Source organism: Glycine max, chromosome 20 (genome assembly GCF_000004515.6).
Source record: "Glycine max cultivar Williams 82 chromosome 20, Glycine_max_v4.0, whole genome shotgun sequence".
NCBI classification, from domain to species: Eukaryota; Viridiplantae; Streptophyta; class Magnoliopsida; order Fabales; family Fabaceae; genus Glycine; species Glycine max.
This window is the reverse complement of record NC_038256.2, coordinates 43,302,390-43,539,487: the sequence shown is the minus strand read 5'-3', so window position 1 is coordinate 43,539,487 and position 237,098 is coordinate 43,302,390. Positions and strand designations below refer to the sequence as shown.

The 237,098-nt window shown below is 32.5% G+C and overlaps 24 protein-coding genes, 2 long non-coding RNA genes and 3 pseudogenes across 56 annotated transcripts; 10 read left to right on the top strand and 19 right to left on the bottom strand.

The window, feature by feature from the left end:
- Positions 1–7,452: 7,452 nt before the first annotated feature.
- On the bottom strand, positions 7,453–26,421 carry LOC100778678 (structural maintenance of chromosomes protein 5). The gene is made up of 30 exons (XM_006606282.4): positions 26,246–26,421; positions 24,903–25,080; positions 24,665–24,818; positions 23,453–23,526; positions 22,647–22,796; positions 22,450–22,554; positions 22,122–22,267; positions 21,101–21,212; positions 20,713–20,868; positions 16,833–16,954; positions 16,597–16,741; positions 16,452–16,517; positions 15,966–16,094; positions 15,782–15,880; positions 15,510–15,675; positions 15,258–15,403; positions 15,026–15,089; positions 14,802–14,926; positions 14,550–14,627; positions 13,892–13,964; positions 13,702–13,805; positions 11,717–11,833; positions 11,568–11,645; positions 9,833–9,932; positions 9,698–9,752; positions 9,156–9,204; positions 8,989–9,076; positions 8,839–8,911; positions 7,918–8,021; positions 7,453–7,836 (listed from the first exon to the last, which is right to left on the bottom strand). Exons 1-30 carry the CDS (start codon positions 26,284–26,286, stop codon positions 7,775–7,777), a joined length of 3,159 nt encoding a protein of 1,052 aa, XP_006606345.1. The 5' UTR covers positions 26,287–26,421; the 3' UTR covers positions 7,453–7,774.
- A 7,372-nt stretch (positions 26,422–33,793) lies between these two features.
- Positions 33,794–38,455, bottom strand: LOC100778138 (pre-mRNA-processing factor 17). 2 transcript variants are annotated; one of them, XM_006606281.4, is made up of 2 exons: positions 36,485–38,455; positions 33,794–34,089 (listed from the first exon to the last, which is right to left on the bottom strand). In XM_006606281.4, exons 1-2 carry the CDS (start codon positions 38,203–38,205, stop codon positions 34,083–34,085), a joined length of 1,728 nt encoding a protein of 575 aa, XP_006606344.1. In that variant the 5' UTR covers positions 38,206–38,455; the 3' UTR covers positions 33,794–34,082. The 2 variants fall into 2 exon arrangements, with proteins under 2 accessions (XP_006606344.1, XP_003556331.1); XM_003556283.5 differs by lacking the exon at positions 33,794–34,089 and having other exon boundaries at positions 36,481–38,424.
- A 971-nt stretch (positions 38,456–39,426) lies between these two features.
- On the top strand, positions 39,427–43,720 carry LOC100808436 (protein disulfide isomerase pTAC5, chloroplastic). Of its 17 annotated transcripts, none has more exons than XR_001386936.3 (8): positions 39,428–40,095; positions 40,483–40,578; positions 40,728–40,856; positions 41,486–41,723; positions 42,821–42,858; positions 42,963–43,058; positions 43,242–43,301; positions 43,433–43,720. XR_001386936.3 is itself a non-coding variant. In XM_041013447.1 (7 exons), exons 1-6 carry the CDS (start codon positions 39,550–39,552, stop codon positions 43,056–43,058), a joined length of 1,143 nt encoding a protein of 380 aa, XP_040869381.1. In that variant the 5' UTR covers positions 39,428–39,549; the 3' UTR covers positions 43,433–43,720. The 17 variants fall into 17 exon arrangements, 6 of the variants coding, with proteins under 6 accessions (XP_006606339.1, XP_040869381.1, XP_040869380.1 ...); XR_001386934.3 differs by having other exon boundaries at positions 43,418–43,720; XR_001386935.3 differs by having other exon boundaries at positions 43,206–43,301.
- Positions 43,721–44,872: 1,152 nt separating this feature from the next.
- On the bottom strand, positions 44,873–56,052 carry LOC100777599 (non-lysosomal glucosylceramidase). The gene is made up of 18 exons (XM_006606270.4): positions 55,560–56,052; positions 54,562–54,672; positions 54,325–54,381; positions 54,138–54,214; positions 53,860–53,959; positions 52,999–53,072; positions 52,172–52,281; positions 51,982–52,085; positions 51,303–51,356; positions 51,146–51,201; positions 51,019–51,057; positions 48,633–48,774; positions 48,330–48,514; positions 47,900–47,967; positions 47,646–47,718; positions 47,048–47,109; positions 45,712–46,918; positions 44,873–45,386 (listed from the first exon to the last, which is right to left on the bottom strand). Exons 1-18 carry the CDS (start codon positions 55,638–55,640, stop codon positions 45,125–45,127), a joined length of 2,862 nt encoding a protein of 953 aa, XP_006606333.1. The 5' UTR covers positions 55,641–56,052; the 3' UTR covers positions 44,873–45,124.
- Positions 56,053–58,873: 2,821 nt separating this feature from the next.
- LOC100776554 (uncharacterized) lies at positions 58,874–62,427 on the bottom strand. 4 transcript variants are annotated; one of them, XM_006606269.4, is made up of 6 exons: positions 62,182–62,427; positions 61,982–62,090; positions 61,380–61,616; positions 59,627–59,687; positions 59,233–59,361; positions 58,874–59,141 (listed from the first exon to the last, which is right to left on the bottom strand). In XM_006606269.4, exons 1-4 carry the CDS (start codon positions 62,268–62,270, stop codon positions 59,664–59,666), a joined length of 459 nt encoding a protein of 152 aa, XP_006606332.1. In that variant the 5' UTR covers positions 62,271–62,427; the 3' UTR covers positions 58,874–59,141; positions 59,233–59,361; positions 59,627–59,663. The 4 variants fall into 4 exon arrangements, with proteins under 4 accessions (XP_006606332.1, XP_006606331.1, XP_003556328.1 ...); XM_006606268.4 differs by having other exon boundaries at positions 59,233–59,687; XM_003556280.5 differs by lacking the exon at positions 59,627–59,687 and having other exon boundaries at positions 62,182–62,426.
- Positions 62,347–67,069, top strand: LOC100807901 (probable ribose-5-phosphate isomerase 2; annotated as a pseudogene).
- Positions 67,070–68,194: 1,125 nt separating this feature from the next.
- LOC100807361 (dual specificity protein kinase splB) lies at positions 68,195–75,031 on the bottom strand. The gene is made up of 10 exons (XM_003555443.4): positions 74,746–75,031; positions 71,776–74,542; positions 71,389–71,694; positions 71,217–71,303; positions 70,218–70,370; positions 69,806–69,969; positions 69,570–69,717; positions 69,109–69,231; positions 68,898–68,985; positions 68,195–68,539 (listed from the first exon to the last, which is right to left on the bottom strand). Exons 2-10 carry the CDS (start codon positions 74,026–74,028, stop codon positions 68,352–68,354), a joined length of 3,510 nt encoding a protein of 1,169 aa, XP_003555491.1. The 5' UTR covers positions 74,029–74,542; positions 74,746–75,031; the 3' UTR covers positions 68,195–68,351.
- A 2,984-nt stretch (positions 75,032–78,015) lies between these two features.
- On the top strand, positions 78,016–84,809 carry LOC100806834 (uncharacterized). 3 transcript variants are annotated; one of them, XR_001386761.3, is made up of 9 exons: positions 78,016–78,720; positions 78,811–78,909; positions 79,526–79,660; positions 79,777–79,866; positions 80,792–80,941; positions 81,480–83,062; positions 83,479–84,367; positions 84,522–84,614; positions 84,695–84,809. XR_001386761.3 is itself a non-coding variant. In XM_014772277.3 (8 exons), the coding sequence occupies exons 1-8, from the start codon at positions 78,658–78,660 to the stop codon at positions 84,522–84,524; spliced, it is 3,012 nt and encodes a 1,003-aa protein (XP_014627763.1). In that variant the 5' UTR covers positions 78,016–78,657; the 3' UTR covers positions 84,525–84,657. The 3 variants fall into 3 exon arrangements, 2 of the variants coding, with proteins under 2 accessions (XP_014627763.1, XP_014627762.1); XM_014772277.3 differs by lacking the exon at positions 84,695–84,809 and having other exon boundaries at positions 84,522–84,657; XM_014772276.3 differs by lacking the exons at positions 84,522–84,614; positions 84,695–84,809 and having other exon boundaries at positions 78,017–78,720; positions 83,479–84,492.
- Positions 84,810–85,628: 819 nt separating this feature from the next.
- LOC100806304 (probable glutathione S-transferase) lies at positions 85,629–87,959 on the bottom strand (annotated as a pseudogene).
- A 2,164-nt stretch (positions 87,960–90,123) lies between these two features.
- On the bottom strand, positions 90,124–102,726 carry LOC100776016 (general transcription and DNA repair factor IIH subunit TFB1-1). Its single transcript, XM_003556279.5, has 20 exons — positions 102,307–102,726; positions 102,134–102,212; positions 101,960–102,021; positions 101,655–101,715; positions 100,950–101,058; positions 100,332–100,407; positions 99,883–99,978; positions 98,477–98,521; positions 96,456–96,512; positions 96,181–96,336; positions 96,023–96,088; positions 95,186–95,309; positions 93,981–94,037; positions 93,792–93,901; positions 93,257–93,448; positions 92,973–93,086; positions 92,749–92,826; positions 91,388–91,435; positions 91,170–91,238; positions 90,124–90,631 (listed from the first exon to the last, which is right to left on the bottom strand). Exons 1-20 carry the CDS (start codon positions 102,385–102,387, stop codon positions 90,548–90,550), a joined length of 1,764 nt encoding a protein of 587 aa, XP_003556327.1. The 5' UTR covers positions 102,388–102,726; the 3' UTR covers positions 90,124–90,547.
- Positions 102,727–105,060: 2,334 nt separating this feature from the next.
- LOC100805774 (pentatricopeptide repeat-containing protein At3g23020) lies at positions 105,061–108,623 on the top strand. Its single transcript, XM_003555440.5, has one exon. It carries the CDS (start codon positions 105,747–105,749, stop codon positions 108,210–108,212), a length of 2,466 nt encoding a protein of 821 aa, XP_003555488.1. The 5' UTR covers positions 105,061–105,746; the 3' UTR covers positions 108,213–108,623.
- Positions 108,624–110,027: 1,404 nt separating this feature from the next.
- LOC100820546 (chaperonin CPN60-2, mitochondrial) lies at positions 110,028–114,610 on the bottom strand. The gene is made up of 18 exons (XM_003556277.5): positions 114,409–114,610; positions 114,101–114,125; positions 113,844–113,975; positions 113,497–113,656; positions 113,227–113,402; positions 113,008–113,103; positions 112,616–112,720; positions 112,384–112,470; positions 112,219–112,308; positions 112,036–112,116; positions 111,879–111,947; positions 111,590–111,667; positions 111,378–111,473; positions 111,173–111,272; positions 110,986–111,089; positions 110,685–110,790; positions 110,494–110,572; positions 110,028–110,411 (listed from the first exon to the last, which is right to left on the bottom strand). Exons 1-18 carry the CDS (start codon positions 114,444–114,446, stop codon positions 110,306–110,308), a joined length of 1,728 nt encoding a protein of 575 aa, XP_003556325.1. The 5' UTR covers positions 114,447–114,610; the 3' UTR covers positions 110,028–110,305.
- Positions 114,611–127,427: 12,817 nt separating this feature from the next.
- On the top strand, positions 127,428–129,182 carry LOC100820013 (ethylene-responsive transcription factor ERF062). Its single transcript, XM_006606261.4, has one exon. The coding sequence runs from the start codon at positions 127,750–127,752 to the stop codon at positions 128,974–128,976; it is 1,227 nt and encodes a 408-aa protein (XP_006606324.1). The 5' UTR covers positions 127,428–127,749; the 3' UTR covers positions 128,977–129,182.
- A 647-nt stretch (positions 129,183–129,829) lies between these two features.
- SODB (Fe-superoxide dismutase) lies at positions 129,830–133,997 on the bottom strand. 2 transcript variants are annotated; one of them, XM_014772265.3, is made up of 9 exons: positions 133,942–133,997; positions 133,780–133,820; positions 132,093–132,164; positions 131,448–131,636; positions 131,183–131,354; positions 130,825–130,946; positions 130,671–130,697; positions 130,526–130,549; positions 129,830–130,214 (listed from the first exon to the last, which is right to left on the bottom strand). In XM_014772265.3, the coding sequence occupies exons 1-9, from the start codon at positions 133,955–133,957 to the stop codon at positions 130,110–130,112; spliced, it is 768 nt and encodes a 255-aa protein (XP_014627751.1). In that variant the 5' UTR covers positions 133,958–133,997; the 3' UTR covers positions 129,830–130,109. The 2 variants fall into 2 exon arrangements, with proteins under 2 accessions (XP_014627751.1, NP_001238486.1); NM_001251557.1 differs by having other exon boundaries at positions 132,093–132,143; positions 133,942–133,980.
- A 1,302-nt stretch (positions 133,998–135,299) lies between these two features.
- LOC100819487 (stellacyanin) lies at positions 135,300–136,466 on the bottom strand. Its single transcript, XM_003556275.5, has 2 exons — positions 136,279–136,466; positions 135,300–135,886 (listed from the first exon to the last, which is right to left on the bottom strand). The coding sequence occupies exons 1-2, from the start codon at positions 136,436–136,438 to the stop codon at positions 135,489–135,491; spliced, it is 558 nt and encodes a 185-aa protein (XP_003556323.1). The 5' UTR covers positions 136,439–136,466; the 3' UTR covers positions 135,300–135,488.
- Positions 136,467–141,461: 4,995 nt separating this feature from the next.
- On the bottom strand, positions 141,462–142,632 carry LOC100805238 (uncharacterized). The gene is made up of 2 exons (XM_003555439.4): positions 142,271–142,632; positions 141,462–141,640 (listed from the first exon to the last, which is right to left on the bottom strand). Exons 1-2 carry the CDS (start codon positions 142,518–142,520, stop codon positions 141,462–141,464), a joined length of 429 nt encoding a protein of 142 aa, XP_003555487.1. The 5' UTR covers positions 142,521–142,632.
- Positions 142,633–151,277: 8,645 nt separating this feature from the next.
- On the bottom strand, positions 151,278–152,076 carry OLEO1 (oleosin 1). Its single transcript, NM_001371924.1, has one exon. The coding sequence runs from the start codon at positions 152,009–152,011 to the stop codon at positions 151,568–151,570; it is 444 nt and encodes a 147-aa protein (NP_001358853.1). The 5' UTR covers positions 152,012–152,076; the 3' UTR covers positions 151,278–151,567.
- Positions 152,077–158,674: 6,598 nt separating this feature from the next.
- LOC102664672 (ethylene-responsive transcription factor 2) lies at positions 158,675–159,439 on the bottom strand. The gene has a single exon (XM_006606260.4). It carries the CDS (start codon positions 159,403–159,405, stop codon positions 158,890–158,892), a length of 516 nt encoding a protein of 171 aa, XP_006606323.3. The 5' UTR covers positions 159,406–159,439; the 3' UTR covers positions 158,675–158,889.
- Positions 159,440–161,966: 2,527 nt separating this feature from the next.
- LOC102663988 (UDP-glycosyltransferase 79A6) lies at positions 161,967–162,347 on the bottom strand. The gene has a single exon (XM_006606861.1). The coding sequence runs from the start codon at positions 162,345–162,347 to the stop codon at positions 161,967–161,969; it is 381 nt and encodes a 126-aa protein (XP_006606924.1).
- Positions 162,348–164,787: 2,440 nt separating this feature from the next.
- Positions 164,788–170,640, top strand: LOC100804173 (UDP-glycosyltransferase 79A6-like; annotated as a pseudogene).
- Positions 170,641–174,654: 4,014 nt separating this feature from the next.
- On the top strand, positions 174,655–176,407 carry FG1 (flavonol-3-O-glucoside/galactoside (1->6) glucosyltransferase). The gene has a single exon (NM_001359011.1). It carries the CDS (start codon positions 174,752–174,754, stop codon positions 176,138–176,140), a length of 1,389 nt encoding a protein of 462 aa, NP_001345940.1. The 5' UTR covers positions 174,655–174,751; the 3' UTR covers positions 176,141–176,407.
- Positions 176,408–182,297: 5,890 nt separating this feature from the next.
- Positions 182,298–183,128, bottom strand: LOC100306125 (putative ethylene-responsive transcription factor). Its single transcript, NM_001251016.3, has one exon. The coding sequence runs from the start codon at positions 183,095–183,097 to the stop codon at positions 182,498–182,500; it is 600 nt and encodes a 199-aa protein (NP_001237945.1). The 5' UTR covers positions 183,098–183,128; the 3' UTR covers positions 182,298–182,497.
- A 1,971-nt stretch (positions 183,129–185,099) lies between these two features.
- Positions 185,100–193,439, bottom strand: LOC102664235 (uncharacterized). Of its 2 annotated transcripts, none has more exons than XR_005890346.1 (6): positions 193,092–193,439; positions 191,066–191,414; positions 188,501–190,818; positions 188,320–188,414; positions 186,906–187,060; positions 185,100–185,427 (listed from the first exon to the last, which is right to left on the bottom strand). It is a non-coding gene; the product is annotated as an uncharacterized lncRNA (long non-coding RNA). The 2 variants fall into 2 exon arrangements; XR_420395.4 differs by having other exon boundaries at positions 188,501–189,214; positions 193,092–193,434.
- LOC121174318 (uncharacterized) lies at positions 185,771–186,658 on the top strand. The gene is made up of 2 exons (XR_005890347.1): positions 185,771–186,173; positions 186,305–186,658. It is a non-coding gene; the product is annotated as an uncharacterized lncRNA (long non-coding RNA).
- A 2,211-nt stretch (positions 193,440–195,650) lies between the features above and the next one.
- Positions 195,651–201,210, bottom strand: LOC100817535 (WD repeat-containing protein WRAP73). The gene is made up of 6 exons (XM_003556271.5): positions 200,826–201,210; positions 199,086–199,574; positions 198,038–198,259; positions 197,888–197,960; positions 197,214–197,321; positions 195,651–196,458 (listed from the first exon to the last, which is right to left on the bottom strand). Exons 1-6 carry the CDS (start codon positions 200,940–200,942, stop codon positions 196,091–196,093), a joined length of 1,377 nt encoding a protein of 458 aa, XP_003556319.1. The 5' UTR covers positions 200,943–201,210; the 3' UTR covers positions 195,651–196,090.
- A 5,298-nt stretch (positions 201,211–206,508) lies between these two features.
- LOC102663983 (uncharacterized) lies at positions 206,509–209,559 on the bottom strand. 2 transcript variants are annotated; one of them, XM_041013418.1, is made up of 3 exons: positions 209,246–209,486; positions 206,913–209,119; positions 206,509–206,822 (listed from the first exon to the last, which is right to left on the bottom strand). In XM_041013418.1, exon 2 carries the CDS (start codon positions 209,085–209,087, stop codon positions 206,931–206,933), a length of 2,157 nt encoding a protein of 718 aa, XP_040869352.1. In that variant the 5' UTR covers positions 209,088–209,119; positions 209,246–209,486; the 3' UTR covers positions 206,509–206,822; positions 206,913–206,930. The 2 variants fall into 2 exon arrangements, with proteins under 2 accessions (XP_040869352.1, XP_006606322.1); XM_006606259.4 differs by having other exon boundaries at positions 206,509–209,119; positions 209,246–209,559.
- Positions 209,560–218,072: 8,513 nt separating this feature from the next.
- Positions 218,073–221,730, top strand: LOC102663848 (probable disease resistance protein RF45). The gene is made up of 2 exons (XM_041013403.1): positions 218,073–219,321; positions 219,397–221,730. The coding sequence occupies exons 1-2, from the start codon at positions 218,430–218,432 to the stop codon at positions 221,244–221,246; spliced, it is 2,742 nt and encodes a 913-aa protein (XP_040869337.1). The 5' UTR covers positions 218,073–218,429; the 3' UTR covers positions 221,247–221,730.
- Positions 221,731–222,734: 1,004 nt separating this feature from the next.
- Positions 222,735–225,521, bottom strand: LOC100817004 (mitochondrial uncoupling protein 3). Of its 5 annotated transcripts, none has more exons than XM_006606255.3 (3): positions 225,417–225,521; positions 224,345–224,830; positions 222,735–223,442 (listed from the first exon to the last, which is right to left on the bottom strand). In XM_006606255.3, the coding sequence occupies exons 2-3, from the start codon at positions 224,717–224,719 to the stop codon at positions 222,900–222,902; spliced, it is 918 nt and encodes a 305-aa protein (XP_006606318.1). In that variant the 5' UTR covers positions 224,720–224,830; positions 225,417–225,521; the 3' UTR covers positions 222,735–222,899. The 5 variants fall into 5 exon arrangements, with proteins under 5 accessions (XP_006606318.1, XP_003556318.1, XP_006606319.1 ...); XM_003556270.4 differs by having other exon boundaries at positions 225,114–225,484; XM_006606256.4 differs by having other exon boundaries at positions 225,372–225,484.
- Positions 225,522–226,155: 634 nt separating this feature from the next.
- LOC100803645 (nuclear pore complex protein NUP1) lies at positions 226,156–233,934 on the top strand. 2 transcript variants are annotated; one of them, XM_041013393.1, is made up of 9 exons: positions 226,156–226,535; positions 226,740–226,789; positions 226,913–227,043; positions 228,882–229,077; positions 229,176–229,478; positions 229,555–229,641; positions 229,733–230,443; positions 230,697–231,334; positions 232,066–233,934. In XM_041013393.1, the coding sequence occupies exons 1-9, from the start codon at positions 226,289–226,291 to the stop codon at positions 233,540–233,542; spliced, it is 3,840 nt and encodes a 1,279-aa protein (XP_040869327.1). In that variant the 5' UTR covers positions 226,156–226,288; the 3' UTR covers positions 233,543–233,934. The 2 variants fall into 2 exon arrangements, with proteins under 2 accessions (XP_040869327.1, XP_006606317.1); XM_006606254.4 differs by having other exon boundaries at positions 226,157–226,535; positions 226,919–227,043.
- The last annotated feature ends 3,164 nt before the right edge of the window (positions 233,935–237,098 follow it).

Here is a 237,098-nt window from a genome sequence, read left to right as displayed (position 1 = left end):
GAATTACTCCCACGGTCAGATTGCATTGGACATCGACGCCTATTGTGCCCTTCAGCTCCACATCTACTACATTTTTGTCGGTGGTCAGATGGTTCGACCCAATCCATCTCATTCCTTATCCTTGTTGATTTTGGCCGACCTTTCGCACGAATTGTAGTTGGGTCAGGGATTAGTGTCCATGCCTCATCAGAAGGAGGAATTGCCGCTTCATTCCCAAGAGGCCACCACTGTGCGGAGTATGCTTTTAAGATGTGCTCATTGGTGTAAACAACATCTATATATTGGTAGTAGTTCATGCTCACGTAACCACAAGCTGCAATAATGTGTGAACATGGATAGTGAAGCGCAGAATACCTTCCGCATTGACAGTAATGGCCATTCAAGTTAACTGCCCATTTTTGTCCGCCACGTTGCGTTATAGGATTGAAGGTCTCCTCTACTTCAAACCTTGTCGAGTGGATATCATACACGCGAACGATGTGCGAACAAGCTTGTTCTTGATTTTTCCTAAGTTCTGTAACAAGCTTAGAACAATAAACTTGGCCTTCTCTTAATTGTCTTTGGGCTTGGCGACCACGATCAATAAAGTACTTTCGGCACCTACTATATGTTGACTTCACCAACGCTGTTATTGGAATGCTGCGACAATCTTTCAACACCTTATTCACACATTCTGATAAGTTGGTTGTCATGTGACCATATCGTCGTCCAGATGTATCGTAAGCCATGCTCCATTTTTCCTTTGAGATTCGATCAATCCATCTTGCTATAGCTGGACTCAATTGACGAAAATTTTCTAAGTTTTGATCAAACACATGCTTGCAAGGAGTGTACGCTGCATCAAATTTGTTATCATCAACAGTTGTACGTAGACATGAAACTCAAATTAAATTAATGTATAAAATAAACCTTACCCAATTTCTTGAACATCTCTTTTTGTTTCGCGTTGTTGAATTTGCGATTGAAATTGCTGGCTATGTGTCGGACGCAGTACACATGATAGCCGTGGGGAGGTTGCCAACCAAGTGCTTCATTAGCGACAGCAGACTTTATACTCGCGTGACGATCAGATATTAGACAAATTCCATTCTTATCTGTGACGTGTTCACGCAAGTGGGCCAAAAACCATGACCATGCTGTTAGCGTCTCGCCTTCGACCACGGCGAATGCTAGAGGAAGAACACCACCATTTCCATCTTGCGATGTGGCCATTAATAGGGTCCCACGGTATTTTCCGTATAAATGTGTGCCGTCAACTTGTATGATTGGCTTACAGTACTTAAAAGCCTCCTTGCATTGACCAAATGTCCAAAATACTCTATGAAATTGACGATGTTCGCGACTCACCCTATTGCCAACAATAAAATCGTCATGTAGTATTTGAAAGTAAGAGCCAGGAGAATGATTTTGCATGTGTGTTAGCCATGACGAGAGTTTCGCATACGACTCTTCCCAATCGCCATATTCAATTGCAATCGCCTTTTGTTTGGCCATCCATGCTTTTCTGTATGAAACCTTATAGGAAAATTCACTATTTATCCTTTCTTGAATCAAAGAAATTTTTATTGATGGATCTTCTCTGATCATGCCTGTAATTCAAATAAGTAAATAAAATTACAAATTAAAATAACAAATAACACAAAAGTAGGATACTATGAACATAAAAAACGTACCTACTACGCAAGTCGCAATTAAATTTGAATCAAGCTTCTCATGGTCTTGTGTCATAGTCATATTTAGACATGTGTGCGGTCCACCCCATTGTGTCACTTTCCATGCATCAGTTTTTTTGGATAAAATTGCCCTCATATAAAAAGGGCAAGGAGACTCTTCGGTGTTGTTGGGGCAACAAACGATATATTTGTGTGATTTCGTTTCAACAACCTTAAAACTTTGATGCACCTTCATCACATATTGTTTGAGTGCATTTTTGACTGCATCTTTACTGTCAAAATCCATGCCAACATATAATTCTTGTCCAACATTAAAAGTCGTTGGCATGTCTAGACCACAAATGTCCTCCTCGTCCGGATGACTCCAGTTGATATTATTATAATGGCTAGCATCATTCCAAAATGGATTTTGAATTTCTGGTACACCTAATAATTTATAAAATAAAATCACGTCAACAAACTACTCCTATTTAATTACCATTAAATACAATTCTCATAAAAAGATAGATGTATTCAACTAATTTTGTATTTCACAAACATTTACCTTCGCTTGGGTGAACAATTGAAACTGGTTCAACGATGTCAGTGACTTCATCGTCTGTATGAGATATTCCATCATCACTATCATCTTCATCGAAAGACTCTTCAACGTATGAGTTAGATGCAAGATAATCATCATCATCATCATCATCATCTTCATCAACATGTAAATTGCTTATATTTTTTGGCAGTTCCGACTCATAATGAGATACATTACGTCCACATGACGTAACAGAATTTGCAGCATGAAACATAGAACCACCAGCAACATCCTTTTCTACGTACAACTCTAGAACTGACATTTGTTGTTGTTGTTGAAAACTTTCGATCATAGTTTCAACATCTTCGTCATCACAAATTTGCAACGCAACATATTTTCCTGAAACTAAAAATCTACAACTTATAGTAGAAATAATTTCATTATTTTCTAACTTTACCTTATCTCCAATTTTTTTTTTCAAAGCATTGAAACTAATTCCGCGTTTAATCTGAATGGCCTTTTTACTGCCTTCAAATATTACACCATCATTGTCTTCAAATACTCTTCCGTTGAAATACAACACTGTAATAATTGAATTCATGATATACCTACATCAACAAAATTCAAAATAAATAATCATAACAACAGTCTTTTTAAAATAAATAAGTGTATCTGCTTGCTGCATCTACTAAACTTAAACTTGGGATACAAATTAAAATAAGTAAACATTATTAAAAAATTACTTCAACGTAAAAAACCTAATTACAAATTGGCTTAAACTTCACGTGTTAAAATTTGTTTCTAAATAAAACAATTATTACTTCAATTAACTATTTTGTGAATCATAAAAATAAAAAAATTTATTTGCTTCTTCTAGTAAACTTAAATAAACATTGAGACGTCATTCTAACAAAAAAAAAAACAAAATTACTCATACGTCAAATTAAATAATTCAAAAAAAATTCCTTCAAAAACTTCAAGACTCACATATAATATTTATAACCGGAAGGGTCACAAGTCAAATTTCTTCTAAGCCACAAAAACCATGAACAAAGAGGATTACAAATAATTAGTCATACTAATTTTAAAAAAAAAATTCTAATTAAAAAAAATTCACTTAAACTTTACCTTCAAATTTTAGTCTAACAAATCAAATTATTATTTCAATTAAATATTTGTCAATGATACAAATATAAACTATTTATTTGCTTGCTCTATTAAACTTAAACTACACATTCATACTTTATTCTAAAAAAAATTAATCTAATTAAATAATTTATGAAAAATTCTTCAACTTTACCAAAAATTTCAGACACAAAATAAAAGGATTATAAATGAAAGGATTACACTTAAAAAAATTTTAGACGGAACATAATTAAAATTACAATTTTTTACACGGAACATAATTAAAATTACAAATTTTTTATTAACTTATACTATATTTTATAATTAAAATTACAATTTTTTTGTTGTTAACTTATACTATATTTTATCACAAGTAAAATGAAACTTCGTTTTTAACTCTAAACAAACCAGAAAATAGTTAAGAAATAGCATCTAATTAGTTTTTGTCTTAAATTAAATTATATTTCAAATAATACCAAAACAATTCTATATGTCAAATACGGAAATTAAATTCATTCACAAAAACAGTTAAAAAAAGGCTTACAAATAATTACTGCTAATAATTTCTAAATTAAAAATCTAATTTACAAAATTAATGCAATTTGACCTCCAAATTTTATTACTTCAAAATAAAAAATTTATACATGACAAATAAACAAAACTAAATAAGACTTATTTAAATAAATATAAAATACTTACTATACAATCAGCAAATTTCAAACTTCAAACGAACCTCTTTCTTCCTCTCTTCAGTTTCTTACTCTCTTTCAGTATGAAATTTTGCAAGTATTCAATGTCATTGCAAGTGTTCTATTTAAACAAAATTTACAAGAAGAAAGCTGAAGCTATCTCTTAATTTACACGCCATTAAACTGTATGCATGTGAATATGGTGTAGCATCTCTGAACCCCTAACCTGTGAACATTTACAGCTAGTTATAAGCCCTATTTCAGACCTTATGTTTAGTCTCATCATGAACAAGGAGAGCATGCGCAACCTACAGCTAGCTTTGAACCCTATTTCAGACCTTATGTTTAGTCTCATCATGAACAAGAAGAGCATCTGCAACTTCATACGTTGAGTATCATGCAACTGCTTTATTTAAACAAAATTTACAACAACAAAGCAATGCATTTGCCTCTTAATGAACAGCGCCAATCCCGCCAGAAGGGCTAGCGGCACCAGTCAACAGGGAGCATCTCGCCAATGCTAACGGCGAGATTGCCCTTGCCCTATCTCGCCATCACGGTCAGCGAGTCCCAGCCTCTCTCCACCTATATCGCCACTACCAGTAACGATACCAGCCTCTCTCCACCTTTGCCGCCATTGGCAATGGCGGGTTACACCCAAGAACAGACCCCCTCCGTCATTAGTTTTAAAACAAACCCCAATCCGTAAATAGTTTTTAAAATAAGCCCCCTTACGTAAATTTGCCGCAACTTGCAAGATCTAATTCAGGAACTAAAGTCAACTTTGAAAGGTCAACAAAAAAGTGAAGGCAGTAGTGGCTTTTATAAATTGCTATCTTTTGCTAAGGATGGAGTAAGGAACTGTACTTTGAAATTTGCAGATAGTACTTATGAAAAGGGAAGCATTATACATGGATGTTGTCTGTCTATTGGTTATCAATACATCAAGAGTTGCATGTTCCTACTTCTAATAAAGACTCTTGAAAATCACAAATATTGGATTGGTAATTTTCTTTATTTAATATGCTATGTTTGAATCCCCAAAAGCTGATATTTCGTGTCTTTATGATTGCAATGTCATTTAGGATGTCACTTAATATAATACTGTTGAGCACTTTTGGCAACATTTGGGTATCATCAAAGGAAACAAGGAAAGGCTGGTCTGGTGGGTCGTTCGGGCAGCAACATTGTGGTCAAATTGGTTACAGAGAAACCAAATTATATTCAATGAAATGACAACAGAGGTAACAGTCAAAATATTCTTGATTATGTAAAATTTAAGGAAAATGCTAGAATGTACGAAAAAGATTGTGCACGAATATCACGAAACTACAATAAGATAACCACATCACCTGATTTCCGCCAAATTCAGTTTTATATTTAACAAATTATTAAATTTTTATCCAATCAAAAGCTAACAAATACTTTCGTGCATAGTTCGTGCTACCTGTATTCGTACCAAATAGCAGCTCTCAAAATTTAAAGCTTTGTCCTGGTTGAAAGCAAAGATTTTCTGCACCGTTTTATGATTGGATGGTGGACCCTTTAGGCTCAATTAAACAAACTGCATAATCAGAAAAATATACAATTAATGATGCTGGAAGGTGGATATCAGTTTCTGCTATGTGCTGAAAGCATCTTCTGCTGGGCTATGGATGGATTTCTGTAGATACAGGAAATTATGATGCATGCTGATATAGACTGGGAATGCTACTGGTGACATAATCTGGTTGTGTAGGAGGGCAGATTTAGTGGAGGTTATATACTGTAAAGAGCTTTTCTGGCGACCTTTATAATTATTGGGTTATGTACAGTTTGATGGTGGTAGGGACTCGGTTTTTTGGTACAGACCTGTTGGGATCTTCTTGCTTGTTATACATGGGGGGATAATCTTGTAGTTGACACTACTATATTTTGGTAGCTTGGCACACATATACTGCAAACTACCGTTTTATATATATTAGACTTTAAGGAAAAGATCCGTTTATAAAAAGTGTAAAATTAATATTTTATACCAAAACTCAATTTAAATAATCTAAAAACTAAAATCAATTCACTTAAAAAATTTAGTTAGCAGAATTATGATTTTATTATTTTTAATTAAACTAATTGATCAAAATCATTAATGATTGTACCAAATAACATTTTTCATGATAAATCAATTTGGTACTATCTTAATGATTTTGATCAATCAGTTTAATTAGAAATAACAAAATCATATATGATAACTTATAAATTAGAACTTTTAAATTTTTTAGGTGAATCAATTTCAATTTTTAGATTATTTAAATTGAGTAAATGAGATTTGATGTATAATATTAATTTTACACTTGATGTAAATAGGATAGAAATATAGAGAACAACAACTCATATATATATATGGTTTAACAATAATCAAATTATACCATTATTATACTAATTTGATCATTTAATAATTTATTTTTTAATAATTTTATTTCAAAACTTACTATTGATTTGAATATTCTCATCATATAAACTTTATATTTAAAGAGTTTAATGATCACATATTAATAATATAAAACAATTTTATATTATACCTTTAAGATATTCATCTTAAATATCAATAAACTTATTATATATTATAATTTTTAATAAAATGATAATGTAAAATTAATGCATAACCTTATTTTTCTCATATTTAGATATATATAAAAGAAATTTTTATCAGATAATTGTTTTATTAAGATAAAAATTAATACAATCAAATCAATATACAATTATAATTCATTAACTAAATTGATAATTTCTATAATGCAAAATAATATTTTAATTAATAAAATATATATTTTAACAAAAAAATTAGGATGTGTTTACTTCATTATGTATTGAGTAAAAATCCTTAGAACTGATGTTTAACTATGTCTAAGTTCTAGACTAACAACCCTATGCGATTTCCAATTAATTAAGGCAAGATTCTTCCACGCCATGTTTTACCTGAAGTTCCACAACTAAGTCACATTAAAATCAATAATGGCAAAACATGCCCAAAAATGCTTTATTAACACAAGTAACATGCTTACATTTTATTTATACTCTTTAATGGTTAAGAATTACGAAACATACACTAAAAGATCAGTACCTGTTTGGATGTAAGTTTCTCTAGAAGCACTTCTAGAAGAAGAAAATAAGAAGAAAAAAAATGAAATAAACTTCTCCATTAGGTAAAATGAGTTTTCCATTAACTAATTTATAGATATCATCTTATCTTTTAGAAAAACTATATTGGTGAGCTTCTAAAAATTAGTTAATGAAGAACTTACTTTTGCTTATGAAAAAGCTCATCTCGTTTTTTTTCTTCTTATTTTCTTCTTTTACAAGTGCTTCTAAAAAAGCTTACCCAAACAGACTCATAATCTGTTGTACCAACCTAGGCTTGACGAAATGGCAAATAAACACCTAATGTGAACATAACTGTACATGGATCTGCTATAAAGAATATATACCATTGCGTGCACCCCTACAAATGAACAAACTATAGTCAACTGGCCAAAATAATCCATGTTTGCTTATACCCCTAATGATTCTGCCAGCGACTTGGGGGGAACAAAGGTGTTAATTATCACAACATCATAAATAAAAAAGGAAAGACATTTACAATACTATAAATATATAACCAATGAGAAGGTAGTAAGTTACTTCAAATGTAAACGGTTTTTTTTCTCCCTTCACTACAAAAATATACATAAAGGAAAAGTCTTGGTAGAACCCACCAAAACAAACAATGTTGGTTGGCAAAACTCAGGTGTTTAACAATGGGTGTCTCCAACAAGTCCCGTGATGATACTCCATCGATCACCAGCAGTCCAGACTGATTCACAAAGAGAATATCCTGTGAGTAATATCAGTAGTTAAAAAGAGGATTAGCATAGCTTTTGGTATGAGAAATTACCCTTTGAGGGTTGCTCAATCCAAGGGCCATTCATCACATTCAATATACTGCATGCCTCACTATATTGCAGATCTGGTAACAATTTCGGGGTAAGAAGGAAACACCTGCATTAGATTAATGGTAGCTTAATCATTAACCACCCGCAAGACTGGGGAACAAAACACATTAGTGACTGACACCTGCAAAGGTCAACCCTAATTGTTTGTGGTAACATATATCATAATGTCCAGCATCAGAATCATAACCTATGAGCTTGACTCATTATGTCATTAGATATTATGCACGATAGAGATGCAATAAGCCAACCTAAGGATCTTTGCATGGAAATGGAGGTCTTATGACTAGGGCCAAGACTAAGGAAGAAGCAAGCTTTTGAAGGTCTAAATTATGGATTGGAGGTCAGAGAAAGTTCACGAGACTCACTTTTTTATAAGTTTGGCTAGTGGGAATTTACTACCATCTTTATGCTTATTTTCTTGGTAATAGTGTACATGCTATTATCAATTCACCTTGGAAATTGCAAGATAGTGGAAATTTAGTGTCTAGCAAGCTTAAGCGTATATAGGAAACTCATGACCAAACTAAGGAGATTTGAATATTAATGGAATTTGATGGTTTCCCCATTGTTAGTGCTTCCCTTTAGCTTGAGTTACACTTCACTTGATAACTCCCGTTCTACTGTCAAGTTGCATTTAGGTTCAAATCATCTTATTTTCTACCTGATTCAAGATGATCCTCAAGTTTGCCTATCAATGCACAAAGTAGACTGATCATCCACACAGCCACACATTATTAATATCCCTTGCCTTTCCTCTTTTATCCAAGAGTATTTCAAGAACAGAAAAACAATCTGACTTGCTGAATTAGGTTCAAACTGACCAAAGGAACCAAAAAGATCAAGTGATAATAATTAGTACTCACTGGGGTGTATTTGGCTTGCTTGCTGCTCTCACTAATTGCTGGAACATCTTCCTTTCATTTATTGGGTCCATCCCTGATAAAAACACAGTCAAAGACAGTCTTTAGAGAGCTGGTGTCAATGGAAAGAATTTTCTTCAAACAGTAACACACCTTGGTTGATCTCATCAACGACTCTAAATGGGCAGTTTGTAAGATCTTGAAGGGAAACAAGATAAACAATAGTTGAAACTGAGCGTTCCTAGAAAATCAAACCCCAAGGTTCATTAAGGGAGGAAAACATAGAACAAATGTAATAAGAAACAAATTCTTTGTAATACCCCGCCAGATTGATGGTGAGCACTGAGATTTTGAAGCTGTCCATTTTCTCTGTGAATGATATATAGAAGATATACTGTGAGCAGGAATAAAAATAAAAAACAGAGGCTAAAAAGTAAGATATTGGTATCCTTAGAAGTTATTTAGCCAGTATGTAGGAAGTAACATGGCCATTTAAACTGAACAATAAGAAAAGAATGAATTTTTACCATTTTTTTAAAATAAAATTATCAAGAGATTACTGCTATCATCAATAACTGAAAAATAGTTGTAAGTCATAAAGTCAGGTTTCCTTCTTAACATTGAAGATGACTAGTATTGGAAAAAACCCAAGTTCCACATTGGCTAAAGATAAGGCCAAGATAGAGTATATTAGTGAGGAGCAACCCTCACCCTATGAGCTAGCTTTTGGGATTAAGTTAGGTCCAAATCCAAATTCTAAGAACTGGTAACCAGGAGTCGCATCAAATAACCATAACATTGAACAGTGACCACATGAAAGCATATGTACTAAACAAAAGAACTGGTTCAGAACAGAAGTCACCTGAATTTAACTTTTATAAGTATTCCAAATTGATCAAAGTCCATATCACGTTCATCTGAGAAGACATGAAACATAGGTGAGGATAAAAGAGTAAGAAAAACCCAACATGTTCATGTTAATTGCCATCTGACAGACCTAGTGAAACTTCTCCAGCAACAGCCATCTCTTGGAAATTAAAACTGAATGTTTCATTTATCTTTGCCACAAGGTTTCTCAATGTTGGAAGCCATTTTCCCTGCAGAAAAAAACATAAATTTGAACTTTTGATAATATTTTCAAGACAACCAGAAACATGTGATGTTCATACACTTTCTCACAAGAAAAGGGATATATATGTTAATACAATAAGCAACACTAGTCAACTTGCTATAGTTCACAATCACATTATCTATTAAATCACATTCAGTAAGCCTCAAGTCAAATAATTCTTTGAAAATAGTATCAATACATTTTAACTACATGAAAAACAACTCCAAACTTCAATATTGGCTTTCCCCTCCACAAGAGTTCTAAGATTTTATCATAACATACAAGTGATCTTATTTGATACAAAGATAATGTGATATGTGTGATATATCTTTAGGATATTATGAGATTTTTGTTTCACTATTTTCAGTTATGTCCTTTTTTAATCTTTACCCTTTAAAAGGGAGATTAGTGATTGTACATAAATTCAGATAAGGATGGAGACAGAGTAGAGGAAGATGAAATAAAGGTTGGACAAGAAAAAGGATGGAATGAAGATTTTTATGTTACCAAACAGAAGATGACATTCGACTAACAAGATAACAAGCACAAATAATAGCATATCTCCAAAAATGAGTGGGAACATTATGACGAAGCAACAGGGTGTGAGCTGTCTCAATCAAATGTCTGTTTTTGCATTTAGCAACTCTATTTTGTTGAGGTGTGTAAGCACATGAAGACTGATGTATAATTGAATGAGAAGACATGGAAAATTAATAAGGTGCATTGTCACTCCTCAACTTGAATATGTGTGGAATTTACGTATGCATTCTATTTTTCAGGTGACACATTTACAACTTCAGCGACTAGCCTCCATAATTGCCCTATACATATGAATTCTCTATGCCAAAGAAGTGTAAAAATTTATTAAGAATATTTTGAAATAGTTTGGATTACATTATAGATTTAGATTTGATTAAAATCCAATTCATATTTCAGTGTTTTCTCATGTATGTTGCTTGATTTTACTTTCCTTTATAGCAGATTGGTTAGTATCTTCTAACCAACTCTTTGTTTATATTCCACCCTTATGACTTAATATGAATGAGAATTTTTTTTATCTCTTCTCCCAAATTTACAGGATGTAATGTAAAACCATTCATTTGTCTTCACCTAACGGCTTCAGGTTTAGTGATAATTGGTTTATTGGTTTATGACTTGGTATTAGAGCAGCCATATAATAAGTGGTTCAGAGTTGAAGTTGAGAGAAACTCAGAAAAGAGAGAAAATGGTTTTTGATTTCATTCACCAAATGTAGAAGAAGCTTACATCCGTATATTTATAGGCCTAGCTGTCATATTGACAGCTGGCATAACTAACCTGATTCACTACTAATTACCCAAGGACACAGTTGAGTAACTGTTTCTTTTTACAATACTCTCACATCTAGAGTTGAATCCTTACTCCCCTCATCTGTCAAACGAAAAGTCAAATGATAGCACAAAGTAGGTGGGTAGGTTGGCCTTACACTATCCACACTTCAAGCCCCAAAGGCTATTGTGTGAAGGAGCATGATCGAGATGTAATATATATTTCATTTAACTTAATATTTCGGGATAGTAGGTTAATGAAACTCTACATCATAATATTCTAGTCATGTAAAGAAAGTTGACACTTAACTAACCTTAATGTTATTTAATTCAGCCAAACACCGTGTAGATTCCTTTTTGTCTGCTTCCAGTTTCGCTGCAAGATCTTCTATCTGTAAAGTAATTGTAAATATAGATGGCACATTGAAATAACCCAAACAAAATGCAATAATAGAAAGAGTACCTGTTGTTGGCGATCTTCATATTGTTCCAATATGTTATGATTGACAAAAAGGATTGAATTGGCTTCAGAAGTGGTATCTTGGATAGCTGCTTCCAGGTCCTCAATTGTAGTAGGCATCTACATTAAAAAAAACCCAAATCTTGTCAGAGTGTTGATTCACCTATATACATAAACTGTCTAACCACAGTATTTCACTGGATCTAATTCAGTGATAATGAGAAGACAAAACATGAACCAATTGCCCATATTTATAATAATAATCTCTAGGTCAAGTGCTACTAGTACTAGTCTGTAATTTCTAGTTGAGATATGTGGAGAAAATGTAGAGTTCTAATGTATTAGTGTTCAACCTCCGAGACTTTGCCAGTGGTTGTTCAGTCTAAGGAGGATATCCCAAGTCTCCAATGTATTCCTTCTTTCATTCTAACGATATACTACCTCTACACCTTTATATAAGAAATAGATAAGTGTATTTTTTTTGGTCCTAATTATAGTTTAAAAATAAAGGACTGTTTATTAAAATTGTCAATTCTCTACAATCACTAATCTCCCTTTAAAAGGATTAAGATTTTTTTAAAAAAAAAAAAAAAGAAATGACAGAAAATTGGGAAACAAAAATCTCATGATATCCTAAAGATATATCACACGTATCCTAAAAAAAGGAAATGGCTGAAAATTGGGAAAAAATTCCTTTTATACACTTAATTTATTGTAAAGTATATTTACGAGACACTAACTCATTTCCCATAAAGGATGCCATTTATTTTAAATTAAATTTTGGAGGCAAATTTTGACCGTGTTAATTTTGGCATTTCAAAACATACCATATTCATTGGTGGAGAAAATGTTCTTTGAATTACTAGTATTGTTGAATTTTTGATAGAGATAGAAGAAATTCCTGAAATGTAATTGTGTTATTGAAAATGCTAAAAGTGATTACAAGTGTAGAGATTCATCCATATATATAGATAGATGTCTCTAATAATAGTGGGCCAGCAAGAAGCAGGGCCCATACAACAAAAAAGAGATTCATCTATATAAATGGCACTAGTAATAGTGAGCCTGTAAGAAGCAGCCCCTACAACAGAAAAGAAAATGATACACTAATACATTTATCTCTAATTACCCCCCTCGGAAACTCGGGTAGGAGATGAACTCAAACTTTTACAATAAATGTGACCCACTTGATAAAGCATACACTAACACAGAGAGAAGATTAGAGTCCTTAGAGTAGATACACAAAGACGGGTCACATTTGCTAGCCTTGAAACGGAACTGCAGTAAAGTGGACTCTACCATAAATGGTGTTGTGAAGTCTGCAAACCAAACACTTGTCTAGAGACTCAATCCAGAGGTTGAGTCATATAAACCTCCTCCTTAAGAAGCACATTGAGGAAGGGATAGTTAATTTCAAGTTGCTTGAGGCAAGCAATATTTGAGTGCCTAAGTCAGAGTAACATGAAATATAACAGATGTTTAATAACTAGGTAGAACGTTTTAGAATAGTCATGACTAAACTACTGGTGAAACCCTTAGGCCAAGAGGCGGGCCATTTCACAAAATACCCATTTGCAGCCAATGGGTTGTCTACCATTTGCAACTTGGCCAATGCATATCACAACCTGACATTATTCATAAAACCAAGGGCCGAGCTCCTATACTGGCCAGTGGGTCTAATTTTGTAGAGCACAATTGAACCACCAGTTGTGAAGTCCACTCTATAACCTATCTCATAAGAGACAATTCTAGATGATTGATAAATTTTTGGAGAAGACCTATTATCATTTTCAATAATAGAATATTAAATGGAAAAGTGATGCTTTTGCATTCATATAAACTTTCAACATCTAGTTCTTCAAACATGCAATGAACCAAATATGTTATCATGTGCAGGAAGCATCACCTTCAGGATGAGGTTGGTGATTGCAACATAAATAATCAAAACAAGAAATGAAATGCATACAGAAATTCTCCCTAGCACAAACCTCAAGAAATTCCTTCTTTAGCTCAGGTGTAAGCCGAGCAATTGATTTAGCATACTTCAAGGAATCTGTAAGATCCTGTCTACAATTCTCAGATTCTTTCTTACCTGAAAAAATAAAATCTACAAATCAGCCACACATTTGCAGCTTGCAGAATAGAAATTATAAACCAAATGGTTTTTCGCAGACTCACAGTTATCAAAGTGCAATGATGCTTGCAGGGCAAATTTCTCATGCTGCTTCAGATTGGCCTCCATTTCTACAATCTAAGAAAATTAAAAAAAATGTAAACAAGGAGAAAGAGAGATGCATAGACACAAATAGTTAATGTAAAAAACATAAGAATTGACACAAGATTCTACAAAAAATGGCAGACAAAGTTGGAATGCACATGTTGACCCTCGGAAATTCTTATCTCATTATTATGCTTCTTTTAGGTCTCTTATTACTTTAGTTTGAATAATTGTTCTCAAATTAAATTCTGGGAGGATACACGAGTGGAAGATATTCTTCTTTCTGATATTTATTCTAGAATCTCTCTAGTTTGCACAATTCTATAATTCTGTTTTATTCATCTGATTCTATATTTCATATAATTTTGACCTTTTTAGACAATAGCATGATAGGGAACTCTTTAGATTACAGTCTCTTTCTGTGCTTCCGAATTCAGCCCATATCCCATCATATTTAGACCAGATGATTTGGTTAGTTGACACTTCAGATTCATTTTTTTGTAAATTTACTTGCAGTTCCTGACTTCATCATCTCCTAGCAATGACTGTTTCCTTAGTAATAAAGTCAGTTACATGTATTCTGTGCCACTAGTAGCAGGATAACTGTTCTTGGATTACCTTTGCATCAAATTCAATGAAAGCCATACGTTGTTCAATAAAAATCCGTCTGTAACTCACAGCTTCAACAAGAAGATCCTGTCAAAAACAGGATGGAGATCAACAGCATGAAACATATTCTTCGGGGATGGGGAGATAAAAAAACAAATTGCAAACAAGAAATAAAAATAGAAAACATTTTCAAAGTAAACATGCCCTAAGCCTGCAAATAACAAGACTTTAAGAAGCAGAGGAAGAACAGAGACAAATTACCTTAATTTCCATTGCATTATGGAAACGCCGAATGTTATATTTTGTAGCCTGATCAACAAGCTTTGCTATCTCAGTATCTAGATCATCCCGTTCCTCCATCAGTTTCAAGAACTTTTTCTTTTGATCTAAAGGTCAAAACAAGATATTCATTTTAGAATATCAAAGTAAAACGTTAACCAGAATCCAACACTTTCAAATCCTTCAACATAGTGAATTCTACTCACCAATACGGCTAATGATTGCTTGACGTTTCTTTTGCTCATTCTGTACTGTAATACTAATGTCCTCCTAAAAATCAAGAATCAATAATATTTCAAACTTAAGTTAGAAACAAATTTAACCCGGATTAGGTTAAATTCTAAGCTTTAAATCAATACACACATGTCCCTAGAACAAAAGCTCTAGAGCTGAGAAATCAGTACATTGAAGTCAAAATATAAATTTTCAGCATCATACCCACTGTTTACGAAGATTAGCAGATTGATTCAGTAAGCTTCTTTCTTCGTCGTGAAACCTTTTAACACTTTCCTCCAAATTAGCAACAATTTCTTCAAGCTCCCTTTGCTCGGAACTCAGCTTCTCAATTTCACCAACATTCAAATCTAAAAAGTACAACAAAAGGGAAAAGGAGTGGTAATCAAGAACCAGCAGTTAAAAATAGATTTCATCATCCGTATGTTGATTCAATGTGGTTTCATAGAAGCATACTATTCAATAAAAGTTGTGGGCGTTGCACTTGATTAACGACTGCAGATTCATAATTTGCATATCTAGACTTGGACCAATGGTAGTGATTCTCAGGTGTCCAAAAATCTAGGATTCCCAATTTCCGGACCTCACCAGCATTCTGATCAGATTTTTCGGATCCAATATACTAAAACAAATGCAATTAGCCAAAAAAAAAAGTATAAATACAACCAAAATTCATAAACGAACATCCACAAACAAATTAGCTTACAGAGGAAGCAATAGAGGCATACTGAATAATCTAGATTAAACTGGCTAATCAAAACCTCCTTCACAGCAATAGGAGCATCAAAAATTTGATCCAGCCGGGAGTAGATGCCAAGAGCACGCTTCTGGTTAGAATAATAAAATAACAATAATGAGATACTTAGATTGATCAAATGCAACTTGAAAAAAAAAATTGCACACCAAACTTACATCTTCAGAAATTTCAAAAGGCTCTCTTTGGGGACCATCACCGCCAGTATAATTTAGAACATTTACATCAAAGAACCGTAGGTGTTTCGCCAAAAGATCTCGATCACCAGAATCTTGTGTTATGAAGGACTGGATTTGAACCAAAAAAATGATCAACAATGCAGAAAACAAAGACCTGTAGAACTAATTTAACCTCCCACAAAAAGAAAGCAGGATAAAAAAAATAGCACCAACAACCAGAAATTGGAAAAAGGATACACAAGAAAAAAGAAAAAATTGCATAATGTTGTCTGCACAGTCATCACTAGAAAAGCCAGTTAAAGAATGGACCGTGGAGCTAAAAACAAAAATTCCATAAAATATTTTTAAAAATTCTACATATAACAGCCAGGATTTTCTGGACATTTGAGTTGAACAAAATTCAGCAGATGAGTTTTGCAGCAAAAAAATTAGAGACCATAAATAGAATAAGATATCTAAGATTACCTTCCAAGTGTAATGAGCCACTTGACCCTCTAGATATGCAGCATGATCCTTATTTGAGACATTCACCTGATATTTCATTCAACAATTTAACAGACTAAGCAACCAGCCAAAAAAGCCATAATAGCATGAAATTTTTAACACATACCTCTAATAAAACTGGGCCGTAAACCTCCTTATTGAATTCATGCCGATGATCTTGGACCCATTTATAAGCTTCAAAAATTTTTTCAGCCCCTGATCTTTGCAATGCATGCAAACACTTTGTACTTTTATTATTCATTTCAATCAACCTGCAAATTTAACAATATAAATATATGTCAAATATCAAATTGCATCAGTACCCAATGCAACAGCACACTTCAGCTTTAATCTAACTTTTACCTTTCTTTAATCCGATTCATGGATGACTTCTTATGGTTTATTTCATTTTCTGCTTGTGACTTCTTCTGCCTCATTTGCTTAGCAGAATAATCCAATTCCGCAATTTTGGCCGTTAGTCTTTGCTGGTGGGGAAAATTTATTAGAAATGAAGACATTGTGAAAGAAGTGAGAAAGTAACAAACTTTTCATTAAGAGAACTGATAGAGGTTCAGCTGCATGTAGCTGGTGATCTGACTCAATGCTGAGTTAGTAACTAACTAATCAGTAACTAACCATAACCAAATGAAATTACAGTGAAATGTAAATGTAAGCGAAGACAGAGGCTAGGGTGGGGGACCTTAGAATGTCCCCCACCATGGGAAAGTTCAATTATACCGTTAGATTTCTTCTATATTAAATCAATAGCTGAAATTAATTATTCTTTTTTCTTTTCCTTATTTTTTTCAACCTTTCCTGATTTTCTCCCTCCCTTCTCTCTCCACCATTCCCAATAAAAAATCTATAGCCACTGTCGATCCCTCTTTCACCAGCTGAGTCACCATTACCAATGATTTTCCTACTTCAAGAATGGCATGGAATCGCTATAGCTCTTTTCTTTTATTCCATTTTATACAAATCCAAAAAAAATAGAAACAATCCAAAAAACACGCAAAAAATCCAGAAAAGATTGTCAAGGAAGATGAAGAGGGGAAGCCAAAGTTCGGTGCTATCAAGCAAAGCCAATCACCATTACCAGCAATACCAACAACCACACCTCGTGCAAGACCCGCAAACTCACCAAGCTTGTGAGTCCCTATCAATTGAATAGCAACATCACCCCCAAAACGTGAACCCTCTCCCATGTCTCTACCAAGCCCATGCAGGGTTTACCGTGAAGACTCAGCAAGCCCAAACATACTATGGAGAATGGTGAGGAGTGGAGGATATCAAAGTCTCAGAGGCCCCGTGGATGCAACAACGTTTGTTTGCAATGATGGAGAACCCTTCATGATGGTTCACTTGCTTGGAAATAGGGATAAAATCGAGAAAAAGAAAAGCAAACAAAAATCATGGGCATTGATTTTTTAATGATTAAAAAATCTAAATATAATATCCTTTCCCACAACGGTAGACATGCGAAGGTCCCCCACCTTAGCCTTTTATTGTAAGTGAAATTACATTGAAAACTAAACTAATATTGCTAATATCCCCTGCCCCCCCCCCCCCCCCTTGAAACTTAGGGTGGTTGATGGAGGGAAAAATTTTTAACTACCCAAAGATTGTCTAGCAAAGTGAGATCTTTGAGAAGAAAGGCTTGGTGATAATGTCAGCAATATGGTCTTGCACAGGAATGATAAAACATATATAGGTGAGGAGCAACCCTCACCTTACAAGCTAGTTTTGTAGGGTTAACTTAGGAGTCGAACCCAAATTGTATGATGGTATCAGAGCCTATCCTAGATCCATTAACGGACCACCTACCATATTATTCACGCACCAAGACCAAAAGTGTTGGGAGTGAGGGGATGTATTGAGAAAAATCAAAGCCTCACATTGGCTAGAGATAGTGTCAAGATAGAGTACATAAATAAATGGGGGCAACCCTCACCTTAAAAGCATGTTTTGTAGGGTTGGGTTAGGCTCAAACCCAAAACATAGGAAAGTTCACTTTACTATAAGAGTGCAAGTACAAAACAAGACACGACTTTTTTGCATAATACAATATTAGCTAAAGTTAGTATCAAATGTTTAGAGTAAAATGCAACAAAACATGTCCACAAATTTAGATGCTCCAAATGAAGACGTCTTAATTGAAGCAAGAGAAGATTCTACTGCAGGTGGTGTTGCACTTGTAGATAATTTGTAGGTTCCTCCATTTGTTGATGACAATGAAGGTGGAGGGGATGCTATTAATGAGGATAATCAGTATTTGATCCGTCTGAAGCAGTGCCACACTTGTCAGGCTTTCTGTTTGGATCAGTGTTGCATCCACTGGAATAGAATTGTCAGCCACCGCAAACGATGAAAACAACGATGGAGGGGGTGGAGGAGGATTAGAAGATGCGGAAACCATTGTTAATCACTAAGATTGAACAAAGCTTTGCATACCATAAAAGGATTTCAGAATTGATAAAAGAGAGAAAAGCTAAACTTCAGAATTGGAGTTCTGTTATCAACTAACCCAATTGAAAAGAGGTTACAACTCTATTATATATACTAGAGCCAGTACAGCTGTCATAACCAACAGAGTAATTGTCAAGGTTAGTTGAGTTAACTAACAAACCTAACTCTGCTTAATAGAGTAAAAAGAAAAAGGAGTAATTCTACTCTTCTACCCTAATAACCTCAAAGAAGGCCCAACCATGCAATATGTTAAAGGAAGGAGCTATTATACCTAGCTTACTACCCTACAAGTATCCACATTTTCAAAAAATAAAAATAAAAAACTGAGAAGTTAGAGGCATGTTAAAAGGTGGAATAATAATAATTCCTAGCAACAACTCCAATTTCAGTCCCACTATTTTAGTACAGGAAAGAATAGCAGTTGGAGATTTTGTCACGACTATAGAGCTTTAAATAAGAATATTGTCCCTAATAAACTTCCTATTCCCTAATATGGTAGATGTTAAGATAAAGTGATGGAATAGGAATAGGATGGTCTTCCAAAATGAAAGTTTCAACAGTCATAAAGTGATGGAGGACGCTCTATTTTATAGCTGGACCTGGCTTAAAAATCTGGAGAAAGGATTTGATATCCCATTTCACTTATGGTCCAGTAACATTAGGGATAGTTTTTTGTGTTGAGGGGGGATAGTTTATATAATACAAGTTAGGCTGGATGGGTACCTAGCGGTTAGCTAGATCTTTGGTTTCCTAATTCAAGTTGGTTAGCATGTATTAGGTCACCACAGTTCTGCACCTTGCAAGTGCTAGGATGTATATACAACAGTACTGCTTGTACTATTTTTAATATTCTATATAATATATATATACTTTTGCTGATAAAAAAAAAAAAAGATAAATGTGTGGCCACAAAAGAAATGAACGGTACGATAAATGTGTGGTCACACAAGAAATGGGGATACAAAATGATTATATGTAGGAAAACATTGGTGTGGTGTCGATTGAGGAAAAGAAATAGAAAATTAGTTAAGGTGATTTTTACACCTACAAAGTAGGTCACTAAAAGAATCGCTAGGGAGAGAATATTACATGGTTTCTCGTCCTGTGAAGAAAAAGAGACCCAGATGGACTTTGGTGGAAGTTGTCAAGAGGAATCTCATAGTGAATAATATCTATAAGGATTTGGTCTTTAACCAAGTCCAATGGCATTGTGTGATCCATGTAACCAACCTCACCTGTTAGAATAAGGCTTTTGTTGTTTTTATGTTGAGAAAGAGGCTTCATTCAATTTTGTATAAAACTATTGATAGAAGTGAACATTATGTTGTGAAAAGAGAAAACTTTTGTGCTTATATTTTCTATATGTGTTTACACTTTACATCCAACACCACCTTCATTATTACCATCATCATCATAACCTCTGATTCTACAAAATGTCTCATGGTTTTGCCATGTGTAACCATTCAATGATATCAATCTTACCAAATAGCACCACCAACACATGCTAGTGCTGAACTACTATCGTCACAACAATAAATCATCATTGTTATTTTACACCACACCAATGACAGGTAGCAATGCATTGTCACAGCACCAATGAGCCAAGGTGGATGGTAAAATTCTTCAGGTTTCAAAAAACAAATATTAAATTTTAGCCGCTATGGCCCTCGTGTCTAAAAACTCTCAACAACAAAAAGCCTTTACCGACTTTAGCATAGTATTTGTAGTGATAATGTATGAATGTGAATGATATAATTAAGGACATAAGAATACTTACAAGCTCATCCTTAGGAGGTACATAAAGGGGTAGATTCTCAAGTTCAAGTTCAGCAATAGCAACTTCCTCCCTAGCTTTTACAAGTTTTTGTTGTCGAGTTTCTTCCTGCCTCCTCAACTCTTCCATTTCTTTGTATTTTCCTTTTAATTCTACATCCTACAAAGTGATAATGATGAATTAAAGTGATAACAACTCTAACATATCCAACAGGGTACAAGATAAATCCACAAGCACAATACCAGAAAAATTATCGAGGTTTTCATTGTCATAGTACCTTATAACACCATAGGTCAAGAAAATGCATGGATAATTATATCTTGTTGAATTTAAAAAAAAAACAAAACAAAACAAAAAAAGGTACAACATGTAAATGGAAGAGAAAATTTACCAATTTGTTCTCCTCCTCCATAAGTTCGGTTCGCTTCTTTGCATTCTCACTTGCATGGTTGCTAACCTTTTTGCATTTTGCATATAATGCAGCCTTCTCTTCTTTTTGTTTCCTGCTATGCCATGAAGAATTACAATGTTATATTAGATCTTGACAACATATGGTACAGTGGTTGGTGAAGCCACCAACCCCACCAGTGGCCTTCTGTGATAATATGAGCACAGTTGCTCTAGCTCACAACCCAGTTCTACACTCAAGAACCAAGTGCATGGAGCTGGACCTGTTTTTATCAGAGAAAATGTTCTAGAGAAAAGACTGTGGTTCATGTTCCTGCTATAGATCAATATGCAGATATCCTCACAAAATCTCTCTCCCCTTCTAACTTTACAGTTTTTAGGGACAAGCTCAGAGTGGTTGACAAAAATATTGTCAACCCCTCATGAGCTTGCCGGGGGTATTAGAGTAGAATTACTCCTTTTCTTTTTAATCTGTTAAGTAGAGTTAGTTACATTAGTTAACTCAACTAACATAGGGTTAGTTGACAGTTGTAATGACAGCTGTATACAGCTGTCAAAGCCCTAGTATAAATGCTAGAGATGTAACTGTTTTACACTTGGGTTGTTAATATCAAAAACTTTATTTTCAGTTTTAGATTGTATCTTCATTTTTGAAACCTTTTAATGCAGTACAAACATATTCAGAGTTAAGCCCTAAGCCTGTGTACTCTATCATCCTCTAATACAATCATTTTAGTATCCTAGCTTATCTTGTCTGCCTACCTATGCATTCATCTTAACTGGAGTTTTTGTAAATTTAAAATAGCTAATGCTTCTGCATCTGTGTATCAAAAAACCTACTAAGTACTAAGTTTTTAAGTTTAATCAAAAGTGAAGAGCCCCAATATCCACCCATGCTGAAATATATTCAACCTTCTCATCTAGCAATTCAAAATACTAAGAATAAGAAGATCAGAAATTTAAGCAGTTGAGAATACGTATAGAAGTAAGAAAGGCCACCATACATAATGGGTTCTTTAAGATCATTTAATAACTCTGCAGCTTCCTCCAATGCCTTTGCGGCATCATTCTCACGCTCCTTAGCTTCCCGGTATTCTGCCTGCTTCATATCATACCTCAGCCATGGCAATTTCTTTTTCATTGCTTCAGCCTACATAAAAAGATATAGCCGTGATATTTTTATTAAAAAATCATCAAGACAGAAAAGTTTAAAGGTGTGAGTATCAGAAAACCTCCTAAATGAGAAAAGAAAGGATGAGCTTAGCATATCAGGAAGAAAAAAACATCATAACAACTGGCTCAATGCTTGGCACATATAAGACATTCTGAAACCTTGGCAAGAAGTTCGTCTCTTTGACGAACACGTTCAACATCCGTCTCTAATTCAGCATTCCGTTCCTTCAACTGTTTTAAAGTTCCTTCATTTTTCTCCAGAGACTGAAATAGTATTATTGAAGTTATCCTCAAATGTACAAGCAATAAAGTTTTAGGAGATCATCAAGCCCATTCTTAGGAAAGAGTGAACCTACCAACTCAATATGCTTCAATGCACGACTTTTATCAACTAATGCTCGATGTTGCTCTGGAAGCTGTGGATCACCAACAGCCTTTTCGGTCTCTTCCAGAAGTTGAACAGGAGTTAACTTTGCAAACTCACAGACCCTGTCTTGCGGTAAAAACTACAAAAGACAAAGGTTCCAAGCAATCAGTTAGCTAGGAGAAAAAGAAAAACAAAGTATTAGGGACAAAATTATTTAAATGTATGTTAAAATACTCCCTTCTTTTACCAGTTCAAAATACTCAAATTTTTTATTGAAATTGAGTGTCATGGAAAAAAAAAATCAAATTTTGTTTTCATCAAGTAAACCCATGTTAATGTTGTATGATCAACTATAAAGGTGACAAACCATCTTTTTTCCATTTGGCATAGGGTCCAGAATACATCCCCAAACATCAGTATGAATTAAAGTGAATGGACTAGATTCTTTAATAAGATTGAGGAGAATAAGAGGGATGATGGTGATGCTTTGACACCTCTAGCTCTTGGAGAAGACACAGTGAATAAATACAGGATCAAAGCCGAAGCTTTGATACAATGTAATTTTAGGAGAAGAAAGTGATATTTATTATTCTTGATGGGTCAGAAATACAAGACAGAGATATAGGCAAAGATGGCTAGAATAAATCCTAACCACCCAATTACAAAATAAATAAGGAAAATCAAATCAGATTTGAATCATCTAATCTTGATCTTAACTACCTAAATCTCCTTATTTGAAATTCAAAGTTGAAATAAAAGTACATATACAGCTGTTAACACAGGTCATATGCTTACTTGAGTCAAATTATTGACTTGTATATTAAACCTTTGAATGGTTTCAGCCACATCCTTTTTAGGCACCACATTTCCTGAAATGAACACAGTGACAGATCACATGATTATTTGATGAAAAATTTTGAAATTTAACTTGAATAATTAAAATTACTGTATTTTATTTGCCATTTACATGAGCAATTTTTTTCTCCCCTGCAAACAGATGCATAGAAACTCTCAGCACATAAAACTGAGATATAGGAGAAAACTTCAAAGTTTAACTTCGTATAAAGCAGATTTGTGAGGAATAAATATAAAATTTAAGAGCAAGAAGTTCTCAACACATAAAATTGAGATATAGGCAAAACCTTCAAAGTTTAAGTTCTTAGAAAGAAAGATTTGTGAGGAATATATATAAAATTTAAGAACAAGACACCCCAAGAGATGCAGATGTTCCACTATGTTGAGAAACTGATATTGATTACTTAAGAGAAAATACAATTGGCTCAAATGAATCTCTTAGCACTAATAGATATTTATAGAGCAGAGATTCTAACTATGTAACTAACTGATAGCTGTACTAACTAGAAGTAGAGTTAACTTACAGAGAATACACTCATACACTAAAGCCATATTGACTAAATAATAGAAAAAAATTGCTCATTGCCCCAGATTTGAAATCCTTGTTAATTCCAAAAGCCTTCATAAATCATAACAAACGAACAAAAACTACTGTTGGACAGTAGGATACACCCAAGACCCTATGCTCATCAAAAACCCAGAAGATATTGTTCCAAAGAAAGGTGACTGCCTTTAAGAGCATAAATAAATTTCATCCTTTTTTAGAACTATACACTTACACTTGCCCAAAAAAGAATAAAACCAACCCAATATCTTGTAATATAAATCAATTGAGAGTTCAAGACATCCTATCTTCGTAACCATTCATACAGAAAAGCAAGTTGTACTGATTCAGAAGATGGCTTTAAAAGGCAGCTATGAAACTTCAGGTAAAAAATATGAATAAAAATAATGAACAAAATACAAAGCAGCCAGCAGAGCTTTAAATGTTAAAACCAGAAACCATATTTTGTTTTCAGATTCCATAACCAGCCAATTTTAACTTATAACCATCCTCTATTGCAGTTAATATCAACCAAGATACTTAACAATTACAGTTAAAATTATAGTTGCATTCAATAAAATTAGACATCTAGAGTATTAAAACCCCACCATTGAGCAACCATTCAGACTTGTTATTAGTATTAATTTTACGCATAATGGTAATGTGTTCCACTTTATGGTCCCCTCTCAAGGTGATCTTAATGTAGCCAGATTCTTCTCCCCGCTTCACATATGCCCCAATACTCGTAGCACGCCCAAGCAACTGCAATAAACAAAGCCGTCATATATTGCAGTTGAAATAACAATCTTAAGAAGCTTGTTCAATTGCAGAAAAGCTCAAACCAACCTGGGGCTCTCCACAGAGGCCAAGAGCAATAGCACATACAAGCGAACTTTTACCAGAACCATTGGGCCCAATTACAAGATTCAACCGAGGCCCAGGTTTGCATTTTAAGTAATCAAATGTCATGAAATTACAAAGCTCAATCTCAAGAATATTTCCCGGCATATAATCATCATCCCCCCTGAAACAAAGTTTGAACCATCAGCTCCATAATCACAACCCTTTCATTATTTTCAAAATGGTGAGGGGGGGAATATGCATTAATTCAAATGTTGAGAATAAAAAAAATCATTTTAATTTCCTCAATATCATTAAGTATATCATGAAGTACCGAAAAGTAGGGTCTATTCGTGTTAGGATCCAACAATTGAAATGAGAAAGAAAAGAAATAATTTTATTGAATAGGACAAAAAGAACGATGAATAAGAGACAAAACTCTCCTCCAAGGATTTCCCCTTCACAAAGAGTCAATGCTCAATTTACAATGAAAACAAATCTGAATCTCTCCTATCCTTCTTTCCCTATTTATATCTAATTAACCCCTTTGGCTAACTAACTCATGAATATTCTAACTATCTTCAGTAACTCCCCCTTCTCCTTATATCCTAACAGTTCATTTCCTGTTTTTGAAAACCATTTTCAGTTTTTTATAAAAAAAAAAAAAAGTTTTTGATAAGAGTCATTTTTTAAAAAGTGCTTTCAAAAATAAATCTCTTTCTTAGAGTTTAAACCCAAAAACCAAAACGACTTAAAAGTTGTTTTGGTTTTCTATTCAGTTTTCTATTGCCCTTGTTCTTTTTTATACTTTTACATCTCCTCCCCTATTCCTACTCTCTAAAAAACTAAAATAGTCAAACACACCCTTACGTGAGAGTGGAAATTTTCAGTTCCAAACTAACAAACATATATAACATTGAAAAACCCTAAGGAGTTTGTCGAACAAAATTGGATCTCGCATATAACAAGTCACAAGTTTGCACCCTCACTCGTCCCTCTAAGGTGAGATAAATGTAAGTTCTTTGGTAAGTGCTCATTGAGCCTTGGATATACAAGGTTGACAAACGCGGATAAGGGATGATCTGAATGATACTCAATAATTTCATTTTAAACATTTCTCAAATAAGGGGAATATTTATTTAAAATGAAAATTCCACCCCCATCCGAAGTGGTGATTCGGTTCCAGCTATATATCTTTAAATTCCAACAAAAAAACAAAAAAAACAGAACAACAATTGAGTTCGATTACGAGTGAAGAACCAAACTTCCAACAAATGGCATAGCCCTAACGCTGAAATTGCAAGGAATCAAGTTAATAAACAAAAAGATGAGCAACAACGTTTACGAACCTAGAGATTTTGGGGCGCTTAGGGGGGCGCGATTCTGCCATTCGTTGTGATCTTGCGAAGTGAAAGTCTCCGAAACGAAATCCCTCAGATTACGAGAGCTATTAATTGATTAGGGCTAAGAGTTCAGAGAGAATATTTGAGAGTGTGAGAGAGCATTTGGCGCCAATTAGTGATGCTTTTTACAACACGCTTTCCTTTAAGTAGCAATGCGGCTCGAACCCGGTCCAGGGTATAAATTGGCCCGGTCAAGTAACTTCAAATATATTTTTTATCTGTTCAAATAGGATATGCCTATCCAAAAAATTTAATATGAGATTTTGATTAAACTAAAACCATTTCATATTAATTAATTTAAATGTATGATCGTATTTTAGACATGTTTGAGTTTAGAAAATTATACCTAATGAATGTAGGACAAATTTGGTTATATTTGAAATAGTTTCAATCTGATTTGGTGCCATATTTATATATATATATATATATATATATATATATATATATATATATATATATATATAATATTTTAAGTAACTGTACATATATAACTTCTTAACTTAATAAATAATATTGCGTCTAACATGATATTATATTAATGTTAATATTGTTTATCTTGAAATATATTTTGTAAAACATATCTTAATTATAGTTGTATGTTTATTAATAATGTGATTTAATTATATGTATTATTAAGATTAATAGAATATATTAACAAGTCATGTTGACTCAGTCTTATCTTATAATTTTTTAATCTTTTTTAGTCTAATTTAGATTTACAAATTTAATCTTATCCAAATTATGAGCGGATAAACTTTTCTTAGTTCATATCTCATGAGAGCACTTATATGAAAACCAACTTTCAATAAGATAAAAAAAATATAAAAAGATAAATTTAAATTTTATTGCAAGGTATGTACTATGTATTGTTGTCAATAGGAAGAGGCACGAATGAAGTGCCAGTGTTAAGCATGAAAACGAGTTCATTGATATTTTTTATTACCAAGTTGTCTTACTGAGTGCGAGAATTGGGTTTGAACCAATACTTTCCAAACTTGATAAGTCAAAGAGCATTCAATATTAATTTTATTAATTATGTATAATAATTATATAGTACAAGTAATAACATCCTACCGAGGGTTTGTATAAAGAAAAAAAAATCTTTATTAAAATGAGAGTAATTGAGTAATTATATTTTGACAATCCAAAATTTCAAGCACTCAATCAACAACTCTAATTTTCTTTTATCTCTCTTTCTATTATAATATATCATCAATCATCTAATTCACATCTCTTCTTTTATTTCTTAATTTGTAAACAATTTAAGACTGTCTAAAAAATATTTTTCAGAGTAATTATTCTAATATCCTATACAGTAACTATATTTAGTACTTCTTTGGTCAAAGTTTAGGAAAAATATATATTTTTGACAAAATAGAAAATTTTAATTTGGTATAATTGCTTTTAAATGAATATATATTTACACTAATAGTGCATATCTATTAAAGTTTTTTATAATACTCGAGCTTCAGGTTCTAAAACTAACATTTTTTCTTATACAATGACTATTTTTGGTATTTCAAAAAAATTACTGTAGAAAGGCTAAAAGCTAAGAACAAAACAAAGATTTAGATTTTTTTTTTATGATCTAAACATGTGCACAAATCCTCTCTCCTGTAGTTGGTGCCAAATGAAGGTGCACTTGAGAGAGTTTTATTTGTCCAATTATAAGCACGACTCTAATCTCGCCACACGTTATATATTTTTCACTTTGTGGCCTTTCTTCGTAGCTCCTTGGTTTAAACAAAAATAAAAACTATTTTCTCTTTCTTTTTTTGCATATATATGATCAATTTGATCCCTAACATTGAATGTGTAACTTGGTGACAATTTAATCGTTGAAAAAATAAAATTTATAATTTAACCTATAAATATGTAAAATTTATAATAATTATATTTTGGTGTTAGTTTTGTAAGACTCTTTTATCATTTTGTTTTAATATTTAATAATGAATTTGGCACTAAATTATTATTTTTTATGACCAAATGGACATTAAATTGTAAAATTTGAGTAATTTATCATTAAACTTTGGGTAATATGTAACTATCATATTTTTTACACATCAATCTAGTAAACTTTCACCTTTAGAGAGTTTGTCAGTCATTATTTTGTAACTTAAAGAGAAATGAAAGCTTGGGAATTTTCTTTATCTTTTTTTAAAAGGAAATAATTCTTAAGAAATTGACAAGCTTGATGAAGGATTTCACTTTTATTAAAAATTAATTAACACCATACTGCATATATTCTTCTTTTGAATTCATATCGACTTTGAGTTTATTAAAATGACTAGAGTCAACAAATGGATGAAGTTAAAGGACATTTACGTCTTTCATCTCAGGTAGTTTCTTTGTCATAACATAGACGCTCCTGGTAGTAATCAAAGATATCTAAAGACACGCAATATATGCTTCAATTAACAATGATTGATATCTTCGATTACATTAAGCACCACAATCTAGTTTACATCACAATAACACACCCACTTCAATTAACAATCTAAAATTAAGAATAAAAAAACACTTGATCATTGAAGAAATGATTGTAACTGGGACACGAATAACATAAGTTCAGATTATGACTCAAATACTTTAGTTTTTTATATTTTAAAAATGCATGGTTAAATCCCAACTTTATAAAATAACATTAGGATAAAGTGACAATGAAGAATAAAGTAAAAAACAATTATTTTTTGTCATTTTGTTGTTTACAGGGGCGGTATTATGAATTGATTTTATTATATGAACATTTGTCTTTTAACATATTTCTTTTAAATGCAATTACATCAATGTTGACCACCATTCTTCATTTTTTTTTCCTTTCTCATGCTTCTGTTGTGCCTTTCCCTAGCCAATTATATATTTCCCAATAATAATTTTCGCATGTAGATAACAATGCGTGAAATTCCTCAGTATGTTTATTTCACGGATTAAAATTAATTCCTAAGAACGTAAACATGAGAATGTTACAAGCTTTAAGTATTATTGATTTCTAAGAATGCTTTAACTTTCATTTTTATCATATTTTTTTACACTTTTATTCCCATGAAAAGAGATGGGAATGTGATATTCACCTGAGGATAAGTGGAGTTGTTTTATAAAACACTAGAAACTTCCTTCTTTTATTTATGTTTTATTTAAATTAGTTTGAATATTAAAATATAAAAAATATTAAATATAGCCAAACACATTTTTAAATATACTCATAAATAAAATGAAAAGAAGAGAAATTTTATTTTGAAAAAATAAAATGTTTCTTAAGAAACAAAGCTAGATGAAATATTTCACTTTATTAACAATTATATTAACTTTATTGAAAAGGACCACAGTCAACACATAGATGTTATTTTATTAAGGGCATTTGTGTTTTACATTTTGGATGATCATATTCACATAATATGAACACTCTTCATAATGATGAGAAGTACCTGAAGGTACACAATTGCACCTTCGACAACACGTTTCATATGTTTTCTTACTAAGATTTAACTTTGACAATGATATCTCCTATTGCATTCAACACCACAATTTGCACATTAAAATAATACACTCACTTCAATTAATAATTTAAAAGAAAAACAAAAACATAGTTGATTGTTCAAGCAAAGTTTATTGTTGAGACAAAGGAATTATAAAAATCTCACATCAATTAATCCTTCAAATTATGAGTCCAATATTTTATTTCTCTGATTTCAAGTATATTTTGTTAAATTCTAACATCTATAAAATAACATCGAGATAATGTGGCAATGAAGGATAAAGTAAAAGGGATTAGAGTTTAATGTTTGTTTATTCATAATATATATATTAGATTATCAATAAATCATAAATTATAATTAATATTATTTTTAAAATAATTATTTTAAAAATTAACAAATTCATCAAATATATCATTTGTGATCGCATGAAAGTATATAAATTATTTTTCTCAAAAACACCAAATTGAATAAAGTTTTATAATCCGAGAGATTAATAAAAAATTCAAATTTTCATTTTATTGAAATATCCAATCTATACCGTATTTACTATAGGAATTTGTACCAATATTTGACAGGGAAAAGTTGGAACTTGGTTTGTTCGCCAAGGTCGCAGGTGCCTGATATTTAAAGAAAAGCACATTAATACTCTATTTCGAAGGTTGGTCAAGAAAAATAAAAGATTGAAGCCAACATAATTTAAACATATAATCAGGATTTGTTTGAAATGGGAAAAAAACTATAACAATAAACTAACGAAAAGTGATATCATTATATCTGATTCCACGATATTTAGGATGAAAAAATGAGGAATGGAGTTAGTAGAGCCTTGGAGATGGTCATGGTTTGAAGGTGTGAGTTGTTTCCTGCACTGGACGAAAAGACTTCAGGACTTATAGTGGTGAAGAGAGGAATGTTGTTGTATTTATAGCTTGCATGGAAGAATTCAATAAAATTAAAGAGATTGATGTGGCTGACTATTGTAATTATAGTTCACATGGAACAAATTTAGTCGATTAAAGAGGTCAAATAGTTTATATAAATTTTTAAATATTATTAAATAATTTTGAAGACAGTATACATATTCAAATAAGTATATTCATTTTTATTGTATTTTATTTTGAAGAAATAATAATATCTTTTAACCTTTTTGAGAAAACCTTTATGTGAAAAAGAAATGTAATTATTTGTCAAATTTTAAGTTAAATCAAACTGGTTAAACTTGTTCCATTAATAAAAGAAATGATAAAAAAAGTTTAGCTCATCAGTTGTTATAAACTCTCACATATACATAAGAGTTTAACTCCTTCCTTTTAATATACAAAAATAGGATTAATTATTTTTTTAGTGCTTCAAGTTTTTCATATTCAAATATTTAGTTTCTTAATTTTTTTTTGGACAAATTTTAATCTTTCATTAATTTTTCACGAATATTCATATTCTTTTTAAAAAAATTATCCTTTTTTAATCCATTATTTTTTTTTGCTTAAAATTAGTCCTGATTCAGTCTTTTATTTATTTTATATTTGAGAGTTATAGTAGTGAAGAGAGAAATATTATCGGAAGAATTCAATTTAATTAAAGAGATAATATTATATATAGCTGGAAGAATACTCAATTTAGTATGTCAAATGGTTTATATTACATTTTAAATATTATTAAGTATTTTTTAAGATAATATATATATCTTTATATATATATATATATATATATATATATATATATATATATATATATATATATATTCAAATAAGAATATGCATCTGTATTTTATTTTGGAGAAATATTATATGTGATTCGGTATAAATAGAATAATAATATTTAAATAGTACAAAAACAATATTAAAGAAATACAATATCATAACTTTATAACATTAAAAGTTTTAAAAAAATTACTTTATCGGTTTTTAACTTTCAAGATATACAACAAAGTCGAAATCAACCATATCAATATCATAAATACTTGACTCTACCAATAAAAAAAATAAAAATACTTGACTCTAACTTTTAACGATACACAACAATGTCTATTAATAAAACCAAAGTTCAAGTCTAGAGTAAAAAAGGAAATAACTAATTCCTAGCTTCATTTTGTTTTCTTTTTTTTAAAAAAATCAGAACTATATATTTTGAATTAAGATTTTTTCACCGAGTTGTTGCAAACTTTTTTTTTTCAATTTCAGGCCAAGTTCTAATGGTTTTATAGTTCTTTAATCATTTTATTCTCAAGGTATAGGCGTTTTGCCTTTCAAAACATAAAAAAATATCTCAAGGTTGATTTTGTAGTTTGTTTTGACCAAACACTAAACAGATTAAAAATTCAAAACTATATTAAGCTTCCTTGTGTGTACTCATTTGTAGTACCGAACAACGATAATGATATGTGAAATTTCAAATAAATTGAGAGGATTTCTTTAACTTTACATAAGAAAGACAGCTCCCGAACCTTTTTACTTTATAAAATAAATAAAAACTATTTTATTTTGGTGAACCTAAAATTTTGAATTTTAATAATCTTATTCTTGGTTGGTTTTACTCATTTGTGGTTATCTGATCCATTAATCCCCCTCTCTATTAAAAGGTTTATTATTTTAATTTAGCTAAAATATAATTTTGGTCTTCTTATTTTATCTTGTAATTTTGGTCTCTCAATTTTAAAATTGAGAAATTTAATTTTTTTAATTTTCAAAAACCTGCAATTTTGATCCAACCCTCAATTTTCTCTACATTTTTTCCTTTCCTATATTCTAATTAATTAAATCATTTCTAAAGTAAAATTGAATATTAAAAAATGACTAATTTTTAAAGTTTGAGAGATTAAATGTCTTTATTTTAAAATGTGAAAATCAAAATTACATATTAAACAAAACAAGGAAACTGAAATTGTATTTTAGCCTTTTTATTTTTAAATAATTAATTTGTAAATTATATTTTGAAATATAAAAGTTCAAATGTACATTAATTTGATAACTATATTATATTTAAAAAATTATTTTTTGGTGTATTTCTTCAATTCTTCAATTAAAATAGTGTGTGTTGTTACTTTTTAATTTATGTTTATTGTCTCTCACTACTTTTTATCTACAACCGTATATATTTACCTATTTTTAAGAGTTAGACTACTAAAAGAATTATTATTTGTATCAATTTATAAAAAGATAAAAATATAACAATTACATTAACAATATGATCAACGATGAAATGTTTAATAAAATACATCAATGACCTATAATATTTTGTTTCATTTTTTCAATTACAATTTCACCAAAAAAAAGTTAATAATTTATGTTATAATTTATAGATTTTTAACATTCAAAACACAAAATTTCAATTTAAGTAAATCTTTATACTTTAGTCTAAGTTTCAAGGATATATACCTTAACATTATTTTTTAAAAAAACTCAAACTTAATTTGTATCAAGATTTTTTCTGACTCGTGAACCGATTTTGCTAGTCTTTAGTAGTTTTTTGTTTTACCAATTTCCCAGAAGTTTGTTTTGTAGTTTATTTAGACAGCCACTAAACCATTTCGTTAGTTCTTCAATCGAACTGATAAGTCCAATTTATATTTTATAATATAATTAAAGTTTTTACAATACACATGGATAATAAATATTGGACCAGTGGATACTCACAAGATGAATAGAGTAATTACTTAATAAATGTAGGATTTGATACATGCAAGTAACATCCACAACTTTTAGCGAATAAGAGTACATTAGTACCCAACCCTACCCATACTCACGACGACAACAAAAATGAAAACCTAAAAGATAAATCATGCTCCATAATCCTTATTTATAAAAGATCTTAATTTAATTATTATCATATTTTTAATCAATATTATTTATTTATCAATTTTTCATGTTAATTAAAATGCGGAGAACACGAATAATTAAACTTACTACCCACAGTCACGAGTCTGAGTACAGATATTATTTTATATCATGTAGAGACAAAAATCCCCACCAAAGTATGCACAATCCAAGCATAAAACGTAATTAAATTAAAACTGCAAACATGAGAGGGAAATTTTCACACAGATGAATATCAGACTTAAAATGACTATTATACAAAAGTCCCTAAAAAATGGCAAAATTGCAATTAGCACATAACTCTGGGTGGCCATGTCATGATCAATGAAGAGAAATCTCATGATAATATTCAATTAAAGCCATTGAAATTTAAACCAAGGACGACCATATCAACATGTGAATTCAATGGGTTTCTTCTCCTTTTTGTCGTCAAGTAGTGCCTTTCTTTGCCCTGCTTCTGCCAACTGATTCCCATAACAGGTTGATCAGGAGAAACTAGTCCCTGCAAAACAACAGATATCGATCTCAATAAACAGATATTGGAAACTTGAGAGTTAAATCACTCAACTGATGATGATAGGGAGATTTATAAAGAAAGCAAGCAAGAGGGATTAAAAAACTTATATGACTACGAATATGGATATTTGTAGATGTGGTTAAAATCAGTCCTTGTGCAAGCAACTACAGCCAAAATAGTATACATAATAAACACGTAGGATATAGATGCATCAACATTGCAATTTGAGGATAGAGGTACGAAAGCTGTTGGACAAACACAATGTTAATTTTATTAGGAAGAACAATTACTAAATTCTACTGATTTCAGTGCAAGGAAGACCTATTAAAGCAGGTTCAAAATATCAAATCCAATTTTCTGATGTAGCATATGGTGTATCATGACATGCTAGACAAACCAAAGTACACGTGTCTTGCCACAAATAACATAGCTATATAATCCAATTAAAAGAGGTCAAATTTTGTAAAACCAAAACCCAAAGACTGTTCCACCATTATGTTCTTATCTTCTAAGATCATAAAAATTTGATAAACTTTAAATCTGCAGATTTCAAGACATGCTGTACATTTAAAAGATCAACAATATTAGGGAGATGAGAACAACGCTTTAAATCACCCACATCAAGTTCAAATTCCATAATCTAAGAGTTCAAAAATATTCCAACAATTTTATAGTTAGCACTATTAACTATTCATTTTAGCAAAACACAGGCACAGCTGCAAGCCTAAAGCATAAGAAGATACTGATTCTGATGTCAATTGATGCTAAATTTCTATTGCCAGAACATGTCCATAAAAAATTTAGACAATTTCATAGCACTAAACTTGCAACTTTGTAAGAATAATATCAACATGTCCACTAATTATAGTTAACAGCCATAAAGATGAGGTCTTTAATCTTACAAATGAACAGGTTCTACAAAGATACAAGGACTCTGAACAGCCAGAGGATTAATGTCACTCTAGGATTGTGCTCCTAAAGGCCAGAGGTTGCCAACATGAAGATCATCTAAGGAAACAGGTGACCAAATTTATTCACCATTTTCTTAAAATTGATGTCAACCTCACAAAACAAGAGGGCTTTTGTTTCCTAGATATTGTTGCCTCGCATTGTGCTGGTAGGTATGCAGTTAATACACGACCAGTATAAACTCAACACTTGGAAGATGAAAATGTTATTGAGCTATAAGTTTAAAAGGCAAGCAGACGGTCAGAAAGGCTGTTCATAAATTCTATAAATGTCTGCATAAGTTTCTGAAACTTATAATGGATGTTACAAGTTTTATCATGATAAAATTTCTTTCAAATTGGTTTTTAAGACCTAAAATCATTTACATCTGAGATAGATTCTGACATTGATGGGTTACAGTTTGTTGCTATGTATAAAAGGCAGTAAAAGTTCTCAACAGCTGCTTACTCTTCAATTTAGAGGACGCCCCCCCCCCCCCCCCCCCACCTCCCCCCCAATGCCATGGTTTATTAAACCAAGAAATTGACGTACAAAACATATTTTATTCTTATAAAAGAGAAACAGATATCCCAAAGCGTCTATAATAGTTCATTGTTGTAGAATATATCCCTCTATGGCTCTCACTTTGCAGGAAGGGATGGTTTGCCTGAAGGGTTTTTTTATGAAAAGTTTCTGAGAATCAGGTTTAGAATGTTAAGGAAATTCAGTTGTTTATCTTACCAGACCTACATCACTATGTTGCTATGAATATGACACCAGTCAAAGGGGCCTTTTGTAGTATAAACAGTGAAGGAAGTTGAGAACTTTCAATTGTTAGTTACACTTGTTCGACCTTAGATGGCATTCCTGTACTAGCACCTGAGCATCCCACGTCCATGGGAATTCAAGAATAACACAACAGGAGCAAGACAGGTACATTGTAACAGACAGACAAGTGGTTTTAGATATGGAAGGGAATAAACTCCAAAGGAAAAGAACAGAGAAAAAATCTTCTTTGGTGACCTCAACTAATTAGAGCTTACACAAAACTCTACTCATAGACCTTCCCATGTCTACTCTTATAGACTACTATTCCATTGAACTGATAATAGCTAATCTGACACTATAATCAAATGCTATCTAAAACAAGGGGAGGTGTCAAAAGGAAAAATAAATAACGTATAGATAAATGTGTGGTCTGTGTTTGGATTAGCTTATTTTGCATTTAAAACTCTTACAATCAAAATATAGCTAAACACCCTAAAAATTTAGCCAATATAAACATTAGCTTGAATAAATAAACATTGAACCCTATCATGTTAGGAACAGAGAATCTGGCATACATTCAGCAACTATGATAGCAAAGCATATTTGAACAAACACCATATAAGATTCTGTAATTAAATGCGGCATAGCATGAGAGTTTACTTACCAGTACTTAATCATCCCATCCCAGCCACATGTCGCTACCTTGCTCTGTTCCAAGGGATGCCACTCGCAACCAATGCAAACACCTTCGTGACACTTGAGAGTTCTGTAGACCTTGCAAGTCTTCCAGTCCCAGAACCAACACTTCCCCTCACCATCCCCCGACATGACATATTGTCCATCCGGAGAAAAATTGACCTGACATGCATATCCAGCCACAATATGTCCACCAAATCTCTTCCTCTTGTTAAGTTGAAACTTCTCCCTAGTGCTATAAATAAGTATCTGGTTATCCAAGCTCTGCGCAGCAAGCCAATTGGCATTGGGGTGAAGCGAAATGGAAGGCATGGAGTGCATGTGGGGTTCACTAATATACTTTATAACCACAGGAATACCGAATTCCCATACCCTGAGTGACTTATCATCACTGGAAGTAACAAACCTCCTGTTGTTATCAACAAAGGTGATGGTATTCACAGCCCCCAAATGCTGATCATACTCCTGAGTTATCTGGCCGGTATTCATATCCCACTGAACAATCTTCTTATCACTCATTCCAGCCAACAAAACATTCTGCTTATCCTCATCCGGATTAAGCTTCACAACGTAAGGAATTTTGCCGGTGGCAAATGTCGATATCACCTGCCCCGTCTCGGTATCCCAATACTTAATATTCTTGTCATACCCAGCACTCAAAAACTTGGTCCCATCATTGCTGAAACAAATATCCCTAACGGCTTTCGAGTGTCCCATGTAGGTCCTCATACACTTGCCAGAGTTGAAAACATCCCAAATCTTAACCTTGGTATCCATGCCGGCAGAGAGAATCAAGTGGCCATACTTGGGGAAAAACCTAATAGCAGAAACCCCTTTGGTGTGTCCACTCCAAGTATGAATCAATCTCTTAGGAATATAACAACGATCACTATTCGCCTTTGCATCCTTGGGAGGCGCAATCCAAGACCTACCTTGGTAATCCCTCTCCTCTTTCCCATGAAAGGTGCTCTTATCTTTAACAACCTCAACTTTCTCCCCTCCCAAACCACTCTTCTCTTCCCCTTTCTTCTTCGCATACTCCTCCGCATACTTCTGCTGTTCTTCAGTCAATTCTCCTTGCAACCCTTCCTTCTTCCCTGCCCAAGGGCTCTTCTTGTTCTTCATTATCCACGCCTCCGAGGCCGGGTTTTCGATCTCCTCGTTGACGTCGCCGTCGTCGTCTTCCTCTGATTTCTTCTTCTGCTTGGCCTCAATGCGGCGTTTCTTATGCTCGTGGCGGGGGATGTTGTAGACGGAGACGGCGTTGTTGTCGCGTAGCGCGTCGAGGTCGCCGACGAAGTTGTTGGCGGCGGGGTCGGCGGCGTAGCCGAACTTGTGGAAGGTGTTGTACTGCTCGTCGAAGAGGAAGGGTTCGATGGAGGCGTCCTCGACGAAGCCGAGCTTGTGGTTGCGCATGCCCTGGGCGATGCCGTCCTTGGCGAAGGGGTGGGCCGGGCCCTGGATGGGGGCCCAGAGCTGGTCGTAGGAGGGGTTGAAGCCCACCAGGTGCTGGGTAGGGTCGATGGGCCGCGAGAGGGCCGAGGAGGAGGAGGCGACGGTGAGGGCCAGCATGGTGTCGTCGACGTTGGGCGCGGCGGAGCGTCCCGGGAGGAGGCGCGGAGGGGAGCTAGGGTTTTCAGAGGGGGAGTCGGGATCGTCGCCGTCTGAGTATTGGTGAAGGAGATCCATTGTGGAGAAAAAAATAGGGTTTGTGTTATGATTTATGAATGCGCGAGAATGAGGGAAGTGCTTGTAAGATTGCAGCGTCTGCGGCTGGTGCCTTTGGTTTAACAATTTGCAATTACAGGGGGGGGATTGTAGAGGTTTAACGATCTATACTAGATTGTGTTCATGAACCAAACCAATTCAATCTAAATCGAAAAATTGATAAAAAAAAAAATAAATCAAAACCATATTGAGTGTTTTTATTTCAGTCATTTAACCTTCACGTTTATATTCTTACTTTATGCTATATAAAGTAAAATATTTTAATTATTGTATTTTATGATTTTATGTATTTGAATATTTCATTCACTTTAATCATTATTTTGGCATCTCATTTTTTTTTCATGGTATTCTTTCTTTCTTCCTCTCTCTTTTTTGTGTCTACTCCTACTCATGTTATTAGTTAGTCACATTAGATATTTGAAATTTAGAAGAGCATCTAGAAAAAAAATAACATGATTATAATGATCTCTATAAAAGTAATTATAATGAAATAATGTATGAGCTATTTATAATAAAAATAATTTTATTATTAATTTTATTTGGATTTTATAATGTAACTTCATTTGTTTATATATACAAGCCTTTTTTTTACTTCACAAGAATTATATTTTCAAAATTAATTTTATAGTTGTATTAAAAATTAATCACATTTTTTATATGTCTTCTATTATTTTTTATTAATAAATAAGTTCTACATTGATTTCATTTAATTTTATCAATAATATAAAAATATTAACATTATTAATATAATTTTTTATATAATAACAAAAATTTATCCTCCAAATTTTTATAAATAATAAAAACATAAATTAATATATAAAATGAATAGTCATTCAAAACTTTTAATTTTCAGAGATTAAAAAAAATAATTCATTAAATAATTACAAAGGTTTGAGTGTTAAATAAAAACGTTGTGTTTCTGGACAATAGATTATAAATTCTTAATATATTAAATTGCATTATGATTGATAGTATGTAGTACATTAAAATCTTTTATTTGAATAATCAATCAAAAAAATTTAAAATACAATCATACCAACGAAAAATAGTTTGCAACAAATTGTACAATAATTTTTCCACAATATTTGTTTGATTTACTATTCATTAATAAATATGTGCAATTAAATGATAATTTTTTTTTCTTTTTACTCATTAAAAAATAAACGATGATTAGTTTCCCGGTAGCGGGGACTAAAACATTCCAAATGTCTGGCTTTGAGTCTCTGTTAGAAGATAGAAGAAGAAATATCTTGTTGCGTGTTGCGATATCATAACATCGATGGCCTCCATCATCCAAATCTCACAATGTCGTCAACTCTTCTCCCAGTGACAGCAACTCCCATTTTCACTCTCACCAAAACCCTCCCTCTCCCCAAACCCTACCTACTCTCCTATAAATTCAAATTCAACACCCTCGTCCGCCGCTGCTCCCTCTCCGACCACGAGGAGCAGCGCTGGCTCCGCGAAGAGCAGCGCTGGCTCCGCGACGAACACCGCTGGCTCCGTGAGGAGCAGCGCTGGGCTCGCGAGCGCGACCAACTCCTCCGCGAGATCGCCGACCTCAAGCTCCAAATCCAGGCGCTGGAGCGTCGCCTCTTGACGCGCGATTTGTCCTCTCCGGCTTCCATCTCCGACGCCGTCGCCAATGTCACGTTGCTCTTGCAGGTGCTCAAGGACAAGAATCTGGTTCTCGAGAGCGGTTCGAGCCTGCGGAACACGGAGGAGGTGAAGCAATTGGAAGAGGTCGTCGAACATGTGAAGGAGGTTGTGGTGGTTGAGGAATCTGCTAGGGTTGAAAAGAGGATCTCGTTGCGGATAGGTTCCGAAGGTGAAGAGGTTCGACAGATGCAGGTTCATTTTCGTTTTTTCTACTTTTTCTTTTCTATATATATTCTGTTTATTATGTTTATAAATGATATATAGGCATATTTGGATAGAACCTAAGAAGATTAAATGAATTGAGCTTCACTTATAAGCTAAAATAAATTTGTTCACTTAACTTTTGCAGAAGTTTTCTCATCTAACTTCTCCAAAATTTGAAGTGCTTAAGTTGATTTTAGCTTACGAGAGAAACTCGATTCATTTGATCTTATTTACTTCTCATATGAGTGTGCTTAGGGAGAAGTTTATTCAAATAAGACCTTAATTATCTACTAGTACGAAGATTTGTTTGTTGCAATCTGCACGTGGATAATTGGTGCCATGTAAATCTTACTTGGTGCATTGTTGAAATATCAGGAAGCATTGTTGAAATTGGGGTTTTACTCTGGCGAGGAAGACATGGAGTATTCCAGCTTCTCAAGTGGAACCGAGCGTGCTGTGAAGACTTGGCAAGTTAGTATTGTTCTGCATAATATATGATTTTTGATGTGAAGAGAGGAAAATTTGTCTTGGATTAATTTTCATTTTATATGATGTACATGCTATGCCTGGACATTTTTGTTTTTGTGATTCTGATGGTTGTGTGATTATTTGTTTAAAAGGCTGCATTAGGTGCTCCTGAGGATGGTATCATGACAGCTGAACTTCTTGAAAGGTTGTATTTGGAGATAAGGAATAAGGACACCGGCAGTGCGACTCAAGACAAACAATCTACTACTGTTTTGCCAAAGGTATGCTATTCTGGTTATATCAAATTTAATTTTTTATCCCTTTTTGAATGCTGAGAACCTGCCACAATTTTTAAGAGTTTATCTTGAATGCATTGTCCAAAAATACTAGTAACTTTAGTGTCTGTTGGGATTCCCATCAATTAGGTACCTTCCAACTAAAATTCACATCAAAATCACCAAAAAATGTGGATGTTACTCAGTTACTCTGAGTAGCTTCATCTTGACTCATGTCTTCTCCTGAGACGTGGAATCAAACACACAGTTAATCGCATGTGCTTGGGGATCAATCACGTGACTGCTTGGTCCTAACTAAAGAGGATAGTTTATGTATTCTTGATGGAAATCTATATATATATCATTAGATTTTAATAAGACATAATTTTGGATCTTTTTCTTTTAATTTTCTGCATTAATTTTATTACATGTTTTACTGCAATTTTGATTTTGATAGTGTGCATGGATGTATTCACAACTTGACAATTAGCAAGGACACAATCTACTAAAACTTTAAGCTTTTGGATGGAGGAAACCTAGGAATGGTTTTATTATATCTCTAATTCAACAAAGAGGCAAAATATTCAAACTGTAAAATACTTGAATTTGTATGTTCATCATTTTGTGAATTATAGGAAGTTGAAAATGGAGCTGCAGTTGCTTCAGTGGCAGAAAATTCAGAGGGTCAGCAAAAAGATGTGAAAAGTGATAAGGGAACAGAAGTCTCCCACCGGGGAGTTTTTCTCCTTGGAGAGAATCGGTGGGAAGAACCATCAAGACTTTTCACAAGGAATGGAGTTGATAGGAGCAAGAACAAGGATGTAACGACAAAATGCCTTCAATGTCGTGGGGAAGGTCGCTTGCTGTGTACAGGTATGCAATTTATCTGTTGTATTTCAATGAAACTGTCATTATTTGCTAGTATGTTCATTGATCATTGTTCTGGAAGACAAACCTCACAGTAAATTCACTTTTAATTTGATAAAAGCTCCAAGAAACATAACAGTTCTCAAAAAGTATAATGTATTTTCTACTACTAGAATATAATTCTTTTCAATCCTCATGCCAAGCAAACATCAATTTTCTCACGTACCCATTCCTTCTATATATTTTTGTTTGGAGGAATTAATATCTTAGGTAGCAATGCAGTGTCATGCAATAGCTTCTTAAAAGATAGATAGTGGTCTTGTCCCACTAGTTGACCAACTTTATGGGAATGCAAATAAATTACATATTTTTCCAACTAACTCTCCTTTTTCTGCTATCACTATGCTCATCATTAGGAGGATCATTGGATGAAAGTGAAACCATCACAGTATTCAATAGGGCCCTATCATTATAGCTTCATCTACCTATTCAATGATTGGTTCCTTTGATTCCTTAGGTTCTGCCATTTCCTTCGTTGGACAAAGTTGTTCAAATGTCTTGTATAAATCTGATTCCTCCAACATGAATTCTACATAGACTTTCTATACATTGTCTAGCCACTATTTAGGTTTTAGTGAAGCCTGTTCATTTTCTTCATAAATTCAGCTGGTTGAGAAGGCTTGTTCTAAATCCTTATTCATGCTAGTTACTTGATTACAGCCTAAAAAGAAGTTTTATGAACTCTAGGATCCCATCTTGACTACTCAAAATTGTCTCTACTTGAGATTCGATTTGTGGACCATTGAAAAATCAACCATAATCTCTCCAGTCTTATACTTCTATCCAACATCGTCATTTCTATCGTATGAATTTAGGAATTACTGTCATGATAGCAGGCATGGCCCTATGCTCCAATGGAGCAGCGAGATTTTGAGTGGTTTAATCTCTCATTCGGGTATCTTATAAATTATAATGAGCATTCTAGGGGTAACCACTATATTAGTTTCTGACAGAGACTGATGATGTCTGTATGATACTGGTTTCCAAATGTATTATTTTTTATTGTGGAAATCTCCAGTCAACTTCCATTTCTTTAATTGCAGAATGTGATGGATCTGGCGAGCCAAATATTGAACCTCAAGTATGAAATACATACGCATTTTAAGAAAATTGACTTTTATAGGTATTTACTATTTACTTGTGCTGCACAGGCTATTGAACTTATCAATGAATTCTTTAATGCAGTTTTTGGAATGGGTGGACGAGGGTACAAAATGCCCATATTGTGAAGGCCTAGGGTATACTGTATGTGATCTATGTGGAGGGAAAACAATGGTATAGGTATGACATACATTTCTAGTTCATCGTTTCATACTCAGGCATGTAATTATCAGTATCATTGCATCACAAAATTTTGTATAGTATGCTATTTAATCATCAAAACTGGGAAATAGGAACTTAATATTTGAGAGATTTTTAACTTTCAAGGCTTTGGAGCTTACAGAGCTACGTGAAAATCTGCAGAGAAACCTCAAATTACAACATAGAACGGTGCATGCATTTTTAACCTTCAAAATGAATGAGGTGATATTCCATTCTGAGTAATACTCAAACATACATTTTACCCTTGTCCGAACTACGTCTGTTTCAAACTTTATGATTTGTTAAATCGCAAAATGTAATGCTATGTTAATTGGTAGATGCTTCACTGACAGAGACTGTCATCTTTGAATTCTATTTGGCCATAAGCCAAAATAGTAAGGCCAAAGATGACAGGTTCGAGGACTGCACAAAGGCTTTTATACAAGGGTTGTTGAAGTGTGAGCAGTTTCAAAAATCCTTCGAGTGAACTCGAAATAAAGGTGTGGTAGGATCGAGCTCAATCAAATACTTGGCACTAGACCTATATCTTAATGGCTTCTTTATTTGAGGGACTTGGAGATTAAGGAGTTTTAGATACACATGACAAAATGAGTAAAATGAGATGGTCAGTGAATTAAAAATATGCGCGAACTCACGAATTTTTAAGTGTCATTATAATTTTATTTTCCACATGCCGATCTAATTAACTTTTCACTCATTTAGAAAATGTTAACTTTCCCCATCAAGATCCAAATTTGCAGCTGTCATGTTTTTTGTTTGATTGGTCAACAATACTATTTCTTAATGAAGTTTTCAACACACCATTTTCCCATAAAAAAGATATCAATTCCGTTTCACAGGCAAATTGTATATACTGCGATACTTACACCACAACACTTTTAAGTGCATAAAAAGAATATGAATAGGCAATGAATTGAGTAGCATTCGGTATGTAATATTAGCAAAGTACAAAATGCAGCAGCAACAACAAAAATTTCTTTAAGTTGAAAATTCAAATTGATACTGATTTGATTGTCAATAATTGTACAAGTTAAAACATTTTCATTTAAAACTTCTAAAAAGTTGTCCTAGGTTTTCCACCACCAGCCATGAGCCTTGTCACGACCTCATGCTAAAGAATTCTTCTGCAACGGATGGCTGTATTCTTATGTCCCACCTAGAGGAAACAAAAAAGAGTCAAGTGATGCAGTTTTGAATACATTAACATAAAAACGGTGAGAGGTTAGAGGCTAAGGGCCCAAATCAATTGCTTTATGGATGGGTTTCAGAACTTTAAGCCATTGAAAATAAACGGGGCAGTGCACCTAAAAAATCACTTCCTGCACCCTTTAAACTTTCCGGATTAACCAATCAGGTAAAATTACATTCCGGATTGGCCAATCCAAAAAACAAACAAACAAAAAAAAACATTCCGGATTAGTCAGAAAGCAATTTGTGGTACGCAGGAAGCAACTGCCCATAGACGGGAGCTGCTGTCTTGTTTACTCTTTTGTTTGATGTTTAATCTTTTTGAAAAAAAAATTGTTGATCCAAAAATAAATAATATTTGAAACGTTTAAAAGTAAAAAATAACCTGCTATCTTCATTCTCTTTTTATTAGAAGTTTGAGATCAAGAAGATCTCAAATATATCAAGCAATTGTCATCACATCCGGAACATATTTTCTTACTGTAAACCAAAAATGACGAATTACCATTGTAATCCACGTCATATATTTAACATTATTGTTGTTAATCATTTAAAAGAACATTTTAAAAGCTGGAATGTGCTAATTAATATTATATCTTGAGAGCTCAAATAAATAAGAATGTACAGTACAACAGTTACAGCAAAGGCCATAGAGTGGGTAACCTATTAAGTGGCTATATAAATTAAAAGTTACAATCGAACTCTGCTTATTTCTAAAACATTTTTCCCCAGACTTTGACCGCCATTATTAACAGCTTCTCTAGGTGAGGGTTGGGTAAGAAACAATGGGAAAAAAGTTACCTATACAAAAATTTTATGTTCTTACTTGTTAACTATCAGCAAGCACAATGAAATACAGAATTGTTAAAGCATCTTGCTTTTGTTGTAATCTTTCTCACACCTGTTTCATTATGAGAGTATCCTCCAATAACAGGAGATAAGTGGATTCTGTCCATTATATTTATTTTAGGGGCCTCAAGAATTGCCTTGGGCCGATTTATTGCATATTGCATGCCCCAAATAGCTAGGGGCCTCATATACATAAGGGACCTGTAGTGCCCATCCATTGTCCATGCCTCTGGTGTCTGAAACCAGTACCTGTCATGGGAGAGAAGGAGAATGAAGAATTTATTATTATTGAATAATAAGTATGAAATAGAATAACTGAAAATCTCTAGTATGTGAAGTGAAAACTGTCTTGTGAGTTAATTTCAACATCATGCATAGGAGTACAATATGCATGAAGTACACTTTTAATCTGATTGTATATTTCTGATATTAAGTTATTAACAAATATTCATTGGCATTGGAGTCTTTTTTATTCACACATGAAGAAATCCTATCCCTACTTGACAGACACAAAAAAGGAAGAATGCAGGTGACTCAAAAACACTTATGGATGACAGAGAGCATAAGCAGTTACCCATATCCATCTTCTGACCAGCCTGCTAGAAATATTCCCTCGGCAGTTGCGAAGGCCTCTTCTTCCATTCCCGCAAGTATCATTGTAGCAGCAAGACCATAGGTCACACCTGTCCATACTTCTCGAGACTGCATACAGGTCTCGTCCACCTTACCGTTGGGATGCATGCCATTTACAGCACCCATTCTGCCTCCTTTAACTTTCATTACATTGAAATCATAAACCTTCCGGAGAGCACTTTTGATTTTTGAATCCTCAAAAAGTGGGGGCAGTCCTGAGGACGCTGTATACCATTGCCCAGCCAATTGATCAGCTTGAATGGATTTACTGTTACCACTTGATCCACTGTCATAGTTAAAATACGTACCATTCCACAGTTTTTCTTCAAATGCTGGCTTAGCCTTCAAAAACTTCCGTTTGCATTTTTCCGCAAATTCTCTGTCACCTAAATCAAGGGCCATTGCAGCTGCAGCTTGTAGAGCAGCAAGCCAAAGACAACCACAGTAAGTGCTCACACCATGGACTGTCCATGTATCGTATGTTTGATCAGGGAACCCATCATTCTCAATAAGACCATCCCCATCTCTATCAAATTGTTCCATGTACTCCATTGCAGCACGGACAGCAGGCCACACATCCACTCCAAATTCCAAATCACCTGTGGTAGCAAAATCTCGATACACCTGAAGAACAAATTTTGGGTTCAGGTCCTTCCACTTGCTAGTATCATGGATGTTATAGGCATTCATTTCATGCCATGGATCATGTGTCCCCAAATCATGTGGCACTGCTCCATAAACCTTGCGAATGCCCCAGTTTCCCTCTGCCAGAAACTTTACTTTTCTTCCATCTTCACACAAGACAGCTCTAGCAAAGTCACGCTGTATATTTAATTCAATCTTAGGAAAGAGCTCAAGAAGGGCAAATGACGCATAGAAGTGCACATCATATGTGCACCACATGATATATTCCACTCCTTCCAAGTACAAGAACCTTCCAACATCAGCATCATCATCTCCAGATAGTTTTTCATCCGCAGGATCATGTCCTGTAATAACAGCAGAATCACAGGTACTATCCATTATACGCTCCACAACTGTCCTTTTTCTGTCACTCATTTTATCTTCAGTTTCTTTCACAACTGTATTTTCCAACTCCCTTACCCGATCCTGATCATTCCGCATATTCGAAGATAGCAAAGGAGAGTCTGGAAGAAAGATAAAAGCAGTCTTAATGATTTCATTAAGAAAAAACTGATAATAGGCATCTCCAATGACAAACCAGATGTTCATTGAAAATTAAAGTGCAATACAATATGCTTATAATTTATACATACCAATCCAAATTGTTCCTCCAGCAACAAGAAAGTAGAGTTCATTAAACAATGTAAATTTGTACCTGTATAAATAAATTTTAAATACATTATGTATTTTCACGACCAATACAAGCCACAATAAGAGTTGATTAGATAGAGGACAGTTTCATAAATCAAGGTAGACAAAGACATAGGAAAACTCTTGAAGAGACTACATGAGCATAAATGCTCAGTTCAAAGAATTTAAAAATAGAAATAACAGTATGTTTTACTAAATGACTGATTGATAACTGCTAACTTATAGGTCCCATAAACCCAACCGTTTTAACAAAGAAAACTGATTACTATAATGAAACATAATTTGGGTATGTCTTTGCTTGAAACATAATAGATACCATTTCTAGAACACAGTGAAGTTTTTTAACAAGTCTAAAATGCAAATCTTTGCACAATGAAAGTGCCAAAATCAGCTACGAAAAACCAAGTTCTGCTTTGTGTCTTGTAGTATGTCCTAGACTTTAAAATCTTCATTCTATAATAATAATCTGAAAATGACCAATAACACACAAAAAAATCCAGTGATACTTAAAAATACTATAGAAGTTAGACCGAGAATTACCATTCAGGTAGTGTCTCATCCTTAAGAATAGGATTCTGCCATTTCTCAATCTCTTCTTCCCACCGATTGTAATCTGTTGAGAATTTAAAATTTAATAAGGTCTTTAAATGCCACAGATGAAACCATCAATCACTTCAGAAACATTTGTATCTTTTTTTTTCCATCATCTTTTGAAACGTGATTAATATACAACAGCAATGCAAGTAAACCAAAGGCCTGGAGAATATCAATTTCAATCAAATCATACAACATACGTGTCAATGCATCATGGGCCAAGTCTGCCGCAGCTTTCTCAGAAGTCCCATAAAATTTTGTATATCTCCTGCAGTAAATGAATCGAGCAAATTTAATATGAGAATTTTATATGTTAAATCTGGTATGCACTACCTGTTTAAATCACAAGGGTTCTGCTGGAATCAGATGGGACAGATTTTAAAAATTTTCCGGTAAGCTTAGCTACTCAAAGGCACAGCTGCTCTACTAACAACTAAAAATATCATTCAAAATTTTGCTAAAGCTTAATGGCAACCTGTGTCACTTCATAAAAAGTAGTTAAACCATATCATAAATTAGTTCACTTGTTCAGGCAGGTATGTGCATACAACTATTATTTATTTAAGATACAGAGAAGTTGTTCGCAGATAAATTTAACTACTTAAAATATTTCTCGCACAAATTGATTACCTGTTGAAAGTGCTACCTTTCACAAACTTCACTTTTGGAGACGACCATGCAAGACTAAATGCAACAGTGCATTTTCCATGGGGCTCAACCCACATGGAAGCTGCAACAGCAGCACATAGTGTCTCTCCAGGCGATGAGGGCATGCTAGGTCCAGAATTGAAATTCTCCTGGTCAAATTGCCCATCCTTAAAAAACATATAACCACTTCAATTAGAACCAACCCCGTATACTTTCACCAAAAATATTTGAAATAATGAAACGGATCGTTTAGAAACCTAAAAAAAAAACAGGAGCAATCAGTACCTTCACCATTTTACTCCACATGCCTTTTGCAGTTGTGCTACTTCCTTCAGACAACCCAAAACTTGGCAAAACAGAAACATTAACATTCTGTGTCTCGCATGCAGCAATGGCAAAAGTAACAGGAGGGTTTCCTTTTGCTGTCCTGCAATATTGGAATGACCTTAATATATAGACCAAAATCATCATTTACATAGCAGTTTAGGAGACAGGAGAATTACAAATATATACATTCCCACCCACACACACATATCTACAAGCATGCAAACATGTCAAACCTGAATAGTGGAAATTGTAAACTCAAGTGTAGAAACTAAAATATTATTGCATAGTTAAAAGAAACTGATAGCATTAAAAAATTAAAATTTCTTAGTTCATTTTTTCAAGTTCATTGAAAAATCCCAAACCAGAAAGATAACCCAAAGTAAAAACAATCTATTTCAGAATAGTGTTTTCATTTTCATCTATTTTGGAGGTATGTTGTTAACCCACCTCACTAGCACAATTCCCTCAGTTTTACTAGGAATAATAACCAGAAGTTTATACTAGGAATAATACTACAGAAAGCTCCAATGTTGTCATTTTCCAAGGGAGATGATCAACCAATATTTTTATTTTTAAAGAATATTTTATCAGAAAAGAGTACAAAGAGTGAGGATAAGTCTCCAGCAAAAAAACATTAAAGGACTGATAAAAAGAAACAAGAAAAGGAATATATCAGCTCCAAAGAGTAGCTCAATTCCTTTTAAACCTTTTTAAAACACATAAACCCACACAAAACAACAGTGAAATGAGTGCTGCAGGGCTTTTTAATCCTTTCTTTTCCAAATCATGGATATTGTATGGAGAAAAAGTCCCCACAAGTATAGGGGCAAAAGAAGAAAAAAAATTCGTAGAAATAGCAAATATTTGTTCAAAATTGCCAACCCAATTCACAATGCAAGAGGAAATGGGTGTGTGGGAAGCTGAACTCTGACATAAAATTACACAATTGTAAAGAGCAAAGCTTTGTGTGTCCCTCGCAACTGTACCAGATCATTTATGTTAATCTCCATAAGTTCAGCAGTCAAACATAGACAAACTTGGGAGAGACCTCACTGTCCAAATAATATTCAGATTTTTTGTTCTGCCTGAGTTGTATTTTAATTTAATTGAGTTCTGATGGGCTGCTGATCAAGATACATGGGAGAGGAAAGAAAGATAAAAATGGTCCTAACAGTAGTAAAAGTCTGTTGGTGTGTAGAGAAGAGGAGGAAAAAGGGGGTGAAAGAGTGGAGAAAATGGTAAGAAGAGTTAGGGAATTGCCTAATTGTTGGAAAGCCAAGCTTAATTGTGGTCACCCCTATCCAAGCTCAGTTGCGGTTGCTTTGGGGGCTGCCTTAATTGCAGCTCAAGGGTGGTAATTTAGTCCCACATTGACTAGAGATATGGCTTAAATAAAGCTTATAAAGCTTGGACAGTCTTCACCTTACAAGCTGGTTTTGTGGGGTTTAATTAGGCACAAATCCAAATTCTAAGACTAGCAAATGTGATACCCGACTAGAGAAGATTGGAGGAAGAGAATATGACAATTATTATTATTAATTATACAGGCAAGGAATTGGAACTTGAGGCAGGTATCTGAGGATTTTGGGGTAGTGGAAGTGGGCATTTTTTCTTCTTTTCATAATCTCTATTCCGCTGTAATTGATTTCAACACATTTTGCTTTTGCTATTTCTACTGATGATTTTGGGTTCATTGAGAACTTTCTCTGTTGTAAGGAACTGAGCTCACGATGGATTATGTGTGTTAATTCTAGGTTTTAACTGGAAGTAATGTGCTGTATAGCATGAGTATAGTGATAATCACTTAACTGAGATAGAGTCACTGCATTGACACTCAAAAGGTGATAAATGAGAAAGGGCCCTCACATTTTTCTAGACATCATGTGTCTTCAAAAAAATAAATGGGTTGGAGAAAAGGCAGGGTACTAGATGCTGCAGAAATTTCTTTTATGTGGAGCTCTAATAAAAAAGCTTGCAAGAATTACAAGGTGATTCCAGAAGAAAGTCTCACTGCACAATGGGGTCTTGATCCTTAATGTTCATTTTAAGAACCATTATAAAATTTCAATCTTTTAAAATGATTCCTTTCTCTCTTTCTCTCATTATCATTAGCCTTAGACAAGCCAGGGAATGAGCTCTCAGAAAAAGTAGTAGTCTATAGGCCTCTAGGGAAAGGCATCTGTCTAGTTCATATCAGGCTCAACTTGTTAATAAAGATAAGCTCGAGCGCCTTTGGACTATTCAGAACCTTTAAGTGACTGACTTATTAAGCATTTGCATTTAAGCAATGAAGAGAAATCTGCAAACCAACCGTCATATATAGCTATAAGGTTTGATAACTTGCTTGTGATATAGAAGTACACCGGAGACTCCATCTTCAGCTCTATAGAAGGAAAAAAAAAGTTAAAATATTGTTTAAAGCTTATTCTATATAGAATCACACAGATATCAGATTAAAAGATTAAACTTACTTGAATGGTTCATTCACATGATCTCCTGACAAGTGTGAGCTTCCACCAATGGAATTCTGCAGATAATTAATATAGATGGTTATCCCCCTTCCACTCTCCCAAATATCTTTTTGTGACAAGTGAAAACAACACTTTTCAGAATAAAATAATGTCTTACCGCCCAAGTAAACAAAAGGCTGACTTTAGCTCTTTCCTTACCAGTGTTCACCAACTACCAAAGAAACAAGTAATTTTTTTAATAAGCCTGAGAATATATATTACTTCGCATCAAAACACTGAAATTAAATATTGGATAATATGAAAAGAATGCACAATATGGAAACTCTAGGGTATATTAAGTTCTTCACCCACTTTGCTTAATGGAATTCCATTAAGCATGGCAGTTCAAATAATCACGGAGGGAGCTTTGGCTACCAAAGGAATTTGCCAAGATGGAAGGTGGCCCAATTCAACAAATGATTTGGAAATTGGAAAAAAGATTTCTCGAAAACATCTTAGAGGGGTGAAAAGAGTCAAAATCAAACTGAAGCCACTGATTTATGACAATAGCCTTATTCAATGCAACCAATCCAGTTTTTCATGAGAGAACCAAACATATACAGGTGAATTGTCATTTCATACGTGAGGACACTAAAGATTAAGCTAATTTGAAATAAATTAAAGAAAAAATCCAATTAATGTTTTCAATTAAAAAGATAAACTGCAGCAACTAGTTTGTATTTTGTATAATTAGATATGTCAATAAAAGGGGAAAATCAAACAATAGGCAAGGAAATCAGCCATTCCCTTTTTTCACATACAACTTTAAGTAACAATAGTTAAAGAAAATTACACACCGTATAAACAAAAACAGCAGCTGGTAGACTGCTTTCTCTATAATTATGTGGTACGAATGGTGATATCTGCCGACACGATATTTTTAGTTCTGGGTCTGGCTCACCTGAGAATAAGAAAACAACTATTAAACAATAATTCATAATGATCATACACATTTAGCAAAGGAAGAACTACTATAAATGAAGATACCATCATAAACTGTCCAAGCTCTTGGAAACAAAGCGTGGTAGGTTGAGTGCTGGCCACTTAGATTCCAACCCCATGATGATATGCCCTGATCATCAGGTTTCCTGCTAGATCTGAAAAACAAATTAACATGAAAAATTGAGTTGATGTATATGTATCTAGATATATGAAATGCACCCGGAAAAAAAACCCTAAGCAGAATCTAGAATTCAGATTATACTCATTACCAGACAGGAAGAGTAACATTGTGCTAATTTGGCAACTAGGTTTCTTTTGTCAATCTACTCTTGGGTGTTAAATGGGTAGCAGTTAGCAGTATATTAGTCAAAGCTTTATAGAATATTGTGTTATGACCCTTCTTATTACTTAGGAACCATGTATGTATTCTGCCGAGCCTGGCAATTTTTTCATCATCAGAAACTTATCTCATAAATGACGATGGAAATATTCTGCAAAACAATTGTTTTTTTTTTCATTTATAACCTAGAACTTTGTTTAAGAGATAAAAAGGGCCAGTGAGACAATCATAGGACCGCAATGAAATTTCGACTGTCAAATAAGAGAAATTTTTGGGAAGAAATGACAGATATTAACTTATCAATCATTATCATCCAAGTGAACATCAGATAGTTATACTTATATGTAGGGACTGATTGGGTCTAACTGTACCAATGATATTTGCTATAACAACTGATTAGTATTCTCTTATTACAAGATAGTTGAAATATAAAGATTAATATGAACATGTAATTGATAAAAATGCCAGATAGTGTTTCTTAATATGTTTGCAAGATTGCTTGTTTTACAAACTTCTACACATGCCACCTTACCCTAAACCTTCATGCTGGCCAGGAGCCAAAACTGATGCAAAATTTTTGTTTCCTCCCTCTCTACTTATAAAAATCTGCAACAGAAGTAAATAAACCATATAATATGTATTATAAACCACAGTTCAGAATGGCCATAAACAGTAAACATCATTCTGGTTATAAGGTAAAACCTGAGGTTTTACTACAAGGTTCTAGTAAAATACATACAAAGTAACACCTAGTGAAACTAGAAACTAGGTTCCATACTTCTGTTTTCTTCTTTTATGGAAATAGCTCAGGGCTCTATCTCATCAAGTACATAACAATTGACTCATACTAATAGAGTTAAAATGCTCAAATACAAAACTCCAATCATATTTGATTAACTTCTATTTCTATTTCTTCTTGCACAGAAGCACCCTGGCTCCTCAAATCATCTGTCAGCTTTTTAGATTTATTCCAAATCATGATGAAATTCTTAACTTTTCTACATGATTAATTTGTGATCCTTATCAATATCATCATAACTTCAAAAATATACTTGTTATAATTGCGAGGTTCTGGGACACTACAAAAAATTCAGAATAAAACTTATCAATTAACAATATTGGCTCAATATTTGCTAACTCTGTTTTCAGATGGTTTACAGGGGCATCAAGATTCTTTTAATTGTCAAAGTACCTTTTTTTGCTGAACAACCAAACAAAGACCATTTGCAGAAGTAGTGTGTATATGCATAAAATACCATGATAAATACATTTCTGAGTGTTAAGATTCACATCGAGCACATCAGTGACAATCAGGGAAAAAATCAACACATTTAAAGCCATACAATTAAGAAGAATATAGCACATTAACAGTAAGTGGAAAAACAGGACTCACAGAGAACTGATTGGCCATGACTGGTGACGCTTCACATAAGCTAGGAATAATTTGCCATTGTCGGAACTCACCTCTAAATCCTCTTGATATGCTGCCACTCCTGTGTAGGTATATATGTAGTCATTAGTCATGTTCAAATCAATTCAAGAAGAAAAAGGTTTTGTTGTTCTAGAAAATTAATAAAAAAGGTCAATGGATAAACACATTAGTAAAGAATGGTATACAGGATTAGCAAGTCAGGAAATTAATTGGTAGCTTTCAAATGAATCAAATCATACCCCATCCCTCCGAGTGGGACTCCTTGAGATGCAGATGGCTTGCAACTTTCTCGAGTGAAAGGATCAATAGGTGCTTTCTGCAGAAATGAGGCCAAAAAAATGAATCCTAAGGTTCAACATACTAATCTAATGTGCCCACACATAGAGCAATAAATGACCAAAAAATGAAGTAGAATTTGAAATCTACCCTTCCATGAGAAGCCTCTTCCCTAACATATGACCAAATGCGTATACCTAATCGAACCTGAAATTTTAAAACACAATAGACAATCAGAAGAGATAGAGACATGAACTTAAAAATAATTAACAAAATAATAATAAAACTATCTTTATAATTTATATGTATACACAAAGGATTCCCATCTATTAAATCGGTAAATCCTTGTTGTCAGTTGTTGGTTTGGGAAAGAGAAAAATCACTTGCCATTTTTATAGCTTCCATAAAAGTTACTCTAAATTCTTTAAGAAGATTGGCATGGCTGTTCAATCTTCTTCTCCAAGCTTGTTCAGGAGGAGCAGAACTATCATAATCAAACTGCAAAAACCCAGGTACACAGATTACATCAAATGTAATCAACTAACAATTACACATGTCAATGCAGCACCAGCCGTTAGATAAGCGACAGTTTTCAATTTTTATTTAACTCGTACTCTCTTTCCTCCTTATTTTCTTCATCATTTAGGGTCTTTTGGATAATCTTATCCAGAATAAGTTCTAGGAGAAGAAAAAATAAAATGAACTTCTCCATAAGCTCAAATTAACTTATGCACAAATTAATTTATAAAAAATCTTTCATATTTTAGAGAAGCTTTATTAGAGAGCTTCTACAAATTAGCTTATGCATAATCTAAGTTCATTTCATTTTTCTCGTTTTCTTTTTCTAGAAGTACTTCTAGATAAGCTTACCACAAAAGGCGCAAATGTATGATTTTCAGATATCACAAAAGGCGCGGCAACATCACAAGACCAGGACGCCAGTTCACCAAAAACGAAGAACAACTTAATAAATAAATAAAACACCATCGAAATTTGAAATGGATTCAGTCATCAACAAAAACAAAATCGCAGCATGTCGCTCAGCTAATTAACAGTCTTCGCTTAATTCACACCCTCCTTCTTCCTTCTCTTTTTCTTCACCACAAATATTTAAAAATTAAAATCACATGCAAACACAAAGTTCAGATATCACAAAAGGCGCGGGATCATCATAAGACCAAAACGTCAATTCATAAAAAACGAATAGCAACATAATAATAATAACAACAACAACTAAAAAGAAATTAAAACACCATCGAATTTCGAAATGAATTAGTTATCAACAAAAACAAAATAGCAGCCATGTCAATCAGCTCCAGAAGAATCGGAACAACCAAACAGGACGAAGAAAACAAAAATAAGAAACAAGAAATTAAGTTATATACCAGCTGCAAAGTGGATTTACTGATATACTCCTGAGGAGGCCACGAATTTTTTCTACAATGAAAAATGTTGCCGCTAACCATGTTTCCACAACAAAGAACTCTCTCGGAACAACGAGAGAGATCAACCGCGAAAAATAAATAAGGCAAACGAACGAACGAGCTCGTAGCTCTCCAAGATCTCGCTTACAACGCGATGATAAAAAAAAAGAGTGTGCGTGCGTGCGTGTGAGTTTGAATCTGGAGTGAAACTGTTGAGAAGGAGATCGAATATCTCGTGATTGATCGGGAGATTCGATTCGTTATGGTGCGGAACGGAGCGAAATCGAATGATGCGCGGCGAAACGAGAAAACGCCGCCTGTACCACCGAGTCACTTACTCGCTCCTTGGAATGCTAACTCGGATCGACAGGGGAGAAAGAAAGAAAGGAGAGAGAGAGAGAGTTTGAATTGAAAAACAACATGTTCTGGTGGCCACTCTTTAATGCTTTTTTTTTTTCTCTCTCTCCTAATAATTATTTAAATTTTGTGCTCGTAAAGTAAAAGTATATATATATTTGGTGGTGAACAACTTTCGTTTGGATTGAAGTGTAAAATCCACCAATTTGTCGATTGTCATTTGTCGGTCTCTTTCACTTGATCGCTTTTAAATAACGGTCCACCTTGATGTCGGTCTCCTCGGCTATACTTTTCGTATTTTTCCTCTTGGATTATTTAATCATTTAATGCTAATATAATATACATATATTATTACTGGGTGCTCATGGTAAATAAATAAAAAGCGTGCACACATATTTGGAAACACGTTCCTAACACAGTTTTTTATTACGTTAAGTGATTAAGTCAATAGTAGACGCTGTTGAAACGTGAAAAATAACATGAAATGTGCCTTTGGTGACCAAACAACGCACTCGATGCGTCTCCGCCATGCGACAAGGTGATTCTATCACGGAAGGGGTCAAGGGGCGGTTGCTACACTCTTTTCATCAGGAGAGGATGGGGGAAACGCCAACCACAATTTATAATTCGTTATCTTACTAGTATTTTAATTTTTATAATTTAATAATTATTTATTTGCATATAAAATTATAATTATCATTATAGTTATACTCCTATTTCACAATTAATAAGTATTTTTAAATGTTTAAAAAAAAAAGTATTTTTGAAACTTGTTCTTATCATATTTGGAAGAATTTTCTTACCGTGACCTCTTCAGTAAGCCCCTTTTCTAGTATCATGACGGAACATACTTGCGAAGACATCTCCTAATAAAATTAAGTAGTTAAGTTAAGATATAATAATCTTTATGGGTTTATAGGTCATTTTAATCTTTATGTTATATAAATCAATAAATATATAGTTGAGTTTATTGTCTATCCATTTTGATATTGACATTTAATTATAACTATTATTTGAATTAATTTAATATAATTATTTTAAAAGTCAACAAATCTATTATATATAATAAATTATAATTAAATAATTATATAAAAAAGTATATTATTATTAATTTATAACTCTTTTTTCTTATATAGTTTCTCTCTTTCCTGATTTATCCTTATCAAATCCTCTAATTAGCAAGTGACTTACTAGACCAGCCACCGAGTACATAAACTGAGTCCGAGAAAACTTATTATAAATTAATATTTTTATATATATAAATTATTATCGAACTGCGAAACCGAACCTACTCGTTAGACCTTCTTTTTCTGGATATCTATACGCGTGTTGGTGGAACTTGTTAATCTTCACTGTTCTATCTTTCCGTTTCCATTTTGCAAGATGCTTTTGTACATATACATTATTGTTTAATATAGTTATTCTAATTTGTATAGAGAGGGATTTTCATTTCTTTCAATTTTTAAATTTTGGTTTAGTTTTACATTTTTAATTGAATTAGATGATCACTACTAAATATTATCATTTTTCACCTCATCAGTCATGACGTCTTATCTCTCTCACTCGTCTGATCTCATTTCCCATATTCCCTTTTCCCTGCGGCTGTGAGTATCTTATTTCGACATCATGGTCAGGTTTATTCCCTCCATAATTTAAGTGGAAGTAGTTAATCTCGACAGATATGCTCTTTTGTTTTATTTTTTCAAAGCCATCGATTCTTTGAAAGTTATTTTAATTTTTTATTATGAATTTATAATGTAGAATTTTTAGTTAGGTTGGTTAAATAATGCTTTAAACTTCGTCATTTAGAATTCCTTAAGAAATTGGGGAGTTAAATTAGAAAATTCAAAAGTACGGGACTACTTGTTGTTTTTTCATATTCACCAAAAAAAAAGTTGTTTTTTTCATGACAATAGAATGATGCAAAAAAAATATATATACATTGCTAGTATAAAAAAATTATACTGTCAATTAACAAAAAATATGATAAATATAATTTTAAATTAATTGTAATAAAAAATTCAACAAACTAATCTTACATACATATACTTTTTTGATAAAATCATGCATACATATACTATTTACTAAAAAACTGTAACTCAACCGTGTGAACATTTGGAAAAAAGATCTGCCCAAAATTGATAGCTATTGCGCAGTTTTTGGTCTAAAGAAACATATTTTCTAAGTTGCATCCAAGCACCCTCTCTACACAAAAGCAATAAGAAACTAGATCAACCCATGACTTCTCGTGAACATTCTTATCAAATATCGTTTGGTGACTTTAAAAATAATAAATTACCAACTTCAAATCAAGTTTGTTAAAACAGATTGCTTAAAAGGTTGACTCCTTGATCTCAGACCCATCAATGTTTCAAAGGGTTGAGTTTGCATTCCCAGTTACTTGTGGATTCATGTATATTTTGAACAGTTTTATAATATTGATTGAGATTTTAAAGCTCATAGGCACCATGCTCAGAAGAATTTCACAAACGTATCAACTATACTATACCACCAAATTTGTTACTCAACGATAGACAAGAAAAGCAAAACTGATTACTATCCCTATCAGGCAACATTTTTTATTTTACAAGAGTGGAAACAAACTGAATACATAAACTCGTGTTACTGGCAATTCCAAATATATACACCGGCAACATTTTAAAATATATACATCGCAAAAGTTTTAAAGAATGATTTTAACCTTTACAGGATTCTGTTCGGAGTGACCTTCAAGCATACCACCAAGTCATCTCTCTACCAATAATGACAATTACACGGCACCATAGACAAACTGTGCTTAATTCCAATTCCTTTTTAAAAAATTATTAGAACCGTTAACTTAAACTTCTTTTTCAAATAACGTAAGGCATGAAGGCATCTAACATTTTGAGCATATGCCTTGAAGTAAACTAATTAAATTAAAGTGCAATTCAGATATCTACATACTTTAAGTGACTTTCTTGTCAACATGGAGTAATGAGTTTAGGAATGCATTGATGTCAATGTTATACCAAGGGACATGGTACAAAATTCCTCACTAACATACAAAATGTCTAAATCAATGCCAATCTATTATTCCACCAAGCGTGGTGGATCCCACCCCCTCCCATACTTCATCACTGAAGCCCAATTCCTCACTATCAACACCTTCCATGTCGTAATCCCACCAGCCAGGGCCATTTGCATCTGCTCATGAAAAAAAACATGTAAATAGTAATGTTTAAGATTTCGAACTCATCGTCTACAACACAAAAATATGAAAACATGTAAATCATACAGTGATTATAATGAGGTCTTGGCTTTTTGTTGCTAGTGTCATTTCCAATTTGTCCTTTTTTTGGCTTCAACTTTGATGCTCCTCCAAGAACTACCACATTGTTTCGTGCAGTTTGGCTCTCATCTGCACCTGTGAACATATGGAATAAAGAGTGTCCAGAGAGGAAACAGAAAATGCTATGAAATGAAAAAAGAAAAACCTTAGCAGAAAAGGACTAGCATGTCTTTATATTGATCCAGAGTTCTACAGTATTTGATTGTTCAATTGGAAACCTTATAGTCTTTATGTTGGCACTTGAGTTCTACAGTATTTGATTGTTCAATTGGAAACCTTATAGTCTTTATGTTGGCACTTGGCAGTTTTTCAAAGAACTGTAAACAGAGAAAGGTAGTACCTGTTTATCTTATGTTTTAACTTCTGTCCATTCAATCTCAAACCTCCGTAGCAAATGGCTTCTGGATATATATTTTCAGGCAAGTTAATACATTCATATCAATTATCCAATAACGGTAGATTCCTCTGGGTGAAAAGTGAAAACTATAGTGATGAAATAGTTATGATCAAAACTCAAAATCATGCCAGCAACCAAGGCAAACGAAACAAGTTTCCAATCCTTCTATTTCTAGGTGTTTTACCACGAATCACAACACCAGTCTTGATAGGAAGCTACTGGTAAATAAAGGAGACTAGAATAGAGAAGAGAGTAACAGGGAAAATATTCTATTCGGATAACTCTTTTTCATGTCCTGACACAATGCGGTACCCTCCTCTAAATAGCCCAAACAGCTGCCCACAAATAATAACCATCTTACTTTTAGGGAATTAAAAGAAAGACAAAATAACATGTAGTGTAAATATATTAAACTCATCCAATAAAATTCTTAAAAGAAAGACAAAATAGCAGGTGCCCACAAATTCTTAGCATTTTTTAACCTAGCTGATCCCATCCTATCAAAGCTAGACACAGAAGAAAGGTGTTTTCGCATTAGACAGCCTTCTCAATCAGAATAAATACACAGCTAACACTGTATTCAATATAGATAACAATCTTCCTCTAATCCTCTCAATATTGTACTATATTACCTCTGTTCAATGTTAATTGTTGTTTAAAGTTAATGCACATAGATTAAAGAGCGTCTAATGGATGTGCAATATTGTTGTATTTAGACTAAAATATTTTTATTAAATAGTATCTCATTAGTTGTGATAAATTACTATTGTAACAAATTTTAAATACGAGTATATGTGAAAAACAATAATTAATAATACTTCGAGAATTCTATCCAAAAAAAATAATACTTCGAGTATGTAAAATATCAATAATTTTTTTAAAAAAAAAAACTAAGACTAAAAACATCAATAGATATTGAACAGAGGTAGTAATTCATAAATAGTCAGTCAAATAGAAGTGATCGACTATAAAAAAATATTAAAAAAAATACTTGTCAAAGTCTCAGTTAAAAGCAGTGCAAGGTTACGTTTTCACTTCTCACCAAACTCAGGCTGACCAAACAGAAAACTTAAGTCACGCTACATAGCAAAGTTCCCAAAGAAATCCCAATGACACAAATAAGGGGGAAAATGATGAAATCAGAGACTCATTATTGCATTGTATAGATTTCACATAGTAAAGTTCCGAAACGAATGCCCATGACACGAACAAGGGGGGAAATGATGAAATAAGAGATCCATTGGTACTTGATTTTTCCAAAGATGTATTCAAAGAGGATGTCAGTATAGATTTTAGGCAACATAAGTTTCTCCATAAGCATTTTTAAGAAAAAATGAACGAAGCTTTTTTATACGCTAAAAAATTATCTTATAGAAAAACTAATACGATAGAATTTTTATAGATTAATTAGCATAAGTTAATTTTAACTCATAGAAAAACTCATTTCATTTTTTTTTCTTATATTTTTCTCCTGAAAGTGCTTATGGATAAAAGTGCTTATGACATCAATAATTTTTTTTAGGCAAAGAAGCCATTTTGCAACAACTATTGAAGAAAGGATCAGGCAATAATCCTGTAATTGGAAAAACCGTTTGGAAATTCCAATCAGAATATTGAATAGCAAAATAAATGTAAATCGGTAATTTTAACTTATAAGAAACCCCAGGTCAAACTTATTAGGATGGGGAAGACAAACCTTCAAACGGAATTTTCCTTTTCTTTGACTCTTGATATCATCCGCAACTGACTTTTCTAATTCACCAACATCAATTTGATCAATAAAGTCTCCTTTGTCCTCTTCAGTGTGCTTGAAGCTTTCAAATATCACCTTATCATCACTGCCACCATTTTTCTCTTTTTCAACTTCCTTCACAGCTTCACCCTCCTCACCTCTTCTTAAACCCAGCGGTGACAGGAAAGGCGTCGATTTCCCCTTCAAAAAAAATTAGAGAATTTTATCACAAAAAAGAAAAACACACTTCTTATTATTCCTTCTTAAAATTATATGACACGAGCAAATTATCAATTAAGTATTATTTTTTCTTGTGAAAAAATATTTCTATCTTCTATCGAGCTGGCTAAAATTATTGTATGCAACAAATGTCTTATTTCAATTATTTAACATAATTGCATACTCCCTACGCTGAATTCGAGATTATTGATTAAGCTAAAACAACGGCACTTGGTGGTACAAATTATCGGTTGATGATATAACTTTACCATTTCATTTTAATAAACGGAAACAAAGTTATTAAACAAAAGAAAAAGAACAGGAAAATGATAAAAAATAAAAAATACCGGAACCGTTTGAGGAGATTTTTGCAGCTTGAGGTTGAGGAAGTGTGAAAGCGAGGGATGCGCGGTTTCGCTCTTGCGTAAAGCTTGATTTCTCTCGTTTCTTTCAGAACTGTTTCCAGCAAAAAAGCGTCATCACAAATCAATCGATTGATTTTATTTTACTTTTTTTTAAACTAAGAAATTAAAAAGAGATGGCTTACGGAGGATAGCGTGGTGAGAGATTGCGGAACGTTGAAGCAATGGTTCGCTGCCCGAAAACCCTAATCGGCGTTTGGTTTTTTGAGTTCATTGAATTCGTGATTTGAGTGAAACGACCAGAACACGGGAATTTTAATTCGTTTTTTCTTTTCTTTTCAATTAAATAAATGGAAGGGACGAGTAAGAGTAAGTGAGTTTTGGTGTTTCAGTTTCGGTGTTTGTTTGACACTCGTGAAAGTTTTTTCCGGGAAAGGGGAAGGTTTTGTTTAGTTTTGTAAAATTCAAAATTCTTTCTGTCCGCGCCAAAAAAAAAGTGGGCTTAGTATTTGAACCATAACTTCCCCGAATGGCCCATACGCAGGAAAAAATACTATTAAGATTTTAGTCTTGTTTTTATTTCTCATAGAAAATAACTAAATAAACAACAAAAATTTCAAATATCTCACCTATAACTTATTATATAATTATAGCATAATATATCTTTAAATATAAATTATTATTAATAAATTTACATGACTTGATAGTAATACTGTAGGTTTACTTCGTTGTTTTTTTGCTCTTATGGGTTTGGTTGATGGCCTCCCTTATTTTTATTTTTATTTTCGTTTTTAATGATATTTAGATGTGTTGCAGATTATTGCTAGTGTCAAGAATGTCAACTTTGTTAGGATTCCGGATTCTATTATGATACTTTTGCATGCATTTTTGCTTAAAAATAATAATAATATCTATATAATTTTATTCAAACAATTACTAAAAATATGTTTAATTTAATATGTTTTTATAAATAAGTGTAAGTTGTATGATAATTTTATAAAGTCCAAATAATCAATTTAGTCATTTATTTTATTTTTCTAGTTCAGTTTGATCCTTTATCTTTTAAAAAATTCATTTTAATCATTTTATCTTTTTAAGCTGATTCAAAATGATTCTTTCATCAATTAAAAATTAACATCATCAATGATATTCAAATACTAGCGGCTAAAAACTGCAACAAAAAAAAAAAAAAAAAAGCCCTCACTCCTAGCAAGCTCTTGACAAAATTCACAAACCCAAATCCCCTTACAGATCAAACATCCCACAAACCGCACAAGCAAATCATGAACCATTTTCAAACTCAAGTTTTGCTGGGAAGATTTAAAGCTTTTAAACATGTTTTCTGGCAAGGATTCGACGGTTGAGCTGGATTTGGTGATGTTTCCAAATTTGAAGAAAATCATCGCCTACAAGGCCTCAACATTGACTCCACCATCAAGCACATTGTTGATCGCATTGGTTAGTTCCTCCGCCAGGGCAAGCTCAAGGACATCATCGAAATCCCTATAGAATACTTTTGATAAACCTTTTTGTTTTTTCTATCAAGGTAGTTAGAAACAATTTCAATTTTCACTTAAAACTTTTAGAAGTAAAAAAGTGAAAATTGAAATTGTTTCATTTTTTTAATTCTTTAAAAATAAGGTAAAAAAATAATGAAAATCAATTTTTTGGTTTCGATCTTGCTTCTTTTTGTTTCTCTTAACAATAGAACCCCTCTCATTTCCATGCACCTCCCTTTCTTTATTCATATCATCATCATTTTCTCTCTCTTACACTTTTCACTCATTTCCTCATTGTTCTAAAACCTATCATTTTCCTGTACCCTTGTAGCACTCAATCATGGAAGGAGATTGAGGTTAAGGAAAAATTTTGATCTCTTTAAAACTCTTTATTTGAGCTTTTTGAGGTAAAATCTAAAATCCATTGACATATATGAGCATTTTTATGACAGAGTAATAATAGATTTTGTGTGAGGTGTTACAATGTTAATTGTTAATATTATTTGTGTTCCCTCGATAACCTAGGAATGTTAAATTTGAGGATTTTATCTAAACTTTTATTATCTTTCTCATAATGCCTAAATTCATTTGCCAATAAGGTGGTTGCTTCTCCCGATGGCATTGGACGACATTGATTCAATTCTCTTTGATTGTGAGTAGCTAATCTACTTAGTGGCATTTTTAATTGTTTTTAGAAGCAAGTAAATTTTAAAGTAAGCTCTTTTTGGTGATTACGATTTCCATGAGCACTTGAGAATGTAGTATAATATTTATTTTACTTGGTTGGAACTTGATTCCTTGTGATCTTTAATAGTTTGATAATGTAATTTAAATGTGAAATCAGTTTCCTATTGTGGATTATGTGAATGGTTATCGTTTGCCACAATGAAGAGATAATGTAGCATATTTTACCGTTTACTACAACGAAGAGATAATGTAGAGAATTTTTTTTGTTTTCTATAATGAAGAGATGTGGCATGTTTTTCTGTTTACTACAACAAAGAGACAATGTAGTGTGTTTTTATTTTTGTTTGCCACGACGAAGAAATAACGTGTTTTTTTTTTTTAAAAAAATGGAGTAAAGTTTGTTGTTCTTGATTTTGACTTTATTATATTTGTAATGAATTTCAAGGGAGTAAATATTAGTTTTCATGAAAGCAAGTTATATTTATTTTTGCTTTTATTACATGTCACTTTAATTATTTTTGAATAAAAAAACGTATGTTGTGTTTGCTTTCCCTTTCCTGATCACTTTGTATTTTATGCTATCACTAAGTCTTCATGACTTACTTTTTTCTTTCATTTCTCCCCCCCCCCCCCCCAAGATAAACAGGTGGTCGAGTAGTTGACTTCCTGAGATTTGTTGTCTTATCCAGGATTTTGGTCATCTTTTGGTAGGCCTCCATTGCATATGATGGAGATTATATTTTGATAACTCCAGGAAAATACAGCTATAGGGATAAGAGTAGTAACGAATATAGAGAAAATCTATTTATTTTGAGATGTAGATGGTCCTACCTTACGGATATGTGATAACTGTGAAATATGAGCTAATTTGATAGTCAATTCTGACTAATAAATGAGTGTAATTTCTTTATTTCATTATTGTTTTTAATGAAATAATAAAGAAATTAACATCTTTGCTATTTTTGATTAGGAAAAGTCAAGAGAAGAAGAAATCAAGTGCTTTGAAGGGGAATTGAGACAAAAATTGAAAGAAAAAACCTTGAAGAAAAATGAAAGAAGTGGACAGCTCACTTAGCGCGCCACCCAGGCTTAGCGCGTGCCCATGCTTAGCGCGAAGTTCAGGGGAAAAGCTCGCAATGAAGCCCAAAGGCGCGCAAGAACTGGCACTAAGCGCAAAGTCAACGTAAAAATTAAGCTACCTGAAGCCTATATAAGGTGGAGGAAGCAGAAGGGAAAGATACACCGAGTCTCAAAGCTATCCAAAGCCTGGGCCTATCCCTTAGAGGAAACCCTATTTCTTAACCATTCTCCCTTTTCTTGCTATTAGTCATCCAATTCTTTCTTCTATTAGCCTCTAAAGTTTAAACCCTATTATCGGTATGAGAGGCTAAACCTCCTCTGTTGGAACCTAACAGCCAATGCCCTTGTAATGTAACAACTTTTCTTATCTATTAATGCAATTTCAATTTCTATTGTCTCTTTTATGCTCTTCATCTTTATTGTGTGGTTTGACCATCCATGCATCTGCTTTTTAGGGGTTATAATGTCTAAAGCATTGGGAAAGGGCATCTCAACAATGCATTACTAAGGATACATTGACTTTGTTGTGCCTTTGCATACATCTACACACTAAATGCAATTTATGATTCAATCTTTGCAAAGAGATTTGGAAAAGAGAATGCATAAATTAAGCTCTTCATCATGAGGGATGAGGGTTGAGTATCCTAGCAGATGTGGGTGGAAATTGGAAAAGCAGTTAATAGAGAAAAAACATTAATAGTGCATCAAGGGTAGTTATGCATGCTAGATCCCAACATAATTGCATTCTGAAGTCATCTTTTGCACTCATCTTGTTTATTTTATTATTCTTATCTTTAAATTCAATTTCTTCCTTCCTTCTTATTTTTATTATACTTTTTTTTCTCTTGCTTACAATTGGGTATTCATCAACGCAAGTCCAAACAAAGTTCATGTGGACTCGACATTCAGTCTTTTGTTTTAATCTTTACTATTTGTGATAAAATTAATACACTTGTCAGTTAACAATGTGCTAATGATGTTTTGAGATGCTTTGATGATTATTTTTTATAAGCTATATTACTACTAGTTGATATTTTGGATATTATGTCAAAGGCCTATGTCCTGACATATGGCATTGATACTTGACTATTGGGTCTGAATGTGTGTGTGTGTATGGATATATGATATGTTTTTTTTTCATAGGTTAGTCAATATTTGATTTATCCTATTTTTAGGGAAAATTTTGCTGGATTTTTCTATAATCCCTTTAGGTTGGTATATTATTTGTGTTTTAGTGTGAGGTATTATTAGGCTAGCCAGACTAAGGAAATCATAATTTATGCGATGATCATGGTCCAAGTGTGGGTTGTGACACTCTCCCTTGGGATCCCCCTCTCGGATCTCAACGCCTACCCCGTCGTCGATCTCTTCATCGACGATGTCGATGAGGCCAACCCTTTCCTTAGCATCATCAAGGGTTGTGGTAGGTGCCTGTTGCAAGAAAAAATGGTCATGGATGTCTCACGTTTGTAAGAAGTTCATCTTCATTGTTGACGAGTTCAAGCTCGTCAACTATTTGGGGGGTAGCAGGTTGGCCATGCCCGTTGAGGTCATTCAATTTTGTTGGAGGTTCACTGTGGTGAGGTTACACAAGCTTTTTGAGGAGGCTGGGTGCGTTGCAAAACTTAGGACTTTTAGGAAGAAAGAGAAGCCTTATGTCACGAACAATGGAAACTTTATTGTGGGTTTGTATTTCAAGAGGAGTATTGGGGATTTGAAGGTTGCTAGTTATGCAATAGTGCAGCTTACTGGGGTTGGGGATTTGAACCATCTTTTTCCAAATATTGTGTTGCTTATGCTTGGTTAACATGATCTTGTGTGGATCAAATGAGAGAGAAAATGAACGAGAAATCATGAAGGAATGAGTCATTGATGATTTTTTATTTTGTGATAGTTTTTAACCACTAGTATTTGAATATCATTGACGATGTTAATTTTTAATTGATGGAAGAATTATTTTGAATCAGTTTAGAAAGATAAGGGACTAAAATGATTTTTTTAAAAGATAGAGGATCAAACTAAATAAAAAAATAAGATAAAAGGCTAAATTGATCATTTGGCCTTTTATAAATATAGAAAAAATGGTTTTGCTAACCAGTGTCCTTAAGACATTGGTTAATGAACTAAAAGAAGAAAGTATTTAGTAGATAAATCATAAAAAAGATCATGGACAATATATTTTTTTGTCTGCAAATAAAAAAATTTATACTTTAAGTTTTTTAACCAATATTTTTAGAACATTGGTTAACATTTTTCATAAAAAATATAAATATAAATATGAGTTGTATCATAAATATATAAATAAAAATATATGCATGTGTATAAGTTGAATTTAGATTGAATGAATTAGTTTTCAAAATCAAATCTAAAATAAAATTAATTTAATACAATTTTTTTTATTAGTATTATTTTTTATTGAATTGAATCAGATTATCATCACCTGTCTAGGGCAATTGCTATTTTGTCTTCTTTTTGTTTTTTTTTTTATTAAGAGTGGGACACTTGTTAAATTGTTATCCTCTCTCCTAAACAAAGAACATATTCATATAATAAAGTGACACAAGATTGGACACTCGTGAAGGGTGAAAAATTTGACGTTGAATGACTACAAGCATTGAGAATATTCATTGAAGGGAACATTATAAAAATGATTGGTAGGCACAGATTTCTCCTTAGATTTAACCTACATTATTCGAATTCGAGTAGGATAATTATAGTTAGAATTTTTTTAAATGAATTTTAACTTTAATGTAATTTTAAAACTTGAACTTAATAAGATAGAACAGTTCATTTCTACTTCATTAACTTTTCTTGTAAAAAAACGTGGACGAAAATATTCTAGACATTATGCATAGAGATTATTGGCACGTAAATGCATCTGTCTGGTATTTACGTTCCCTTTTATTTATTTGCAACAGTGTAGACCAGTGAATATATAAATAAAAAGGATTTTACTCATTTTCAGCTTATACCTCTACACTACGGTTTCTATACAAACAATGCTGCGCCAACTTGAACAACTCTTTTCATCTTTCTTTGTTTGGTATTTGCATTCATTAATTTACAAGAAAAAAAATGTGAGTTTCATTTCATCGTTTTACAATGTTATGTCTCTTTTTGGGCAGTGAATCTGACATGCTGCGAAGCCTGTTTGTAATTTCTGTGAAGGTTGGCCTGGCTGCAGGATCGGGACTCCAGCATTCTTCCATCAGCTTTTTCCACTCGGAATCGCATCGTTTTGGAATCGGAGGCCTGAGCGTATTATTGACAATACCACCTTCATTAAATAATTAGAAAGTAAACAAACACATCATTAGAATTCAAACAAAGATTTGTTGCAAGACATATTCTGTTGAGTGGTGATAAGAATAAATACAATGCTTCAATGATGAAGCAGTATGCTCATGATAGTTTGGAGCATATCATCACACCTATGCTAAAAATGCACAAAGTAACAACCATATAGGTATGTCTGGCTTGGCAAGCAAATTGTATTTTTTTATTTTTTATAACAAGCAATATGTTTATTAAGGCTAAACTGCAAAATAAACTACAGTTGCCTGTAATAAGTGACTTCCACACGAATCATGACAGAAGATATCTAGAGGTCTTAGTTGTGCATAGCAAAACCTTACCTATGATAGCGCCACAGTGCATGTTAGAATATGGTTCTTCCCCGGTCAAGATTTCCCACATTGCAATGCCAAATGAGAAAATATCAACCTACAAGAGATAAGAATAGAAAGACACTCAATATTACAATCTCCAAGACAGTGCTTGCTCTGTCCACCTGCGAGTGCCTGGTCAAAATCAAAGTAAATAAACAAGACAGATGAAGTTCCTAACCTTCTCAGATACCCTACAACTGTTACCATCCAGTAACTCAGGTGCCATCCATGGAAGGGTTCCTCTAACACCACCGGAAACAAGTGTGTTGCGTTTAATTCGGGATAGGCCAAAATCTCCAACCTATGAACAGACATCCACCAAGGGGGTTATTCCAATAATTTTTCTTTCAAAATTTTTTCTATGGGAAATATGAAGGATATACAGAAAATACAGATTACTAGACAGATATAGAAAATCAGAAAAGCTAATAACTAGTATGGAAGTTGGATAACACCTAGGGTTAAATTTGTAACAATAATTGGGAAAAGTTACTTTTAACAGGTAAAACAAAGCAATAAAATGATTTCAATAGCTGTGAACTTTTCTTTTTATTTATCATGACAACAAATGTTTAGGAGAATAATCTGTTTAATCTCACAAGTCAGAAAAAAAGAGCTATTGTTTCTGCTGCAAAATACCTTACATACAGGTCGTTCAAGATCGCCCAGATTGACAAGTAAATTATCACACTTCAAATCAAAATGAACAATATTTTTCAAATGCAAATATTCCATCCCAAAGGCTGCATCCATTGCAATCAGGAGCCTTTTACGACGGTCAAGCACTCTGCACAAAGTATAATAGAGTAAGAGTGATAAATTGCATGCCTAGTTTACAGTTAGCATTAGCAAGTTAGATACGTAAGTTAGCTTACCTATCCTTCTTCGTGAGAACATTCCTCAGTGATCCATGCACCATGTATTCGGTTACTGTTGCCAATGTTCCACCTGGGCCATCTGGAACTACCCCATAAAATGCTACCACATTTGGATGGTGAAGAGTTGACAGAATCTGTGCCTCTCTCCAAAAATCTTTAGTCTGCAGAAACAGATGCAGAAAGCATACAGCTGAGAAACATTGTCAAACAAGAGGATTTTATGGCAATACACGTTAATGGCCAGAAAAATGAGATTTTCCAAATCAATGAAATTAAATTCCTCATTTACCATGGAATTACTTTTCCATGTATAACTTTATACAGGCAATTGCATCAACATAAATTCGATAGGTAAGCTAAATAAATGATACTAGCAAATTCAACTAGCTTATAATTTATGGGGACCTACCAACCGCTCTTGCTCTGACAATCTACCAGAGAAACAACTACTTTTTATTCTCTTAATTGCAACATCTGTTCCCCTCCACTTTCCATGATAAACAGTTCCAAATGTTCCAGATCCTAACTCTTGCAATTCTTCAAGATCAGCATTCTCAATATTCTGCGTTTTTACAAATGAAGCACCAGATTAAACACAGATACAGGTGGGTTTTAATCTGCCTTCTTCTAATCCTATAAAAACAGCTTCAAGGAGAGTAAATTTAAAAAGAAAAAAGAAAAAAAAAAAGAAGACAACAACTGGAGGAAAGATTGCATTACAGGAGGAATTAGGCCTATCTGGATTTTCTCATTTGCAAATACTGCCATTAGTCCTCAAGTGATTAACAGCAATATAATTTATAACTATGTTATCTGATGATTCTATTTTGTAATAGTTCATGAAAATATAATTTGTTCACACACAAAAACACATGCAATATAATGATATTGATAGGGTCTGACAGTTTCTGGGTTTCGTATTATCCTCTTATTGAGTTTGGCCACTAGTCTCAAAAGGGACAACAAACTTTTTAAGCTAGGCCAATTTATTATTTTAATGTAAGCAAATGCAGCTCCACTCTAACGGTTTTATCAGGCAAATGGGTCTTGCTCAGTTCAATGACAATGTTAGCATCAGAATTCCTAGAAGAAACAAAACAATAGCTTTGAAAAAACAATCTATCCTGAAACACAGTAGACCATTGGTCTCAAGACTCAAATATCACTCTTTACTAGTAAACATCATATTTATGAAATTCAACTTTGACAATACAATTTAGAGTGTAGGACACTGCCCTCGTGTTGAAAAATTAGTCAGCAAACCGTTTCACCAAAAACAGAGCCAAGAGAAAGAATTTTTCTTTTTACCAACAAGGTAATGTTAAATGAAATCCAAACATTCATCATAATATCGAAGATGGAAATAGTATTATTCATCTATATACTATACCAAACTGCAGAGGTTCACCTGTAAACCATAAACTTCAGCCTCTGTTTCAGCAGTTGCTCTATCACCCATAGGTTTGTTGACGTTTCCACTATCAGATTCTGCATGCTATCATTCAATACAAGAACCTCATGTCAATTATATAATGAGTTGTCCTGAACCATAACCAGCAACTTCATGAGAAGATTCTCACCTTACTTTCAGATTCTGGATTATCACATTCTATCCCTTCCTTTTCAGGAGATGTAGGTTCAACTTCAGCCTCTTCATCTACATTTGAGACATCTTTTAGGCATGACTGGATACCTGAAGAAATATAATCCATTGCTCCCTTGACAACAGCCACTGATTCTGGCACAGGCTTGTTGACACAGAATTCATTGATATATTCAGAACACTGATTCTTAATGACTGTGTTTTGTTCCTTTTGGTGCAGGTTGTATGCAGGATCTTCAACAGGGATAACAACCTCTCTTAGGGAAGAACCCATGTCCATATACTGAATTGAAATATGCAAATACTGTGATTATTATATGCAGGCTTGCAGTTGATTTGATGAATTCAAAAGAGATATACTTACTGAGATAGGTAGTATAGACCCTCTCTCAGTTTGGGACTCAAAAGAGCCAGGAAAAAGTGGTTGACCGTCTTTTGTCTCCGGCATAGCATATTGGTGATGCATTGATGAATTTTGGCTCCTCGTGGAAAACTCAGAAGCAGTTCTGTCTAATGATAGACCATGTGGTTGCCCCCTCAGGTTTCTTGTGGATTCCAAAGAGATAGATGATGCAGTAGATAAATTGCATTCACTGCTTTGGAAATCTGGTGAAGAAGAGCAAACACCATGTGGGGTGTAAATGTACTGTAAATGTTTTAAATCTATGGAATTGTCTTGTGACATAGCTCCAACATTTTCATTAAAGAAATCATTGCTGTTATCTGCATGTTGCAAGATCTCTTTACCCTTTTCTGACACATTAAAACTATCCGTCATTCCAAAAATGGGCAAATTTTGATACTTTGCTGAGTGTTCTTTCCTATCAATTGTCTTTCCAGGCTGTATTGAACATTCTTCTAAAGAACATGAATTTTTCAATGATGGAAAATTGTCTCTCTCTACGCTAAGGGGAAATTGCAAGTGAACTTTATAGTTCTCATCATTCTCCTTAAGTGTTGAGTCAGAATGTGCATGCAACATTCTGTACCGAGACCCCTCTCTAACATCAGACTCTGAGAATAAACTCGACGACTCATGAGGACGAGAGACAACCTTGTTAAAATGATATGAACCTTCATTGGTGACTAAAGGTCTCTCGAAAATCAAGTCAGTTAGACTACATGCCGTAGAAGAGACAAACTCATTACTGCTGTTGTTCCGTCTGTGAAGATGAAGATTCTTGCCAGGTTTCCTGATCAGGTCAGATTTCACTATATATTGGTTATTATGGTATGCAACTGGATCAATATAATTGGTATTGTCTACATACAAAGAATTGTTGCATGGAACTTTTTCCGTAACAAAGGGAGTGATGCTTTCATTGATAGCATTATATGGTTTATCCTTAAATATCTGTACATTAGAAATTTTGGGATCTGTAGGCTGTACACAAGCGGGAGATAAAGGAGACATTTGATTGACTGACTTGCCTGCTAAGGCTGTAAAATATTGAGAACCAGGTTTTGAGAGTATGCCTACCAAATTTGGAGAAGTTGGGGTGCAATCCTTCATCTCTGAAGCAAATGCAGATGTGGATGAGTCTCTATAGAAATGTGGACTGTTGTAATCAGTGGTATTTCCAAACTGACTAGTATGGTTTGCCAAACTCAGCCCATTGGAATTCTTTTGTGGACTTGGATTCAGCATACCATTAACAGCAACAACATAATGATAATCTGCATCACTTGGCTGATTGACTCTTGCTTCATTTGAACTTGGACTCTCACATTCATTTGAAGGTATGAGAAAAATCCTCAGCCATTGAGAGCCTCCAGCTCTTTCAAGCTCTTCATATTCCTCGATCATATGATGAAGATCCTCATTGGAACAAACAGATATAAGAGCATCAAGATCTTCTCCAGGAAGCTGGTACTTGATAATGTGAGTTTGACTGCAAATAGCAGAAGTCTTCCTCATAAGTTCCTCCCATTTTATGTTCTTCCTGATTGATATTATCCGTGTCTCTCCACCCACATACCTGAGCTTCCCGTCATTTGGTCTTGGTAGTATTCTACCTCCAAAGCTACACAGAAACTTTATCTTCTTATAGAAAGAACCTTCTGAGAATACTGATCCATAAGGATGGCATGAATGAGGAGACTCAACGACGTAAACAGATGGAGCATTGGGTCCTGAATTAACTTGATCACAACCATTTCCCTCAGAAAATTTACCTGACAGTTGTCTAGAAAATGTACCTGATGCTTGTCTGAAACCGCTGTGTTCACACTGGTATCTGTTCAAATTATTAGGATAAGCCCTGCTGTCAACTTCATCAACATATCCTCTGACTGAAGCAATCTCCAACAAATCTGAGTTACTATCAGATTCTGTTCTCCTTAGCCCAAGAACATGCTTTAGATCCTCATAAACCAGTTGAGGACTATTTTCTCTAATATTAGCATCCAACCTGTTTGGCAGATGCTGGTCTGCATCAGTAATGACAGGAAATTTCCTTGAGGCAACCCGATCACGTAAGAACTCGGCAGAAAATTCTTCACCCGTCTGTAGACATATATAGTCTGCATCATCATCAGAAGGGATTCTGTCACTTAAACCAACACTCACCGCATCTATATATTGCTTGCCTGAAACACCGTGATCCTCATTGCTCATGGTGTTGTATGATCATATAGTTAGCTTCATACAAACATTTTTGCGCTACAGCATTGAGTTCTCAACATTTAACCACGTTTAACCAGTGCTAGTTTTTGTCCTATTGTAAATTACCCATTTGAGACACAAAGTCAAACAGATAAATCCTCTATCCTTTCACTTCAAAGCCAAAATTCCAGGTAACAACCTATCCAACACAAAGAGTTTCCAAACCTTAAACAGCCTAAATTTCTCATATGTCATCCACCGTCTTAATTACCATATTCTGAATGTGACATAATTACTAAATCCCTCTAAAAAAATTTGAAGTCAGCAGAGAAACTTGTTTAATTATGATGGACAACCAACAAATTTCCTGGGAATCTATACAATCCCTTCATTAACAATCATAAGAGGAACATGAATGTTCATCACCACCATTGATATCACTATGATCACATGATATTTCTTGTATACATGGTCCTAAAAAGAAACCTGCAACGTAGTTCCATTAAGGAACTTAAGAATTCCTACCCTGCAGTAATAGGCACATGAACAGCCAAATACAAAGTGAGCAAAGAGGAATCAAAGGAAAGCCATTTCAGCAAATAACTTCTTTTTTTCTTTTCAAATTAAACCAAAAGAAACAAAAGTGTTGCATGTTGCAGAATTATAATAAAACCGGAGCCTTTGGTCTAAAACTAAACATAAAACTAATATTTTTTTCAAAATGGATACCTTTTTGTTTGCCCATGCACCGGAAATTGAGGTTTGAAGATTGTTGAATTGGGAATGCCGACGATTGGAGGGACCCAAAAGAGAAAAATGGGAGTTGAAGTTTGGTTTTTGTTGAGAGGGAAGAGAAAGTTTGTTGTTTGTGAGGCGAAAGAATGAGAGAGAGAAAGAGGAAAACGTTCCATGAGGCTCGGAGTTTCCAACGAAGATGTGGGAGAACAATTGTATTTGCTTAAAATGGCTCAGTAATAGATATAGACAGTGCATGAAAACGAGGCTCTTCCAACTTCCATCTCAAAACATTCCTAAATCTTTCCACGACCTCTGTCTAGGCCACATCATCATGTTTTACATGGGAAAATTTTATCCAAAGTATCTTAAATATTTTTTTTAGTTGATATTTGTTGTTCGTTTTTATAAAATTGATAAATTTTGGATTTAGTTATTGGAAAAAAATTACTTTTTTATCTTTATAAAATGATAATGTGTCATATTTCGATTTAGAGGATTTCAAGGGTTTAAAATTCTCCACAAATTATAAAAAATAAACGAAAAATGTAATTTGTGGTGATTTTTTATAATTTATAATAATTTTTAACCCTTTTTTTTATAATTGTCATAAATTGTTACATGAGAGTTTAGATTTATTCAAACCTTATTTTAAGTCAAAATATAACACATTTTAATTTTATGAGTATAAAAAATAAATAAAAAATTGTAAGAATGAAAATCAAAATTTACCAAATATATATGAAAAAAAACATATTTTATCTTTGTTTTATTAGGGTGTAAACAGGTACAAATTGATTCACAAATTTTACCAATTCAACCTAACTACATTTCATTAGTTTGTATTAGACTATCAATTTAGTTAGAATTCATTTTGTGTAACTTGATTATAGTTGAATTAGGTACCAAGTTGTTGACTTATGTTCTTGTAGCTATATTATATCTAAGGAACATGAAAACTAGCCTAAAAACATTTAGTGTGATATGCTCGCCAAGGTTGGTCGTACTTGGACGGCCTTTGTATTCCTAAGATGGTTTTTCATATCCTATCTTGTTGTTATTTTGAAATTCCCAAGTGCACATCATGGACGATTGTATTTAGATTGTGTCTTGGGTTTCATGATACGAGATGATTGGTCATGAAACAACCATTTCATTAAAAGAAGAAAAAAAATAGTAATATGATAATAATAAAATAACACGGCCCCTCCTTTTTTCTTTAGTGAACCCTTCCCCCACCTCACCCCCAAATTTCTTAATCCTTTGTTTTTCAACATCTCTTTCGTAGCTGTCTTTATCCCTACATTCATCAATTTATCTTCTTATTCTTCTATCATTGTTCCTCCATTTTCTCAAAACTTATAAATTCCTTGCACCTATAAGCACTTAGACATGGGAAAGTGACTTGAGTTGAGAGGAAAATTCCAATTTCCTTAAACATTCTCTACTTGAGCTCCTTGAGATAAATTTTTAACCATTTGAGTTAGATGAGTATTTTGATGACATAGATTAGTAGTGAGGTGTTAGAAATTCAAATAGCAAAACTATTGTGGTTCCCTAAAAAACTATAGGCATTATAATTTGGAGATTTGTCTAATGTCTTGTTTTTTTTTTATTTATTTAAACGCCTAGATTCCATGATAAATACAATGGTGGCTCCTCCCAACTACATTGGAATGCATTGATTGTGTTGTCCTTGGTTGTGAGTAGCTAATCTACTTAATGACATTTTTTTAACTATTTTTAAAAGAAACGATTAAATTTTAAAATAAGTTATTTTTCAGGATGAAGTATAATATTAATTTAATTAGTTTGAATTTATTATTTGTTATCCTTAATGGTTTGATGACTATTTTGATAATGTATTTTAGATGTGAAATTGGTTTATAAGAGTGAATGTTGTGATTGATTTTCATTTGTTACGACAAAGAGATAATATAGTCTATGAGTCGAATACTCGTACTATATATATTTTCTATTCATTGCAATGAAGAGAGAATGCAACCTATGTGTTAAATATCCATAATTCCTATTTTCTGTTTGTTATAACGAAAATATATTGTAGCTTACTTTATTGTTCTTCACTACGAAGAGATAATGCAATCTATGTGTACATAGGAATAAATGAAAGTTCATGTAAAATTTATTACGTCTGATTGTGATGTTGATTATATTTCCAATGAGTTTTAAAGGGAGTAAATATTAATTCTTGTGGAAGTGAGTTTATTTATTTTCTCTTTTATTAAATATCATTTCAATTATTTTTTAACGAAAAACTCGTGCTATATTTGCTTTTTTTCTTCCTATCCATTTTGTATTCTATGTTTTCACTAAGTTCCCGTGACTTACATCCTTTGAATAATTGGCTTACTAATATTTGTTAACTTATTCATGAATTTGTTCATATTTTTGATAGACCTCCATTGCATATGACATAATATATTTTGGTGACACTGGTATGATGTAGCTATAAGAATAGAGGTAGAAATTAGAAATAGATAGTGAGGAAATCCCTTTATTTTGAGTTGTAGGTGATCTTTCCACAAAGATATGCTAATGACATAATTACGATGTTTTGAGACACTTTGATGATTACTAGGTATGAGTTATATTAATGCTTAGTCAATGTGTTGGATATTATATCAATGACATATGTTGTGATATGTGACCTTGATATTTGATTGTTGGATATGTATATTTTTATATATACAGACACACACACACACACACACGGATAAATGGTATGTTTTCACATGTTATTTTAAATGTGGTTTGTTTTATTTTTAGGGGGAAACTTTGTCGGATTTTTCGGTGATCCCTTTGGGCTAGTCATTTATTTGTGTTTTAGTGTGAGATACTAATGGGCTAACCAAACTAAGAAAATTATAATTTGTGTGCTGGTTACGATCTAAGAATGGGTTGTGACAAGTCAACTACCCAAGGTCAGCTGGATGACAAATGAATTAGTAAACAAAGGCGAAAGAATCGATCAACCATATGACCCAAATACAAGTTCCAAATTTGATTAAACCAACCCAGCCTAACCTACATCTAATATTAATAACAATAATTATTATAACTTGAACTTATTTCTCAGTGTCTATTGGGTAGCATCCATTCACACCTCAACATGTATTATAATATGTTTTTGTTGATTTATTTGTTTTGATTTTCAAACAGTCAAATCTTAAAGATGTCTGAAAACTCACATCCTACATAAGTTTTTGGATAAGATTTTTTTATTTAACTATTTTATTTATTTTTGCTTAACATTTTTAATAAGTGAGATTCTTTTTATTTTTTTTAGTTTTAGCTATGGAATGTTATTTGGATGATTTTTTTAAAAATTTCTGTAACATAGTAATAATATTTTAATTGGTCGACCTAAGTCTTAACATTGTAACATGAAATAAGTGTGATTTGAATTTTGAAAACACTGTTTCAATATATTTTTTATCATTAATATTTTATTCTATATTCAATATTTGGAAAGTTAGAATTGCTTCACCTATTATAAATAATTATAAAACGTTAAAGATTTTTTTTAATTGGATGAAAGGTAAATCTTTCCCTAAAAAATTCTTAAATTAGAAGATTGTTCTTAAGTCCTATATATTTTTTAATGCCTAGGATTGATTAAGGGAGAGGAAGGAGAAAGAAAAAAAAATTGTTAAATAGAGAAAAACGAAAAAAAAAAGAACGTTAAAGAAAAAAAGAAAAGGAAAAAGGATCCGGGAGCAAGGGCAGGAATGGAAAACCGGAAACGAAAAATAATCGCTCGCAATAGTTTGGCATTGGCGGGAAAACCAGTAACCAAAAAACAAAACACAGTCGAAACTCGAAAATGAATATAAGCAAAACCGAAAAAGAGAACACAGAATAGAGAAGAGAAAGAGAGTGTCTAAAATGGCGGAAGGTAGCTCCAGCGCCGATATCCAGAGAATACTCGCAGCCATTAAATCCTCTGAGGCAAGCTTTTTCCTCTTCTTATTATCACTGTTTCTATTTTTAAACTACATTTTGTCACTGTGGTCTCAGATTTTAGGGTTTTATGTATAGATTGTGGAGGATCGCGTTCAGTTGTTTAGCGATCTAGGACGCATAGAATTGAAGAACGTTTCCGAGTCCGACTATGCTTCCGTCATTAACTGCCTCGTAGTATCCTTTTTTGCTTTCTTTCCAATCACCTTATCGATGCATGTTAATTCAAAACGCGTGCAAAACTCCGTTATAGCTTTCCAATCAATCACTTGTAACATACTTACTTGTTAGATGCCTTATTAGTTTTTATTTTAATTATTATTTATGATTTCATTAATGCTCGTGCTTGAAATTATAAGATTCATGGCAATTCAAGTATTATATAAACCTTAGATTATTTTTTGTTTAAATTTAAGAATAACGACGAGCCTGATTACCTGATAATGCAACGTCATGGCCACAGGCCCTGCTTGCATACGTTTTTCTACAAGTGCTCGTAGAAGAAGGAAATAAGGAGGTAAAATGAATTAAACTTCTTCAATTAGTTAAAATCCACTTATAAACTTAATTTTTATTAAAGTACTTTCATCTAACTTTTTCAAAAGTTGAGGTACATGAGTTGATTTTAACTCATGGAAAAAACTCAATTCATTCTACCTTATGTTCTTCTACTATAAGTGTTTATGGAGAAGTTTATTCCAATAGGACATTAGTTATGATTTTACTTGTATGCTACTATTATGGAACTCTATTACTTGTCTGCTTCCTTGTTTCTGCCTTAACTGCTAGCTTGACTTTTTGGGAGAACTTCACATGTTTGGATGTGACCCAGTGCATGCTCAATAGAAGCATTATACACGTAGCTTTGAGCTATATGGATTTTAACCCATCCAGTTGCTTACCACAATTTCTCACTCTTGGAGTTAAGGTATCTCTTTACTTGTCTCTTGTTTTTACTTTCTCTTTATCCATATACATATCCTTTAACACTTTCACATGTCCTCATTTTTTATGTCTTTTCTTATAACACAATCTCATTATCAGGCCAGTGTCTGGTGTGGCAAGCATTTAAAGATGAGTCTTTTGTCGACTGAAGACTCTGAGGAAGATGAACATAGCTCTGTATTTTACCAGGTAGGAGTTCTTTGTCATAGACTGAACTCTCAAATAATCTTTGAAAAGGTCTTTTACTTCGCAATATAAAAAAAAGAGATTCTTACTTGGTTCATTGTATATATTGTTATATTTTTACTAGTTCCTCTTGATTGTTTTGTATATTTCCCCTTGATTATTATATCTCCTTAGCCCTTAAAGACCATTGCTACTCTACCTTAGGCAGATTCATTGCAAATACCCAAAGTACTCAAACCTTAAGATACTGACTTTTAATAATATCCCATGAGACAAGGAAATGCACTGTGACTGATTATGGGGTGAAGAACTGCACATTGCTGTTACTGTTAACTTATTTATGGCATTGACATCTCAATTTGACAGAGTTAAAAGTAGGGAATGAAGGACCACCTAAAGCACCAAAAAAGCACAGAACATAGGAAAGGAAATCATTAGCAGAAGTCTAAGAAGATGGAAAAATGAACATATTTGATATGTTTTCCTGTTAAAAGCTTTTACTGACAAACTTATTTATGGCATTGATTGAAATTTCAATTCGACAGAGTCAAAAGTAGGGAGCAAAAGACCTTCTAAAGTACCATAAAAGCACAGAACATAACATAAGTTAAAAAATGGAAAAAGGAACATATCTAATATGAGTCTTCCTGATAAAAGCTATTATTATTATTACTGTTATTATTATTTCTGCACAGAATTATTCACTTTTTCATTTTGCTGAAGCCTTAAATATGAATAGAGCAGAAGTGTTTACTTCTTATTTTCTTATGTAAAACCATTTATATGATGGTGGTGATTGAGAATGTGGTTGCTCTTAATAAAAAAGTCTTTGGATTTGTAAAGCTCTTGGAGGAATTACATGGTTTTCAGCCTTGAAACATTCATTTGTTAATATAGCTTAGTGACATCATTTTTTTTTGTTGTGTAGCTTCTTATGGAGATCCTAAGGTTTTCTGCATCAACTTTTTCAACTTTGTTGAAATTCACTGATTTTGGTGACAAGGAATTGATGGACACTGTTGAAATCTTTATTTTAGAAGCATTAAATCTGACCAAAGATTCTATATCAGATGCTAAGGTAATATGTTTCTCCCTGTATACAAAACTTGGCAATGTGGGGACAGTTTATATGTTTTATTTATTTTTTTCGTTTTAAGTAAATGATTTGGGATTTAGTTTTGATCTATTGCCAGTTGTTATTTTCTTTTAACCTTATTAGTACTTAATCATGCATTTCCACATTATTAAAGACGTGTGACTTTGACAACTGCTTAAAAAGTCAATCTCATGTCTGTCAATACATGATTGAATGTTAGCATAAAAAGACTTCTCTGATTGTTGATCAAAATTGAACTCAATAGTTTGGCAGTCCTTTGATGTGCCTCTGAAACTTTGATCCTTGCGAGACATTCTAAGTTTCAATAAAGTCCTAGAATGGTTAAATTATTATTTCTATATTCTTATTCCAGTGATGCTCTATGGTAATGAATGTTGGGTAGTAAAGTGCCAGCAAGAGCAAAAAACAATGTGCAAGAGATAATATTTTTCCTATTCATGTATACTCTGCAAAATTTTCTCTCTGTTTTTAAGCATAGTTCTTTTTTGCTCTTAAGCAGAAAATTCAATCATTTGGGTCAGAAATATTGAAGGTTGCACACATGGTCATTGATGCTGTGGTAAAATTATGCAAGACGCGTTCTGAATTAATAAACCAGGAGGGAGGTGATGAAAAATGGTTGAGGCTTGACAAGCCTGCTACTTTTGACCATGTTATCCACATAACGAAATGTGCAATAGAAAAGCTGTCTCAGATTGGTGTCCTTGCTGCAAATGATGGTGGCAACTCTGTCAATATTCTTAATGTCTCCTGGAAAGGTGTTGTTTCTTTGCTTCAAGGTGGTGGTGGACATTTTACAGAAGTTAACATAGCAAATATAGTGTTAACTTTGCTTGCATTGATAACGGAGCCTCTGAAATGTGCTGCCCAGGCTTGGTCTTCCTCACTGAATGAAGCCATTTCTGTGACTGAAGCTAAAAGGATCTTTGTGCCAGTGAAATTTTACCTAATTAATGCTGTAAAAATATGCTCACTGTATCCTCATCAGGCCTATACAGTGTACAAGGAAATTACGCTGTGTGTTCTCAAGATCAAATGTTTTTGGATTTTTGTAAGTAACGAAAACCTTCTGAAATGTGCATCTGTGATAATTACTGAATTACTGGAGGAAACAACATTGAATTTGCTATTGTCTTTGCTAAATTCTCATAAACTGAAACTGGAACAGAGGCTTCAGGTGCTAGAATGGTTGTTCATTAATAAAGGGGATTGTCATTCTGGCCTTGATTGTCCAACCTTAAGTGATTGTAACCTTGCATGGGTTAATGAAATCTTTTGCAATAGTTATGAAAGTATGAGCAGATCAAAAATACTAATACTTGGTCGAGTTGTATTGTTTATTAACTTCCTCAGACATTCGCTTGAGCTTGATGGAGATGTGAGAATAGCAATAACTCAGAAGCTTTATTGGTTTTTGGATGTTTTAGTTGAGGAAGATGTCTATTCTCATATACTTGTTTTGCAATTTCCTTTATTGTATGGCTCTGGAAAAACAGTGGAACTCTTGTGGCAGCCTATGTTTACTTTCCTCTTGCAAGCATTCAAAACCTTCATGATCGTGATCTCTTCAAGTACAGCTTGGGAGGAGTTGGAGTCTTTCTTATTAGAGAATTTCTTTCATCCTCACTTTTTATGCTGGGAGATTGTGATGGAATGCTGGTGCTTTATGCTGCGATATGCTGAAACACAAATGGCAAACAGCATTCTTGGAAAACTATGTTCATTACTTAAGCTGTCGGCATCCTCATACTCAGTTTTCCTGCCTTATTCTTCCTTCAGAAAGTTGGCAAGATCAATATGCATGCTTTTAACCGATGGTGCACAATCAATGGTTAACGTGGTGTACATGTCTCTTGTTGGTGATGGGAAATCCCATTTGTCATCAGTTTTTTGTTTGGCTTTGTTCATGGAAGGTTTTCCTTTTGATTTACTGACAGATGAATTGAGAAAGACTTCTATTCAAAGAATTATATCTGACTATTTTGACTTCATAGACAACTTTGATGAAGCACCATTGATGGCATGCTCCTCTGGTTTGTTTGGTGTTCCAGTTTTTATTCTTTCTGTTTCTTTGCAATCACTGTAAGTAATCCGGGTTTGTTACATTCCATCCATTTTTGGATTACAAGTCAAAATGAAATATATAAAGTATTACCTTTATTAACCAATATAACATGCATACCAATTTTGCGATTAATGTTATTCTCTCTATCATGGTTAATTGTATAGTCTGCATAAAACACATACAGGCATGCACACAAAAAGATTTTTATTAGTTCTATAATTTATTATGTCTTTATATCAAAGACTCCTTAAATCTTGGAAGCAAAAGTCAGATTTGAGTTTGATCTCTCACATGCATGTTTCAATCTGATCTGAATGTTTTACTGATGTACTTGATTTGCTTCAGTTCAATTTTCAACCTAATTCCTTCTATCCTTTCACTGAACCTGTATATTGGTGCCAGCTTTAAGACTTGTGTTCCCATTTTCCTGCAGCCAGGATGGACTATCTGATATTGATGAAAGGGCCTTGAAGTTTTTGGTTGCAATTTCTTCTAATTACAAAAGTACTGTAGACAAAGTAATCAAGGACCGTTTTCTTCAGCTTTTCAGTGAAACTCTAGGGATCATCTCCTATTTGAAAAAACTGTATACCTCAAATGCTATTGAACAAGTCATCATGGAGATTCAAAATATCTTTTTGTCTGAGCCTCCAGCCCTTTTGGACAAATGCAAACCACATTTGGCCCAATTCCTTGCAGGACTTGTTCACATGGAAATTTCCGAAAGTGATGATGATGCTAAGAGCTGTGCTGTGTGGGAATTATATCACTTGCTCTTGAAAGAGCGGCACTGGGCACTCAGTCACTTGGCAATAACTGCATTTGGATATTTTGCTTCTCATACTAGGTGCAATAAGCTATGGAGATTTGTTCCAGAAGATGCAGCACTTTCATATGATACAGTTTCAGGAGTGGAGTCAGATCAGCAAAGATTTATGGTTGAGTTTGGAAAATTTCTTAAAAAGGAAATAGCTCTTCTTACACTTGAACCAAGCCCTGAACAGCTTGATCTTCTAGGGAGAGAAGGTTTTGTGTTGAAACAGATGGTCCAAAAGATTTCAGCCACTGCTGAAGAGAGAGAGAAATGTGAGATCATGGATGTTGATCACAAGAACCAATCAAATAAAAAGAGGAAACTTCCTGATGGAATTAGCAGAGGAGTGGAATTGCTGAAAAATGGTTTAAAAATTATTGGTGACGGTTTTTCCCAGTGGCAGCTTAATGATTTTGATACCACTGAACTGCATGTAAAATATTTGACTCAGTTTTCTCAACTTGAAGACGTAATTACTAACTTTGAGGAATTGACCGGCAGCGGTGAGGTATGTTCATCTTCTATGCAGAGTAATTCTCGAGTTTGATTATTCATTGATACATGTTTTGTTGTAAAGAAATCTTCGTCTTCTGTATAAATCTAAAGTGGCAGATCATCTTCAGTAAAATTTTGTTCCTCCTTACCCCTATCTTGTATTGTAGTGATTTAGCATTATGTAGCATTCGAGTACGAAATCTGTCTACGTCAAGACAAAGTTGCTTATGTACCGCAGCAATGTCTTCACTTTAAATGAGGTAATTTTTCTTTTTGCGCCCCTTAACTTTATTTTAGTTAAAAGAAAAATGATAGATATACATTCTATTTTCGGGTGTAGGAGGTGAGAAGTGAGATAAGAAGAAAGGAAGATAGAAAGTGAAAGATGAGATAAATAATGTGATGTAACACAGACAAAAACTAGGTGATAATACTGTGGAGGAGTATGAATAATAAATTAATTTGAAACACTGCTGAACGTGCCTAATTTTTTAGCGGATATTTTGTCTTTATGAGCGAAAAATTAAATTTGTTCAAAGGCTCATAATCAAATTCTATTAAAAAACAATTAAAACATTTGAGTTAAAAACCATAGCTATTGTGTATATAATGTAATCGTTTAGAAGATTTTCTAATTTCTGTACATACATTCCCATCTGTCTTGTGGAAAAAGTTAGGGGTATTTGATTTGAGTGTTTTGTGGTTTTATTTTTACTTGGAAATAGAAAATGGTGATGAAAATGTATTTGGTTGAATTTTTGAAAATATTTTCACTGAATATTTTTTCAAACGAACCAAAAATTAAAAATAATAAAATCTCATTTTTAGTAAAAATTAAGAAAACCTTATTTTGGATAAAATGAAAATACAGTGACAAAGAATGTAAATTTAAGCAAATTTAAAAGTAAAAAATAAGAAGTTAAATTAAATATATTTTTAGAATTTTAATCTTTTAAAATGAAAATAATTTCCAGAAAATGAAAACAGATATATTTAAAATTCTATAAGGTGATGGATGATTGCGGGAATCGATGTCGTATATGTGCTTGCATAGTTGTACTTGTATTGATTATTTTATGAATCCATCCTACATTTCATGATAGTTTCTTAAATTAGATTGTTTTATTATTTATTTTCTTTAATTTAAAGATGCAAATATTTACGATAGTGGTACAAATACGAGTCAGTCAACTAATTCAATTGCGAGCAGAATCTATTTGATAGTTGGAAGTTTAATTTAAAATTAAAGACTGTTTTGTAAGTGACACACCATGCGCCATTATTATAAGCTCAGATTAATCAAGGTGTAAAATAATACAATTCACCCTCTTCCATCAAAACTTTCTTCTTCCTCTTCTCTATCCTTTCCCTCCTCCAGCAAACCTACACTGAAACTAATTAAGCAGCTTCAAGCTTTCCTCCCCTAACGTTCTTACCACCACTAAACAAAAGTTACGAAGTACCACTTCCTCGTATCTAATGACACTGATTTTTCTTAAATAATTATCTGAAGCAAAGATGATAAAGTAATAAACCCCAAAAGCAAATTCTTGAAACTAACCCCCTAAATTAAATTCAGGAACCCAAAGCAAAATTTTATTTGCACCAACTGAACGTAAAGATTCAATTCTCACAACCCATTAAAGAGAATGGGAAAAAATCGATTTTTAAGTCTCGATTTTGCATAATTTGAAGAAGAAAGTTTTGGGAGATGGTGTGGGTATAAATGACTTTAAGATGGCTTCTAAGGTGGATTACTTTTTAGGTGGACCACTTTTAGGTGCTCCACTTTATTGCTTTCACAGCTATGTCAAGACATTCAAACAGGAGAGGAAACTCAGCAAACACGCATAAAAAAGCGATTCAGACAGATACAAAGTGATTCATTCATACTTGATCTTATATAGATTACTTTCTTAGGAAGATGCCAAACGTTTTTCTCTAATAAACTTAATAAAAGCCACCATTTTCTCATGGTCTGGGAGGTTTTCTTTAATAACTGAAACATCCTTGAAATTATTATACCATGAGTGCAAGTGAGGGAATTTCTCATCTTCCAGGACCTTCGCTTCAAAATATCTTCTGCAACAAGAAATTTGAATATGGACCCAAAATCTATCTCCACAATGTTAATAATGTCTCCCCCAAAAAATTTCTTCTGATCACCAAAACACTGATTCTCAACAACCCTTAGATGCTCCCATATCTTCTCTATACTCTTTTCTCGTTCTTCATCATTATTGCTACTGAAGAATGCAGAAACTGCAGGAAACTTCAAAAGTTGACCCCAAATATTATTATCACTTTGATAAAAATAGGAAATGTTACAACATATAAAGTAATCAGTTAGAAAATATAACATGGTATGCTAAATTAATTATTGCCAAAATTAAGATAAATTTGATATTAATTGTATAAATTCAAGACTCTTGATCATGATCAAAAGGCTAGTATCTTTAAGTCTTACTACATAATAAAGTTTTTAAGGAATTACAATTTCATCGGCATATTTAATCCAAAACCGTGCCAGAGCTCTCTCATAGGTATCAGCAGGAAGCAATGAATTATGTGGCCAAATCTCATCAATGTATTCAACAATAAGCATGGACTCACATAGGGGTTTTCCATTATGGACAAGCACTGGAGTTTTCCTGTATACTGGGTTGTATTCAAGAAGTTGAAGACTCTTATTGTAGCGGTCTTTCTCTATGTTTAGATATGGTATACCCTTTAACTTTAAGGTCCATACCACCCTCAAAGTAAAGAGATTATACCAAAATCCATGAAGCTTCACCTCTGCCATCCTCCTGGCTTATTTTTCCTAAACCAACCCTAACCTGTTTATATAGAGTGATCCATCTTGTTTTTTTGTTCATCCATGGGGTTTTCTAGCACACGTTTAGAATTAAAATAAACTATTAATTGCTAACAAGAGTTTGAACAAAAAAATGTCGTGATTCGCGCCAATGACTGAATTAAAAAATGATTAGGTTTATGTTTAATTTTTTAAAGCAAATTAGAATTTTGCCTTGGTGACGAAATATTTGATTTCTCTGAAGACCGACAACCTCATTATACTGAAATTTTCAGCATGTGGGTTTTCCAGCATGAACAAGCACTGGAGTCCTCTTGTAAATGGGATTTTATTGGAGAAGTTGAGGACTCATATTGAATCGATCTTCCTCTATATTCTCATAGGATATACCCTTCAGCTTTAAGGTCCATTTTACCCTCAAAGTGAAGGGACTATACCAAAATTCATGTAACTTCACATGTGCCATCCTACTTAGGTTGTATTTTCCTAAGCCAACACTAACCCATTTTATAGAGTGATTTGGGCAATTGCCCAAATTTTAGAAACAAAATTATATATCTATTGCTAACATAGTCATAGTCAGATTGAATAAACATTGCACATGAAGTTTCCTTCATAGTTTCATCCTTAAGCTTCTTTGTTCTTTGGTGACAGTCCTTCCACGCATAAATAAAAATAATATTAATCACTGCTAATTATGCTTTTTTTTTTGTTAAAATCACATACAATCCTATATCTACCTTTGTGGAAAAGTCTGAGCTTTTGAGTTTTGGTATTTAATGTTTCATTAGGCTGATGGAATATTATAAGGATCTTATGGTAAATCGATCGGTGTCGTCATTGCTTGCATCAGTAATTAATATATATATATATATATATATATATATATATATATATATATATATATATATATATATATATATATATATATATATATATATGTTCATTCCTTTTCCTTAATTACATAATATATTTTTTAATTAGATTTTATTTTATTTTTCGTTCTAAAAAGGAAAAAATATATAGTGAAAACATTTTCTACTATTATCCATTGTTTTTCTCTTATCCACCGAGGGTTTTTTACATTAAATATTATGTGTTGGTTTCTATTGTTGGTTTAGGTAACAAATTTGCTCGAACCCCAATCCAACCCTAATAATGTATACACAAAATCTACGTTAAATTATGAATAATTCTAAATCTTCCTACTCGATCCTCCTAAGTTTTGAATGTGTTTTAAGACATTAAATATTTATACTTTTTATATAATATTTACCATAAAAAGGCAGTAGAAAGATTTTTAGGAGGATGAAATAAAAGATTATGACATTACTCTTAAACTATTCCATTGTGAATACTTTATTAGGGCCAGTTTTGACGTGATAGTAAAAATAAAGGGAAATTCATATATTATCTTGAAACGTGTTTCTTGATTAACCCAGCTATGAAATTTTCAATTCATTTCTATTTTGCTATTAAACTGTCGAGGAGAGCATTTTGTCTACTTTTCAAAGTACCAACCAGGCAAGCAAAGCCGAAAAATGACCACTACCTACTCTGAACGCGTGCATTGCCATTCATATATAGTTGTATTTTTTTTTTATTTTAAAAAATAACATTTCCAAGCATACTCAAATCTCTAAAATTAGATTTGAAACAAAGATGCCAACAATTCATAAATTATCAAGTGCACTAATACGTCCCAAGTAATAAAGTTAAAACGAAAGTTTGAATGTTAAATCCACAAAAATTTAAATTGACTTGAAAAGGTTATGAGAAAAACATAAATTTAAATTGACAGAAAATTAAATTAAACAAGAGGAGAATTTAAACAAGAATTTAAATTGATTAATTAAAGACAAAAGAGATGAGAAAATCCAATATTCTTGTAGAAGGAAAATCTACCAAAGTTACTCTTTGATGTAATGTTAATAATTTTTCTCTATTTATAATTATTCTAATTTATACTTACTTCTACTAATACTCTAACTTTGGTCTCCTGAACGAAAGAGTCTAATTTATCTTTTTTTTCTCCCAAATTCTTTTGCAGAAGTGATGACTTTATTTAGATACAATTTCTCGGTTCTATTAGAAAATAACGTTTCCCAACGCTACCCCTAAAACTTATCATGCAAATGAGTGATCAAGTCCCAAACAATAATATTAAGCACATGAAAAGATAATACAAATATAATATTCATAAATAGATAGAAAGATAAATTACATCAAGAATAGTTAGCTGTCAAGTTTCCATTGAAAGGGGTTTAGCCAAAAGAGATTAAATCAAACAAGAGGAGAATTTAAACAAGAATTTAAATTGATTAATTAAAGACAAAAGAGATGAGAAAATCGAATATTCTTGTAGAAGGAAAATTCAGAAGATGAAAATGTTGAAAACTTAGTCTACCAGAATTACTCTTTGATGTAATGTTAATAATTTTTCTCTATTTATAATTATTCTAATTTATACTTACATCTACTAATACTCTAACTTTGGTCCCCTGAATGAAAGAGCCTAATTTATCTATTTTCTCTCCCAAATTCTTTTACAGAATTAAAATAGTAAATTGCATTAAGAATAAAGATATATAACAGACTAAACAAATATCAACCTATCGCTAGTGATGATTTTATTTAGATACAATTTCTCAGTTCTATTAGTAAATAACATTTCCCAACGCTACCCTTAAAACTTATCATGCAAATGGGTGATCAAGTCCCAAACAATAATATTAAGCACATGAAAATATAATGCAAATATAATATTCATAAATAGATAGGAAGATAAATTACATCAAGAATAGTTAGCTCTGTCAAACCCTCTACAAGTTTATGCTTATACATATTTATTGAATGCCATTTATGCTTGTTAGCAAGACATAATTCTAATTGATTTTTTCTAAGAGAAAAAGGGAATTACTATTAGACAATGTAACGTTATCGACATGACAATATGCAATACAATAAATATACTAAATTGTATTGCTGTAAGCACAAAGCAGTAAAATTATTTCCGTCTTGAACATGTACAGAGCAATCAATAAAACCATGTTATTCACTTATCCTTCGTTTTGTGTACTGCTAAAGTAAACCAGCAGTGAAGTATTTCGTACAGGGAGACAGGAAAAAGGAGGAGCTGGAAACTTGTGAATTCACTCGTCCTTTGTCTTGGGACAGTGTTAACAAGTAATTCAACGTTACATGCTAACTATCTAGTAAGACTGTTGCTGACTAATTCTCATGGAAATTCATTTTTTTCATCACGATATAGGTATAAATGGCCATTCGGGTTTGTGGTCACGGCAAAATTGATGGAATATACATTCATAAATTGTTATAGTATGATGCTTACAGTGCAGAGAGCAAAACATTCTCCTCCTAAACATAACCGTTAGGCTTCTGTCCTCTTGCATTTCTTTTCCTAATGTCAGCCTCATAGTGTAACAAGGCAGCATTCAGAGCCTGCACCAAAATTTGTCCTTATTTTTTAATCCTTCATAAGATGGAATAAACATCAAGGATATGTTTATTAAAAAGAAAAAGACAACAAACAACAATGGCATGATGGTCGATCCACTAAATTGAACTGAACAAGATGAATGTCACCTTCTCACCAAGTGGCGACAGAGGTCAGAAATCATTTTGTAAAATTATAAACTTTATGAGAACCAAAACAAAGAAAAAAAATTTGAAGGAATAAAATCAAATTTAGCCATATTTTTAAGAACTCTAAGCACATTTAAACCAAAACACAATAAATACTGATCAAATAAACTATAAAAGGTTTATTTCAAAGTAGTTGATTTCATCAAGCAGGAAGTGCTTTGTGTTTGTCAAATCCAAGTGTTAAAAAGAAACAATTCTATTAAACTTGTGAAGACGATAACAGCTTCCATAAAACTTGTACTTTTCTTTTATTTAGGAAGCAGGATATGCAGCAATTTAGGAAGATCACACCCAAAAAAAATGAAACAAGGTTAAATGAGTATGTTGAGCTCACCTGCTGCATAGGATGGACAACAAGGGAAACATGGTGTCGCAGGTCTGACTCAGCAGATACCTTTATGTCCTAGGAATCAACAAATAAAAATAGAAACACTATAGTAGTTACTACCTACTACAAATAAAACTAATGCAGGTATCCACAAAATAACATAGTAAAAGCAAACACATTAGTGGAGTGAGGAATACTAGTAGAGGCTTTTGCTAAATGCATACCTCAAGTTTAGAATATATTTGTGATATGGATTCTTTCAGTCTTCGTGTCTGCATTTAATTGATGAGTGAACAAAATATGAGATATAATAAAATGCAATTCGGCATGATTTCTCAATGAATCACTCACTATAAACATATCTACTATTAGATTTCATCTTAAAACCAATTAGCATTAAGTGAAGTGTTGTCCAACAGATATATAAGTTGCAACCCAGAAATTCAGATGAGGGACTCTCCAACAACCCCCTCCACAGATGCCTGACAGAAGAGGTGATGCCTACCAGAATAGGCGATTCATGAAGAAGTGCTATAGGCTATGATACCATATTAGATTTCATTTTAAAACCAATTGGCACTAAGTGAAGTTGTCCAACAGATATATGAGACAGCGATGTGGGACTTCCCAACATCTACAATATAATGTATGTATGATCCAATTAACAGTTTACCACCAATGGCATATAGAAGGGAAACCCCTCTCAACTCATCCAGGGGCTATCCGGTAATCACCTCTATGTGATTGATAAACTTCAAAAGAAGGAAAAAGAAAGGAAGGTTTGGGGACACATTTGACCCTGTAGACAGTTCTTAGTTCCTACTCCTTCAAATCCATCCAGGCATCAATGAACATCATGAACTCATTTGATGTAGACTACTTATATTGCTTTTTTTATTTGTTATAAAAACATCAAGCTTAAGCCCCTGCTTAACTGCTCAGATATGCGGCTCCTTATATGGTACCAAAGCCTTTCTTTGACCCTTTGAGCAAAATAATTTATGGATTGATGCTTGATAAGTTCCCAAGGTTACAGACATCTTAAAACAAACGGGCTTTTATTGTTAAGTCACATGTTAGAGATGTAAAAAGAATTATTGGACACGTGATGCAAAAGTGAAGTCTAATGGGATAAATGGTTTATTAACAATTACTTAGCCTGAAACAGTTCATCAAAATGTACTTAGTACATGACATAATATCAAGCCCCATATCGTTACCTCTTCTCATATCAAACTAAAAGGTTCTTATTAAAGCCAGCACAACAGTTTATATAAAATCAAGCAAAATTTTGACAAAACTGGTTTACTGATTAACCTACCATGCAAGCAAATAGAAACTTCTTGCAATGTAAACCATAGCAATATATTATCAGCAAATAGAATATGCTGCTCTTTAAAATAAAAACAGCAAGAGATAGAGCGATGGAAGAAAAAAGTGTGATGAAGATCCATGACAAAGACAAATGATAATAATTAAGCAAATCCACATCCCAGACTTATTCTAGTGGTGCAATATTAGATGGGTCATGCATAGTAATCAGCATTGAAAGATCTTATTGAAATCACAAAAGCTCAGCATTTACCTTATTAACAAGGTTCTGTGTTGTAATTGGATATGAAGACCAAAAGTGCCTCAGCAATTCCTGACTGCACACCCAATGCTGGAAAAAAGATGCACGTATGACAAACATAAATACAAAAACTATTGAAAGCCTAACTAAAGCTTGGAAATAAAAGCATATAATCTTGACACACAAATAGATTATCCCCTTCTCAAAGACCTCAGAAACAATTGAGGATGACTCACATCTAGTAGTGTCTCCTTAGTTGTATTGGGCAATATATCAAGGACACTACCTTGAGAACTTCTCCCAAGATGATATTTGGGACTTGAGATATTTTTAGTCAATCCGTTAAGGACCTGGAAAAAAATAAATGGCTTTCATTTTCAAAAGGAGGGAATATTTGTTATTACAAATGAAACATTGTCCTGGCAAACTATTGAGCATTTAACCATATACATTTGTCAATTATAAAATAATTTAGATATATATTTTTTAAATGTAGAATTATGTGATACAAATATATTACCTTAAGAGCAACATCAGGACTAAAGAGAGGATCCCTTAATCCTGTAGTTTTTATTTTAGATATTGATGCCCTCAAAGAGCCATAGGCTTCCTCAGAACCCAAACTGCATTTCATTTGCTCCATTCCAGTTTGAGAATCATCCAAAGTTTTTACAGCATTAGCTTGTTGGAAATCAAAATAGTCACGAGGATCCTGATCAAGAAACAAATATAGAAGTCATAACACTTCATAGATGTTTTATCCCAAAAGACAATTAATTATTATTTAATAAATTTTATATGGGTTTTCTATTGTATTCCCATGAGTAAATGATAAGTCAAAGATAGAAAGTTTTTATTGAAGAATATTTATTATATTGAAATCACAAAAGTTATTCATGCTTTCTCTTTTATGTAATTTAAGCATTTACAGGGTGTATTTAATACTTTTATACCATGTGCCCACGGGCACACATTTTATAAATCGAGTTATTAACTAGAAATATATCAGTGCTATAATAACCAATGTTCATTTAATTCCCGAGACAAAGTTGGACCTTGATACAGAGTGGTGCATACGGATGATTATCTTGTGCCTGAAGATCATCAATCAGGGTCATCTTAGAAATTCTGTTTTGTCTCTCCTCATCTACAACCCCATCACATTCTGTATAGTGGAATGATATAAGAATTTGCTCCATGTGAATGTAAGGGAAAAGAACAAGAAAAAAGTCAACCACACTAACCCTGTTTTCTCCGAGCAAGAATTTCTGCTACTGTTCTTGGGTGTTCCATCTCCATATCTACATTTATATTTTCAATTTTTTTTTATCAGCAAAAAAGGATTATATTAATGAGGTACCAGAGATACCAACAAAAAACATTACAGAATAAGGTTACTATGTAATTAGAGTCATTGAGACTAAAAATACAGCATAACCAATTAGAATGTGCCAGCAATAACATATAAAATTAAAAACCATCCCCCTAAATTAGCCCCCACAAAGTCCGCGTTGAAGCCCAGTTTTGCTCCTCAATACAGCGCCCCCATAGTGGCCGTGGGGTATGATCCCACACCAAATATCAACCCAAGACCAGGCTTGCAACTTGACCCGCAGATTCTGGAAACTTGAAAATACAGGCTCCAGGGTTTATACTCCATTGTGCAAAGGAGAAAACAAAACCATCACATATTCGTATAACCATGACCATGCCACAAAATTAAATTTTCTGTAGTAACTCCTCCATTGTTGAAAACCTTGTGGTTCCTCATATTTTCAAATTTTACTCATCAGACCAGACCAGACCATATGGGCATAAATAAGTTGCACCTATCCAGATTTGAATGCATTCTATTCTCAAGAGTCTAAATTGATTATGGGAAAATGTCGTTAAAATGTTTCTTACTCTTGGCCAAGGAAACACTTAATGCCAATAAAAATTTTCAACAAAATAAGAACAGAAGATAAGTTTAAGATTCTTAAAAGCTGAGCTTTTCCAGTTTGCACCATGATTCTTCACAACCACAAATTATCCTGCTGAAACCATCAAACTTTTTTAAGAGAAGCAAATAGCAGAGAAGTGATAATACAAGCATGTCTATGTGAGGAAATATCTCTCCCTTCACTTTGCCTATGAGCTCCTTTCCAGAGAAGAAATAATTAAAAGCCAACTTAAATATGGCTACAGGAGTAAAGCAAATTAATCACAAGGTAATAACTTAATTATGATATGCATTATTCAGTCTTTGTCAATCTTACGAATTTACAATCGATGACTTTTGTGTCTGCCAACAGATAAATTTTAGACAAAATAAAATATAGTGAAAGTATATTATGATATGGGGAGACATAAAATATAGCCAATATGTTAACAAGATTTAAGAATAAAATTATAAAACAATTATTTCAGGTAAACACACAGAAAAATCAAATTGAAGAGAGGAAATTACCTAAAGTTTTTCCTTCAAGAACAACTGCACCTTGTCTATTAAGATCTTGCAACAATGTTCTCTTATACAAAGAATTTTGGGCTTCAGATATATCCTTGCTACCGTCTCGGAAAATCCCATGATCCTTATCATCAAATAGCATAAAAGGTTAAGATACAGAAATTCAATGCAAATCTAGTACTTCTAACCAACGACATGTACATATATATAGAGAGAGACACACACATATATAACTCATACAGTTATACAGTTGATAAGATGTCAATGTTGTGAGTGAGATGGGTGTGCGAAGGCATTACCTGGGGTTTCTATGGAGAAAAAAGAAAAATCGAAAACAGAGTCAAAACAAACATTTTCTAAATCTTGAAAATTTGAAAATGAAACTATTTAGAAAACATTTTCTCAAACCAAAAGAGCCCTAAAATTACACTAAAATACAGAATGTTTTACTAGAGTAATTTCTGCTATAAAAATTCAAAGCAAAATTGCTTTCCTTCATTGCCCAGACAATAGCAACTTAAATACAAGACAGCCTTAGTAAAATAACAACTTTTTCAAGGAAAAGATATGCCAACTATAGATTTGAATCCTTAATATCAAAATTAAATTAAATAATTTATATAACTATAATCATGCTACCAGAATTGACTTACTTTCAGTTATTGTCTTACCAAAATAGTTAACAAAATGTAACAAGTTACACTATCACTATTTCATGCAAAGAGTAATACAAGTTGCAATTTTACACTATAAAAGGTGAATTTGCATAAAATATGAAAAAACATGCTGTGAAAGAACCTCCTATATGAGATTGAGGAATAGTTTCATTCACCATACAGGAAGATGTGTGTAATCATCTCCTTGGTCTGCTTCCATGTCTAAAGTTGGATCAACCCGTCGAACCTGCAAACAGACATAATGATATAAATGGAATAGAGAATGCAGATAAAAGATCTTCATTGAGAATCGGAATTAAAGAGAAAGAAGACAAAGACCTTCTTTCGAGCTTCAATTTCCAATATCTCATCATCTTTCAGAAAAACAGCAAGATCCTCATCTTCAGCAGCCTCAGCAGCTGCTGCAACAGCATTTTTGGTGCTATGGAGATACTCAGCTTTGAAGTATTTATTCCAGAAATCTACCTCATTCATCTTGAATTTGGAGACCATGGGGAGAAAAAGAAATAGTTTTAGTAAGCAAAGTGCAAGATTATTTCACACAAATTATTATCAAAGATAAATAATAAATACTTCACTGATTTTCAACATACTTTCCTAGGTACAAAATTCAGGAATGCCTGGTGGACGGCAGGTTTGAGGGCAAAAATCTGGAAAGACAATAATGCAAAGAAAGTAAGAATAAGTTAGATGTTCAATTTTTCCCAAAAATAAGAAATAAATAATAGAAAAAAGAATGAAATAAAGGTCAATATAAGGATCCCTCCCAACTAAAGTCTAAAATAAACAAATATTAATGGACCAAGTTGGATGAAACATTTAATAAAGCAGTCTAATCTCTTTAGCATATCAGCGATGGAAGATCCATTTAAACAACCATGAACTGCGCACCAACAAGAGGCCACACAAACAATCCTAATCCAAAAAACAGACGTTTAACTCCAACCAAATGCACTAAAGTACTTCATACTGCCATAAAATCTTAGCCCCTTTATTCTTTCAAAAACAATAAAAAATGTATCAAGAGAAATTGCTCCAAGTTAGAGGCCAACATTCAAAAATGACATTTTCAATAGAAAAGGAAATACTATTAAAGAGGTAGGCATTGGCGAGAAGTTAGATAGAAAAAGCGAGACAGTTAGATTGATCTGATGTGATACAAAATACAAAGCACTAACACCAGTTTATACTAAGAATTGGGTCATGTGATATATTGCAAAATTTATAACCATGAAAGCATCTTCAGCATCAGGCTGTAAAACCTGACAAGACAAGTGCTGGCTCAATCAGCAAGTGTACTGAACACAAGGGTGAAAACACAGGCGGTTGAAGTACCACCAGTTAAAACTTACAATAACCAGAATAGCAATTGTAACAAATAAAAAGTGTAATTAAGGAGAATGCCAAGTGCTTATTTGAGTAATTGGTGCAAATTACTTTAGGGAAAATGTACATTAGAAGAATTATTTTGAAAAAATTACATTTGAAATTACAAGCCCATGACCACTAATGAGATTGAGAAACAACTCAAGGTTGCTTGGTCAATTAGCAAACTAACTGATCCTATAATATATTCTAAAGCACTTTAGAGACATGCCACGATATTCTAACAAAACCACACTAAAGAAACCACACGATGGAAGAAAAAGGAAAAACACACAAGATAAACCACAAACCAGTGCCAACCCATACGATAAAACCAAAAATAGAGCCACCGCAGCTACCAAACACTAAAACGAAAACTTCCTCTGAATAACTTGCACATTAAAACTTAAAGGAAGAGTCTAAATTCTAAACTAAAAGTAAGCTTAAAACAACCCTCCCTTAACTTCCAAAAGCCAATGTCAAAATAATTCTTTTGAAGCCATTATTTAATGTGGTGACTAAATCTTGGAATTTCCTTTCCCATCTTCCCATTTGAACTGTATGTCATTGATTGAAAAAAGATCATTCCATAAGATGTAAGGCTAAAAAATTATAATCTCAAATTAAAGGAGTCCAAGTGGCAAGTGCTAGTGTGCTACTATACTTCACCTTAAATGTTATCCTTACAAATGATGAAAAAATTCAAAGTTTGCTCAATTCATTGGCATCAACAACTACCAAGTCTTACCCCATTACATTGAAGGAATTTAGGAACCCGTTGGGGCCATAATGAAATCACTGCTTACTTTTCTTAAGTAAAACTATTTTTCATATCACTTCCATCTGATATCAATAAGATGAACCATGTGCATGCACATGAATGCGCAAAGAAACAAACATAAAAAGATGAGAAAACTAAAATATGTGCTACAAATGATTGTATAAAATATAATGCATGTGTAAAGTGACTGTAATGTCATTCAATTAAATATTGTTGTCAACATGCTAAAATTCCAAGCATAGGCTTTTGTCTAAATGGCTATCTATATACCCGCCATCCCCTGTATTGTGCAGTGCACAACAGCCCTTGTGCAAATATCACAATTAGAACCCACCAATGAGCAAATATCACAATAAAAAGCCAATTATGTACCTCAAATTTTAGCGTAATCACTTGTAGCATAGAATCAAATCATTCAAGATTTAGCGAAGTCTAATTAACTAATTTCAGGAAGAGTTGGAAGCATGCCTGATATTTTATCTCTGGCGTCAACTGAAATTTAACCTGGTTTATCTGAAAAAAAAGAATAAGGGAGAACAACTCAATTAAAATATGCAAGCAATCTGAAGCCAAAAAAAATCCAGAAACCATTAAAAGATACTAGACATGGATTTAAAATTCGCAAACTCTACATAGCTTAATAACAATAAACAAGCCTTATCACATTAGATGGGATTGGCTACATAGATCAAATGATCTTATTGAGCTTTACTAAAATCATTTTATATATGGAAAAGAAATATAGGCCTTTTTGGCTACTGTTTTTATATAAAAAAATAAATTTGAATGTACAGATACAGGAAAAATATAGGGCCCATTTACCATTTCTCAAAAACATTGTGAACTCAAAATCCAAAAGTAAATGTTCTGTTCTCAGTTTTATAAAGAAAGCAGAATAGGGGATTTAAAAAATGTAAAATAGGAACAGCTTTTACATGTTTCAATTTTTATTTTGCAAACATTTTCTTTTATGGAGGCAGGTCCATGATTACTGAAGTTCATTAATGGAAATCTCGTAAATAAATCAGAAAATCTAGACCCACTCTCTGCTTCTTATACAAGCTCTTCATGAAAGTCAAATAGCATAATGTTGCATGGCAATGACATCCAGGGCAGCTGCTTGTTTTAGTGATTTACAGCCCATCACTAGAAGTAGTACAGAACTAAGATATGCTTTGTTCTAATTGCAGAAATGCATTTAGCCACAAATATGTTAAATACAAGACAATGAACGTATAAAACCAATATTTGGAAGATTGTGGTTTGTATTAAACAATCAGCATTAGATATGGAAAACTTTGTTATAAATGAAGAGAATGACTTTAACCCCATTAGAAGATAACAAACTGAGCTTCAAAGATAATAAACCAATTTATCTTGTAACATTCAGCCAAAATCTTTGAAGTTTGAAGTGTGCAGGAAGGAGGATAATAGACATGATATAGGTTTAGCTCATAAAAACAGAGTTAATATGATCTTCTCTCCCAAAAGAATTTGCTTGTTGTATTAGATCTGAAACAAAATTTCATAATAAATTACCAAAACAAATTTTTGGTTACTTTGTTTTGTAAGTTGTTTCTTGTGAACTGTGTAACAAAATTAACTATATTCATCAGGTTCAATGCCCATTTGTCATAGTATTGTTAAGAATTTAAAAGCTTCAGAAGCTGAATTTTGCACACTATAAGAGAGATGAGTAAGATGTTTTTTATTAACAAAAGAAATTCAATTTCGCATTTGAGGAATTACTGAACTGCAACATACAGACAATTAGTTATACAATGTTCTCATGATGACATCCAACTATGCAGAGACACATCTAAAAGCAATCAAAAAGACAGGGCACCAATGCAGAAGGAGAAGCAGTATCATACCCGTCCATCACTCATAGGCTTTGTGTCAAAGATCAAAGAATTTTTAAAACCAATCTGTTGTTTTAACTTTCTGCTTTCATCTTGATCCAGCATTTTCTGTAAAATATATTTAATATAAAAAGGAATTCATGAAGATGAAGAGAAGAAAAATACAAGGAAATTGGAGGCTAAGATATCTTCCAAATCAAAACAAAAAGAGTAAACATCAACAGAGCAAAGCTGCATAATGCCTCTAAATATCTATTAGTGAAACACCTTTAAAAGACCATGTCCTTCACACAATATTTTATTTACAAAAATACTTTGCAAGTACTTTAAATGAGTAAATTTCTTTAAACCATCATAATATCAACCAAAAACCTATCATCAGCAACATAGAATGGTCTCACTAGAGTTTAAAATTCAAATGACATTTGCAGACCAGAACAAAATGTTCAGAATATCTTCACCTTCTTTGTAGCCCAAAATTCTGATTCTGTAAGCTTACCACTAGCCACAAGTTCCTTATGAAGCCTCTGCAACTTGCTGCAAAAGTTGAACTTTGGCAAAATCAGTAACATTGAGGGAAGCAAGGAATATCTGAAACTAAGATAACATTAGGATAGATAAAACATAATATTAAAAAATGAGATGTCATACACATACAACAATTTATACAATTTTTTTTGTGTATCTCTCTCCAGCATCCTATCATACATTACATTTCAAATTCAAATTTCTCTTCTTTTTCTCTCCTCTCTTCTTGGTTGTACACTTTGTTGTTTGTACTTTGTACAAGTATCATTTCTCTTGATCACTTCTGAGACAAAGTTAACCACCATTAGACATTTCAATAACCTCATTACACTATTAACCATGAGTTTCACAAGTACAAATTAGTAATTGTATACAATCACATTCATTTAGTCTTAGTCACTAGTGAAGTAAAATTAATCATGTTTACACATGGTTAACCATGTGTGACACCATGCGTGATGGGTGGACATTGGGTAGAAAATCCCAGTGGTACATTAATCATTACTCCTTTATTTTAAAGGAATTAAAGTGCATTATCATAAACCAAATACCTATCTTCCTGCAATAGCTTTATCTTCAGTGCCATTTCAGCAGGGCTCAGCTGTTCCTCAGAAATAACTTTTGTAGCTTCTCCAGGCACTTGCTTGTTAAGGGCAACACCTGCTCAAACAGACCACACAGCATAATATGAAAGCATATTCAAAACAACTGAAAATAAAAATATTAAAAATTAAAAATGGCATAAAGAAAGGGAATAAAAGAAAAATCACAATAGTTCAGAACCTCCTCATATTAATTAACTTTATACCATTTACCATTGTCTTTTTTCAACTCCCAAGTAAGTTGCATTAAAGAAAACAAAAGGGGGAGGGGGAGAACACACCAAAATTCTAGGAAATAAGTCATCTGGCGATGCATCATTTTCTTCTCCGGCATATGTATAGATGAGGGAAATAAATACACGAAGCAATGCATCTGAAATCATATTTTAATTACATTTTTTACTGGTTTAACATGCTTAATTAATAAAAAAACTATAAAAAAAAACTCTTAACTCCGTTACTCTGAGACTTAAGCCTGTGATCAAACAAGTAAACAGCATAGTAGCACCTCATGATAAGCTACAGCCTACAGCATATGACAACTAAAGAATAAAAGAAGACAAAAAGTTAAAGAAGCCCTTAGGATAATATTTTAAACATATAGAAACAACAAAATCATATTTCACACGGCTGCAGTCAAAGTAAGGAACTTACCCACCAATTCCCGGCAAACATGAAGATCTGCAAAAGTTTCTAACTCAAAGATGTAACTTCCCTGGAACATCACATTGTAATACTCATAAATATTCAGATAAAAGGAAGAGACATGAGCATGTTAAGTGTAGTACTACTTGGTGAACCAAAAGCATTGAAAATTCAAATGAGCAGTACTCAATCATAAAGCAATATACATACATATATATATATATATATATATATATATATATAACACAACACTAAGGCAACATAAATGGCACATCAAATGTAAACAAGAGCCGCAAGAATAAAAATAGAAAAACCTGTGAATGGATAAGATTAAGCCATGCTGGTTTCTTTGATCCCTCTTTAGTGACTTTATGACCTAAAATGTTTCCCATCAGAGCCAAAAAAAATGACACAATCAAAATCATGCATATGCAGTATCAATAAAAATACTCATGCAATTAATAATCAGTTTAAGGACTCATAAGTACCCTGAATAAATCTGAACTCCACATCGAGCTTGGTTTTCGAGGTAGGATCATTCGGCTTGAAAACGAACTTATCTTGAGTCTGCAGAGAGAGAGGAAACAAAATTCAATAAAAGATTCAACTCGGATTTCACGAAAGATTGAATAAACAAACAAAGTGGGAATGCAAATCGCACCAATTTGAGGACGCCGGGGGTGCCAGGGTCTTTGACAGTGGTTTTGTATTTGGCACGCTTCACCACTTGCCGCGACGACATCGTTTTGGAATTTCGATTGCACAAGGAGTTCACATAAACAAAAAGAATCAGAAGCGCGTTCGTGAGAGAGTGGTGTTTGGGAAATAAGGTATAGTCCGCATTGTGACGTGAAATCTTTTAAGAGGGAAGGGTTGAGGAAGAGGATCAAAGTATTAACCGCTTCCGAGTTTCCGAGAATCGCGTCTCCCCCGTCGATGTAAAGAGGAGAGAGAAGAACGGCGCCGTGTAAAGGAGAGAGGAATTATATAATCACGTTGTTGTTCTATTCTGCTTTTCGACACTCCTTTTCTTTTCACGGGTGAGAGAAACTATGATTATGATCCAACGGTGCATTAAGGTGTTGTCATCAACTCATACATAATTACATATATAAAAAAAAACTATAAATAGGATGTCGGGATATTCAAATTTATCAAAATCAATTTCAAAATCATTAGGCAAAGTAAAAAATATATTCAAAAAAAATAATAAAAAAAGTCTTCCTAACTAATAACAAGTAATGTTAAATATTGGTTAAGAAGTAAAAATAAAAATATTTATTGTGAGAGTCATAGAAAATTATTAAAAAAATCATAAATAATATAATTTTATGTATTTCAATAAAAATATTTATCTTTTTAATTTCTTATTAACGACATTGGATAGCATTTGAAAAAAAATTATTTTCAGTTTTTTAATTTTTCATCATGATTTTGGATCCCATAATCAATTATGATAATTATGTAAGTAATAAATTTGGATCATAATTTTTTAATTACATTAATTAGGATATTTAGTTTTCTAATGTGATATCGAGATATTTCATCTTTTAGTTAAACCACATCTTATTATAATGATATTTTCTCATAATTTTGTAACTTTTAATAAATTTTATATTTCTAAAGCCATGAAAACATGATAATTTATGTTACTTTTTTTAATTAAGTTTTTCATACATGTAATATTGGTCGTTCTTAGATTATTATCTACCATTCATTTTTTTCAATTAAGTATCTGAAAAAAATTTCAGTTTTATTTTACTATTTATCGTTAGTCATCTTCTATTAAATGATAACGTAAAAGACAGAATGTCACATTAGCACACTTTATTATAAACACCTTATTATCACGTCAGCACCTTTAATGGTGTGACAATGATATGTCAATGACGCATGATGATATGACAATTTCACGTCATCACTTGACAAAAGAGAATTAACGACATGTAGTAAAATAAAACTGAAATCTTTTTAGGTAAGTATTTGACAAAAAATAAATTTTTAGGTAATAATATGAAAATGATCTATTTTTTAAGTATGAAAAACATATTTAATATATGACATGAAAAACTTATTTAAATGGTGTTTCAGGGTATATGAGCAATGTACACATGTAATATGTTATATCTTTCCTCACTCTTTCTTTTGTGGACCCAAAACATATACATCATTATTTGATCTTGTTGAGTTTTTTTAGCTTTGTCCAGGTATTAAATATATGATCTTAACTCTTTAATTTTATCTTTAATATTATCTTATTAACATTATTAAGGTGATGACATAGCATTAAAGTGTCCGTGATGATGTGACATTCCGTCTGTCATATCATTATTTAACGAAAGATGACTAACAATAAATAATAAAATGAATTTTTTTTTTCAAATACTTGATTAAAAAATAAATATTAAATATTAATTTGAAAATGACGTGTATTAGAAGTATGTAAAACTTAATTAAACTTTTTTTAAAAGAAATTAATAGCTCGATTAAAAAAACTATATGATCAAAGATCTAACTAAAAAATAATAATTTAGAAGTATTTACAAGTTGTAAGAATATGTTTGGATTGGTGCTAAGGGATGAAATAGAATGAATTTGATTAAAAATGCCATTATATTATGTGAGTAATTTACAATAGAATAAGATAAATATCACATTCCATCATTTGAAAAAAAGGATCGGAACAAATTATAAATTTTCAATTCTCATATCCTTGCTTTAAGAAAATATCCGAAGAAGAAAGTTTAGTGTGAGAAAATGTATATCTTTTATTTCAATTAAAAATATCGTTTTTATCTATTTTTAAATACGAGTATACCAAACAGTTAAAGCGGAAAAAAACACAATAGGATTTTTATTATATCTATACATTATTTTAAAAAACATGTCATTTTTTATAATGACAAATATTTATTTGTTCCTTGTAAAATTAGTAAAGTTTGAATTTAGGTCATATCAAAAAATTTTATTTGTTTTTCATTCTTTTAAAATAAAAATGTATTAATTTTTTTTCGAAATAAAGTTTGATTATATTCAAATTTATGATTTTTAATTTAAATTATAAAATTATATTTTTGGGGGTTAAAAACTAAAATTATAAATTTTAGATCTCCAGCGGGCATTCCCATGTATTCCACGGCAATCACACACACTACTCTAGTAATATAATCAATCAGTCGTAATTCACAGATAGGTATGTATGACAAACACAACACTGAAATACTAGTAATTCCTTTCTCTCTTTCTATTGCAATGGAGTAATGGGGCTGGGAGGCAAAAGGAAAGGAGAACTTGTGAGACATCATGTAACGCGCCTTTTTTTTTTTTGCTAACTTCAAAAAATGTGTGGGTTAATTGGAAAGGGGATTCTTTTATTTAAATTATTGTTGGTTTGAGTTTGATTTGAATTGGTTATGTGTTGGAGGGTTTGAATCAATGGTCAAAGATCAAGGTTCCTCTGGCTGGAACTGCAACTTTTAATCTAGTTGAATTTACATTTGTGGTTGATCATAAGTATTTTACAATATTCGTTTGACGATTTTGAAAAGGGTGATTCGGATGAGATGAAGCAGAATTCTAGTATGAGGGAATGTTTAATCATGGGAAATTATGGGAAACTGATCTGTGCAAATGCTGAGGGAGTATATTTTGATTCACGTGGAGGAGAATTTCAGTGTGAATGCATTTTTTTTATTTATTTTTTATTTGTGAGAGTTTTTAGTTATCATCATTGTTTCTAACCAAAAAAAAAAAATTATAATTTTAGAGGAACAAAAAATAGATGCAAATTTTTTATAAAGATTAAATCCGAACTTCAATAATTTTACTGAAAAAAACATATTTTAACATTTTCTAATTAATTAAGAATGAAAAAAAAAAAAAACAGAATCGGCGACAATTACCAAACAGAAAAATCCTAATGGCTCTGAAACAATTTAAAATAAGTTTCACTTTCATCCCACTCCACACAGTCTTCCCTGTAACTGAAAAACCAAAACCCGCAGCAGTTACCAACCTTGGACATTTCATTCTCATGTCGTGTTTTGCCGAGTGACGCTGAAGTAACCAAACACTGAGGTATCCTTCTTTCTGTTCGTAGAAATGTTCGTGAAGCTGCAACTCTTGTACACCCACGCACCCCTCCTCGCAAACGCAAACGCGTTTCTTCTGCCAGAGAAAACCGAACAAGTTACCCCCAATGGCAGAAAGCAAAGAGTCCCTCTTCATAACGGCGCCGTTAAACAAGAGACCCATTCGAAGAAACGCCGTCCGGAGAAGAATCCCGAAGAGTGTGTTCCTAGAAAGACCAAACCGGAGAAGTCGCACACCAAGTGTTCGATGAAACGCGTCTCTTATGGTGGATGCATTACCGCCATTCTAGAAGCATTGGATGTAGTTCTCGACGTGGATGAGGCTCTTGGGCCGTGGGAGGACAGGCTTAGCAACAAGGAGAGGAGCATCATTTTGAAGGAGCAGCTGAGGTGGGACAGAGCTTTGGAGATTTTCGAGTGGTTCAACAAAAAGGGTCATGAATTGAATGTGATTCATTACAACATCATGCTGAGGAGCCTCGGCAGAGCACGCCAGTGGAGACGCGTGGAGAGCTTGTGGAATGAGATGAATGCCAGAGGCATTGCTGCCACCTGTTCCACTTATGGAACTTTGATTGATGTTTATAGCAAAGGAGGGCGCAGAGACGATGCTCTTTCTTGGCTTAACATGATGTTGGGACAAGGGGTGCAGCCTGATGAGGTCACTATGGTGATTGTGGTTCAGTTGTACAAGAAAGCAGGAGAGTTTCAGAAAGGTGAGGAGTTTTTCAGAAAGTGGTCATCTGGTAAACCTTTGAGGAGCAAAAGCAAACCTTTGAGGAGCAATGATAATGTGGTGGCTTCTCCAGAATTGGATGAGAGGGTGGCATGCGCTAATGCTTCTTTTGGCTCGCATACTTATAACACCTTGATCGATACATATGGAAAGGCTGGTCAACTTAAAGAGGCATCTCAGACTTTTGTGGAGATGCTTAAACAAGGCGTGGCGCCGACCACAGTGACGTTTAATACGATGATTAACATTTGTGGAAACCATGGACGATTAGAGGAAGTGAGTTTGCTTGTCCGGAAAATGGAAGAACTTCGATGCTCGCCGAACACAAGGACATATAATATTCTAATCTCTCTTCATGCTAAGCATGATGATATAGGTATGGCAACAAAGTATTTTGAAACAATGAAGGAGGCCTGCCTCGAGCCTGATCTTGTAAGTTACCGTACTCTTTTGTATGCATACTCGATAAGGAAAATGATTCGTGAAGCAGAAGAGCTTGTAAAGGAGATGGATAAGAGGAGACTTGAAATTGATCAATATACCCAGTCTGCTTTGACTAGGATGTACATAGAAGCAGGAATGCTTGATCGGTCCTTGTTATGGTTTCTGAGGTTTCATGTAGCTGGCAATATGACATCCGAGTGCTATGCTGCCAATATTGATGCATATGGGGAGCACGGGCATACATTGGAAGCTGAGAAAGTCTTCATTTGGTGCCAAAAACAGAAGAATCTCAGCGTCCTTGAGTTCAATGTGATGATTAAAGCATATGGCATAGGGAAATGCTATGAGAAGGCATGTCAATTGTTTGATAGTATGGAGAAACATGGCGTAGTTGCAGACAGATGCAGCTATACTTCTCTCATACACATTTTGGCCAGTGCTGACCAGCCACATATTGCCAAACCTTATCTGAAAAAAATGCAGGAGGCAGGATTAGTAAGTGATTGCATCCCATACTGTGCTGTGATTTCCAGCTTTGCAAAATTAGGCCAATTGGAAATGACTGAAGATATATACAGGGAAATGATTAGGCATGGTGTGCAGCCTGATGTTATAGTTCACGGCATATTGATCAATGTTTTCTCTGATGCTGGAAGAGTTAAAGAAGCCATCGGTTATGTTGATGAAATGAAGAAAGCTGGCTTGCCAGGGAATACAGTTATATATAATTCATTGATCAAGTTGTATGCAAAAATTGACAACCTGGAAAAAGCAAAAGAAGCATACAAGTTGCTTCAATTGTCAGATGAAGGTCCTGGTGTATACTCTTCAAATTGTATGATTGATCTTTATGTTAAGAGGTCCATGGTTGATCAAGCAAAAGAGATATTTGAGACCTTAAAGAAAAATGGAGCTGCAAATGAATTTACATTTGCAATGATGCTATGCTTGTATAAGAAAATTGAGAGGTTTGATGAAGCCATTCAAATTGCAAAGCAGATAAGAAAATTGGGACCCTTGACAGATTTAAGTTATAACAATGTGCTTGACCTGTATGCTATTGCTGGGAGACCCAAGGAAGCAATAGAGACTTTTAAGGAAATGGTAAGAGCTTCCATTCAAGTTAATGATTGTAGTCTTAGATCACTTGGAAATCTTTTGTTGAGATATGGAGTATCAAGGCTGGCTGTTCACAAATTAGAAGCATTAGTGAAAAAGGATGCTTCCAATGGTTTGCAGGCATGGATGTCAGCACTCGCAAGTGTGCTTGAAGTAGATGATTATGATCATGACTAGATATATCCTTTGCAATCAAGAATGCAAAGCTCAGTTGATTGTTTAAATGGCATGAGAATGGCACCAGGTTAACAACTTGACAGCATGCCAGTTGCAACCAGTCTTTCACCAATTCAAATTTCCAACAGCATTGGGTTGAAGTTGTGAGAATAGACAAACACCTTTTGAACGTGATCTATTCTGCATGTATAAACCTTGCAAGATGACTGTGTACTGAGGTATGAGGATCACCAAAAGGAATTCTGAAGCCCTGAGACTTTGAATCGATGACAGCGAGACAGAACCCAAGCACAAATCTTTTAAAATTGTTTGGACCAAAGTGTAAAATTGAAAGATAAAAGTGTACTTCATGAAACCCTATGTTGTATAAATTTTTCTGTATTTAAATGTAAATTTAAATTTCCTTTTTCAGACTGAAACTGCGCTCAGATTGACTAAACCATGTTTTGCTAAATCATAGTCATATCCCTCTTTTTGAACTATGATTAATGGTGCATTCAACTCTACTTTGTGCTGTCAAAAAATAAAAAAAACTCTAACACTAATTTGTGGAAATAGAAAGAAAGTGGAGGAGAGAGAATCATTTTAATTGTTTTATGCATAAAATTAAAGCATATAAAGCTGGTGGTCGAATATTAATTTTAAAACACTTTATTTATCTATATTAAGTATGATGTGCACAGCTCTTTGTTTTGATCTTACAAAATATCATTTGTTTTTAAAGAGAGCACAGGGAATTCGAAATGTGTTTATAATATTGATTAAAATATGGTTTTTCCCCTGTAAATATACCAAAGTTAAATTTTAATCCTCTGAAAATTTTTTGTTTGTTTTTTCGTTTTCCCAAACTTATAATGTATCATTTTTTTTTTTCCTTTCTCTTTCTCCACACTCAGTTCTTCTCCCACACCTCACACCTCCGACACCACCAACAAATGACAGAACTATTGGATCTCCGAATAGCACACATATGCTCTTCCCCAAGAATGGAATCAACACCCCAACACCAAACCCGATCACTACCCTTCAAAATTTCGCAAGAGAAACCCGACCTAGATGGGCGATTCGAACGCGTCGTTGGTTCTCCAACACGACGTAGTTCCAGCATGTTTTTTTTTTTTGCTGCAGCAATCACTTTAATTTGTTTCTTTCTTATATTGTTAACATTGGTTGTGAAGTTTATTTATTGGATCTGGATTGATTTGAGTTTGTTGTGAGTTTATTGATCTGGATTGATTTTAGGAAAAAGGGATTCAATTTGTTCATTTTGGGTTTTGCGAATTAGGTTTTGGAATCTGACTCTTGTATTTTTTAATTTCTTCTGTAATTTGTAATAGTTTTTAATCATCACAAATTATATTTTTAAATTTTTTTTTCACAATGTGTAAACTATGATTAACGTCATAATTTGCATTTAATTTTTTTTTTATAAAAAAACAACTCGCGTAAATTCAATTGCAATAGGATCAAACATATTATAATTTTATAAGAAAAAAATACATAAAAAATTATCAAAGGAAAAAAAACATTTTAATCTATAATATTTTATCAAAGAGATCCTATATAAAAGATCATAGTTGACCAAAAGGTTTTTTGTCAAGTGAATTTTTCTTTGAAAAGAAATAAAAACATATCCACTTTTGAAGCTCAATAAATTTATATCGGAACACATTTAACTAATCTTTTTTATGCATATTTTGATTGTTCAATTTAAAACATCTTGTAGTTAATCTTGCAATATTAACTTAGAAAGCTCTCTATCTAACCTTTGCATAAAAAAGTTTACAATGTTAAAAAAGGAACATGTTCAATCAGTTGAAATTATTAAGGGGCCGTCTTTCAATTGACAACTTCAGAATGGAACAATGTTTAATAATTTGGAATCTGAAAATTGTTTTTGTTTCAGACGTTCCTTAATGTCATTGCAACAACAACCACAAATTTCCCTCCCTAGATCTCTTATCTCTCACTATGATTACATTGATGCCTTCTGTCAATAAATAAGAAAGAAAAAAAAGGCAAAATAGTGGTGAAACACCACCCCAATCTACGTCCAATTAAAGGAAGCAAGGTTGATCAGGGAAAATAGCCCCTTAATAATCCATGCCACCCATGCCACCACCCATGGCAGGAACATCTTTATCGTCCTTCGGGAGTTCAGACACAACAGCTTCAGTTGTTGTCATCAAAGATGACACACTGCAAATGAAAAATATTGATAAGCAAAGCTACATAAAACAAACCAAAATACATCAATATCAAACATTTTCAAACATCTCACCTGGCTGCATCAACCAAGGCGGTCCTAATAACCTTCAATGGATCAATAATTCCAGTTTTAACCATATCAACATATTCACCTAATCACGGAGCAGGAAGAAAAAATTGACAGCAGAATCAGTAACAATGAAATGGCTATATCTTTTGACAGAAGTAAGCACAACAGTGAAAAGGCAAACAAAGAACCCTTACCTTTGGCTGCATCATATCCAAGATCAGGATCATTCTGTTCCAATAGTTTGCCAACAACAACAGCACCCTCAACTCCTGCATTTGAAGCAATTGTGTGCACAGGAGTCTGCATTTTTTGTCAGAACAGGTAGTAAGGGTTGGTTAAACCATACATCTTAGAGGCAAGTAAAGCTCAAAATATTGCAGAATGAGGCCTGAAGTGAATAAGGGAGGAGACAGAAACTATCTGTGGAGTAGTGCCCTACCAGAAACAATGCTATGGAAGATCTAAAATGAAAATCAGCAAAAGAAAAACACTAACCTTCAAAGCATTTTGGATGATCTGGACACCTATCTTTTGATCAAAGTTGGCAGTTTGAAGCTTATCCAACTCACTCGATGCATAAAGAAGAGCAACACCACCACCTGCGCAAAGCACAACACATCAAATTTGATTGAACGACGTAGAATTAGAACTCAGCATACAACTGCAAGTGCTAATAATCTACCAGGTACTATGCCCTCCTCTACAGCTGCCTTGGTTGCATTTAAGGCATCTGTCACTCTATCCTTCTTCTCACCAACTTCAGCCTCACTGGCTCCTCCAATCTGCAAAAGTGAGGTTTCAGATGTTAGTTTTATCATGACAAAACCATAGGATGAAGTGCCAGATAAAATCCTAATAGCAAGCAAGGTAAACTCAAATAAACAAACCTTCAGTACTGCAACACCCCCAGAAAGCTTGGCTAATCTTTCCTGTAACTTTTCCTTGTCATAATCTGAAGTGCTATTTTCAATTGCTGATCTAATCTGTTTGTTAAAATTCATCACAAGAAACAAGTCAAAAACATCAATAAGTATCAGTACATGAAGACAGAATACACCAACAATGGTAGAATAAAAAATAATGTAAGATTCAAACAGACCTGCTCACATCTTTCCTCAATTGCTTTCTTATCACCAGCTCCATCAAGGATGACAGTGTCATCTTTAGAAATTGTTATCTAAAACATAAAGAACCTTATTTAGTATGGGCAAAGAATAGTGAAATTTAATGAAACTTTTTTTTAAAGCTTAAACACAAGCAGTTGCTCCAGGAGAAAAGTCAGCATCCTCTACCAAAAATATGAAATGAACATTGAAAAAGAAAAGGTACTAAAGCTCTATCTGTGATTTCAAATTCAAATGCTACAACAAATTAAGCTAAATGGTTACCTTCTTGCAAGAGCCAAATAAGTCCAGGTCTACTTTTTCAAGATTCAAACCAAGCTCTTCGGTGATAAGCTAGATAAATAGAGAAAATGTATCATTCACAAGTTTGTAAGATGGAATAATTTAATACTGTAGTAACCTCAGCAAACAGAAAACTTACTTGACCTCCTGTAAGAACAGCAAGATCCTGGAGACCAGATTTACGGTTTTCACCAAAACCAGGAGCTTTGATGGCACATACCTGAAGGAATGCAGCAAATACCACATCAAGTTAGCAAAACCGACAATCCAAAAATTTAATGCACCGAGCTAAAAAGTAAGACTATAGATAGGCAAAACCAACCTTGATTCCAGCACGAAGTTTATTTAGAATAAGAGTTGCAAGGGCATCACTTTCCACATCCTCGGCGACAATCAATAAAGATCTTTGTCTCTGGCAATAAAGAAGTGTTAGCCAATACCAATATTTAAGAAGTCAATGGAAAATGAAGTGAATGACATTGCTCACCTTCAAAGCTAACTCTAATACTTTAACGATAGCATTTATGCTTGAGATTTTCTTTTCATGGATTATAATGAGAGGATCCTCAAGTTCCTGTTGGCACAAAGACAGTACATGGTTACACATAACATATCAGAAACAAAAATAAAAAGGACTCATGATCAAGGTAAATTCCAGATAGTATTATCCAGAAAGATTTCTAATGCTGTGAAGTAGGAGATATAAAGTGAGATCATACACATTTCTGGTTCTTCTGGTTTGTTATGAAATATGGAGAAATGTATCCCCTGTCGAGCTTCATTCCTTCAACGACTTCCAACTCATTGTACAATGTCTTGCCATCCTGAAACAGTTTATAAATGTTAGGCCCTAAGCATATCCATATCAAAAAATGCATGGCATAATTCAAACCATGGACCCCTTTGGAGGAGGCAACGAGGATGAATGGAGAAGGCTTAATATGGATGGCTGAAATGGAATTTAGAATCATAAAGGGGAACACCAACCGTACATTATAAGGAGATAAAAAAATTACAAAAAAATAAAAGAAAAAACAGTCCCCAGGCCGTGGAAAAAATTGTAAAACCAAAATAAAATATTTTTTTACAAGATGAACATACAATAACTTACTGAGATTGTGATGACACCCTCTTTGCCAACTTTCTCCATAGCTTTTGCAATTAACTCACCAATTTCCCTCTCCCCATTGGCAGATATTGTTCCAACCTATCACCATATTTATAAATTGCAATGTTTTGTCAATACTCTCACAGTTCAAAATCCTTCTTGTTGTTTTCAATCTCCCACAATGCAAGTAGTGGCTCCAATAAAAAAGAAAGATACACAAACCTGGGCAATTTCTTCAGAAGTGCTAATCATACGTGCTCTGCTTTTCAGATTTGTCACCACAGCATCAACAGCCATATTTATACCTCGTCTCAGGTCCATCGCATTCATTCCAGCTGCAACTGATTTACATCCTTCCGTAAATATTGCTTTAGTAAGAATTGTAGCACAAGTGGTTCCTGCCAAATTAGATTGTACCCTCATTATTAATAACAAAGTAGCCAATGCTGAAGATTTAATAAAGTATAATCCAGTATGGATATAATAGCTTACCATCACCAGCCACGTCATTAGTAGCATTAGCAACCTGCTTTACAAGACTGGCACCGATATTCTTGACTTTGTCCTTGAATTCAATGCTCTTAGCAACGGTTACTCCATCTTTCGTCACTTTAGGTGCTCCAAAACTTTGCTCAATAACCACATTACGCCCCTAAAAAAACACAAGTTTAACAAAACAATCGTGATCAACACCAACTAAAATGCCGGGACTAGGATTGAAATATCAATCCTAGATCCAAAAGACATGCTCTACCCTTAGAAAACCGAATAAATAAATGATTGAATAAAAACACAGGTACAACTTTTGCCAAGAAACTATCAGGCATAAGCTTGGTTACCTTAGGGCCCATTGTTACTTTAACGGCATCAGCGAGCTCTTCGACACCCTTAAGCATCAGAGCCCGAGCCTCCACACCAAACTTAATGTCTTTGGCCGCATAATTCCTGTTCCAAGTGACCCTACTTCCAATCTATGCAACGTAAAAAACAGTCATCATCATCATCATCATCATTAAAAAACAGAGATTACAAGTAAAAGAGATCTCATTAGTCTCCCAACAATTAAAAAAATGCCATCAAAAGAATGGTATTTCACCTGTTGAGTGCTGCTCCTGGCAATTCTGCAATCAAAATAACAAAAATTTAGTCATAAGCATTGAAGACAATGAGATATTCCAGCATAAAGCACCACAAATAAGCAATCAATATGACCGGATCTATCTCAGATACAACACCCAAAACCCGAAAAGAAAAAGTTACAGTTTTGATCCATTCTGGGGGATTTTTCAGCGACCCAGAAGAGAAATTGCGGAAAATAGAAAGAAAAAACAAAAAAGGAAGCAAGCTGGAGGGAGTAGAAGAATAATTGAAAAGGAAGAACACTGGCATTGGAGAGTTACTTACCTAGCTTTGGAGGCGAGGGAGGTTGCAAAGCGGTACATGATGTGAGGAACTGAGAAAACACTCAAGAAGAAGTTGTTGCAGACTGCAAAGACAGGCTAATGCGGAGGGGAAACGCTTCACGCTTCCTTTTCAAGGGCAAGGGAAGTGAAGGGAAGGCTCTAGAACAAGCAGCTTCTAGGGTTTAGGGTTTTGTGTTCCAAACTCCATGGGTTTTTTATTTATTTATTTATTTTATTATTTCCGGTTGAGGATTGAGGTTTCTATCTTCCCAACCAACACTTGTTTTTGAATTTTTTATTTTTTACATTGTGTTGTTTTATGGTATTTCAATATATCAAATATCGTTTTTTAATTCTTAAAAAAATTATTATAACTAATCATATTTTTTTTTTATAAAAAAAGCCTTGCATGATTAATTAATAAAATCAGCATTTAATAGTACTTGCTAAATGCTAATTTACACTCATGTAAAATTTGAGAAAGACAAACATGACCTATTTTGATGACTATGTTAATTTAAAAGATATTTATTAAGAATTTTAAATCATGTTAATTATACTATTTTTAACGATTGGCATTATTGTTACATGTGACTATTTCAAAGAAATATAAAGAGATATTAAGATAAAAAATAATTTATGAATAAAAAAAATGAGGTTATCCACTCTTGTTTTTATAAAAAATTGGCTTAAAAACAATCTTAATTCCTATGTTTTCTTAATCCTAATATTATGACAGAAGTATAAATACACAGAAAAATGTACAAATCTTTAAAGTTAAATGCACAAATACAATTAAAATTAATAGAAATTTATAAAAAGATATGGTAATTAAAAAAAATCGGTGTACTTTGGAATTAAAATACTAGTTATGTTAAATTTCGAAAATCAAAATTTTATTATTCATATTTTTTTATTTAAATTCAAATAAATTAGTTGAAAATCTAATATGATATCTAGATGGCAAAATCTTAGCCATAATATTTTATACATATCTAAATTAGAATAAATAACTTAGATAATGAGACTATTAATTTTTTCACTTTCTTATTTTTAATATTATTTATTTGAGTAAATTGCACATGGTTTTTTTATGGGATTTAAGAAAATTATATATGTCTTTTTTTTTAAATCTACACATGTTTCTTATCACATTTTAAAAAATTACATATGTCTTTTTTTTTTGTTTTTAAAACTTATACGTATTTTTAAATATTGTCTAAACATTTACCATTAATAAGTCATGCCCATTAACAATTTTGATTAAAAAGACTAAATATATGTTTTTCATTCTCATAAATATAAAAATGTTTAACATTTGCCAATACAATGAATTTATCTATCTTTCTTACTCGCAAAATTTAAAGTTACTTCGATGTAAAAAAGTTAAAAAACCTAACACTTTCTACAACAACATACATGTGGGTTTGATGTACATGAATATAATCAACGTAATAAAGTTAAGAACTTAATACTTTCTATAATAATATACACGTAGGTTTGAATGTATTAGTATTTAGTTTCGGATAAAAATGTAACAAATTTAAATTTTGCGAGGATGTAAAATAGACAAAAAAAAATTATCGTTACTAATTTTAAACATTTTCATATTTATGAGGATGAAAAATATATTCTAGTGTTTTTTTAATCAAAATGGTCAATATTCTTAACTTGCTATTGTTATTTGCTTAGATGTCAAGTGATGTAAAATGTATATATTTCAAGTGATGTAATTTTTCAATAGTATATATTTGAAGAGTTATACTAATTCTATAAAAAAAGAGCTATATAATAATAACTTATGGATGAGATTTTGACACTCTAAATTATTTTTTATTATGTTTATAATATATCTTATCACTTATTTAATGAGAAGATAGGTTATATATTAATGCATTTGTGTGTATTTGGGAATTTAGTAATCCATAACTATATTATGGTAGTGCTGCATGATGATGAATTTAGAGGGGCCTGAAGGTTTGGGGCTTACAGTGGTGCGTGTGGCGATGGTGGGTGGGTGGGGACGCGGCTGTTGTCTTTGGATGGTCCTGGAAGTTTGGAAGAGAGGCAATTATGGTTTTGCTTAGGAGAAGAAGGGTTAAAAGGAAATATTAGAAAATTTGGAGGAGCATTAAGTAATTCCTGGTAGAAATCACACATATTGGTGGTGCTAACTTGGTCAATACTTAGCAAATTGGGCTGACCCTGAGAAGTGGATTTGCAATAATGGATCTAGTTTTAAGCTGCATATTAAAGCATAAGATACTTCCACAAGTGGATTTGCAAAGTTCAGTTGGAAAGAACTTAAACCACACTGTAAAGGCTGTTCTTGTGGCATCTTTATATCCTGAAGTATATGAAGAAACCAACTGTTACAGGGGAATTGGTAGAAGTTTATCAGCCAAGTCATGAAGGGAATCAAAAGTTTAATGATATAAACACAATATGAAAGCTTGGATGGAGATCTTTTGGCTATGTTGCTCAAGGATTGGGAAACTTGAAGCCTTGGCTTCTTTACAAGCTAGTCAGTAACAAGACCCATTTACCGCATGTCAATGGGATTTCTCATCAGAGCCTTGTTATCATCATCCTCCCAAGCATTGCTGCAATGGAATGCCCCTCAAAGATTTTGCTTCTTCTTTTCCCTATTTGAGGGGGTGCAAGGATTCTCGTTTTGGTGTGAAGCTGGTTAACGGTTCTAGCTAGTTGTCGTTGTATCATTTTGGTCTTTGACCCAGAGAAAAATTATTGTATGGTCTAATACCACACTTGCTTAAGATCACACTAATCAAAATTCCTAATTGAAATGTTGTCAAATATTCATAATTGATCGCACTCACAACCACATAGTTTTAAAAATCAAACATTGATTGAATCGCATGATCCGGATTCTATAAATAAAATCCACAGCCTCATTTTCAATTTCAAAGGAAGACTATGAAAAAAAATAAAAAGAATTAACTAATTAATAACTCACTAATTGAATTAGTAATCCACTAATCCTTGACCTACTATAAAAAAATAGCACTCATATATAATATAATATATGTAAATATATAACGAATAATAAATAATACATTTACATACTATCATTCTATTTTAAGATTTTTATTTTCATTTTAGTCTATTTTATTTCAATAATATTACCGTCATTTAGGTAAAATTTAATAGGGATTTATGCAATCCAAATTTTCATTTTAGTAAAGCTAAAAAAATATAAAAAAAATACTTTAAATTTGTATCAATTGGGCAGAGTATTAATTTTATTGATTTACTATAATAAAATATGATTGATCTTTTTTTTGTCGAATAATGATTGATCTGTATCAATTTATCATAATGACTATTACTTGTACCAATTTATCTTAACTAGATACAACTATTCTAATTAAGATGTTTTTTTTAATTTAATTAATAAAATAAAATAAAATAATCAAATTTTCTTTAATCTTTTGAATTATCCCTTTCTCGAAATTATTTGGGAGTTGCTATTCTCACCCATCAATTACTATTTACATCCCCAAGTTTTTTCTTATTTATGAAATATCCTTTTGATGGAAATATCATTATTGTACAAAGAAATCAAATTTTCGTTTCGTACTTTATACGCCCCCTCAACAATACTATAATGGAAATACTTTATACGCCCCCTCAACAATACTATAATGGAAATGTGTCCCGATTTCATACTTTTTGCACCCATTATTAATGTAATAAAAATGCTTTTTCATTTTGTACTTTTTGCATCTCCTTATTAATATAACAAAATTGTGTTTTTGTTAGGTGTTTAATAAAAGTGCATAATAAAAATGTGTTTTTTTGGGGTATTTTGATGAGGTACACAATGAAAATATGTTTTCTTTGTAAAATTTTATTAGATATCCAATAAAAATGTCATTCTATTGTGTGTCTAAGTGACATACACTATGAAATCACATTTTCTTTGTGTACTTTTATCAAACATATGATAAAAATGTGATTTCGTCGAGTATTGCTACAATGAAATCACATTTCTGTTAAACAAACACATGCAAAAAAAAAATCCACCCCCTCACATAGGCTAAGAAGACAAAGAAATAAGGTGGTGGGAGCAGAAAATGGGTAAATGAAGTATGGATGAGAATCAAATGGAGAAGAAAGAGAAGAGGATGGCAGAGGGTGGGAAGAGAATGATGAAGAGTGGGGGGGTGTAGGGAAACTGCCATCAAGGGTAGTTTGGTCTTCTAAATTAAATCTGAAAAAGTAGAGTTGTAATTAGTAATTGTTAGAATGAGAATAGTAACCCCAATTTACTGTGGTCATTAAAGTCCAATCCACTCATCTAGGCATCTAATCTAAAATATATTAATCAAAATATTCTTTCCCACCCTCCAGTTCCCAATACTCTCCACGATTGTACTTTCCCCTTCCTAAAGCCGTCAAAATAGTCTAGCCTGATTTGACCCTGGTTCGTGTGGACCAAGGCAAAAATGCCCAAAAGACCAATACGTATGCATTAAGGGTTATTCATCTTACATTTATTTTTTTTTACATTCGATATATTTAAAAAAAAATTAGTTTTATCTTTTTTATTTGTTCTTTCGTAAGGCTAATCTATAATTTGTATGGACCCATACGATTGACAATTCATATGGTCTTATACAAGCAATCCATATGATCCATTTAAAATTAATGACTCATGCAAGGTCTAATGTGTAACTTTTATGTTACTAGTAGGATACTCCAATCAATTGAGCTAATAAAGAAATTATGTTAAAAAATAATTAACATTGATATATATAATACTAAATTTTTTAATATATATTTAATACAAATATAAGTTTATATAATAAATTTTGTAACAATTAATTTTGATTTAATAATGTATTTTTTTACATATGTAAATTTTTATTAAATCTATATGTAAACTTATATTTAAAATTTATATATATAAAAAATATTATTAGAGCAAAATTAATTATTACAAAATTTATTATGTAAACTTATATGTTTATTAAATATGCATTAAATTTTTTATTGGTATATATACGACAAATTATTTTTTTAACATAATTAACTTATTAGCTTAGTTAGTTACAACGTTGTGTTAATAACACAAAAGTCACATGTTCAAGACCTATATGAATAATTTTAAAGTATTTAGTAAAAAATATTTTTAATATAATATGAGTTATACGGATTATCAGTCCATTTGTATGGGGCTTCCGGATTCGTAATTCATAATCCATAAGTCTCATACATTATCAATCCATATGAATTATATGTAATGTATTTTTAATCTTTCTCTCTTATTGTTGGTATATTAGAAAAATTGTTGGATACAAAAAGAAAATCCCCTACATTAAAAATGCAAAAAGCCCGTAAAGCCTTGTAGGTTATGGTGAGCCCGTGGGTCTTATGTTTAAACAATTTGACCTTTTTTTTTTACTAAGTTATACTTTTAATTTTTACATGTATAATCCAGATATGATGTTAGGAAAATATTAACATCGACAACATGTTAAAAAAATCGACACGAATCTACCTAGTAAAGAGTTTTAAATCGCATGTCTCGTAAATTTTCTAAAGCAAAATTAAACACTCCATATGCAACAATAGGTATATTGTTCATTGTATAGTCGTACAAGACTTTTTTTTTTTTTACGAATAATTGTGCAACAACTATATCTCTTTGAATTGCACAAGGCATCTAACTAATGAGTCTCTAAATAAAGGAATTTCTTCATATTCTTATAATGTATTTTCCCATATGGTTAAATAATTTTATTAAATAAAAAATAACCATACATACAACACGTCTTATTTTAGTTTTAGGTAAAAAAGAAGGAATAAATTGAAGTCCTGAAAAAATGTCCCTCCAAATAATAATCAATCATTCCTAGTGTATTTAAAATTGCATAATAATATGTATAATTAATTTTAAAAAAATAAAATCATCATTAAAATTTGGAAAACAAAAGTATAAATTAATAATTAAAATAATAATTTAAAAGTGTAAATAATCCACACAAAAACTAAAATAGAAAAGTAATCAATTTAAATATGTGGCAAGTTAAACAAATAACGTTAAAGAAAAAAAATTAAAAGTACTAAATTAAAAAAATATTGTATTAGAAATAAATACTATTAAATACGAAATATCTTTATAATAAATTTTATTTTAATTAAATAACACTATATTTAATTATTTATACTTAATATTAACGATGTAAATTGACTATATATATTTAAATTTAAATTAAACTAAACACAAAATCCTTACTTATTCATTTTTAAAATAAACTTTAAACATTGTTCTTAAATGCAACTCAAATGGGGTTTCTTGATAAAATATTTTCTCTATTTATACGTAACTGGCATTTTAAAAAAAATAAATAATCATTTACAGTAAATTATAACTTCTCCAAATATGCAGTAAAAAACCCTCCTCACAATATGATATGGAAGGTAAACTAAAATAAAGTAAAAAAAAAGAGTAGAAAAATAATAAAATAAATAAAATTCTTAGTATGAGAGTTTGAGAGTAGTGATTGTGATCCCTCTCTTCCTTTTGTCATAGTCTTGTCTATAGCTGTTGTGAGGCCGATAAGATTGAGGCTTGTGAACAAAATTCTTCAGTATCCCAGCTTGATGATGTCCTTTATTTTGTCCTTCAAGAGACTGCACTGTATGGTTTAATTATCCTCGGTTGAGATAGTACCAACATCGTTTTAAGAAATCAGTCTTGGACAGAGTGTTGATTCTGCTTGGTATGACTAGAATTTTGGTGGACAAGACTTAATTCAGGATGTGAGATTTGCTTGTGGTAGGGGGGGTTAATGGGTGTAACGAGGTTCTCAAGGCGGTCGATTCCTTCATCCTTCCTCCATAGTCTTGTTAAAGTTGGGCTTGCTGACTTCCTTGTAGCCTTGGCTTGAACTTGGTTCTCGTATTTGGTCAATTCTTCCATATGCATATACTTGGTTGTTCTTTGTCGCAACTCATCCATGTCAGAAGTAGGTTTCTTGCATAAGTTGTTCACAAATTTGAAGTGACACTTTCTTCTCCTACCATATGTTGACCAAAGTCATTGAGATTAGATGATGAGGCTGGCTAGTTGCGAACTACGTTCCTAAACGAGATGTAGTACATCAAAAGAGTCTTCGATGTTAGGGGGTAGTCGGGTGAATCAGTGAAGGGCCTCACCCTTGAAGGATGTGGGGAACACTTGACATAAAACAAAATTGTTAATAGAGGCTGATTTGAGTGATGTAAATGTCAAGGTGCTCATCCAGGTTATTGGTACCATCGTACTTTTCAATATTCAAGTTCTTCCAGTTGGAAGGATGGGTAGTCTCCATGATGTCGGGGACAAAAGGATTCTTGTACTGCTCTAACTGCAACGTGTTTACAGACTCGGGGTGTATGTCTTGTTGAGCACTAACATTGGTGGCCTTTGACATCTTAACGGTTGTTGACTTCGCCTACGCTCCAATGGGTATTTCATTTTCACGTCGTTAGGACCGATTACCTCTCGTAGTTGTGCATTCTCCTTTTGAAGGACCATGGTTTCTTCGGCGAGATGTCGACACATATCTGACACTTGCGCCTGCAACCTCCTCACCATTGAGGATAGGTTGGTCTGGTCCTCCATGCGCACTTCTTTATGATGTTGATTCCCAGGTTGTTTTGTTGTTGTTGTGTTTGTTTCAGTCCATGTAATTGCCATAATCCTTAAGGTCAGGGACTATATTACACGGCCTAGTGGGCACAAAAAATGTTCTTGTCACAATATGACTGAATACTGCTTCTTGCGTGAAGGGTCCTTGCTGTTCCTTTTCCTTCTTCACTTCGTTTGAGAGGAGTGATTTATAAGGGATACTTACAAAAAATACTTCGACGTTCAAATAAGGGTTTAATTTAGAGCAGTAAATGCGGATAACAAATATGCATTCAATGAGCAATGATTTTTATCCGTTTATACCCACCTTATTAGGCCTTGGACTCGTGCATGTGCACTGATTACCGTTGAAGTAATCCATTCTCTAAGCAGGATTAGGTAGACTAGTCTCGTGATTATTAATAAATGCAATCATTTCCTCGTGCGAGTCTAAATAGATACTCGACTACCTTAACTTAATACCTATCTTATATATTGCTTTGTCTCTTATAAGATCGAATAGCTACTGAATGTCCTATCCACTATACCATATTTCCAGATTTTATTATTCTTCTTTTACTATTGCATTAATCACTTGTCATGGGCCTAATTCTGATATCTGAGCTGATAACACAAAAATAAGTAAATAAAAAGTTCATGTAGAGTCTTTGACTCTGACACAGTGGTAATAACATTTTGAATACTACGATTACCATTTACATTGATTAAGCAACATAATCTTTTACTTGTAAGAGTAAGACACCGTAATATTCGTCAAATCATCTTGTATCACACGACACCAAGCTACTCAACACTATTCTTCTGATCTTCAATTGCTTTTGTAGTTGATTTCTTGTAAAAGCACAAGTGAACAGCATGTAATATTTCGGTACTTCTGAGAAAAATAACACTAATTGCTTATGGAAAAAGTAATGATCCATGCATTTAGTTGCTCTGAAAATTAACAATATAGTAGTTAAATAGAACAACAGTTTTGCTGTGAAATGAATATTCAAATGTAGATAACCAATTAGGTCCCTATATATTGGGCTCGGTCCTAGTCTAGATTAGAATTAATTAAAATATAATAATAAAAACTGCTTATGATTATTTTTTAATATGTATCACTTTCTAGAATTTATATATTAATTGTAAGTTTCTTTGAGCTTACAAGGATTGAACAAAGAAAGGAACACTAATTTATATATGTACTAATTATGATTATTTTTTTAATATGTATCACTTTCTAGAATTTATATATTAATTGTAAGTTTCTTTGAGCTTACTAGGATTGAACAAAGAAAGGAACACTGATTTATATATGTACAATTAATGTTGCTGAATATCAATGAAATTTGATAAAATGATGTCTCATTGGAAATCAAAATTAAAAACATAAAGCTCATGCAGGAACCTTTGACTATGTAGAGCAACATTTTGAATTGTCCTATGCTTATGTTTTTCCAGTATGTCGATTAGCGAAAATCTTTTGTATGGAAAGATTCACCATCTGTGCATATATATAATTAAGAGTAGTAAACACTTTGTTGATTAATTCACCAAAAAACAAAACACGTGGTTGATTTTTACACCTACAAAAATTAATTTACTGAAACGAACTCTCTCCCAAAAGATTCCAATTATAAAGAGATTAATTAATTGAACGAAATTGTTTTTTCCTTGCCTGCTCTTGGAATTCTACTCTGCACTTCCAATTGTTTATGATAACCAACATGTTGTTGGTATGAATGCAATTGGACTCGGATCCTTTAAAAATAGTATTGGATTTGACTTTTACAAATGAAAATAACATGTTAATAATAAGTTAGTTGTTTTGATTGGTCATTGAACTAATAATATGTTCTTTCTTTGTTTGATACCAGTGATAAAAATTAAATATTATTATTGTTACAAGTAATACGTTACTGATAAGCTAAGAACATTTACTAGTGTGATAACCAAATATTACACGACAAGTGAAAAATTTCTTATTGTTAATAAGTGTATGAAAAGTGTAAAATCTTATGTGCAATAACATAATAGCCGGCAGCCGTTAATTGAGAGAGATGAAAGCAACATGGTGATTCATTTATGGCTATAAAAAGGTATACAAGATAGCTGGGCCTTATATTCTCTTTGTTATGGAAAATAACCAAGCCATGTTTCCAGTTTTTATCATTCTTCTTTTACTCTTGCATTAATCACTTGTCATGGGAGCTATAGGGCCTAATTCTGCTGTTAAGAATAGATTCTGTTTCCTCCGTGACAAAACTATCATATTTGTTCAAGATTGGAAGAGGTGTATATATATATATATATATATATATATATATATATATATATATATATATATATATGCTGAAGAAAAAAATAAAGCAGAATCACCTACCAGCCATATGGGTAATTTTAATACATTTATTTATTTAGTGCATGTTTGATTTGATTTATTTTAAGGATTTTTTTATTAATTTTATGATAAAATAAAAAAAAAAGATTATTTCTAAAAAAATTACCAAATGTACATATAATTTTTTTTTCTTTTCTTTGTCACTTTTACTAAGACCGGTTCTTTATGGAAGATAATCTATCTTTTTCAGTGCACTAACAGGTAATTAATAATTGTCCGTAGTTTTAGAATATACTTCTTGGAGTGGTTCATGAATCCTACAACAGAGCGTAGTGGAATTGCAAAAAGTAAAAGTGTTAGTTTGTGACGTTTCTCGATCGACGGGTATAGGAGTAGTTACAATACAACGTATTGATACCTTTTATGAAACCCAATTTTATTTTTTGGTGAAATCAAAGTTTGAGAGCTACGTGATTCTCTCACCTTAAAAGAAGGCGTGCTACAAGTTAATTTGTTAAAACTTATAATAAAAAATGTAAGTGACATAATAATAAAGAACCACCAATAAGAATTGAATCCAAAATCTGAGTGAATTATGAAATCGAATTTGATATCGAATATGATAATAGCTAGGTTTGTAACTCTTCTAAGAAAAATGACTCTTCTAAAGAAAAAAATCATGACTAATGTTTTAAAAGCCATCTTGTTATATTTAACTTGTGACCCACTACATAACATTTTAATAGACGTATGTTGGGGTAGTTGTAGAAGTTAACAAGCCAACACATCCTCATGTACCAAAGCACCTTTCTCTCTCATACACTAGCACAAGTGTTATAGAAAAAGTCATACAAATATATTAAATAAAAGATGTGGATTATAATATTTACTTAATTTTGACTTAATTATACGCTGGTTACACGGATGCTTGCGTTGGAAAAAATGCAATTAAATAACTGTTCACTAAACCACTTAAAAAAAATTAGCTAGCTTCAATTATATTTAGAGTTTTAGTCATATTTCGCTGAAACTCTAACTTGTGTATATATACCATGTTAACAAATTGATTATATACATCAAGAGCGTAAAATGTTAAATACAGATTTAAGAATGATTTGTTAATTTGTTCCTTCAAATTCAATTAGGCAATGGAGAAAGGTTATGAAAAGAGCGAAATTGTTAGCCAATCTTAGACCACGATCTGCCTATGGTCTTGACTAATTTCAAAATAACATATATTTAAGTTTTTTAATTCTAGAGAAAAAAAATTTCTTTAACACTTGATTATCATGTAAAGATTAATGTGAACAAAGTAGTCTAAGACCACCAAATAATTTCTTTAACAAATGATATATAAACATTTAAATACTCTTTGTTTCCTTAATATATTTTTTAAAAAAACTTCATATTAATACAAGAATACTATAATAATAAAATAAATGGTAGTATTGTATTGCATTTTCAAAGAGTTGGTCAAATAGAGATTTTTGGTTTGAGTTCCGACTAGGACACCATCTACTCTTAAAGTTTTTTACGCCATTTTTTTTAAATGTCTCATCAAGTGATGAAGTGCCAACCAAGCCACATCTTTATTTCAATCAACTAGACAAACTGCAAGACCGCCATGATGCTCAGTTTAGGCAGAGCTGATGTGGAAGAGGTTCATTTTTTTAATTAATCTGTTCTTGATTATATATCATGCTGAGGTACAAAACAAGGCAAGGAATTAAGAATCATGGTTGATGAGGGAAAAGTTGACAGCTAACTAAAGCAACATCAGATGCGTGACCTCCTGTCCTGTTTATTTTACTTAGCAGTTTAGTTTGTGGTATACATCACATTCTTTCCTGGTCAGAACCATGTGCATGGCTTATAAAGTAATTGAGAAAACAGCTACACCTATTGTAAATGGTATAAAGTGTTATTAAAAGTTACATGAAGAAGTGAAAGATGCCTAGAATCTGTCTCACATATAAACATTTCAAAAAAAAAAATGATGTTTACTTCCTTAGAGTGGTCATGCCATGTGGCATGAGACAAATGGGATGCCTTAAGATTAGAGCAATGAATCACAATGTTATGCAGTTCTAATCATTGTGGCCTCAAATATGGAGGTGGATACTGCCATTAGCTTCTGGGGCACTTTCATTTTTGCATCTTCCATATAAACCGCTTTCAGTGTCTTTAAGCCATTCTCAAAAGACACTGTACTGCGGGCTGAAAAGAAAATACATAAAGTACATACTTTGCTGTGCTCACGCTCTTTAAGGATTTGTTTAATACTAGACCTGGAAAAAGGTAGCAATGACTTCATCAAACTAACACAAAGGATATTAAAATTAAATCCTTGATAAATGTAGTATACGTGTATATGATAATATAGAAAATAAGCCTTCGTTTCCACCACCAAAAAGGAAAAAAACAAATAACTAACCTTTCTTAATTAATCAATTGCACCGCCAAACCTTCCAAAATTAGTGCATTTTAAGGAGAAAAAATTGTGTAGTTTGCCACCTCACTTGGTGATTAGAAAGACATTTCAACTAATATTGTATGATATGATTGACAGATAATTATACTCTTTAAGCGTGTGGTCAGAAGTCCAATATGTAAGTATGTGTATATGAAAGAATATCTATTCGGAAAGAATTACTCTTTATATAAATATTAATATCTTGAATGATTAGTCTGTCTTTAGTTTTTTATCACGAGATATCTGGGTTTACCAGTAAAAAACAAGACATTTCATCAGTAGATTAGTGGTTATCTATTATTATAAGTTCATAGCTTTTTATCATGCCTAGTGTCTATGAAATGTATCAGTGACAAAAAAACAAAATTGCCATTGATTTATTGTGTGTTTACATTAAATTACATTAGCACAGTCAAGAGAAGAATATAGCATGTGGGTGTTCAACAAAATCACATGATTATTAATGACAAAAAAGAATAATACCCGGGATAATAACAAACAAAGAACATGAAGGTCTTAAATTAAGGAAGTTTCTGTCACTAAACGAATGTCAATTCTCAATGCTTTGCACCCTGTATGACAGCTGATCCAAAAAAGCCTGAGCTGTCTGATTCCAATTGGTTGTGAAGGAAAAGCATGTTATGCAAGCATAAATGGTAAGTAGAAAATAAAATCCTTATAAAGAAATGTACCTGATTGAAGCCATAACAAATTCCTAATGAAACACAAAGTAGGTTACTTTTAGTATTATAATAAACCTAACTGATACCTGCCAATATGAGGTGTGCCTTAGCCCAAAGGAAATGTATTTAGTGTAGTGCATGCATTTTAATCATTTCTACGTGTCAGTTTTTATCTCGGATTTACTGCCTGAAGGATCTATATGAAGGATACATTTCCCAAGAAGGAAATCTTCACACAAAAAACATTTCCAACTTGTTTGCAAGAAATGGCAACAGGATCAAAGTTTTTGGACAATGCAATTATAAGAGGTTCTCATTCTCTCACTGCCTCCAACCATGTTCCTGTATTAAGAGGTGGGGTAAACTCATCAATAGCATCACCTCATGAAAAGCTTCTTTTATGTTCAAATTCTGTTTCCATGAAAGAGGAGGCACCTTTAGCCACTTGGATTAGTCATATCCCTGCAAAATTCAATGGCCATGAAGACATCAAGAATGGCAAAGAGAAAAACCAATCCAATTCTATCTTCCCAGTCTCAGACATAAAAAACAGTTCCATTCCTCTAAATCTTTTGGAAACTCTCCCACCATTAACCATAGCGCCATGTTTTGATGATCCAGTGGCTTCCCTAGCATCTTCTTCTGCCAGACCAAAATTTCCAAACTTGACTTTGTTTTTGCCGGAACCCTCCATGGTGTACTCATCAATATCATCCTCAAATATAAAAGGTGGTGAAGTCATGTCAGCTACTTCAGACCCCTCATATCATGTGTCTCAGTTTGGCCAAAACCAGCATCAAGCAGGTAGTGGGGATGCACACAAAATGAACAACAACCTAACAAATTCGCGGTCCAAGTCTTTCAACGAGAATTGGTTGAGTGCCACTAGGACTCAGCCTTTGAAGTATGGTGGAAGAGGCAAGCTGTTTAAAGGTGTGAGGCAGAGACACTGGGGGAAATGGGTAGCTGAGATTAGATTACCAAGAAACAGGACAAGGGTTTGGCTAGGGACTTTCGACTCCGCCGAAGATGCTGCCATCGCATATGACACAGCAGCATACATACTAAGAGGAGAATATGCTCAGTTGAACTTCCCAGATCTCAAGCATGTAATTCAGGCAAATTCTCTGAATGGAACCACTGCTGCACTTGTGGAGGCAAAACTACAAGCAATATCACAAGGTGGTTCTTCTCATAGGAAGCCAACTAATTCACCGCCAGGGTCAAGCAATAAGCACAATGATGAGAATGGAAAATTGAAAAGTATAAGTGGCAAAGATTCATCCATAAGGGTTGGAGCTGAGGTAACTGAGAGAAGCAAAAGCAAACACCATGAGACATCAGATGTGGAAGGTGTTCAGTTAAGTAGAATGCCCTCCTTAGACATGGACATCATTTGGGATGAACTTTTTATCTCTAATTCATGACCTTTTTTTTTTTCTCTAATTTTAAAGCATACATATAATAGCCCATGTTTTGTCTGAAGCTCATTACCTCATTCTAGATTTTAAGGTTCCTATCCCACACTGAATCTTCGGGTTCTATTTTCCTATAATGATGTATTGAAATTAGTATCCTTCTTAACACCCTTTCTTCAGGGTCATTTATAGATAGAATTTTAAGTTTCCACCAATTATATATCATGCTAAAGGTTCAAAGATTATTTTGCTTCTGAACAAAACACTTGATTGGTTCGACGGCTGTTAGAGAAACACCCAGTTAACATTGAGAACAACGGTTGAGATTGTGATTTTTAAGAATGATTCACCTGTATTGATCACTTCGTATAGATTTATAGGCCAAAAATAACAAAGAAGCCAATAGTATAACTTTATGCTTTGTGTTTGAAAGCTTGAATATATTATAAAATATACCAAAACTTTGCCTCCTTAACATTCTACTGCAATATACCACTGGAAACACGTATATTGAAGAATGTACCTAGAATGGATTCATTACAGTTCTTTTGTAATAGTAGTCTGAATCCATTACGGTTCTACAACTTTGGAGCCAAATGACCGGTATTTGGGTGGCTATAGGATATTGTAGGCTCTGGCTATTTTACATGATATTGGGTTGGTTGGTTTAGAATTTGGTAGGATTAATTTTAAACAGTTGATTGTGATGGAGATTTGTGTCAAAATTAATCTGAGCCACATATTTATACTGAAACGTGACTTTCCTTCCCCAATTTCCCAATCCCTTTACCTCTAAATTCTAATGCAGTCCAACTTGGACCCTAAGTGATGCTCATGAAAAAAAGACAGGCTCTCATGTAAGTTATATGAAAAGGCTCTACACCATAGTATTATTTTGTTGATTATTCATGCATAAGCAATCTTATTGTTCACATTGTCACACAAAGAGAACCATAACTAAGATTTCTAACCATAGAACATAATAATCTGAGATTTAGCCCTGATACCACAACACCTATTTAAAGTACAAAAGATGTGCCTGCTTACACTTTCTAGATAAAAATAATTCACTATTCCGCATGACGCCATCCAATTCATCATCACTATCAGGATAAATCACTTATTCTGCATTTAATTCAGCATCATGCACTGGTAATTAAAGCCTTAGCTTGTTCAAGTCTAGAGCTCACTGCATCCCAGGAAACAAGCTTATCCATGAACACTGATATATAATCAGGACGCCGGTTCTGGAAAGATAACAAAAAAGTCTCAATTCATAATTAAATTTATCTATTGGACACAACTCTCGCTAATAACGGTATGAAAAGTGCTAATAACGGTATGAAAAGTGCTAGTAACACACTCTTTGGCACCCTTTTTGGGGCACATTCTTTTGTTGGATAAAATTCATATGGGTCTCACTAAATATGTGGATCTCATTTCTGAATTAGTGAGGTCCACATAAATTTTAACAGATACTAGAGTTATTGGAAAGAGAATGTTAGAGTGTGTTAGCAGCTCTTCTATTAAGTATATAATGCTTGCAACAACATATCACCTGAAAATCAAGGTAGTAAGCATGCTGCACAAAAATGAAAAAAAAGTATTACTAAGTCAGCAAGTTGTTATTAATGACTGTTATAGAGCTTGTGTTTGCAGATTGTTTCATCAAATAACAAACAAAAAGAAAATATGATTAATACCTCCCAAACATCAATGGTAAGAAGTGGCTGCAAGAAATTAAGACGAAATCACATCAGAATTTACCAGTGAAATGAACCTCACCAGACCCAGCTATCATTCATATTTCAAGATAAGTAAGGAACAATAATATTATTACAAGTTCTTACAACTTACGTAGTAACCTCCCCAAACAAGGGGGTTCACAGCATTGGGACTCTTGAGCACCACTAGCTTGTTGTCCTCATCGGGTGAAGGAGGATTTGCTACATTTTCCCCATCAAATTTTCTTGCTCTATCTATATTTCATCAAAAGAAAATGAATGAACAAAATGGGTATGTAACTGTCTGGATAAATTTCTCATGAAGTACTTATAAGTGAAGAACATAAGAAGGTAAAATGAAACAAACTCCTATTACAAGTTAAAATTAACTTATGCATAAATTAATTTGTAGAAGCTTTCTCGTTTAGCTTTTCCAAAAAAGTTGACTGTAACTTGTGCATAAAGTAAGGTGGAAGGGGGTTATTACTGACATGCTAGCCAAGCCCACCCTGAACCAAATTGTGTTGCAGCAGCAGCCTTGAACTCATCAAGGAATTTTACAAATGAACCAAAGTCTCTTTCAATCAGTTCTAGAAGCTCCCCGGATGGCTTTCCACCTCCACCTGGTTTCATGCACTCCCAGAAGAAGTCATGGTTCCATACCTGCACTATGCATTACAAGATTGATTGATTAATTAAGTACTAAGCCATGGTTTTGAAACATGAATTAGAGATTCTGGTTGCAAGCATGCATGCCTGTGCTGCATTGTTGAAAGCTGGAAGAATGTCACCCTTATTGTATGATGTGACAATAATCTCTTCTAGTGACTTCCCATCAAGCTCTGTCCCAACAACTTGTTTTTTCAGATTTTCCACATAAGTCTTGTGGTGCTTCCCCCAGTGAAACTCAAGTGTCTGCTGGCTCATCACCGGCTCCAAACCATTCTGAAACATTGCATTATCACAATATATTTTTACAACTTTCTACTTTTGGTTTTTTTATTTTCTGGTAGGTTTGGTTTTATAAAATAGGATGAACAGCCGAACAGGTAACTTAATTTTTCTCCCTGGAAGCCTTGTGTGATTCTTATGAGTTTTGGGAATCTTCATCTATATATATGTGTGTGTGTTTAGTTAGATTATAGCATCGGATCCATGATGAGCAGAAAATAAGAGTAACCAAAGTACTTAGTCCATGCATGTATTGAGATGCCTATGTCCATGTATCGTTTCATTTTTAAGTTTCTTTATTAAAACAAGACTAACCAAAGTTTCAATAGAATGTAAATTTGAAAACTATAAAAGCTAAGTATTCTTTCTTCAATGTGCATTAGAAATATAGCTCCACTAGAAAATCACAATGAATTCTCTTGTAAACATGCAAACTCTAGGTCTTATTACCAGTGGATATGGTGGCGGCTTCAGCTCGAACTTTGCATTGACTTTTGGACCCTGCAGCATACAACATCCTTTCTTCAATTAAAGGACAAGGAAAACAAAATGTGTCTTAACATATGAAGCAAGGGATTTGAAATAAACATACTAAATTCTAAAAATTGCAAGATATACACTGATACCCCCTCACGCTATGTATGTAGTATGTACATATATGTTGCATCGTTCCTATAAGACATAATTAACTAACTTACACTTAGTAAAAAAGTTAGTTAATTTAGTTATTAGCATTAAATTTATAATATTTTTAAAAATTTATCCTTAACTTTATTAGAAACTTGTTCATATTTTTTAATCTTCATGGGAGAGAGAAAAGAGACAATTCAGGGTATTTTAATAAAAAAAATAGTTAATACACAAGAGAGATGAAATGAAATCTCATAACAAAAGACAAAAAAATTGTTAATTATGTCTTATAAATAGGCGCCTAAAGAACTCTTGTATTTCGGATTAGTCCATTTGGTCAACCCACTGCATGCTAACATATTTTTTTCAGGTTAAGTTGAACTGAATGGATTGAGCTGTGGACTAAAAATTGTTATTTCAGAAGAGTCTTTTATGAGCTATAGGTCGGACAGAGCAGCCCATTACCCCATTTGATTATTTAAAATTAAGTTTTACATAAATTTTTATGTTGAAAAAACTTGCACTCTCTAACTTTTGTTAAGCCTTAGTCTAAATCTAAAGAGCTGGCTACATGAAAAGTAGGTAAGATTTTTACACTATCATTATAAAAACTAAAAAGTACTGTATAATCTTAATAAAATAATTAAAAAAGAAACTATTATAAGAGCACGAGCCAATAAACTCAGCCAACCCACACCAGGTCTAGTGAATTTCAGCTTGGGTTTGGTTAAAATTGGATGGAGGATGGTTTATTTACACCTCTTTTTTCTCTTTACACCTCCAACTTTTTTGTGATATTTTAAAATACTCAAAATACCTTTCTTATTCTCCCTTCTCCTTCCCTTTTCTTTCCAGCACCCCTCCCCCCTCCCCTTAACTTTTCAGCACCCCACTTCTCTGGCACCTCCTCCCCTTCCATCTCTTTGATAATTGTCCTTTTAATTTCATTTGAATGATTATTTTGGAGGTAATTATCTTAATATTCCAATTCTTAGACTATTTAATTGCTCTTTTTGATAGTCTGGTTGTAAATAAATAAAATTTTTCTTAGGATAGTTGTTTTAATCAAGTTTACACTGATTTAAGTTAAATTTGGATTTTAGGAGCATGGAGGAAAGGGACAAAAAGGTCAAGATTCTAGCATTTAACTGTGGAGAAGCAAATGACTTTTAAGCCTGCACTTGTTGGCGCTTGAGCGTCACAAGCAAGAAGTTGGCAAAGAGGAAAAACATCTGGCACTTAAGCATCAGGTTCCTTGTGCTTAGGCATCAGGAAGCAAACAGTTTGATTTCCATGGCATCACTCTAAGTGCACTTAAACGCCTGTCTGCACGTAATTACTTAATTATCTTATTTAAGAGATTTCGTGTACTTAGGATGAACTTTATCGGTCTTATTTTATGCAAAGCAGACACTTAGTAAGTAATCAGCAACAACTATATACAACAACAAAAGTTAAACACAGTGAATGCACATTCAAATATTTTTTGTGATGAGAAGATTAATACCTCTTTGATAAGAAAATTGATGCCGCTCACATTTTGTAACCCTGTTAAATTAAGTAAACACGAATCCAATCAAAACTGGGGAAATTAAGAAAATGTAGAAGGCACCATTGCACTAAGCATAACTGTGCATGCATAAGGATATAGAGATTGTGCAAAACGTACCACCCAATGAGGCCATGTCTTCTGAAGCGTGTGGCTGGAATGAGGATTTAGGACAAAGGTCAACCTCTTCCTTTCAGGGCCAATATAAACAAGAAAATATGTGTTAGTACAATTCCAATGTTGTAGTACACTAAGTTGTGCAGGTACGAGGGCACCAGCAGTACAAGTTTCTATTTGATTATCTATTTTACTTGTTTTAGAAAAATAAAAGTAATAGTAAATTATTAATTGCCTAATTCCAATTTCCACCTACCAAATCATGTAACTCGGCGAGTGAGAAACTGAGAATCTCTGTGTAGTAGTAATAGTAAATTATCTACTTATCTCTGCATCAAATAATAAACATATATACACACACATAGTATTATTTTATAATATTAAATAATTATATAAAAGTTTAATTGTACAGATAATGTGTCTCTAATGCTTGTTCTTAAATGGGTTTATTCAATTATTTTTTGTACTCTGTAATACTGAATCCGGATCCCCTGCGGTGAAAAAATCACGCAGGAAGTGCAGATAAATTTTGCACTACGTAATCTTGTTTGTTTTGGTTTTTTATTAATATTTTATTTAATTAATTATAAAAAGTGCGTGTGGTGAATTATAAAACTGTATTTCCTTTAGTGGTTTTTTCACTGCAGCAGAGGATCCAAGTCCATGTAATACCACATCAGATTTTAAAATTCAAACAAAATTTCACTCCAATATTGTTAACTTATTTTTATGTGCCTTACCGTTGAGTTTCTATTTAAGTATAATAAATATGTAAAATTTTAAAATATTTAAAATACTAAAAATTTATTTTATTTATGATAATAAACTAAAAATAATGAAAAATGCATAACATTTCATTGATAAAAAAATTAATGGCTAGTTTATAAATAAAATTAAAATATAAACTAATTAATATTTATTTGATATTTGAGTCCATAAATTTTTTCTTCTTCCTATAATTGAGTCTGGAAAAGTAGTATAAATTTTGAAAAAACTAGGGAGAAGCATGGATTTGTCCCTCTGATTGCAGCAGAGTATTATCGTGTGGCTTGTATAACAACACATGAGTACTGAAATAGTGTAAACTTGCATAACTATCATTACTCAAACATAAAACGTGGGTTTTTTTAAATATTTTTTATTCAAATAAATATATGGCTAAAAATATTAAACATAAATGTTCTTAAACATTTTAAAACACCTTTTTTTAGATATTGTCCATAGTGAAGGTGATTTCTGATTATGAGTAACAAATGTAAAGTAAGAGCACCCCTACTCAAAGGCAGAGTATATACCTATTCAAATCTCTGGCATAACATTCTCATGAGGGATCAATATGCTATGGTTGTTACTCAGATAAAAACATGAATTTGCATGTCCAATTTAAATGTGTTCAACAATCATGTACAACGTATGCTGTATATGACTCTTCCAAACCAAGCAAAACTGTCATTTTTTTTTTCTCTCCAATTAATATAACAAAATATGAAAATAATATATTCAAAACAGAAAGTTTCAAAGCTGTCTCGGTAATTATAGTACTTTTATGCTCAAATCTTCATCATCCCATATACGGCAGCCACGAGAGCAATATAAACTAACTGAATTGCATCCCTTGCACAATTCGCAGCTCCTGCCGAAAAGTGTGTGTTTTTCTTTGAAGAAGGAGACTGCGGAAGTGTGGAAGTGTTTTGATCTGTTCCAGCCACAGCCTTAGGTGCTATAGTTGGTGCTAGTGATTTGTCATCGCCTTCTACGTGAACATGAAGCTTCATCCCTCCAAGGCAATACAATTTGTTTCCAGATACATAATACCTGCCCCCAGCTCTTGTCAATGGCACTGTTGTGTTCCCACTCCCATAAGTTGCTAAAACATTGGTGGTGTTGCATGTGTCAAAGTTTTCTTTTGTAACCTCTTCCACACTTTGGCTTGATGAATATTGGAAAACTGAAACAGAAAAAAAAAATCTCAAAATGTTGTTAACAATGTTCTAATGAAAATCAGAGGAAAGAATGTGACTTTTAAACGTTTAAAGGAAATTAGTAGATATATAAATACCTAAATGGACAAGACTGACAAATAATTTTTGTATTATTAAAAATACAAATTCTGTACGTAAAGTTTGATCTATTTGCGAATTTTGCTCTTAAATGCTTGGAAATTTAATCTACTTAACTTGAAGTTTCAGTTTTTATTGAATAAATTAAAAAGAACCTGTTTTACTAAGTTGCTCTAAGAATCTAACTGAAATAAACTAAAGAGCTTACAAAAGTTATATATAAGTTACTTTTATTTCATAAATTCCCCTTTGAGCTACAATAGAAATGATGAGCACTTACCAAGAGCATCCCCTACTTTGAAATTTTTATCTGCAATCCATGTATCAAGATTTGTGCTAATGTCCCAGCCAGAGCTATCTCCAACAGTGTAAGTAGTGGCTGAGCATGTCATAATTGCGAAAGAAAAGAGAAGAGAATAAACCAAGAGTACCTTTTCCATGTTGATCAAGAGTTCTAAGTTCTAACAACTCGGGCCACCATTGGTTCCATCTTATATACTTGAAGTTTGCTTTTTATTGGATAACCTACCCAACAAAAAGACTAAATTAAATAGAAAAGCAAAACTTGATAAAAAAAAAAAAGAAGAAATAATAGTTGCTTCTACATTGCAAGGTTGGAATGTGCATTTCATCAAGTTGGTGGACTGGACTGAGAAGGAGTTAATGTTAGCTGGGCAGTGGTTAAACGGTATTGAACTGCCATATAGCATATTAAGCCCATGGTTTGACTTAAATTAAATTTATTCAAGATGTATATTGTTATTCTTCTACCATGAAGCTAAGTCATCATATAAACTGGTTATCTTTTTCCATCTTTATGGATATTAATATATTTTAATATATTATAATATGTTTTCATATTTCAAAAAAAGTTAACAGTTTTTATAACACTGTTCAACAATTACGACCAATTACAAATGGTATGTTTGTTTTAAACATTTTATGGTATTTTTTACATAGACATATAAAAAAACATTTAAAATCGGTTATATATAATTACATAAAAATAAAAAAATTAACTTGCTTATTTCATCTTTCTATAACAAGGACAACACTTGATTCAGAATTTGAATGTTATAATGTTACTTATATAGTAAAATAAATATTTACTTACTGCAATAAAAAATTAAATATTCTATATAATAGAATGCATTAATGAAGCAACAAATTATTAGTCGGAGTGACTTTGACTTCAAATCTCGAGTAAGGTCTTGGATTCGCATTTTGTAAATGAAAAAAATATGATTAGAATGAATTTTTTTACTAAAAGTGACTAGTTAAGTTTTTCGACGGAGATTAATCATCATCAAAACTAGTAGATACTTCACATCAATATCATGGTGACAAAAAAAATGCATTAATAATAGCAAAAAACAAATTAATTTATTTATTACCTTTTCATGAATAGATGCATGTATTAATTTTTAAAAATAAAGACTTTTTTTATACAGAAAATAAATAAATAAATGATTTTATTTTTACACAAAAATTACAAAATCTGTCCCATCTCTAATAATTATTGAAACCAGTATATTTTATATGTAATTAATTGTACAGTAGTTTGCTTTATTAATAGCTACGAAATACAACCAATATACTTTCATTTGACTAGAATCGACGTGAACTTTTAAACATACGGTCTCAAGTTTAACTTTGAGGTCTTATGTGTATGAAAAAAATATTATTAGAATTAGTCATTTATTTAACTAGTACTAGTTTGAATTAATCAAAAGTAACTAAGTTTTTTTAACTCATACCAATTAAATTAATTTGAATTGATTTATATATGTGTGAGACCAAACAAAATTAATGAAACTTGATCATTATTGGTTCAATTATCTATTCCTTGATTTAAACTCGATTCTCCCCTTCTCTATATAAAACAAATGGAATGGATAGATGAAGAGATAGAAATGATATGACGATGTTTGAGCTAAAATAATAAATTATCCAAACTAATTAACTCAAATATCTGTTTTAATTTTATTTATATATGGTGTTTTTTTAAGAATAGATACATATGATGTTATTATTAATTATTTGAACTAATCAATTTTAACTATATGTTAATTTATTGAAAAGTGTACCAAACTGTTATAAGTAGTGAAGTAAAACGGAAGTTCAAAGATAGAGTCCGGTGCAAACCCAAATAATTGATAGAAAAGAAAAGAAGAGATAAGGAATTATATCTACTCTCGTACTCTCTTTCTTTGGTTCCTGCAACAAGAATTTAATTTATTTATTTTCTCTTCCAAATTCTTTTGTGTGACCTCCTGGTCTTAGTGGATATGGTGACGATCACGTGCTTAGCGGGATTCGTGCTAAGTGAACCTTTAGACTTTTCGAGTCTTTTTTGCGTTAAGCTTACGCTGGCGGTTAGCGAGACGCTTTAGACTTGTCTAGTGCGCTAAACTAGCTGTCCTAATCTTCTACCTTATTCTTCAAGTTTTTTTTTTAGTTTTTGAATCAATTTTCCTATAAAACACTTGTAATTCTCATTCTTTTAAATCATGTTAGTCAAGAATTGAAATGATATTAAAATCCTCACTATTCCATTAAATACAACACTAAACTAGAGAGATTTTAATCATTCTTAGTCAAATTTGATTACTAATTAAATTCAAATTTTGTAGTTATCACTATCTCATTATTTTTAAAAATAAAAAATATCATTTAAATCTAATGAACTAAAAAGAACCAGCCTTTTTTTGATTGAATTTGTTAGTTCGACTTTAACAAGAAGAAGAATTATAAAATTAAACTAGTTTATATTTATTCATTCAATTTCTTTTCAATCCAAACTAACTAAACCAGACATAAACATAGGCGATAAAAAAAAAATCCCAAACAAATCCATAGTGGCTTACAAAGCTTGGGATTGCGAGACTAATCTTTAAACAATGTTTCCTTTCAAAACAAATTTCTTCAGATTATTTCAAATGAGGAAAGTTGTTGTGCTGGCTTTTATCTTCCTAGCAAAACAACATATTTCTACTCAAATTATTGTTGCAACAATTCCACGACTTTGCGAGAAAGTTTTTTTTTTTTTTTTGCATGCAAGCAACAATGACTTTGCGGACTCCATTGTGATCTTGGGAGAAAGCACGTAACGGTTAAGCTTTCACGTGGCGTCATCTTTTTAGTTTAAAGGTTGATTTTTATTGAGAACTTTTTCTTTGACAGCCCATTGGTATCATTATGCCTGAGTTGGGTACCTAAAATTATTATAAACAATAAAAATTCTTCATCTAAATATTTATCACATTGACATGATTGATTAAGTTGAAACAATTTTATAATATATTTATTGATACCCTGTGATAATTGTTGTGTTGTTTCTGGATGCATGCTCACCACAAAGCGGACAAAGGTTATCATGAGGGAGCCCACTTTTCTGTTGCTTTCATTTGTTTTTTAAATCATTTTGCATTATGCTTGATTTTCAGGAGGTAAAAAAATGTTTTTAAGGTAAAATTATTTTTTTCCAAAAGATCAATTTTTTATTTTATTTTTATTTATTGAATTTTCCTTAAAACATATATCTAACATTTCTAATTTCAATCCAAACATACAGGAATTTTATGGGTTCTTTCCAGTTTTGGAAAGCCAATTCACGGACATACATTAACAAAATTACTATATTATTATCTTCAAAATATATAAGATATTTAATATTTTCTTCATTAAACAAGCTAAGTAGGAAAAATTAGTACAAAGATGTTATAGATTTGTTTGGAAGATTTAAAATTATTCTATAATGTAACACAAACCAACAAACTCTTTTAATTTATATGAGAAAGAATTAAGTTTTTCCAAAATAATTATTCTCCATCATCACTCTTTATTTTTTTTTAAATCTAACAATCAAAGATAAATTTCTCTTTAGAATTGTTAAATTAAAAGAAAATATATATACACACCTACCAGTGTGTGTTGCTCTGTCGAAAACACACTAATATTCTATTATATAATTAATGGCTTGTGTACTTTGCATTTCCGTTACTGCCAGCTTTAATTTGGGTTTGTTTCTTCCTTTTCTTGTTGTTCTTGCTAGATGAGCCTGAATTTGATGTTTTTATTATTATTAATAAATGTTATTTTATTATTTTTATTAAAAATATAATAAAAGACATTTAGATTCATGATTCCTTTCTCATCACTTCTCCCTTTATTCTTAAGTTCTATTTTCCAATTATCAAGTTAATCTGTGCGTGCGCAGGCTTTTGAATAACATGATGCTTAATGTATCTTGTCGCAAAAGATTGGACGATTTAATGGCTTTAAGTTTTATATATGGGAGTGTAACTTTGTAAGTTGATTTTAGAAAGAAAAAGATTGATATATGGTAGAAAAAGAATTGATTTTACGTTTCTTGTACAAATATTTAAAAACGATAAATAAATTGAAAACAAAATAGTAATTTTATAATGAAAAAATGAAAACAGAATATAAAATCAGAAAATGTAAGGAACGTTTATTTTTTGCTTCTTGTTTTCATTTTCTATTTTTATTTTTTAATCACAAAATTACCATTTTTTAATTAATTAACTTGTACAGGAAACACGGTAAACAACTTTATTTCTCTATTTTCTATACAAATATTTGAAAACAATAAATAAAATAAAAATAAGGTAACAAGTTTGTAATTAAAAAAATGAAAATAGAAAACAAAAGTATATGTAAACTGCCCTAAATACAAGTAGACAAAAAATAAATGGACATTCACAATACTATTAAACACTCAGTGAGAAAGAGAAAAAAATAGAAAACTATAAGTAATTAATTATAAGATTTATGATATGATAAAAAAGATAAAAAGAAATAAGAGGTATTTAAAATAAATTGATGTTCAAGTATTATTATTCATACAGTAAACCCTTCTAAATGATAAGTGCTTTTCTTAATATATGCTTTTCTTGTAGTGTATTTTAACCTAACCACTCACTGAATTTCATGTAAGGACATTTTATAAAAATAAAATAAAATAAATAAAAATAGAATAGTGTCTCAACTTGAAATAAAACAAAGTAGTATAGGTATCCGAATTTATAAAGTACTTATATACATTTTAACTTGTAAAAAATGAAATGTTATATTAAACCAACCTCTTGTGTACGTCTTGAGGTTTATTTCATGTAAAAACATAGCTAGATATATAATTCACAATATTTAGGAGTTATAAATATAAAAATGATAGGCTGAAACTGAATTACACATAATTAACTAAATATATATGGCTACAAACTAAAATAAATTTGACTTTTGATGACGATTAATTCCGTATAATCTTATCAATGCATAATAAAATGTTTAAAATTACCAAAAGCATAATTTGCGTTTTCTTTTGATCAAACCTTAGGAAATAATTCAAGAAATTAAAGAATATTACATTAGCAGTTTCAATACACGTTAATTAAGGTAACTAGCTTTAGCCTTTCCGAATATAAACTCAAAAATCATTCACTAAAGATTCTTTGGAATTATTGAATCTTTTTCAGCACCAAATTCTGTCGTTGATATTTCTTCTGAGGTCACAATAGGTAAGAAACCCATTTGAGTACCGTCGCTATCATTTTCAATTTCTCCTTCAAGACTTAATCCTTCGATTCTTGCTTCTATTGGATCTCCTATGATTCCCACATCTATTATACGAAAACCAGAAAAAATAAAACTAATCAGTCAAATAATTCAAAGAGAAAGACAAAGTACACGACATTTGATTTTCTTAAAATATAATAAAATAAAAAATAATACAATATTATAATGTAGAGAAAAGTTTTATTTTTTATTTTAAAAATAATTCAATTATGACAAATAATATCTTATTTCATGCGTTGGCAGGTTTAATTCAGCTTTTTATTTTATTTTTGTTTGCCGAGGTGAAAAGTTTATTACAAGAAGACATGCACACTCCCTTGTAAGGTCGGGAAAGAGTGTCAACCTCAATAATGAGCTATAGTAGAATTTACATATCATGTCATTTATCAACAGAAGAAATCTAATAATCGTACTCAAGTGACAGCTATATTTAATCGAAAGACTTAGCCAAATGTATAATTTTTTTTATTGACCATTTTTCGTTTTGATATTTAATACAAAAGCTCTAGAGACATTATTTGGTCAAGAAACGTATATACTTGGATAACTTCATTATCAAAAATGAAATAATATCATTCAAGAAAAACCAACTTTTGAAACTCATATATATATATATTTTGTTTTAAGAAATAAATGAGTACTTTAATTCATGTTATTCTATATAATTAATTCACCTGGATTTGAAAAGAGCCAAAGGATGATGGCACAAACAATTAGCACTAAAGGGATAACATGCACTGCATTCTCGGCGAACTTCACACGTGCCCTCTCCCTCTTAGCCAACTCTGCAATGGGGTCATATGTAGGCAAATTGTTGCCATCGAACATAGAATAAGATGATCTATGTCCTGAAGATGGAGAACTCGTCGTGGCATGCTTGAAGTAATCATCCGAGAACCTGTTCCAGCTTGCAGACCTATGCATCTTATTTTGTTTGTTGATTTCTTTCTCCAAGTTGAGAAAATTGTATGTTAATTAATTTGGAATGAAGAGAAAAAAGTTAGAGGAACACAAAGGGTCATAAATTGTTGTGCATCAAAACAACACCACAATAATAATAATAAAAAACTCCAAATAAAAAGAAAATAAAGAAATTAAAGATGAGAAAAGTCTCTACGAGAATGATGCCACTTTCAATGAGTTCGGCAATCTTTGCTCTCTTCACTCACACACCCTCTTACCAATTCAATCACCTTATTTATTGCGTCTTCCAACAAACTAAATGTGAATTTGCCAAAAATAATTACAAAAAGAATAGTTAGACTCCATTAGCATGTTGATATTTGTTCAAATAACAACAAACTCTAAACTTCGACATTTTTAATGTTTCATATCACTTAAGACTAATGATTAATTGGTACTTTTTTCTATATGCTAACATCGTTAATTATATGTACTTTAAGGATTTTTTTATAATTGGCTCTAAGAAAAAATTGAATTAAACAATCCTAATAACCAATAAAATTAAGACAATCGTCTTATTCTTAATTTTGTCATTAGCCAGTTGTTATCATATACTTATAATACATTTGCACATTTCTCTCAAACTATTTATATCTAAAGCTACATCGTACACACAACATGTCTTTAAGTCTTTTTTTTTTTAATTTTTTTTATCACATACCATTTGTTGTATTTATTTTATTTATTTGACTTCTTATGGTACTTTTACAATATTTTCTTAATATATATATATATATATATATATATATATATATATATATATATATATATATATTTAAAAATCCATTTTACTTCGTTACACCCTGTTGTGCCTCTTACAAATTCTAGTTCTTGATTAAAGTTTTTTAATAATTAATGATCTTTAATTATTTATAATTAATTTAATAACTCTACCCCTTCAAAGAAAAAATTAATCACAATTATTAATTAATAATCTAACATATGAATTAAAATTATTAATTTGTAAAATTAAATGATTAAATATTACAAATAAAAATAAGTGAGCCCAAAACTGTGAATTTAGAAAATTAAAGGACCAATATTATAATTTATCTTTAAAATTAATATTAAAGTTGAATGTAAATTATTAAGGTAAAATTTTTATATCTTCAATCAATTAGATGAGATTGATAGCAAGCTTTGAATCTCTTGACAAGTAACATTCTGTTCCCTTATTTCAGGCCAACTAGTTGAAAAACCACATGATCCTGAGAAACCTGCTAACGTATTGTCTAAGATGATCTCTGATAAGCCTCCACTTTAAAGGGTTAAGTCATTTTCTGAAAAGGAATATTGGTAACATAAAAAAGAGTCATGATTTGATTATATATGAACCAATCTGCACATGAGTTATCTTCAAACGCTTCCGAATTCCTAGACTTCCATGTTCCGAATAAACCAGCAAGATATATGCAGAAAAGAGCACCATAATCTGTAGTTGCATTGAGATACAACCATTGGTCAAAGTCTTCCACAGCAAAGTGAATCTGCTTATCCAATTGAATCATGCTCCAAACTCTCCTGGCCTTGTAGCACTCCTTAAAACGATGATGAATAGTCTCCCTTTGTCCTGTTTTTGCTGCATCAAATGCAGCGTTTCATAACATGGTATCTGGCTAATTGCGTAATTAGGATTTCCCAGTTTGATTACATATGCAGACCAATGAAATATATCCAATTTCTATTTTCTACCACATGTGGCTGCTGTATCTGAGAATCATATCGGTGATGAATAATATGTATAGAATTCAAAATCATTCGCTTAATTAGTTTCTTCAATTAGCTAACAAAAGCTTTATGAAATCATTCGGTGACACAAGCTATCGGTGATTCAATTTTATGAGATCAAACGATAAAATCTACGCATTTTTTTCTTCTAACAGATGCTAACACTTTGTGTCATTGTCATTGCCATAATATTAGCAGTATTAAACAAAGGGTTTAATTATAACTTTATATATCCTTAATTAGTTCCAATAGAAGCTATTGTAAAATATAGGTGTAAAATAGGTAACATATAACTTTGGCATTTTGATTCATTTAAGCAATGAACCTTTGTGTAATAGGTGCGAACTTCATGATAACAATATACATGAATCAAAGGTATTTTAAAATATAAATAACTTACTATATTTCATGAATCATTCAGCTGGAATCAAAGATATTTTAAGATATAAATAACTTGCTATCATAATCATTAGGAGGTGCCAACCCGAGTATCATTAAAGCAATCGATTCCATTAAGTCATTAACAAATCTTGAATGGAAACAACATGTAATTGATTCATTGAAAGTTCATTACCAAATCATACACAACAACATTTAATATTTAGTAGGAATTTTTTTAAATCTTTATATCTCCATCATGAGTGGATGTGGATTTCGTCTATTTGATTAAAAAATGCATAATCATGATTATACATGAAGTTTTTATTCGATAAAGATGAATATTTTATAAAATTGATTGGTTCAATGGAAAAATTGATTAGTTCAGTTTAATAATTGGGTTGGCGGGTTGTGCAGGTTGGATTGAATTGCATAAATCAACCCAATTCGTTTGAGCAAGTTAACCCATTGGACCCAACTAGCTTTACGTCCTAGACCACTTCTATTAAGTTATTTTACCGTGCAATAATAAAATTGACTACATTTGTCAAATAGTGATTTGTTACTTCAACATAACCCTTTTTATGGAATAAATATTATTTTAATTGGATTGATTTCAAAGTAGTATATATTGGGTTCTCCCATTTCACTTCTTTATACCCTCTTGCGTCAATTACAAACCCTAATTCTTGAGAGCTACAAAAATTGATCGAGATTTATTCTAAGTTATTGTAAAGATTATTGAATATCGAGTCATACGAGGTACTTTTTAATATTTTTAGTAAAGATTGAGTTTTATTTTTAAATCTTTGTATCTCTATTATGGATGGATATGGATTTCATATGTTTGATACAACTCATAATTATACTTGAAGTTTTTATTCAATAGAGATAGATATTTTATGAAAATCTATTGATTGATTTGATGGACAATTTGATAGATCGATTAGGTCAACAATTTAACAAGAAAATTAATAATTGATTAGGCAGTTGAAGACATAAGGTGGATTGAATGGTTAAGAGAGAAGGAAAGATTAGGGTTCAATTCCCTCTATTATTAAAAACGAACACACTAACAATTAGTATTTGACGATAAGAAAATGATTAGGTTATTATTTTTGGCAGTCCAAGAATTTGATTGAATAACAAAAAGGTAAAAAAATTGGCTAAAAACAATAAAAAAGATGACAATGTTTTTTGAAGTTTTATTTTTATTCAAAAATATATTTGAGATAAATGAGGATCCTAGTATAAAGTCTTCACTTCATTTATTATTGTTTTTATTTTTGACTCCTACGAATAAAAAAAATACTCAACTTCTTTTTTGAAACTAAATTTTACTCAACTTCAACTTCATTTCTTATAATTTTATACTAGTTTATTATTTGACATATTAAAAAATGTTAAGAATATATTTAATTATTATTAATTTAACTCATTTTAGTCACAATTGATGAAATGGGGTATTAATAAAGGAATTGATAAGGTAATGAATACATAACCTTGTTGAACGATAAACACACGGGAGAATGAAAGGGAGTAGGCCTTGGATCATGGTGAGCACTGAGCACAGAGGATTATATTAGCTAGGGTGGCGGGGATACATAAAGGATAGGTAGGTAGGAGACGAGGGATTTCTGGTGGAAAATGAAAATAATAAAGAAATGGTTCATATTAGTGATGTCTTTCTAGTGTAGCGTTTGACAAGTATATTCCGTCACAATCTTTGTTGTTAGATGGTCAAAAGTATGAATCTGAAAAATAAAAAGTTGTTTAGCTATTATCCTAGCGACTAATTGTTTTACAACAACATGCTAGTGACAAATTATTAGTAGTTAAGATAAGATAGATCAGAGCGACATAGGCTCGGTAAAGTATACATGTTATTGTGGTCCCAAGGACATAAAAATGTTTTTTTTTTCTCTGTATAAACTTTGCCTATAGTTTTCTTGTCCAATATTCAAGTCTTCAACCCAACACATTCTCATGTGGTTGCATTGCTAAATCGGGACCGAGTTGGTGGATTTTGATGCCATTTTTGGTTCTTTCATATGGACTCACTCACTGTTAATGAACGGAAATTAGATAGAAATGTGAATGAATGCCAAGGAAACTCTAACTGAAAGCAATCAAATAGACATAACCACTTTTGGTTTTCAGGCAATGGCACGCGGGGAGACATTTGATGTTCCAACCAATGTGTGTCATCTGCCTAATCTGGGCAGACACTGGAGTTGATTGCAATTTCAAAAATTTCAATGACTCTTCAATTCATCTCCTCTAAAGTAGGTTATTAACTTTAGAGGATATAGAGTGAGTAATCTTACAAATCGTTGATGAGAAAATCAATTGTCGGGCATAACAAATTATGAATGTGTTGAAATATCAACAATTAAATTTTTATATCAACTGAGGCTAGTTACTCACCTTCTAAAGTGAATTGCTCACTTTAGAGGTGCCAAATTCCTCTACATAAATTTTAATTATTTATTTTTTCAAGTTAGAAACCTTCTATATACTTGGATATTTTTTATTCGATTCTTCATCTTAGATAGTACCATTGCTTTCAATTGTGTTATGGAATTTCACTATATCTGAAATGTTGCTATATGTTTTCAATATATGGTTTTGATGATCTGTTGCATTGTTTTCCATTGTAGGTTTGTTGCTTCTGAAAATTTCGCATATGTCAAGGTTCAGATCAATGTCAGATATACCTGAGACTTCTTCAGCAAGAATGGTAGCTTCTGAAACGTAAGTTCTCTTCCATGGGAAACTACTGCAGTCCCCCACCCCAAAAAAGGGTGCAACATAACAAATGCTGATCTGATATCAATTGCCTCTGCAGAAATTCTAGAAGCACTGATCAACCAAACAAATGAAGTTGTTTGGGAGCATTTATCTGCGGAAGAGAAGCTTGCTGCGAAAGAGAGTTTTGCTGTTTATTGCAGGCCTATAGAGCTCTACAACATAATTAAGAGTTGTGCTGAAAGATATGTACTCCTTCTGCCTATGTAAATTATGTTTTATGTGATTATTTATAACTTATATTGGGAATTGGGATATATTGCATGAGTTATAGGGCTGATATTATTGGTATCATTATTTTTTTTTTTTTGAAAATTATCTCTTTTTCTATCTGTTGTTTAGGAGAATTTCTTATACTATTTACTTCTCTTTAGTAGTACCTATTGCTTCCTTTGTTTTTTTTTTTTTACCTCTTGAACTCTCCCGATTTCGGGTCTCTGAAGATAATATCATCGCATGCTGTTCTAACAATATACATGTCTGTCTTATAGTCATTATACCTACGGAGATGTATGGACTACAATATAATGGCTAAGCGTAAGAAGAGGTAAAATCTATTATATATAATCTTCCTTCTCCTGTTTACCCCCTTTTCTTTAACAGATTTATGTTTATTATATGCTATATGCTCATGTGGATGTATATGCTATGCTCAGTTGAATAACTGTGTTTAAGTTGCTAGTTTGTAATTTGGCATGCTAGTTTTGGTCCACGAGTGTGGCATTTCTAATCCAGTTTCTTTGAGCCTTTAACAAAATGACCTATTAATACTGTTGCTGTGGTTTGTTGTGTGCATTGTACATGTGACACTGACTAAATTAATGCATCCATCTCAAAATATTGTTTCCATTCATGGGGGAAGATTGAATTAATATTGATATAGTGAGGGACTAGGCAGCTTTAGGGCACACCTAATGTAAAAGACATGCAAATAAGTTCTTGCAGACATACCTCATCCATCCTCATCAAGATAACTGGCAATCAAGTTTAGTTTGAGATATGCTTCAAGATAGATGAGGTTTCTATTATGTAGACCTTGTGATACATTTTCTTTTTACCTTAATTCAAATGGCATCTTTTTCTTCAGATAAGGCTGAATTTGGTAATTTCTAGGGATTTGAAGTCATTGTTTTCATTCTGCCATTGCCTTATTTTCTCTGATTGCAGTTCAGTATAAATATCAATTTTGAGATGGCAATGAGATACTCATTTGAATATGTAGGCTATTGACGGCTTCGTTGTCATGGAAAGAAGATGAATATCGGTCTTTGTTTCCTTTGTGTATCTGTCTGGGAAGGCTGGACCCTAATATGGCAGCTCGAAGGGTAGGAATAGTTTCTCTTATGCTTAATTAGCATTTTTTATTCCTTACACTTGCTAGTTTCTTATCGTATAGTGCCTTATTCTAGTAACATTTTCTGCTGTGTAATACTTTTTGTTTTAACTTATAAAAAGGCACAAAGGTATCATGTTGGTCAGATATTCTCATATAAAGGTCTCTCTGGAATTGATGGGAAGGGGAATACTGAACTTGAAGTAAACTTCATGCTTCCCGAATATGAAAAGTTAGCTGGGGAAAGTTACCTCCATCATATATTGTCTCTTGGTTTTCGCCTCTGGTATGCATATGGTTGTTTTAGCCAATTAACATGAAAATATTAAAAGGAAGAATTTCATCAAGTGAGTTACATGTAAAATCACAAGAAATCCTCCATAATGAATCAAAATTCAAAAGAGTAGTAAAACCTGAAATAATAAATCAAATCAAGAGAACCATGAAAGATCACCATGGAGTTGTTCCCTTTTAGATAGAGTATGATTCAGTTGGTTTAACAGTTTCAACATATGCTGACATTTATAGTGGCATATCCTTTCCCATACATGTTCTTTTGGAATGGAAAAAATTTGCTCATGGGTTTGTTTTATGAGATGTTGTCACTCTTAGAAGAAAGGAGCACAGAGCTCTTGGGATCTTACGCATTTTTCTCTTTTGTTTTGATTTTTCAAGACCGATAGAATGACTCTTTTTATGGTAAATGATAAAGCTATATATTGAACCTTTTTGTTAATGTACGTTATCTTTTAATTTTTTATAAAAAATTGTTGGATTTGTTAATGTACGTTATCTTTTAATTTTTTATAAAAATTTGTTGGAATTTAAATGTAAGATGAAGTCTTACATTTAATAAAAATATAAAAATTTAACACTATATACGTAACAAAAACTCATAAATTTGATTCTCAAAATTTTGAATAAAAATATAATATCAAATTCACTTAACTCATTAATTACAATTACTCATAAATTTGATTTTCAAAATTTTGAATAAAAATATAATATCAAATTCACTTAACTCATTAATTACAATTCATTGGTGAAAATCTTTCAATGCTTACCTCCAGCAGTGATGAGTGAATCCATGCATGAAGGTTAAACAATAAGTCTCATATAACATGTTATAGTGGTGTAAAGAGTACAAATAAGAGATGAAATGTCATATTTGTAAAGAAGATTAAGTAGAATGTAAGTGAAAAAAAAATCCATAGATTTGAGTTCCTCAGTTTCACAACAAAACTAATAAGAAAAGTTTTTTTTTTTTTTATTGTTGATGAACATAAAGTTTAAGCTTTAGTTGTGGTACATTTTGGACCAGCTCTGAGGCCACTACAATCTGCCGCACTCCTTCCACCTTTGGCCTAGCCATCTGTGTTCAATCTCACCCATCCCCAAGCGGGAGGAATCCACCAATTATTTTAGTAGTACATCATTTGGAACAATGGTCTAAGCAAGGGACAAATGCAAGGGGGGGAGGGCAAAGGACCACAATCTGCCGCACTCCTTTCACCTTTGGCCGAGCCATCTGTGTCAAATCTCACCCAACCACAAGTGAGAGGAATCCACCAATTATTTTAGTAGTATATCACTTAGAACAATGGTCTAAGCAGCAGGGACAAATGGAAGGGTGGGCAAAGGATTCGATTTCTAATTCTATATGTCTATATATACCTTTTTCTTTCACATTATATATGTATGACATGGCTGACAAGAGATATAGGCAAAAACCTTACATAATATAGGAACATCGAAAATTAGACTAGTCATTTTAGCTATGACAAGGGCTTAATTTTTTTAATTAGGTTTTTGATTGAGATTAGCTTGGTTCAGTGATACTGATGGGACACAATTCCCAAAACTCGTGTATATTTAAGTTTAGTCTGTCGTAGTGATTCGAAAGACAATTTATAATATCGTACCGCTTGTATCTAAAGACGAGGGTAAGGATAAATATTACTCCTTAAGTTTAAGGAGTTTTTTATATACGAACCAACGCTCGTGAGATGGAAAAACTTCATAAAACATTTTAAAAAAAAAGAGAGATTTCTTGACACGCAAGTTCTAAAACAGGATAGATACACTGTTGTTACACTTCATTTTTTTAAGCTTTTTCATGAAACGAGCATCATAAGAGGAATAATATAAGGGTCAGCACTTTTAATGGGTTTTGGAAATAAAAATAATGGACCCTGCCAACCCTTTGTAATACGTTTGTAATTAATATAAAGATACAAAGTAATTCATCAAACTAAAATTTCACAGAAAACTATTTCTCGCTGATAAATAATTAGGGAAGATTCTACTATGTCGTAGAAGAACGTGATAGATCATGAGCATCACTTCAAGATTCGAAGTCCGAATTATAAATTAATCTCATTTAAAATACCTGTTTTTATGGTGAATCAAGTATTTTAGTCTTTTCAAACATGCATATGGGAAAATTAAAGGGGCAGACATAAAAAATATTAGAAAACAAGCAAACCGATTCATAAAAATGGAAAGAAAAAACTAGAATAAATACACAAATGGATCGTCCTTGAATAGTCGCAGCATGCACACAAAATTAAGACATTACAACTACAACAAGTGATGATGATCGAACACCCACAATAAACGAAAATACAAAGAAAAGAGGAGATTCAAATTCAACTTTAACGCTCATTCCTGCATTCATTCATTCATAAATCGTAAATATAACTAACTAGACAAAGAGAGAAATCCACGAGATGGATTTGATCGGGTGCGTGCGTGCACACGATTAAGAAGCCTGCACCCCACTGATTTGCTGCTGTCCATAGTCCTTGATCTCACGCGCCTTGTCCATGATCTTGTGAGGCGCGCTGTCCAACTGATCCGCGCCAGGTGGGTACTTCCCGGTGACGTACCTGTAGATCCACGCCAGCACCGTGATCGCCGCCACACCGAACCCGCCGGAGGCAAGGAACCCCAGGCTCAGCAGCGCGACGGTGATCACCGCGGGGACGAGAACCGGACTGAAGATGACGAGCGGTGGTGTGACGATGGTGAGGGCGATGATGGTGCCGGCAAGGATCAACGAGGCGAGGATCAAGAGGGAGCCGCCCGCGGTGACGGCGGTGGCCGCCTTGACGACCTGAGTGGAGTAGCTAGTTTGTTGTTCGTATGGATCATTAGGGTATCGGTGAGGGTATTGGTGTTGTTGTTGGTAGTGAAGCTCAGCCATAGTGTGGGAATTATCAAAATGAAAGACAAGAGTTTTGAGTGAAGAGTGAGTAATTAATGTGGTAGGGTTTAAGGTGGTGGTAATGAGGGTATAAATGGAGAAATTGGTGAGTGGAGGCTTGGGTGGCAACACCTGAGGAGGTGGTTTGGCACGTGTTGGCAAGCTTTTCATGCAAGGCTTGCATGCAAAACCCATGCATGTGTTTGATGACACGTTAGGTTTTTTGTACGTACCTTTTTTTTTTTTTTCTTGGTTGTTGTTTGTTGCATGTTTTGGACCAGCGTTAACACTTAACAACGATCCTAGGCCAACATATGTACGTGCCGCTCTTCTATGGTTATGTTCATATATATGTTATGTGCTAGGATTTTCTGTTTTTGTTTAATGATTAATTGCAATGATAGAAAATGTAATAAAACCGTTTTAACATACCAAGATAAGATAAGGCTTCTACTTTCTCTAACAATTATATCCACTAAACGTTATCGATTTATATCAGAACGAACACACCATATAATTTGCATGAATATAACAAGGGATCAGTCATACTCATATCTTCCCTTAGAGCGATTTTATAATTTTTGGTATAAGTTACAGGTAAACTCCAGCGAAGACAATCTTATTAGAGTGATTTTATATAGAAGAGCAAATAAAAAAAATAGGTTAAGAAAAAAAAATTAAGACATTTGCATATGCATAACTAAAATAGCTCTGATTTCATAACGTAATATTTGAGGATGAATTTATTGGTGTAATTATTTTTTTATAAGTAAGAATCATATATATATATATATATACTAAAAGTTTATAATAATTTTATACACACTATTTTGTTTTTTTTTCTTTCTGAAAATTAAAATCAAATACTATTATTAAGAGCCATAAAATGTGACCCAAATACAATAAAGATTACATCAGATCGTAATAAAGGAGCATAATAGGGTCTCTAACATACACACCGTAAGCAATCCAGGGGACAAATACACCAGTTTCCAAACACTACACCACCACTACCAGAGAAGGGGACCCTGTATAGCCAAATCCAAGAAATACGTCGGATGTGCGACAGCATACCATACACATCCGAAATCACATTTTGGAAAACCACTTTATTCCGCAGCAACCATAGTCCATAGACACTCGCAAATAGCATGCCCTGTGAAGCACCGACTATGATACCGATATCGAACACCACACAAATATTTCAATATGGTTAATATTTAAAATATAAGACACTAACAAACAAAAAGATTTTAATTAAATAAAACATGAATAATATAGAACAAAATATGTAAATTGATGATATATTTTATTTTTTAAAATTAATATTTTATATTTTTTAAGTGTATTAATTATGTAAAGGTGATAGTTTGAGTGTTTACGTAAAAAAAAAATTCAATAAAATGTCAGATAAATATCGAACAGTATTGAATATGCTGGTATTAGAAATATGTCGGACATAAAGACACTTTGAACAAGAAAGATGTAATTGTGCTTCATAGAGCGTGCCAAAACAAATAAGGAAACCTACGAAATTTCTTACCCCGAAACAGAAGACCATGTTGCAAATAATGCTGCTGAACTTCATTGTGCTGCACCATAGCAAAACCCAACCACCTCCTGAATAGAAAATCACACTGCAAGAACAAGTGGAACAAGTGGTCAAACTTCTCTTTGGATAGGTATATTTTTAATTGTTTATTTACATAATTATTCAACAAAAGGAAATAACTTGCGCATTCAACTAACCGTAATTACAATTAAGCAACTAATTTCATAACCATTAGCGGCACCGCTATTATTTAATTTATTTTGCTCCATTAAGTACAATATTAAAGTTTTCCTTCAAAATTTCATAAAAAAAAGTTTTCCATAAAAAAGTTATTATACACCCTCCCCCTTCGTATCACTTTTCCTGAACAACACACTCCCCTTCCATGCCACTCGATCAACCTCCAACAACCTGTTCAATTCGCGATCAATTGTTTGAAATTGCATCACAATTACACTATAGTTTTTGGAATTCAATTAGCGACTCCAGTTGTTTGCTTCGCATGTTGTTGGATCTAATTTGTGCTACTTGGAATTAGTGTGCTGCGCTGATCTATCCAATCCTTGAAGTTTTGCCTTGGTCCAAGGAGATGGAGAAGAGGAATTTTGGTTTGGAAAGTTGATGCAGGAGGGTTACAATCAGAGATCGTGCCTCCTCATCGGAGAAAAGAAGAGAAAGAAAGGGGTTCCACTGTTTAATTAGGATAGAAGGATGGGGAGTGTGCTTTTTTTCTTTTTCTTCCAGAAGAATTACACGAAGAAGAAAGAGACGTCAATGTGTTTAGTAGGGTACTTTAGTAATAAAAAATGAAAAAGGGAAATGAATTAATATGAAGGAGGAGTAGAAATAACAATTATTTTTATTTATTGAGATTCAGCCCAATAAATAAAAGAGTAAGGACAAGAAGATTTCATAACACGTAATATTATTATTTCATAACAATTTTTATTCAACTTATTTTATTTATGTGGACCAATCATTTCATGACTTATTCTTATTTATTGACTTTATATATAGTATGCAGTTTCCACATGAATAAAATATTTATTTATGGCATGAATAAAATATTTTAATTAAAGTTATTATTAAAATTTATTGATATTATTTTAGTGCATATTTTGAATATTAAATTAAGATATTTGATTGATTGATGTTAGGTTAGAAAATTTGTTCCCGTAAAGATTGATATATATATTAAATTAATTAGATATGACGATGATTTTTTCAATAAAAAAAGATTAATTTGAGCTACATTGTTTGACTACAATTATTTATAAAGTGACAAGACAATTCGACCTATACTTTTCGAGTCAATTTATGATTTTATAATAAAATTATAAACCGTACACACTTTTAAAAGTAAAATAATAAATTTTTAGACACAATATTATTTCTTAAAAGTCCATGTTATAAACTAATGTATTAAGTCAATTTTTTATTGTTACTTTTCTTTATTTATATATTTTTATTTTCTCTTTACTTCTAAATAAATAATTGTTGTCGTCAACAAACAAATTTGGTGAAGAAGGGATTTGAAAAAAATAAATGGGTGAGTGTACTTAGAGTTTGTACATAAAAAATAAACTAATAAAAAGATAAAAATTTATTAGGAAATTTATAAATATATATAATCAAATTTTAAACTTTACGAATATTATAAATACTTTTTTGAAACTCAAAATAATTATGTGTAAATTAGTCATTCCAAATTAAGTAATTTTAATTATTTTCAAATTGTTATAAAATTTTAAATGATGTTATAAATGTATGATTGAAATTGAGAATATATTTAAAATAATTAAATTCATATTTATTAACTTTCATTGTTTAAAATTTGTTAAAAATATTTTTTCTTGAAAACTATTTTATCAGATAATAAATGTGATATCTGATCAAATTTAATATAAACTAATGTGAATATAACAATTATAATGACTTTTAATGTTAAGTATGTGATATTACATTTACATTTTTCATTCATTCACTTAATTTTGTTTCAATATTTTTTTTTACAAAATATTAAATTAATGATCTTCATAGAATTGATTATAATGAAATAATGTGAGTTATTTTTTATAAAAATATTTTTTTTGGGTTTTTTATGTAGTTTCATTTGTTATACAAACTACTTTGATTTCAATAGAATATTATTGTCAAAATTAATTTTATAGTTATATTGAAAATTAGTCACATTTAACTATTTTATATTATTTCTTATTAATAAATAAGTTTTATATTATTGAAGTTTGAATTAATTTTAGATTTTTTCAATAATATCAAATTAATAGTATTATTAATATAATTAAAAAATTCCCCCTCCAATTTTTTAATCTAGTTTAAGTTATTAAATAGTATTTTTATCTATTAAAATTTACTTTAATAAATTTTAAGAGTTATATTTATAACTGCACATCCTGCAGTTTATTTTTAAACTGAATAGGATCCTATTTCGATTTGAATATTATTCTTCAATTAAAATTAACGCCTCAGTAATTTATATTGCCTTTTATTACATAATTTATCAAGTTAAAATTTTAATATCCAAAAGAATTGTAATATTTAATTTTAATCAAATAGCATATAGGGAGTAGAAATAGATTATATTAAACATAGTTATATTCTTAACAAAAATAAATTCCATTAAAAAAACAAAAAAATTAAGGTTCATGTTTAGATTGTTATTTGTTACAGTTTTTTTTTTTTTTTTTTACCTAATCTAACCTTTTAAAAAAGTTTGACCTGGTCTATAGCTTAATTCATATTGAATTTTCTTATAAATTATCCCGAAATATGCTAATTAGCTGATAGATCAATAGGAAAAAAAATATTGTACATAAAATAAATTGTAAACTACAAAAAATTAAAACTGATGCTATTGACATCAGACCTGAATATATAAAAAATAAGATTTATAAGAGTTAAATCTAACTTATTTATATAATATAAATATATTTTTAAAGTATAATGTAACATTAATGATGAGTTATTTAAAAATTTTGTTAAGAATTCTAAAACACCTACTTAATATTTAAAAGGTAAATAAATATATTATTTCAATACATTATAAAAATTATTATAATAGTAATACTAAAAAATAATATTTGTGTTACATTTTGATTCAGTATTTATTTTTACTTAAACAAATTTGTTTGTTACTAGTATTTTTTTTTTTTCAAATTGAGGAAAAAAATCTGTCAACCGGTCTATTTTTCCCCGCCCAACATCGTATGCCAGGTAAAACGGCTACGTATTCACATTCAGAGATATATGAATAGACTGACTTGTATGATGTCAAATTGTAGACAATCTTTTTATTTTAGAATGAATAGACATAAGGTGGTGAATATTTTTTTTTAACATATTTCATTTTTAAGAATTAATCATAATTAAAATTAGACCACTTGATTAAGAGAAACAAGATATAACTACTGTGTCAATATTATTCGTATATTTCTTCTGTTTCTAAAATATGTCTCATTCTAGATTATTTTACAAAAATAAAAAAAGTAATAATTTTATAAAATTAACTTTAATATTAATATTTCATTTAAAAATTAAAATGATACTTATTAAAAATATTAGTATTAAAAATAATTAATATTACATTAAAAAATAAGATGTAATAATTATTTTGAAATATTTTTTTTTTTATGTTGTGATACTTGTTTTGACGCAGGAGAGGAAAAAAAATGAATAAAAGGACAGCTGCGGTGGGCTGGAAAATCTTTCCTATGGATGGAAATATAAAGTCGTCCATTTATTCCATATTCCATTGACTCTGTAAAATGAAATGTTATTTCGGGCTATCAGTCCAAGTCCAAGTCAAGCTTGATTTCATTTTTGGCTTCAGATAGAATGGTTTTCGAAGAATTATGGAATATCACAGCTACCATTCTTCCATAATTGGCTCAGTTTTATATTATTCTTCACATTAACATTTCATGAATTTCACTAACATTACTTACGGGTCAAGCTTAATTGTTTAAAATTTCGAGGAAATGAGAAGTGGAATAAAATGTCCATTTTGTCATCCTTTATTGGTGCCAATAAAATTAAGATGGCGTCATGATTTTCTTTTTGTTCACTCTTATAATGAACAACTTTTAATAAGGAATTTTCTTTAAAAACATTTTTTAAAGGTAAAAAACCTTTTAATATCGATTTATTTTTAATCCACCAATGTGATTTAATAATTACTTTTAGATTATCAATCAATTAATCATGCATTATACAATTAATAGATATTATTGTTACGAATTCATGATCAAAGGGATGAAGATAAAATGCATGATAGATAAAGAACATATTAATACTAATGTCATAACATATTGAATTGATTGAAAAAGATGAGAATTACACAATGAAACCTCTTATATAGAGAGCTAATTATCCTAGTTAAATTTCTAACTGACTCTATCTTTTTAACCGATTCATTTGTTGATTTTCTATATTCTGTGTTAATTATTTATCATGACAAATCAGTTAAAAAAATTAATATCTATGCACTTACAATATAAGATAATTATTTGAATAATAGATATATGATAAATGATATTATCTTGAATACTTATATTATGTGTTGAATTATATATATATATATATATATATATATATATATATATATATATATAATTCAAAAAAATTGAGACTTAAATGTTTCAAACTCAATAATGCTAATGTTCAAGAAGATAATTTATGAAAAAAAAGTTAATCGTTATTTTTGACAAGACAATTTAATTTTTTTATTAACTGTTTGTTTGTTGGTAAATAATTTTTTTTAATAACTTCTAACTTTATTAAAACACTACTTGAAGGAATATTTTTTAAAATATTAGCATATAATTTTTAACTTTTATATTTTTTTCATTTTATTCTCTATATATTTATTATTTTTTTATTATTTTATATTTTTCAGTTATTTTAACAATTAATTTTATTATACACTTATAATTTAATAATTTATCTTTTCAACTTTCAATTTTCAACAACTTTAAGTTAATTTTGTCAAACATAATCTATAACTTATATAAAAATAATTTAATTATTTTTCAATTATAAAAATAACTCAAAATAAATATTTACATGATAAACACTCAATAAACAAAGCTATATTACCAATATAACTCTTCCATATCTTTGCATTATTCATTGCAACTTACATTATTTTTTTTTTATCTTTTCTTCATCTTTCTCATTTTAATAAACCTAAACACCATTAATCCTAACCAACCAACAGTTACTCTCCAAGTCTCCATCTAGCAAATACCAGTATGCAATGCATCAAACATTCAAACACCGAAACACGTACGTACAGTCTTACACATCCTCAACTTCGACTCAGCTTCACCGAAGCCGGAACTTTCCGTTTCTTGGCCGTGACTCTCACCGGCGGCGGCTCGTTGAAGTTTATTCGGTGCGGAAAGTTCAGCAAAGCCTTCGAGCCGCGTAGCTTGAACGCGGCTCGATCATAAGCCAAAGCCGCATCCTCAGCCGTTTGATAAGTGCCAAGCCACGCCCTCGCGCCGTTCCGAGCCGGGTCGCGAATCTCGGCCGTGAACTTTCCCCATGGTCTTTGCCTCACTCCTCTGTAGCACGTTCCCATGTTCTTCTTCTGCGCCAAAACGGCAGCTTTGGAATCGTCGTTCTGGCAATCGGAGTAACTTATTTCGTGAGCTGGTCTCTGATCCGCGGCGTCGTTTTCTGGTTTTGGTGTGGTGGAATCGGACAAAGACCAACCGTGTGAAACGGCGTCGCAGAGGGAGTTGAAGATGATCATGTCGTCCGCGTCGTCCATCCTAAACGGCACGTCGCTCCATTGCTCAGCTACACCGACACCGTTCATTTTGCTTTTTAGTTTGAGAAAAAATAAAGGCCGATTGAGAGGGTTTTATAGTGTGGAGAAGCAGTAAACTTAGGTCACATATTGAGGTGCACTGTATTAGAAAAAAAATAGTCGTTTTGAATATTATTTACAGATGACGTAACTTATGCGGAAAAACCACCTGGTTACCTTGCTAGAGAGGTTTGTATTGAACGTTCCATATATAGTAGTTAACCATAAGTAAAAGAAAAATAATTGACGTCTCACCATTAATTAACCATAAGTTAAACTCATAACTTAATTTTTTATATTTTCTTTCATTATACATATGTATTCTTAAGTAATTAAAGACATTTTGTTAATTACGTTATTTGGGATTTTAAAGAAGGAAAATGGGCCAAGACAGCATGATGTGTGAAAACTGAAAAGTTGTGTCATGGGTGTGTGGTTTACGCCATTATTGCATCAACATACTATTCGTAGTTTCCATTAATTATGTCTAAATTGATGGCTTTTACTAAGTAATATAAAAATTAAATAAATGATTGGAATAATTGAATAAGAGAAAGGTATTAAATATCTAGAATTGCTTTTATATGTTATATGACTGTTCTAATTTACACATATTTACCATTATTTGAAATTGTATGATGATTTTTTTAGGAGAATACGAAACAAAATTTACTTAAACTCAAGAATTCAGACTAACTTCACCAAACCCATGGAACAAGAAAAATATTAATGAAAAAAAATCAGAGAAAAAAATATATGGGGGACCAAACTAAACCCATGAAACAAGCAATAGAAGATCTATCTGAATCTAAAGTTAGGACGAGCATTCCTATTATTTAAAAACAAAGTTTTGAACTAAAACAGGACAACTATCCCACAAAAAACAAAATCACATGAGAGAAGCATGAGAGGCTAAGGAATATGCAAAATTGTTCCCTCACGAAAAATATGACCAATAAAAAAATCTATAAAGATGGTAAGTCTCAAACAGCTTTTCCATCTAGTCTTAAGACTCCAAGGCACTATATCAATGTTATTTATTTGGAATGCACTTAACATTATTATTCAACAAATATAAAGAAAAACATCATGTGTTATATATGTTACACATCCCCGTAAAGAAATCAAATTAAAATATATAAGTAATTTTTACTTAACAAATTAGTTTTTGAGATTGAGTTATCTAAACTCACATTCTAAATCTCATCATTAAAATATAATTACAAATAGATTTCATTTGAAGAGAAAGATATTAAATATCTAAAATTAAGTTTATATATGAAATGAATGTTCTAATTTGCATGCATTTGCATGCATATGCATCATGATTTGAAATTATTTGATAATAATTCTTTTATCGTCTAATATATGAATTTAGCATGTGCTGACTTCAATCTCTTGTTTTTTAAGAAGAAAAACAGAGTAACATAAGGAAGCGTGTGCGATTTCCTGTGCTGATTTAATTTATGGATCAACAGGGATTAAAGTTATTATGGATTTCCCAAGGAATATTTGCTTGTAGGTATTTCAAGAGAACAAATAGTATTCTAATTCCCCTGTAAAAGCCTTAATCTGTGTAATTCATTACCGTAATTTTCCATATGTATCTAATCGTACAAACATTTCATGCACTTTTAACGTCCATATTTGTTTTCATCATTACTTCCCAGAGTCATTCTTGGTCATTCAATTCTTTTAATCGTTTCTTTCAACTGTTTCCTTGTCCAGTTATTTGTATCTTTAGCTAGAACAATGACGTAGTATAATTTGCACAACAAATGCACTCAAAGTCTATGAGGTCTTACATGAAGTAGCAAGTCATGCATGCAACAAAATTCTCTTGATGCAACAATCCAAAGATCAATAGAAATAACCATAGGATCCTCAAGAGAATAGAACTGCATGTTAGAAATTTTATAACTCTTAATTAATTAATATAGACTACATATTATATTATAATATTTATGTTAGTTATTTATATTTAGATAAGTTAAATATAAAGTGATATAATTTAATGAGTCTATTAGACTGTTAAATCAAGAAACAATTTCTTCTCTCTCCATCTCAAGAGAAAATGAAGGTCCCACAAAGGAAGAAAGTGATTTGATTGAGGAAGATCATTAAACCAATTGTTCATGACCGTTACAAGATTCTGCTGTGTGTTAATCAAGCTCTATAGATTCAGGTATTCCTTAAAACATCTTGATAATTTGACTAATTTGTTTTGGAGGTCATTTGATATTTTATAAGGTTTATTAAAAATTTTACCACTGCATAGCATTAATCATTATCTTAAAACTTTTTTGAGGTGCATCTTGAGAAAAAAATTTGCATTAATTGTTCTTATTACATTAAAGGAAACAGAAATTAAAATCTACAAAGGAAAACAAAAACACCAGAATAACAGACATATCACACAAAACAGAATTGATACATGAAAATCTGACGATTTTAATAGAGAGATTTTAGTCTTGGGCTTTATTTTCCATCGGAATTAAGAGTCACACTAAGGAAATGTGAAGATTTAGATTTTAAATGATAGCTTCTAGTCCAAGAAATCCGAATCCTAGCTAAGCCATGGACTTCAACTGGGCAGCAAGACCTGTGATGAATTTGTTCTGAATTTCCTTATTTGACAAAAACTTGCACCATTTCATGTGGTTTTCTCTTGTGTGCTTCCCTGGTTCTTTGCTATCCTTCACAATGATAGTTTTCAATGCCTCCAATATATCCTCTTTGTGAAAGAACCCATCTTCATCACCCCTATTCACCTCTACCCCTGCCTCCAAATCCTTGGCCATGAAAAACTGGTCACCCTTGAAAGGCAACAGCACCAGTTGGCAGTCATTGAACATTGCTTCTATCACTGAACTAAAGCCACTATGGCATACATAGCACCCCACCCTAGAGTGTTTCGGCACAAGCTTCTGCTGAAACCAACCAGTGTGCATCACTACCCTACTCTTCACTCTTTCCAAGAACCCTTTTGGCAATACTTATTTTTAGATAATTAAAAATATTTAATTAAATGTATTTAATACTTTTAATTAATTTTGTTAAGATATTTTTCACTAAAATTTTATCTGTAATTTATAAAAATCAAAATAAATACAACTTATGTTTGCATATCATTTTCAACAAGGACATGTAAAATATTTTATATTACAATTTATCTCTATTTTATATAATTAAAATTTTCCTCATGTACATTTTCATTTAATGCATGTGCAGAAAGAAAATATCATTTTTCAAAAACAATAGAACCCTTAATTCACAAAATGGGTAGTTGAAGTGACTCCGCACCAACCAACCATCTCTACCCACCGTTCCACGCTTTCATTTAGTATATAAATTATAAACTTAAATACGTTTTTTACCTTTTAAATTTGAGTTACTTTTGGTTATAACCTTTAAAATTTAAATATCATTTTTAGTTTCTCAGTTTGGAAAAATACTCATTTTAATCTTTCATGACAATTTTTTTAACAATTTCGATGTATAGTTTGTTATAATTTTTTACCGTATAAGACTAGAAAAGTATTTTTCTTTTTATGATAGGGGGATTGAAAAAAATAAATTTATTTGAGAGAAAAAAATGACCTAAATTTAAAAGATTAAAAATATATTTAAACTTAAATTATAAAAACCTTTTTTTTTTCTTTTGTTTGGGGTGAAATCTATAAAGTTATGTGACATGATAGTTGAATACGGTGCTGCATCTCAGTCGATTTTACACCCAATTAAAATTAATAATTTATATTTGTTTTTTGAAGATAAATAATTTATATTAGTTGCAAACGTGCAAAGCGCATACATATAAACATTCATAAAAATTTAATTAGAATTAACTGACACATTATGATTCACACACAAAAATTACACTATGATCTAATTGTAGATTATTATATAATAAAATTAATAATTTTAATAAAAGTTGCTTTAAACATTTTATTTAAAGTATGTTTTAATTGATTGGCATTAAAAAGAAAAATATAATGATATATATAACTTTAATAATTATTGTCACAATAAATCTCAACATTAATATTTTCTTTTAAGAGAAAAATATTGAAAAATCAGGAATAAATTATGGAACATAGAGATGTAACTTGATAAATTGGAAATCATAATTAAGTTACTTAGGACCCATTTTGGGTAGTTGAGTTTTTACTTGTAAATTTTTTAACGTAATTTTAAAAAAGCATGTTTTGGTAAAAATAGAATACAAATGAATTTTAACTTAATTTTAAAATATTTTTAGATTTAGATATATTTGTAGTATATAATTTAATGTTTTTTCTTTGTCCTGAAAAAAAGTGATTTTTTTTTTACTTTATGACTAGTTTCCATATAAAAAAATAATGACATAACAAATAAATCATATGACATCATTATGTTATTTATCACTTGATGATATTATCATGTTACAACAATATTAACTTAAAAACAAATATAATTTATAAAAATTAAAATCAAAAAAGAAAAATATTTAAATTTTTAATCACATTAAAATAAAACAAATGTTAAAAGAGGACGGCTAACACGGTCTCACCAAAAAAAAAAAAAAAAAGAAATAGAAGATGTATATTAGCAACCTCCACTTTTTTTATTTAGATAAAATAATCATTCTTCTTGTGTTTAGACGGATGTAAGTTAAAGAATATTTATGTAAACTTATTTTATTTTAATTACTTCATTTAATTTTATTCACCTTTTATTCTCTCTACTGTGATGTCTGCACGTTCTGGCTGCCTCATCAACGTTGCTTTCTCTCTATCTCCCGCTCACCTCTACTCATCTCCCCTCTAATTACCTCAAAAAATTAGAAACAATTAGTAACCAAAGAAATCAAAGAACGAACGCAATGAATCCTATGTATTAGCAACCAAAGAACTAAAACTTCCATGCCCAACTCCAATGAAGTCTGACAATTAATAGTTTTTTATTTATAAAAAAAAAAAGTGAGTCCAACAATGGCTTCTCCTCCCATGGCTGCACTCGAAGGTCTCATCCATGGAGGTCTTGAAAATTTACAACAAAAGCTACCAAGATCCGCTGAAGCTACATATATCCACTTTTCAATCTTTGTACTCCCTTTATCATTAAATTCTTTTTCTTATTCCTCTTTTTTACAATTTGTTTAAAATTGAAATATTAGTTAAGCTCATAACTTGGTTTGGATTAACCTGGTTTCAAGTCAAACAATAATATATTTTAATTTAACAATAATTAAAATATAAAATAAAATAAAATATTGCACGTTTGAACAACATGGTTCAACCTGTTATTAACTTATTATGAAATAACTTTTGCAAGATTATGAACCACACGTTCCAACTACCTCGGAAATTAGTAAGTAGTAACGTTGCCCAACTGAGAGAGACCGAGCATTATTTAGTGTACCAAATCTGGTGTATGGTCCACTAGGCCACTATATATTATAACCAGTATTGAGCAAAGTCTGAGCAAGTCAGCATCAAGAAATAACTTGGTGGAAAATAAACAGAGAAGATGCCTAGTGAAGTTGTGAACAATTGTGAGCTTCATGTGGTCATGTTCCCATTCCTTGCATTTGGCCACATCAGCCCATTTGTTCAGCTCTCCAATAAGTTGTTCTCTCATGGAGTTCGTGTCACTTTCTTGTCAGCTGCATCCAACATTCCCAAAATCAGATCAACTCTTAATCTCAATCCAGCCATCACTGTTATCCCATTACAGTTCCCTAATGGCATAGCCAACACTGCTGAATTGCCACCTCACTTGGCTGGAAATCTCATACATGCCCTTGACCTCACTCAAGATCAGGTGAAGTCCCTTCTTTTGGAACTCAAACCCCATTATGTTTTCTTTGACTTTGCACAAAACTGGATCCCAAAATTAGCTTCTGAAGTTGGCATCAAATCTGTTCACTTCTCAGTCTACTCTGCCATTTCTGATGCTTCCATTACTGTGCCTTCAAGATTTGATGATGTTGAAGGAAGAAACATCAACTTTGAGGATCTTAAAAAGCCTCCACCTGGTTATCCTAAAAAACTTCAATATAATTTCCCTCAAGGCCTTTGAGGCCATGGACTTCATGTTCCGGCAAATTTCCCCAGATGAGGTGCTTTTACAAAATATTTCCCCAAATGGGGTCCTTTTGATAAATATTACATGGGGGGACTGTTTTCCACGTACTTTGCATGGGTTCTATAGCAAACCGCCATTGTCAATGGCGAGTTTGCTGGACAAAGCCACGTGGCATGGAAAACGCCAGTGGTGATGGCGAATTCGTGGCACCTGCAAGTCGCCAGTCCTTTTGGCGAGTCTGTGCTTTGTCTCGGAAATCGCTAGTTTGACTAGTGGGTTGGCTTTGCAGGGGGAGCTTCAGGCGTAGGCTAGTGGTGCAGCTATGGTGCAGTGGTGCAGGAGCAGTTTTGCAGGTGCAGAGAAATCGCCACCATGACGGGTGATTTGGGCTTTTTCAAAAAAAGTTTTTGGCCTATAAAGCAATGCAGGTGCTCCTTTGGTCTGCTTCGTTTTTGCATTCACTCTTCACTGCATTGCTTCTTCTGCCATTGCTATTTGCTTCCAGTGCTCCCTTATTTTGTTGCTATGGGTTTGGGTTATTGGTAAGTATGCTATTAACTGAATTTTTTTTTTTTTGGTGTGATATATTAATATTAATTGATAAATTTTTTATATATTGTAGGTGAAGTTTTTGTTCTTCTTTGGCCTACACTTTTTGGTTGCTTGTCTTAGTACATATTTGAGGTAAGTTAATTTATTTTTATGTTGTTTGGTATATACTTTTATGTCATATGCATATATGTTAAATTAATTTTAGTTGAGATATTAATATTATTTAGGTTAGATTTTTGTAAGATGTAAGTTATATATATGTTAGGTTAGTTTTAGTTAATTTATAAATATTATTTTAAGAATATTAGTTAGGTTAATATACATATCTTTAAGTTAGTATTAATTTTTCTTTAGGTTAGTTTTTGATAATATTATTTTGTTTAGATTTTATAAATTAGTAAGATATTATTTATTTTATATATGTGTAGATTTTGGTTAGTATATATATAATACGTTTGTTTAGTTTAGGTGATAATTTTAAATTTTAAGTAGTATCCTAAAATAATAAAATTATTTGTGTTATACATTAGTTGTAGTTAATTTGTTAATATGAATTTGTTTAAGTTTTTTTAATTGATATGTTATTATTATTTGGTTTAGATTTTTTAGATTTGTATGATATTATTTATGTTATATATATAAAATATGTTAGGTTTAGTTAGAATGTTGATATTATTTAGTTTATTTTCTAATTTTTTTTTAATTTTTTTAGTATATTGTTTAAATTTTTATTTCCATTGTATTTTTTGGATTTTTTTAAATTTATTTGTGTAATATATGTAATATAATTTAAATTTTATTTATTAGAAAATAAATTGGTAATTTATTTAAATTTATAACAAAAAATTATCAATATCAGAAATTAAAATATTTTTTTACTGGAAAATAATTAAATTTAATAAATAGTAGACATGAATAAGAATAAACACTGAAGAAATTCAATTAAAAATTTGATGACACAAATCATTTTACTGAAAACTAGTTTTAATTAAAAATTACTTAAAAAAATTATAATAAAAATTATTTTACTAGAAACTACTAAATAAAATAAATTACTTAAAAAAAATTACTTAAAAGCTGAAATCTAGTTTTAATTAAAAATTACTTACAAAAATTATAATACAAATTATTTTACTGGAAACTAAGACATAAAAAATTATAATACAAATTATTTTACTGGAAACTAAGAAATAAAAAAATTACTTAAAAAATTATAATACAAATTATTTTACTGGAAACTAAGAAATAAAAAAAAATTACTTAAAAAAAATTACTTGAAAGTTGAAATTTAGTTTTAATTAATAATTACTTAAAAAAATTATCATACAAATTATTTTACTGGAAACTACAAAATAAAATATAAAACTAATTTAATTATAAAATTAATAAAAAATATACATTCAAACTGCTATAAAAAAATTACTGACATAAAATTATAACACAAATTATTAATTTCCAAAAAGGAACAAATTATTTTTACTTCCAAAAAATAAATGTATTATTTTTTTAGTAATAATATAAATAATTTACACTAATAATGTTTTGATATTTAATTTATTAAAAAACCTTTAATAACCTATAAATAAAGTAGTATGTTTAAATTTAACATAACTTCAAAATGCACGTTTTTTTTTTTCTAGTTAGACCTAACCTATATTAATGATACTAAAAAATTTGTTGTATGGTAAGTACTATTGTTTTTCTTTCCTCCTTGTCAATAACACAATAAACAAATTTATTATGACAATTTGAAAATAATGCAAACATGGATAGTGACGGTGTGAAGTTGAGCCCAAAATCAAATAAGGCCATCTGAAGAGGCATGGATTCAAATATTTAACTCTCAAATATCAAACCTTATGCAGATAAATCCCTAAAGACTCACAGTTATGAAAAAAAAAAATTACTACAGAAAATATAGCAAATTTCATAACTTTATGCGGACAAATCTTAGCAAACAACAACATACTTAAAAACAAATTATAACATAAATTATTAATTTCAAAACTACAAACTTGATTAAAATATAGACTTAAGAAGTAAATAGAAAACCTTGCGGAATTCCTTGACACTCACAATTTTTAAAAACTGAAGTTTGAGCAAAGAGGCAACAGCGTGAGAAACTGAAATTTGAGTACACTGAAGTTTGAGTAAACAACCAACAACAGCGTGAGAAAAACTGATATTTGAGTATGTATTTATAGCCCTTCTCTGCCCTAAATCGCCAATGGGAGTTGCAACTTGCACTCAAATCGCCAGTGACAGTTGCAACTCCCCTTTAGGCCTGCACCCCCTCCAAAAGCCTGCAAAAGCCTGCCCTAACTCGCTAGTCATGGTGGCAACTTCCACCTGCAGGCAACTCGCCACTACGAGTGGCGTTTTTCATGCCACGTGGCTTCGCACAGCAAACTCGCCATTGACAATAACGGTTTGCTATAGAACCCATGCAAAGTACGTAGAAAACAACCCCCATGTAATATTTTTCAAAAGGACCCCATTTGGGAAAATATTTTGTAAAAGCACCCCATCTGGGGAAATTTGCCTCATGTTCCTCTTTACAAGATTTGGTGAAAAAACCCTTACCCGTTATGAGCGAGTTTTGCGAAGCCTTAGTGAGTGTTCAAAACGTGATAGTGAGACATTTCTGAATGAGGATCAAATCAAAGAACTAGCCACTGGGTTAGAACTCATTGGCTTACCTTTCATTTTGGTTTTGAATTTCCCATCCAATCTCTCTGCCAAAGCTGAGTTGGAAAGAGCATTAACAAAAGGGTTTTTGGAAAGAGTGAAGAATAGGGGAGTGGTGCACACTGGTTGGTTTCAGCAGCAGCTTGCACTGAAGCACTCAAGTTTGGGGTGCTATGTATGCCATGGTGGCTTTAGTTCTGTGATAGAAGCTTTGATTAATGAGTGTCAACTGGTGCTGTTGCCTTTCAAGGGTGACCAGTTTTTCAATTCTAAGCTCATAGCCAATGATTTAAAGGCGGGCGTAGAGGTGAATAGGGGTGATGAAGGTGGGTTCTTTCACAAAGAGGATATAATAGATGCAATAAAAACTATCATGATGGAGGATAACAAAGAGCAAGGGAAGCAAACAAGAGAAAGCCACATGCAATGGAGCATGTTTTTATCAAATCAGGAAATTCAGAACAAATTCATCACAGATATGGTTGCCCAGTTGAAGTCTATGGCTTAGTCTAGTCTCTTCCATTGGAGAATAAAGTCTATCAAAACTATAAACTATAGTTTAAAATGGTCATATTTTCATATATCAATTCTGATATGCGTGATCTTTTTTTTTTTTTTGGTGAAATTCTGATATGTCTGATCAGTACCTCGTTGTTCTTGTGATTTTGCTTTCCCGTTCTAGGTTTTATTCTGTGTCTCCTTTCTCAAGACCAATTAATGCAGGTAGGAGATTCACCTTAAAAAAGCTACAAATTTCTTGTTTGTAATTTGAAGTTATGGCGTTCCTACTGATTTTAGTCAAGACCAAGAAGTTGTCTTATAATTTGCGCACAAGGTTTGTTTTGAAATATTGAAATGAAAAAGAAAAAGAAGTAGAACATGAAATAGACATGGTTTGTAATATAGGTGACGAACAAATGTAGAATCATTCTATACTACAAATAAATATGGCTTTGAATACAAGAAGTTATTACCTACTCTAACACCACCAAGTCAATTATGGTCCTAGCCGGCCATTCAAAAAAAAATTATGGTCCTAGCCAATATGCTCTCGACACGTGTACAAGCTAGCCAACTCACTAATGGTATAACAGAAAACTTCATTGATAAACGATTGGTTTTGTTGTTGCAAGACAACTTCTTGGTCTTGGTCTTGCAATGGAGTGGTGCAGATCAATATGCTTCTCTGGTGTCATCGAAGAGAATAGAGCAATGGAAACTTTATTTTTTAAAACAACGTGCACAATTAAAATAATTGTAACAAGATATAATTTTTTTATGATTCACAAATTGCAGACTCTGGTGTGGTGCAACTCGGGTGTAATATGTTACAAAATAGTAAAACATGAAGCATATAATTCTGTTTCTACCGTACTGTTTAGTTTTCTGCATAACTTGGAATGTAAGACAGTCTTTTAAGGGGTGGTCCGGGTGGACCATGTCTTTAAATAACTAAATATGAAATAGAAGTTTATCTATAGTAGTCACCACTAAAGCATGTAAATAGGGTGAATTCAGGGTAGACACTTGAATTTACATGATAGGTTGTCATGTACTGCATTTCCATTGGAATTTTTTTTTTCATTTAAGTTTTGGAGTGCAAAAGAGGGCAGCACTCCATTGGATTTCAATAATGATAATATGAAATTGTAAAATTTTCTTGCTTACATGTCAACGATATGTACCTAATAATTCTTATCAAATTTAGCAAAAATTTTATGGACCAAATGTGGTGCTATCCTGATTCCCCGATGCTGATAAAGGTTTACTTGCACCATTGATGGAGCAACAATTAACGCACCTGTTGGAATTCTATTATTTTTAAAAATTATTTTAATAATTAATTATAGATAAAATTGATTATGCAATTTTTTCATATATTTTAAGATGTAAGATGAAAAGTAATTTTAAAACAATTTGTTTTATTTAGGTTATATATAAAAGTTAATTTTTACTGTAAAATTTTATCATACAAGTAACTTTTTTAAAAAAAAAAATAGGCTATATAAAATTCTTTGTCAAAAGTGAGAAGAGGTAGATCATATTTGATCCAGACTCTGGAAGTCGCTTATAAGACCTGCTCTCAGTTCATCCTTACACAATCAAACGGTTTGAAATTAGAAATTCAGACAAAAATGTCTACATAGATCGCAATTTCAAGGAATGGAAAATAGACTCCATCAAAGAAGGTACTAGGTTTCCTAACTGAAGTTGTCATGCCATTTGTTATTCATCTTACTTTAGATTTCTGTATGTTCTAGTTTCATTCAGAACTGTTTCTTACAGCAACTTGGTTGTGAACTTTTTCACTTACAGAGCATCATTTTTGTTTCTTGCCAATTATATTTCTAATTAATGTTGGAAGTTGAGATTTTTCAGCTGTCATATTAAAATATTTAATGCCTCTGCAATTTTCTATTTTGCTTGTAAGCTTGGTTAAAAGTTGCTTGTGTTCAGAAAAAGCTAGTCGGAGGTGTGGGCTAATGATGCCTACTTGTTAGTTTTATATTTAAACACTTGTTGTAACAGTTTAGAAGTTTGCAAAATCTAAATATGAAAATTTGAAATACATCATACTGATTTTACTCCTCTCTTCTTTATACGTTTATACTTTGCTCGTTCTATTTTACAGCATTTTCTGATTGAGTCCAATACCTCTTTTTATGTTCTGTTCTGTTTTTCCGACAATTAAGATCCAAAATTGCTTTGTCTCGATTGTAGAGTGTTATTTTCTGATTGACATTCACCAAAACATCATGGATCCAGTGGTAGTAGAAATGACAAGGCTTGGAACTGGCTGCCAAGGACAACTTTTCATGATGAGTATATAAGAGATGAAGAGTATGTAACTTCAATTGCAGCAACAACATTTGCATTTCATTCTCTAGAAGCAGAGTTACGGAACTTGAAAAAATGAGAGAGCACCCCAAATCTTCATGGATCCAAACTATGAGAATAAAAGAGAATGTCAGATCAGGGTGGCCAAGTTATGCTAATTATAACTTCTCAAAATAAAATTTATATACCTAGCATCCTATGTCTATGGTCAAGTTTCACTCCTTGTTATTATGAAAAATTGCTTAATTATATCCCCTCCAATGCCTGTATACCCAGCACTTTAGTTGGTGTCTCAGACACCAGTGTTTCAGAAAAACACCAGTGTTGTACAATCCACTATTTAGAGTATTTCAGACTTCAAAATGTAATTTGGTCATGACAAACCTGCATACTCATGAAGATTGTACCACACATATTTTGTTGAGAAGTAAAAATTCTTTAGTTTACCTTATGTACTTTTTTTTATTTCTTTTTGCAGATGTGGATATGATCAGATTTTATAGATCAGGAGCTTAGTTTTTCCCCTCCTTAATTCAGAGTGTAGTGACTTTAAAAAAAAAATAATTCAGAGTGTAGTTTATATAATAAGAAAAAAGTATTTTTTTGAAAATTTGACAGTGTTTTTAGTTGTTAACTATGCTTCACAAAAAGGGTTTTAACCAGCACTCTTCATAGTTGTTGGTACTATTTTTACTGACTTTAGATATACCGGTCATAATTTAATTGCAGTAAACGTTTCAGTGGCTATCTTTATTGTCACTAAAGGGTAAAATAACTGCCACAAAGGCATCTTCTGTCGTACTAAGATTTTTTGGATCACTATCACATTGATGAAGAGTATCCACCACTTTTATTGATAACTAATATCTATCAAAAAACCTAATTGGTCACCTTTAGTGGGAAATCTCTTCCAATAACTTTTTTTCCATCCATAAGATTTGAATCCGAGATCTTGCTTAACAACTTGTTGGTTGTTGTAGTTGGCCTACATTTGAAATGCACCGTTTAAATAAAAAGGAAAGAGAAAAGAAAATAATAATATAATATTAATATAAGAAAGCCACTCCCCTGTAGTTTTTTTTTAACTCCCGAGAGCTTCCCCATTTTCGTAAACTTCCTTTCTTTTTCTTCTTGCAGCAGCCACACCTCTCAACCCTAACCCTTTTTTCCCAAAAATTTAATCTTTTGATCCTTCACTCATCTCCTTACATAGTTCCGAAATTTGCAAGCTTATTACATCTTTGGGTTCTTCCAAGCACGAGAAGGTGACGGAAAAAAAGGGACAACACTACGCGTTTCTTTGGTCTTTCTATTTGATCTCTTTAAGGTAAATGTTTATGACCCGTTATGCTAGATGAGTATGTTATAGCACTGGTTAGTCATGGGCTGTGAGAAAAAGAGTTAAAAAAAACTAAGTATTAGAGATTATTGTGATTTTCTCAAAATCATAGGTTTGCTAAAATTGGGGATTTTGTCTAATCCCTTGTTCTATTATTTAAATGCTTAGGTTCTGTAGAAAATACTGTGGTTGACCTTCCTAACAGCGATAGAAGTCAGTGATTGTGTTATTTAGGTGAGTAGCTAATATACTTAGCGATTTTATTAAAGATCAATTATAAAGAAGCAAGTATACTTTCGAATATATATATTTTTGGTGAGATTTGATATACATTTTGAGATCTTGATAATATATAAGGATAAATGTTGAACTGTTTGTTTAATTTTATTTATGCTGAGTTCATGAAGGATATGAGTCGTTTGCTACAACGAAGAGATAATATAGCCTATGGGATGATTTCTCATAGTAAAATGATATGTGCCATTTGCTACAACGAAGAGATAATGTAGCCTATGGAATGATTTCTCATAGTAAAATGATATGTGTCGTTTGCTACAACGAAGAGATAATGTAGCCTATGGGATGATTTCTCATAGTAAAATGATATGAGCCGTTTGCTACAATGAAGAGATAATGTAGCCTATGAGATAATTTCTCATAGTATAATGATATATGCCGTTTGCTACAACGAAGAGATAATGTAGCCTATGGGATAATTTCTCATAGTATAATGATATATGCCGTTTGTTACAATGAAGAGATAATGTAGCCTATGAGTTGAATTCTCATAGTATAAATATATGTTCCGTTTGCTGCAACGAAGAGATAATGCAGCCTACGAACTAAATGTCGTAGTTATATAATTACCGTTCACCACAATGAAGAGATAATGTGGTCTATGTGCACATAGTAGAATAAATGCTTAATTATTTAAAGTAATTGTGTTGAATACCAGATTATGAGAAGTTCTGAAATGTATATACTTTGCATACAGTGATTTCTAAAAGCAAGTCTATTTTCGTTCATTGCTTTCAAGAATGTTATTTTAATATCTTTTGGGAAATGGAAAGATTCATGTTAAATGGTGCTCTCTTTCATGTCTGCTTAGTATATTATGCTCTCACTAAGTCCTTGTGACTTACCCCTTATTTTACTTCTTTTCTCAGATACCCAGTAGTGGAGTAACCGATTTCCTGGGATTCGCTGACACACCCAGGAACTTGATTATCTTTTTGGTAGGTCCCCATTGTGTCTGATGGATATTTTGGTTGTAACTCTAGTATAATGTAGCTATAGGGACCAGGGTAGTACTAGATTTAGAGGGGACTCCTTTATTTTGGGAATGTAAATGACTCTCCTTTATAGATATGATGATGATGCACTTGTGATGTTTTGAGACACTTGATGATTAGTGGTTATAATTCACTTTGTTATTAAATGGATGAGATGAGATACAAGTACATGAAATTGTATATATATATATATATATATATATATATATATATATATTGTGTTCTTTACAGGTTAAGTTGTATAGGATAGGCTGGCCAGACTAAAGAAGACATAGTCTGTGCACTGGTCATGACCAAGAGTGCGTCATGACAACATTCATAATTTTTTGCCAAGAATATTAAAATTAACTTTGGCAATATTATGAACCACACGTTTCAACTACCCGGAGGTTGATAACTGGATCCCCATCAAGGTGGAGGCATTAATCAATGCACCAAATCTGGTAATCAATCCAGACACGAAGCATTATCTAATATACCAAAACTGGTAATAGTCCACTCTATAACCACCATTGATCATGCACCGTTTGAGCAAGCCAACATCCATAAGGAACTTGCAGAAACATAAACAAAAAAGATGTCTTGTGAAGTTGTGAACAATGATGAGCTTCATGTGGTTATGTTCCCATTCCTTGCATTTGGTCACATTAACGCATTTGTTCAACTCTCCAACAAGTTGTTCTCTCATGGAGTTCGTATCACTTTCTTGTCAGCTGCATCCAACATTCCCAGAATCAAATCAACTCTTAATCTCAATCCAGCCATCAATGTTATCCCACTATACTTCCCAAATGGCATAACCAGCACTGCTGAATTGCCACCAAACTTGGCTGCAAATCTCATACATGCACTTGACCTTACTCAACCTCATGTAAAGTCCCTTTTGTTGGAACTCAAACCCCATTATGTTTTCTTTGACTTTGCACAAAACTGGCTCCCAAAACTAGCTTCTGAACTTGGCATCAAATCTGTTCGCTTTGCGTCCTTCTCTGCCATATCTGATTCTTACATTACTGTGCCTTCAAGGCTTGCTGATATTGAAGGAAGAAACATCACTTTTGAGGATCTTAAAAAGCCTCCACCAGGGTATCCTCAAAACTCCAACATTTCCCTCAAGGCCTTTGAGGCCATGGACTTGATGTTCCTCTTCAAAAGATTTGGTGAAAAAAACTTTACTGGTTATGAGCGAGTTTTGCAAGGCTTTAGTGACTGCTCATTAATAGTGTTTAGATCGTGCAAGGAAATAGAAGAATCCTACTTAGACTACATTGAAAAGCAATTTGGGAAACTGGTTTTGTTAACTGGTTTCCTTGTCCCAGAGCCATCAATGGATGTGCTAGAGGAAAAGTGGTCCAAATGGTTAGACAGTTTCCCTGCCAAATCTGTCATACTATGCTCCTTTGGCAGTGAGCAATTTCTGAATGATGATCAAATCAAAGAAGTGGCCAGTGGCTTAGAACTCAGTGGCTTACCTTTCATTTTGGTTCTGAATTTCCCATCCAATCTCTCTGCCAAAGCTGAGTTAGAGAGAGCATTACCAAAAGGGTTTTTGGAAAGAGTGAAGAATAGGGGAGTGGTGCACACTGGTTGGTTTCAGCAGCAGCTTGTACTGAAACACTCTAGCGTGGGATGCCATTTAGGCCATGGTGGCTTCAATTCTGTGATTGAAGCTCTGGCCAGTGATTGTGAACTGGTGCTGTTGCCTTTCAAGGCTGACCAGTTTTTCAATGCTAAGCTCATAGCCAAGGCTTTGGAGGCAGGGATAGAGGTGAATAGGAGTGAAGATGGGGACTTTAAGAAAGAGGATATACTGAAGGCAGTAAAAACTATCATGGTGGAGGATGATAAAGAGCCAGGGAAGCAAATAAAAGAAAACCACATGAAATGGAAGGAGTTTTTATTGAATAAAGGAATTCAGAACAAATTCATCACTGATCTGGTTGCCCAGTTGAAGTCTATGGCTTAGTGTTCAGGATTCGGATTTCTTGGACTATAAGCTATCATTTAAAATTTGAACTGTTCGATCGTGTATTAGTTGTTTTGTGTGTGAATGTGTGTGACTAGTTTGGTCAGTGCTCATTTTCTTGGTCTATTCTCTTCCAATATTAATGTAAAATAAAGTCTACTAAGACTAATCCATTTTCTTAGTCTAGTCTCTTCCAATGTGTCTCCTTTCTCCAGATTCTACTGTAGTTATAATAAGACCAGTTAGTGCATGAATTCTCTAAACAAACATGCAGGGTGGATAATTCACCTTAGAAGTTTACATATTGCTTTATGTAAATTGAGAATATCGAGTTCCTAATGGTTGAGGTCAAAAGGAATTGAATGCATCCTTGCTTAATTGAAATCAAGGGGAAGGCTGGCTTGTAGTTTTTGCAAAAGGTTTGTTTTGAAAATTTGAAATGCAAATAAATAAAAATAAAAATTGTAGAACCATTCTATTGTTTGAAATATACAAATTAATGGTTTGGAATATAGGATGAACAATAATGGGGACATAAAAATGTCACAATATATTATTTTTGTAAGATCCTGCTTTAGTTTTAAGAGTAAGCACGTGGAAAAACTAAAACAACGTTGAAGTACAAACAGAAATGCACTTTTCCTTTCTCGATCAGAATTTTTTTATAAAAAAAAGTCCTTAGTAAATACAATATACTAAAAATGATTAGATGGTTCATCAGCCAATTACAGTGCTCCTTTGGTAGTCACTAGAGAGACATTCTGAGTGATGATCATGTTGTGATATAATTCAAGAGGTGGTTGTTAAAGCAGTAATTCAGTTTAGTTGTGAGAGTTCAATATAAATAAACATTGTATCAACGTTGCCATAGTTAGGTCTTATTATAATTTATTCTTTTTCTTATTATTACAATGTGTTTTTGAGAGTTTTTCACAACAAATCGATAATCAGAGCTCTCATTTGATCCGATACCAGCATACTTTTGCAGTGTGGTTGAATCTGAGAAGATCAGTACTGGTTATGACTGGTGGAATGGAAACTTTCCTGTGAATTTTACAGTTCTTCACTGAAAGAATTAGGAAAGAGAGTGCGTAAAGATGAAGGTTCCTTTAACTTTCAAATTTTGAAATTCAAGCAATATAATATCAATGGAAGAGAGAGATAAGTAAAAAAATGAAAAAGAGATAGAAAAATAAAATAGATCACATACACTTATTTTCTCTTGGATTTTTTTCTTCTTATCTCTCTTTTCTTATTACATCAATTCATCTATATTTAGGACTTTGTTTCTTTTCTTTTTCTCTGTTTTCCATTTCCATACACTCTAAATTAGGGTATAAGACTAACTACTTTCTTAGCATTAACGTTTGCATGGGAGTCTCATTAATTGTCATCCTCCTATGCTAGCTGGTGGAAATAGGCAGAAGGATCCCGTAGAAGGTAACTAAAGGCAAAATAAGGGATGTTTGCATTGGTTATTTTCTGTTTTCATTTTTACTGGAAATAAAAATTGGTAATGGAAATGTGTTTAGTTGGATTTCTGTTTTTCATTTTCAGTGAAAATATTTTTCCAAACGAATCAAAATTTGAAAATAATTAAATCTCGTTTTCAGTGTTTTCAGTTGAAACCAAGAACCTCATTTTGGATAAAATAAAAAAGCGGTGACAAGAAATGTAATTTTAAGCAAATCTAAAAATATATTTCCTTTTGAAAATGCATTTTCAGTGTTTTTATTTCTTGAAAGCAAAAAACAAGAAGTCAAACTAAACATATTTTTAGAATTTTAATCTTTTGAAAATGAAAACAGAAAATAAAAATACAAATCAAACACACCTTAAGGCACCCAGCTTTTTGCCCAAGTGGGGCATATTCACTATTGGAAGTGGGACAACTTTCCACCTACATTTAATGCACAATTTATATAGTTGTTATATGTTTCTGAATATTTATTACTTTTTATTTCTTCATACTCCACAAGTTTATCAGAAAAAAGAGATTTTGATTAATTTGAAGCTTGATCGAAAGATAAATAAAGTTTGATTAAAAATTATTTTTACTAAGAATCGAACTTACGTATTACTTGAATGATTCAACCTTAATTTTAGTATATTAACCACTTGTGTTAACCATTTAGTTAAAAAAAATATTCCTTGTATAATATGACTACTTAGCAATATTAAATAATGTTTAAAAAGAAATATGGTCACTTACTGATACAAGTTGGGTAAGGGAATTCTGGTTTCGAGGAGCAGGGCCTCCGGGGAAGAGAAGGGAATTAAGCTAAGATAAGAAAATACTCATTTCATTCATGATTCTGTATATTGCATTACAAACTTATTTATACTAATCCAAATAATAGAATTGCTACCCCTTGTGCACCCTTGGAATATTACAGAATCAAAGTTGTTAATATTGTCTCCCACTTGTTGTAATTACTCTAACAGAATTCCTATAGTGCCCATCCCACTATCTCAGACATAATCTCTAAGGTATGCTGGCTTTGCTACCCTCCTCTTGGGCTTTTGCTCCCTTTGCTCTTTGTTGACCTGATTTGCTTGTTGCACCTCATCATGTTGGTTGCTTGCCTCTGCTGTGTGCCTTCCTGTGTCATTGCTTGCCTCTGTTATATTTCCTCCTGTATCACTTACTCAGCAATGGTCTTGTTAGGAAAAAAAAAAGTTAATTTAAACCCAAACAATTGGCATTCTTACAATCATAGGTAGGTGTTAGCTTCTCTAATATGGTCACCACCACGCACCTCTCTCAAGTATAAAATCAATCTTAATCCCAGCCACATATTTCCCATTTTTATTATGAATCGTATGTTGGAGATAAAAAAATTTAATAGATACCAACTCGATGGTCTTGCAGTTCTTGTTCACTGAAAATGAAAATTCCTAATTACTTTTTTGGTCTTCTTGTTGTTTATAATGGTTATACTCAGTTATTAAGTACCTACAAATGGGATTTATTAAAAAGACAAAACAAAATAGTAAGGAATAAAACTAAAGAGAAATTTTACAAGACTATTTTGAGAAAAAAAAATAAGGATTAAAATAAAAATAAAAAACAGTACATTACAGTACTAAAAATATATTACAAAGTCTTTTATTTTTATAATTTTATTTCAGCAATTAAACAAAACATGGTCTTTTGGGCTTGTGGAACCCTAACCTCACAAGAGTACAAAACAAATACTTTAATTGAATATAAAAATTGATTTTGGATATTAAATAAGATAAATTATCAAGACATAAAATAAAAGGGCTCCTACTATTTATAACCCCAGTTTAATTTCCTAATCAATTACCCATTATACCCTTTTGCTTAAAGAAGTGCATGCCTTTTGTTTTCTAGAAATATTTTTCAAGAATTACATGTATCTATTTCAAAAATGTATTTTCGAAATGATTCATAGGTCTGGATATATACTTCCAAAATAGATATATATTTTTAATAAAATATAACTTAAGAAATAAGATGATTGACGAGAAATAAAAAAAATAATAAATGCTTATCTTATATTCATACTTGTTAGTCTTATTTTCATTATACCATCAATGTTCTTTAAATTTATCTAAAATCTTATTTTTATCTTATCTTTATTATTCTTTAAACCCTAATTTTAACTTCACCATATATTCATTATATAATATTATGTTTTCATCCTTATTATACAATAGTTTGTGTTTTCCTTCATGTGACACTACATTTCAATGTACTTTCTTCACTAACTTCATATATTATATACTTTAATTACAAAGCAAATCTTTTGGCGATGATTTCTTTTCTTTAAGTGCGTTCATCAATTTTCTAATCCAAGTCTACATCTATGATTTAGTGTCATGTGAAGTTAGTGATGAACTACCTTAAAACACATTGTCACATGAAGGAAAACACAAAATATTGTATAATAATGATGAAAATGATGTATTATATAATGAATATATGGTGAAAATAGTTTAAAATTAGGGTCTAAGGAATAATAAAGATAAGATGAAAATAAAATTTTAGATAAGATTTAAAGCACACTAATGATATGCTGAAAATAAAACTAACAAAGATAGGTATAAGATAAAGTGCTTATCATTTTTTATTTATCGCCAACTATTTTAATTCTTCGGTGATATTTTATTGAAAAACATATAATTATTATGAAAGTATATCTCTGTAAGTATGAGTTATAGTTTCGGAGATACATTTTTGGAATGGATATATGTAATTCCAAAAATACATTTCTAAAAATTTAAAGGGGTGTACTTTTTTAAGAAAAATTATATAATTGGTAATTGAAAGACAAAAAGGGGGATATGGGGATATACTTAAAAAATGGTAGAGTAAATAGCAAGAACCAATAGAAGTGTAAACAAAAAGAAAAGTTGGGCTTGTACAAGCCCAATGATAAGAATGAAACAGGCCTTTACTTCCTGCACCCCATGATTTTTTATATCCCCAAGTTAACCTTTCTTTCTCCCCCCGTCTGTCAATGAAACAATAGTTGTTTTCCTCTTTCTGTCTTCCTCCTTCTTCTATGTTAGATAGCGGAAACAGTAAGTTGGCCCTATAAATTTGCTCTTCCCGAATTCTTCTAACATAGTTCTGGATTGAGTAATCCAGAACACTTATATGTTACAAGAATTTTGGATTTATTTTTCTGGATACAAAAAAAAAAAACTTCTAAATTATGTAAGTCAGAGACTGTTCAGTGTTCAGCGTCAACAACATTAAGGATTTGTCATTCCGCCAACATTTAGCAGTCAGATCTGCGTATATATTGTTTTCCCTTTCTCTCTTCACTTCATTTTTGTCTTCAAACTCACATTACCCAAAAAAAACACAACCTCTTCTTCATCACCATGCACCGAAACACCCCAAAACCTTAGGAATTCAAAAATAGTTACTATGAGAATAATTTTATTTTTTTCTACTAACCTTTGAGATTAACTAAGTATTCTTCAATAAAGGATGTCATACGTGTCAATGCCAAAAATCAAACAAAGATACTTTGCCAAGTTTTTAAGCTTTCTCATGTCGAACTCCTCTAAAATAGTAGAGCTCGTTTCTTTGTTCGCCCACTCCAATCATCGTCCTCAAGGCAAGTTCTTGAATAGCATAAATTTAGGAAACTGAATTGTACAATATCTGCAATCATCTACCAATTGAGACACTGAGGTTAAGTTACAATTCAATATAGGAACGTATATATAAAACATTGCTAAGTTTGAAGGATCACAATTTCGTCCTTAGTTGTCACTACTTGCTCTCCATTTGGCAATTCTTGCACGAAATTAAAGTGTCAAATTTTCATTCTTGTGATGAGACGCTCTTGTATCAATAATCCACATTGTTTCTTTAAATATCATCCTTTTAGCACTATTTCTTTTATTATTGTTCAACGCATCAACTAGAATTTGCTCAGGCTTGTGAACCTGCCTTTGTCTGCATCTTTTGCCGAGGCAGCCATCCCAAAGTTTGAGCAATATTTGTATGAACATTCTTCATAATCCTCACCTTGTAACTCAACTTAGATGACCACACTTCCTGGGTAGTCGTTTGAACTCAATGGAGATGGAGTTTTCTTCACCATCTCTAATCATTATGACTCACATTTCTCTTCTATATTTTTTCCATATTTGATCAGTCATTTTCTGTATGACTTTATGCCATTTTCACACTCTTAGCAGTTAGCACCCACTCTTGGTGAAAGCCTAGATGACTCTGATACCATGTCAAGATAGGAGACAAGATTATTTTCCTCATTTATATTCACAAGTCGTTGTACATTCTTTACAAGTAAAATTTGAGTAAAAAATAGGAAATGATAAATTCTAATAAATCCTATAATTATAATTAAGTAACTAGGAAAGCAAAAATCATTGTCATATCCAAGCACTTGGGAAACCCTCCCTTATAACTTAGCTGCCAATTAAGAAGGGAAAGCCAAGCCACTTAAATACTCCACTGAACATCCCATAATACCTTATCCTTGTGAAAAAAGCTGACTATTACAGTAAATGATGAAAACAAGCCACTATCGATATGGTTAGTAATCCTGAGAATAAAGATAAAGTTAAGATGCAATAAGAATTTTCCTCATTATCTAATGAACTAAGGTGAGTGGTGACTATCACACATTCTACTTTGAGAGCCTTGTATAAAAAAGTAGAAGTAGGTTTCTTTATGAGCTGTTTCATTCTTGGGTTTAATTCAATTTCACCCTTAACCATAACTCAAGGATTTAAATAACAGATCTCATCATGCTCAACTGTAGTGTAACTATAAAACCTTGCTTTAACTTGTGTAACTGGCAAAAAATGCCAAAAGAAAAACATGGTTCTCCCACACTGAATTATTTCTCATGACATAACATGCCTTGAACTTGTGGCAGCTGTTGTGTACTCTCTTCTCCTTTTCCTGCCACTGCTGTTGGGCTCTGGATGAGACATTCCAGCCTCTAGAGGGAAATTCAACACGGCTTTATGACCCCTCATTCTGAAGGCAGCACAATCATAAGCCTTAGCAGCATCAATCTCAGTGTCAAATGTGCCAAGCCACACCCTGCTCCCTTTCTTTTTGGGGTCGCGAATCTCTGCCGCAAACTTCCCCCATGGCCTTCTCCTCACTCCTCTGTAATGCCTTGTTGCATAACATGTTGCTTCCTTTTTCATTGACACCATTGGTTCTTCTGGAAAATTGAAATTCTGGGGTGGACTTGTTGCAATGGAGCTTTGGACCTTATGATGAGAAGTGAGACCTACCACTTCTGCTTCAAAATCAAAGCACTCCAGAAACTTGCAGAAGCTGCTTTGTTCTGAGAAGTTTGAACCCATATCAAGTCCTGATGAGGGGTCTTCAAGTTTTACTGGAATGAGATTGGTGAGAAAAGGGTCTGAAATATCCCCCAAGAGATATTGGCGCAACAGTTTCAAAGTTGAAATTTCTTCTGCTGTGGCCATCCTTAAGAATTTTTGGAAGGAGTAGGAGGTTGAATTTGTGATGCAGAAAAGATATATATATATATACTAAAAAAGGGGCCCTACTTTTGGATGTGATACATCAGATATTTTTTATCTGAGAAAAAGTTTAGACGAGTTGGATTCCAGAGTTTATCTAGTAAGCCATAAGACTCAAAGAATAAGGTATTTACATATCAGCCACCAAGAAGGTCTTTAAAATCGTCAGTGAGATTCAAATTCATGTCTTAGTAAGATATAAGTCTGATCCTTAACAACTGAACTAATTTTTTCGACAAGATACATCGGAATTGATTATCTAGTTACGTGTGTCTAGTTGATGGGAATGGAGTCCTTAATACACGGTTGTCACACTAAACGTACATAATCTTATCCAAATTAAATAGTCTTCTGTGGTAACCCACATTGAAGCAACAAAATCATTATTAGTTAGATACTCAACTTGGTCATTGGCAGCTAGCATTACAGCTGTTTTCTACAAGGGAAAATAAATCAAGTAAACAAATAGGGACAAGAAACTTGGCAACTTGCAATGCCAAGAGTCAGCAAGTTGTTTTTGGTATGTATCTTGCTGATTAGTATACATTGCATTGCAAGCTAGAAAAAAGGCTGCTGCTTTAATGATATGATTAATACATTTGGACACTCATCTTTCAACTTGTATCAAAACATTTAAGGACATTAATTTTGATATTTTAAACAAATCACATCAAAGCACCCTCGTAGGCAGATGTATAGTCCATACACTTGCGCAGTGGTTTAGCCAAAACAAGCAAAGCAGAATAGAAGTCATAGATCTTATCTCTAATACAATTGACAAATAAAGTTTTTTTATTTTCCTGTTTGGTACAGATATAATTTAGTTTTGTGCAAATGTCGCTGCAACTAGTATAACAGTTAGTAGACACAAGCCAAGATTGTCTCATTTCCTCTAAATCACTTTTTTATTTTCCGTTATGATTTTAATGATCATGCACAATAATAAAATAATCCAAATATTTCTGAAAATTATTGCTTCCATTGGACCATTTGTATCTATATGCATTAAGATCCTGATTTATAGATATCTCCATTCGAGAAATAAAAATAAGTTAGATGATTTAGAATATCATTTCTTATTTTATAGATTTGAATTCCATATTTGAAGTTACAATTGAATTGATTCAGTATATTTCTTATGGCGGAAGTTGATCCATGTAGCCGACCCCACCTAGTGGGATAAGGCGTTGTTGTTGTTGTTGTTGTATCCAATTATAAATCATTGTTGATATAACTTTTAAAGTAGTTATCATAAAAGTCAATAAATTTATCACTTAGTTATGATTAGATGACAATATAAAATTATTTTATATTATGAATTGTATAATTTATTTTCTCTAATTTTATTAAAACAGAATTTATAAGCAAGTAAATGTGGAATTTCACTTTTTAAACACAAGACTGACGTAAGACATTGATATTGTTATATGTATTCTAGTTTCATTTATGTCTGTGGCTGCAGCCGTGTCACCATAAGCAAAGAGGCTATTTCAACATGTCAACTTCCCTATTAAGAAATACAAAAAAGAAAAAAGAAAAAAGAAAAAAAAAAAAAGGCAGTATCATGCACCATATGTTAATGCATCATCCAAAGACTAGTCTAAATCCATGCTGAAAACCATTTCAAAGCAGTTAGATTAAGGCAGATGAAGCCTTAAGTCGTTCAGAGAAGTACGATAACCATAGCATGATATTTCCATATTTAGCCATTTAGAGCATTTTAAAAATAAATAAAACAGAAGCACACGAAATACATAAAAAAAAAAAATTGATTTCATCAAGTACACGAAAACAATATAGCAAAATCATGCTATGCTTGCTCACTAAATGCAAATGCAAATGCTAATATGAAGCTCTTTAAAACAGTTTTTAACCATTTTTTTAATATGTAAATAAACACATTCTAGGCGCGTAAAGTGTACAGATTGAGTGTGGGCGTATCGTGTAGTGGAACTATCATGCTGGTATATAAATTTATTAAATTCTGATTTTCATTCAACATGTCAACTGCCCAATTAATAAAATACAAATAAATGAATGGGTACTATCAGCCCCCATATGCTAAATGATAATCCATTCTCTGACTAATCAATTCGCATCAATCAATCAAAATACCTATTAAATCTAGTTTGAGAGGTAATATTCATGTTATTTATATCTTTCTCGACTCTTTCTTGATCATAGGCAACGAAACTTGGTTGATTCGTCGATGCAAGAAGTCTAGCCCACATCCTATCAGTCAGCTTGACCTTATTTTGTTTCTCCATCACACACTGCAACAAGATGTTCGATGATCAGATCATAATGCGAGGAAAAACAAATAAAAGCATAACATATGAGATTGAGAAACAAGACATAATTTCCAGTTACCTAAACGAGAAGGAATTAACTTACTCCAAAAATAATTCTTTAGAATGATTTCACATCTTCATCATTCATTTTCTTGAAATCTAATAATTATAGTAAGTAACTAATCTTAACCATTCGATTTCAAGAAAATCAATGATTAAGATGAAGAGTAACTTTTTTAAAATTATTCTTGAAATAACTAGATCCCTCCTCTAAATGAGTGAAAGGCCAATAATTATTTCCCATAATAGTGAAGTGCCAAGATAGTCCTTCCAATAAATCATACACACTTAAGAGAAAGTAGTTATATATAGAACAATTATCATCAAACTATCAATGTCTTTCCACTTAAGATATCCAGTTATAATAAGAAAAGAAAAATGGAGTATGTTATAAAAGTTGATAGCCAGATTCAACTTAATCTTGAAAAGTCTCAGATGGTGTTTGTAATGGAACTAAAAAGAGCTTCAGTTTTCTTGATAATGATGCTGTAGTGTCAGATGGAGGAAGTGGATTTCGTGGTGAGTCTATTTCCAGAGTTCAAATTCAAGAAATTTTATCAACCTCCTGGGATTTTTTTTCAAGAAAAAAAAATCATCTTGATTTTTGTGCCTGGCTGGCAGGCAAGCTTTCTTCTCTTCAGTCATCTACTATCTAACTTTTCTAAATGGTTAGTCCTAGTTAGATCAGTTCAGTTTTTTTTTTCCAATAAAAGAGAGTCTCTTCAAAAGACTCATTTATGGTATTTTCCTCGATGCATATCAGAATAAAAGAAAATATATATATTTTTTGCTTGTGTAGAAGATTGCCAAATGGAAAGAAAACATAGCAGGTTGTTAGAGGAGAATCCAGGTGGGCATTAGGAAAGCTTCTTCAACAATAAGAATCAAAACTACTACAAGGCTTATTCTAACAGGGGTGCAGCTCGTGCATTTGGAACAGTTAGCGGAGAATCCAGGTGGACATTAGGAAAGCTTCTTCAACAATAAGAATCAAAACTACTACAAGGCTTATTCTAACAGGGGTGCAGCTCGTGCATTTGGAACAGTTAGCCTTTTGAATGATGAGAATGAATGCTAAGTCTGGAAGTCATGGAATTCATTCTATGGCTAAATTCAAAAGATATTTCATATATACTATTATTCTATTCCACAATCCTTGCTGTTTTAGTCTAGGAAGGTTTTCTATTGAATTGTAATCTGTAAAAACTAATAACCTACAGAAGATATTTGAGTTAGAAAAATCTAAAGGTGGTTAAAAAAAATACAAAAATGTATCAGAAAATAATTAAAACAAAACAACCACAAAATACTAAAATTGTTAAGCGCAGCATAATTTTTAGCAATAAAAGTAATTTACGTGAATTGAATATAAAAATGAGCTAATGGAATGAACCACTCACGGCAATTGGGATATAAGCCTGTTTACTGTTCACAGGCCCGACTGTGAAGCCAGTATATCCAGCCATAGCTCCATGAACAGCACCATGAGCAAGAAGAGTGCAGTAAATGTTGTCCGAGGCATTACTTGCAATAGCCCGAATCATGTATGTTGGATCTATGAAAATAAAGTTTTATAATAAAAATAAAAACAACAAAATTCAAGATTTGAATAGAGAAGTAACAAGCTGCCCCCATCATTATTTGATTTTAAATAAAAGTAGTGAAGAACTACTCTAACTGATTTCAAAATTTTACAAATATAAACTATCATGTTATGACCCACATCAGCATGTTTAAAATATTAAATTCTCATATTAAACTAATTATTTTTAATCTCTAACCTATTGAACTTCTCAGATTAGAATAATATCAATTCAATTACAATGTTTTTGACTTTTAGAAGGTTACATAAAAAATGTAATATCTATTATTAGAAAATATATTAATTTATTTTTCATATCAAATAACAAATTTATTATGACACAGGCATACATATATAGAGAGCATATCTAGTGAGAGTCATTTTTATGAGTGAGAGGAATAAATGTAAGCCATATAAATCATACATAGAGGATCAAGATTTAAAGTCTTAAAATGTGAGTTTGAACCTAATTTACTTTTGGGTTTGGTATGTGGATAACATGGCAGGTGACCTTTTGAATGAATCTAGGATAAGCTCCGATACCACCTTAGAATGTAGATTTGAGTCTAACTCAACCCCAAAAACTAACTTATATAGTAAGGATTGTCCCATATTTATATATTTTATCTTGACCTAACTAATATGGGACTTTGATTTTTTCCAATATAAAGTCATACTACTCTTATAGTTCGCTGAATTAAATGAATAAATGTAAACTTTTTTTTATGTCCATGCGTTGATGAAATGTATATCCCGTTAGATGAATAAAATTGTCCAATTGAAGCAGATTCCAGCTCTTTATGACTAATGTAAGTGTTGATCATCAGAGCCAACTCCACAGGAGCCAGGATGATGTATATCCTAGCATAACTCTCTATACCTTTTCTTTGTCTAATCTTTTAGAAGTAACTAAGTTCTAAATTTCCTTTTGATATGATACAATAGAATGTAAAATTCAAAAATATTTAGATCTCCTCCTCAATAACATATGAGACTTCTTACAAAAAGACTAACTGGTTAAGCTAATGGTAGTGCCTTAGTGGTAGGAAACCGTCATTAAGGTGATCTTGTGTAATTAAAATAAATGTAAAAGATTTGTGGGAAACTCATGAAAGCTGTTAGGGAAGTGATAAGGAGCAGCAGAAGACATACTCAAGGAGAAAGAACCAAAGGTGCAAGCAGGGGTGCAAGTAGCAGGAAAGCCCAAAAGGAAAACTACAAGACCTAAGTACCTGAAGGATTAGGCATGAGGACAGCTCGGGATTTCATCTTCAGCATCAGCAGCACCAATATCGTATCTAGCTTGATTTGGAATTGTCTCCTATAGCTAGACAAATACGACAAATTCTGTTAGTGCAGAATATTCTTGCATGTAATCCAATCCCATTCTGTTAGCAAGAGTTCTATAAATACCTATGTAAATAACCAAATCAGGCATGAATGAAAATAGCAAAATTTCCTTTCTCCCTTAGTTTTCTTCTTCTTCTTCTGGAGGTGCTGACCCTCGAAGTTCAGCTTTCAGTTTCCAGCACGTAACAAAAGCAGTGTGCCCAAACTTGAAGTGCACATGTCAGTGAACAGAACCCCAACCGCCACGGCCCCTACCATGGCCAAAACAGCCTCCAACCAGAACCACAATATTAAGTAAATGGCGAAGATTGATTCTGATCAGAGGAAAATTGATGTTCTGTTTTGATCAAAAGAAGTGGTAGGGATCTGAGAAACAGATTGTGTCAAATTGATAGAGATCCAGAGAAGGTAGAGTCTGATGAGGTTTTCTTGAAATATTTCTGCAATCGCAGTTCCTGAGCAACAATGAGGCCTTCAACCTCTTCGATAGTAATTTCATCACTGTGACTTTCAATCAAAGGAATTACAGAGTCAAACTCTTGAGGTAAACCTTAGAGAGTAGCACCCAAATTCTCCTTTGGCAAAACTGGATCTCCAACAGAGTAGAGCAAATCAACTAGGGCTTTGATTCGAAGCAGGAATTTGTTCATGGGGCTATTGACGAGAGAAGAATGGCGTAACTCAGAATGCAACTGCCGTGCGTTTGTTGGAGTTTAATGATGAAAATAGGGATGGATTTTGTCCCAAATTTGGTATTCATCAACACAACCAAGAACCCTACAAAGTTTGGAGGTGGAAAGATGTTAGGAGTTTGACAAGTGTACCAAATGTCTAAATAATAAAATCTCGGAAGTTCGAGTGTCGAATTTCATAAAGATTTTGTATTGTACTTATCATGAATATTTTTCAATTTATAAGTGAAGAATTAATAGAGAAAGGGATAGAAGAAAGAATAGGAAACAATAAGTGAGTAATAAAAAGCAAGAGAATTAAAAAAAGAACAATTAAGAAAGGAAATTCAATGAAATGCAAGTGTTAAGACCTAGCATGCCTTTTTGCTTAAAATGTATGAGTTTAAGATTTTTCTTTATCAATTCAATTGTATCTATTCTACCCACATCTATTCATTTACTTGCCCCTAATTCCTCAGACAAGCCTATTTTATTTATCTATCTCTCAAATCCATTTGAACAGATTCAACAAATAAAATGCATGAAGTCAAAATTTTAGATGTTCGCATAAATGCATGGACATAAAATTATCATTCTATGTCTAGTAATGATTTTTTTATAAAATCTTTTCTTGTGATTCTATTAAAAGTTATCCTGTTCCGAGTGTCTAATCCTTAAAACTGATTCATGCATACTTTCTTTAGACCTTAATTAGAAGTTACTCTCTTTTAGGTCTGTCAGACCCTAACTAGGGGGTTTAGCCACTCATGATCATGAAGGCTGGGGTGAAGGAAAGAGAGGGATAAAGATGATAAAAGAAAGGAGAGAAAGAGTTCTCAGACTTTAGGTAGTAGTGAGAGTGTTCTGAGACTCAGTATGTCGTTTCCCCTTGACCAGACTCTCGATTTATAGATGTTGAAGTGAGCTTTGGACTTTCGTAGGCTCGCTTAGCACGAGATTCCTCGCTTAGCGCGTTAAGATCGTGCGCTTAGCGAGCTCCTCTCGCTTAGCACGTGCAGCTCCTCTCGCTTAGCGCGCGCAGCTTCTATTGGATCGCACGTTTAGCGCGTGATGTGCGCTTAGCGCGTTCTGTTTCTGTCGCACGCGCTTAGCGCGTGCTGCGCGGTGAGCGCAAGTTCTGACTCTCGTGCTTAACGCCTCGCTTAGCGCGTGTGTCGTCTGTCTCGCTAGCGTGAGCTGTGCGCTAAGCGAGAGGCTGGGCTGGGCCTTTTCTAATTTCTTCTTTTTTTCTTCGTTATTTCCCATTTTTTACTTATAACACCTCCAATTTTTATATTTGCAGCCAAGATTCCACGAAACATCAATTCTTTAACATTTAAGTGCAAATAACTGCTAAATAATTATTTTAAAGATAATTTTACTTCATTTTCTATTATCAGAATATAATTATTTAGCAGTTATCAAAAGGGAAGATAGCCAAGCAAGAAGTATTTGATCCTGTTCGTTTCCACACAAGATACTCAGGGTTGATGCAATTCTTGTTCGGTGAGAAATCAAGAAGGAATTTGAGGAGCAAACACAAAGTAATGAAGGCGATGAGTCTTGATGACTGGTTCAATTTGTTGACGTCACAAGAGAAAATTCTTATCTAACTTCTGTGATTTGATAAGAAAAAATTATCGGATTTATCACTAGAACAGAAGAGTGAAGATCTCCGTACAACAGAGGATGAGAGTTTAGCGGCGAAGCCTGAAATGGCAGAGGATGAAGGAGAGGGGTCAAAAGCCATGGGATAAGACCAGTGAGCTCTAGATAGGGTACACTTTTCATAAATATCTCTTTATTTTACAAGTCCTCCAGCTTATGGTCCATTAGACTAATTTGTGACATGGCAAAAAGAAACAGTAAGAGAAATACAAATTTTACACTACTAAAAGAATCAGTTCACCAAACGTCATAACTACTGATAAATTCTGAGATAGGGAAAATGCCTTACCACATCTCGACTTGCCAATGTTGCATACATTGCAATGAAACCTGCATACGCAAGCTTGTAAAGTATATCTCTGAAAAGAGAAATAGGATGCTTAAAGATCGGATACCAATATTTCATTCATAGGAAAAAGCTCCCATTTTTTATCATTTCATTGAATAAAATTATTTAGAAAATTAGAATTGCAATACAAAAAGAGAAGAAAATATTGTTTAGCATTGTATCTGCCCATCAGCATCAGCTCGACAATTCCAACTCCATTTTCAACATTTTCAACCTCCCCATGTGCAGCGTTAATGGCTATGTGGGCTTCTTCCACAGCAGTATTAAATCCAAAAGATTTGTCTATCACCTGGAGCCAAACACAAACAAGTAATAACAAAAAAAAATGCTTACTCTGTCCAAGTATATACTATTGTAATAAATATAAAGAATGCCATTGAAAGTAGACAGTGTTCATATATAAACGACTAGCTACAATTACTAAATTTCACTCAAGTAAAAGAATTAGTATATATCATAAATAAAAATACCAAACACTCTTCCCGTGATATACATACACAAGAAATATTAAGTTTCAGTCTTTACATGGTAGCAGAACAAAGCAAGAAAAAGAAAGAAAACCTACATTTTTTATGATTTTTTATCATCTTGCATTGTATCTCTCCTATCTTTCTTGAGAAATTCTTAGTTTAAGAAAAAAAAAAAGATAATTGTCAAAATCACTTTCCAATATAATTGATGAACTAAGTTTAACTAAAAGAAATGAGTTTTTCAATGAAATGCACTTGATTCAATGAACATGCACTATTCAGTCATCAGGACACTAAACCAAAAGGGTTTAGGAATACTGTGTTTCTAAAAAAAACAAAAAACTGAAAAAGTAATAATGCTATAGGTCATGATTGCCTTTTTGCCTCAAGCTAGCCATTCAAAGTGCCTCAAAATAATGTATGATGGCTACCCCTTGAGTCCTGAATATGTTATATGAATGTAAAGGACATATGAATATGTTCTAACCTAAAACTTCTATAGACATTATCTGATGAGGGATTTTTTCTGTTATGTAATGTTATGATTGTGTAGTCATCAATTCAGAATTTATTCTTTTTCCAATTCTTGGTAAATTATAAAGTGTACAATATTATTCAGCAGCATTACTCCATTGCAAACAGATTGTGATTTTAACCCACTCCCCCAAGCTTTTGTTATCCTCTCTATATGTTTGATAGATTAATTTACGAGGTTGTTATATGTTGATAGATTAATCTGTATTTTTTCTTTCAATAAGCCACAATTTTACTGGAAGTTATATGCATTTATTTTATTTGAAAAAAACATGCATATGATAGTCCGATTTCTGCTGCAGTAGACTTCACTCTTCACAACATTTTTGTTTTATCAATAAGAATTAAAGACAATGTCAAGAATTTACAACAATTCATGCACCCTTATCTAACTAACTCAGTTTAATCTCCATGGATAAAAGTATGTCTACTTTATCTTTGGAAAAAAATATAAAAAATTATAATTTATTTTGAGATAAAATAGTCCATGTTACAATATAAAAGTTTTTACAATTAAATCTAATCATAGATTTTTTTAAGTTTAAAATATAAATTGTTATGTATGATTTCAAAAGTTATAGGGTGATTTATGATTGGTTTACAATTCAAAGTGTAAAATCTTTGCATTGACAGTGGATGAAAATAAGTTTAATTGAAATATCAAAAATTATAATTACATAATAATATATTTAGAGTTTAATGGTGGTGCAATCTCATCACAAATATCAACTTTTAAAGTAATTATCATAATTATAAATTGTGAACTGTTATTTTACACTCTCATTGCATAATTTAATTTCTCATATATTTTTATCTACAAAACGAAAAATAGAATTTACATAAAATAAATCATATAATCATGTCATTTATTACAATTTCTACATTTTTTTATGTCTTACGTGCTTGTCCACAAAATCACAATCATGGAAACAGATTGAAAACGATAAGAAACGGAGTGGTACCGGCAAATTGGGAAGGAAGTCGGTGAGGTGCGGAACGTCTTCGAGGACAGAATCGTCGTAATTCTCGGATAGATCCGAAACCTGAATGGCTGTGACCGCGAGCTTGTTTTGGCGGGAAATCAACGGCGGCGAAAGGTTCCGGAGTTTCGGGAGAATCGCAGCAGTTGCGGAGTGATTGGACGGCAGAAAGAGGGAGAGAACGGAGGAGGACGGGTTTTGGAGAAAGAAACGGAGAGATCCATAACTGTTTTTTTGGGAAATACTGAAACTTTGCACCAGATATTGAATGAATGAACAAATAAGCCTCGCTCATTTGTATTTGGATTATGTTTTGAGTTAGTTGACAACAAATAAGGACAAAATGAAGGCAAAAATATCAAATTAGGTCATTTTTATAAATTTTTTACTAAATCGGTCTGTTTTGTAATTATTTATTCTATGGATCTCTTTTTTTACTACAACGTACCTATTATTCGATGAGCGCGTTTCAGGAGAAGCTGACACGTGACATGACGTGACTAGGTGACAAGGAAGGTGGTGGTCTGCTTACTAGTGGTAGCCTGTCGAGCACTTCCTTCTTTCCTATAAAACCCTTAGTCTTCGGTTTCATTTGCACTATGAAATCATTAAAATAAATTAACATCAACAAATTACTCAAAATAAATTAAATTATTGTCAGAAATTTTGCTCAAAACTAGTAAATATTTTTTATCTTCGATATATTATAACATTATTTAATATTTATTCTGTTGATGATAATAATGATTATATTTTGTAGGTGCATAAACAAATTGACACAGACTATAAAATGAAATAATAATTTTGTTTATATTTTTTTGTGATAAATAGTAATTTTTTGTAACTTAATAATTTAATTTTTGGTTATAATTATGTTGTGTTTATATATGTTATATTTGTTTGTTGATGACAACAATTATTTATTGTAGTAGTTTTTATGTTCACCACATTATTATTATTATTAGTTAAGCTCATAATTATTGATGTTGGTATATTTTTTTAATAGCCAAAATTTACATAGACGTTAAAAATAAATGCCGATTATTTTGCATCATGAGTGTGCGAAGTAGTAATTTGTTCTGACAGTAATTTAATTTATTTTGAGTAATTTGTTGATGTTAATTTATTTTAACGATTTCGTAGCGCAAATAAAACGGAGGAAGAGAAATTTTATAGGGAAGAAGGAAGTGTCAGGCTGGCCACCACTAGTGGTCGTGCCTGGCAGGCCACCACTTCCTCCCCTTATCCCACCACCCCTGTCACCTAGTCACGTCATGCCACGTGTCAGCTTCTCGTGAAACATGCTCCTTGGATAGGCGCGTTGTAGTAAAAAAAAAGACCCATAAAGTAAATAATTACAAAACAGACCAATTTTGATAAAAAAAAATTATAAAAAGGATCCAATTTGGTATTTTTGTCCAAAATGAAATGACCTTTTTAATTTTTTTTATACAAACAAAATGAAAATGGCCTTTCTATTTTAAAAAGCTAGTGACCCGTGACTTCCATGGCCGAAAACATATTCTTCACATGTTGTGACCTATCTTTAAATGACCAATCATAAAATAATAATAAAAACTAACATTTTCTTTTAGAGTAAAGTACCAAATTAGTCCCCCTCACTTTTGAAGGCGCTGTCAATTTGGTCCCTCAGATTTAAAAAATATCAAAATGATCATCGACTTTACATTTCGTTTGTCACATTAGTCACTGCCGTTAGTAGTCTCCTTACACCGATAGTAAATGTGTGATGTGTGTGTTCCAATAATGAATGAGAGAGGCTTTAGGGGTGAATAGGAAAAAGATGATCACCTAAATTATGCCATTTTAGTATCTTTAATGTCAATTTAGTCTCTCCTTATGTGACAAGTAGAAGAAACTGATGTGAAAGTTACACGTGTGCGTCCAGGTGGCACTTAACGTGCCACATCACACATTTAAGAGACTACTAACGACAAGAACTAACGTGACAAACACAGAATGTAAAGTCAATGATCATTTTGACATTTTTTAAATCTCAGGGACCAAATTGACAGCGTCTCCAAAAGTGAGAGACTAATTTGATACTTTACTATTTTCTTTTATCATAATACTAAAAATTAATGTGACAGTGTTTAAAAAAATATTAATGGCAATTAAAAAAAAGTGGTAACAGAAAGAAAAAAAGTTCTAACACTTTGATTAGTCAAAATTTAGATTAGGAACCCAATGAAAATTCAAGATCCTAGGAACTAAAAAATAATAAATCATAATCCAAATCAATGTTAAAATTTTTACTAGAGACACACTTTTGTTAAGTTAAAAAAATCTAGGCATTAATTTGTATTTTGTTGAACCATATGCAGTCATTCAACTTTGAATGTGTGAGTATGAAAAGACTTAAGTTATAGGTCGATCCACGGGCGACCAAAACAATACAAAAACTATATTGAATTACATTAAATATGACAGAAGGCTGTTGAAAAGTCAGAGAAGGAGGAGCTTATTAATGGTTAAAAATTGCTTAAGCATAGAAGGAAATTGACGAGGCAATTGCATTACTTCCCATTTAAGTTTAAAAATATCATAGATAGATAAATAGATGGCATTCCAATCAACAGCATTACACCTTAAAAATCAAACAGGAAAGAATGCTGTTTAATATTCAATTTAATCTATGCTGCTACAACAATGGCCGGGATGGCCATTGAATTTTCCCTAGAGCTCCTACATAGCTTTGCTCCATTGCTCCTCCTCAAAATGCTTGATAAAAAACAATAACCACCATACATTTTTCTCTTGCTACTGGAGGCAACAATAACAACCAAGCCTTTTTTTTCTCTTGAAAATTACTTTCCCTTCTTAATATACTCCATCCAAACACACCCTTTACACCAGCAGGATTTTGTATGATCATAAACCTTGGAATCTTGTCTACCAGATGCACAGAAATACAGGGTCATTCATATTTAACACCATTTTGTTTCATTCCCTTGTGATCGTCAATCATCAGAGCTGTACTCACTAGATTCTGGCAACAAGGGTACAGCAGCACAGCAGAATGACTCCTTGTCCTTAAGAAGTAGACAACTGCCATCAGAATTCCATTTCAGATCTGTTATAGTAAACTGCGGTAGAGGAACATGAACACAATAGGCACCAGATGGGGTCCACATATACAAGTGAGTGCTTCCGGTGCAAAGAACAAGGCGTGTGCATGCCGGGTCCCAAGCTGCTGCTCTGATAGGATCCTTATGCACTAAGATTGCAGCAAGCTCAAGATGTCGAATATCCCATATCCAAAGTACTGTGGGCATACTATCATTACGAGTACATATGTATTGGCTATCATTGCTCCATGACAAAATACCTTCAATAAAAATGAGTTGAGTCATACAGGAACCTTTAATTATAGCTTTTTCCAAAAGCTATCATGCAAAACCAACAACAGAAGACATTCGATGAGTCCAAAGACAACCAGATGGTTCGGTCTGTTCAGTAAACTACAATTGAAAGGAAACTGATGGGATACTGCAGACACCAAAGCATCATCAATAAAGAATATGAAGAACTAATAAAGGATACAATCCAAAGATAGCAATAACTTATGACTCCTGTCTGCAGAGAAAGAATAATAAAGTAGTCTCTAGTATATATTTTTGAGTTGGGCAAAGATTCCAAATGTATAAACCAAGAAACTGTTACAAGTCATGGTGGATGGCACTGCCTCGAGACCATGTTAAGATAGAAACTGAATAATATTATGATGATGTGATACTATCCAATGGAGATTTACAAAGTATTCACTAAAACGTGAAAGGTTGTTTTTCCATCACTTGATTAGTTCACAACCTGATATACTCAGGCCCTTGGGAAGTTAATCACTAGTTCAAGCTACAAACTTTGGCTTTATTGACATGTTTCTGCTTCACACTAATACTTAGGCAACCCAAAAATCATGCAGATCAGAAAATCATTTCCAAATCAAGAAATTCCATTTCTTCCTATTTACTGCACAAATAATGGAATTGAGAACCCTAGCCTTTGCTTCTATGTCATTATTAAATTATGTAACAAGAAAGCTCAAAATTTATGGCATTTGAAAATTAGAGACGTGTAGCTTACCAATTCCTTGTTTGGGGTTAGGTTTCTCAGCAGGAGGCTTTTGGAATGGTAAATTGATAGGAACTTCCATAACCTCATACCTGACTCTAAATGGTTCTTCAGGAGAATCTGCTTGCAGAAAGAAAAATAAGAAAGAAACAAAACAAAAGAATGAGTATCATGAACTAACTATCCAAAAAGCTTAAGTTGTTAGGTAAAGGCAGATAAATGGTTTCATACTTTCATTTTATAACACACCCCTCGTGCAGAAGGCCTTTGGGTTTAAATTGTGGACAATGCACAGAGCACATGCCTATCTAACAACCTTGTGATGAACTCCAACTTTTATTAGAAGGATGAGTAAAACAAGGATCCAACTCTAGACCACTTGCTCATAGAGACTCTAATATCATGTCACCCAAAGCTTAATTTGTTTGGTAAACATACAAGAATGATTTTATACTTTTAAATCATCTATAGCAACGAGGAAGAAAATAATGAAAGAAAAAATCCAATGGCTAATGAAATGAGTAACTGGCTTGTTCATGGGAATGAGTAACTGGCTTGTTCATGGGAAGGAGTTGGTCTTCACTCTTCACAAATTACAGAAACATTCAAGTACAGAAAACCAATTTGCAAGCCGCATAAACAATGGCCAAAGAAAAAGAGTTGGTTCCCACAACAATTGTGCTTACCATCATGCCCTTGGGAAAAATCATTGCTCAAACATAGTTCAGACATATCAAGTTGTAGTGGCTCATCTACTTCCTGAAATTTCAGGGATAAGGTAAATAAATTTCTCAATCTGTGATACCATCAACAGGGGAAGTGTCTAAAAGGAGTACTTTGAAAACAGCAGCATAACAAGGACCACGGACTGTAGATGGGTGCATTAGCTCTGCAAATGTCTTCCAAGTTAGGTGATTCAGGACCCGCAGCATCTGGTCATAGCTGCCCACAGCCAGAAACTGACCACAAGGAGACCAGGACACACTTTTAACTCCTAATCCACTTTCATATGCTTGATACTTGAAAAGGCACCTTCCGTCTGGAGAATATATTAGAACCTATATCAAACATAAATGACTAAGTTTTAGGCAATTGTAAATACAGCATAAATTTCCAACAATAATTTATAGCATAACCAGCGAGTAATACAAAAGCAACAGACTAGAAGCAACACATACATAGATATAGAAAACACATGAATTGTAATATTGTGTAATGTGATATATGACATGCATGGAACTTTGATTATCAAATGCATGTGCTTTAATGATGAAGATTATGCAAATATTTGACTGCATTAATTACAATAACATCCCCTGTCAAACTTAAGTGGGTGCAGTGGGACTGAGAACCAACTTGAGTTTGGAAACAAGAGTATGAAGTGTGCAGAGTCAAATCTGCATTCTGGCTTGGATGAAATGGGGCCAGATTATATCTAAAATCAGATACGGGGGTTGGACTGCATCTGGGATCGGAGAGAGGGCAAAAAATATGCCTAACTCAACTTTAAAAAATACCTCAAGGAAGGTTATTGAAGTACTATACGGACTTGGGTCGTATGCTTTGATGATGTGAGATCTTAACAATAGTTATTAATTAGTGGACTTGATAATTTTTTCAATGTAAACTAGTCATCCTAAGAGCTTATCAGGTCAAGGAAGTGATGGAATAGTTTTTGAAGCACTTTTGTCTTTGAAGCTATATAGGACAAGGCTCCTACTACCTTGTGCTAAAAAATTCAAAGAGAATGGGGGCACTAAGAATTGACCTTGTAACTTCTTGGGCAAAAAGCCTCTAGTACCATTTCATGGAACCAGTTACCCTAAAACATTAAGCTGGTGGGTGCAATCTTATAAAGACTTTCCATATATAGAACGAAGTTACCTTGTAATCAAGTGGTGAATCCCATATCACTATAGCACTATCATCAGGTGACCATTCGATATCAGCCAAGTCTAGAGTGTCGACTGCAAAATTGCCCATGATTTCCCATGTGTGACAAGATAACAGATTTATATAGTCCTTGCAATCACGCCTTGTGCATATTGCTGCAAATTTCCCATCTCTTGTGAAAGAAACTCCTTTGGAAGGATGCTTTGGCCACTGTAAATGCACACAAGCTGTATTTAACAATGACCAAACAATTAAACGCAACTGGAAATCTGATGTGGTGAGTATGTGGCGGCTATCTGGGCTCCACCTCGCATATGCAATTCCAGCAGGTCCTTCATCTATCTTGCATGTCCATTCTGGCTGGGTCAGTGACCAAGCCTGTATCATCGGCTTTTTGTAGAGACCGCAAAGAATATATTCAGAATCAAGGGCCCATTCAATATAGCTAATCTTGTCTAAGCATGAAAACAACTGCACAACCTGCATAAGCCAAAAAGAATTGGTGCAAACCATGAACTAGAGGCAGATAATTGGAAATAAGCAGCTTAATCAATGAGTCAGATGGAATATGTGCATGACACCGAAGTATATAATTAACATAAATCTCATCAAAACCTAGAGTATAGTCCCAAATATACTCTGACTGTCTTATTACTCATATTTTTTAATATACATCATTCACCATCAAACAGCCAGCATATATCAAGAACGAGCTTGTACTATTTTCCATGAAGTGATCAAGTCAAGAAAGAAGAAACAGCATCATATACACTCAAAATTATAAGTTGGTATAAAAAGATCATATGAGAAACAACGGTGAAGTAGAGTAAGACATAATAATAATCAAGGTGATTGATTTCATAACGAGCCGAGGGTTTATGGTTTTGGAAGTTTGAAAATTTTATTCCTCAAACTGCAAAGGATATATTACATACCATATGTGTTCTGAGTTAACGTTTAAACTTCAATAAACATTATTTAATCCTACTGGTTTATTAGCACAAAGCTCCCCCCCCCCCCCCCCCCCCAATTCAGACCTGCAATTCATTCATTCCATCTTGGAATTTGGATTCAATGAGCCTGAGCCATCACAATGCAATGTTCACAACCTGTGGAATTATCGTCTCCCAGTCAAATTTAGTCTATCTGTTCCTAAGCCTGAATTTTCCGAGACTTCATTCACTTGAAGTTGCAATTTACTTTACTACCATAAACTCCCTCATGTACCTATAACAATTCTGTTACCTGTACTAAAAATCTAAAACATCAACTTTCATGAAAGCTAGTGTCTAGTTGAGTTCCACCTTCCAAGTCAAAATTTCAGCCTCTTTAGCTACAGAAATCATCATGCTCCAATGGATATCACCCCCATTTTATTTTCCTACAAACCTAAGTATCTAACAAAGAACCATCAAGCTTCAACTCTCTAAATAAACCCCATTTACACCACAACTTTCTAATTCCTCAGAAATATGCATATGCAAAATAACCTAAAAGATTTTATTTGTCATGTATGGAAAAAGAAGAAACAACAAAGAAAACCCAGATCCCGTTGCCTAGCCATGACTCCCATGTTCTTCCTAAAAGCTTAAATCCCCAACACAAATCACAAACATGGGTGTCCCAAAAAATCTAAGTCCCATAAACTCAAAACTCGAAAGAGTGCACTCAATGGGACCCACAAAACAAAACAAAAATGAAAATTGAAGAAGGGTATCAAAAAAACGAAACCTTGAAAGAAACGGTCTCCCGAATGACGAGACGATAATCAACAGCAACGGCAATGAAGCGAGCGTTGGGAGAGAAACAACAGGGACCCGTTTGCTTGTAAGATTCAGTGAACTCCATTGATCGATTTTTATCACCAAATGGCAAATGGGGTGGTTGGTTTTGCTTCAAGTTTTAAACTTTACACAAAAAGGAGTTAAACTATCAGAATGATGAGTGACAGAACAGAGAAACGTAGTAAGTAGATCTGGAAGTGGGAACCCTGTCTCGTTGTCTTGTTGCATAAATTCCTGAGAGTGAGACAGACAAGATTTTCAAATCGTTTTATGCATTACAAAATAAGGTACTAGTACCGTTAAATCATAAATTCATTTGGTGTGATGCTTTTTGTTTCTTCTTTTGCCTCACCCATCCCATGTAATGTTTGAACGGATAATTCAAATTCAATCAAATAAACTAATATAAAAAAAAATATTTTTTAAAATAAATCTAGTTTTTAATATGAGAAAGGATGAGAATTTAGAGGATATTTGAAGTAGTGTATTAAAAGGTGTGTTTGTCCTGACACATTTTTTTATTCATAAGTAGAGAATGATAGATGATGTTATGTCCTATTTTTTTTATAAAATAAAATTAAATAATTTATAATATAACACTTCTTGAAGAAGAAAATTAAAGTTGAAAAGTTTGTGAAATTTTATAAAATTTCAGATAGCTATGATGTATTGTAAGTTTACAATAGTAGTATTTATAATTTAAAGGTATTAGTGTGTGGTGATATGATTGACATGTAAGTATGTAGTTTTGTTAAAAAAATAATATGCAGTCAAAATTTGATTTTTATGCCCGTTTGTATTTAAGAGTATTTTAAATAAATTTCAGAACTTTGAAATATTCATGTATGACTATCAATAGTTCAAAAATATTTCAACTTAAAAAAGTAATTAAAAGATAAAATAAATTAAAGAACGGGTATACTAAAAGTTAATTTTATCTTTTTTATATACTGTTGTAGTTTTGTATTGGAATTTTATTTGGTGATGTGAAGTTTTTTATTAATTAAGAAATAATATTTATTATAAAAAATAATAATGAACACATTTTCTAATATTAAAACATTTTTAAGCATGTTTTTGGACTTTTATTTAATTTCCTATGCTTCTTAAACATATTTTGTTTTGTTTAATTCCTTGTATAAAAATATCTTCTCAAGAAAAAGCTGTCATATTTTCGCATGACTTTAAAAAAAATGTAAATATTGTTTAAATATGCCAATTGAATCTGTTATTAAACCCTTTAAAAGATATGTTATTTTTCTTTTAACAATTTTTACAAGATTCAAGCATCAACTCCTTTATGCTTGAAAGTTGAACTTTTGTGAGAACCTCCAATCCCTTATCACTTATGTGGCTCAATGATTGAATATTTTGGATTATTTTTATAAATAAAATATCAATATAAATCTCTTTCAAGATAATTTATCGATATAGATTTCTTTTTACCATTGATTAGTCAAAGGTAATAATTTGACTAGTAGTTAAAAAAAAAACGTCAAATGATATTATTTTGACATGTATCATCTATTGGTCAAATAGTATGTAATTTTGATTTATCAATGGTCAAAAAAGATTTGTGTTAGTAACTTGTTTTGAAGGATACCTATTAATACTTTGTTTATAAAAATCATTCAAAATGGTCAATCACAGCTCAATCGTCTATGTCATGATTCTTTACTTATGTCTTGAATAACATTAATCTCCCATCAACATATCTTCTAGATAACCGAGAGTTTTGGCCCCTATGATAATGTCTTGTCACAATGGTCATAAGGGATTAGGTTCAAGTCCACAACACACACAAAAACATATCTTCTTGTGCATAATGTACAAAAAACCTTATTTCTTATAATGAGCAACAACCATGTCCCATTGACCTAGTTTTTATTTGCTTACACCAATTTATCATCCAAGTCTTATCAAACTTACCTATTGAGATAAGGTTCAAATACATCTCAAGTACATGTCTTATCTCCTTCAACATGAGTTTTTTATTTATTATTATTATAGAGTCACTTCTCTTATGTCTAAAACATTATTTGTGACATATTTGTTTATATTCATCGTATTAAAGTCTTTTTTGTAATACGATGAAAAAGTCATTCATGAAATATGATATAAAAAAACATTTCAAAATAAATTATCTAAATCAATAAAAAAAAAACTATTCAATTGCAATCATAAAACACAATATTTAGAAACTTAGAAAAGAAGATTATTATAATTGTTTTTATTTTTAGCATCTTGACTTCTATTGGATTAGTCCATCCAGCCTTCTTATCACTCTTCAAGAATTTACACAGTTGTCTTCTTTTGACCTTTTTCTCCCAATAAAAATAAGTCAAGTTTGTGCGAGTTTCCTTTTAAGGCATCAATTGAAGACGTCTCTAACCACTTGAGTTTGCAATCCTAAATTGAAGAGTCGATATAGTATTTATTGATTTGAACGGTTAATGTTTTCTCTGAAAAATAATAACTAGTTTCAAACAAAAATATTTTATTTTATTACTTTAACAATAAATTTTTTGACCCTAATAATACATTTAAAATAAATAAAAATATGTTTTTTTGACAGAAATAAATTAAAAATATAGAATAATATACTTTATGTTTTTTTTATAGGAAATATACTTTATGTTAGCGATATAATATTTTTTAATGTTTATGCGACATTTTATAATATATTTCTCTCCTTTTAATAACTTATAAGTCTGTTGATATTGAATATTGTTGAAAAATAAATTATTTCTTTTTAATTTATATAAAATTAATTGAATTTATATAATATAATCAAAGTAACATAACTTTAATTTTAAATTAGACCAACATTTGTAACTCTACATTTTTTGTTTAAATTATTTTTCTAATGATTGATTACATATATTTTATAATTTTTATATTAAAATATCCATGGCCAAAAAATGAAAAGAAAAAAAAATGATCATAATGTTTTTTGCTTTAGATCGTATGGATGTGAATGTGAAGTCGGTCACAACACTATTATGATTATGTATCATAAAAGTAGACTTACACCTTTAATGCTTATAGTTATAAATCTACGTTAATAATTTTTTCCTTTTTCTTTTTTTCAATATTAATAAATATGAAACTTACTTCAATAAGTTGTATTTGATATAATTTATTAAATATTTTTTTTACATAAACCAATATCTCTAATCTAAGTTTAAGGTCAGAAAAAGAAAAAGAAAAATTACATTTATTAAGAACCAACAGAAATATATACTTCCTGATCTTACGATACGTCTCCAATAGATACAAATGCAAAAGCTAGTAATAGAATTTTATATACAAAATCCAACCCAAAATTTTATTTATCATTTACAAATGAATTAAAACTCAATCTACAAGACGAGAGATTGAGAATGAGTTTTAACCACCAAAAAAGACAGATGAAGGCTATATACTTATCCCGTAAGCTATAAATCTATAAAATTGAGACATTCCTCTTGAGAAGATTGACAGTATCTCTACTCTACACTTCTGTGATCACCTTCATAACACTGCAAGTGTCACTGCCATAAGGTATTATATTCTGATCAATTGAGATGATACAGACCTTTCCTAGTTGTATATTTTTACAGACTTCTCAAATGTGTGATGGTTCTGCAAAATTGAGAAATAATCATTGTAGAATTCTGAAACCTGCAACATCAAATGTTCCCAGTGACTTATATTCACAGTTGTTATTGAATTTGAATTAAGTTATCAATAGTCCGGTCCAAACATTTTCTATTTTCATTTCTTGTTTTCATAGATAATTACCAAAAACTTATTTTCATTTTGCTTCCTGTTTCCAAAATATTTATAAAAATAGGATTTTTGATGTTTTCACTGTTTTCTGTACAAACCATTGAAAATAAGTATTTGACAAAATAACCCATTTTAGAAAAAGTTTCTTCTATGCTTAGTTTCTCTGCTTTTCTGGATAGTTTTCTTATATCAATTAGACCTTAATGCGTTTAATTTCATATATGTAATCCATTAGAATTCATTCAAGATGATTTGGGTTAACAAAATATTTGCCACAATGCAACTTATATTCTAGAAACCCAAAACCATTCAACCCTATCCATATATGCCAATAAGAAATAGTTCATAGAAGTCCAGTTTATATTACTGGACAAAAAGTTCAGAAAATCACATTGCAGATATATGGTCAATTTAGTTTTTGATTGCTACAGCAAATCTAAGGTTACAGCTTCAAAACTAATCCTATGTTGCTATATTTTCTTAGTAATTAGATGTAACAGAATATAATCAATTAACCATGCATAAAAAGTAATACCACTTTTTTCTTTGTATTGTTTTATCTACCCTAAATTTTGAATGACTGTGTGCTAGATCCACATTTTAGGGTTGCAGATATTGTGCATATACCACCTAAACATATTGAGCCAAAATATAACCACTTAATTGAAATAAATGTCATTTCTTTAATTGATATTTGATATGATGAATAATATATATATATATATATATATATATATATATATATATATATATATATATATTTATATTTATCGTTTAAAATTTTTTACACACTTATTCAATCACAAATAATTATATATGATAAATTTATTAATTTTTATAATAATTAATTTAAAAATTATATAGTAAGGATGATTTATGTTGATTGGCAAATAATATTTACATTCAAAATACATGGCTAATAAACGCTTATTGAAGTTTTAACCTAAATTAATCTGGGTGGATTTTTCCTCCATATATCATAAGTCAATGTATTTTTTTTTTTGTTGTTGCTGTATTAAAACAATGTGAAAGACTTGTTGAATAGCATCTCGCGATTATAGGAAGCTAGACTTGTTGAATAGTATTTAAGAAATAATTTATTTTTTTTAACAGAGAAAAAAAAACGAAATCTATTAAAAAAATTCTAACAGGTACAAGGAGTACCTGATAGAAATCAATAAAATACTTAAGAAATACTTTATTAATAATAAGTATTGAAAAAAACATGAATTCATATTAAATTGTAAAAAAATTATCAAATAGCATTACTTCAGTAGCATATTTATAATTTTTATAAAATAAAAAATAGTTTCAACAAAACATTTATTAGATTTATAAAATAAAGTTGTAAAATAATTTATAATTTATAATACAATGAATTTCACTATTTTTAAAATTATTTCCTCTCTTCCTCTCTCTTACATACTAAACAACAACAAAAACAAAAATTAGCTTAATTACACTTTTAGTTCCTCAAATATTATAATTATGTCATTTTAATTCCTAGGTTTCCATTGTATTAATTGGATCCCTTAAATAGTAGAATGTGCGATTTTAATATTCCGTAATTCAATTCAATTGTTTGATGTTATTCCCCGGTGACTGGTGACAATTATGTGATTTTAATTTCTCAAATTTCATAATTTTATGATTAAAAATATTTTTTAGACTAAAATTACATAATTATGATATCTAAAGACTAAAATTTCCCAGTTACAATATTTGGATGGCTAATTGATGCAATTGAAATCTAAAATCTCACATTTCCTAAAAGACCTAATTGGTAAAACTAAAATTACGTCAATTACACTAAAATTAAACAAGCAAAAAAATCATCCTCCCCTCCCCTCCAATTTCTCTACAACCAAAACCAAGGCTAAATCACATTTCATGAGAGGTTTAATAAGCTCAAAACCTCCAACAGTCAAAGCATGCAGTCACAAATCAATAATTATTGCACCATTATACAGTGTCATGCGGGATGAAGCTGAACACAAAGTACAAGCTAAAGCACACTACTGGAAAATATTGTGCGTCATTATACAGTACCATCATTGTTGAATAAATTAAGCACAAAGAGTACAAACTATTATATTATTAGAACACAACTCGATCATGTAGTCTGGACACGCCACAAAAACCTCAAGACCGTCTTTTAAGACCTTGAAACACACTGGATTTAAAAAATGTTTTGAGTTAGAGGAAAGGCATAGGAAATCTAAAGTGAGCACAATAATGGAAGTGACAAAAACTTCAACCATACATATTCACCAATACAACTTTAGCTCACAATCAACTTTGCCCTTGCGTGACCTTGTGAAATCTGAAACTGTTCAGTTATACCCAAATGAGCCATTAACAGCCAGACATGTGTGAGCAACTCACCTCCTCGGCTTAGCTGCTTGGCATGATGAAGCCCTCTACACTGGCTTGCTGCATAACACAGCATCTCCACCCAAACATGACTTATCATTTCCCATTTCTCTTCTTTCGACCAATTCCTTTTCGTTTCTAAAGACTGTAACGATTTAGCAAGCCTACGTGCATCAAAGAGCACAGACTTGCTTCTATCTCCTTTAACCTTTGATGGTAGAACATCTGTATTCACTCGAAGTATCACTTGGCAAACTTTATCTCTTTGTGAAATGTACTTCCTTTCTTGCAAAATTTCACTGGCCTCCGCACACGTGTCCTCAAATCTGATCTGCCCTATTCCGTTGGGCAACATAAAAGGACATTCCACAAGAAGATATAACATATAATCTGACAAGAATTTGCTTATTTTATAATTTTGGAGCCAGGCAGCACAATTTGCCTCTGATTCATCTGATTCTGATTCACAGCAAAGATCTGTAGCAATATGCCAAAGCCATAACATACAATTTTCATCTGATTCATCTGATTCATCTGATTTTGATTTATCTGAATAGTAACAAAGATCAGTAGCAATATGCCAAAGCAGAAGGCTTTGATCGAACTCTACCTCAGTGCTCCAGTCAATGAAACGGCATTTCCGTTTGTGAAGAACTCGATCACCCCTGAGAGCACATAATGTTTTACATGCTTTGGTGTCTTTTGCATCCCAAGACTTGTCCAAAATCTGTTCAAAGATGAGTTTTTTTAATTCCTCCTGGACAGCATGTGTGTGTTGGTAGTAAGACTTCTCGAAAAACTCATAGACGCCAAGAAATTTCTGGACGTTGATGCATTTGACTGGCTCATCTTTCAAGCAGAAACTAATGAGATTGAATTGTGTCATAAGATTAGACCACCTCTTAGTGTGAGAGAGTTGAAAACACCTTTGAAAACATGCGATGGCCTTGTAGAGAAGATCCACTTTCCTACTCTTATGCTTGCTGCTTAACCAATGCATGGTCTGACTTGAACAAAGTAAAACAATGACCGCGTATATCTCAAGAAAAATAGCCCCAGCGAAAAGCACCAAAGTAATAATTTGGTCATAATCTATGTGTGCTTTATCTATCAGACAATAAAATGCAATAAATGCAAAGAGGGTGCAGGAAAAGGTCACAAATTTGAGGACAAGGCCAAGGGGGCGAGAGTATGTTACCACTGCCTTTGTATATAGCTTATCATACATCAATCCAAGCTCAACCTCAATTACTTTATACGCATGTTCCCATGATCTGTTCTGAAAGAAATGTTGGCTGCTTCGGTGGTCTTGAATGCTAAGGATGAGATCTGCAAATAGGCACTCGAAAATTTCAAGGAAATAGAATCCATCCTGTAAAAGCAAAGCATCTGGTACACTTTCATTTGCTATTGTCCCTGGTGGGTGATCCAATAGTATGGGCGTAGATTCCCATTCCCCCTTCAATTCAACTTTATATCCTTCAGCTTCTTTTGCAGTGTAGTTATCCATGAATTTGGCATAATTTGGTCCAGCGTCTGGAGGAGGGAGAATGGATTTTCTGAACTTCTTGCTGCTTCCCAACCACAAGGACCAAGTCCTCTCACCATATTTGATTATTCCTACCACCATAACTGGAATGGTAACATAGTTAAGGTTGTTGCCATTCCATGAACTGTAAACAACATAACTTGCTACTGCAAGCTGGGAGAATAACCCAAGCAAGTGTCGTAGCCATAGCTCATTATCCTCGAGGCCGTAGGCAGTGATTGTGTCAGGGCCACCGAGATGCACAAGAAGGAAGGGTACCCAGATTACGAAATTGGGGTCTGTTGAAGGATTTATGTCTCTGGAAAGCTTGCCCAGCGCAAAGGTAGCAACCAAATCTGCCAACAGATAGGTCAACCAGACACAGACATGTAGCCATGTATTGGCTATGTACTTTCTTCTGTTGCCAAAAAATATAAGGAATACTTGCAAGAAGAAACTCAATAAAACCACGCATCTGAGTTCCAATACATTCCAGATTACTTTTGTGATCAGACCCCGAATAATATCATTTGTCATTATTTCTCTTGAAAGTATCAAACTACTAACAACTGCAAAACATATATGTAAATCACGATCAATTTGCATACATATTAAGGAAATGATCGAATGGGGACTAATACGCAATTAAATAATAATCATTTGATTAGTGAAAGAAACATTAGTCTTCGTCTTACCGTTGAGCAACGTACGTAGTTTTTGTGCTTTACTATTTTTTCAAGCAACGCCCCCACAACTTGCTGTTTTTAGTATTGGAGAGCAACGATAAGGAAATTGAAATGCAGTTGCTGTATGCCACAACTTGCTTTCTATTTCCTTTCTACCCAACACACTCACAATTTTGTATATTTCCTTCTCCTTCACTAAACAAGTTGTCAAAGAAGTCTTAAGAGTCTATTGATTTCTTCTATTTTTGGGTTGGATTGGATTTTAACAAGCATGCATGCATGTATTGTTGAGCAAGAATGTAACAGCTTTTTCACGTATTTGGGGGTAATTTTTGAAAAAAATTATCAAAATGAATAGATTTTAAATAAATTATAGTGTATATGGATAAGTCTTGTTATATAAAATAATGTGTAATATTATCCATCTACACAATTAAATATGTAAAATAGCCTGCAATATTTTCTTTTTTTCATGCTTGATTAGTTAATTTACATTCTTCAAATTATATAAATTGAATTCCACTCATTTATCACTTTATTATTAAGATATTATTTCCTTGCATTTTATAAATAAATATTACTTATTAAATGATTTAATTACATTTAAATAATAACTATAAAATGAAACACCAACATAACCTAAGAAATAAAACTTTAAAAATTTATCCAGAATAGCATATTACTCAAAATAACTTCTAACCCTTAATTTCTAGTTGAGGGTACATGGGCAAAAAAATTAAAAAGTGGGTGTACTGATATACATGGGAGGTGTAAATAGAATTTTCCAAAAAGTAATATAAAACAAAAAAAAATAGAAAATTGGTCTCTAAAGCATGACTTCTTTATTAGAAGTAATACACGATAATTTATTAAAAGTCTGTCTATTTCAGTAAAATATTCCAAAAATAATTACCCCTATTACGTGAAAAAACCAAATATAACAAGCCATTTATTTAGTGAAGAAGAAATAAGGAAATAATAGAGATGAGAAATAAAAAAAAAAATATGCAACCCATTAATTATATTTTTTTATCTATTTTCTTTCACCTATTTATCTCTTTCTTATGGCTTCTCCCTTTCTCTTAAAGCAAATCACTATATTTTTATTCTATTTTTTTAAATTTATTTTCGTTCACCTTTCCTATTTTTATCTGTCATTTTTTATCTATTATTTTCCTTCCTACCGAGTTCCAAAACGTTGGTTAATGTTGAATTATTAATGATAACAACACAATGTCTAATACCCATTTTTTTTTCCTTTCAACGTACTCATTTCAAATGGAGTAATTGAACACGTGTTGCTATTATTAAAACTCGTTTGCCTAATGCCTAATACGCTTTTTTTTCCTTTCGGCGTACTCATTACAAATGGAATAATTGAACGTGTTGCTATTATTAACCCTTGTTTGTAAAATAAATAAACATAGGTAGCCCATTTGCCTAATACGCTTTTTTTTTCCTTTCGGCGTACTCATTACAAATGGAATAATTGAACGTGTTGCTATTATTAACCCTTGTTTGTAAAATAAATAAACATAGGTAGCCCATTTGCCTAATGCGCATTTTTTTTTTCCTTTCAACAGTACTCATTACAAATGGAATAATTGAACGTGTTGCTATTATTAACCCTCGTTTGCAAAATAAATAAACATAGGCAACCATTTGCCAAGTTATAAATACATTATTAATTGTGGGCAATTAACATCTTTTTCCGACAAGTGTGTCATTTTGTTACCATCAAACATATGATGGTTTATGAGGCACAGGTAAACAGGTGCTTTTAGGATATTAATTAAGAAATTAGAAGTAATTTTTTATTAAAAATGTTATTGGTTCATGTATCTTTACATTATTTTTCAATGCATTAATAATTTGATTTTTAATAAAAATTAGTCAAAATACATAGTATAAAATATGTCTAAACTTGCGTCCAGTTATATATGATGAAATTATTAAATTTTGTAATACTTATCTTAAAAGTCATATTTAGTCATATTTTGCTAGTGTAATTTTTAATTAGTTGATAATATAAAAAATATATACTAATAATAAATCAAAATTATTTTTTTCAAATAAAAGTTTTTTATTGCAAATTCCCTAATTAACACCCTTTATACATTAAACCAATTCTTAAATTTTACTTCTTTTACGCAATAACCTAAATTTTATTTTTATCTCAATTAATTCTTAAAATTTAAATATCAACCATAATAAATTTAAACTTCATTGTGTCTATTTGTAAAAAAAATTAAGGATTAATTGAGACAAAATCAAAATTAAAATGAGTAAAATTCAGGATGCTTATTATTATTATTATTATTATTATTATTATTATTATTATTATTATTATTAATAATAATTTTGCGTCCGGATTGAATATGCTCTGTTTTGTGATGCTTTAGAGGCCGGCACGCATGTGCGTATATATGTTATTATTAATATGTGCTAGTGCACATCTGTGTTTGTGCTATATCATGGTGTGAATTTTTTATTTGCAACTTGAGATGAAGGAGAAGGAAAGCATTGAGCTGAGTACTAAGAAAATATATTTTTAATTTTAATAGTTTTCATGGTGTCAATTTTTTTATACAACTTGACATGAGGGAGAAGGCAAGCATGAGCTGAGTGAGAAAAGGTTTTTTTTTTAATAATAATATTATATCACGATTTAAATATTTCTGCACCTCAGATCTTGTGTTTTATATTAATTTTTGTTGCAACTTGTGGATAAAGTAGCGATTGATTTGGGAGATTTTGGAATTGTATGGGAGATAAAAGTGTTTATAAAAAGTATGTTTGATGCATGAATACCTTTCGGCTTTCTTCATTAGAGTATATATGTTTGTGTCTGCCTTAAATCTCACAATGTAAAAGCAACTCTCACGTTGCTTTGTAAATTTTGTATTGGAATGCACATTTTCTTGCTGAATGTGATTTTAACCCGTTTTCAAACACGCTTTTATTGATTACCAAAGTTATAAACAAGTTCAAACTCAGCAATTGCCTACAGACAAGAAAAAACAAACTTATTAAAGGTTGATGATTTGTGTTCTTTGAGTGTTGGTGGAGAAATCTTGTGTGCTTTAACTTGTACTTTGTGTTCAACTTCATTCCGCACGGCACTATATAATCATGATGACTTTGAGTCTTTGAAATCTTGGGCTCTTGCCTTTTCAAAAAATGGTTAATTAATTTTTTGGTTTTTTTTAAACCTAGCTTTTAGTCCTTAAACTTCAGTTTGATTGGACAAAGTTCCCAAAGTTTCCTTTTGTTATAACAAAATTGAAAAAACTATTATAATGGATAAATTTAGGAACTAAAAGTTGAAATTTGAAACAAGGCACCATAGAGGGACATATGAACCAAACCCATGGGAAAAACCAAAAACCCTCCCTACCTAAAGGGTAAACCTTGTTTATCATTTACAAAAAAAAAATGACTATTGAAGGATGGGGTGAAGTCCCACTAACAAAAGACTAGGTTGTTAGCACCATGGGAGACTAACTTATCTGTACCAGTGTTTCCCTCCTAATAGATATGACTAACTAGAAAGGACATAGACCTAGTTAATTGAATACAATTAAGTCATCTATTTCTAAGTTGCCAAGGGATAATATCAACATTTTTGAAAGCTTGTACAACCAACAAAGAGTCACATTCTAACAACAATTGTTCCAGCTTGGAGAATTCATCAATAGATGGATACATGGAGCTATAAGAACAATTGATAACTGTTAAATATGAGTTATTTTGATAATAAGAATATATTGAAAATATTTTTAAAAATATTTATTTAGCAGTTATCTTTGGCTTAAATATTAAGATTTGATATTTTTCTTATTTATGACTTGCAGATATGAAAAGGAGAGATTAAAAGAGAAAAAGATCGAAAAAATATCCAAGATATCAGGAAATCATTACAAGCAAAACAAATCCAAAAGATATCACAAATATCAAAAATGAAGATTTTTAACATCAGGCCCAAGTTCACTACAACAATTATAAAAAGGGAGTCAAATCAAGCAAAACCACATAACCCCCTCTCCTAGGGGTTTCATTTACTCCCTTTCTTTCACCCCTCTTATCCCATCAATTCTTAGACCTTATCCATTATAAAGTCCTCAATGGTCATGAGTGGTTAAACCTTTAGTTGGGGTCTGGCAGGCCTAAAAGCCAAACGATGTATGATGTACTCACTATTTATCAATGCAAAGGTGTTTTTTATTCTATTAGGGGTTAGACGCTCGGGAGGCCTAAAATCATTGCTTTTATCTTGCATTATTCGTCTTTATATTCTGTTAGGGGTTAGACGCTCGGGAGGGGGTAACTTCTAAATAAGATTTAAGGTATGCATGCATTGATTTTAGGGGTTAGACGCTCGGAATAGGGTAACTTCTAATAGAACAAAAAGAAATGATTTCATAAGAAAATCATTGCTAGGAATACAATGATAATTTTATGCTTATGCATTCTTGCAAACATCTAGAATTCATACTTCATGCATTTTATTTGTTGAGTCTTTGCAAAAGAATTTGGAAGATAGATAAATAAAATAGCCTTGTCATCGTGAGGAATTAGGGACAAGTAATTGAACAGTTGTGGGTAGAACAGAATCACCTAAATTGATAAAGAAAAATCATAAACTCATACATCCTAGGCAAACCAGGCAGACCAAGTCTCAACCTTATCATATTCTGATTTTATTTCTTTTATCTTATATTTTTATCTTTTATTTTTCTTATCTTTTCTTATCTTTATCTTAATCTTTTATTTTTCTTATCTTTTACTTTTATTTTCTTATTTTTTTATCTTCTATCTTTATCATCTTTTAATTTAAATATTTTATTTTCATTTTTAAATCTTTGTCTTATCTACTATATTTTCTTATCTTTATTTTAAATTATTTATGTGCTGCTTTTAAATTGGGTTTGCATTAATCTAAGTACAAACAAAGTCTCTGTGGATTCGACACTCGGACCTCCGAGTACTTTACTACTTGTGACAAATTTGGTACACTTGCCAACAAGTTAACAACAATCCCAACCAGCTTGACATTAATAGAGATAACCATAATAGATCTTTGCAAATTAGCCTTCTAGTTGTCATCTGTGAGGTCTCACCTAGTGAATTCCACCCGCCCAATTAACCCAGGTGTATAGACAAGGCCACATGGCAGTTAAAGAGTGGAAAAAAAGTGTCAAGTCATCTAAAGGTCTCACCCAGCAAATACAACCTCGATCGACCAACGAGCAAAGACCACTGCATTAGGGGAGGAATTGTAGAAATTCAATTGTTGAAGAATTCACCCAGCGAGTACTACCTCGACCAGCAAGTAAAGGCCATAGTAGTAGGAGAAAATATTAGATATTCAATTGTTCAAGAATTTGCCCAATGAGTACAACCTCGACCAACGAGCAAAGACCACTACTGTAGGGAAGGAATTGTAGAAATTCAATTGTTGAAGAATTCACCCAGTGAATACTACCACGACCAGCGAGTAAAGGCCACTGCAGTAAGAGAAAATATTAGAAATTCAATTGTTCAAGAATTTTCCCAACGAGTACAACCTTGACCAACGAGTAAAGACCACAACAGTAGGAGAAAATTGTAGAAATTCAATTGCTGAAGAATTTGCCTAGCGAGTACATACTTAACCAACGAGTTGATCACACCCTGAAGTGACAAGACAAGGGGTTTGGGCCCAATATAAAAGGACATGCCCTTAGGATTAGAGAATCATCTTAGGGCACAATGAAAATGCAAAAATATAGAGCTTAGGCTAGTTTTGACTTTGGAATCATTTCCTTCTTCATTGGAAAATGCTACCATTAATAAGAACTGGAAGTAGCTTCTAATAAAATGCACGCCTAGGGATAGAATATGGTTTATTAGCCTTGTTTTAATCCTTGTTGTGATATAAGTAATTTCATTTAACTTGCTAAGGAATTAGGAGTTACGTGAAGTGATTTAGGCTCTTTTACTAGAGGAATCTTGATTAGGGTAATTTTGTGGATCAAGGTAACACTGGACTGAATATTGAGTAGAGAAATATCATTAAAATTACATCAAGAGTGGTTTAGTAAGTCCAAACACCCAACAAATTCATATTTTTTTTAATACATTCTCTTGTTGCACTTTAAGTGTTTGTGTTTTTGTTTCAGTTGTTGTGCCTTGTTCTACTTGTCTTTATTGCCCCCTATCTTTATGATACCTTTTAGTTACATTATAGAATTAAAAAAAATTAAAATATTCATTTAGACTGCTTAGAATCATGATTACACAAACTAATTTTGCACGAATGAAGTTCCTATGGACATGACACTTGATCTTACCGTAGTTTACTAGTTGCACGATTTGATTCTTTTGTCAATTAATTAATAAGCACTTAAACAATGGAAGGAGGAGTTTACATTGATTTCTCAAAACTCATTACATTAAGGTGTTATAAGCCTATTTATAGGCAAGTAAGGTTGGTGGCATCATACTTCTAGAGATAAATTTTTCTAAACTTTATACATTAGTCTAGAATACTATCGTCTACTTAGGTCCAAAATCTTTCTAGATTGTTCTTAACAGTACTCTTATACTTTTCTAGTACATTTAATTTCTAGATAAATCATGAGCTTCTAGGACCTCTTTTTTTATTCTAGAAATTTGTATCAAATTTTAACAAGTTGCACAAAATATCATTTGGGACACCTATAACAAAGGAGATAGGTTGTGACAACCATTTATGCTGCCAAAAATTAATTTTCTGCCATTCCCAATAATCCAAGAGGAATTGATGGTCATTGTTGCCCAAAAAGACTTCACGCCAGACCAAAGGTAGGATTTCACATACTTCATACGCTGAAGATTAGTTGTGATGGCTCTAGCACGAATTAGATTAGCCCAACGATCATTAGAAGATAGAAGCTTCTTGGTCAAAGCAAGGATGGTTGCCTTGTTGAGGCTTGAAAAAAACCTTAGACCAAGGCCACCCTCCTGAAAGGGCTGACATATGTTCTTCCAAGAAACAGTGACTAGCTTTTTATGCTCTAAATCCCATGACCAAATAAAATTGCGGATATGCTTCTCCACCTCCTTAAGTAAGCATTGAGGTCATTTATAATCCCAAAAAAAGTAAAGAAGATTGCCCTCAAATGCAAATTTGACTAGCTGAATGTGATCCATTAGATAAAGAAGTTTTCTTTTCCAGGAGGAGAGCTTAAGCTTAATCCTATCAGCAATGGGCTTAAGCAGGCTTTTGGTAGGCTTTCCCTTGAAAATAGGGACAGCTAGGTAATCAAAAGGGGTCACACTAGCCTTGAAACCAAGAAGGTTAGCAATCTGATCCACCCTCCTGATGGGAACACCACCATGATAAAATTGAGATTTGTCTTTGTTGATAACTTGGCCAAAAGTCTTACCATAATCCTCTAAAAGAGAGATAAGAGCTTTTATATTTTTTATCGTTCCTTTACAAAAAAATGAAGATGCCATCCACATACATGACATGGCTCGGGGTGATGAAATGCTTTGGGATCTTCATAGGTTGTAGCTTTCCAAAATTAACAAGAATGGAGATACTGCTGCTAAGGATGTTACGAGCAAAACCAGAAACAGTTACAGAGGCACTAGCATTCCAGGCCTAGTGCTACCTCCATAAGCAAGAAGGAAAGAAGAGAGTATTTCATTATTAAAAATGATGTCCACAATTTTGTCATTTTCAATAAATTTCAACCAATAAAAAAAGATATGTTTTTAGCATTTTTTTATTGGATAAAGCATACACATTACAACTATTATAAAGTACAATAAAGACATCAACTTTTGGTTAATAACAAATGAATGATTACCAACAACGGGCAATTTTACATTTTGGAGGGTAATGTTTTAAGAATTTACAAATTCGGGTAAGTTGTATTTTAAAATACCACTTTACAGTAAAAAGTCGTGTTTCAAACATGACTTATTTAGATATTTTTACACAAATTAAGAAAAAGAAGTATTTTTTTTTAAAAAAAAAAATACTACTTTCATTTCTATTTATAAGACTCATATTAGAAATGATGTTTGTTTTTTATAAGACTTAATTCATAATATTTGTGCATTAATTATTTTTAGATTATTTATTTTAAAAATAAATTAAAATACCCCTAATTAAATAAAAGAGATTGTATTGATAAATATTTAGAAGAGAGAGGTGTGTTCATGACAATGGTATTTTTGAAAAAAAATATATATAAATTTAGAATTAATTTATTGTTATCAATCAAATGAACCATTTTTATTACTTCAAGAATTATGTAATTGAGTCATATAAATAGAAACAAAGATAGTACTTCCTTGTCCTATTGTAATTGTCATCCAAAGTTTTTTGTACATATCAAGAAAAAACAATAAATAAATGAAAAAAATAACAATTTTAAAAAATTAACTTTATCATCATTTATTCATCTTTATTTTTTTTAGCTTATACCATTAATATTATAAGAGATATAAGAAAAAAAAATTAATGTTACTTTAAAAAAACTAAAATGATAATTATATTGGGATACATTTTTTCTTTTTACATGACAAGTATTTATTAGATGACAATTTTACTAAAATATATGTACTCTCTTAATTTTAATAAATATATTATTAAGTATTTTAAGAGAACAATATTTATTAGAAGACAAAAGTGAAATAAATTTTGTAAAATCTCATTAAGAATCGAGAACATTAGTCCATTTGATTTTCTTCAATACTAAAATATTAATCAATTTGAAACAGAAAGAATACAATGAATAAATGAGAATGTGGCCGTTAAAGTGGCTTCCAATCAAAGACAGCAAGAAGGCTAAAAGCCAAAGGCCAAATAATTCACGTCAATTTTAGTGTTTTCTTTAGTCAAAGTCACAATTCTGTACACATTTAGTACCATATTTTAGGGGATGCAATCCTTTTTTCATTTAACCTTATGAGCAGCACAACAACAAATCCCATTAAAATTTAATCACTTGCCATTAAACCAAATGATTTATTCCTCCCCCAAAATACGAAGTACCAGCCAGGAAGAGTCTTGCTCTGGTATTGCTGAAAATCCAGCTGCATGTTTTGTAATTAGTGACTATTGAGCTCAATTTGCTTTGATGTTGATTGCAAACCAACCATTCCTTACGTAGCACATCGAAGAAAGAGGTTGGTTGCATCACTGTGAGCAATCAGAATGGCTGCTGCTGAAATTGCAGTGGATAACATCGTGTCAAGGGTTGTACGCAAAGTAAACGATGTACTCACTCAAGATTGGGCACTACTGAATAAGAAGGAAAGAAGGATGCTTAAATGGCTTCGAACAGAGCTGAGCGACATGCAGGAATTCATACAACACCTTGAACGCTCTGATTCCAGTCAGTTGGAGTATTTTGAGGGTAAAATAAAGGACGTTGCTCTCCAAACAGAAAGAATCATAGACACCTTCATCAAATCAGTCGAGAGGAGGAGGAGGAGAGAATTAAACATTTTTCGTTGTTTTGACGACAAGATTGAGAAACAGCTGAAGCAAGCGTCTATCACTGACAGCATTGAAGACATCTCTGACGAAATAATGAAGTATGAATCCAGACCTGGGTCATTGTCGGAATATCAATTAGACCGAAGGGGAGAAGTCTGGCCCTGGCAACCCCGCATCATCTTTGGATTTGATGGAGACGTAGAGACTTTGAAGGACAAGTTACTCTCAGTCTCAGACGAGGACCCTCGCTGCATTATTTCAATAGTGGGGATTGCAGGCACGGGTAAGACTGCTCTAGCCACATTGATACGTAACAATGAAGACATCAGAGATGGTTTTAAGCACATAGTGTGGGTGGCAGCGTCTCCAAGTCATACAGTTGAAGAAATGCTTGAAGAAATATCTAAGGCTGCCACACAAATTATGGGAAGCCAACAAGACACCTCTCTAGAAGCCTTGGCGAGTAAAAAGAATCTCATAGTTGTTGATGGCGTAGCAACTCCCCGTGTCTTTGATGCCTTGACAGAGAAAATAGCTGACAAGTCAACAGAAGACAGCTTTCTTCTTACCACTCACAATGCAAATATTATACCGCAACAAGATGCAGGTACAACAAGATCATCTTTTGTTCACCATCTAAAGTTATTAGACGATGAAGATAGTTGGATTCTTTTTAAAACAGAGCTGAAGGTGCACAGAGATGTACAAATGGAACCAGAGATGACAGATCTTGGGAAAAAAATTGTGGCCAAATGTGGGGGTCTGCCATCGCAAATATTAGACCTGAGCAAATTTTTTTCAGATAAAGATGTAACAAAAGAGGAGTGGTTAAGATTGCAAGAGCAGTGGTTAAGAGATCAAGGTCAAGGTCAAGGTCAAAACCCTTGGTCTGAAACACTTAACGCAATCGTCAGTGACTTCAACTTACCTTCATATGAATCACATCTGAAATGCTTATCTTATTTTAAGCTATTTCCTGCTAATTTTGGGATTCCCGCAAGAAGATTGGTTGCTCTGTGGGTTGCAGGAGATGTAGTGCCTCACAGGGAAGAAGAGCAAGAGCCACCTGAGCAAGTTGCAGAAAGGTATTTAGAAGAGTTGATAGATCTGAACTTGGTTCAAATTGCCAAGAGAAAGCCCAATGGCAAGGTGAAAACATGCCGTCTCCCTAATGCTTTGCGTGAACTCTTGTTGAGTGAAGCCCCAGAAAATTCCAGAATACTTCAGGTGGCAGATTGTCTTGACGAAAATGATATATGGTACAACCATATTCACGGTAATACTGCAACCACAAGTGATTCGGTTTCCCTAAGAGAACACTACAAGGATGTTCTCTCCTTTTTGTCCTTTGATGCTCGAGAAGGAAGTAGACCAGGCCAAGAAATATGTAACTTTTTGAACCTGTGTATTTTGAGCGATTGTCTTCTACAGCTGCAGGTGCTTGATCTAGAAGGCGTTTTCAAGCCCAAGTTGCCTGAAAACATTGCAAGACTTACTGGATTGAGGTATCTTGGGCTACGATGGACTTATTTAGAGTCACTTCCATCATCTATAAGCAAATTGCTGAAACTCCAGACTCTTGATCTCAAACATACATACATACATACTCTAACCAGCTCCATCTGGAAGATGGAACTGAGACACCTGTTCTTGAGTGAGACTTACCGTACCAGATTTCCACCCAAACCAATATGTGCAGGTGATTCTCTATCTGATCTCCAAACATTGTGGGGACTTTTTGTAGATGAAGAGACTCCAGTGAAGGGTGGTCTGGACAAATTGGTCAATATCAGAAAATTGGGAATAACATGGCAATCAATGTCACCACAGCAAAAGGCAACGAAATCACAAAAACCCACCGGGGTCGACTTACTGGTAGGGGTTCTGGGTAGTTTGGACAGGATCCTAGGTTCAAACCTTGTTGATGTCATTGCACAAAAAAGGACAATGGAATCACAAGTTGATGCAGTAGTTGACTGGATTGTGAAACTAACAAACCTTGAATCACTAAGGCTAAAATCAAGAGATGAAGAAGGTCGACCTTGGAATTTACCCTTGAAGTCTTTGAAAAATCACAAAAAACTCATTGACATGCATTTGCTGGGAATCTTGAGCCATTCATCAATTCTGTCCGAGTTTCCCACGAGCCTTGTTGAACTTACTCTATCGCATTCGAAACTAGAGGACGACCCCATGCAAATTTTGAAAGATCTTCCAGAACTTCGCTCATTGTCTTTATGTGCAGAATCCTACGTGGGAGAAAAATTAGTTTGCAATTCTCAAAGCTTTCCTCAGCTTTATGTCCTAAAAGTTTGGAAGCTGGAGCAATTAAAGGAATGGAAGATAGAACAAAAAGCACTCGGCTCTCTCAGACAACTGGAAATCCGATCATGTCCCTGCATGACAAAGCTTCCTGATGGACTAAAGCATGTTAAGACTCTCCTTGACTTGAAATTGACAAACATGTCAAAGGAAATCAAGACTGAAGACCATGACATTCCTCCCTATTGTGAAATCCTTGTGCAAAATTGAGTGTTTGGCTGTGAGCAGCAGTTTGTCAACAACAGCTTTTGCTGGCATCATTGCTTGAAGGTAAGTTTGGTTCTTCCTCGAAATTGAAAATTTGTTTCTTGAAAAAATTTGTATGGAGACATTATTTTCCAGATTGATTGCTTAAGTCAGGTAATCCAACCGACAAGGGTGGTGTTGTGATTTGTGTGACAAGAATTTGTTTCGAGACATGTTTTATTTTTTTGGCTTGTGTTGTGTAATCCAATTCTTAAGTGACGAGTGCGAGTGGAAGTTGCTCATTTGTGTGAGACCAGGATTTGTATCGAGACGTGTGTGATTGTGTAATAATCCAAATCTTGATTACGAGTGAAGTGTATGTGAATTACTGAATTCTGTTATAAATTCATAGCAATTGATATATATACTCCCCATTTTGTTAATATACCCCTTTTTTTTTAATTTTTCTTCATAAAAAATATCCTCAGTTTTTAGTTTCTTTTCCATCAAGCCAAGTGCAGTAACTCTTCTCCTCTCACCCCGTGGAAGCCTCGAGTTCATTACATAATTGTGGAAAATGGAAAGGTTCTGGTTTGGAGCGGGTAGTAAACATATTTAGACATGATTTATTAATCACCGTATCTCACAATCTGGAACTGTAAACTATGATTGATGCAAGGGAAAGCCAAGGAGCAAAATTTTGGTAAAATAAAAACAATATATTTGCATATTCAAGATGGTCACGAATTGGAATTTTACAATATCTTTTTTGAAGAGATAATGGCTTTTTCCTCTTCCCTTCCTAAGTTTGTTTTTCAGAAAATTTGTTCCCGGTCTCCTCTACAAACAATATGTGAGCAAAAGGGAGGTAAATATATTAATTGCCTAAATTCATAGTAACATTTAATAACTGTGTAATCTGTAATCAAACGGTTAGAATGATAATAAGAAATTACAATTATAAAATATTATATAATTTAAAAATTAAATGATATATCATTGCAATATTTGATTTCAACAAATAATTTAATATTGTAATTATTATTATTATTATTATTTATTTTTAAATAAAATAATGAGATCTAAGCCCAAACATATATGATTTTAATATAAACAATATATATTTTAAGTTGACATTTTTCAATGAAATTATTTTGAAGAATTATTTTCTTTTTTTATTAAACTGCATGACTTTCTTGTATTGAGTATTTAATTTCCTTTTAGATATTATTACTTAAATATCAATTTTAAATTCAATCTTTAAATTTTAACAAAATTAATTTTGTTAAATAACTAGAAGTTTACTTCGTACTACCTGTACCCAAAAACAACTCAAAACTGTACCCAAAGAGAAAAAAAAAAATGAATGCCACTATTACTGGCTTTGGAATTTCATCCAAAACCTTTATTTTATCTTCTGAAATTTCAGAATTGATAGTAAGGATAACAAAAAAAAAAAAAAATACTAAGAACCTCGTTCACATTAAAATAGACTGCAGTAAAACGCGTAGGTAGAATAAATTAATCATCTCTTAGGATAGAGAAATGTAATTTATCCCAAAAAAATTAAACACTGAGCTAAAAGTTGAAAAAAATACATAAATCTGGGTATTAGTCCCTTGTGACTTGTGAATTTATTATGGATGAACAAATGACAGTATAAATCAAAATATTATATTAGAAAGAAGAGAGCCCTGCAAATGTCCTGAACTTCTCATAGGAAACCCAGAACACAAATTGCCATGGGCCAAGCCTTGCCCATGTGGGGAAGAATCCTTTCCACAATGCTCTTATTCCTTCAACTTTAACTGTCTTTACCAAGCAATCATAAGAGCTATTATATAAGACTTTCCTTTCCTTCTTAGCAGCCTGGTTCATCATTCTAGTCTTCACAACATCAGCTGGACAACTTAAAGAAGTTGCTGCCAGACCTGATATGATGGAAGCCAAAGTGTGGGCATAAACATTATCATCAGCTATCCTACTTCTAATAACAAATTGTTTAGCATGGTCATAACAGGCTAATTCTCCCATGTTCACTAAGAAGGCTCTTTGGATATTAGGAAAAACACCCTTCCACAGACCTTGAAATCCTTCAGCACAAACAATTTTGTTTAGAGCGTCAAATGGCCCCGAATACCAGGGTTGAAGACCTTGACTCACCCTTTGGCCATCAGCTTGCATCCTCACCTTGACAAGATCAGCTGGGCTGGCTATAACCTGTAATAACAAGAGCAAACAGAAGAACATTATAATTTTGAAAGAAAAATATCATTAAATTTGAGCAATTAATTAAACTTAATGGCTAAAACAAGGATTTTTCCCAAAAATATATCATTGTAAAAATAAAATTTATCATAATGCAAAGCAAATAACTCTTTCTTTTTATTTTACCTTTGTTTATCCGTTATATCTAATGGATACTTTTATTCTTGTACTTCTATCTCTCCAGCATGAGACACAGTGGAAATTGTGAAAGCATCTCTACTAGGTCAATATTCCTACACCTCTCTAAAAGGTTGCTAGTTGTCCAAGCGCTTTGGTTTGTTTGTGGGTTTGGTACTAGTGACAAGCTTTAAGCTTGAGGAGAGTGTCAGTATATTATAACAAAGGCAAACCACAAACACATACAAAGCCCCCTCATACAGGTTGAATAACTTAGACCATGATCAAGACAAGGACTAAATGCAGATATTATGTATAGAACTGAATACTACAGTTCATTTCCCTTTTCGGTTAACCAATCTACCAAGTAAGATAAACATTAGTCAAAACAACAATACCCTTCTATGGCGAATCAATTAATAATTCAAAACTGAGAACTGATTTAAAGGCCATCTATGTTTTACTATTTTCATAAAATCTTCGGATGTTATTCTTGGAAGCATAAATCTCTCTTCTTGAACCCCTCAACAACAGAATTCAAAATAAAAAGGCTGTAACTTTTTTATTTTTACCTCCAGATTGACTCTTAGACCTTTTATCCCATAGTTATTATATTTATGCTCAACATTTTCAATTGAAAAGGTACAAAAAATTCCAATTACAAATATTCTCCGAGAGAAATGACTAAATTAACAAGAATTATGCAGAAATACACAACACAACCACAAAGTTCTCACCTGAGCCACAACACCAGAGATTCCACCAACTACAGCCTTGCCAACAATAGAGATCGAAGCATTATCAGCAGAAACCACATTTCTCAGGTTCTCATACCCAACAATTCGAATAGGCGTGTAGAACATGTGTCTAAAAATTGCTGGCGACAAGCCACTGTAAAGGCCAAGAGCACCTTGTTCACGAATAATGCCCAAGCCTACTCTAAATGCACTAGTGGGATGACTCGAGGAAAGTGACTCACCATGGAGTTGGAGCCTGGTCTTGATCAAGTCTATGGGGAAAGTTGTGGTCTCAGCCACCATAGCTGACAGTGATGTTAGAAAGACCTTAGTGTGAATAGTATCAACTCCACCATGTTGATAGCCTGATTTCATTGGTACATTCAATAAAGACCTAACTCACCACCAAAAGATATACACAAGGTTGTTCTTCAAAGACAATCAAGGAAACCTGTCCCAAGTGATATCTTTTGGCTGCAATGATTCCTACACATTGAGAAGTGTTACATCTATCAAAAACCCAATCGCCAACAAAATCCACGTTGTTGTGCTATAGCATATAAAAATAGTTATGTTTTTTTGTTTAACATATGTATCCTCTTTCGGAAGTAATTCTATTCGAGATATAGTCTGACATTAAATGTAAATATCTCTCCTAGTAGAATTTGGTTCATCACATTGTGGAAAACTAGCACCTTTTACTAGAGCCAACTCCCCATTAGTTATGTTGATGCTTATAGACGAATGAGGACTAGCAAGAACTACGAACCTGTAAATTCTTTTTCAATTGAGATCTATGAACTAAGCAAATGAGCATTGCTGGGGAAAATTATGTATCCTCGTCCACATTAGTGAGGAAGAACTTGAACTAAATGAGATACAAAATTCTTCTATGCTCTAATAAAACTTTGGGTTTAATCCTTCAAAGGATTCAACTTATAATAACATTCAATTGCTTACAAAAGTTCAAATCTTTCTCTTGAACGCTAGAGTAAGGATTTTTATCAACGACCAAATCACAACGTACCTACCCATTGGGCATCGTGGATTCCACGATTAGATTCGAAATTACCTCGGCCATTTGGAGCAGTCGATAGTGACACGCTTCAATTCGTGCGAACCCGTCCTACCGCACCGAGAAAATTCACGGGTAATTACTAATTGGACAAAATATATGTACACCGATAATACTAGCAGTAGTATTTTTTTTTTATTTTTATAATATTAATATGAAATATTCTCCCACTAATAATAATAATATTATTTTAGTATCACAACATAAATAATTAATTTTATATAATTATAATTCATGATAAATAAGTTTTTAAATTTACACATTATTATAGTATAATCAAATTTATTGTAATTTTTTTAAATGTGTAACTTATATTTTAGATTTATAATAAACAAAGGATATGAGAGTATTTTTAAATTAAAATAAATAAATGCTCAAAAATTATAAATGTACATCTAAAGAAAAGAGAATGATAGTTTAAGAAAAAAAATTTTAGTTAAAGATAATAAAGAGACATATATTTAAGTTGATTAATTTTATATTTTATAGAAAATCATCAAATAATATTGTTAACATTTTATAAAAAAACTACTATTAAGTAATACCAACACAAAAATTTCATACACAATATTAATTAATCCTATATCACATGTGCCTAAATTATCTATTTAAACATTGATATATTGATTATTTTTTTGTGTGTTAAAAAAAAAAAGAATCCTGTTTATTTTGTTTTCTTTTTTGATTTTTCCTACCAAGTATAGTAGTATTTTGCTGTATAGTGTGTACTGTATACCCTTCTTTCTTTTTTCTCTCTCTACGCTTAAAACCCTAACTCGCAGAGCCTTCGATTTTCTCTTTCCCTCTTCGAACCACCGAACGAACACACTCACTCTCTCTCTCTCTCTCTCTCTCTCGGTGTCAGTGTGATGGCGACGGAAGAGAAAGAGAAGGGATACGAAGGGGGAGCAGGAGGGAAGTTTCGGAAACGCCCCTTCCGCAGCAGGTCCCAAACGACGCCGTACGACCGCCCCCCAACGTCACTGAGAAACCCTAACTGGAAGAACAACGGTTGGTTGTCGAAGCTGGTGGATCCCGCTCAGAGGCTCATCACTTACAGCGCTCACTCTCTCTTCTCCTCGCTCTTCCGCAAGCGCCTTCCACCACCTTCTTCAGGTTCCTACTTCTTCTTTTTCTTCGCTTTAATTATTATTATTGGCATTGTTCAGTGCAAGCTTCACTTGAATTAATGTCACTTTTGTGAGTGTTTTCATTTTTGTAAAGCACATGGCGGTAGTTAGATGGTTATTATTATTATTATTATTATTATTATTATTATTATTATTATTATTACTTATCAATTTTGCTCTTTATGAACAGAAACGGAACGGGAAGCGAGGAACAATCATCCTCAGGAAGATGCCACCTTTGTAAGTATGCATATTCCCTGCAAGTTATGGAGCATTACATTGGAGCTTCAATGTTCTGTTTTGGTTTGTGAAATAGTTCTGTTACTGTCATCATCATTTTGCTTTGTCGTTTTCTTACTCGAGAAACAGGTTACAAACAATTCCTCTGGCACGCAGCAAGGACCTGTTGGAGGAAGTGATGCTCAAATTAATTGTTCTGACGGGGGTGGATTAACTGAACTTGAGAAACTATTAAAGCAGAAGACTTTCACCAGGCATGTTTTGTTTGTGTTAGAAATAGCATATGTAGCTCATGTTTATATTGGATTTGCACATGTTATTATCTGTAGGATATGATTAGGAAAATGATTGTAATTCTCTTTTATTCCTATTCATTATTATGTAGTTATAAATACATGTATGTTTGTATTGTTTCAAGATGTTTGTATTGTTTCAAGACACACAATTTCCCAAATCATAACATGGTATCCAAAGCAAAAAAAATAAAAAACCGAAGCAAAAATAACATGGTATTGGTAGTCTAGGCTTTAACCCTTTCTCCAGTGTTCCTCCTATTGCACCTCCCAATGGCATTCCATTGTTAAGGTTCACCTTTTAGTTCTTCCCTAAACACCTAAGGTTATGTAAATAGATGGTCAATCACTTGCAAAAGAAGCATGATAAGAAAAGAATCAAATACGAGAATCAATATTCACATAAAGAAAATAAAAAATCAGAAGTCCATTAAACCGTCAAGGGTTTATGCCTAATCTTAGAAACAAAGAGGTCTACTCAAACATGGTCATGGAGAAAACCCAAGAGAAAACAAGAACATCAAACCCAAAATCCCCAAAGGAAGGAGGAAGAAGAGAAGAATCCCCCTTTAAACCCAAGCCTACTGTTGTTGCACCTATGAGGTTTCCATCCCTTTAGGGTTTCATTCCCAAACTATCCCCAAAGGATTATTTATACCTAAGGTTTCATAAGGGTTCAAGCCCCAAAAAAATAAAAGATAACAGAAATAGGGCACTACAATGCATGTCATGCACATGGCCAAAATCACGACCAGTCCACAGGATTCTCTGTTTGGTGACTTCACAAAAGTTGTAGATAAGTTATGTCCTTGAAATTTTGGCACTGGTCTCACATTGTTTTAATTCCTACAATTTGAGATATGCTCAAAATACTTCACAAGTGTCAGATTGTCTGGACAGAACATTACTTTTGACTTCAAGCATAATTTCCTTTATGATCTATGTTGAATTAGGTCTTAGTCTCTTGATGAAAAGTGCAACTTTTTGCTCAAGCTTTCCATAGACGCCAAGATCACCTCAATCACATTGTTGTAGCCCAATTTATGACTGTTTTGTTTCCTCGTGCTCTAGTTTATTCCACAAGCAATCTTTCCTAAACTCACAAAAGCACAACCTAATGCAGTAAAAAAGTCTTAAACAAGATAAGTTTAGAAAATAATGATGGAATGAAGCTAAAAATTACACAAAATGCATGCTAAACAACCCGAAAACCAGATGCCAAGGAGAATACCTAATGGATAAGTGTGCTGAACAATGCGGCAAGTTCTTTACGCAGACCAAGGCAATGTTAAAATTATTTGCTATTTTGATGACTAGGCAGGAGAATCACTGTCTGATAGACAACCCACTTTAAGGTATTGTGGTGTTCTTGGAGGTAACTTGATTTTATGGAGAAGTAAGAAGCAGAATATATTTGCTTGATCTGGTGGAGAAGTTGAAGGCTGGGCCATGGCAGCAGCAATATGTGAAATCAAATGGCTTAAGCAATTAGCCAATTACTTCAAATATCTAAAACTAGGATATGCTAGGGGAAATAATATTAATGTGACAACCAAGCTGCTCTTCACATCGCCTCTAATACATTTTTTCGTATATTTATAGTTGCTTTTTGAAATTTATGCTTACATAAATTTTTAAGTTTTATGAAGTTAATGTTGTGATCGATTTGATTTTACTTATTCATATTGTCCATAACCAGTTCATGCCATTCTGAGTTACTTCAATAATAGTATACCTCTTGTGATAGTTTTTTTTTTTTTGTTGACTTGATATTCTGATAATTGTATGTTATTCCACAGATCTGAGATTGATCATTTGACAGCACTTATGCGTTCAAGAACTGTCAATGCACCTGTCAGGGAAGAGGAGAAGGGGACAGAAATGGTCCCCTCAGAACCAATGTTGCTGAGTGGACAAAAGGAATATCCCAAAACACCTGCACTAGAAAATGGGACTAAAAATGGTCTTGTTGTAACCCCACATGTTGCTTCAAGTGTATGAGAACTAGCCTTCATAGTCATCCTTTGCATATTGTTTGAGTTACTGTTCTCTTTGTGCTCTATCTCACATGTATTGCTTTGTAATGTCCCTAGTTTCCTGTTGAGGATGTTGCTTCACCTGCAGAGCTTGCAAAGTCTTACATGGGGAGCAGGCCTACCAAGGTATCCTCTTCAATTTTAGGCATGCAAACTCTTGCACTCAGGGAGGATCCAACTCTTGTAAACAGTGAAAACGTTGCTCTGAAATCCCCTATTATGTCCATTGTGCCAAGGGCTACTAGACATGCTGCAGTTCATGAAAATGGTTTTGTGACCGCAAGATCTCGTGGCAGATCTGTGATATATAATATGGCTCGAACACCGTATGCCAGAATTTATCCAACATCCACTCTCAAGGTTGCTTTTTCCTGAATGACATTTTGGATCATAGTGTTTCTAGGATCAAGTTTCTAATCTGATTTGTGTTTTACAGGGTGGGGGGCGTGCTGTTGAAGGTGAGCCATCGTCTTCAAGTCAGTTTGCATTGGATCATGATGTGCATTCTGGATCTAAACTAGGGGTATAAGCACTTGTGAGCTATATGTCCTGTCTTTCAGTGTTTATTTTAGATATGTTACTAGAATTGTGTTGTGCTTTTCTTATTTTTGCAGTCTGTAAAACATAGAAGTTCAGTATTGGATAATGATATAGGATCTGTTGGTCCTGTACGGCGAATTCGTCAGAAGTCTAATCTTCTATATTCTATAGGCTCATGCTCACCTATTTCTGGTAGCTCTTCATCTGTTGCTAGGGGCGGAATGGTTAAGGATGCTGCTCAGCAACCCTTGTCTTCCATGCAGAAGCCTGCAAAAGAAAATGTGGATGACATTATACCTAGTTCGAGCTTCCCCTCTTTACCCTCAAAATCCAGTGAAGTGGCTTCAAAAATACTGCATCAACTTGATAAGTTGGTTTCTCCAAAAGAAAAATCATCTGAATTAAGGCTACCAATTGTGAATGATAATTCACCAACAAAGTTGTCGCCTTCCATGTTACGTGGACAGGCTCTTAGAAGCATGGAAATGGTGGATTCATCAAAATTGCTGGACAGTGTACATGGTAATAAAATAGATGGCCCATTTGGAAATTTGTCAACTAGTGCTCAGAATCAGAAGTCAAATTCTCAGAGAGATAAGATTGAAAATGGTCCATTGAAGCTTGTTGCTCCTTCTGCTGGATTGCTTCCACTTGTGACAGCTGCAGATGCTACAAAGCCAAGGAATCAAGTCTTATCTAGTGCAAAATCTGGGGATTCTTTTATGATAAAATCTGTTTCTGGCCCTCCACAAAAGAAGAGGGCATTCCATATGAGTGCACACGAGGTATGGGATTTTTTATAGTTATCCGTTTAACTGGTTTCTGTAGTTGCCATAATTTAAAATGTTATTTTTAATATTTGGGTATGTAGAATGTTTTACATTAGCGAACTAAGTGAATTAAGAATAACCACGTTACTATCCATGTAGGCTTCTTGCTTACATCAATCTGTTGCTTCCATTTACAGCTATTTTGTTTCTTAGATCTTATTGAAATAGTTGTATTTAGTTTGTTTCTTGTCCCCTTCTCTTATAAAAGGATTGTCTGGATCTGGATGATGATGCTTATCCAAATGGAGCTGTCGCTTCTTTTTCTCCTGTTCAGAAAGAAATGACAAACTCCACTGCTGTGATGGAGAAAACTACTTCTGGTACTGAAGCAATTGCAGAGGAGAATCCATCAGCATTATCTGTAACAATGCCACCTAAAAGTTCTACAATAGATGGTGAGGCTCATGTTGGGACTGCCGATGAGTCTAGGGTTGGTGAGAAAGTTGATGCATATATCTCTACGACATCATCTATCCTTGATCCAATCTTCAAGCCATTTACATCAGCTACACAAACAAGTTTTGGTTTTATCAAGCCTGCTTCACCAAATGGATCAATTGTTAAACCTTCCTTTACTTTTGGGAATAAAGTGGTTTCGTCGACGGAGTTTATGGCTCCTGGTGCTCCATCAATGGAGATAACCAAATCTGGTCCAATATTTGGATTGGAAAAAGTTGTTTCATTAAGGGAGCCTGTTGCTGATGGTCCATTGGTTGACTTTGGCTCCAATAAAAATGTTAACAAGGTTCCATCAATGCCATTTACTGCTGCATCATCAGTTGGTGGTGAATCCCCTTTTCTAAAATTTGGTGTTTCTTCTGACTCAAATCTGGGAAGTTCAATTGGGTTAGTCTATATAATTTATTGTGGTTTTGAAAAATCTCAACACATTTCTTTACACATCTAGGTTGTCTTTGTCCATTCTGCATTTTACTTTTATTCCTTTTTTTTTCACCAACATGATGAGCAAATATTCTTGTTTCTTTACACAATCCCTAGAAAGTTATCCCCACAGTTTTGATAAACCTCAACACAATTCTTTACACATCAATGATAACACCTTTTGTTTTGACTGTGGGGATGACTTTCTATTTGATGAGTAAATATTCTAGCCAATATACTGAGTTTCTTTGGTTTTCCTTGAAATAATATTCTAGCCAATATACTGTGAATGATAATATGATAACAATTTTCAAGACATTATGATGAAAACTGGGACAGAAATACAGGAAGAGCTATTGCTCCCAGCCTTGGAGGAAACTCCCAAGGCCCAAGGCTGACCTAGAAGATAGAAAACTCCTCCATGTTCCCCTTATGTAAACCACAGCCCTTTACATTAGATCCTTATTCTCTCCTTAATTTGCTTGCATCACCTCACACAATTCATTCCCCTTTCCAGCCTTAAACCAATGAGAATATTCTTGTTTGATTTCTGTGATGTATCATAATTACTTTTTTTCCTCTCTTTTTGTGCATTGTACAATCGAAATTGAATAGAAATATTTAGCATCATATATTTTATGTTCAGTAAAGTGTTACATTGATTCATGTGCTAAATGTGTTCCCTTCACATGCAGCTCTACTATTGTTACTGGTGTGACTGATTCTATGCCAAAAGTTCGTGAATCTGATAATGGCAATACTGAGACTAATAAAGATACTGGATCTTCTGTTAGGGCATCAGAACTAGCTATTTCATCTGCTCCATCAACATTGTTGGCATCATCCAAGAGTTTATCCAATTTTGGCCACAATTCAAATCAAAATAACGGGTCTCTTTTTTCAAGCCCTTCATTTTCTTCTTTTCCACCTCCTGTATCAAATATACTCAGTAGTTCATCATCTGCTGCCCCAAGCAGTGGCGTTAGTGCCGCTGGAAATTCTACTAGCATGGGAGCTATCACACCTGCCACAATTGCATCAAGTAATAGCAGTTCCTCCACAGTGGTGGCATCCTCATCTTCAGCAACTTCCTTTTTCAAATTTGGATCCTCTCCTGTCCGATCAGTAGGTTTACCTGTGTCATCTTCTGGTGGTTCAGAACCACCAGAAATTAAAAGCAGGCAGGATGCAGGAACCGGTGGTCTTAGCAGCACTGCCTTTGGTAGCTCATCTGCAGGGAGTGGTATTTTTGGCTTCAGCTCTTCAGCAATGACAACTGTAAATAGCAGCCAGTCTCAGAGTTCTGCCGTTGGTGCTAGCAGTGGTTCTGTGCTTGGTGCCCAGGCTTCATTTACCAGTGGGTTTGCAACTTCTACTCAGACCCAGTCTGTTTCATTTGGTTCATCTGCATCTTCCTCATCTTTTGGATTGTCCGGGAACACACCTTTTTCAAGCAGTTCTTCATTTCCTTCGTCCAGCCCTGCAGCAAGTGCAGCTTTTCTTTCTGGGAATTCGTTGTTTCCTTCTTCAAGTCCTGCCACATCTTTTGGACTTGGCACCTCTGCTTCCTCTTTGGCTGTCAACTCTGTTAGCTCCAATAGTGGTCCAAGTTCTACTTTATTTGGATCTAGTTGGCAGCCCAGCAAGTCTCCATTTGGTTCCACATTTAGTACATCATTGTCATCTGGGTTTTTGTTCGGAACATCCACTGCTTCTGTTACTTCTGCCAGTTCACCCTCAATGTTTTTATCAACCTCCAGTGCATCAATTCCTCAATTCTCATTCACTCCGGCAGCAGCAGCCTCTACCTCCACACAACCTGCTTTTGTAAGTCCTAATCCTGCCTTCACATTCGGTTCAGCTACTGTTAATAATGGTCAGATGAGTATGGAGGACAGTATGGCTGAGGATACAGGTCAAGCAACTCCACCTGCGACTTCTGTATATAGTCAGCAACCTGCCCCAGTTCAATCAAATTTTGTATTTGGAGCATCAACTCCATCAGGAGGCAGTCCTTTCCAGTTTGGTAGTCAACAGAATATTGCTCCACAGAACCCTTCTCCTTTTCAGGCTTCTGGCAGTCTAGGAGGGAGTTTCTCATTGGGCACAGGTGGAGGTGACAAATCTGCTAGAAGAATTGTGAAAGTTAAACATAAACCACGCAAGAAGTAGGACCTAAAGTTATGAAAATGGTTACCTTGTATCATGCTGCAGGCTAATCTTATAGTGCAACAAATAAATAAGCTCTGAAGAGTGATTGCAGGATATTACTGCTCACATGGCAGTCTGGACAAGTGGGGTGCTATTGCTAATCAGCATATGCAAACTTGTCAGTCTTCTTTTCCCTTCCATATTCAATAGAATACAAGGCTGAAGTTTTACCAATTTTGTATTAGTATGATATGATGAAACATGACGTCCTGTACTACCAGTAATGGTTTTAGGTCACAGTCCATGATTTGGCCAGTTGTGATGATATGATATTTCACAAAGATCGCTGTATCCTTGTTACTTGTAATATAACCGGAATTAGAATCAATTTATAGCTTAGATGGTTGTAACTATACAGTTCCAGTGAGCGTTCTGTGAAATGATTATTACGGATAGGCATTCTGTTTCTTGTTTGCCTTGTACTTTAAAATGATTTTTGTTTAGAAGTCGATAAAATTAGAAAACAGTGAGTGTAATATTTTTAGCCAAAGACGGAACACTTTTTTTTTCTGAATATATTTAAATCATGAAGTGATGCGGACGTTTACCTATACAAAAATATGTTTTATATACATGTTTAATCTCTATTTATTTTTCAATTTAATCCCTAAATAAGAGTTTTCAATTTAGTCTAATAATTGCTTTCAGTTCAGTCCTCATTATCTGTTATTTGGTCCCTATACATAACAGTTCCTTTTCAACTTAGTCCCTATACACCATGATAACTGAAAAATGGAAAGGAAAGAAATCAGAAAAAAAATCGATAAAACAGAAATAAAAATATATATTGAGTGAATGAATAAAAATAAAACGTAAGAATTTTTTTCATTCAAATAAATAAAAGAGAATGTGAAATTAAATAAATTATATAAAAAGGGTAATAATAAAAATAATTTTATTATTTTCTTAATATGAAATTATTTATTTTAAATTTATATATTATAAAAAGTTATTTAAGATTCATACAAACTAGAAAAAAGCAATTTCTTCCCTTCCATTTCTATGAACTAGAGGGGAAAATTCGTCTGGGTCTTTTAAATAGATACTTTTCTCATTGGTACTTTTTCTTTTATAAATATGTGTGTGATAAGTGAAAAACCATTTTTATACAAGAGGCAAAGGTAATCAGAGTCGTGCAACTATATATAAATGGTTTAGATTTAATATTAAGTAATCAGTTAAAAAGTCTTGCGACTTTTCAAAACAATTCATGTGGCTTATTTATTTTAATTTTAATCATTCATGATAAAATTTAATAATCATTATTTATTCATTTTAATATTACATAAAAAGTCTCTCACTATATTTTAAAATGTGACTTTACTAAAAGCTCATATGACCTATGCATTTTAATTTTGAACATTCGTGATAGAATTTAATAGTAAGCATTTATTCCTCTTATTGTTACATACTAAAGACTGATCTCATGTACACAATTGTGTTCTAAAAATTGGATCAAATTTACTATTCTAACCATAAAATTAGTAAAACAATCGAGTGTCTGGTTCAAATAAACCACCACTAAAACACCTTGAAAAAATGGTCAAGGAATAAAAAGTTGTCAAAATCAACCAAAAAAAAAAATTATAGAAAGTCAACAAAAAATGTTTGATACGATGTTATTGTCATTTTTTTTCTTTAAAAATAAAAATAAACCTAAAATATTTGTTATTTTATTTTTTATTATTAGATAATTTTGTTATTATTAATAAATATTATTCTATATTATTGAAACTAAGATCTAAGTATTACAATATAATTAATTTGAACATTTGTGTACTTTGAACGCTAATAATATATATGTTATAAAATATTAAGAATTTTATTTTATGCTTAAAAAGTTATTATTATTATTATTATTATTATTATTATTATTATTATTCAATGATAATTAAATTATTGAACTGATTTGGTTTTTAGAAATACTAATACACAGTATATAGCACTACCTCTTCAACACTATGTAAGTAGTCAGGAACCATGAAAAAAAGGTTTGAAAAAGTTATTCCACCCACTTTTCGGTAGAAAATCTTCAGTCGTGTTCCACCAGTAGTTACATTGATATATGGATACGTTTGGTAGAAAAAGACTTGAATAATTCATGTCACATGCAATTTTCTGAATAGCATTTTCAACACACTAGGTTATATAGGCTTTGAGAGATATGCTGATATGCACGATCGGCAATAAAAATGTTCCTTATTTGGTATATTAATTATAAAATAATTAACACGTGTTATTACTTATTAGAGTATTCTTTATGAATGATCTAGAACCTGATTTTATTTACTTTTGTCAAATAAATTTTTTTTAGATAATATTTTTCTTATGTTCCCAACAACTTGAAAACTCTTTTTCCAGTCTCACTACTTAATACTTAAGAGTTATTACTGAGCATTCTTTATGAATGATCTAGAACCTGGTTTTATTTATTTTTGTAAAATAAAACTTTTTTAGATAATATTTTTCTTATGTTCCCAACAACTTGAAAACTTTTTTTCCAGTCTCACTACTTAATACTTAAGAGTTAAGCCATCCTCATTCCGAGGTGCTTATATTATTTTTCTTATTAAGAACTGTGTCTATGAAGATTTTTCTATTGAGTTGTTTCTTTGTTTAGGACCTGTATGCACCAGGTGCTTATAAGTTATAAGCACCGATGTTAAAATTTTTAATATAAAGTTTTGTATAGTAGTTAATGTTCATAAAACATAAGAATGTGTAGTAATTTATGAGACTTATTTAGTTAAATTTTTAGAATTGTTGGATTAGAGAGGTAAAATGCTTATATTATAAAAAGTAGATATGCGTGATGCTTAATAATATAATCCATTAAAGAATTTTTAGAATGTGGTATATGTGCATAATTCAATATTATGAAATTGATTTGCAGGATAATTCAACATTAACAGGTGGCCTGATAGGCCCAATAACACATAATACATATGTCTAATGACGTACAATATAACTAAAATAAGTTCTGATATATACCATCACTAGGCGATTAATGATCTTCAACAAGAATTTAAAAAAGTGAAAAAGTGTGTTACTGAAATGGGATGACCTTATTCATCAACGTTATGGCTTGTCCATTTAGGTGAATGTCTGTATCAAGTTTCCTTGACCTTTTATAGTAGAAGATATCGCGTGGCTACAAGATTTTTTCCGTCACTCACCTCCGCAATAATCAACTTTTAATTTTCTGTGAAATTTATTATGCTTCATTGCTTGTGAATTGTCATGGAGAAGGGGCATCACATGCATGTAAGCACTAATTTTATATTATTGAAAATTTAAATTCTTCTGGTCACTCCAGAAGGATGCCGCACTATGAAAAGCAATGTTTTCTCACGTGTGATAAGATGAAAGACGTTTTATTTAATGGCAAAAAGGAGATTCAGTGATGGTTCAAGAATCAAGACAATGTTGGATGATACCTACATAATATAAAAATTAAAGGGAGAGAAAGAGACAGAATCATAGAGCCACATCAGTTTCAATGGGAATCTACCTCCTT

Excerpts from the sequence above, each read along its gene's own strand:
- LOC100777599 (XM_006606270.4), bottom strand. The coding sequence starts at position 55,640 with ATGGTTAGCGGCAACATTTTTCATTGTAGAAAAAATTCGTGGCCTCCT. Across the intron at positions 54,673-55,559 it reads GTAAATCCACTTTGCAGCTG|TTTGATTATGATAGTTCTGC; the intron begins GTATATAACTTA and ends GGGTTTTTGCAG. Across the intron at positions 47,719-47,899 it reads GGCCCATGATGCATTGACAC|ATTACAATCGGTGGGAAGAA; the intron begins GTATGTTGTATG and ends AATTCTCAACAG.
- LOC100817535 (XM_003556271.5), bottom strand. The coding sequence starts at position 200,942 with ATGGAGTTCACTGAATCTTACAAGCAAACGGGTCCCTGTTGTTTCTCT. Across the intron at positions 198,260-199,085 it reads ATTCACCACTTGATTACAAG|GTTCTAATATATTCTCCAGA; the intron begins GTAACTTCGTTC and ends TGTTTGATATAG. Across the intron at positions 197,961-198,037 it reads GTTATGCTGCTGTTTTCAAA|GAAGTAGATGAGCCACTACA; the intron begins GTACTCCTTTTA and ends CTGAAATTTCAG.
- LOC100778678 (XM_006606282.4), bottom strand. The coding sequence starts at position 26,286 with ATGGCAGAATCGCGCCCCCCTAAGCGCCCCAAAATCTCTAG. Across the intron at positions 22,797-23,452 it reads AAGTCAATAATTTGACTCAA|TTTTTACCGCAAGACAGGGT; the intron begins GTAAGCATATGA and ends TGTCTTTTGTAG. Across the intron at positions 15,676-15,781 it reads AGTTTAATCTAGATTATTCA|TATATTGGATCCGAAAAATC; the intron begins GTATGCCTCTAT and ends CATTTGTTTTAG.
- LOC100805774 (XM_003555440.5), top strand. The coding sequence starts at position 105,747 with ATGTTCGTGAAGCTGCAACTCTTGTACACCCACGCACCCCTCCTCGCA.
- LOC102663848 (XM_041013403.1), top strand. The coding sequence starts at position 218,430 with ATGGCTGCTGCTGAAATTGCAGTGGATAACATCGTGTCAAGGGTTGTA. Across the intron at positions 219,322-219,396 it reads TATACCGCAACAAGATGCAG|AGCTGAAGGTGCACAGAGAT; the intron begins GTACAACAAGAT and ends TTTTTAAAACAG.
- LOC100817004 (XM_006606255.3), bottom strand. The coding sequence starts at position 224,719 with ATGAAATCAGGCTATCAACATGGTGGAGTTGATACTATTCACACTAAG. Across the intron at positions 223,443-224,344 it reads TCTCTGGTGTTGTGGCTCAG|GTTATAGCCAGCCCAGCTGA; the intron begins GTGAGAACTTTG and ends TTGTTATTACAG.
- LOC100807361 (XM_003555443.4), bottom strand. The coding sequence starts at position 74,028 with ATGAGCAATGAGGATCACGGTGTTTCAGGCAAGCAATATATAGATGCG. Across the intron at positions 71,304-71,388 it reads ATCCAGAATCTGAAAGTAAG|CATGCAGAATCTGATAGTGG; the intron begins GTGAGAATCTTC and ends ATTGAATGATAG. Across the intron at positions 69,970-70,217 it reads TGTCAGAGCAAGAGCGGTTG|ACTAAAGATTTTTGGAGAGA; the intron begins GTAGGTCCCCAT and ends CTGTTTCTGCAG.
- OLEO1 (NM_001371924.1), bottom strand. The coding sequence starts at position 152,011 with ATGGCTGAGCTTCACTACCAACAACAACACCAATACCCTCACCGATAC.
- LOC102663983 (XM_006606259.4), bottom strand. The coding sequence starts at position 209,087 with ATGACAAATGATATTATTCGGGGTCTGATCACAAAAGTAATCTGGAAT.
- LOC100820013 (XM_006606261.4), top strand. The coding sequence starts at position 127,750 with ATGAAGGATACATTTCCCAAGAAGGAAATCTTCACACAAAAAACATTT.
- LOC102664672 (XM_006606260.4), bottom strand. The coding sequence starts at position 159,405 with ATGAACGGTGTCGGTGTAGCTGAGCAATGGAGCGACGTGCCGTTTAGG.
- SODB (XM_014772265.3), bottom strand. Across the intron at positions 130,550-130,670 it reads TTACCATTGATGTTTGGGAG|CATGCTTACTACCTTGATTT; the intron begins GTATTAATCATA and ends ATTTTTGTGCAG. Across the intron at positions 130,215-130,525 it reads CTTACTACCTTGATTTTCAG|AACCGGCGTCCTGATTATAT; the intron begins GTGATATGTTGT and ends TTATCTTTCCAG.
- LOC100803645 (XM_041013393.1), top strand. The coding sequence starts at position 226,289 with ATGGCGACGGAAGAGAAAGAGAAGGGATACGAAGGGGGAGCAGGAGGG. Across the intron at positions 229,078-229,175 it reads CCCCACATGTTGCTTCAAGT|TTTCCTGTTGAGGATGTTGC; the intron begins GTATGAGAACTA and ends TAATGTCCCTAG. Across the intron at positions 230,444-230,696 it reads TCCATATGAGTGCACACGAG|GATTGTCTGGATCTGGATGA; the intron begins GTATGGGATTTT and ends CTCTTATAAAAG.
- LOC100805238 (XM_003555439.4), bottom strand. The coding sequence starts at position 142,520 with ATGCATAGGTCTGCAAGCTGGAACAGGTTCTCGGATGATTACTTCAAG. Across the intron at positions 141,641-142,270 it reads TTGGCTCTTTTCAAATCCAG|ATGTGGGAATCATAGGAGAT; the intron begins GTGAATTAATTA and ends TTCGTATAATAG.
- LOC100776554 (XM_014772289.3), bottom strand. The coding sequence starts at position 62,270 with ATGAACTCAAAAAACCAAACGCCGATTAGGGTTTTCGGGCAGCGAACC. Across the intron at positions 62,091-62,181 it reads CTCTCACCACGCTATCCTCC|TTCTGAAAGAAACGAGAGAA; the intron begins GTAAGCCATCTC and ends TGCTGGAAACAG. Across the intron at positions 61,617-61,981 it reads AATCTCCTCAAACGGTTCCG|GGGAAATCGACGCCTTTCCT; the intron begins GTATTTTTTATT and ends TTTTTTTTGAAG.
- LOC100820546 (XM_003556277.5), bottom strand. The coding sequence starts at position 114,446 with ATGTACCGCTTTGCAACCTCCCTCGCCTCCAAAGCTAG. Across the intron at positions 113,657-113,843 it reads AAGTAACAATGGGCCCTAAG|GGGCGTAATGTGGTTATTGA; the intron begins GTAACCAAGCTT and ends GTGTTTTTTTAG. Across the intron at positions 110,573-110,684 it reads TGGATATGATGCAGCCAAAG|GTGAATATGTTGATATGGTT; the intron begins GTAAGGGTTCTT and ends CTCCGTGATTAG.
- LOC102663988 (XM_006606861.1), bottom strand. The coding sequence starts at position 162,347 with ATGCACACTGGTTGGTTTCAGCAGAAGCTTGTGCCGAAACACTCTAGG.
- LOC100306125 (NM_001251016.3), bottom strand. The coding sequence starts at position 183,097 with ATGGCCACAGCAGAAGAAATTTCAACTTTGAAACTGTTGCGCCAATAT.
- LOC100819487 (XM_003556275.5), bottom strand. The coding sequence starts at position 136,438 with ATGGAAAAGGTACTCTTGGTTTATTCTCTTCTCTTTTCTTTCGCAATT. Across the intron at positions 135,887-136,278 it reads CAAAGTAGGGGATGCTCTTG|TTTTCCAATATTCATCAAGC; the intron begins GTAAGTGCTCAT and ends TTTCTGTTTCAG.
- FG1 (NM_001359011.1), top strand. The coding sequence starts at position 174,752 with ATGTCTTGTGAAGTTGTGAACAATGATGAGCTTCATGTGGTTATGTTC.
- LOC100778138 (XM_006606281.4), bottom strand. The coding sequence starts at position 38,205 with ATGGATCTCCTTCACCAATACTCAGACGGCGACGATCCCGACTCCCCC.
- LOC100808436 (XM_041013447.1), top strand. The coding sequence starts at position 39,550 with ATGTCGTCAACTCTTCTCCCAGTGACAGCAACTCCCATTTTCACTCTC. Across the intron at positions 40,579-40,727 it reads GTGCTGTGAAGACTTGGCAA|GCTGCATTAGGTGCTCCTGA; the intron begins GTTAGTATTGTT and ends TTTGTTTAAAAG. Across the intron at positions 42,859-42,962 it reads AGCCAAATATTGAACCTCAA|TTTTTGGAATGGGTGGACGA; the intron begins GTATGAAATACA and ends TCTTTAATGCAG.
- LOC100776016 (XM_003556279.5), bottom strand. The coding sequence starts at position 102,387 with ATGTCGTCGCGGCAAGTGGTGAAGCGTGCCAAATACAAAACCACTGTC. Across the intron at positions 102,213-102,306 it reads CCCCCGGCGTCCTCAAATTG|ACTCAAGATAAGTTCGTTTT; the intron begins GTGCGATTTGCA and ends CTCTCTCTGCAG. Across the intron at positions 92,827-92,972 it reads CTAAGGAGACACTACTAGAT|CATTGGGTGTGCAGTCAGGA; the intron begins GTGAGTCATCCT and ends TCTTTTTTCCAG.
- LOC100806834 (XM_014772276.3), top strand. The coding sequence starts at position 78,658 with ATGGCGGAAGGTAGCTCCAGCGCCGATATCCAGAGAATACTCGCAGCC. Across the intron at positions 80,942-81,479 it reads ATTCTATATCAGATGCTAAG|AAAATTCAATCATTTGGGTC; the intron begins GTAATATGTTTC and ends GCTCTTAAGCAG. Across the intron at positions 83,063-83,478 it reads TCTGTTTCTTTGCAATCACT|CCAGGATGGACTATCTGATA; the intron begins GTAAGTAATCCG and ends ATTTTCCTGCAG.